At 39.2% G+C, this 288358-nt stretch overlaps 8 protein-coding genes and 1 long non-coding RNA gene across 16 annotated transcripts in view; 4 read left to right on the top strand and 5 right to left on the bottom strand.

Moving 5' to 3' along the window:
* The window catches only part of dacha (dachshund a), a 115296-nt gene extending 2546 nt beyond the window's left edge, over positions 1–112750 (top strand). The window contains exons 2-12 of one of the 5 annotated variants that reach the window (XM_072662105.1): positions 48583–48698; positions 73213–73344; positions 89173–89325; positions 90009–90181; positions 91183–91318; positions 92113–92187; positions 102821–102966; positions 104062–104209; positions 105901–106047; positions 107444–107509; positions 111324–112750. In XM_072662105.1, the coding sequence (XP_072518206.1) occupies positions 48583–48698; positions 73213–73344; positions 89173–89325; positions 90009–90181; positions 91183–91318; positions 92113–92187; positions 102821–102966; positions 104062–104209; positions 105901–106047; positions 107444–107509; positions 111324–111361 (1330 nt within the window). In that variant the 3' untranslated portion in view covers positions 111362–112750. Of the gene's footprint in view, positions 1–48582; positions 48699–73212; positions 73345–89172; positions 89326–90008; positions 90182–91182; positions 91319–92112; positions 92188–102820; positions 102968–104053; positions 104220–105900; positions 106048–107443; positions 107510–111323 lie in introns of those variants that run through there. The other 4 variants (XM_072662104.1, XR_011977827.1, XM_072662107.1 and 1 more) reach the window with 4 other exon arrangements.
* A 33743-nt stretch (positions 112751–146493) lies between these two features.
* alg13 (ALG13 UDP-N-acetylglucosaminyltransferase subunit) lies at positions 146494–157198 on the top strand. Its single transcript, XM_072661974.1, has 24 exons — positions 146494–146682; positions 146809–146892; positions 146992–147042; positions 147389–147435; positions 148422–148491; positions 149378–149459; positions 149691–149853; positions 150037–150106; positions 150696–150804; positions 151316–151380; positions 151532–151632; positions 152324–152439; positions 152613–152856; positions 153373–153486; positions 153667–153814; positions 154291–154432; positions 154519–154554; positions 154674–154729; positions 154843–154914; positions 155025–155208; positions 155914–156030; positions 156107–156147; positions 156462–156657; positions 156825–157198. Exons 1-24 carry the CDS (start codon positions 146494–146496, stop codon positions 157094–157096), a joined length of 2769 nt encoding a protein of 922 aa, XP_072518075.1. The 3' UTR covers positions 157097–157198.
* A 1098-nt stretch (positions 157199–158296) lies between these two features.
* LOC140538913 (short transient receptor potential channel 5-like) lies at positions 158297–189498 on the bottom strand. Its single transcript, XM_072661455.1, has 11 exons — positions 188801–189498; positions 177555–177981; positions 175966–176487; positions 173761–174097; positions 173077–173216; positions 172490–172812; positions 171473–171668; positions 169874–170083; positions 168045–168086; positions 161665–161754; positions 158297–160726 (listed from the first exon to the last, which is right to left on the bottom strand). Exons 2-11 carry the CDS (start codon positions 177939–177941, stop codon positions 159860–159862), a joined length of 3114 nt encoding a protein of 1037 aa, XP_072517556.1. The 5' UTR covers positions 177942–177981; positions 188801–189498; the 3' UTR covers positions 158297–159859.
* LOC140538914 (uncharacterized) lies at positions 188950–195610 on the top strand. Its single transcript, XR_011977803.1, has 3 exons — positions 188950–189149; positions 192371–192527; positions 192640–195610. It is a non-coding gene; the product is annotated as an uncharacterized lncRNA (long non-coding RNA).
* Positions 195611–209179: 13569 nt separating this feature from the next.
* Positions 209180–212146, bottom strand: hmgb3b (high mobility group box 3b). Its single transcript, XM_072661741.1, has 5 exons — positions 212060–212146; positions 210863–211061; positions 210632–210771; positions 210335–210509; positions 209180–210040 (listed from the first exon to the last, which is right to left on the bottom strand). Exons 2-5 carry the CDS (start codon positions 211010–211012, stop codon positions 209906–209908), a joined length of 600 nt encoding a protein of 199 aa, XP_072517842.1. The 5' UTR covers positions 211013–211061; positions 212060–212146; the 3' UTR covers positions 209180–209905.
* Positions 212147–212888: 742 nt separating this feature from the next.
* mtmr1b (myotubularin related protein 1b) lies at positions 212889–227752 on the bottom strand. Its single transcript, XM_072661535.1, has 16 exons — positions 227474–227752; positions 226797–226902; positions 225158–225223; positions 223108–223183; positions 221785–221879; positions 220616–220723; positions 220405–220506; positions 220064–220147; positions 219587–219736; positions 219113–219301; positions 218349–218534; positions 217838–218044; positions 217477–217569; positions 217180–217293; positions 216247–216423; positions 212889–214200 (listed from the first exon to the last, which is right to left on the bottom strand). Exons 1-16 carry the CDS (start codon positions 227596–227598, stop codon positions 214051–214053), a joined length of 2028 nt encoding a protein of 675 aa, XP_072517636.1. The 5' UTR covers positions 227599–227752; the 3' UTR covers positions 212889–214050.
* A 721-nt stretch (positions 227753–228473) lies between these two features.
* LOC140538831 (protein EOLA1) lies at positions 228474–229927 on the bottom strand. The gene is made up of 2 exons (XM_072661335.1): positions 229405–229927; positions 228474–229004 (listed from the first exon to the last, which is right to left on the bottom strand). Exons 1-2 carry the CDS (start codon positions 229661–229663, stop codon positions 228778–228780), a joined length of 486 nt encoding a protein of 161 aa, XP_072517436.1. The 5' UTR covers positions 229664–229927; the 3' UTR covers positions 228474–228777.
* A 406-nt stretch (positions 229928–230333) lies between these two features.
* On the bottom strand, positions 230334–256918 carry map4k6 (mitogen-activated protein kinase kinase kinase kinase 6). 2 transcript variants are annotated; one of them, XM_072661333.1, is made up of 32 exons: positions 253402–253656; positions 249726–249783; positions 248567–248657; positions 248422–248486; positions 246567–246622; positions 245580–245627; positions 245302–245344; positions 245124–245196; positions 241981–242112; positions 241576–241638; positions 241395–241476; positions 240580–240690; positions 240252–240330; positions 239269–239330; positions 239061–239107; positions 238905–238943; positions 238654–238687; positions 238253–238559; positions 238025–238113; positions 237416–237457; positions 237219–237303; positions 237013–237092; positions 235303–235363; positions 235077–235200; positions 234928–234986; positions 234140–234243; positions 233764–233941; positions 232924–232992; positions 232098–232184; positions 231940–232010; positions 231804–231859; positions 230334–231321 (listed from the first exon to the last, which is right to left on the bottom strand). In XM_072661333.1, exons 1-32 carry the CDS (start codon positions 253492–253494, stop codon positions 231234–231236), a joined length of 2676 nt encoding a protein of 891 aa, XP_072517434.1. In that variant the 5' UTR covers positions 253495–253656; the 3' UTR covers positions 230334–231233. The 2 variants fall into 2 exon arrangements, with proteins under 2 accessions (XP_072517434.1, XP_072517435.1); XM_072661334.1 differs by lacking the exons at positions 246567–246622; positions 248422–248486; positions 248567–248657; positions 249726–249783; positions 253402–253656 and adding an exon at positions 256915–256918 and having other exon boundaries at positions 230335–231321; positions 245580–245630.
* Positions 256919–269896: 12978 nt separating this feature from the next.
* rnf145b (ring finger protein 145b) lies at positions 269897–282314 on the top strand. 3 transcript variants are annotated; one of them, XM_072661967.1, is made up of 11 exons: positions 269897–270058; positions 271420–271628; positions 274739–274847; positions 275038–275129; positions 277636–277871; positions 278048–278223; positions 278435–278575; positions 278707–278889; positions 279244–279391; positions 279591–279947; positions 280065–282314. In XM_072661967.1, the coding sequence occupies exons 2-11, from the start codon at positions 271445–271447 to the stop codon at positions 280491–280493; spliced, it is 2055 nt and encodes a 684-aa protein (XP_072518068.1). In that variant the 5' UTR covers positions 269897–270058; positions 271420–271444; the 3' UTR covers positions 280494–282314. The 3 variants fall into 3 exon arrangements, with proteins under 3 accessions (XP_072518068.1, XP_072518070.1, XP_072518069.1); XM_072661969.1 differs by lacking the exons at positions 269897–270058; positions 271420–271628 and adding exons at positions 271661–273277; positions 273688–273845; XM_072661968.1 differs by lacking the exons at positions 269897–270058; positions 271420–271628 and adding an exon at positions 271661–273845.
* Positions 282315–288358: the final 6044 nt, after the last annotated feature.

The following is a 288358-nucleotide window of genomic DNA, read 5'->3' as shown; positions in this document are numbered from 1 at the left end:
TGTAAAGTGCTGCGCATGATGCAGAGCAGAGAAAACACAGGGGCGAGTCCGATTTGAGCCGGCATTTGAGAATTTAAACAAACAGCGTCATATAAAAACAACAAGGGAGAAATAGTATTTTTGGTTATGAAAATTCAGATTAAGATTAGGCATTGGGTTTAGGTGTCAGAAGTCGGAAGGGAACTTCCCACAAAGTCAGGAATACAAACTTGTGTGTGTCAATGAGAGAGCGACAGAGGGAGCCCATCCAGATGGCCATTTCGGGCTGGTTTCTGTAATTAACCTTTTAACGCGCCCCCTCCTCTTCCTCACCACAACCTTCAGCATTCAAGCGCAGCTTTATTGGGTTTCGCGTCGCGCTCGATCAATCCAGCGCGGACATCTAATCAGCAGAGAGCGAGAGAAAGAGGGGAGAGAGAGAGAGAGGGAGAGTTGTGATTTTTTAGTGGAGAGTTTTGAATTAGAACTGTAACATTGTGAACTTGAAATCGTTATGGTTGTGCACGCGCGCGTGTCTGTGTTTAACAGCTCACCTTCGCGCGCCCGCACGTCTCAGGCTCACTTTTATAGTTCCGATTTGAACATCATTCACCGTCCCACCGCCATATGGCTGGGAGTAATCCTCGCAAAACTTTCTCTTTCTCTCCCTTCTGTGCGTGCGTGTGTGTTAAGGTATGGGACAGGATAACCCCATGTAGAGTGCTCCAAAAAGTCTAAATCAGCACAGCTCGCGCCTTTATGATTCCTCAGCTCGCAATTGATCTCCAGGTTTTTATTGCATTCATTATTTATTAACAAAAAATAGAGAGCAAGGGGAAGAATTTGCAAGCTAAACATAACGCTAAACTCGTTTGCACTTTGGGGGGCTGCACTTAGCAAATTGAAGGAGAATCACATTAGAACATCAGCGCGCATCTGCGCCGCTTCTACTGCGTCTTTGTGGCCCCTGAGCTGCTGGACAGGACTGAGAGAACAGGGAGGAATCAGTACACAATTTTCTACCACCTGTACGGCTGAGGTTTTGTTTCGCTGTAAAAAAGAAAACACTAACAAAATTTCACACTTTCAAAATTGCGCAAATTCGTCTCATTTGACTTTTGAAAGCGTTTTCTTTAAAAGTTTCCATTCATTTTATAGTTGGTCTGTTTAGGCGGCGAGTATGGGCCTAATTCACCTCTATGCCCCCGAATGCGATATGCGCACGTTTGCGCATTTTTATACATTTTGAAGTGGCAGATTTAAGTGATGTGTTTCGCCTGCGCTTGGTTTGATCATTTCAAAATGCAAAGATTTGGAAGCTATATTTAAACTATTTCTTTAAGAGCTTGACGAATTTTGTTTTTTCTTACCATTTTCTCTTGTTAACAAAGCCCAGCTGATAAATTAATATATCATACTTTTTGCGCGCGTGTAGCTGTCCCTAACACTAATGTTCACTTAAAACAAGATAATTTGCGTTTTCGTAGTCCATAACCATAAACAAGTACAACACAACGCGAACCTGTGCTTATGAGAGTTTACGTGTGTGTGTGTGTGTGTAACTTGTAGCTCGATCGATACGCAGTGTATTCTTCTGCACATGCCGGTAGGAGCGCTGGCGCAAGAATGCGTGCGCTCCTATCAGCATATGGGACCCCCTTTGCCGCCTCCAGGCTTTGCCTGAGGTAACCAAGACATCCCGCCACGTCCTGTACACCTCATTTTCCTACGCGTGCCTTCAGCTTCTCCATCGTACTTGCTCGCACCTTGAATGTCACCAATCAATTATACGTCCACCTACCTTTTTCAGCTTTATCTTATTACAGCCATCCTGCCCTTTCTGGGCAGTAAATTATGAACGAATCGTACTCCAGCCCAAAAAAGGCCTACGGGCCCAAACGCTTCAGGACAGAGTCCAACAGAGAGCTGTGCTTCTGCTTTAGACAGCGCACGTCGTTTGTGTCAACAGGGTGTTTCGAACATGCGCGTGCACGTCTGTGCTGTCTTTCGTTTCTGAGTGTGTGTCTGTATGCGACCGCTGGACGTCTGCCTGTGTGTGTGTGTGGATATGTAAGTGTATGTTTGTGTGTCACTGTCCTCCTGTGTCTCTCCATGCTTCTATTACAGTCTTAAAAATAAAAAATAAAGGTTTCAAAAAAGATTGAATTGGAATGTTGTCATAGAAGAACCACTAACCATCGTTTAAGAACCATCCATTTTTGTGTATGTGTGAAATAATGAAAAAACGTTTACGTTTAACTCTAACGTTTTCCTTGAATCACACGCCGAAGCCTATTTAGGAATCTTGATTTGTAAGACTGTAAATCTGAGCAGCAGACGGAGGTTAATTTGCGCACAGAAGCTCTTCAGCAGCGCTAAAACGTTTGAACAGGGCTCGTAGGCAATATTTAGAATGTTCCCCGTTACAAGATACCCAACATAATACCAGCCTATGTTGACACCTCTGGCATATCTACATGCATATCTTGTGCTTTCAGAAGCTTTTAACCGAACAGTTTACCATGATATGGTTTTGTATAGTAAGAGTAAAATCCCCCGTGCCCTCTTTTTGAAGTGAACATTCCAATATCCACGACCTTTCTGCGTGTCAGATTTATGGCGCTCCATTGTAAAAGCAAAGGTTGAAATACTTTGATATTTTTTATGGCTGGTGGAAGCTTGCTCTGCGAAGTGTCCCCTTGCGCGCGCTCTCTCTCCTTCTAATAAAGCAACTTGTGGCCATTCTCCTCAATATCGGAGGGCCTTTGCTCCGGGCCGGCGTGCTTTAATAGCCATTGCCATGCGGAACCAATGAATTACACTCAAACCCGAGACACATGTGGTCAATTAGCGACAGAAAGGCGCTACCTGTACTTCACACACACACGAGTTAACGCGCACAGACGTGCTTAATAGGCGCAACATAACGAAACTGAGTAAAGTTTTGTGCATTTTAAATGATCTTGTCTTGCACTCATCAATGTGCAGTTTAGAATAATCATTACAGTTTGTGACACCAGTCACATGGGCAAAAAAAGAGTGTGGCTGGGTATTTACTAGGGTTGATGAGTTTTGGGGTGATACCATATGATATTCATTTTTTGTGCAGGTTAAAGGAGGCTTGTAGTTGATTTGGCAGGGTTAGAGGAGGTTGGTGGGGGTAGGTATGGGGGAGGTTGGTGGGGGTGTTGGAGACACTGATGTCATTTTGACTTTGGGAAAATCTTCTTCCTGAGCTTAATGACACATCTGCAGCCAGGCTATATTTATTACAGTCATGTAGAATAAAATTGATTGTCTCCTAAAATTAATTTTTGGTTTGCCTCTAGCAGTGCTTTAATGGAGGACACTCGGCTCCGTGCAGGAGTATTGTTTAATCACATTAATATCACAGCCCCCAGGACAGCCGAGATAATTGTACAAACGAACACAGAAATATGTATCTCTAACTTTTTATGATTGAATTATGCAAATGACTTATCTCCTGCCCTTCTAAGCACTAATCATCTAATTAGGACTGATGGTTTAAATGGTTGTTTTTGGACGGGGACTCGGGGAGAAGCGGGGAGCAGAAAATTGAAGATGACACCAAAATCAGCAAAGTAGTCTGTGCCGGAAGAGCCGGTGTTTTCTCTTGCTCCTTTGACGCAGCAGGCAGCAAGAAGATGATTAGAGGAGTTTAAGGGACTTGAGATGTAAAGCTCCCTTTAATCCATAATCGCCCCTTACCCTGATTTTTTTTCTTTTCTCAAGAGTTCATGATTCTGTTCATCACTGCGTTTGACATTAAGCTTCCATACAAGATAAGAGGACAGAACTTTTGGGTGATAAAAAGTTAACTGGGAACCTAATTATATGAATTAATATTTAATGTCACACTCTTTACTGTACCTACCTGTGCACATGGCTACCAGCTGTTCCATCCATTAGGCTAGAGAGTATAACTTACAGTAATAATGGTGAGGTTCAAAAGCAAAATGAAATGGTGTTCTTGCGGGAGAAGTTTCCTTTGGCATGGTGATGTCTGTATGCATGTCTGCCTCCAACCAGGTTTACCTGAACAGTGATTAATGTAGCGTGCAGTAATGGTCTCATTGCTGCCACTGTGTGCTCTGGCTAAATGTAATTACAAAAGCTCTAGATAATAGCAATTGTTTGTTCATTCTAGCTTCTTAATGGGGATTTTCCTCAAACTTTAAAAAAGTAAAAAAAATCACAAGCATACACACAGTTATAGAAACCTCCTTAATGGTTCTTTAGAGAGTGTTTTAAATCTTAGGAGAGTCAGCAAAGTCTCCAAAGCATAAAACACTTCTTAGCAATACACAAACAATGAAAGACTGAAATGTTATTTGTATCAATATGTTTACGAAGGAGATGACTGAGGATGACTGTCAGTTTAAAGAGGATGTTTGAATGTGGTTGTTTGTGGTATGTGTGTATGTCTATGGATGCGTGCAGGTAACATCCCTAACAAGGAACACATTTGTTTATTAAAGGAAAAATTGAACTAAGTCATGTTATATTATGCTTTTGTCTGATCAAAGTTTAGGGTGACATTTTTTTATTTAGTTGTGACATAAAAAGTCATAGAATTCAATACTGACCACACAACCTTTAATTCAAAGTACCAAAAGGCTAAACGTGAAAAAAGGGTACAAAGAAAGCGAGGGATAAATAGAGACAAGTGGGGCAGTGTGAGAGATGAGTGTGTGTGTGTATGTATACATGAGGTGAACCATGTCTGGGTTAAATCAAGAGAATCCCTGGGTATGTGATGACATCATGGTCAGTTCTTATGCTCTCAGTGGATCTGCAAAGGATTCATTCTGTCTGCGCTTGCCCTGGGCAACCTGGGTCCAATTACATGCACAGACACTCACACACACATACATACACACACACACACACACACACACACAAACATAGTTTGTATATACTTTTTGAAAGTAAAAAAGTATATCCTACTCTCCACCAACCTGTGTCACACATGATCTGCCTCCAGATTTGGAACTTTGACTTCCTACCTCATCATAACATGTGACACTAATCCAAACAAGGCTCCTCCACTTGCTCAGAATGGTGATATGGAGGAAAAATATTGAAAGGGGGACTAAATGCTTATGCCTGTCTGTCACGTTATATTGTCACAGCCAGAGCTGCTAAAAAATCAATGATCTTTCAAAGACTTTGTCTGTAATATTTGTAGAAGTATATATTCACTGTCATAATGAAGCATTGTGTATCAGCAATTGTAACATTATAGGGGACAATAAACAATAAAACCAGTGTGTTTTTGTAAAAAGATATTATTAGAAGTACATTTAGTCCATTTCAGTTGATCCACTCATTAAAAAATGTTCAGATAATGTTTTTAAAAGGGGTTTAAGAATGTAAGAGTTATATCTTTGTCGTCATATCAACTGTCACAACACAGCTGATATGACAACAAGTATATAATTCTGTTTATGTTTTTTTTTTTGGTTTCTTCTGCATTGTTTTGCCTGTTAAGAAATAATATTCCTAATTCTTTATTTTAATTATAGATATGGCCCCAAAAATGATCACAACCCCTATACACATTTTATATCTTATTATTGTATTGAAAAGAGTGTTTAGGGGAGGATCTATGCAGCTTAAGGGGGAAGACGGCCCAGCCAGCATTTTTACCAGGACCATTCATCTTCTCTCTCTCTCTCTCTCTCTCTCTCTCTCTCTCTCTCTATGACCCTTCCCACCCTTTTTCCTTTCTCATCTTCACTCTCTTTGAGTCCATTACAAGGTAGCTCATGAGTTTCCATTTGCCTACAGTAAATAGACTGTCAGTGGGCGTCGGCAGGAAATAAATTTGCTGGACGATTTTTTCCCCCTAAAAGCACAGCCTTTAAAGCCTAAAACAACTGACTTATTTCCATCAATGTAGTGACCGCAGATGCGCCTGTGTTACGCTGGATGAGTGGTGAATATGATAAGTTGATAAGGAATTAATTACACCACAGGAATGAGTAGTTGCATCTGACTGTGGATTTCAACAGCGGATAATCTCTCTCTTATGCTAAGTTATCCCTAAGTGTGAGTGTGTGAGTGAATGGGTGGTACCTCTGCTGGACTTCCACCCTGTTTAGGGGTTATTTCTAATTTGCACCTAATAATCTGGTTGGCTCTGAACCCACCGTGACCCGGACTGAGAAAAAGCGGATAAGATAAATGAATGAATGACACTGTCTACCTTTACCTACCTCATTTTTTACCCCTTTCAAAGTGAGATTATCTGCATCGCTGTGTCATTCAGTTTCACTAATTCAACTTTTTTGTTTTTAGTTTGACAGATTTGGTTATGAAGATGTTTCTCACAAGATTACGCTGGCAGTGTCATTTTCCATTTTGTTCTTCTACCCCTCATAAATATGTGGATACTGTTGCTCTCTTTAATAGAGGGCCCTGGGCTTGATTGGAAACACACTAGCTGTGTATGGCACTGTAAATTGGAACCACACCACAGGGCAGGTTGTTTATTCTGATTATGATGTGTGTCTCTTAACTACGCTCCAGTCAGAATGAGGTTAGGGATGGACCTCCGACCAATCAGAACCACGTACAGGGGCCACTCCCACGCCTTTGTTCCTTTAACAGCATTTTACAACATTTTACATGTTTATGTAAAGTCTGACCACACATGCACATAATATTCTGATTGTTTCGTAGCTTACGCCATACAGGCCGTTACTTAATTAATGATTTATGCAAAATTGAAACAAATGTCTTTGACCACCTCCCTTAGAAACACAGATCTTGCCCTCTCCACTACCCCACTAAATAGTACAACACACACACACATGTGCACACAAACTGTAACCTTATCCACCCTGCCTTTCATCTCTCTGTGTTACAAGGTCAGTGTGTGTTTCCGTGTGCATGTGTGTCTGTCTGTATGTATCTGCATGAGTGTTTACATAGAGGAAATAGGTGATGGGTATAAAGAAAAATTTAAAAGACTGACAGCATTGGGTCAGCATTTCTTCAATGCATGTTTACAATGCATGTTTTTGTACTCATCATTGTGTGGTGTTTGGGGGGAAGACTGTCCTGTAAGGTTCCGTTACAGGGTAATGTAATGATTGTTACGGATAGTTACAGAAATAAAGTCAATTAGGGAAACAAGGAGGAGAGCATGCTGGACGCTTCAATGCACTGCTTTGAAGAGGCAGCAGCCACTGACAACATCACCTCTGTGCATGTTTCAGATAATATATAAAAAAAAAGCTCAGAGAGAGAAAAGTGTGTGCTTGCAGAGACTGGTGAGGGCGGGTGTGTATTCATCTTAATCATTTCAAATGTGTTAACATACTTTGTTACCTTTATATGTCTGCATTAATCACGCTGAAATAGGAAAGATTTGGATCTGTTTTTTTACCATTTGTGTGAAAATACAGTACTCTATGTTTAAATTATGTTGAATATGCTTTACATGACTTGGTTAATGTATATAACTGCTTTATAGCTTGGTTGAAAATACTACAAAACGAATGTCTTTGTAGAATCTAACCCACAGTGCTCTCATTTTGCTGCAGTCTGGGAGCTTTCCCAAGGTGCCTCGCTGTGAGATTGGAGCGTGAGCGATGGCAGGCCTGCTTGACCTCCTGGTTCTGCTGGGCCTTGTGTGTAATGGATGGGTCAGAGACTTTTTTGATGTTTTATTGAAAGATCACCGTGGCTGTCCTGGCTTTCGCCCGCCTGTAAATCAGGGTCCTCTGTGGTGGACCAGAGTGTACGGAGCATGCTTTATATCAGGCAGCAGGAGGAGGAGCGCCCAAAGGCCATCACTCTACTGCCCTATCTATCTCTATCTCTCTCTGTCTCTCTCTCTCTGTCTGTCTCTCTGGTTACTGGCAGAGACAGTTACAATTCAATTCAGTTTAATTCACATCAGTTCAGTCAGCCTGCAGAACATTTAGAGGGAGCATAGAACATAAAATACATTCATTATCATAAGACGTAATATATATGCAGTATATTCAAATAACATTACTATCATTAAGAAAGCGTGTCTCCATTTTTTACTTCTGTTTTTTACTTTTTTTTATGTCATTTTAATCTGACAGCTCTTTACATTGCTCATGGTGAATTGGAAAATAGAAATTCTCTACTACTCTTCTACAATTCTCTTCTACTGTAATATTGGAATTTTGGAGATACTGTAATATTGTTTTTTTGTGTCACAGACAAGTAAAAAAGAACCACATTGATCTTATCTTGTCTTGACATCTGTACTAGAACATTTCTGGTCCAGAGTCAAAATTGACCCATGAAAACTGTGTTTTCCATGAGGGAATATATTCTCATTAGCATGTTGACTCTCCTCCTTGCGGTGGCATATCCAACAAGCTGATTTGCTCTTACTGCTGCTGAAGGGTGGGACTTTATCCTTTAGACCATGTTGAGCCTTAGGAGAATTCCCATTCATATTTCGGTCAGTGAGAGGTCTCTTCATTTCTAATGGAACGGGTTTGGCCATCGGTACCATCGTTCTGTTAACACATTGCCTTCTCACGTTAATATGAATGATTTTTGTGCTGCTGTCCCAACCTCACATTTTACTTGCCCAGGCAATATATATATATATATATATATATATATATATATATATATATATATATATATATATACACACAAATCTATCAGTTTTATCATGTTCTGACTTTGTCTGTGTGAGCAGGTCTGTGTTTTTGTGTACAGTATTATGTGTTTTTCACTGTGTATGTGCGCAGGTACAAGCTAGTCTGTTGTCCATTTCAGCAGAATAAGGTGCCCTCACTCATTGTTGCACTCAAGCTGCCGAGGCAGCACAAACCACCTTTTTCCCAGCGCTCACGCTCAATGCAGCTGTTAATGAGTGAGTTGATGTAGTTGAACGTTTAGTTAATAAATATGTCAGACTTTTACCGCTCTCTTCCCTCTCGTCTTCTCGCGCTACCTCCCTCCCTCGTCTCAGTCTCGCACTTTCTCCGGGCTTGCGGAGAAATTGCAATTAGTTTTAGATTTACGCTACGATGACAGACAGTGGTATATAAATAGAGGTTAAACACACAATTTACATATTAATTTCATGATTCATTTAATCAATGATTTATGTGGATATAGATTGCTTTTAATCCGCGTCTCCGAGGCACCGTTCTCTCTCTCTCTATCTCTCTCTCTCTCTATCTCTCTCTCTCTCTCTCTCACACACACACACACTCCCTCTTTTGCTCTTCACCAAGCATGACAGAATAGAGTGCCGTGTTGAAGCGCTCGCTCCCTCCCTGCTTCCCCCTCTTTCTCTATCTCTCTTTCTCCCTCTGCTCTCTCTCTCTTTCCTCTCAGCTGTTCAGTGGCTCGGAGAAGAATGCGAGCTGAGGGGCTCCAAACGGCACCCCTAATTGGTTTAATTTTTCAGTGCGTGCACCGATCCTGACACTCGTTTACTGTGCGCCGCCATATCTCCTCTCGCTCCGCGATCTCTCTCTCTCTCTCTTTCTCTCTCTCTCTCTCTCTCTCTCTCTCTCTCTCTCTCTCTCTCTCTCTCTCTTTCTCACACACACAGCTCCATTAATAATGGGGTAATAATCGGGCTGGTTAAAGGCATGGTAATGAGAGCAGTGGTAATAGTGATTGGTGGCTGTGCTCGGGTATTCATAACAGATCTCTCATATAGAAGGCTGTAATTGAGGCGTGATTGAGACGCATTCTCTCTCTTCTATGGCTTTTTGCTGGAGGGCCTGAAGAGACAACCGCACCAGAGACACCACTAGAGAACCTTAGTGGCGGCGTTTGCAAAAGCTTTCCGTAACACCCCCCCCAAGAATTCTTAAAATGAAATGAAGTAAAATGAAAATGTTGGTAGTTTTAGTTGTAATAATGGGTTTTATAATGATATATCCCATTGAAAAGAGGGAAGCTTATATATATATATATATATATATATATATATATATATATATATATATATATATATATATATATAAAGAATATAAATAAAATATAAAGAATATATAGAAAGAATGGTAACTGAGTATTTTATCACAGTTTTTTTAGAAAGAGTCGTAAATGAAGATTAAAGCTTGTGTTGGCAGAGAAGGGACAAATTGGAATGATTTATTAGTACTGACATCAATATGTCACTGCAGGGGGAGAGTGGAAATAAGGGAAGGAGAGAGCAAGCGAGAGGGAGAGAGAGGTAGTGTGTGGAAAGGTGCGAGATAGCTGCTCATCCTGCGGAAGGTAAATAATGGGCTTTAATTATTTGCTGGCGGAGCTGTTGAAAGCCCGGGCCGATACTGTCACCGGGACGCCACAGCTGCTATGACGTGTGGCTGGGAATGTTAAAGGTGATAATCGAGGAGTGTGTGTATGTGTGTGTTGTGTTTGTGTTTGTGTGTGAGGAGCATTGAGGGAGCATATCTCAAGGTGCTTGGGTGTGTGAATGATGGTGTGTGCGTGTGTGTGTATGTGTTATCAGCTTCTGATAAAGACACAGTAGACACAGGAGACAGGTAATTGGTCTGTGTTAACCTCACTGCCCTACCCATCCATTTTAAAGTGGGCCTCTGGGCCATAGACTAGGCTGCAATCCTCAATAATCCATCTATCAGCTAAGCATAATCAATAAACCGATCAATGCTTGAACCCCTACATCAGATGTTGTTGTATATTTTCATCAGTGGAGCTTTATGACATGATATCTATTTATATTGCAGAATATCAGAGGAGAGCATAATTTAAATGACTAGTTACACAAACCCTACTCAAAGCTGCTCTTTGCTACCTGTATCAATGAATTTATCTAATTTGATGAATATGAAACTCTTTAATATGTACCTTCTGACATGTTAGGAAATAAAAAATTACATTGATTATTTCATGACAATGACATGACAACTGGGTCAGAGCATGTCCAAGACAGCAGATCTTGTGGGATGTTCCACTGGTTATGCAGTGGTAAGCACCTAACAAAAGTGCTTCAATAAAGGTTTACCAATGAACTGCTGACAAAATCATGGCTCACTGATGTGCGTAGGGAAGGAAAGGTTAGCGTGTGGTTGAATAACACAGAAGAGTTTATGTGGCGCTGAAATTGCTGAAAGTGCTGGCAATGTCTTATGGAGGATATGCCTCAAAGTTTTGGAGCTGTTTGGGTAGCATGAGAGAGACCTAGCTACACAATATTAGAAGGTGGTTTTAATGTTATGGCTATGTGATATGTATGTGTCAATTCATTGGTATATGTATCTGCGTCAACAACTCCTAGAGGTCACAGCAGGACTTAAACTCACTACAAACTAATCCATGCATACTGGCATAGGTTGGCGCTGGCACAAGTGCAACCTCAGCCTGATGAGAGCCATTCACAGCCCGTCAACCTACTGCAGTGCTCATCTCCAGAGTGTCCCTGATCATGGACACTATCTGACTTTTATAAGCCTTCAGCAGCTCTAACACACCCATGGGGTTGTGTGGGAGGGTACATGCGTTTTTCCAAAGAAAGTGTTGTGCGGGTTGTGCGCTGTAACATCTCCCACAACCATTCCAACTCATTAATTTTCCCCTTAAAGTTTCCTTCGCTTGGCCCTGGTGCAGTCTGTGTGTGCATGCGTGCGCTCGCGCAGAGAGTCTCTTTGATATGCTGGGGCCGTCCTGGATACTCAGACAAGGAGAAAGAGCTGAGCTGAGTTCGGCCTTTAAAAGCCAAAGTAAGAATGTGTGATGGGTAAAAATATACTGTTACATGAAGAGAACATTTTCCTGATAAACAGTATGTTACATAATATTTGTTTTTTTTTAGACAGGCTGGAAAAGACATGTCATACAAAATATATTAAAATAAAAACTATAATAAATACATATGTGCACATTATATACAGTATATAGTCTTATAAATGCATTCAGTTACTTTATGTTGCACCCATTGATTTAAAAAAAACAATGTATCCATATAATGTACACTGGGTGTTGTTTACATGCTTTCTATCATTGCTCTAAATTTTTTTTATAAATGCCCAGAAAAACGTATTTCACCCACCTTTACACTGCAGCGCCAGGACTGGTTGCCATCAGTTACCATCAGTATGTTGACTTTATCTGATCTGATGAAAGGGTAGACAGTTATCTCCAAAGCACAGTTGTCAATGCAGAAAACTGGGTGAGACTTTCTGCATGTCAGTATAAATGCTTACGCTCAGCCATCAATGGTAGACACATCTCTAAACAGGATGCTTTACACAAAGTCTCATAGTCTCATAGCCACTATGATATGGATGTGTGTTGAAAATATATAGAAGTGTGTATGTGTGTCCATATTCATATATACATGTTTTCTTTACACACATCTACAGACATATCTGTTCCCCTCACTCACATCTGTTCATGTCTAACTCTATACCCTCACACCCCCGTCCCCTGTCAAGACTGTGGCTCTGAAGGACTCCAGCATCATAAACATATACGTGTGTGCAGCCGCCCTGAAAGAATCTTATGTGGAATATTGCACAGGAATTAAAGCGGACCTATTTGAATGGGAGTAGGTGGTGAAATGGGCCAGCGAGGAAGCGGGTCAGGGTTAGTGTGTACGCAAGGTCACGTTTAAAACACACAGGGTTGGAAGAGCCCATAAATCAGCCAGCGCATACGGCTGCCCTCCGCACCGCCTGATTTAACACCTGCGCCCAGACCTTCCTTGTCAGGCTTGGCATTCTTTATTACTGAGCCTTTACTCGCTATGGCGCATCCACACCTCCTCTACCCCCACCAACCTAGCCACTGCCATGGATAGAGTTCACCTTTAAAAAAGCTGCAGTAACTCTCTGCCTTCACATTCTGTCTATCTTGTTTTAACACTACCTAATTCTGTATTATTTCTTTGCCATGCTCAACATCTTTTTCTCTCTTAATCATATTTGTCTTCAGAGTGTAGGCCGTTGGTCAGAGTTCAGGCAATGATCATTTGATTTTGGAAGGAGAAGAGCATATTGTTCAAATAGGGAAATGCCGGGGTTGAGACCATGTAATCACTTTGTTTGGGTGCGTGTGAGGGTTTGGGTCGCATGCAGCGAAATGGTGTGGTCTGCAGAAGTGTTTTACAGAATTTAAATGAATGCATCTGCATGCACACTTAAGGCCATTTCCTTTACAGATCAAATAATAATGTGTGAATGAGGTTTGTTCTTTACTCACTAAAGAGATTGGCAGGCACCTTCAACATATGTTGAACTTCAGTCTTTGAGCAATACTTTATAAAAAAAAAAACACATTTGGTTTCATAAAAACTTGTTTAGAACCTGTAAATAGGTAAGGAATCTTTACATTTTGTGATGGATCTTTACACTAACAGGTCTTTTTTACCAAAATGGTTTCATATGGAACCAAAAGTGGTTCCTCAATGGCATTGCTTAAAGAAAACTTTGTAGAGTGTTTTTGTTTCATACCAGAATATTAAAGTCAAACTCAAACTGAAGATTTTTTTTGAGCTCACATTTTTTAGATCATTGCTCTGAGCAGGTGCAAATATGTTCCATCTTGCATGACAAATCAGCACTTCACTGATTAGGCGATGTATGTTAAATAATAGAGCTCACCGGAGGTTGAGCTCCTGCTCTTTTGTCATCTCTAATAGAATCCTTTCCTCTCATTTCTTCACCTGTCGCTGCGGCAGAGGGCCTCAGGGGCCCTTACGGGGAAATGGTGATGTATATTAAGGTTGGGGGACTAAAATGCAAAAAGTACTACTTAATGATGGAGACCGTATGAAAAAGTCCAGAAGCAAAAGTCTACATCATGGGACCAAAACCTCAGTGTGAGGCCTGCTCTGCTTTCTTTAATTCTATGTTGATTTTTTTTCTTTTTCAACATAGATGCAGGCCGTAGGCATCTCCGGTTTAGTTCAGCTAGCGTACGTCCATTTGACGACAAGACTTTTTATTAGCTTTTTTAATTCTGCTCTTTAGGTTGATGTGTTCATTCACGTTTCAAAGTTTTATGTCAGCTTACTGCCAGAACATTTACAAGCTAATCTCAGTGGAGACAGCAGTTGGCGGCTTCTTAGAAATCGCAAACCAAAACTGTTCCATTTAACATAGCTTGGACAACACTTCATCACCATCTGAACAAAACCGTTGTCAAATCCCCTCCTAGTACTTTTGTGCTTTTGTGTGTGTGTGTTCCCCACTTGCCTCGTCAGGTCCGCCTTAATAGCAGCCTTCGCGGTTCAGGAATAAATCGCAAACATTTGACCACCTTGTCATAACGTAAAACGTGGTTGTCAGCAGGTCCTCTGGAATGACTAGCAGGATAGTTTAATTATAATGTGAGGCTACTGCGCGCACTTCCTCTTCCCTGACTGGCAGGTAGCGCACTTGCCACGCCCACCTCTAAGAGAAAAGAATGCACGATAGAAAGTCGGTGTAGTTTGACGGCCGTACCTCGAGGGTCCACACATTGTTCTTGCAAAAGGGCCTTGCAAATATTCCTGTCACAGTTGGAACAAGTCTCACGCCTCCTCTGTCAAACGCCCAGCGCTTCAGCACCGTTTCTCCTCCAAAATGTACTTCTTAGCATTGTTAGGCTTTTCTGCTTTTCTACAATACTTCTCAAAATGATGACTGCTATTATTTGCCTGCTAATGCTGACACATAATTGGATGGTGTCCCCCATAATCCGAGCTGTTAGGCAACAGCGTTGTCAAAACGCAGAACAAGTTATGAGATTAATTTCCTTCAGGACATTGTGAGGTTGTCACTCACAAAGTGCTTATGAATATTTTTTTCCAGCCCAGTGAAAGTTTTCGTGTCACCTCGAGACAGTTTGAAGAGATTTGGCTTTGAATAGTGCAGGACCAGCAGGGCAGTTGCCAAACAGATCGTAGTCTGCACTTAGGGTTTAATGGATGAATATATTACCACCCTCAAAGCTGTATGTAACTAATTATACATTCAGAAGTATCACCATGGCAGAGAAGTGGTAGACCAACCAAGGAGCACTCAGTAGAAGTCTGAAAGTTCCCATGTTGTGTCTTCAAATGTGATTGCCAGTTCAGAACTAAGTACTTAGTAGCTAAGTAGTTAAGTGAGCGAGTGTTGAATCAACAGTCAAACAATTGTTAATAATGGTGACCGAAGTGTGAATATGCATGCATGCTTGTGTGTGAGTGTGTATGGATGTGTGTGTATGTGAGAGCAGAAATCCTCAGTTAGGCTGTCAGGCAGAACACAGATGAGCCCAAACTCAGACTTCACCACACCTTATTTATGTAGCAAGGAAATAAATAGCCAAATTGCCTCACCTAGACATATGACTTAGTCTCCTGCTTTCTTGTCTGTGCAACACTCTGTCTCTGTTTTCTCATTCCCCTCAAACACACACACACACACACACTTTATTCCACTATATTTACTCTCACCTGTCCTATACATCATGTCTTTATCAGATCAAAAAAGCTTTATTGCATGCCAATCTGTTTCATATCTGTTTACCATGAATCAGTCAAAACACACCATACTGGCACCATATCTTCAAAATGCTAACCCCCACTTTTCGTCAAGCTGTGGCATTCTTATGCATACATTCTTGTACACACTCTCCCTTTATATCTCTACACACCTTTCTCTCAGCATCTAGGGGCTGGTATGATCCAATTCTGTTTTTGGCTAAATCTACAGCACTTAAAACAACCTGAATCTTCCACTCTGTTGAAACCGGCAACCATGAAAGAAACCATTAATGTAATTTCTTGAATAAATCCCTGATTTAGCAGGGAAGTGACGGATGCTGCTGCGCTGTTATCAGTGTGCGTACAATATGAAAATGACTTTTGTCTGACGTGGCACAGCATGTTATTAAATTGATTACACACATTATCAAACCACTTTTATGCTCGCTCGCGTGTGGTGTGTCTCTCTCTACTCCCCTTTTTTCTTGTAGCAAAGAGTCCACCCCCCTCTATTCACACACACACACACACACACACACACACACTGTCCACAGCATCAGGATTGGTTTGTTATAAAAACATCTGACATTTCTATAAATTTGTAATTATTGTTGTTGGTGGTGTATAAGTAAATGCCATATGTCCAAAATATAATATTTAAAATGTATTATTTAAAAGAAGTTGAAAACAAGATGTAATTCTATCATTTGTAAAGTCTATAAAGTACTTTTAGAGACTTTCTTATGACAGTGACGACAAAAAAATAACAGTGTTAAATGTATATTTTCTGCAACAGTCTAATGTTTTTTTTCCTCTTTCTTTTTTCTATATGATCTGACCATGTTCCACCTGTCCAATCACTTTCCTCCCATGTTCAGGTAAGTGGATATTTGTTTTTAGCGAAATGTCAGAAATGTAGAAAGAATGACCACAAGGTTGTAATGCTGAGCATGAAACGTGCCACTGGTAAGGGTTAACCCAACTGACTGTTGCTGGTAATAATTGTATAACAAACACACAAGCATGCAACCTAAACAGAAGGGCACATAATATTGTGCTGCCACGTTTAGCACAACACACTGCACTGTGCTGGGTTCCAGATAATGTGCACTATGACATTTGGTCCTCCTTAATATACCTCTTTGTCACAATCGCTGCTGTAATTGTCTTCTGTGGAGCGCCATGCTTTTAATTAAAGTGAGTGGTAGGCTCTGACAGAAATGATTTATTTCACACACTCCGCCACCGGGTCACACACGCACTCTCGCACACACCTCTGACTGCGTGTCTACACACAGGGCAAATTAATTACACCAAATCAAATTAAACAGAGGCACCAAATCATGCTGTCTGTCTGTGTGTGCTGTGGCAGCCCCAACAAGAAGTTTATTAAAAGGTGGAAGAAAATAGGGAGGAAAAAGAATATGAGCGAGAGAGAGAGAGAGAGAGAGAGAGATGAGCTATAGCCAAGTTGAAGTTGAAGAATGGCTGAATAAGGGAATCAAAGTTTTTGAATTAGTTTTATTATGGAGAACTGTGTTGGTTTAAAGGACAACAATATGTTAACAGTCCAAACATCCATTATATTTTATGTATGTAGTGGGTATTTGATGGCATCATCTGCACTGGCAGCACCATAAATCGGTTCTGAAAAGTTTCTCCTGTCCACTCCTTCTAAGCAAACAATGCATTTCTCCAAAACACACTACACTTCCATTGTCAGGTTTTTCATTGAAACTTTTTTCTCCTTTGCTCTTCCTGTAACATTTTTTTTCTCAGTAGTTTCATTATACTCTTGCTCCATTTCTTTTTAAAACAACATTAATAAAATTGATTCAATGCACTACGCAGAAAGTGATCAAGCAGTGTGCTTGCACAAAATAGTTTAATTGTCTTAAGCGACCTAAATTAGCCCAGTTCCTTCCCTTTGCCCTGTCTCGGATCGATTACAGGGAAAAAAAGAGCCCCATTGCCGAGTTTTCCCTTTGGGCTTAAATATACCTATTTCTTGTCATCTCGATTCTATAGCAGAACAATTGTGCTCTCGAACAATAGTCCCCCCCTTTTCACTCCAACAATACAGTGTGTGAAAACATCCTGTTTTTCCCTCCCGATGTTATAAAAGTTAATTAATCGTCCCATCCTGTCTGCTCGGGAGGCAAGGCACTCACACGTGGGACCTGGAAAAAACTATTAAAGTACTGGGGGAAAAACAAACAGCACTCCCTTATTTCATCCACTGTTTTAACCTGCGTGGGTTTAAAGGGTTAAATGAGAAAACGACGCCTTGAATTTACGTGATTTAATGTGGCAAGTAGTTACATTAAAACAGTGCTATTTTAAAAGTCATTACATTTAGTTAATGTAGAAGCTTATATAGTTTTACTTTATGCAGAAAATGCTTTGTAGGTTTTAGTTTAAGTACAAATAGGAACTTTGCCTAAAATCAGAAAAGGAACACCATGCTCTGTTCATGTGTATTCTGTATTACATATGAGCCATTTGATTGAAATGTATTTTTTCATGATGAGAGTTACAATGTTTTGATTTGACAGAGATAACTGTCCAATGAAAGGCATTAAAAATGACTGCTAACATTCATGTATGTTAAGTGTTAATATATTACATTGCTTCAATTACAGTAGAGAAAGAATGGTTTCCAAGAGCCCCCTCCACACTTGGACTGAATTTCTCCCTTGTTTCTTGTTGCTGCACTGTGAGCACAAAATGAAAGATACACTCTTCTGGTCTACTCCTGTGATTTTAATTAAATAGGGGTCATGTGTACAGTCCACCTCCCACGTTTAAAGAAATTTAATCTGGAGTCAAAGCACAAGTGTGTGTGTGTGTCCCATGGTCTCAGCCATGTCACTCACATCCCTGACCCACTGCGGCCCAAAACGGTGTGTTTGTGAGAGTGAATGTGTGTGTGTGGTAAAGATAAAGAGAGAGAGAGCGAGAGAGAGAGAGAGAGAGAGAGAGAGAGAGAGAGAGAAAGAATGAAAGAAAGAATGAAAGAAAGATAGAAAGAGATTGAAAGTGAGACAGGGTTGCACCTGCACTCTTAATAAACGCAGTCAAGCAGGGTGGACATCTCTTTTATTCCCCCTGTGTCTACTCCTTTACACACACACACACAAACCCATAGCAGCTATTACTGTATTAATGAAGAACAAATTTCATGTGTGTAGATTTTTTTTCCTTGCTTTTATTCACAAAAAGTCTCCTGTGACAGTCAATTTTATGGTATTTGTTTTTCACAGAGTTACTGATTTTGTACAACAGGCAAGGTTTTAGCAGCCATCTGATTTTGAAAAACATGTATCGACTAATAAACGTGGCACGTCAAAATGCCTACAGATTTTTTCGCTTGTGGCATTGGACGTGAAGGATTAATTAAAAGCAAGATGGCTAGATGAACGTAACTCAAAGGAGGTAATTATTTCAGCTTTGTGCTGACTCCATCACCGCAGAGACTCGGAGAGTCATGTTCAAACCCCTCTCTGCCTCAAGTATACTTCATTTACTCCTTTGCTAGATCAATGCTTAGCAATTACTGCTTAGGCTAACAGCAGAGCACCTTTAGGAGTAAGGGGACAAGAGAGAGAGAGAGAGAGAGAGAGAGAGAGAGAGAGAATGAGCAAGTAGGAGAGAGAGAGAGAGAGAATTATTGAAAACTCCTGAACAAATACAATGTAATTGGCTTGGGCCAGCAGGGTAATTGGCCTGTTGAAAGTGGGGGGAAAGGGGGGAAAGGAAGAAAAAACAGGAAAGTCAGGGGGAAAATGTTAATATTGCACTATTGGTTAAAAATTATGATGACATCAGCAGGAGCAGAGGCAAGGAGAGAGTGGATCAGAGGGAGCGATAGAAAGAGAGAGCAAGAGAGAAGTTGGCTTTGGACAGCAGAAGGTAAATAAGCATATCATTAACGGAAGATTGTTAGCATGTATTTCTCTCATGGGCTAATGTATTCAAAGAAGCGGGGTGGGGGGGGTTTAAAAAAAGATCTTTGCGCTGAAGTGTCACTATTGGAGCGAGGGAGAGGAGAGGGATAAAGGACTAAATAATATCCAGCTGAATAAGGGCTTCTTCTGGCCGTGGAGGTCAGTGGCTCCCTGGTGGCTCATGAGGTGGGGGAAGGGGGTGTGCAAGGGGCCGTGCCATGAAATAATTACTTAACACTGGGTAAACAAAAAGAGGTGTGAAGCCTCACACACATATACACATACTAGGAATTGAGTGGATTGAGTATAGAAATTAGACATAATGTGGTTTATAAATTGGACAAAATATAGTATAAAGTATAGAAGATAATAAGATGATCAAAATTCCAAAAGATTGGACTCATCCCTAACTCATACTACTCTGTTGCCTGGCACACAGGAACTAATGCAGCATGTAGATGTCTACTTGCTGCTTTTTCGTCACTTTTTTAACATACATATTAACATATTGAACAGTAAATACATTGAGATCTTGTTGTATTGTGTATAATTTTGAACAATTTCTGTTTGTTTCAATTATCATTGAAGTAGTGCATAGGGCATCACACTATGCAAAAAGTTGAAGCACAATATTTTCTTTGTATATATATAATAAAAATATACAATATATGCTCTTTTTCCATTTGGAGACATGTGCACATACAGACTCCACTTATCTCACATGCATATGTCAAGACCTGGTATGAAAGAGGCAAAGAGATGGAAAGTAAGTGAAATAATATAGTGGGAGGTGGGAGGGCAGTGTGCGCAAATGAGAAGAGAGAGAGAGAGAGAGAGAAAGAAGGAGGAGGCAGTATTAGTTTTGACCTCCTCTGGGTGAGCTGAGAAAAAGGCAGATTTGATTAAATGGGTGCCCAGGGGTTGCGACCCTGTCTAAACACACTGCAGCTCCCAGCATTAATCAAATAATACTTCAGAAATGTTCACCAGGCTGCCATTCCCCACCTTGCCTATGCACACATACTTGACCTCTTGGGGATTTAAGACCTGTGTGTGTGTGGATGTGTGTGTGTGTTGGTGTACATTTAAGTGTGAGATTAACTCCATCATGTAACTTCAGTCAAGTAGCAGACTTTTTAATCTGCTACTAATTGCTGCTAATCTTGATTATGAATCTCTGATAAAATTCTTCCTTATGGTTCAGAGTGTCTGATTCTAGATTCTTGTTAGGTTTGAGCACTGGAAAGTCTTGTCAGTGGTGGATTACTAAAGTATTCATGAAATAATATTCCATGATTTTATCTGTTAAAAAATGAATCTGTGGACACATTCTTAAAACATAACCCATTGTTGAGGTTAGTATACGCTTGTCTTTCTAACAAATGGTTTTACAACTTGAAAATAAGTATCTTCAAATCAATACAGAAATGAACAATATACAATCAAAATACAATAATTCTCCACAGCTCTTAACTGATCTTGCATTTGTTTTTAAGTGAGAGGAAAATTTGGGCTAGATATTTTGGAAAGAAGACAGGCTGACAGTGTCTTGCATTCGGCTGGACAAAAGCAGCAGCCAGGCAGGCCACAAATGCGGTCCGGTTGGTTCTTCTCACAATAGCTGCTGTCTGGCTGCCCCAGGGCAAGCAGGAATTAGAGCACCACTAGCACTGTCAAGTGTCAGAGCCTGAGAGCCTTGCCATTTGTGATGTTTCTAGCAAGATCATGCTAAGTGCACTTCACTGAGACCTGGGATTTATCAGTAATTATTAGGCCACTGCTGCTACCACACAAACCTATGCCCTTTTAAGGGTGAGGGTAAGATGCCTATTTTGCATTTTATTTTTATGAGTCATAGGCAATTGAGGCCTTATTCAAACTCTTAGTTGCAAACTGGAGGTGGCCATTCTTGCAAACTCACTGGCTCAACACTGCAATGCACAAAATAGGTGTTTGCAGAGTATTATATTTTCAGTCTTCGTATATATTAAATTATATATAAAAAATCTACATATTAACATTCAAGTGAGTGTAGAGCTTTTTTTTTTTAGACCACAGCATGAAAGCTGTTAGAAACCTCCCATCCTGTAAGCATCTTGTGATTGTTCTTTCATAACATATATATATATATATATATATATATATGGAATAATAATATATTCATTGATGTCAGGCATCTCATAATTGACCCACTCAGATGCCACTCTCCCTTTGTACAACTAAACAGTTTTACAGTTTCAATCACACAGGATATGAAAATTACACAGACATTGTGTATGATAATGTGTATTTAATACCGCTCCTATGTGAGAGACTAAGCACTTGAGCTTTTAGCTTTACCTTTCCTGTGTAAATGTGATATATATAAGAGTGACTTGATTTTGATTAGACAGAGTCTGCTTTGGGTATACATCTTAGTGTAGAAGTGTGTCATTTCAAATGTAATGTCCTCTCAAAGTCCGTCATTGACTTGATGTGGGGTCATTCTCTTTTTATTCAGATGCTGGAGAAACGAAAAGGGGGTTGGGTGCAGTTTGGGCAGCTAATGTGAGTGAATTATGATGGAAAAGAAAGAAACCTTTCTTCGTAGAGCAGAATCGTAGAGTAGAGAGTGAATGGGAGTCAACCAGAAGAATAATGGCTGGCGTGACAGTCACGCCTGGGGAAATTTTGTCTGCCTTTCTAGCCTGCCGCTCACTAAACAGTTAAAGATTCACGGGAGGGAGGTGAGAGAGTGTACTGGGGATGGTGGTAGTGGGGGGGGGGGGGGGGGGGTGTGCAGCTCTCTGTGCTACAGCAGTGCAGAGCTATCGCTAGAACAACAAGGTTATTCTTCAGGACGTTATTATGACATCTGTGTGCTAGTTAAACAGCTTGCGAATATGCTGATAAAAAACAGGCAGCTAATTTACGGTGCCATAAAGCCAACTTCACCTTCAGTTATTATCTGAAAATATTTATTACGGACAGTTAAAAAGTCTGAAATTAAATGGTTTATGGCCATTTATTCGCAAACCTAAAGTAAGCAAAGAGGACCCTGCTGCTTATTACGAATCTGCTGTTTGTTAAAAAACAAACTGGAATAATAGAGATAAGAGCTGTGGCAGGGGAGAAGGGAAATTTCTGTGCTCTTAGGTAAACACGGCTGCTGAATCAATTCACTAATCTGTTCGTTCTCTCTGATTGAGACCCAGTACAGGAAACTCAGTGTGTTCGCCCTGTCGTTCTTTCCCTTCTCCTCTCTATTGTCCCTTCTCAGTTTTTCAAAATGTGTGTAACATGAAGGCTCCAGTACTTTTAGAGTATCCATCCCAGAATCCAGGTGTCAGGAAATTGAACGTAAATTAACAATAATCTAAATTTTCTCAAAAGCATGGAATCACGCAATTGACTATTAGTTGCATTAATCTTAGCCCTAACTTTTAGCTACAAAATCTCCCAACCTGAACTGCTGCAACTTTAGGAACATGTGTTATAAAGTTGTAATGTTATAGCCCCTATACAGGCCTACTTGGTGTCTGCCGATAGGCCTGCATGACTGCTAACCTGCTTATGTCACAGACTAGTGTTTTTTACTGAAAATAGTTTGTTTGTCTATGATGAACAGAGAGAGGGAGAGCGAGAAAGAGAGATTATGCTAATCAGAGCTTTTTTTGATTCCATGTCCCTGGGGGTTACTCCAGCGATGGTTATTTACTTATCGCACCATCCAGATAACTGGGTGAGATAATGGCCCCCACTATATATCACTGGCTTCATTTCACCAGTAATCCTCTTTCCCACTAGAGTCGATTCCTCTTTTGTCCGAGTAATGAGCTGTAAAATTTAATAATTCGCTTTTCCCCCCTCGTGTAGGGAGTCACTCAAAAGTAAAGATTTAAATAGAGAAGTTGGGCTGTCTGTGTCTGTCACCAACAACCATTCATTCAGAATGATGGTTCAAAGTGCAGTCATACTAACAGGCTAACAGGGCAGTCAATAGGAATGTTGTTGGACAGTGATCAAAGCATAGAGGCATGTACATAGTGAAAAAGTACTAACACTGAATGGGCCATCTCATAAACTGTGTGTGTGCGATTGCTGTCATGCATATTCAGGGCACAAATGTAGGAAAAGAAGATAAAACAAGATATAGTACAACAGGGTATTCAACTAATCTTTGTGAAGGCCCAGTCACATAAGCATTCAAGCTTACAAAGGTCTAATTAATCAAACTCATATAAGGAATGGTCACACCAGTTGCTTATTAATTCTTAACTATTAATGATTAGTCCAGTTACCTAGTCCTGTGTGTCACTTTTCTGACCTGCTTTCCAGTCATGTGGCAAATTTTTGTTATCTGCTGTGGTGAGGTGCTGTAAGTTTTTAGTTTGTTTAAATGGCACTGATTTAATAAGATGGAGCTGCTAAAGAAGCCTTATTGGTAGAAACCAAAGGACTAATATTTTTTACATGCATGCAGTAATTTACACTCATACATTGGCACTCTGGTCATAGTTTGTGAAACACATAAACACAACACATAGTTTGGTGTGTTCTGCCTGTCTGTCTACGTTTTCCTCCAGGTGTTCTACCCACCTTCCAAAACACAAATAGTAGGCGAATTGGTTATGTTTAATTGTTCCGTCTGAATAAGTATTTCTGATACCCTGCAGTAGACTGCCCGGAGGATATTCCTGCCTTGCATTCAATGATATTGTGTAGGCTCTTTACCCACTGCAACCCTGACCAGGAAGTTTTGCTCAGCTTGTTCTGCTTAAAAATGTTGCTGGGTCTGCATCCAGGGTGATGACCCCTGACGTATAAACACAAGAACAACAAAATTAAGCTTTTTTTTAAACAAAGACTACACATTTCCTTTTTTGAACAGAAAAGACGTGTGTTGTATTATGTTTTTTTAATAGCCATAGTCTTTTTATTATTATTATATTTTTGATTATAGCCATAGTCTACTGTAATCACTCACAATCACAATGCATTTTATTAAGAACACTAAATTACTAGCCACTGAAGAACACTGGACTCATTGTAATTTTTTGTCATTTAAGGCAACATTTGCTTTGTTCATTATAATGCTGGACATTATTAGAAGATTGGAAAATTGTGACCATGAAGGGGTGCATGTGGTCAACAACACTGTGACTTTCAAGAGATAATTGATTGGTATTAATGTGTCCAAAGTGTGAAAAGAAAACAGACACAGTCGAGGTATCAGGCTGTTGCCAAATCCTGACTCAACCATCTGTGTCCTTCAGCAGAAATTGAGATTCGTCAGACGTCAGTCTTTTTTCAGTTTTTAACTGTCCAGCCTATGTCTACTGCAGCCTCAGCTTTGTGTTCTTGGTTGTTGTAGCACCTCCTGTAGTTTTTACATGCTGGATGTTGTGACATACTTTGCTCACCACATTTGTACAGAGTGGTTAACAGAGTTACTGTAGCCTTTGTGTCATCTTGACCCAGTCTAGCCAATCTGCACTGACTTGCTCCATTAACCAGGCTTTTCCATCTTCAGAACTGTAGCTCACTGGATGTAGTTCCTATTGCACCATTCTGAGTAAACCTTAAAGACTGTTGTTCCTAAAATCAGGAGATCAGCAGTTCTAGAAATACTTATATCAGCCTGTCTGGCACCAACAATCATGTCACGCTCACTAATCACATTTTGTCTTATTCTGATGCTTGACGTGAGCATGCACTAAAGCTGCTAATTAAAGATTAAATAATTGCCTTAAATAATTGCCTAAATAATTGCCTAAATAGGGGGTGTACAGTTGTTCCTAAAAAGTGCTTGGTGCATGTATATTATACTTGTTATTTGCTTACGTACATATACCACCTTGTCCATGTCCAAGTTTGTGTGTGTGTTTACTTGCCACTGTGACTCAGATCTTGTTACACAGCCTATGTGATTCAGCAGAGAAGTTTGATGTGGGGAGGGTTCAATGTGCAGCGTACATGGTGGGCTAATGTTAAATGATTGCCTTGCCACTTTCCACCTCTTCTTCCTTTTCCTTGTCAGCTGTTTGAGCTGAACATATACCTCTAATTCATCTTTGAAGGTTTCACATCACAGTTTAGGTTAATTCACTGAGACTCTGTTTCATATCTTTTTCTGTCCCACTCTTTTCCATTCTCTCCCTTTCCACAGCCTCTGAAGCCAGACAATGAAAACAATGAGATGAGAGTGTCTCTCTCTCTTTTTTTCTCGCTTCTCTTTTTTCCCACAACCCCCATTCCGATTTCATGCTCCGGCTGTTGGAGTCCCTTTTGTGGGCTGCATTCATTTCAGCCCCACTGGCAAATTTTTTTGCAAAATGAAAAAAAGCCCCACAATACTTGCTTGTGTTTGTTTATTTATTCGATTAGTCTGAAGAGCTCAATTACCATATGCTTAATGCTATAAGGTGCATTTATTTGTAAATTGTTTGGGAAAAATGCTATCCAAGCAGTGGCGGTGTTGATTTAAACTCTGTTTAAGCAGCAGTACAGTTGACATAAGATAATTTTTTTTTTAATTGTGTAACGTGAAAACAAGTAACGAAACAAGGAAAATAAAAGAAACAAGTAAAGTAACAAGTAAAGAAAATACCTTTTGGTTTAATCGCTCAGCACCACCACATGGAGGAATGGGATCAGATTGTAAAAAGTATGTTATACTAAGGTTGCAACCAAACCAAATCACAGCAAATCAGTTGTTCACACTGACTTAACATTTAGAAACCCTCTTCTGAGGGTTTATAAATGTTCAGTCAGTGTGAACAACTGATTTGCTGTGTGGAATGACAGTCACATTACAAGTAACCTATAGCCTACAAAACATATATTTGAATAAAAATGCATTTGAGTGTTTTGCAGTTTTCCTGGCAGCTTGAAAGTTGTCGGTTGCCTGTTCAAAACCCCCCCGCCTCCCTCTCCCCCCAATGAAACAAAGCTGATGGCCACTTCAATAATTCACTAACCCTCTCTGTTTGGTCATCGTTTTTATGGGGGCCTGTCTGCTGTGCTGTTTTCCAGTGCTCTATGATGTTAGCATGAATAATGTATGCCATATTATTTTACACAGGCCTCCGGTTACAGAGCGGGCCTCTGTGATGTCCTTGGGCCTAAATAGGGTGGGACACTTACAAAACGCCTCACTACGCCCCAGGGGTAGGCGATAGTGCATATGTCATCAATAGGTGATGTACAGGTGGACACACTTTAAACATGGTCGGACAAGGTGGAAAAAAGAGACCAATGGGAACAGCTTACTACACCCACTGTTCAGTAGTTTTCAAAAAAGAAAAAAGAAATTGGATCTGTTTCCTTTGTAAGCATGGTTGTTTTCAAAATTGAACTGACACTAAGATTGTCACGTCAGGATAGCTCTACCCTAGATTCACAAATTAAAAAGAAAACATCTAGGAATAAAATATACTATTATATACTACTATTACATGTCATTATTTTATTGGCCCAGAATAAAACTGATATATGCCTTTGTCAGGTTAGTCACACATGGCACACAAAAGTATAATGTGTTGACTCATTTGAAAAAGATTTAATGAAACAAATATTGATTATTAGCAAATTATATTCTACAGCTTTAACCAATAAATCCCTCAAAAATGTAAACCAAGTTAGAAATTAGAAATGTAGAAAATTTGGAAATTTCAGATTATGTCAGAGTGAGACAGATATTAACAGAAATATAATTTTGCTTTAATAAGAATCTAAATGTGAGAATCAGTTAGTGTTAGTCAGCAGGTGGACAGTACAGCTCAGCGGTCTATCTTCTTTAACCAAGGTCCACTCCTCCTCACGTCCTGCTGACCCTTCCTTGGCCCCTTTCATTACTGGCATTCCAACAATGTATTTGTTTAAAAAGGAATCAATTAAATTCAAATCTCTCCGAAAGCAGGCTCTGCAAGAAAAACACAGGCCGGTCAATGTTTAGATTGTGCACTCACTGTTTGTCCCTGCCTTTTTTTCATACTTAGTTCTGCCTCTTAATAATTTCTACAATCTACGTTCATTTTATTTTCACTTGTTTATTGCGATTCAGAAAAAAACAAAAACACTTGTTGGCTCATAAATACTTTATGCTAAAGGACAATGTGGTCAGACGGACCCCTGACTGTTCCATGCACTATTTTCTTTTCATTGCACTGATGTTTTCTCTTCTCCTCCACTGCGGCCCCTCCACACAGAGGAGTGACCCCTAACTCATACTCGTCGCATAATCCTTGCATGTTTGGAGACAGAAATCATTTTGTAATAAGAAAAGAATCTCAGTAAACAGGGATGTAAAAGTTTGGCCCCTTTTTTGGAGGCAGGGAATCGTGAAGCTTCTGGTTCCTTGGAAGTTTTTATCTCTTTTAGAGGACCAGAGACAAGAGAAAAGAGAGAGAGAGATTGAGACAGAGAGAGACAGAGAGAGGGAGAGAGAGAGAGAGAGAGAGAGAGAGAGAAATGGGGGTGTCTGTGTATTTTTTGATATGAAGAACTTGTCTCGAGATTTCAAAGTGATGCCCCTTTTGTACACTTACTATAGGGTCAGCAATGGTGCACAGGGGCCACGGCTGCTATAGAAAGGGGAAATGGCTGAAACTCTTTACCCCTTCCTGCACTTCCCCTTCCTGTATGAGCCCGTGGAATGCCTACTACTAATTACATAAGAGGGCCCTGTGTGTCTAAGGTTTCCAGATTATGGTTGAAGAACCAGTGTGAAAAAACAGTGACATTGTCTGATGGTGCAGAATTTGTCAGATAGTCATGGCCAGTGCTGGAAATTACTATCTGTCCTGGGACACAGTTCTGGTGTTGCATAATAATATAGATTTTTACAGTAAGCTGTAAATATGGAATGAAACAGTTATACATACATCAGGTTAGCCATTTAAATACTCACAAAAATTAATAAATAGATTTCCTTCCTGTCATATTGATCTACATTTGCATTACTGTATAAGGCTACATCATATGAAATGTGATGTTTAATAAAGCTGTTGTGTTGTGTAAATCTAACTAACCTCTTTCTCAAAAATACAAGTTACAAAAGCCCCAATTGTTGTTGTGAATAGTGCAAAAAAAACTTTAAGACTGTCTACAGTGTTCAAATCTAAGCATCATTTTAAGTTAAATGAAGAGAAATATTTTGAAAATATATTGTGATGATTTCCATCATTTCAAGCATTCATACCCTGTTCCCATGTGCTTGACAGTGCTTGTGCACTGTCAAATCAATTTAGAACAAAGGTGTATGGATGTTAATTGATTTTCTATTTATGGGAGATGTCAAATACTATTTATAATGACATTTTCTCACTTCAAAAAATCTAGAGGACGAGACAAGAAAACTCAACCTTCCGTGGCTTGAGCAAGATACTGATGGAAACAGCAGATAACAATGGTATACTAAATGTAGTATCAAGTTGATACTAATTAGAATTTTGCAATCTTAACATAAATAATCAACATTTCCCATGTAATGCATCAGGCATCAGGTGAATAATAACTTTCCTGTCTTCCTCTTCTTTTCAATATTTACTTCTTCTCAACACCTCTCTCCTCTTCAGTGTCTATAGGTTAATAATAACAGTGGCCTCATATGCATTTTACCAAAAATATCAGAAATGTACCTTAATCAGATCCCATTTGACTTTTACAAACAGGAGTCACAGTACCCCTGGCACCACTGAAAGCACCAAAAGATAAGAGTTGGTTCTATCTACTTGGTGTCCATACCATCGTAAACATTATTTCATAACCAAAGAATAGTGAATAGTAAAAATATATATATTTTTAGGTGATACTGAATCTGTACTTGTAAATGAATGTATTAGGCTGTGTTCTAACTAGACAGACACAGAACTTTCACTTCTTTAACTGAGTTACATGATGATACTGTGCTTATTTTACTTGTTTAGCCTTGCATTGACTTGCATTTATGGTAATGTTAACAGGCTGAATTTATGGCATGGTGTTAGGTGCTGTAGTTAATCAAAAGACACTAGCCTGGGTGGATTTCACAGTTTCCTTCATTGCTAAGCAACTCATTGGTAACTTAAGTGCCTTTCTACTTTGACCTCGACATTCTGTGATTCTATTAGCTCACCTGGCTTGGCTTGTGCACATCATAAACTAAGTTTTCCAAAAGCAAGTTAGTACAAAGTCTTTAGGTTTTTAATCAATAGTTTGTCTTTTGCCTTATAGGATAAGTCCTAGGAATGTTTTATACAAATGACTCAAAACTGATACAACTTAAATCAGTGTATCTAAGTTATTGAATGTGGAGCTCTACAAAGCTATAATGACATGTTATAATGCTATAATAAAAAGTACTGATGCAATAATGATGAGACAGAGTTAAGCAAACAGCATTTCATGCACTAGCGCAGGGCACTCACTTTATCTAAAGTTTTTTCCCTGTATCTCTCCTCTCTCTGCATCCGTCTCATTCTTATGCAGATAATGGCACATTTGTGTGGCTGTGTCCCTGTAAGCCCCCATAAACTGGAGGCCATCGAAGAGTTCAAAAGATTTGTTAAATTACTGACATTTAATTGTAGACACTTTTGTATTGTAACCTTGGCTCCGAAGCCATTGGTCGGTTCTGAGCATTGCCATGGCAGCTAATGAGAGCAACAGACATTCAGGCCATCAAAGGCTGAGGCAGGAGCTTATGGCCTCCCAAATACTTTCATTGTGGTGCACAAGTGCTGTTGGACATGAATACACCCTGATATCTTCTTTCTCTTTTTTCCAAAAAAGAGGAGGTGAGAAGGAAAAAAACTATGTGATGTTAGAGGTAGAAGGTTTTGGTAGTGCAGTTTAGGTGTGTTTAGGTGGTCACATCATTGCTGGCACAAAAACAGTGCATGTGTGTTTATTTGAAACATGAGTCTGGTTGTCACTGTGTTTTCTTGTTAAGATGAGGCAGCATGAGTAATTGAGACAAGGCCTGTATGTCTTTGTGTGAGTGTGTGTGTGGTGTTCAGCAGCATCAGCCTGCGGTTCAGTGTTTTCCAGGTGAGGACAGAATAAAAGAGAAAAAGAGAAAGTCACTTTTCCACCTGGCTAATAGCCGCACAGCTGTTCTCCAGCGGTCCCTGTGGAGCAGTCCGCAGCAGGCCATTTACCACACACACAAACACACACAAGCACTTAAACACACACTCACCTGGCATTAGCCACTGCATGCAAAACATGCAAAGCACTTGTCCCCCCACCACACTCACCCCACAATACAATATTGTACCCACCCTGACCTTGTGGCTGTCTCTCTGGAGTCGCGCAAGCGATAATGCTGTTTGCTTAGTCTTTAAGTGGGGTGACATTATACCAGGGGTCTCTCAGCTTCACTTCTCTTGGTGACGGAGAAGGGGGCTGATTTCCATGAGCCCTCCCTTTACTGAAAGAAAGTGAGGATAAAAGAAAGATGGGGGTGGGGTAAAGCAGATATTACCTTGATAGTGTTTTTTTTCTAAAGTTGTGTTAATGGGAATCATGTGTGTCCCTGGTTTATTTCAAGGGTAAGAATCTTTGTACTCTAGCTAACTCAAAGGCGAATTGCATGGCACAGTCACACAAACATCTGCTGGTTCAGTCTGATTTATTAAAATAAGTGGATTCTTTAAAATCAGTTTTTTAATTTGCAGTTTGCCCTGGTATACGTAACACTGCCTATAAAATACGTAAGCTGGAAATGAAAAGTTATTGTTTTAGATTGTTGCTGATTCAGTTTACAGCAAGCAACTCCTATTCCAGTTCATCTAAATCTGTTCTGTTCCTTGACTTCACAGTTGAACCACAGCAACTTTTTACAATGTGGACAGCCCTTTTTTCTTTTTTACAGGCCCTGAAGCTCTGATCTAAATGTTTAACAGTGCTGTTTGCTCACTAGGGCTTGTATAACGTTACAGTAAAGTTAAGGAGCAGGTTTATGGCCTTTCACAGCAGCCAGTGGCAGTGACACTGATACAGATCCCAAGAATTGACCATATCTTCATAGCATCGGTTGGTCCTTACAATCTAGTATACAGTTTTAAAAAAGGGAAATATCTGTAAAATAAGTCTAGAGAGACCAGTTGGAGTAAATTAGGAGCGCCCTGAGGTTTGTCAGGCAGTCTAGTCTTGCTTTTCATTGGAACACGTGGAATCACTCTGCTGGATGTTAAAAGTTTTGCTCTGCTTCCAATTTCTTGCCCCTTCTTTAGTGATTGATAGCTCTGAATTGAACCAAATATGTTCTAATGGATTAAAGAATTCTGGGGTTAGAGGAAGTGGCAAAGTGAGACTCCAGTGTCATCACTTATGTCTGGACATGCCCTGTTTCATGAAAGCCTGTTCTGTATTTCTTTAGGGAAGATTTAGAAGAAGTTAAGAATTTCTCTGAGTGTGTCTACTTGGCTGGATTATTCTTATGTTTTCTCTTCTGTGATAATTTGGTTTTTAGATCTTACCCTTTTCATTAAACAGAGATTTTGAGGAATCTGCCTCTCCCTCAGGCGATGTGATACAGTGATCATTGTCACTGATTGATACTACTCTCTAAATGCTGCCTCTTTTTTAAGTGATGCTCTGAGAAGATTGAGCTAATGATAAGTCATTCTACTAATTGCTGTGAAATTAGACTCTGCCATCCGAGCCGCAATTGCTTTATATTCGTGTAGTCTTTTACGGTATTCACTTCTTCCCTTATTCCTCTGGTCCAATTCTTTTTCTTTCTTTTACCTCTCACTCTCACCTCTTTCTGTCATTTCTTGTTCTTTTCTTCTCTTTTCTTTCATTCCTTCTGTTACCTCTTTTACTCACCTGTCACCTTAGTGCTGAAATGGCAGTTCTGAACTGCATGCATCCTTCTGGCCATGGTTGGTCAAAAAGCACAAGAGCTAAGGTTAATGCCCTTGCAGGGACAGCAGCAGCAGAGGCAGAGATTGCAGCGATCAATGCAGTGCTGCATTTGCATTACAGTACTCTGTTAACTACAGATCTGGCCATCGATTGCCTACCTCAGAACGTACCCCACACCGCCCTATGGGAGAAAAAGAGCAAAAGCTATGAAGAGGGAAAAATGGGTGCTCAGTGGGTAAAGAGATGTTAGGACCATAGTGTGAGCATAGTGTGTATGCAAATTAATTCACTCCCCCTACAGGTGGGGAGTGTAATTCACTTTTACTCCACTGCAGTAAAAGAAGCATGGGAACTTCAGCGGTTAGCTGTGTGCTGAGCCAAAAGTGGCGGTAACAGAAATGACACTGCCCCTATTAGAAGCCAGTGAAGCATCACAAAGATTTTGAAGCTGTTAAAAGGCTTTGAGAGAAATAATATAATTTAACATAATAAACATGCAACATTTGCAGTTCATTTTAAGAGTAACTTGTATTTTGGCTTAATAATTGAACTCAATTAACATGTATTACCTTAATGCTTTACCTTGTGCTTTATTACAGAGGTACATTATACAAGAGCTACAAGCACTATAGCATTTCCCTCCATCAAGCAAACAGGAGCAAGCATTTGACTTTAATTGTATCAATACTGCAGGACACAGATATTGTACCATTTAAAAATGTACAGTATGAATGTATACTTGTATTACTAAATTATTTAAAATCTTTCATAATACAATTCAAATTGAAATAGCTGATTATTCACACAGAACTGTGAACCTGTAAAATATTTCCCACATGTGCTCTATATGGGTGATCTAATTTTAGCTGCTCTGTTATCTTGGGTCTGTTGTGTTTATCAACACACACAATGACAATAAAAGTAGCGCAACTTAAAATACATTTGAACAGTAGAGCAAAATGACAGTAAAATCACTTTGACTTCCACAAGAGTAAAATACAGATCCAATGCCTTGTTGCAAAGATGTTTTTAAACTCTAGGCATTAACACATGGCGGCATATTAATGGCCAACCATCCAGCCCCTCAATATCCCATTATTTATGATGTTATTTTGGTTGATGAGGATGTGCAGGCTCAATGATAAGTTGCCGCCTATCTCTGTACCAATTAAAGGGAACCACATACTCAAGACCTTAAAAAATACATTATGTGGTACCAAGTAATGCAACTGGGCTTATTCCACTCAAACAAATACTTTTATTTGTTAAACTAAATAAGTTGAACACACAAACCACTTTGTACAGTGTAAGAATTATTATGTTGGCTTCATGTGGAACTATTTTTATAATTAAATGTTTTTAATAGAATATTTGACAGAAGAGGGGCTCTTTTATATCTGCTTCTGTCTCCAACTGTAGGCCCCCTGCCTTCCATCAGACCACGGCTGACAATGCAGTACTGATTAAAGAGAAGTGAGTGCTCGGCTACCCGCACAAAAATAGACCTGCTCTCACCATGAGGGCCATCCCCTCTGAGCTTGTGTGTGTGTGGTAGTGTGTCTGAGTGTGTTTATCAGTAAGAGATAATGCTATAGAGATGAAAAGTGATATTATTGTTGTATGGTCTGTTAAAAGGAGGGGTCTAGTGTGGGCTATGTTGAACACACACATTTAGACACATATGCACACAGACACACACACGTTGTCTTGTGATCTTGAGACTTAATGGGGCCCGGAGTTTTCATTGTGTGTTACTTTTACCCACAGGCTCACTAAGTGTGTTCTTCCCCCGTACACTGAATTCCTGCTCCATGCAACACAGCTTGTTTCCTGATATTGCACATTGTTTGCCAACTTCAAAAGGATCCATTTTAAACATGTGTCCATTTAAGACTGTACAGGAATCCATAACGTCTGGTCCACATTATGCCGCCCCACTTAACCATTAGCATGTGGCTGTGCTAATCAGAACATACATGTATTTACAGTGCAGGGCCCACAAGTACCCGTGGGGGGCATGAGCACAGACACAAACTGCTTTTAATAAGGTAGAATGAAACTTTACTATGCTGTGGATATGTGACAAAATGGAGTTTGTGTGCCAAATAGACTAACTAACAAAAGTGAAGCTAGATGAAATCACTCACAAAAATGTTTTACAAAAAAAAATACATTTGTTCATATTTTATCATGTCACAAAATTTAAGTAACCTTGGCAACACATGTAATTCAGTGTGGTTTGTATACGAAATTAGAATGTATTATTGGCTTTATCAATAGCAGTAGATTGTTGACAAAGACATTTTGAAAGTGTGCATTGACCACTGCAGTCAGAAATTCATAAACCGTAGACATAGCCATGCTAGCTCGATGAAGAAGAGGGGGCTGTGGTGTGTTTAACCTTAGCGACAGGCTGACAGGCAGGCCAAAGCCAGGGTCAACACTTAGCTTAGTGACCCAGAGCTCTGCTGACAGGGGGCAGACCGAAGAGGACTGGCCACTAAGGAATACACCTTTGTTTGCGTGTGTGTGTGTGCATGCGTGTGTGTGTGTATGCGGCTTATACTCTATTCAAATCTGGCATGAGGTCATTCTCTGGTCCAAACTGGTTAAAGTCAAATCAAAATCAAGCAGAAAGTACACAACGGTACCTTTTTCTGTTTCAGGTATATATAATACACAGTACATCAGTCTCTTAAGAGGTGCTGCTTTCCTATGACCTAATATCACATTATAAACTACAAACACCTCCTTCTTTACCCAGAATCCCTAGTTTCCGTCTTGCATGAGCTAACAGTCATTCGATAAGAGAAAGCATCAATTTAATTGCATACACCTTCCAAAGAAGACACAACTAGCTAAATCTACCACCATGGGTGGCGTGTTTTGATAGAACAAAATCCACTCTCAGCCCACTATTGATTTTCTCAGTCATTTTTCCCTGCATCAAATTAGAGTGGATATGGTAGGTGTTGCTCAGGAGAGCAAAATTACACTGACAGAGCATTCGGGCTGAAAAAGAAGATGTTTTTGTTCCTGAGCTTGGTGAAGGGCTTCAGGAGAATGGGTAAGCTAAGAGATATGTGTGTGAAAGTAGGTTGAACAAGTTCAAACAACCAGAACCAACCAACATCCCATGGCACACGGTCATGTCATGCTCCACACTCCTCCTGCCTCCTAGCTCTAGTGTCCTTAGTAGATTATGAAGGAACATGGATACGGTCATCATTTTTCTTCAGGCTAATGTTGTTTAAAATATTCTTAATAATTATCATTGTACCCGTATGTAAGACTGTACTGACCATTAGCATACTATTCTTAACAGTTTTCCTAAAATATATGGTTGTGACCTAACTTTATACTTTAATATGTAATAATATGTAATTAATATATTATAAGTGTTGCTTGCATATTGCATATTACATTTACAATGTAAGCTATGGGTTTATTGCAGTCACTTTCAGCAGAAAGGTTATTGTTAACCCAGCTTGCTTCTTAGAATTAGTTCTGTTTAGACACATGTTGATAAACAAATGTGTGCATATGTCTGAGTGGTTGTGTGTGCACATCTGAGTGTATGTGTATATATATATATATATATATATATATATATATATATATATATATATATATATATATATATATATGTGTGTGTTTTTGAACTTAGTGGCTGTTTGTTCCCAGCTGTGCATTTAGACATGTTCTCCAAACATGCTTAACCGTCGCCGAGCATCTCTAATGAACGTTTATGGCCTCTCAGGATGCATGGGCAAGCACAGGAAATTGATCAGAGGGACATTACCATGGTGACCTGCTAGAGCATGGAGATTAGTTACTTATCATATCTAAACTAGACGAGGGCTGAATCCTGTATACGAACGGACAGTGCAGTAGCAAACCATCATCCATCTAATTAAGGGCATCTAGTAATAATCACGTCATCTTTGTGTCAAGGCAAATGTTTCATGTTGGACTCATATTTTCCATATAAATTCAGTGGACATGTTTTTCACACTGGGCATTTATGAAAGCATTCTACATATATTCAAAGATGCCCTAGAATGAAAAAGTGCATTTACTTTGGCATACTTGAAAAAGTTCAGGACAAAAAAGTGACATACCATGAACCTCAGACACTATCGTCTTTTCTTTTAAATGCAGATCTTGCTTAAGCAAAAGAGAGTTTTACAAACAGGCTTGACTAAATAATATTTACACTCCCCAAAAATTTACATCAGTGTACATGTTAAGGCCACCACCTGAGAAAATGGTGCTTTAGTTTATTTTGTATTTACTTTTTTGTCCTACCTAAAATATTCATCTGTTTTTAAGCACGGATTTCACCACCACGCTCTGATAAAAAACACACAACCTCTGGTTGCTATGTAAACCATGCCTTGTGATCACAGCTTTGCCTGGTGCTACAATATCCAAAAACATGGTGAAAGCACGGGAAGCTGGCAGGCATCCATGCTAGGCTGTTCCCTAGCTAACCCTAGCCTAGCAGCATTTTAGATTATGCAGTTCTGCTAGCCAGCTAACTACATGGATAGAAGCAGAGAGGAGTTTAACATACTGAATAAATGCATTTAATGGCATCTTTTATGTATACATATAGTTGCTGCTGCTTATTTTAATAATAACTGTCTCTTTAAGTTAAACTAATAGATACATGTAAGTGTTTTATATGTGCATTGGGCCATACTTGGCCAATCATGTGTAGGTCTTGTGTGAACAATGTCGTATGAATGGAGCTGTGAGCTGTTAAAAGAATCAAATGCATTTAATCAACTCAACCTTGTGCAATCTGCCTGAAACAGCAGAAGGGTCAGGGTGACCCTTTAGACCCTGCCAAAAGCATTACAATTCCAAATATGAGCGCAGGGATTACATTTGGTATTTATCAATACAGCTGAGCGACGCTTTGCATTAGCAAGGCACCCTGTGTGATGGCAGACTGCAGTTGGTTTTGGAATCGCTCAGTAAGTAAACTGTGCAGGTCTGGCCTGTGGGTGTTAGGTCTCTGACCTCTAGCTGTTAACCCTAACATCACAAACAGCCCCTAATCCTGGCCTTTGCCCCAGCCTTCACCCTCAAGCCTACAGCAAAGTGAGTATGCTTTCATGTAATCCCATGCTAATAAGCTAAATTCATTAGCAAATCCTTAACCCTTTGGAGAGAGAGGCATCTGAAGCTAATGGACTTTTCTGTTCCACTGAGACACTTTACCTTTTCTGGTGCTTTGTGGTGAAGCCGTTTTTATTAGAAACGGTTTTGGTTTCAGAGCCATTGTTTCTATCGGTTTGGGTCATGGTGCAATGGGAGTAGGGCCCTGATGGGATATTGTTTTCTGCAGGTGAAGTCTGACATGCATAGTTTCACATGACTGATCAAAGCAACAGACGTTCAATCTCCTGAAACTTTGAGCTTTGAAAGGGCTGGTGCTGGCAAATGATATCACAGTGACCAATAGTGTCAACTCATGACCCTTTTAGACGATTCTCCACATGCTCTCAATGACTTACTGCACACTTACAGTGGGTTCAAGTGGGTGCTATTCCATTCTGTATGAACAAATCCCCAAAAGAATAGTTAACTCTCCTTAAAGTACTTTCTTATGGAACTGTGAAGACAATTTAAATGATTCTTACATTGCACTTGACTGATCTTGCAATAGGCATCTTTAACTGTCCACTGGCCAGCACTGCTATAGTCTCATTTCAGTGGTTGAGAAAGAAATGCTTTTTGAAGCATACAAGTACACAGTTCAGCTTCATGAGAAGCAGAATTTTTATTTTCACAGTCAAACAAAGGTGCATAGTAAGGTGTGTGGTACATTTGAATTTGTTAATTGAGTATGTTTTCTCCATCACGCAAAAAAACCCCAAAACATTTTCTCTGAGAAAGTAGCTCCTATGACTTTTGTTCATCGTTCTGGGGATGGACAAAAAAAGGGAGTTGTTAAGTTTGGATGTGAGTCTGTTTGTAGGTACAAGAGCCACTGCGTCTCTGTGTTTACATCTTCCCATGACATTTCTTCCCTCCCCACAATGTTTTGAAACAGATTAAGGCACGGGCTATTAAATAAATAAGAGGGCTGAATCCCTCCTCTTTCTCCATCTCTCTCTTTCTCTCTCTCTCTCTCTCTTAGTGCTGAGTGACAGTAATCCGAGGTGAGATACTGAGCAGCAGTGAGAGAGCGGGTTTGTTCGGCATTTCACAGAGCCCTGTTTCTTCCGCCCCCTCTGCCCAGAATCGGCAGGCAGGTTGATAATGTCAGAGAATTTAATCCGCGTGCCAGCCTCCTGCCATTGTCTGGAGGCGAACTCCCAATCCTCCATGTCAGATGGAATCCCCCCCCCCCAACTCAGTCCTCTCCTGCTGGCTCCCACAAAGGCACGGGGTGGAGGGGACCAGCCTGGAGCACAGGGGGAAAAAGCCGATTGCTGTCAGCTTTGGCGTTGTGAGTGGCACAATTACGGGAAGCAGATCTAATTTAATTGAGTGGGATCTGAACCTTGAGACTCAAGAGAGAGAAAACGAGAGAAAAAAAAGGAAAGTGTGAGGCTAAGTGTTCATGTGCGAGTATGTGTGTGTGTGAGTGTGAGGTTCAAAGAGAGGTTAACGTCCAAACTGTTGGTTTTTCCATTGGTCACTGATATACTACTCCAACATTTAGCTTCTTAGCATTAAGCCCCTAATCAGATGTTAGGGAACACAACCTAGTATTTAAGAAACTTTGTGTTCATGTGTTTATACCCGTGTGAATGTGTATATGTGACTGGATTCAAAAATACAGTTTATTAAAAACAAGGCCATTACTTATTACTTTGCACAGTTGGTCAGATTGTGAAGCAATCTGTTATATTCCTCTCAGATCGTCACTTATGACTGTAGATAGCAGAAAAAAGAGAGCAGATTGTTTTTGGCTTGGTCGGATCCCTAGTGTTAGTCTTTGCCAAATCTGCTGTCTGAATCTCCTCAATCATACAGTACCCTCTAAACTTGGACTGTGAAGTTCAATGACATAGAATTGATCAGTGAGCTGGTTATTTTGGCCAGACTGTTTCATTTAGATAATAGAGCAGGGGTGGCACGGTTTGGAATATTTTTTCAGGACCAGTATCTGTTTGAAATTAGCAAAAAATGCTGGATGAGATATTGGAGAGAAAAAATTAATCCAGTCAAATGTAGTCTAAAATGGCACACACTCAAACTGTGTGATGATATTGTTGTTTTTTTTCTATGGAGAAATGGAGCATTTCAGCAAATTAAGTTTACCTTTCTACTTATAGATGTTTCTTCTAAGTCAAGTGCCACAATGAACTCAATTTAAAGCTAGAATTTAAAGAAGAAATGCTGAATCGGTATTGGCTGATACTCAAGACTATCTGAAAATAAATCTGTCATCTCTAATAAAATCTCATTTGGTTGCAGTTAAATATATAAAATGATTCTAATGTTAACGTAACATTTCTAATAGAAGGAAAGTTACATTCTGGATAAAATACTTTTTTTTTTAAACCATTCACACAAATGTAACTTAAAAGATAGGTAATAATTACTTACATTACATTGCTTAGCATTTTATAATTCCATTTTGCGGTATAAATACATGGTTTATTATTTAAATTTAAATTGTGTAGGCAAAATAGTTGGTATGACATTCCAAACATTTGGATGGCAGTTCATAATCTACTTTTGTTTGTTTCTGTGTGTGTATGTGTGAAAGTGAGGGACAGAGAGAAAGAGATAGAGAGAGTCAGTGTATAGTTCTGAATGTCTGCTTTCTCTCACACACCACAGGCCTCTTTCTATGCCCCCCTGTGTGTGAGCACTCACAGATAACACACTGTCAAGGCCGTTCTCATAGTCCGGCTGCTTCAGATCTATCACTGCTTAACTGAGGCATGCTCCAAAACATTCTTTCGGACATCGCCTGGTCTGCCCTAAGTTTAAGAGAGTGTACATTCTGTGGAGGCACAGCACTGTTTATCAGCGCATTGCTATTTATAAGGCCCCACATTGAGCTGTATTTCAACAGGTGATGACAGTCACTCACTTTCTTTCTTTATGTCTCTCGTTCCTTCTCTTATTCCTTGTCTTCCTTGTGCTTAATTATAGGATCATCATCTGTTCAATGCAAAGTCGATACAGACCTGCAGAGAGAGAAAGAGAAAGTAAATGATAGACAGAATAAAAGGAGAATAAAAGAATGGATGGAAGAAGATGGTGGGCAGACCAAGGGAGCAGGGATGAAAGGGTGAAGCGATCTGGAAAAGAAATGTTGTGGGAGGCTTTAAATATGAGATGAAAGTGTGTTTGTGTGTAAGAGAGAGAGAGAGAGAGAGAGAGTGACAAAAATGGACAGAGAGAAAGAGAAAGAGTGTGTGGCTATGTGCAGGTCCATGGGTCAACCACAGTTTAGGAGGGGTTTCTCTGGGGAGAAACAATCCCCTCGAGCAGTCTCTATTGACCTGCCTAGTCCCCCCTTTCTGTCTGTTTTGTCTGTCTGTCTCTCTCTCTCTCTCTCTCTCTCTCTTTCTCTCTCTCTCTCTCTAAATATATATATATATATATATATATATATATATATATATATATATCTCCCTCTTATATACATAAATGAATGCATACTTGCATAGGCACATCTGGACTACATAGCATTTTTGTGTTGCTTCTTTCAGTATTCCCACCTTACAAACAACAACATAGGCTCAGCTGCTATCTCGGAAATGGGAACCTTACAGATAAAGGGAAACAAGTTTGTAAATACTTTAACATCTTTAACAATCCAGCCAGGATTTGCTTAAAATTATTCAAAAAACAACTTGATGGCAACATGAATTCCAGGACCTTTCTTTTAATATATCTGTAACCATGTCATTAATTAGATGTTTTGAGGGTGTAGTTGTGGCTGAGTGTTTGCCTTGTGTGTGTGTCTTAGAAATTCAGATGGTCTCAGTGGACTTACTGTCCTCAATGTTGATGGATATTCATACTGCCACACAAAAATGCATGGTGTGGAAGTCTCCTATGTGCACTCAGAAGATGCACTTGTGACATTTGCATCACCATCTTGATTGATGATTGAAGATAATGGCTCACAAACAAACAGCCCCGCCCTGCTCCTCCCAGTACACCATAAATACAGCCACACCTCACTTTCCCTGTCTCTGTTTCTGAGTGGACAGTGGGAGAAGACTTTTGACATTTATTCAATACCATCAGTAGCTCTGCAGTGGCACTGTTAAAACGAGGGAGGGGGAATTATGAGTGCTGGCTACTTAAGCTAAAAGCTACATGGTGTCAGTCGAAGGCAGCACTTAAAGAAATTCAGGAGCACCGATTCTTCTTTAGAAGATAGGGAAGTGCTCCCATCCCCCCGCCCTTCTTTTTATCCCTTCTTTCTACCCCTTCTTTCTTGACACTCAAAAGTTACACTGTACACGTAAGCCCACTTGAAACGGTTCTGTGCACGCCGTCAGGACAAGTTTTTTAATAAAATCCAAAACAGAGGAATTCTCTCAGTTAATAATGGTGAACAAAAGGGCTGTTGTGGGGCTATGGGGCCAGGGTTGAGGCAGTGTGTGTGTGTGTGTGTGTGTGTGTGTGTGTGTGTGAGGTGTGGTGATGGCAAATAGATGTCACCATAAACTCTTGACCCTTACTTTAAATGTGTCTCAGGAATCATTTTCTTTGTAAGTCTCCTGCATTAACCAATCAGAGAGCTGGTGTCTTATTCTGTACCCGAGCCAGGGCCTTTAATGCCTCTGAGTTTTGATGCCAACCAATAAAATAAAGCCCTTAAACCACTGTTTAACTGCTGCTAATGCAACATCACTGAACAGCTAAATGAGCTTGGAGGAGGATGGGATAGACGGATGGTTGTGGCATCACCAGAGATTGCTAATCTCTTGATGATGGTATAATCTATAAATGGTGTGCATAAAGTAGAGGTGGGCAATATGGTAAAAATATTGTATCACAATATTACTTCTTGAAAAAACAGTCCTGTGTTCACAGTTCTATGCAACACTGAACCATTACACCTCCATTTAATCTGATCAGGATGTTTTCTATATTACAATTAATATTACTTTATTACCTTGTCTGCATTGTTGATTATGGGGGTGTGGCATACACTACACACATACAATAATACACAACATTATAGGAGACTTACAAATTAGTACATTTGTGGTAAAAGTGATCTTTGCAGTTAAAGACAAAAGATCGCTATTAAGCCCCATTCTCTTCTTTAACTTTAAGCCAAACACATGATTTTTAACCAGACCCAACCAGAGCCAACCAGTAGGTGGTTGGAGACATTTGCTTTGATTTTTTTGGTGTTGCCTTGGTTACACCCGCCGCCCTCGGCCTGACTTTGCCTTAAAGCCAAGCTGGTAGTTACGCCTAACAATGGTCTTCATCAGACAATCGCCAATCAAGATAATGGAACACAGTGTGAGACTAGCCTGTGAAAAAAGAGAGACCCACATACACACTGCCTTGGCCAAAGTGCCTTGTCCAAATTAAAAGTGTTGGGGATATGGCTTTAATCCGCACCATATTGGATTGCTTTATAAAACGTTCAGTGCACTTACAGACAGAGTGACAGCTAAACAAATGTACATACAAGATAACAGCAGGTGTGACCTTGTATGTGTTGTCACGCAAGTACTTGTCTGTGAATGCTTATGTAAGTTGAGTGTGTTTTATCTGTAGTACATTTATCTAAAGCGAGTAGTGGTTAAAGCTGTAGTAAAGTAGTACATATTTGTGTTGTGTTTCTGACAACAGACATAAGGGCAAGTGCATTTTGACTGCTGTGAGATGAGAAGGGTGGGAGAACCCTAAATGCAGTTGTAGCCTGACCTCAGCATTAACCTTAGCCATGACCCAGTAATGGCTGTGTCCCGAATGACTGCCGCTGCCTACAAAGTGTCCTTTTATGACATCTGTGAGTAAAGCACTGCAGTGTTATTTGAACATTCTGTGAGTGAGGAGCATTGGCACATTTTAAGGAAAGCGCTCACTGTGGCCTTCCACAGACAGTATATTACAGGTAAGTTGTGAATGCGTGTTTGTGGATGTGGGTGTCATGTGTAGTGGGGTAGGGGTGATGGTAAGCAAGGCTGACATCTCATCAGGGGTCATGTGAGAGGATGGGGCTGGTCAGCATGAAGCAGGGTGGTTTAAAAGCAGTAGTTATTTTAGAGCCTGGTGCCCTCTTCTTTAATCCATCTTACAGCACATTACTCTCATTTTAGCTTTACCCTGAGTATATTATGAAAGTAGAAGTGTAGTTAAAAAACAGCATAATTTGTGACCAGGCTTCTGTACTTTTGTAATGTTTTTTATTTTATATTTATATTATTATTTATATTTTTGATATTCATAATAAGCATAAGTTAAAGGTGTGTGCATAGAAAAATCTACTTTTTTCAACTTTTTTATGTTTCTCATTTCATGAGAGTGAAGAATATGCATAACTCACCATGTTATTAAAAATGCAATTACATTTTACATTAGTGTAGTAAAACAAAAGTATTTAGTTTATTCTACTATCTTTCTTCCCAACTGATTGCAGCACTTTTCTTATGAGTATGAATATTAGTTTGTTTCCTCCAAACACATAGTGTGTGTATCATGGGGGGTGGCTTTCAGCAGTATTGGTTGAATGCATGGACATATGGAGACTGACTTCTCTTGGGCATCAGTGGGTACCAGGAGCCCCCCCCCCCTTCTTTCTCTCTCTCTCTCTCTCTCTCTCTCTCGGCTGGCACACTGGCAGCTCCTCTCCCTGGGATACTCAAGCCTTTCAAACATGAGTAATTGATGAATTGTATGCAATATGCAAATGTGAATGCATAAATCTCCTGACTGACAGCTTAATTTATGTGAGCCTTTAAGAATGCAGGATTAGATTTTAATTAAATATCTTCAAAGGCACCCTGACTTGTACATTTTTTCCCTCCCGCCTCAGCTGCCGCCTTTGTTGTTGCTTAAACCGCGTCCCATTAAAATTTTTGGTGAAATCTGATGTTCTCCCTCCGCACCCTCTTCAGCCCCCCACTTTTCCTCTACTTTCTCTGTTCTACCTCTGACTTTTAAACTGATTTCTGATCTAGTGTGAGAGCTATTAATATCTACACCTGTGCCAAAATACCAAAAGGTTTCAGCCCTAATATCCGTGTCACATAACCTTAGTCAAAGGGGTGTGTTTTATAGTGCAGTTCCTGAATAAGCCCGCCTCCTGCTTAGTTTTAGGCAGAAGAGCAGGTGTCGTTGGGGCATGAATATTGAATGAGGCCGTTTAAGAGATGACAAGGGCACATTTGCGAGGCTGCTGGGGGAATAGAAAGTGCTTAGTAACCCATTTTTCCACCGATTCCCCAGAACAGAGGCGCTCCGTCGCCGGGGAGCTGCGGCAGGAGAGTCGACTGACAGGGTTTTTCTTCTCTGGCGAGCAGAACCAGCAGCAACGTGTGAATGACTTTTCCCAGCCATCTGTTTCTCCAGCCCGATGGGACCGCAGCTCTGTGGGTGTGTGTGTGAGTGTGTGTGTCAGAGGGAGAGGGGGTGTATGCAAAAGTGCCTGAGTGTGTGTGTATGTATTCCTCGATCTGTCTTGACTGTGGGGAAGACTGCAGTGTAGGTTGCATTGTGGCTGTATGAAAATATCTGGGGGTTTAAGGACTGCCTGTGCTAGTTTAAATACACTTTCCTGCTTGATTCCTGCCTTGCAACTAAATTTTAGGACAGAGGTTAAGAATTATAGGAAGTCTTTTCTCGTAAAGTGTCATGCAAAAGTTTAATACCCTATATGAGAACATTGTAAGATAGTCTGTAATTCATTATATAAATGTACAAATAATAATTACTGTCACCTGAAATATATAGTAGTCTGTAAATGAGAATTTTGTTAGAGGCCTGATTTGGGTCTTGTCATTTTTAATTTGTTGCTCCATAGATGAAAATGTGTTGTATGAGATTATTTTATTAAGTAATTCCACAAATATATTACATGTAATACAATATATTCGTATAATTTAATGTTTCCTCTGAAAAATACTGTTTGGGTATTCGGGAGGGTTATGATTCCTGGTGGGCCAGTAATGCTTTAGGCTGATTACTGTGTGATCCCACACTAAATTAAAAATGTCAGCTTTTTTAAACATGTATTTGTAGTAAGTATATATTAGGAGTGTGAGAGAACGCATTCAAGTGGTACAGTCCTGCTTCGATAAGTGTAATTAGTCTAAGGGGTTTTATAGAGCAGACAGAGATTATTAAGTGTGAATCCTATGCTGGTTGACACAATTGGCAGTTGAATGGGCAGTTGGTAATATTGGTCTTTCAGTAATTTAAACAGTTTCTGGATTAAAATAATTTTCTGGAGTATGTAAGTGTACAGCATACATCTTAATAGAAAAAAAAGTTGAAGGTCTCTGTCTGTGAGGAGTTTGGTATGATCTCCCCGTGTTTGTGTGGCTTTCCTTGCGGTACTTCAGTTTTCTTTCACCCCTAAAAATCCACTTGGTATCTGACTTGGCTATGCTAAATTACCCCTAGATGTGAGTATGTGATTGAATTGTTGTGTGTGGTACCCTGAGATGTGCTGGTGCCTTGTCCATGGGCTGTTCCTGCCCTGTGCCCAATGATTCCCACCGCGACCCTGACCAGGAAGAAGCAGATAAGAAGATGCACATGCCCAGCACAAACACATATTGTACCAAGACAACAGTTTTAAAGTCCATCATATCATCAAAGCATCTGACTGAAGCATGTAGAGCTTGTCATTTTGTTCTTGGAAGTGAGAGGATGGGTCTGAATGTAAGGGAAGCACCTGTCGAGGGCAAGGAAAGGCTTGTTTGGCGTCTAACAATACCCAGCTAAAGAAGAAAATGGTTTTAAGAGTCCCGAGGGGGTTGAGCACAATTGTCTTTACCATAACAGAAACAAGTTTGCAGTGTGCACATTGCACAGGAGCGCGCCAAAGTGTGTTTGAGTCACACACTTTAATAGAAGTAAGGAGAAACTCTGACTCTGTGTATATTTGTATTGTATTTCTTATGCTATCTTTCCAATTTTAATTCCAAAATGATTGGATTTAGTCCATCCATATGTCTAGAATTATTTGAACAGTTCTACTACATATTCACTGCAGATATATTCCTTACAAACTCGACATGTTGTGGGTTTAGGTTGTAGAAATGACTTTAAGAAAAGACCTCAGAGCAAACAAAAAGAAAAGACCTGTAAACAAAAAGAACTCTCTCTGGAGGAAGCTGAACTTTTCCCTGTTTGTTTTCAAGCACAAGAGGAAAAGGCTGCTTAAGCAGGTGTGAAAGCGTTTCATGTATGTCTGATGGGCTAGTTTGCTAGAGATTTTAGCATGTTAGTAGAGTTATTTTTTTCCATCTCACTCTCAGGTGACCCCTGAGAACTCGACCCTGCCCCACCATGTTGTTTTTCAATTTGCTTTCCTCTTCGGAAATGGAGACTCAGTATTGGAACAGTGAGATGACTAATTATTTTCCAAGACCCTTCTACATGGAGTAAAACAACAGATTGTTCATAATAATACCATTTATTGCATACACCAAGCAGGGATCTGCACAGAGATCAGCAGACTAACACACGGACAAGCTAGTTTGGGCTTGAGCTGTTCCTTCCATGTTCATGCTAGAAAAAAATATTAATCCCACTGTAGTAGCATGAATGTAGTGTGCAAAAAGAATTACATAAAAAATCTTCTTAAGGCGCTGGCAGAAATTAACATTATAGTAGCAAAAGTAATTGCTAACAAAGTAGGAGTGCTCGAATCATTAATGATAACTGCCCATTACTGCACATTTCCAGAACATTCTATTAGAAAAACAGCCAATATAAATAACATTACTTACCCTTTGATTGGTCATACTGACAACTGAACGTGTAATGTTTATATAGTGAATTTATTGTATTTTAATGGAAAAGAATGAAATAAAATAGATATGCTGTGCAAAGTGTCTTAATGCCTTTACAGGTGTAAAAAAATCTCAGAACCTTTGACTTATGTTACTCATTAAGAACTGTCCCCCTATATGACAGCAAAGGACCTGCTCCTGCAGGTCCTTTGCTGTCAAATAGGGGGACACAAGAGCGGAGAAGTCATGGACTTGTTCTACCATGCATCATTGCTGAAGCCTGAAGTCTGAAAAAAATGGATATAGTTAGAATGTTGAAAAAGACATTTGATGAAAAGGACCACTGTTAAGCATGTTGATGGACCTGTTATGCTTTGGGGTTGTGTGGCAGCCAGTGGCACAGGAAACATTGCATGGGTATGTGAACGAATAGCAGATTCTAAAAGCAAATGAGACACAGTCAGTCAAGAAACTGAAGATAAAAATGTCTTCTACAACAGGACAGAACAGAAATCCTCAAAAAAAAAACATGCTGTGCCTAAAATCACAAAATATAAATGACTGACATATATATAGTGGGTGTAACTACTGACTTACACTTTGACTTTTTGCAGTTTGCAACAGTGTGTGTGTGTGTGTGTGTGTGTGTGTGTATGTTTGTATTGTAACAAGTAAAAGTCAAATATATGTTCCAGTGCCAGAGTGAGTGTGTGATGCTATGCGTATTTCGCTTTTTAAACTGTGTGTGTGTGTGTGTGTGTGTGTGTGTGTGTGCGCAAGTGTTTCTTGGAACCTGCAGGGAAGTTATCTCTCTGTCTCTTGTCTTATGAACTTGAGGAGAGAAATAGCATCACTCATCCTGCATCAGGCACCCTGCCCTACTAACAATATGCCTGCACAGCTTAGGATCCTTATCAGATCTTTCTTTCTCTCTCTCTCTCTCTCTCTCTCTCTCTCTCTCTCTCTCTCTCTCTCTCTCTCGCTTTCTCGCTCTCTCTGTCTTTCTCACCTTGAGGCATATGTTTTTCAAGGTGATCATTATCGTCTATGCACAGTTGTATAGCAGCTCCCTTCTGTAAAATCTCTCTCAGTGCATCTCTTACCTGCTGCTGTCCAACTGTGATTTTAAGAAGCGTGAGGAGTGGTGTATGTGTATAAGTGTGTGTGTGTTTGTGTGAGCATGTGTGAGTACACTTGAGTGCCACACTCAGCAGGCAGAGGAAGTATGATGAACAGTGTTAGGTTATACCTGATTACTCAAATTGTCCTTGTGGTTTAATGTATTCTGATAAACAAACAAACAAATGCAATTAGGTGACTGACTAATAGATTTGTTTTATTTTAACAAGAAACAAAGTGTTAATAACTGATATATTAAACATCAGCCTCTTGAACAACACAATAATTTCTCTTGCTATCTCTCTTCCCCCTCCCCCTCCCTCTCCAGCTCTCGTCCGGGCCGCCCTCCGAAGCGTTCCCTGGGGGTGACCATGCAGGACAGCTCTAGGCTCCTCCCCCACAGCGTTCACGGCCTCCTGTCGCCGGGTCTGCTCTCTCCTACAGGTAAATCCTGCTCTCGCTCAGAACACCAAGACCTCTTTACTGCTATAAATACACACTGGCCGCTCGCCTCCGTCCACAGTGATTTATATACTCCAATGGAGGCTCAGTCAAAAGTAGCCAAACCCTCAGTATGACAGGTCAGTTTCGTTACATCTGCAGGTTGCATTCCATTTTATGCTTTTTTTTTTTTTTGATCCAAAGAGTATTAAAAAAGTGTTTTTCCTTTTCATCTATGCCATCTTTTTTTTCTCTCTCTCTCCTTCCCCCTCTTCCTCCCACACCTCTAGCTTCTGCAAATCAGCTCGTATTGATTTTTTCCTTCTGTCCTTCACTGGCCACCATTGCCTCTCAAACAGAGGTTAAACTATTGGATTTCTGATGGCCCCCCTTTTCCCTTCTAACGCACACATTTGCTCTTCTCTTTCTCTCTCTCTCTCTCTTACTCTCACTCTTTGCTTCCCCCCTTCATTTTCTCCTTGTCCATCCCTTACTTTGTCTTGCATCTCTCTTTCTCTACTTTCAGAATCTTTTATTCTGTCTCTTCTGTTCTGTTCACTTTTACATGACTAGTAGTGAATAGTCCATAGTTCTGCTCTTCCTCACGTATGTATGTGCATTCACTCACTTGTGCACACACACTTGTCTCGTTGAACCATACAAACCCCTGTCTTTGATAAGTGTACCCACCGTGTGCTACTTTCCTCTTCCTCGTTACGTTCCGTTTGCCTCGTTCCCTCGGCTCCTTCAAATTGCTGACGGTAGCGGCAATTTGGCCGTACAATGGCCGGTGCTGCCATCGATCGGCACGGCACGAGTAGTCAGTTAGCCGGCCGCGCTGATTGATTTCAGATGACTCCTGTTATTATTTCTGCTGGCCATGGGCAGGGGGAAGGAGCTATTTAAAATGTACATCCACATTTCCCTCCATCCCCTTGGGCTCATCTCTAGGGACGTCAGGACGTTCACAATCATCTCCATACAAGAGGAAAAAAGTTTGAGTGTCAGATATGGTGAATATAAGTGCATTCTTCTTAATAGTACTACTTGATATTAAGATAAATTTGAATATAAGAACAGTTTTAAGAATACTACATATTTATTTGCGAATCCTGTATGCATTCAGAAAAAAAGCTATAGTACTTGGAAAGAAAAAAGAAGCGTACCACACAAGGGCCGTCATTTGGTTAAAATCAATTATTTATTATTTAAGTTATTTATGGTAACAAAGTGTTACAAACTGTATTTATGAATGCATCAGTTTTGTTTATGTAATTTTATGTAAAACAAATTGTTTTGGAGTGGATTGGGTGAATATGAAGCAAAAGGTTTCGTTTAAGTAGATCTAGAGTGGTTAAACAACAGGACAACGACAATAATATCTAAAGTTATTCTTTAGACATTATCTTATTGAAGGAGGAATGTGCAGCTTTAATATGCTTCTATGGGAATTTCAGTGTTATGTTCGCAACAACTGTGTTGCACACTCACCCCCACACAGGCTTGTACTGCAGCAGTCTTCAGCTGTTGTTTGTTTATGGGTCTTTTTGCCTTCTGTTTTGTCTTTAGAAAGTAAAAAGCATGCTCTATTGAGTTGTGGTCAGGGTGCCAGTCTACCAGTTTTGTAGCTTTTGACTGAATTTGAGGATAAATGAGGATATAAATGTATACCCCTTTATTAGCAGTCACATCATCAGTAAACATCAGTGACCCAGTTATGTTGGCAGCCATACATACCCATGCCATAACAGTGCCTCCATCATGCTTGACAGATAATGTAGTATGCTTTGGATAATGAACCTCTCTTTACCTTCTTTCATCTGTACAGATAATCTTTTTTGAGAACTAGGCAGGCTAACTAACAGGCTTTTTCTAGATATTATCTGATCTGACTTTTCTATTAAATGTTTCTATTGTTTTCCATCTTGAAGTAAAATCTCTGATTTTGACCACTTGAATGGCCCACCATCGAATAGTTACTGAATAATACATCTAAGTGTGTAATAAGCCTTGGAGTGTTAAGGGGATACATTCAGGAAGGCATCTCTGGATTGTAGACTTTGACAACAATACGCCTACATCCTTTAGAATGTTTTTGACTAGATGCTGTGAAGACCACCAAAGAAAGAAATCAACATCCATCTACTTTGTTTTCTGATGTCTTCCAGAATGTTTAGTGTTGCTAAATTGTTAATTTGGCCAGGTTTCTGCTATATCTCTTAAAGATTTGATTCGTTTTTGAGGCCTAATAATGGCCCCCTTCACTTGCACTGACACCTCTTTGGACCGCATAATAAGATAACAGCTACTAAATGTAAATTTCATGCTACTAAATGTAAAGTTCACTCGGAATTAACTCCAGACCTTTTATGCCATTCATTTGTCATAAAGTAAGGAGGTAACAGGTCACACATGAACTGGCAACGAAACTGTCCAAAACTTGTAGGCCTGTGAAACTGAAGGGGCCATGTAAAAAAATCCAAATGCAATATTTTTTACTAAAGCTAAACTTGCATCACATCTTGATTGCTTTATTTCAGATTGTGAAGGTGTACAGAGGATCTGACCTTACTGTATAATGTATGTGTACATATATACATATATATATATATATAATATATATATATATATATATATATATATATATATATATATATATATATATATATATATAGTTTAATTGTAAATGATTGTAAAACAACATTAGATGGTCTAATTAGTTTTTTTTGTAGAGTGTATGCTACATATAGTAAAAGATTATCCAGGGTCCTGCAAGAGAAATAATCACTTAGAAAAGTAATTTAGTTAAATTCTAAAAATAGATCATATCCATTTTAGTTACTAAAGTTACTTATTTTCCACAAGGTGGTTTAACATCTACACAAAATTATAAAATATATACAAAAATATCCTTTTTTAAATAGATTTTATTTAAAAAAAAAAAAGAAATATGTAAAGAAAGAAAGAAAAAATGCTGCATTTTAGGTTTTTAGGTGCTTTTTGAGTGCTCTGTCTTCCACGGTGTGGCCAACCCAGCAGCAGATTTAGATCAGAGTTGTCATTTAATTATTAGCAGCAATTTGGGCTGTTATTTTCACCTAATGCTGTAATTAGCGAGAACAAAGTGGCAGGCTTGGCTTGCCCAGCACAGTTCAGTAGTGGATATCAATGCTCGGCATCATTCTCAGAGAGAGAACAAGAGAGAGAGAGAGGGGAAGACAGAGAGAGACAGGGAGAGAGAGAGAGAGAGAGAGAGAGAAGTGAGTCTTAGGAGAGTAAGAGCAGTCTTTTTTTTAATTTTCACTCTTTCTCAAAGCTCTTTGAGGAGAGTGGGGAGTTGTTGAAAAGGGGGAGGAGAGGAAGAGCAAAATGAACGTTGTTGTGGGGTTTGTCTTGCACTAGTTTGCTGGATTGCTGTTGACAGAAACATCATAAGCCCATGGCACTCTGGGGAGCGCAGCTAACAGTGGGACACAGGAGAGAGAGAGAGATAGACTGAAATCTATTCAGAGGCATTTTTCTCCACTCCCCTACCTCTATTCTTGTACACATGCTGAACACAGTATACACACATAAGTCTGGCTTGAACACAGATGTCTGTTATCTTTTTAGCCCTCTAAGCTCTTTTCCTTTTTCACAGTATGTAGTTTACATAGTAGACTAGAACACATTTGACAGCACATGAGCTACAGCTGTAGGAGTAACCTTTAGCTGCCTCAGTAGTTCCAGAATAGTGAGTATTTTGCAGTTGTTTGACTTTCACAGACTTCGCTCACTGGCTGGGTCTGTTCATGCTCCAATCCCAGGACAACTGCTGATAACAGATAACTGATGGCCCACAGTGATGTAAAATGTCAGGGAAAGGACACCTGCACTCTCACTTGCTCTACTCTCTCTCTCGCTCTCTCTGTCTCTCTTTCAGATGTAACATTGACAGTGAAACTCACACATACACATTTTTATGAATTCACTTTCACACTTTTCTGTACATATAGACTCTCTCTCTCTCTCTCTCTATGACTCTCTATATGACTCTCTCACACTCTTTCTCTGTAGGTGAAAACAATTGCAGGGCTGGATGGTGACTTTGATGAATGACAGGTCCCAGTGGGGACTGGTCTCTCCATCTGCTTATCCCCCCACACACGTACACCCCCACCCTACACACACTCTCTTTCACGCACACATACACACATGCACACAGACATTTCAGTAGGTCCAGGATTATTTAAAACTACTTCATGTCTCACTTTCTCACTATTACACCTGTAGATGGACACACTCATACACACACAGGCATTCACAATTCTTTTTGGGCCGTTGCATAGGGAGAATGTTTGTGAGTTTGATTTTTAGTTCATACTCCCACATCTTCCCCTTTTACCTGTTCGCTCTGCTTAAAACCTTTTGTAACACATATTTGTCTGAAGAGGTTAAGTGTGTTTGTCTGTGTGTGTGTGTGTGTGTGTGTGTGTGTGTGTGATGAGAGAGCAGGGATAAATAAAACATGGAGATCTGTTTAGTGACATATGGGCAAGCCTAGCATTGCTCCTGCATTCTAATGAAGTTGAGCCTTTCACAAACATACACACACACACACACACACACACACACACACACACACACACACAGATAAGAGAGAGAGAGAGAGAGAGAGAGAGAGAGAGAGAGCTGCCAGGAATATAGATATCAACAAAAAGCAGTCAGCATGGTGTATTTACATTTGTCGAAATCTATGTTTCTGTCTTTCTGTCCATAGCAGAATTTTGTCATTTTGTTATTCTGACACCACATCATTTATGGAGCACGTTCACACAGGTACAAAAGCAACATGTTACAATTCACCATAAAAAAGATTCACTGGTAAAATTACATCGCTGTGTTTAGAGACATTTGTTGAAATTTTTCCCCCACCTAGGTAGACAGATAGACAGATTACAGTTCAAAATAGCACCAAGCCCTCCTGTAAAACATGCAGACGCATACACGCTTATATCTCCCTGGGTGCATAGGTGGGTGGCCCACAATCCCCATTTAATGAAGGCTATGTTTCATAGGCAGGAGGGGGGTTGTTTTATTTTTATTATTTTTTATTTAGATCACAGAGCGGACCGTGCATCTTCAAACACTCTCTCAGGAGTCGTTTGAATAGCTCATCATTATTACAAGAAGAGCCTGTAAAAAAACAAAGACATAATAATTACGAGAGCGCACACTTATTCAGAGATGGTGAGGGGAGAAAGAGGGAAAGCGAAAGGGGTGGGGGGAGAGAATCGCTAAGTGCTCATTTCCATCGCTCTTGTGAAGAAGACAAGCCTGGCTGCTTCCCTTTGAGTTCCCATTACTTCTCCTTCGGTTCCTCCATTGATCTGCTAAGCAGAGTTGAGTGGACAGGAAAGAACAAGACCTCTTTTTCTTTTCCTTTTCTTCAAACGATTTGTCCTCCTCCACAAATAAACATCCTTTCACCTGGCCCCAGAGGTAAACATGGCTAAGAAATGTTCGGCTTGTACAGTTTTATGAATTCTGCTATTTGCTTAAGTCAAAAAGCTAATCCTTTGTCTTAAAGCTACAGTTTGTAGGTTGTTAGGTTGCCATAGTCATGACATCATTGACATTTCACATGCTCAACTATATAATACAGATGGGTGATCGTATCATGATAATATCAGCACAAAATGTATTAAAAAAGTATTAAATGAAAAAATAAATGCAAATTTTAAAGCTTTTTAAAGGTGTCCTTTGATATTAAGTATGCGACTTGGGTTTGGGCTAATGAAAAAAAATACTAAGCTCTGCTTTTATTGACTGGTTTATGGCATATTGACAGCCGCATTTCATAGCCTAGCAAAACAAACAAAAAAAAGCCTAGCCTGGAATTGTTTTTAGACCTGTAACAAGAACATTGTACTATTCTATTATTCCTAAGTTTTGCTAGATGTGTGTTGCTGTCCTCTCTGGGTCTTCTCAGTGTCTTGTCAGTCTCCAGTCTGCATGGTGTATGGTTAGCCAGATAAGGAGATTATATAAGGGTCTGGTAGGATTGTGCATGTAGCTAGATGAGGAGATTATAGTAGGGTCTGGTAGGATTATGTGGTTAGCTAGATGGGGAGATTGTAGTAAGGTCTGGTAGGGTTATGTGGTTAGCAAGATGGGGAGTTGTAGTAAGATCTGGTAGGGTTATGTGGTTAGCTAAATTGTGAGGTTGTAGTAAGGTCTGGTAGGGTTATGTGGTTAGCTAAATGGTGAGATTGTAGTAAGGTCTAGTAGGGTTATTTAGTTAGCTAGATGGGGAGATTGAAGTAAGTTCTGTTAGGGTTATATACTTAGCTAGATGAGGAGACTGTAGGGCTGATAGGGCTCTGCTCGCAGCCATCGCATGCATGTATGTACATTTGGAACCAAGACAGCAATGAGTTTGAATGAGGACATAGTATGCACACAGTATGCCATGATGGTACAATTAAAAAAGGCTAAACAAGTATGGCTTCTTTGTAAGAATTGCCAGGAGAAAGCCTCTTCTTCTTGCAAAACAGACGAGACCATAAGGGAAAAGTTTGGGTATACTGCATAGCGCCAAAAACCAAACACAGCATATCAGCACAAAGACCCCATATCAGCTGTCAAGCATTGTGGTGGAGCGGTGAACATTTGGGCTTGTTTTGCCTGAAAGAGAAAAGAATCAAGGTGTTGCAATGTCCAGCCCTCAACCCTATTGAAATGCGGTTTGAAGTGACGGAAGCTTAAGAGACCTGTGCATAAACAAATTCCCACAAACATTATTAAAACTGAAGCAATGTTGTAAAGATGAGTGGCCTGATGCTCCAGAGCAATGTGACAGACTGATAATTGCTATTGATTCATGGGGTGTACTTATTTTTCTCATGTGGCTTTTGCATTTTGCCCTATTTGTTGTTAAAACAAATAATGACAAGGTGGAATCTTTTGTGTGTTGTTGTTCACCTGATGCTGTGTTAACCTAAATTTAAGACGTGCTATAATTTTAAGGACCAGATGTTTTTTGTTTTGTCCTTATACGTACAACTTTAGAAGAGGGTGTATTTTCCTTTTCCTATGACTGTATATATATAAACATAGCACAAAAAGTAAGCACATATGTGTTTGGTAGATTATTTCTTTGTTGTAACAATGCTTCTTGGCAATAAATCTTATACTTTTGGAAAGACTGTTAATTTCCCTTTGGTGCCACATTTGAACGGAACATGCATTTGTGGGATAAGCAGCAGAGCTGAGTGGTTTGCGCCCATAAAAGAAATGCCAAATCCTCTCTGCCAATGCCAAACAGCTTATTCTGCCATTGACTCATTTGATGTTTGGTAGACTGTATGATGAAGTTTGAAGAAACAAGACATATTGGCAATTTATTCATTTAACAAACAGGAGGCTTTGTAGCATGTGGAAGAACCATACACATACCTCCTCATTCTGATCACCAGCATGGTCACACCCTGCTGTGGGATGGCATCCCATTTTTCAACCAGTATTTGTCGCAATTCAGCCAGTGTAGTTGTGTTGGTCACTATGGCACAAACAGCACGCCCAAGCTGATCCCACAAGTGTTCAATGGAGTTGAGGTCAGGAGTGCTGGCAGTCTTTGCAACCCTGACAGCAAATCTGTAGCCTAAATGCTGAGTGAGGAAACGTTCTTCCTGGGGTGTCGTTTCTTGGGAAGCCCACTTCGCAGCCTATCTCTGACATCCCCTGTTACATGGAACTTGGTCTTCAATTTGGAGATGATACTAGGACTAAATAATACTGCAACTTGGTTTTGCAGAACACCAGCTTAAAGTTAAGATTATATGTACTATATGTACAAAGGTATGCTTATAGTCATACCAATTACCTGTATTACCAAAGTCAACCTTATTGCATGTCATCAGATCAGTCAAACGTGTCATGCCAGTTCTTGGAGTAGACACCAACTGACCACTGTAGCAGGGCCTATGCTTACAGGTACTGCCAATCTGCCTGGGGCTACCAGAAGCCCAAAACAAGTGTCAATAGCAACAGCAAAATAAGGTGTTTGGCAATGGCTGAGAAGATTTGCCAAGTTGTTCATGGGCACAACCCACATACTCCGCTCTACTGCTCATCCCACAAATGCATGTTCCTTACAAATGTGGCACTATTTTAAAGGAAAGTTAACAGGCTTTCAATAAGATCTATTGCTATGAAGCATTGTTACAACAAGGAAATAATCTACTAAACACTGATATAATGCTAATATAAATATATACACTGACATACATAAACTGGTTAGGTTAGCACAAGCAGTTTTACATGTAATTACATGTAACTGTAATGACAGGTTGGCAACAGGCTAATATGCCAGTGCTGGCTGAACAGACATTCTTTGTGCCTTGACAGAAATCAGAGAAATTTTTTTTTTTTTGAAGGCTTGCAGTTCTATATTAAGATTATATGCACTATATGTACAAAGATATGCTAATAGTCATACCAATTACCTGTAATGCATGCACTACGAACTTAATTCAGTTTTTTTCTTCAAAGTCAACCTTATTGCATGTCATCTTTGAGGAATGAATAGTTATTGAGATGTCCACCTACTCTTTCAATGATATGATATTCATCAGTCTGTTTGTCATCCACTGGCCTCCTTATCATAGCAGCGCTTGGCAGTGCTAGCTCTATAATTAGCCGCTTAATTAGCAAAGGGGACTTGATTGACAGTTTGGAGTCAGTGACTTGCGCTCCTGTGTGTGTGTGTTGGACGTGTATGTTACTGCTATGAGCAACGCATTAAGACTCCCCTCACTCCCCACCTGAACTGCATGCTTAAACCTCTTACACTAACACTAGTCAATCCTGGTATGCCAGTGATAGGATTAGTTATGCTGGATTACCTACATGCTAGTCTATCCCAAAGACATACCTCAATCTGCTACCTCAGGCTCAGATCTCCTGTAAGACCTGTAACCTCATTATTTCAATCAGTGAGGGCGGCTGGGGCTAATAATCTTCGCTACTTGTGCTGCAGTGTTTTTGGAATGAAGTTACAAATTAATGCTAAATGTAATAATTAGCCATGTGTGAAGAGATGTGACATGGAGGATAATTGGTGTACATAAAATCCTGCATATGAAAGAGATTTCACAACCCACTCTGGTGATGAGAAGCGATGAAATGTGCACTTTTATGCTGGGAATCTCAGTTCTACTAAATTTCAAAGATGTTCTCCTGGATTTACATCCAGTGACTGCAAAGGCCACTGAAGGCCACTGAACTCATTGTCATGTTCATAAAACCAGTTTTGTCATGAAGGGATGTACATGGTCAGCAACAATACTAAATATGCTGTGACAGTGATCATTTATATCAACAGGCCCAAAGTGTGCCCAGAAAATATTTCCCACTATTACACCATCATCACCAGCCTGGACTGTTGACACAAGGCAGTTTGAGTGGGTCAATGGGTTCATGTGGTTGGTGCCACATTCTGACATCGACACCAACAGTCATATAAATAAATGAATATAAAAGTGTACTTATTACTACAGATTGGGGCTGTATAAAAATATTGATAGACTTAAATATTGCAATAATATGTTTTACAATACTGATTTTTAATGAATAGAAAACACATCACACACCAAGTACAACACTGCTTAACACCTTTAACTTTAAACCTTGGTCGCTGTTAAGCAGTGTTGTACTTGGTGTGTGGTATGTTTTTTTATACTGTGACAGTTTTTCTAAAATCACAATATAAATTTCCATGCTTACAGTGTTGCAATAAATCACAGTATATTGGATCAAAACCCCTTAATCAGGATACCTATCGTATCGCCAGGTTGTTGCTAATACACAGTCCTACTACAGACAAGCATACTAAGTTTTAATGTTATAATAATAAAAAAAAAACATATGTAACAGTTTTTAATTCGTTTGGTTCAGTTCAGAGTTTGATTTTATATTCTACATTTGGGTATGACTAGTGCTCTGCATCAAGAGACTATATGAATGATATGTCTAAGTCAATTATTCATCCCAACACCTGGAGCAAAAAGATGCTTGCGCTCAAAACAGGACCAGAAATAGTCTGCTCTCTGTTTGAAGGACACACACACAGACATGGCACACACACAGAGCGCTTTCTGAACATGCGTGCAGATAGTTTCACTCCACACACACACACACACCTAAAAAAGCCCTCTCTGCATCCTTCAGCTAGCTCTATTAATTTTGACAGTGCAGTATGTAAATGGCTATTTTAGTGCTTACTCTGCTACTTAGCCTCGTATTGGCCACGTTGACATTTCCATCCCTTAAAAAAAAGACCAAGGAAAAAAGGGGAGAATGTCAATAGTGTATCAATAAAGTCGTGCTAATTTTTACATGCTGTCCTCAGGTTTGCCCTCATCTGCAAATTTCTCTTTTTTTCTCCCTCTTTCCCTTGACATCAAAGTTCAGGATCTGACTCTCTTAATCTGGTATTAAAATGAATAAAGGGGTGACCTTGTCCAAATTAATAAGTCAGTGGTGAAACGCGCTTTCAACGTTCAGAAAGGTTACACAAAGGTTAGCCTTCAAGCACAGCAGTGTGCCTTAGAGAGAGAGTGAGTAAGGGAGAGAGAGAAAGAGAGAGAGAGGTGCTCTCTCTGTCTTTGTTCTTTTCCTTAAGATGACTTCTTGCTCTATACTTTTGTTCATGGGACACAGGAGCACCTTTTTCTCCTCTTTCACCTCCCTTCATCCTTCCTTCAAACCACTCTCTATCTCTTATGAAGTTTTTGCCTCAGTATCAGTAAAGGATATTGTGTTGTGTAAATGTGTATTGTGTATGTATGTATGTATATATGGCACATTGGAGGGGCCTTCTGTACTCTCAGTCCTTCAGTGCGCTTTTATTTATTGTACTGACAGCTAGTGTCAATGCTTCATTGCCTTTTGGATACCTGGACCATGGCACACACACACACACACACACACACACACACGTAAAAATAAACTCTTGGAGGGTTGCTTTGCGGAATCACATTTAAACTCTGTGTCATGTGACACCAAGCAGGAAAGTCTTCAGGACTTCACTGTTTCTCTCTTTCTCTGTGTGAGAGAAACCCTTGCCCACAGCCTTTAGCCCTTGCAGAGCTTTCCTATCAGACTGGCCCAAAGAGCAGCAAGCAGTGATGTGTGGGAGGAGTTAAGTGGCCATGCAGTGTGTGTGTGAGTGTGTGCCATAAGTACAACTCTACAAGTGTTTGTTCAGCACATAAATCACCTTCTCGCCTTTTCTCTTGTATTCTTCTGTCTAGTTTTCTCCTACTTTCTCTTTTCAGTGCTTACTTTTCTCTTCTCCTGTTTGCTCTAGTTTTCTTCTCTTTTTATCTCTCAGGTTCTTTTCATCTCTTCTTTTCCCTCCTCTTTTCTAGATTTCTTTTAGCTTCTCTAGTAAGTTTTATCTTTTGACTTTTCTCTTTTTTTCTCATTTTTTTTCCTTTTCTTTCTTTGTATTATCTAATTCTTTTCTCTATTGTCTCTATTCTTCTAGGAATTTTCCTTTTTCCTCTTCTTGACCCTTCTCTTTTCATTCCTTTCGCTTCTCAACTCTTCTGTTCTCCTCTTTAGTTCTCTTCTCTTCTCTTCAGTTGGGGCATTTTCATGTTTTTGCCCCTCTCTTCTTCATTTCCTCTTGCTTTTTCTACTAGCCAGACTGAAAGCTTCCTTGCTTCCTTGCATCTTTTTCTCTTTCTCTCTCTCTCTCCCTTACTCTCTTTGGCCACTGGAGTGGATCAGTCAAATTATCGAGTGGCAAAACTAATTCGACGCCCGGGGGCCAGCGAAGCTGCCACTTCCCATCAGCCCTGCCGCCAGTCAGTGCCCAACTGTTTTCATTTGGGTCCTCTTGTTTCATTTATTATGGCTATTGGAGCTAATCCTACCAGCAACCCCCCTGTCGGCCCGCCTGTCACTATTGTTTCACCTCCCCGATGTGCCCCTGGTTTCAGGGAGAACGCCACGCTGGTCCACTCCACCTCTGCTTCTTCTTCCTTCTTCTCTCTGCCCATGGAGGAGGTTTTAGAAAAAGAAAGAGAGAGAGAGAGATCATCAATCACATTAGACGCGTTTGGACAGCCAGGCATCTTCTTCTCTCTCTCACTCTTTCTTTCTCTCTTTCTCTCACACTGTTACAGTTTTGCTTTATTTGTTGTCTTCCTACTGTAACCTTGTAAGGTGGAGAGTCATGTCTGCAGACTGTTAGGAAACAGATGGAAGAATAAAACACAACTGAAGCAAAAAAAAACTTATTTATTTATATTTGTTAAATGTTAAATACCTTTTCTTATATCTTATAATGTATCTACCAACCATCTTCTGATTGCTGAGGTTGAATCAAAACAGAATGAGAGAAATAGGGGAAATGGATTAAACAGTGGAATTTCTTTTCTTCTTTTTTTTATGACCAGGCATGGAGGTTGCAAAAGAGGTTTTAGGACACAGAGCCAATTAGGGTAAAAGGTGTGTTTGTTAAAGTTCTTTTGACTTGAGGAAAATAAGCAGCTGCAGTTTCAAGAAAGTTGGGTGGGCCATCTTTAACAACCCTCCTTCGCTCTTCCTTTGAAGGTCTAAGGAGGTCGTAGCTCTTTGTCAATGCAATTAACAATATTAAACAAAGTTAGCCCAGTACTGCTAGCTCTATATGCACTGTATGAACAATTGCTTTACTGTATCTAGAAAACTATTTTGAATGTGTTTAGTTAAGAGTGTGTTTAAACACAGGCATTCATATACATGAATACTTAAAGAGGAGGAGCTAGACATGGTTATATCGCAGCTGATTTATGTCATGTAAAATGCCTGAAGGTTCAACTGCAGTGACTCATTTTCACACTAATCTCTACACACAATTCAGTCTACATGCTCAAAGTGTGTCCCAAACCATTCACACACTTTATTATATTCATCCCTTTAAGAATCAGGCCAATTTGAAAGGAGCAAAATGTGTAGGTGGAGTAAAATGTGGATCTTCAAATATGTTGAAGTGTGTATTTGTACATCTTTATCAGATGACCTATTAGTAACATTTAGTGGAATCTATACAATTTTCCTTGTGCTAGGAGTACTTTATAATTGAGCAGCAATACTGTCCCCACACTGGTTTTCCTATGCTGATATTTCAATGTATGCCGTCATGCTCTTTCATTGGCTTTCTGTAACTTCCCACTTCAAATTAAAAATTCTGATGCTGGCCTATAAAGCCAAAAAATGGACCAGTCCCTCCCTACCTGACGGCAATGGTAAGCACGGCTTGGCTTGACCCACTGTCCTCCTAAGACGTATGGAAGACAATCTTTTAGATTTTTCTCTGTCCTGGACTCTTGGACAACAGGACTCTTGCAAGAGTACTTAACACTAATTCTGCAGTTATTCAAGACTTGTAATTGCTCTTGAATGTCTAACTTTGACGTCCTGGCACAGCTGAGTGTGCATACATACGTGCATTGTATGTAGGTGTCCATACCGACTTCATATTGTATGTGGCAGTATCTGAAATTAGAGGTATCTTTGGACTCTAGCTAGAGATATTTACTGAGTGGACAACTAAGCGCTTCTGCTTTCGTTCCTGAATCAATTTTAGCTTGGATGTGTGGTTTTAGCTAAGAACTGAGAAGATTCTTTAAACTTTGTTCATTAAAGAACTATCCATTGAAGGTTCTCATTCATCTATGGCATTACTCCAAATAATCCTTTTTGGCATCTTTACTCTTTGAAGTAACTCTGACTGCAGCACAGTAAGTGTGAAGATATAGAACTTTACAGCCACCCCTGCACTCGTAGATTATAAACTTTTTATTTTTTGGTGAACATATATAACTAGTTAATGATTCCTTTCACTACAGACAGCTCAGTTTGGGCTTTGGTCAGATAGATTGATCAGTGGTAAACAGAGGGTTTTAAGAAACTTTGTACATGGTAATTAATTCTTTGCCTCTTGAGAAAGCTCTCATTAACACGCTTTGCGGCTGTTGCACACCGTTTGTTGTGCAGTGTGCCCTGGAGTGGAAATTTTGTCTACAACCGTGAAACACCCAGTTCCGATAATTAAAGAATATGTCGTCAGACAGCTTGAGAGGTATTAAGGAAGGAACAGGGGGCTGGAAGTGAGAATGATAGAGTGTGGGGGAATTAGCAACACTACATGACAGTGAAGAGAGATAGAATAAAAACTGTAGAGAGAAAGAGAGACAGAGAGAAAGAGAGCGAGAAAGAGAGAGGGAGGAAAAGTGCTCTCCACTCACTTTGTGCCCGGTGAGCAGTGCCTTGTTACTCTTTGAACACTTGGCCCATTTATTTCTGCTAAGTCGTGAGATTCTGAGTCAGCCAGCGAGGACTCTAGTGGCTCTTTCCATGAAACATTAACGAGTTCCTGGGGTTAAAGGGATGCCTAGAAATCACTGCTGATTGCAGTGCGGCTGAATGTGTGTGTACATCCACACACCTACACACATAAAGCTGCATATGACAGAGCTGCAAAAAGTTAAAATCTACACAACACTGCAGATTCTAAATTCTTCATATATTTTTCGAGGAAAATATATTGTACACACACAGTCTTCACACACTGACAGCACATAATGTGTGCAGATACACATATAGTTTGTTAGACACACACACACACACACACACACACACAGAGATTTATCTACAGGCCCAGTGCTGGGTTATTAATTGACTCTGCTTCTGCCACCCACCACCCAGTGCCCCTTTAGGGCAGCTGTTGATGACACATATGGATCAGAACGCCCACAAACCAATCACAGCCACACCTAATCCCCACTGCTTCAGACTCACACTGCCCACTCCTTGCCGACTTTGTAAACCAGTCTTGTTCCATTCTTCTGAATGGTATTCACGCTTGCTCTAGAATAAAGGAATAAAGAAAGTGTATACTGAGGTTCACATAAATGTGATTCACATAGAATTATGTTTTTAAAACTAACTAGGGTTAGGATTAGGTATACCTTTAAGTTGAGATGCATACTTTTTTATAGACATTCGATGAGCCAGGCATTTCAGGGCATTATGTGTTTAGATGCACTGCTGGTTTTTGGTATTTGTTGGTGTTATTACTATTAAAAATATAATTATGATGAATAGGTGCAGTAGCAATACTAGTTAAATTATTATTATTATTATTAGTAGTAGTAGTAGTAGTAGTAGTTGTAGTATTGTTGTTGTTGTTGTTGTTATTGTTGGTATTATTATTTCTATATGTATACATTCTGTTTATGTTTTGAATTTGTTATTGAGCATCCTGATTTTAATTTCCCAAGATATGGAATCTAAATTCATTTGATGCTCACTGCTTTATAACCGTTCCTCCTATCATCCCAGTATGGCTTTAAAAAGGTAACAAGGGAAGGGTGTTTGTTATATATTGGGATACAGCCATTACACAAGTGCCAAAATCATTTACGAACCCTGTACACATTAAGGAGTTTAAAAAAAACTATAAAGAAAAAAAAAAATGCCAGGGAAGTGATTGCTGCAGCAGGGAGTTAATTAAGGGCTTATTCCCATTTGATAGGAGCAAAGCTCAGTGTAATTTTACCTTGATGCAATATAAAACCACAAGCTGCCGCTGCAGCATTGGCTAATTATCACCTTGGTCTTGTGGCCATTTGGACTGCAGTGCTGTATATATTTAAAGGGTTAAAGAGAAGCTTAAAACAGCCTGGTTAAAGGCAGAGCTGTGTGATTATACAACATCAGGACCATTTGCATGATTAATCGTTGCAGCTTTTAGTGAATTTGAGGATTCTTGTTTTAGTCAGTAGTTTCCTTCTGCTTTACTGTTCAAATGTAATCAGGTTATCAGGTTATATCATCAGATTTATTGTAATCAGGTTATATCATCCAGTATAAAAAAAAGTCTGCACTTTTTTTATAGAGAAAATTGTCAGATATTGTTTTATTTATTTATTTATTTATTTATACAAAACAGTAATTCCCATTAAATGAAACATTGATGATTAAATGTTGTAAATTAATAAATACATTTCATTAAATTCATAAAAATATATCTTTTCTTCTTTTCTTTTTTCGTAAATAGAAGTATCACAATCTTGGCAGAATTTCTCTGCTTATTTCAGTAAACTACGGGTGAGAAATAATAAATTATTGCATACTTTCATCATCAGCAGCACTAACTGAAATGAGTGTATTAAGGGTTGTGAAGGTCTTTGCAATAATAGTGTATAAGCCCGTTGTGAGACAATGCAAATATAAGAGCATACACCATCAAGGTATATGTGTGACATTCTTGAATTTCCCAATATGACACACTGTGTGACTATTCCTGCCCTCTCACATGCACATTCCTGTCTCACACATGCAGTGCACACACACATAGGTGGTTTGGAAAGAAATGTGAAGCCTTTTCACACCCTCCCCTCGACACAGCTCTCAGATTTTGGTGTGAGTGATAAAAGTCTTAGATCAATGTCTGCCATGGCCACTTCTGTGTATGTCCTACTAAAACCAACATATACACATGCATTTGCAAATCAGAGCGATTAAAATGTAAAAGTATATTAGCACTGCAAAAAAAGTTTTGCCTTAATGCTCTTCTTTTCAATATCAGCATCTCGCTTTCTCTGTCTGTAAAACGGTGTGGCCAAACTAAACATTCGTTCCTGTCTTTTCACACTACTACATTTTTGTTTGAAAACGCATCCACACTTTTTAGCCACCTCAAGCTGCGAAGTTTTGAAAACCTGCTAGAATGTGACATGGACAACTATTTAGAAAGCATAATAGCAAATTAAGATGTGACTGATCTTGTTGTCATATCCTACAAAGCACACACTCCATAACACATGGGAGCAATTGACAGTGCACACAGCAAAGGTAACTTACAGTAGAACAAACCCTAGCTTACTCCACAGGCTACATTAACAGAAAGAGAAATCAAAAGTGCAACATTGTGTACTGTTTCATGGACATTGATGTAGAATGTGTAAGTTAGTAGCTAGTAACTCACTCAGTCTAAATATTCCCTGCAATGACACACTGCTAGCACTGTTAATAGCTTCCAGTGCTTCATAATTTTTTTTTTAAACAGTCATGTTTATGTCTGACATCTTATATTGTGACATAAGTATTGAAGTAATGGCACGTGATGCCTGTCTACTCTAATTAAACAAATAAAAGTAAACCCTTACCAATCCAAATTCTAAATGAGCTGAACATGCTGATACATTGTACTATGCATTGTAACTACTCTGGCAACAGATTTAGGGGTTACTTGGTCACCCCAACTTAAAATACATTTCCCATACCTTAGCTAAGTAGGTCATCATTAGGCTCAATAAAGTCAGATTAGACTGATAGAAACCAAAGCCTGCCCAATTCTGGACCAATATTCTTTAAGCAGATGAGACCAAGATTAACCTAATTACGAAGAAGGAAAGTATAGGTTTATGGTCCAAATGTTCCACATCATCTGTCAAACATGGTGAAGGCACTGTTATGGCATGGGCATGAATGGAATTGTCCCAGATGATAAAGTTCCTGCAGATAAAGGTAGCAGGATGAAGTGTATAATGCTAACCTGACAGGATGAGTCTTCACTGTACAGATAGATGATGACTCAAAACATACCAAAATCAATCCAAGAATTGCAATGTTCTTAAATGGCAGAGTTAGTCACCTTACTTCAAACCAGCTGAGCATGCTTTTTTACCTACTGAAGACAACACTGAAGACAGAAACAAGGAACTTTTTGAATAAAGATCATTGATCATTAATGAGATCATTGATACTGCAGACTAATAATAGTACATACAACATATCATACCAAGACCAAGTGAATGCAAATGTTAAGAAGATGTTATAAAACAGTAACAGCAGGTAATGTTTTCACCATATTCCCATTCCTTTCCAAGATATATAACACTTGGTAAAATTTGAATTGATCTTTTGTAGTGACACCATAATACCCCAGTAATTATTACCATAATACCCCAGACGACCAGTAATTCAGTCAGTGGTGTTAATTTGTGGATAGGTTGTGGATAGGTTAGTAACTCTTAACCTCGATTCTGTGGGCTGGTTTCTTCCACCTGTGGCAATTTTTCACACAAAAACTGGCTCACAAGCTAAAGAAAAAAAAATGTCTTTTTTATTCAGGCTTTTATTCACCCACTTCTAGCATGGCCCATTTCTCGCCACCCCGCACAGAAAAGCGCACAGCTCTGATTTCGCCCGTCGGCCATCCACCTTTGTTGTATGTTCATCTCATCCCATTTTCCGCCATTCGGAAATTCCAAAGGTGAATTAAATACAGTGTAAGCCACATTCTGTTTCTCTTGCTTTTTTCTTTTCTCCCTTTTTGTCCTTTGCGCTGTCTCAGTTTACTTGGAAAACGCAAAACTGGATGGTAATATTTACTGTTTATAGAATCGAATTCCCTGAGCACAAATCTGATACTTTTTCCCTGGGACATTCTGACAGAGTGTAAAAAAGAATGCTTTCTCCGCTAACCCGCTCATGCCTCCACCCCAAGACCTAACTAAACTACATAAATGTAAAATTCAACATTGTGATCAGTCTATGAGTGAGAAAGAATTCGAGTGACCCTCTTTGTGCAAAACATGATATCTCTGGGCTTGTTCTCACAGTCAATCAGTGTTTTTCCCTCTCTCTCTTTTGTACTCTTTTTTCACTCTCCCCCCCCCCCCCCCCCCCCCCCCTTTGTATGTCTTCTCACATACAATTGCAGAACCACTCTGTTTGTGCGATTGTACCGTGGGGGCTTGTCCAGGATTGGAGTGGGTTTTCTTCCAGCTGACTGGAGAGACACAGTGCATCACTGAAGGGGGAGTGCTGGCTGTAAATATTTGAAAGGGAAGGTGTTGTCCAGTGACTCGCACTGCATTAAGACTGTACAGCCACCCAGCCGAGCAGCACATCTGCAAGCAGGTTATCATGTGACCCCTGCTGGCAATATCTAACTAATCCAACTTACTATGTGCTCCAGAATCACTGAAGCATTCTATACTTGAAAAAACTGTTTGCATTAATGACCAGAGCAAATACATAAGCTAGTCTCTAAAATAAATACAATACTGATACAATTCCGTATAAGCCATCTCCAGAATTGAAACTTTTCAGGAGAAAACAGTATTAGGTTTAAGTTATTTTGGAACATTTCTGTTAAAACAGTGTAAATGGTAACTGGCATTTTAAAATGAAAATACTTCCAACACCAACAATATATAATAATAATATTATATAATTACCAGCCATTTTCTCAAACTCTTACATTCAAAATTCATGTTAGCACATCTTTAAAGAGACAATGAGACAAGTATTTATCCCCTTGAGAAAAGTACTTAAAACCACTGCTAAATTAATAACTTCATGTATGTTTATACCAGCTTTGCTCACTCTTTGGGAGTGATCTTCACCCATTCTTCTTGGCAGATTTGATCCAGGTTGTTCAGTTTGATTTGAATTATCCTTGTGGACTACAGTTGTTTAATAGTGCCACATATTCTCTGTTAAATTGAGATCTGGACTTCACCTTGGCCATTGCAGAACATTTAGGTTTTTCATATTCATTCACTTCTATGTTTCTTCACCTTTTTGCTTGGAATAATTGTCCCATTGAACCATCAATCATCGGTTTTTCTTCAGCTTAAATTTTTAGCAAACTGAAGCAGTTTGTCTCCCTGCGTTTTGCACTATCCACCTATCTTTTTCAGCAAATTCTGACATGCTTTGATATTTTGTTTTTGTAATGGCTACATTATATCCCCATTCCTTTTAGGCTACTTCTATACAGACCTCTTTATATGGTAGACTGGTGCACCTCCCGTATCAACCAATGAACTCTGTAGATCTTTTAAAGTAAGATATATGCAAGTATATGCAAGAAATCATTGCTCATTTCACAGTTTGCTTATGCATGTTTTGCGTAAACTGCATTTTTAAGCTTGTGGAGCAGTTCTAAATAGAACTCACTGGCAGAGTGCACCAGATATGCACGAGATACAGCCACAAGGCTTTTCACAGTACTTACAGTGGGGAAAAAAAGTCAGTCACCAATTTAGTCAGTCACCAATTATGCAAGTTCTCCCACTTATAAAGATGAGAGATGCCTGTAATTGACATCATAGGTAGACCTCAACTTTGAGAGACAAAATTAGAAAAAAAAAATCTAAAAATCATTATTTATTTGCAAATAATGGTGGAAAATAAGTATCAATAACAAAAGTTCATCTCAATACTTTGTTATATAGCCTTTGTTGGCAATGACAGAGGTCAAACGTTTTTTGTAAGGCTTCACAAGGTTGGCACACACCGTTGCTGGTATGTTGGCCCATTCCTCCATGCAGATCTCCTCTAGAGCAGTGATGTTTTGGGGCTGTCGGCGGGCAACACGAACACGCTCTCTAGCAAACTTCAGACGCGCTCGGATATGTACTGGCTTAAGCAGGGGAACACGTCTGGCACTGCAAGATCTGAGTCCCTGGCGGCATAGTGTGTTACTGACGGTAGCCTTTGTAAGGTTGGTCCCAGCTTTCTGCAGGTCATTCACTAGGTCCCCCCATGTGGTTCTGGGATTTTTGCTCACCGTTCTTGTGATCATTTTGACCCCACGGGCTAAGATCTTGCGTGGAGCCCCTGATCGAGGGAAATTAGTGATTAGTTATTCTCATTTTGTCTCTCATAGTTGAGGTCTACCTATGATGTCAATTACAGGCCTCTCTCATTTTTTTAAGTGGGAGAACTTGCACAATTGGTGACTGGCAAAATACTTTGTTTCCCCACTGTAGTTCACTCCCGCAGTAGGGCGTTTCACATACTCTCATACATCTACACATGCACATATTTTAGTAGGAAAATCAACAACGTTACTTTTACTAACTTGATGTGTTCAAATCTATGTCCATGTCTTATTTACATGTGCTTGACTGCTTGTCTGAAATCTTAAAGAGGCCATTCCAGTAGCAGCAGTCTGGAATACACATTTTGTACCTTTTGACCCATAAAGCAACAATTTTATTAATGCTGCAAAGACACACAAAAAATCTGGTGAAACAGTGACCCTTTCAAAGCTGAAATTAATCTACTGATGTAACGCTGGCTGACTCTGAGATCAAAAGAAGCTCCTTTTAAACTTTTTTTTCCTCTTGAATCCACATCTCATGTCACTATTTAATTAAATAGTGCATTGTTGTCTAGGTTCAGGGGAACAAGGAGGCCAATTGCATCGCATCATGCAAAAGGAATCCAAACTGGCCCATACCTGACCCCTCATCCTGTGAATTACAGTAATAAAGTTTTCTGTTAAAAATAGTATGTGAAACAGTATATGAAAAAGAATATACTTTAGTGTATAAACTTTATATACCATGTAATAAAGTATATTCTGTATGACAATAATGCCTTTTCATTTATGGATTTTTTTTTACATTGGACATGAAAAGTTTATAATACTGTACATGGCCCAAAGAATCAAGATTAAACTTTGCTTCCAGGCGTTTTTTTTTTTTTTTTTTTACTGTAGAATGAATTAGGAGTTTCTAGACCATTAGTTAATAAAGGGATATTTAACTCTTGTTCATACCTTGTTTATTTTTATTGTTTATTAAGTTCTGTTACTAATACTATTAACTTAAAAAAAAAAAACATTTTAATTCAATATGACCTAATGTGCACCTAGAAGTTAACCATTAGTAAGTTACCTGAGATAGGTCTGCCCTATACTCAGGACACAGAATCGATGTTCTCCGTCCATTTGATGCTGGCGGAACTGCTGTGTGGGGGTGCCACTTGCTTCGCGTTGAGGCCTGAAGCATTCAAAGCCTCAAGCCGGGAGCTCTTGTAGATCTGAAGGGCCATATGAAAGGCAAACAATAAGCAATCTGTTTGTCCACCCCTGCAAAACGGCTCTCGCCTTTCATCCGCCGGCTCCCATTTCCGCGGGTCGCGACTTCCCTCAAACATCAATTACTGTTACGCGCACTGTTTGATCTCCGGGCCTTCTCCTGCGCATAGCACCAGGAGGGAGGCAGAAAAGTGCTGGGACAATGCACCTATTGTGGTTTTCTCCCTTTTTCCTTGTATTTCTCTAGTGCCATTTTATATATGTTGTGTATCTTGCTGGCTGTTTCTGTATTTTTAATTTTTATTCATTCATTTATTCATTTTAATAACATGCTGAACTACCAGCTTCGAAGTGCTTGGAGAGCACACATAAGTTCAATTGATGAATAAACTGAACAGTTGTAAACATTGTTTTTTGTTCAACCTTTTACTCATCTCGCTTTGGAAAATGCTTAAGATTTCACACATCCAACCAAGACAAGTTGAACACAGCAGAACAAGTTGGGTAACAACTTTGTAGGTTAAAGACAGAGACAGCGAGATTTGTTTGTCTTGGACTAATCTGCCTTTATTGTAGTCTATTGTAGTCTATTGTAGCCACATATTTACTGATATGCTGAAATTTCCAGGCCCTCTGTAATATGTCCAAAAGTCTAAGATTTGTCTCATCAAACCCTGGTAAATACAAAAGCTCTTTTGCTTTTTCCTGTCAGCTGCTTCTTGAAACTCTATTTCTAGTCCCCCCACCATGCACACACATCGACAGTTAATTCAGTGCTCAAGAGCAAGTTTGAGGCACGCTCAGAAACACGGGCAGCTGCGCGCCTGACAAGTCCGTGGGATTAGGAAACAAAACGAACTCATAATAAAATGAATCAATCACACTGACGTTCTGTTTAAACGTGGCCATTTCACTGCCGCGCCGCACGGATGGGTCTGGGTGCATAAAACAGGGAGATGCTTGTTTTCAATATACAGCCTGAGAAGTAGATTCATTTGTCTCACCTCCTCCCCTCACCACCACGCTGCTCCGAAGTCTGTTCAGGCCCGCATGCGTGCAAAGAAAGGCTTTGGTATGCTGAGTGTGACATGCTTTTTTCCTTTTTTTAAACAGGTTGATGCTTTCACCAAACCCACAAATATCAGCCACTCATGAGAACTTAAAGAAAATGTTAAGAGAGAAAGTTAAGAAAGAGGACTTTGGCTCAGTTTAAAGAAAATAAATGATATGAGAAAGAGAAAGCATTGCCCATCCCACCACCATTACGGGCCATGCAAACCCTGAAAACATTGTGCTGACATGCATGCAATATTCTGCATGACTTGAAATTTACTTTTTGATGCAAGACTGATGCCTCATATAAGAAATATGCAAAATGCCATCTTTTACAGTTTGTGTTTTTTATTTCTAAAATCTTTAGTCAAAAATCAATATTTCTTCTGTTTTTCAGAATGATAAAATAGCATATCCTTCAACACAATGCTGCTCACCTTCTTCAGTTAGGAGTATGAAGGTGGAGAGACAGGGCTGCTGATCCTCAAGCTACATCTGTTAGGCCTGGCACCAGGCAGGGGCTGGGACATGCAGGATTTAGTATGAATACCTTACTAAACATTTCTTCACTGTCAGGCAAAAACCTTGTTTCTCCAAAACAAGACCTTAAATGACTGGATTTACTTGATCAGCAAGGTCCATTTTAATGCTCCTTTTAAGAAAATGTGCTCTTTGTTCTTTACCTACAGAGCAATGTCGCAAAAAAGCGGAGTTTCTTTTTCTGTACTGTGTCACGTATTCCGGAGGCCATATCATTAATGAATTAGATCAAGGTGACATCCATATTCTGAACCTGGGGAAAAAGGAAAGACGAAGGACACAAGCTTTCACTTTTTTTCTTTCATTCCTTGTCGCCAGAACAGTTTTTGTGAAGAAATTTTGAGCACAGTGCACACAAAAAGGCTTTGCGTTGTCACTTAATGAATTACTTAATGCGGCCCCTCCGTCGTTTAATTGAATTAATTAGGGGCCTAATTGGGCTGAGTGATGATGGCTTCCGGGGTTGTGGAGCCCTTGATGAGCTGAAGGTAGGGCTTGGGAAGTGTGTGTGAGAGTGAGGAGGGGCCTCATGGGACTCCTGGAACGCACACACATACACTTGGAAGAGTCCACTGACTAGGGTAGCCAGAGGGACCAATGTGTCCCCCTGTCTTCCCTTGGAGAAACAGGATTTGTTGAGTCTCAGTCAGGGTCAGCATAAGCCTCTCTAGAGAAGTAAGTCACTCCTACCACTGAAAATAATAACATCTAGGCAGAAGACTGAAGGCTAAACGTGAACACCAAGAGTGAATAACAAAAGTGATTCCCAGAGTGCTGTCAGTATGAAGTATTATTATAATAATGAGGTCTTCATGAGATGGTTTCAAAGTAGTCATTTTATTAATGAAGAAGAGATTAAAGCCTATTAAACTATTATGTTAAAAGAATGTAATGAACAAATCAGTCCTTCTTATTTAGTGTTACATTTGTGCTACTTCATTCAAGAGAACAAGTGCAGTATTATGTGTGTGTGTGTGTGTGTGTGTGTGTGTGTGTGTGTGTATGTGTATGAATCCAGCATGTTTACCTGTCAGTTGTGTATTGCAGGTCTAACAGCAGCAGCCATGGCGGAGGCAATGAAGCTGCAAAAGATGAAGCTGATGGCCATGAACAACATTCATGGAGCAGGCAGCCAGAATGGCACAGAGTCTGAGAACGAAGAGCTCAATTCCAACGCAGGTTAGAGTCCCGCATGTAGATGCAAACATGCACTCTTCAAACATAATTGCTTTTATTCAGTTATTCAGAGTTTGCAGACCCATATTGTGTTAAAGCTGTGTGGGTTCCCTTCGCCATACGACTAGAAGTGTACAAATATATGATCAAATATAATAATATTACATAATTTTGTTATTTTTTGTCCAAATTATCAGGTACTTTGAAAATTTATTTCAGTTGGTAAAGGGGTTTCTGTATGTTTTTATGATTGCACATTGCAAAGAAACCTTTTTTATTGTCATCTTATTTATATTATTATATTTTTATTTCTACATTGCAGTTTTTAGATATCAACGCCATTACGACTCCAGGTTTTTCTGTCTAATTGGTGTGATTCTGGCTTGTATAGACCTCCTTGAGCAGTTGTAGGATTTCTGTGTAGCACTGGGTTTGTTTCACATGGAAATTAGTGCAGTGGTTTATGCACCCTTTTTAAGCTCTGATGATACAACTACATTAGAAATACTTAACTATTCACATGGGGTACAGTATCAAACACTTGGCAACATGCTAACAACCACTTGACACACCATAGCAACCACCTGGGATGCCATAGCAACTGCCTAACAACACTCTAGCAACTCTATAGCAACCACCTATCAACACCATAGCAATCACCTAGCAACCATTTAACAACACCACAACAACCACCAGGGATACTATCAACCACCTAGTAACTCCAAGGCAATCAACTAGGATACCATAGCAACTTTCTATCAACATTGTAGGAATCATCTAGCAACAACCTGGTAGCAGCCCCATAGCAACCAACTAGTATATCGTTCTAAATTAAACTAATACATTTCAGATTTCATGATGTACTGATTTATTTCTATTGAATAAAAAAGCTATTAAGTTACAAAAATCTATTTGGACGGTTCTGAGAGAGAGTTTAGTCCTCTACACACACACATAAACACACGCACATATATATACACACACACACACACACACACACACACACACAAGATTTGTGCATTTACATCTATTTCAAAGCCTTGTGGATAATAAGCTGAAGTGAATCTGAATCATCTGCAGTGTCTAACCTGTAATGCTTTACAATGTATATATCAGTGGCATTAAGACTCAGAGTCAAAATGAAGTGAACAGATCTCTGATGTGTAAAGACACAGTAAAGGTTAAGAGAGAGTCGAGGGATGTCACATATAAAGAAGACGACACACACACACACACACACACATATATGACCTGAAGTAATGGGTTCTTATCCATGTCTCCCTCCTTGCTGTAGCTGGGCTTTATTGGGGCTAATGACATCCTTAATGTTCACCACCTGACTGCGCATTTAGATTGTGATGTTACCAATGGCACACACACACACACACACACACACACACACACACACAAATGTCATTCTTTATCACAGTGAACAATGGCAGACATAGACAAATGCCATCCTTTCTTATTGCCAAAAGCAATAGTATGCTTTCTCTCCCTCTCTTTCTCCCTATTTGTCTCTCTTTTTTCCATCTCTCTCACTCACGCACACGCATGTATACATACATGCTCACACACAATGTACGTGAGTCTGAATATGAAGAGCAAGATATAAACACAAGAGACTATCATTGGCTGCGTAAGCTGCTAGACAGGCCAGTTAAAAAGCCTGCAAGTAGCAAAACAAAACACCACAAACCAGTCATTAATTTATTACAAGGCGTGAGCATTACCTTTTAATAAAGAACTGCTAAATACTGTTGACTGAATTTTTTTTTTATTAAATAATGTCATATCTATGGTGCTACAAATATGTTCAAAGTAACTGCTCTCACCACCAGCCTCTCCATTACCATGCTTTAAAATTATTTCTCCATTTGTAGTGCTGTTGGAATCTGGCCTAAATTGCATGTTCATACAAAATTGTTAGAGGTGGAGGAATGATAAAGAGATGGTAACATGGGGAAGATGGGAAAAATGCCAGGGTAAAGAATATCTGGGTCAATCACCTTCTGCACATGCTTTTAATGCATCAACGCTGATAATGTTGCTAATGATAGAGAGACAAGTTGACCTTTACTAAGTCCTGTATTCACATGAAAAGTGAATTTAAAGATTGTAAATATTTTGCTAAATGAAGCTATGTCATCTTCCAAATCCTCAGTTTACTCAAAAGCATCTGAAAGAGCATTTGAGCATTTCTCAAAACAAGAACATCCTGTTTTTAAGGTAATTACATCTTGGATCTTCAACTGTATCTAAGGATGTTTCCACAGGGAAGATGCAGAGGGAGCTTGTTGGGGCTACGTCAGTGGAAACTGAGAATGAAACATGAGTCAAATTTCATCCCTGTTTGCGGATGTCAGCGTGGTGTGTGTATGCCGGTGCTGGAGTGTAAAACAAAGTAAGCATGGGAGTGTAAGATAATGCATTGCATGAATTTGCCTGTTTGTGTGTGTGTGTGTGTAAATGTGAATGTGAATGGTGTAACTCTGACTTTTCTGTCATGAAGCAGCTCGTACATTTACTGACTGAGACTGAAATGAGTCTATAACCCGCAGTACCAGCTCTAGCAACTTTTAAAGTTCGGATTTATTTGTCCAGGATTTCATTCCCAGTTCAGGAGTTTGGAGGATGTACTGCTTTCTTTGTGTAGCTTGGGTTACAAAAATACATAATTTTTGGTCCCACTTTGCATTAGCTCTAATAGCTGTCTCTAAAAACTGTGCAGTTACATATTAATAATTCATGCAATGAATCATGTAACTGCTGATGATGTATTAACTGTTATAGATACATTACAGTAGTACAGCTTATGTAATTACACAGATGTATCACCTTGAGTTTTAACTCATACCATTACACAAATGTATCTCTTGAGTTCTCTTCACTGGCTTCCTGTAGCTGCTCTTATCAGATTCAAAACCCTGATGTTGGCATCTTGGCAAAGCCAAGAATAGACCAGCCCCTCCGTACTTAATGGCAATGGTCAAAAGCCGATCTGCACCAAGAGCCCTTCTAGCTTTAAGTACGGCTCGGCTTGACCCGCCATCCCTTAAGATCCACAGAAGACAAGTGTCCAGGCTTTTTTCTGTCCTGGCACCAAAGTGGTGGAATGAACTTCCCCTGGGTGTCTGAACAGCAGAGTCGCTGGCTGTCTTGAAACACAGACTGAAGACCCATCTCTTCCAAGCGTACTTGGGCGAAGTGTATTGTCAGTATGTATTATAATGTATTATTAAATAGTATTGTCTCCATATTGACTTGTGTTTAGTAGTATCTGAGCTTAGAAGCATCTTTATCTTTGAATTTTAGTCTATGCAAACTAGCTAAGGTTATTCTTGAGTAAACAGCGAAGCACTTTTTTATGTCGCTCTGGATAAGAGCTTCTGCTAAATGCCGTAAATGTAAATGTAATCTCAATATTTGTAACAGCAGCAGTCCATATAAATACAATTGCCAACTGTAACCCATAGTTACTTTTTTTTTGCAAGAAAGAGAGTATAGTTAATGGTTGTTAAAAACATTATTCAGTTACCGGAACGTCCTTGTTTTCTCTTATGCCCTAAACTGATGTTTACTGCTTTGATTCTCAAGTGAATTATCATGTTCTCATTCTCATTACATGTTTAAAATGAAGAACTTAACAAAGAAACAAAGAAATTAATAAAATACATAATATAATAATACATAAAATAAATAATGTATAAACTAAAGCAGACATTTTAGTTTAGTTTGTTTCTCTTGAATAGTTTAAATAAATGCAGTTAGGCAATTAATTACTTAATTTGGAAATTAATTCATTCATTATGGTTGTGTTTGAATGCATTTCACATTCGTTTGTTTGTCTTTTGTTAAGAAGGATGAGCAACCTCGGGTAGTTATTTCAAACCTCCATATTGTGTTAGCACACATTATTGTGATAAAAGTGTGCAATTACTTAGGAGCTTAGGAGGCTATATGAGGCTATATAAAGGCTTGCAAACAAGCATCAACCTCCTAAAACCTCATATTCAAGATGTCTAATTTCATATTTGTCTTGTGTAATAAAAGATTATCTACAGAATATTAGTGTTCAGAGGGCCTTTTCATTTGTGGATGAAATCCTCCCAAATGGACACCCTCAAAAAACAAGCCCTACTTCCCTTTCCTATGGTCAGTGGTTTGGGAAATTTAGTTTTATTGTGCGTGTGTGTGTGAGCTGGTTGGAATCTGATCTAGCATCCTTGCAACTCTCAAGTTAAACAAACAGCCTCTAAAGCTTTGCGGCCAACTTTAACCCCGGCCTTGTTCTCTCTCTCCCTCTTTCTCTCCCTTGCCAAGATAGTGCCCCCCCCCCCCCCCCCCCACGACAGCTGCAGAGCCCTTATGTCTCTGTTTTTTCTACACACTCTTTCATACTTCTCCCCTTTTTTGTCCCCCCTTTACGTTCTTGCAAGTCGTGTTTTGGTTCCCTCCCCTTGCGCTCTTGCTCTCTCTCAGTGGCAAGCTGTTTTTTTTCCTTTTTCCTTTTTTTTGGGGAGGACATCAAAGGGATCTGGCTAATCTGTGTCCCCCCCCACCAAACACACGTACACACACTCCATGTGGATCACGCCACAAAAAGCTAAAAAGATATCTGCAGCAGGCAGTGAGTGAAGATAGGCTCGATTTCAATCTCTCTCGCCCATGCTCTCTCTTTCTCTGTCTCTCTCTCTCCCTCTCCCTCAAACGGTGACCCTCACCCCTTCTCGAGAGAGCACGTGTGAGGCAGCAGCAAAAAAGCTTACGCGCATTTTTTTTTTTTGGAGGGGGACCACAGGGATGCAATTGGTGTTTGATTGTTTTTTTCCCTCTTTCTTGTTATTTTTTGTTTGATGCCTCCCCCTTCTTTCACTGACCAATCAAGCTACTGATTTGGCACAGAGTAAGTCAGTCCTTTCCCTTTTTTGTAGTTTCGTCGAGTCGCACAAAGTGCAGTGGAGTTCAGAAGCAGCTGTGGAGCGCGTCAGGGGAGAGAGAGAGAGAGAGAGAGAGAGAGAGAGAGAGAGAGAAGGCAGAGAGTGAGAGAGAGAAGGAGAGAGAGGGAAAGGCAGGGAGGGAGAGAAAATAAGAGAGAAAGAGAGAGACAGAGAGCAGTGTTTACGCTAGAGGGGTCGCTCTGGCCGAGGCGGCTGAAGAGCTGGTGGGGGGCTCCCATGAAATGGTGTCTTTAAATATAAATACATCCTCGAAAAGCCCTGTTAACAAGAAAAAAAGGAGAGAGCGAATGGGAAGAAGGAACATGTGTTTCTCGTCTGAGACGGCAGGAGAAGAATAGCCGAGCAAAAAAAAGGGCTCATTGGTCTAATGGAGAACTGTCAGGGAGAATCACCGTCACAAATGACATCAGAGAAGAACTGATATATTTTTCTCCGGAGCAACTGACAAGTTAAAAGAGAAATGCCATGCATTATTTAAACAGGCTCTAGAATCTGTCAGCCACGTGATTTGCCGAGTTAGCAAAAACCAGGTGTGGGTGGAGAGAGAGAGAGAGAGAGAGAGAGAGAGAGAGAGAGAGAGAGAAGTGACTGAATACTGAAAGAAGAAGGTTGTAAGATTATGTGTGTGTGTGAAAGAGAGAGAGAGAGAGAGAGAGAGAGAGAGAAAGAGTGAGAGTGAAAGACTGAGAAGCAGTGTGTGTGTGTGTGTGTGTGTGTGTCCGTGTGATGGGGAGACATACGTGTGCATGCCCACTGCAAATCCCTAACTAGCAAAGCGGTCAGCACTTTTGTTCCTTTTTCTACCCGTCTCTCACCTCTCCTTTGATTTCTCCTTCACTCTTTTGTTTCAAGTACTTTGCTCATCAGAGTGCTAGTGTCATTCTCGTTTTATCTGATTAGACCATTCTAGAACTGCCACTGAGCAACTTGTTTCATCAGACAATTCAACTAGGAAAATTCTCTCTTTTCTTTCTCTCTCTCTCTCTCTCTCTCTCTCTCTCTCTCTCTCTCATTGCTTTCTTTTGGGGTTTTTCTTTATTTATTTAAATTCACCAGTGTTCTATAGTTCTTGCTTATTTATCTCCTTTTATACGTATTATACACCTACCAGCCATAACAGTAACACCACCTTGTTCCTACTCCTTCCACCCTGTTCTGCCCACAGATGCTGTTGACTGGAAGTTTCTGGTTGGTGGTCTATTCTCTTGTATCTCCATGTGATTCTGGCAGTTGTCTTATATTGTGTCAAAAAAGACTTTCATTTTATATTGACTTTTATATTATATCTTCCTATTAAGTTGCTGTTTGGAGAATGACATTTGGATTTAAAATGAAGCAATCATGATGTAACTGAAGTGTAGTTTCTTTTTTATTCAAGGAATTAATCGTTTAGAATTTACTGCCATTTGTTACATATTAACAAAACTCCTGTCCTGTAGAGTCATGTGCACAGTCCATCCATGGCCAAAGTGGGCTGTATCATTTTTCAGCCATTGGAGCACTTGTGTCTAGCTGATGAAGCTGCTTAATCTTAGGGACCTATGCCAGCACTTTGCTAAGTTTAAAGGGCAAAAACACTTGTGATTGCTGTACTAGGACAGTATTAAGCCATTTTGATATAGGAACTACATTTCCTGTTCTGTATAAATTACTATATAAAGTATAGAGTGTTAGAGTGTTTTATATAATTACTATGTACATTTTTTTACAAACTGTAATAGGTTTGGTGGAGTTCTGCATATGGCGAGATCAGACTGTGAAGTTTTACCACCTGAAACACTTATCATTACAAATCATTGTAAAAATTACGTAATTGTTTGTTGTTGTTGTTACTCAACCTTAAAATGTAAAGGTAACTGCATAAGTGCTGTCATAGTCTGACCAGGCATAGCTTCACTATTGTGGCTACTTTAACTGAGAGAGATTAGAGCAAAATGCTGTCCAAAGAAACCTTTATGTAAATCCTCCACCTTTGTTTCTTTTTTTTCTTTTTTTTTCTGAATGGAACCTGATTAAGAGCCTTTTCTGTTCTATTTTGGGGAGTACATGACTTGGCACCTGCAGGTCATCTGCATTCTCTTTCATTGAGCAGCCACAGTCCACTAACACATACGTAAGAATACATAGAAATTCTTCCTTTACCCAACATCCTTCAGCTGAATTCTCTCACAAACAAGTGATTCATAAATGATGTCACAGGCCCAGATCAAGATCTTACTGACCTCTCTCTATGTCTCTCAAGGTTCAAGAATCAAGGTAGCTTTGTTGGCATGGCTGTAGTGAGTACAATATTGCCAAAGCATTATAACAGATCCAAAGAGCTTTCTGAGTCCTTCAGAAAGAATGTTGTAGATCAGATCTGTCACAGTCTTTTTTCTGGTTTTGTTACAGTGACAGTACATGTAAAATCCCTAAAATGTCACTTTAATACTGTAAAGAGTTAAGTTGGAGTTGAGTAGCATTGATTATGCCACCTAGTGTGAGGAGTATGCCACATAAACAGATGGTCGATGCAGCAAGATGAGCATATGAAAGACTGAGCAGGAAAAAAGCTGCATGACCCTCCACACATTGGCCAATGGTTCATATTTCTCCCACCACTACACTCTAAGCCTGGGCTTGACTTCCTGGATCACCTCCAGGAATACAGACAGTAGATCCTGCAGCGTAGTATTTAATCAACTGAGGCTTACACTATATTGCAGAGAAGCCTGCAGATAGAGCAGAGTGTAGGCAATTGCTTCTGATTGGTTCGAATGCCATCTGCAGTATCATTTGACTGCAGATATGTATTTTATGTGTCAGTGCATACAGAGGTTCAACCTGCATGTGTCTATTAAACACACACACGTCCTGTACGTTGACCTTGAAGAAGACACTTGTCAGCACTGAGACGTCACAGCCATGGGTCAATATGGACATTTGCTTCATTGAATACCTTATTGAGTCACTAGCAAAGGGTGAATACTAAAAGGAGCCTCTACTTCAAAGTCCCATCTTCTTCCTTCTGTCGTATCAATGACTGTGGGAACTAAGTTAAGAAGTGTGGCAGCCAAGGTGTGTAAAAACAAAGTACAAGTGTTTCCAAAGCTTCTGTATTTAGTCTCAAACCTGCGGTCCGGCTAATGGGAATCCATCCTGCGTAATGACCCACAGTTCCTGTCAGTAATGAGATGTGGGAATTACTCGCCCATTTGACCAGATGATACTGTATTAACGGACCGGGCCGAGCAGGACGGATGGGGGGTCCACCCGGAGCCCCCACACCCCGCCTCATTTTTCATCCGCCTGACATCGGAGCCGCCGCAAGGGTCCGAGGGGGGATTGATTTCAAATGAGCCTCAAAATGACGCCTAATGAAAGCCCATAAAGATGCAGTGTGCTCTCAACCCAGCCAAATGAGCCGCGGCCTGCTGAGGTACAGCATACACCTGACTGTGTCCCTGAGTCCAGGCCACTGGTCACCACAATGCAAGACTTTTTTTAGTTTTCAAGTGTAAAGTGAATCTTGTGGATTTATGTGACTTGGCATGGCACACTGATAGAGGGATATAGAAAGACTGAGGAAGAGAGAGAGAAAGAGAGAGGGTGAGCCTCCATCTTAGGTGCCACTCATTGATATGTAAACGCGGGGTGATATCAAAGAGACATCTTCTCAGGCTCTCTGTGAAGCGAGCACTACTTATGATCAAAGGCGAGGCGCCGTAAACCGTTCAAAGAGAACAGAGTCCTCTGATGGCCATTAATGTGTCTCTCTGATAAGGGTAAGTGAAAGACTATGCCATCTTAGGCAGTACAAAAGGCTCAGGAGGAACACAATATAGGACTCACTTAAAGAGGCTGATGAGATGTTGAATATTCAGCTGGAGGTGGATGTCTAAATATGAGGTAATTGAGACGCAATGGCCAAAAAGTATTTACCAGAGCAGTGGGATACAGATAATCACAGAGGCTGCCATGATATTTTCCTTTGCCCTTTTTGGTCATTTAAACCCGCTAAATATACAAAGTGCCCACAGGTAACACTTGTTTTCTTAAATTTTTTCTTGAACCCAGATACACTTGGGTTAATATACCTTTTTCATAAGGTCTGTAGTGTGAAAGTAAAGCCTGTGTTATTCACACTACTTTTACTTTCCCCATGTGGTATAGCACTATAGGCAATGTGGGAAAATAGCATCCTCTGTGCTGAACATCTGGACAGATTAGTAGGGTTTATCCACAAACACCTCAAATAAACACTTTTGCTAAGACTCTGTGATGTAAGCTGAGCTGTGATGTGAAGTGGGAAAAACACATCACAACCAACACATCGCAGAGCACTCCTACTTCCACTGTTTTTCATTTTTAGTGTTTGGGGGGGGGGGGGGGGGGGGGGTGAAAATTATAAAGATACTGATCCTAAACTTCTTGTTCTAGAAAGTATGGAATGGAAATGGCTTGTGGAGTTTTAATGTCCTTGTGGTCCAACCTGGCATGATAATTTCCCATCTAGTTTTTGTTTGTGTGGAACCAGTTCTCACTCCTGTTAGAGCAGCTCCTCTCCTCCAACCTTCATCCGACTCCTCGCAGCAATTAACACTTCATTAAGAGAGCTCTTTAATCATTTTCACTTTCAATTCAAACATTTTTGCACTGGGCCTCTCGTGAATTGTTTTCTCATTGTTCTGGGAGAGAATTAATGACTGATGATTTCAATATTTTTTCTTTGCCCTCCCTGATGTGTCTTCATTATTATTTTGTTATTGCATGTAAATAGGTTTTTCACACACAAAATCCCAGGCTGCTTCTAGCATATATAGAATCTTGGATGTGGTCTTTCCTTATAATAGTGTATATGAAGGTGTCAGGGCATACTTTTTATCCGTTGCAACTTCATATTTGGAGAGCTGTTAATACTTAACACAGTGTATTTAATATAAGTACAGTTCTAAACAATTATAAATATGAACATGACCTGGTTCTGAAGATTTGAAGCGGTGCGTTTATTACAGCAGGAAATGTGCTGGTAGTAGGTTTTAGGGTATTTGGCATATGTAAAAAACTTTAATGCAATATGCTTAGTATATGATGCAATTAATGTCTGCATCATATTTGGCAATATTAGGGTCACATATAGTGGCACTACACAGGGACCCATGCAGATGTTGCATCCCCATGGAGACTAAAACCGATTTATAGCCATGAAGGATGTCCTCCTCATGGGAGGGGGAGAGGGTTGGGGTTATGTGTGTGAGTTGGGTGAGAAGTAGGATGGAAGGTAGCCAGTACAGGTTGCCTGACACATGGCACATTGTAGAGCGATAAAATAGGCATCCCATAGAGTCTCTAGAAATACTCACAAACACACTCACGGTGCTGTGAACCCCTAACCTTTTAACACACAATAAAAGCCAAGAGCATTAAAAAAAGACTTTCGGTTATGTTTTACTGTAAATATTTAAAATGTGTAAATTCAGAAAAGGACAATGACATTTGATTTGCATGCTCATTTGTTCACATTAGCCAAACCAAAGCTGGACTGTTTTCTGCAGTAGTTTTCTCCAGTATGCCTAACATCTATATTTAAGCTGAGGACCACCAAAAAAAGCAGAAACCTGAATAATCCACCACAGAGCTGTGCTCATGCTGGTGTTAGCTGAGCATATTTGTCATTAGCTTGGATTTGCCTGTACCTTGTTGAGAGCGGGCGGGGGTTGGTGAGAGGGCTGCAGAACAGGAGAACAAGGGGGGGTAAGTTTGGCCAAAAGCACAGCTGTACTGCCTGCCGTACTGATTGCCTCTCCATCCCTCGCCCTCATTTATCTTCATTTCTTCCCAATTACACCAAATTAGCAATAGTCTCAGTTGCATTACCAACTTAATCCTCCCCTCTTTTTTTCCTTTTTCGCGGGGCGGTATTATGCGGCGGCAGATGATTCCTTGGCGGGAGTCAGGGTAAACAGCCATGAAAATGCCACCCCGGCAGATGGCGAGGCCCACAAGAAATATGACAAACAGAGTGCCAGCGTGCCGTCCTCCACCCGCACCCGCTACAAGCTGTTAATGTGCTCCCGGACAGTGTGTGTGTGTGTGCGTCTCTGTATATGTGAGGGTTTGTTGGTGTAACGATATTAATGAATGCGTGTTTGTGGGTTGCACAGTATGTTTAGCTTTAAATAGACGTGGTGGAACCAAAGCAAGGCCATGTTCCTTGTTCTTCTGTGCAGGGAATGCACATGGCTCCTTTGAGAATAAGGGTCCACTTGGAATGAGCTCTTTGACTTGTGTTTTACCGTTTTAGATCTACTGCACTTCTTATTGATGAGGTTTTTGATTGTGTTGTATCCTGGAACACAGCAAATGATGAAGACACCGTCTGGACAGCACAGTGGGAGACTGAAGCTCCAGATATGTATTTATGTGGAATCAAGGAACAGGTTCAGATGTAGAATCAGATAATGTCTCATCCACTCTGATGTTCTCTCGTTTTGTTACAGAGATATCCACTCATATTAGCCACTACATTAGCAAACTGTATTTTGTGATGTCTCCACTGACAATGGCATCTAATACTAATAATCTAATAATCATATTTTTCTGGAGTTTTTAATGAATATGTAGTGTAGTGTCTGCTGTATAATTCAACCAGGAGAATTAGTACATGATATAAGTCAGCTTTCTGGAGTGCAGGTCATCAGGACCTTGTAAGTGTCAGAGTGGGACATTTACCTTGCCTTTCGTGTGCTGTGGTGTAAACATGTGGACATACTCCTGTATGTTCACTGGCCTGAGATAAATCTAGAGGCGTAAACATGCATTCTTGCACTGTTTACAATTCTCTTGCTCATAAACGTGATGACCGGCTCAACATCAACACAGTCAGCCATTTCAAAGAAAGCCCAAAGATCCCGAACCCATTATGAGTTCAAACAACACATTAAAAGTCCAGCTCTTTGGGACACGAAAGCAACAAGGCACCCAAATGAAGCTTCAGTATATTTGTTTATTCCTCTGATCAAAGCTTACAAGATTTAGCTTGAATACTTCCTTTTCTCCTTTGATTATTTCCATTTGGTATTTGAATATCTTTCATGGAACACTGCAGTGGTGACCTCCAAGCTAATGGCTGAGCCAGTGTTGGATTATTCACATAGTCTTCCATCACACATGCTCTTGTATCTCCAGGAAACAGGAGGAAGAGACTGTAGGCTGTAGGTGAGGGCCAGTGTAAGTGGCAGATGGTGGGGCTGACAAGCCAAAGATACACTTTAGAGAATTTTTTGTACTATGACACACACAACGCACAAAAAAGTGAAGGGAAAAGACTATATATATATATGACATTATAGCATTATAGCTGTTTATGGAAGTGCGTCATCTGTTTTTTAATGCTCATGTGAGCAGGTAACTATTCAATCGTATTTTATAAAAAGATAATATTTTATCGCTTGGTTTCTCTCGGATTGAAGTAGAATATTAGACACATAGGAGGTTCCTTGGTGATGTTTCTAGGCAGTAAAGTTCCAAGTTCTGTGGACCTTATGGCTTTAAACTGTTACCTTTCCATCTTAAAGCTGCAAACAGAGAGTGAGAAAGGAGGTGGTTAAGACAGTTGTTGAGCTGTTTAGAGATACATTATATGTACAAATACCCAGCATCTTTTCTAATTAGTGAATCCAACTACTTTCAGGTGCACCCACTGTTGCAAATGGTCCCCAGAGCCAAGTTGTGGCTGAATGAGTATAAATCCTTTACCTTTAAACTGTGGATGAATGGAACTGTTTTCTTGAGTGATGGAGACTACTGAATACTTTGCAATGCATCAGCAACAGTTAAATTCTCACAGCAATATTCCAATATATTGTGTAAAGCCTTATCAGAAAAATAATGGCTTTTACTGCAGCAAAACTGCAGTGTATTTAAAATCAGCAGACAGCTGACAAGCGCTGTACAACTGAAAGAGGTTTGCAGGTAAAACTAGAGAAGAGAAAAAAATAGAGAAACAGTACAGCACACAGAACGTGTTATAACAATCACCAACACTCAGAGAGAACAGCATAAAATAAGAAATAGTATGAAATAAAATTATTTCTGATGAAAATGCGGACACAAATCTAAATACAGGAAGAGGCAAAGTCACTGGCCAAGGAACTTTAAAGTTGGATTGAAAGTTGCAGATCTCACTTTAAATGGCGTGGAGCATGGGACAATCAGCAGCCTGTTAGAGGATCAGAGGATCCTGGTAGAAGTAATCATATTACTGATATACTAAAACCATGTTCTGCATTTAAAACAATCAGTGTATCAATTAAAATCAATTCTGTAATTTTCAGGAAGATGGTAATTTTCAGAAGTGGTAATTTTTTATGTGCACCCTTGATTATGGAAGAAACAATGTGAGTAAGTGTCTGTAAACATTTCAACAATAATTTAAAGGCATGGAGCAAGATGAAGGTGTGTATTACAACCTGTCAGCACTGATTTTTATCAATAATTGAGTAATGTAGTTCTTTTTACAATTCATTAATTAAACCATTTTTTAAGCCACTTGAAACCATTGAAGTAGACTTGAAACTAACATAGGCACTAGGCCCATCCCCCCCCCCAAAAAAATTGCAAAATATATTATTGGAAAAAGTTAAATTACTGATTTAAAAAAAATACATTTACATGAGTAGAAAATGTTAATTGATCTGGTCTACATATTTTGGACCAGGGGATTGTGTGATAAAGGATGTGTATCAATGATAGTGTGTCCATGCATGCATGGAGTAATTATATGGGGCTTTTTAAAAAGAATGCTGTTAACCAGCTCTGTCAGTGTGTGGCTAAGGAGCAGTACAGTGATGGACACATTCTAAAAGCATGACTGACAGCTGGGCAGGGTGCAGACTCACACACACACACACACACACACACACACACACACACACACACACACAAACACACACACATGCACACACACATACACACTCTTCCCTTGCTGGCACCACTTTTAGGCTAATTACTCTAGCAGCCAAGACTAGAGGAGCTCTTGGACAGAGCCCAAATGGGCCATCAGCACCAGAGCCGTAGATAGTTGAACTCCTCACTCACTGTGATATACTGCATCTCACACATGCTCACACTCGCACGTCCAACTTCCACAGCCGTTAGCCTGTCGCAGAGGTCAAACTGGAGAGTTACTGGTTCGGCAGTAAAATGAAAGAAACCTGATTTAGTAGTGTGCATGTTTTGTTGGTCTTTTGGCAAGTCAGGATATTTAAAAGAGACTTTCTTTTTTAAAATTGAATGAAGAATCACACACATACACACACAAACCATTAGCTCTGGTGCTGCGTCCTAGATTAAACTGCTGAAGTTCAGAGCTTATCATTACTTTGCATTTATGTTAATTACCATTATACTTGACAAGAGCATGGAAAGGTCAAGTGGAAGTTGCAGTGCAAACACTTTCCTTTCACTCGCGCAAACACATACACACACACACACTTTTTAGTTGCCTACAATTTGGTCTTACTCTTCCAGTGTCCCTTCTTCAGCTCAATGATATCTTTAGCTTGAAATGTGTCAGCTTTTTAGGGCTTTTGTATGGATGTGTTTCTCTCTCAAGAACACTGCCAGTTTAAAATGCACAGTGGAAAATATGGACTGATAAAAAAGAGCCAATTTCTACATTGAAGTCTACCAAGTGGCACACAATAAAAGCAGGGATTGAACTGTATAGTCTAAAATTAGGAGCTGTTGTGCAGAAAAGTAGTGGTGTGCTGTACTAAATACTGTAGGGTTTTATCTGAATTTCATACATAATTTTGTGAAACTTAATTATGTCATTGTATAAATTGTGTTCCTAGTAAGCTCTAAAATTATGTAATTCATCAGGCTCTTTTATTTCATGTCTTTTTAGAGGCCATTTAGAAACATTTCCATGAAGCATCTCGTTCCCTATACGTTCTCCTTCTCCCACATTCTCCCAAGCATACTCCTTGTGTGTCACACAAACTGTAAACACACACACACATACACACATGGCCTCAGGTGTCTGAGCTCAGACATTACCTTATCTGCCTGTTTTCTCTCACTCGTTCCAAGGGCTCCCCAATGAACAGCTCCCAGCGTTCTACAGAGGAAGAATTTAATTCGCATTATTATTAAAAGAATCACTCACTGCAATCTGTTGCAAAAACACCATCTGCTGGATCACTCGTAGGACCTCCATTGCTTATTAAGCAGAATTAGACAATGATTTCCTCTTCTCAGCTTTGCCTACTCTCTCTCTCTCTCTCTCTCTCTCTCGCTCTTTCTCTCTCTCTCTCTCTTTCCCTTTCCTCTCTCCCATCCTTTCCTCTGCCTTTCCCTTGTCTGTTGACTTATTCAGCTTAAGTCTTTTTATAGTGCCCAACAACTAGCTTCTCAGCTGTATTTCAATTTCATCCCAATTATTTATTTATAGATATTAGAGCCTTAGGTTGGAGGCTGAATTGGTTGTCTGATGGGTTATCCCTATATCAGCTCCCATTATAGAAGTGAGTCTTTAGTGCCTAAATTATTGACCTTTATCAGTGTAAGTAAATCTACGCCGAAGATTAACACCCTGTAATCAACAGTTTGGATAGAAAAAGCTGAGTGGATTCTTATCTCACCACCTTGGTTATGTTGCAAAGCCAAACCCTTTGAATGAACATTTGAATGATAGTCATTTGAATATTAACCCCTCCACAACCTATCCATTCTTCCCCCACAAACGCATTATTTTGTAGTGACTGTTGTTTTTACAGAATGCAAAATTCACGTTTAGCCTAATAAGTTTCACATATATAAAAGCTGTGGTCTAAAAGACCCTCTTTTTCTTTCTCAATCATTCCCCCCGTCTCTTCGCTAATCTCAGGTGGCAGTGAATCGTCCTGGGATAAGGAAAAGCTGCAGTCCCCTCCCTCCTCCGGGGCCCAGCATGGCCTGGCTCATGCAGGCCTCTCCACACAGCATGGCCTGTCTGGCTCCCACCTCAGCTCACTACAGCAGAGCCATCTCCTGGCCAACCGTGAGTCGCTCTGCCATGCACTCACTCAGTTACTAATTCATTCATTCACACATTCACCTGATCTTCCTAATGGCCATTTGCCTACCCATTCAGGTATATGTCTTTTAATACACTTGTTCAATCTGACGCTCATTTATTCAATTAAATTTTTTTTTTGTTTAATGCACCTTTTTTGCTTTTAAACATCTGGCATCATATGAACAGTTCTTTTTTTTCCAATGATCCATTATGTAGCTTTGGTGAAGTGAGCAAGACAATGCTTGCAAGAACTGCATACCACTGCGTAACCAGAGTCATATTTGTTAAAAATTGCAGATTTGTCTCATTGTGTTTTTGGTCATTGCTCACCCAGACTCAATGCACATTTTACACTCATGGTCGCAAATGCTTTACAGGACATTACTAACACCAATGCTTTGGAAGTGTGGCAAACTGGTTTCTGTAAAAATTTGATACAGCATTGGTTCACACATAACTACATGTATCACTGCGTTGGTACAGTGACGGTTTGGTACAAATATGCGTACCGTTACACCCCAGCAAATCAAATTACATAATTTAGACTGAGCCTAATTCTTTAACAGTAGATACTGATCTCACTCTTCCAATCTCACTGGCCTTTTCACATCCAGATAGAGAATAATTAATAAATAAGAGAATAATTCTTAATCTTTCTTTCTCAGGTCTGGACCTACCATTCATGATGATGCCTCACCCCCTGCTGCCCGTCAGTCTGCCACCTGCCTCTGTCGCTATGGCAATGAACCAGATGAACCACCTGAACACTATCGCCAACATGGCTGCTGCTGCACAAATGCACAGCCCTCTTTCTAGAGCAGGGGCGTCAGTTATCAAGGTAGTACGTACACACTCAAATACACACTCTTACACAGATATGCAAACAGACACTCTTTGTACATTCAGAATTTACAGAACTCTGCTTTCTCTTGCACACAAGAATGTGGACATATGCTTTTATCACTTCAATTATTGTTAGTCTCTTTTGTTCAAAAGTGTGTAAATCCACATTCTGAGAATTGCAGATCCCTCAGGTTTTGTTATCTCAGTCTAATTACATGTTAACATAAGAGAGAGAAATGACTGTGAGTTTGTAAAGCATGCAGCACTGGGGACTTGGAGCCAAAAGAATTTAAAGCTGAAAGCTTCTCAGTATCAACACAAGCTTTAATTCTGATACACAGAAGAAAAATGAACTGAAATACAATATTTTTTTGTTCCACATGAAGCATGTGATAGGGAATTATAGACAGGCTCTTGTAAGAAAATTGCAAATCTCTAGACCTTTAGTCTGCTCTAGACTCTAAACTCTCGCCTCTAGGCTCCTTCCCTCATCTAGTGAGTGTCACGTAGCCAAGACAAATCACCTAGATCAAGCATTTGCATATTTTCGTATGCACACTCACCCAAAACTAACCTAACTGAAATAGACACAAACAACCATCTTGTTGCATTAATGTTCTTAGTAATCAGAATGATTGGTCTTGTGATTTTAAGAGAAATGGGCCTGTCACAATCACAAATGAAAAAAAAAACAATGTGGAAATGGCAAATGTAGTTTAGTGTTGTTAGTATGGATGAACTATAAACAGATGTGGTTAGCAACCAGTCAAATCAACTCTGTGGCATTTTCCTAATAGTGAGATATTGTCACATTCCATTATTCCCATGACAAAATCAAAGAATTAAAAAATTGTATGTAAAATGCATTAAAGGATGATGTTGTATATTTATATGTGTTTAAATGAAAATGGTCCAACAATGGTCCACAAAATTAATTCAAAGTTAATTTAGTAGCATGTTTTATGTGACCAGTGTGCATTTGTGTGTGTCTATTAGGAGTGCGTGCAGGACAGTCCATCTCCAGCTCCATCTCTGGAGGAGGCCCCTCGTCCTGGCTCACAGCCGTCTTCGCACATCAGCAGCAGTGTGTCTAGCTCCCCAAACCCACACCCACAGAGCCCTGAGCACCTGGGTGAGCACTCACATGGGCACAGATGTTCCACTAAAAGACCAAAACTGTCCAGACATCTTTTCAAATTATTTATAGCTAGTTTAAGGTGCACCCATTGCTACCACAGGCAATAAGGTGCATGCACAGCTTGTATAATTTCAATAGAAAAGCATTGCAAATAGAATGCAGCACTTTGGAACAGCTGCACATGACACTAAGTCAAGCATTGGCTAGAGGGGTATAAAGTCCCCTAGCACTGGACTTGGGATGAGTTGATTCAGAATTAATCATCAAACAGCAATACCTTACCTCAGTAATCCTGTTATGACTGAATTTAACCATATGTTTACAGCAATATTTCAACATATGGTATAAAACATTACTATAAATGAGAGGCTGTTACTTCTCAAGGACCAGTGTCAAAGACATTAATATGTACAAACCCTCTAATAACATCCTTGCTTTTAGAAAAAATGTTGGACAAGCAGGTCTCTACAAACCTTGAAACATATGCACAGAAACACATACACACAGACAAGTAATACGTACAGACTGTTTTTTTATTGTACTAATATATACATTACCCTTGTTTTTTATAGTGAATCAAATTCACATTATCTTTAGAGCACCATTGCTTCTCAATCCTGTGATACTATTTTATTCACAACCAAGCTACCATATTAAAACACATAGCAATTGAATGTCTGAAAAATGTAATAGATTCTACATATATAGCCTTTATATTTTGGGAACCTGTAAGCTTGAACTATACACAGTCACATGTACACTCATGTTGCATATGCTTATGCTTGCAGTGCTTAATTCAACTGATGGAGAGATTGCAGACCGAGAGACTGGCATTAATATGAAGAAGATCCTGAAAGAGAAAGGTGTGTGCACATGTGGATGTGTGTGTTTGCTTCTGTGCATTTTAGGAAACAAATGTTTTTTGACAATGTCAGGACCAACAAATTAGTGACTGTTATGTTGGTACACTAGAACATTCTCATTAGATATACAGTGCTGTGCATAAGTTTTAGAATAGTGAGAAAATGTAAAACGGCATTTAATTAAACAGTGAGTGTTTGTTTTTTAATATTATTATTTTAAATATTAGAATACATACAGATAACATTAATACAATAAGTTGTAAATGTAGGTTATTTCACGAAATTGAGTTTTAAACCATTTCTAAAGTCTTATTTATAAGATCACCAACTGGTTTGGTTAATACATGCTTCATTAAGTTAAATCAACTGCTTTAATTTATTTAGTTAGATGCTTAGTTGCACTCTGCTACATGAACTTAAACGCACCTTACATTTAAACACTATTTATCCGCATTATGTATATATGTATGTGGTATGTGTATGGATGTAAGTGTGTGTTGTGTGTTGTGTTTATATATCAGTTGGGAGAAAGTGCTGTCGTCTGGCAACAGAGTAGCGTTATTATTACGAGTCCAAATCTTGTTAAATTTACATTAACTAACTGTATATCAGCGTCACGGCCGATCTCTTTTAATTAATGATTTAATTAGAGGCTTAATTGAACATATATTGAGTTTTTTATTTATGATGCTTGGTGTATTTGGGGAGTGTGCATGTGTGTGTAGATAGTGAAAGAGAGAAAAACAGAGGGTCAGAGAGAGAGGTGCCAAGTGAAATGTACAGTAACCTAACTGGCTGATTCATCTTAGACTATGTGTATGTGTGTTTGTAAAGGGTTGAAGGGGAGAAGCAGGTGTTTCGCTGATCATAGTGAAGGGTTTTTTTATGTTAAAGTGCATGTGATCACATTTGCTTGTAAGCGAGTTGCTTATTCTGTGCAGGTGTGTGTGTAAGTGTGTGTGTGTGTGTGTGTGTGTGTGTGTGTGTGTGTGTGTGTGTGTGTATGCATGTGTGTATGCATATGTGTGTGTGTGTGTGTGTGTGTGTGTGTGTGTGTGTGTGTGTGTAGCAGATGGCAGCCTCCAACTCACAGTGTGCAGAATAGGGAGGAGATGGAGCAAAGATGCCCCCAGGCACTCTTAAAGAGATTCAATGTGCACCTGGCCTGTGACCATATTTTATTAATGTGTCTGGAAAAGAATCCACCCCAAACACACATACACACACACACACACACACACACACACACACTATGTTATTGTTTGGTAGATAGCGCTATACCACACTACAATTTACAGCAAGGATGAAAAGAAGAAACCTGGACTTCATTGAATGGCTTATGATGTAGGTCAATGACTGTGTGCCACACACACACACACGCACACATACACACAGATCTTCTTTTTACAGATCAAACCCTTTTGGTGTGCATGCAGTAATGGTTCACACATTTTCCATCTTTCCGTAATTCCATAGCCTCTCTACACGTGCAAACACACACACACACTTTGTCTTTGTAGTCTACTTTAGATGTTTCGCATTACTTAAGCAGCCATGTATTTTAGTAACCTATTTACTCACACATATACTGCAAACACACACAAACACACAAAGTGGTAGATAGTGACATTGTGCAAGAGGGTTGCTGTGCTACAGTGTAGTCTCTGGTCTAATTCTAATGTGAATTTGTTGTCTTAATGAATCTCTGATATTTTTAACACACCTTGCCACATTTCTCATTAGTGTGATTGGACTGTTGTACTTTTAAAAAGTGTCCTCATTAGGCTGCATCTTTTGAGGGCCAACAAATTCTAAACACTATTTGCCAAGGGTGTGCCTGTGTGTGTATGGTTATGTGTGCGTGTGTGTGTATGTTTGTGTGTGTTAGCGATGATAAACAAAGTGACGTGGTGGTACATAGTGATAAATGGCCAAGCCTGAGGCCAGGAGCACCTTGTTTCAGCGGGACTCCGGCAAGTGAACCCCCTCTCTACCTCTCCATAAATCACTCCCTCTCTCCCTCTCTCTCTCTCTCTCTCTCTCTCTCTCTCTCTCTCTCTCTCTCTCTCACACTCTCTCTGCCTCTCTCTCTCTCTCTGTCTCTATCTCTCTCTCCCTACTCACTACAGGTCAAGCACTAACAGTAGCTGCACTCGCTGCAGGCAAGGTCTCTCCCCTTTCCTTCCTCTCTCTTCCGTTACAGAGAGAGAGAGAGAGAGAGAGAGAGACCACTGATCTAATTCAGAATGGGCTTAGTTTAGTTCAGATGTGAGTCTTTTGAAATCATGCTATCATCATCATTTCTAAACTCTACATTTTAATTTGTAAACTTTTTTTTTGTTCAATGAAAAACTAATTTTCTTCTGAACGTTCTTGAACATACAAGAGTCAGAAACCTTAAAGGCTTACTGTTTTTCAACTTTACCCTTTAATCATTAAAAGCCAGCATGCTGGTTAGGCTTTGGGCCAAGGAGGCCAGGAACTGTAATGTTGCTGGAAAAAAAATGTGCTATCAATGTTCATTATGCTGTATCCTCATGATGGGGCCAGTGAATTTTAAACACTGCTTTCCCAATGTATGTGTGCTGTGAGAACATCTGTGCTGTGTGAATTGTTCAGGAAATGCCACTAATGGATCTAGATGGTAGGCTCATGTAAACAGTAGCTCTACCAGCAGGACCACTTAAAAAAAACTGTTAAAACATGGTTGGAATGGAGACGAGTATATAAGTCTTCAGCCATTTGACTCAGGTGATGAATCCTGGTGTATGCTTATGGTGCAATCTAAAATGAATGGCTGCATCACATTTTCCAAGGGGTTTTGAGGGTGTGGGGTCAAGTGCTTCTGGTTTGGTTTGCTGGCTAATGTGTGTGGCTTAAGTTGATGTGGTGTGCTAGTAGTCACTGAAGTACTTAGAGAGAGAGAGAGAGAGAGAGAGAGAGAGGGAGACTGTGAAGTGTTATTTGCCATATTTGCTCTGTCCAGTTTTCCACAAAGCTGATATGTGGCGTCTGGTTACAATCAATGTTTCCCCCCACTATTATGAAGTTAGCTGCACGGAAATGATTTGAAATGGCCTGTAATGATTTCTGATAGAAATGTGCGCCATTGTTTCACTCTTTGAGATAAGCGAACCGGTAAATCAGTCAAAACAAACGAGAAAAAAAAAGAACCCCCACCCCCCCCCCCCCCCCCCCCCCTTAAGCCAACAGAAAGAAACAAAACCCTTAGTTTCACGGCAAGAGCCTGTATTGAGTGCTTGGCTACATTTCATAGGCTAACTGTTACCCTCTTAACTTTTTTCTGACGCAAACACAGTTGAACGTGTTGAGCAGAAAAAGTAAATAAACAACAAAGGTTTTTTGCCCATTGCCATTTTGGGTTTTCGTCCCCCTTGCGATATGTTGTGTTTATTCGAGGACGCTTTCCTTAGATATGTGCAGAGGGGACTGTGGGCTCAGCTTTGAAGCCTCCCTTTTTGATCATTAGGTTGATTGCTGTTCTAAGCGGGATTGTGATGGTTTAATTAAACCACGGCCTGTGGCTGAGCCCTCGTGGCCCCTGGAGGAGGAGGGCTTTGGCTGGAGACTTCCAAGGTTTTGTTTCATAAAGGCGGGAAGAGATATTTGGCCAATCAGAAGTGACACTATTTTGGAAAGTCGAAAAGTGAACTGTTACAGTTGGCAAATTTGGGGCAAGGTTAGCACGACTGAAAGTCACCCCACATAGTGACTTTTTTGGACGAGAATGCATGATAAATGAGTGCTTTCTCTCCCTATCACCCTCTCGTATTCTATTTGTGTGTGTGTATGTGTGTGTGTGTGTGTGTGTGTGTGTGTGTGTGTGTGTGTGTGTTTGTATGTGACAGGTGCTTGTGTTCTGCTCTGGTTCTGGGGATACAGTCTGTTAGAGAAGGTTTATGTCTAAGACCCATTTTTATCAGGATCATGTATGGGATGTTAGTTACCCATTGGTAGACACTGACTGTAAAGCGCCTGTTCCTGACAGCAAAACAAACTATAGTCCTTTAGATAATATAGATAAAGCAGAACATTGCACACTGCTGAGCCACTTAGCTACCAGGAAACAATATCAGCAATGTGAGGAGCAAGAGAGTACCACATTGGCTCGGTAATTGCACATAAGAAGAGCTTGCTCTCCATAAAGAAGCTAGAATATATGTTCTTGATCAAACACTATGCTTGCATAGCTTGACCTTTTACCACAAAGTTCTGCCAACTTCTAATCTTAATAATATGTTACCTGCCAGAGCCATGTTTTTATTTGCACCAGTGAATATGTCCCTTGAGACACCTGCAGCTCCCCAGTCCAATCCTTCTGTACGCAGGTTAAGGGGCTGAAGAGTGTTGACCTACTATTCCTCCCGCTTAATATTCTGCATACCACTGCTTATAGGCTAATTGGCGGCGAAGAACACTCATTAGGCCTGATCTCCGCATATTCATTAGGCACTAAAGCTGGAGTGGCAAGCAAGGGAGAGTCTTTTTCATAGTTTGTTGATTGGCTCATTTATTTACCTGCAAGTCTGCTTATTTAATTTACAGTTTCTTGCATGACTGGCTTTATTTAGAGAACTAAATGCTCACTGTAAGATGTAGGAGATGTGTAAGTTTGTTCAATTGTAGTTTATGATGTGCATGGCCAGCTTAAGTACTGTATTTAGTCAGTGTAGTACTATAAGGTCTAACACTTTTTTTACAGAAGTATAGTGCCATTATTTGCTAGTGTCTTCCATTTTTGAATATTTGTCACATTTAAATGTCAAATTCTTCAATTAATTTTAATATAAAGATAAAGATAACACAAGTAAACACAACATAGCTTTTAAATGTTCATTCCATTTGTTTAAGATAAAGTTTTATTCAAAATCATATAAAACTTCTAAATCAACCAAGGAAAAAATGGGTTCAATTTTAATAGCCACACCCAATCGTAATTACTGCCAGTTGAATCTAAAAATCACTTAAATAGAACTTGCAATGTGAAGCAGGCTAGAAGGTCTCAAAAAGCAGTACATGATGCCATGTTCTCTCTGAGAGCTATGTCCACAAAAGGAGAAAACTTGAAACAGTGGTGAGCCTTTGCAATGTTTCCAGGCCTACCAAAAGAAGACAACACAACTCATGCAGGAGGTCACAAAATAACCCAACCAAACATCTTAAGAACTGCAGGCTACATTTGCCCCAGTTGAAGTCAATGTACACGATTCCACAATAATAAAGACACTGGGCAAAAATGGCATCCATGGGGGGTTACAAGGCTCAAACCATGAAGGACTGATCTCACCGATAAGTGAAACGTGGGCCTTTTTCAAAACCTTGAGTCCCATTACAACTGGCGTGAAGCTAACACTGCATTCCATAACAAGAGCATTGTATTAACAGTCAAATGTTGAGGTAGTACTGTGATGAACTAGGGCTGCTTTGCTTCTGTAGAACCAGGATGATCTTGTCATATTTGCTGGAATCAGGAATTCTGCTCTCTTTCAGAAAATCCTGAAGGAGAATGTCTGCCTCATCAGTTCATGGCCTAAAGCTCAGGTGCATCTGGGTTATACAGCAGGACAATGATCAAAAACATACAAGCAAGTCCAGTGAATTACTTGAATCCCTTTGGGAGGACGTGCCAAGACCTTAAACGAGCAGTTAATGCTTAAAACTCTCCAATGTAGGCTACAACTCCATCACAGCAATCAGTTATCACAATCGTTTGATTGTTACTGCCAAAGTGGCACAACCAGCTATTAGGTTTAGGGGGGCAAAGACTTTTTTTCACATGGATAATAAAGGTTTTGAATAAATATTTTTCTTCAATAAATGGAATAATAATTAAGCTGTATTTTGTTTACTTGTTTTGTCTTTAACTTATATTAAAATTAGTTGGATGACCTGAAACCTATTAGATTTAAATGTGACAAATTAGAAAAAATATCTTTCAGACAGAACCTATGTTAACTTGTATGTTTGCATCCAATAAAATGTAATAAATTTAAATTAATTTATCCCCCCATCTGCTATTTGCCCACCAATCATCATTATTGTGGCTACACATCTCTCTTTGCTCTTCCTTGCATGTTGTTCTGAATGTGGTCAGGTCTTCTTCACAGCAGTTCGTTTGCCTTCCTCTCATTGCCTCTTTCTAGCTTTTTATTGTTGCGCTTTCATTTTTGGAGTGTGAGATGGGTGTGATTGTGTGGGGGGGTGCATGGTTGGAGGGCAGTGGGTTAAATAATGAACTCTGTGCCATTCCTGTGTGATTTGGTCGAGCTCATTAAGTGCTTTCCGGCTTTTGTGTGTTTCCTTTTTCAAGAAGAGAGGCTGGTTTTAATGTAACTAGTACTTCCACCCCACAGTGAACGTGGGCCCCACAGCCCTCAGTTTTTTGGAAGTGGAGCCTTGGGGCTTATGTAAAGTTGAAGAGGGAGATTAAGAGGTGAACACCGTCAAGAACAGCTCCCTTGCTGGTGACGGAGATTAGCTGTAGTTCCAAAAGATTTGTAGGGGATTAATTACACATGAGCTTGTTTGCTTGTCTTTGCCTCGCTGCATTTGGGCAAGACCCAAGCACAACTTTCCATCCTAAAGGGTTAATCTGAGCTTAGCTTTCCTGTAGTGCCTTTTTAGGCTTCTTTCCGAAAAAGAGCAGTTGCTTTATGTGTGTGTGTCCCTTTAGGAGTTTCTTCCTGTCTTACAGTCCTTGGTAGAGTAGGGGGGAGTAGACTTTGATTGGAGCATTTCTCCCAACTATAAATACCACCCAGACATTTGGATCCCCCTGCTTTAGGAGTCCCCTGGCACACACTGTCAAACGATGCCATCTTGTTGGGAATAAATATGGAGTTGGCAGATCATTCTTTCTTCCTATCTTTCTCTCTCTTCCTCTCTCATTCCTCTCTGGTGAATTAGAGCTCCAGCAGAGATGGTTAGCCAGCTACCATGCTGTGTCCCTTACAGCAATTTATGCTCTTATTCTCTTTTATTTCTCCTCCCCCTTTATTCATGTTTATAGAGAATTAAGGTTTTATATTAAGGTTTATTGTCAAACAAAAAAAAATATTTAAAAAACATTTTTTTTTAACCAATGTTAGTAGTGAAATAGTGAAAATAGAAAATACGGGTAAAAAGCTCAATCACTGAACCTGAACTTAAATAGTAGTATTCTTCTCTCACAGATAGCTTTCTTAGTCTTAGTTTGACATCACTAATACATGCCAATTAATGGGTCTTACATCTAGAGCTCAAATAATTAGTTGTTGCTCATCTTTTAACATTTACCTTGGCAATTATGATGATTACTGGAGTGCCTTGATCTTGATATGTAAATCCTCATGTAAACAAACCTATGCGTGTGTGCGTGTGTGTTCATGCACCTGACAAAAACAGCACACGGAAGGCTTGGGCTAAATTATTCCCTAATTGGAGCCCTTTGAATATTCAGGAGATGTCCTCTTAAACACGTGTACAAAATAAAAACCAACAAACAAGCTACGCGAGGGCAAGGAAACTGCACTGTGGTTTGTGGGGTCTCTATCTCTCTCATCCTCCTGCGCTGTCTCCAGCATCTGTTCATCCATATGGATCCAATGGATGATCCACCTTCTTGGAGAAGGCTGACATCATGTCAATAGCTCTCCTAGAGGAAAGAGTCTTCAGAGAAAAAGAGAGAGAGGGAGAGAGAAGTAAAGATACACCCTTTCTGAAATATTAGACTAGAGCTCCATCTTTTGAGGCTTTCAGCATTACCCAACATCTGCTTGGCAATTTAAAAAGAAACCAAATAAACCAATACCTTAAAAAAGCTGAGAACCATCAAATAACTTCTATGTCTGTCTGTTGTATTTGTATCAGCACTGAGATGTAATACATCACAATTACATCACAATGTAATGTGATGCAATAAATGTAATAAACATCTGAAATTTGTTGATGATTTTGAATAATGCTTGCTAAAAATAGCCACCAAAGCATTGGAAACAGTAAACTAAAGCAGCTGAAGAGAATTTCATTTTTACACATTTCTTGGTAACTTACAATTGTTATAATATGTTTTTGTATATATCTCTACATATGACTCTGCTGCTGGTTCATCTTATGTATTTCCTTGGAGCTTATTTGGTAGGTGCTAACCACTACATAGCGGGAACACCCCACAAGACATGCTTTTTTGGAGATGCTTTGACCCAGTCATCTAGCCATCATAATTTGGTCTTTGTCAAAATGGCTTAGATCCTTACACTCGCTTATTTTTCCTGCTTCGAACTCATCTTATCTCATCTCTGCTTCGAACTCAACTTTAGGAACCGACCCACACCAGCAAGTATGTTTCCACCAAAATAGGCTCCACCCTAAGAACCTGACATTTGACATTCTCTTCCAGTTCTCACTATCATCAGTGTTATTCTGCTCTGTGCTCATTTTACTTTGCTATTTATTCTTTCCTTTTTTCAGCAGAGAGTTTTGCAGTGTTCACAATAGTGGTGGCAGCACATTCCTTTTGTTGAGACCAGAAGGAAAAGCTTTTTCCATATTGTCTTTATTTTTAGGGGGTAGGGCAAATAAAAGGGTTCAATCGCTGAATAATTGATACAGTGCATACGGTGGACTAAAAGAAAAAAGCACTTCCCCTCATTTTGTTAGTTTATTTATTTATCTGTTTGCAAGCTTTGTACTCTTGGCTTGGGGTGTTTAAAGCATGTGTGTGTATGAGCATGTGTTTCTTATGGTCTGAGGAAAATGTACTTTAAAAGATGACATTTCACAGTCTGCATTTTTAAGGGAAAAAAGAACAACCTCAATTTTCAATTGAGCCTTTTTAGGTGACATATCTAAGAGGTTTTATGTGGAAGGCCAGGTGCTGCATGTACACACAGCCTTAAAACAGATGCTGTATCGTCTGGTTGTACTCTGACTCACCAACACACATACAAGTACTCATATTACTATTTTTCTGGGGACCAAATGGCTGCATTTTTAGTCTTTTTTTGTCTCAGTAGCTTTCGTAATGGAAAGCAGAATGTCTCTATTACATTGAATTTTTGTACCCTTAACTTGGGAACCTCGCATGGAGGGTAAAACAAGACTACACGCACACACATACACACACTATCATTACTCGTGCACATTATGGTGAGGGCAGACAGAACGGGGGCACTTTGTAAATGTCACAGGCCGAGGGCTCTTCCCGCTCTCGGCCGGACAGAATAAAATGAATTGAAGTGTGCGCTATCAGCAGTTGCAGCAAGATAAATCTGTCGTTTAAATGGGACTCACAATTAGGTGTGCAGGGGCCAGCGGGAGGCCAGGGCTTTTAAGTGTACCCTGCCATTAACCTCCTTTCTGTCAGCTAACTGGACCTGGGATTTGTAGTTTCTCACTTTGCGAGGGATGGTGTGAGTCAAGCAGGTGGTATATAGAATAGAACTACAACCTGCAATAGTGGTGATATTTGAACCAGTCATTAACAAAGGCTTTTGCTGGACTCTTGTAGTTAAGGGCAAAAAAATGTGCTTGCAGACAGACACAGTCACATAACGCACACAGATCAGCCTTGAGCTCTTAAACATTTTGGTGGTCGTCACCTCGAAAATCTTAACAGTTCACCTCACACCTCTGTCCCTCCAGTGTTCCTCTTTAGTTTCACCCCTTTTCTCACCCTATTCCTATTCCTAATTCTGTCTATCTCTCTCTTTTCCAACCCTATTCTTTTTCACACTCTTTCTACATGACCTTGATCTACTCTCCACTTTCAAGCAGCACTGAAAACTTAATCACACACTGTCAGGCCATTCCTAGAGGTGGAGGGAGAAGAATTCTCTCTCTCTCTCTCTCTCTCTCTCTCTCTCTCTCTCTTGCCCCCTCTTCTTCTGACCCCCCCCTACCCCCCTTTCTACTTTAATGCCCTTTGCAGTGGTGAGAGACGGAGAAAATTTATGGCTACGGGGACAGGTGGGGGTATGAACAATGGACCGGGCGGAGAGCGGGGTTATGTGGCGGGGAAATCGATGTGACCCGTGATACACTGTCATCACAACTCCCCCCAAAGCCCCCTCCCAGCCCAACCTGCCCCGTCCTATTTGTCTTATCCAGGGAGGCCCGGATGGCCCGTGTCAGCACAGCGGCACGCACAGGCCCCAGCCAGATTAGCAGGGGTGAATCATGGCTCCTCCATCTCCCTTGTTCGCTTTCTTTTTTTTTCCCCAATTCTTTAAATCCACTATTGAGTCTGTCTGGCATTCATGCTGGGGGGTGGGAGGTGCTAGTATGTGTGTGTGTCTTTTTGTTTTGTGTGCTAAACACTGGGAAAAAATAGCACTTGATCTCACTTGATTTATCTTCTTTCTCTGCTGTAAAACATTGTTGAAAATGTGTGTTAGAAAATATATATAGATTTCTCTCACAGACTAAACACACTGTGAGGTGTATGACCATAAACATAACCATACAATCTAAATAGGATTATGAATGTCATTTTTAAATTGACTTGGTTCTTGCCTAAATGTTATTTTTGATACTAAAAAAGGAAATATCTCATAACTTCTTTTCATTCGAGTCATGCTAATCATGTAATAACATCTGTATTACATAACTCTGCTTTGTGTGTGACTTTTCTCAGATGAGGCTCAGCTGGCATTGCCCATGCTAAAACCAGGTTTTGAAAAGCTTCCTCTGGGCACTCAGACTCTTCCTCCAGGCTTCCCTGCTCCATTCCTCTTTGCAGACGGCCTCTCCTCGGTGGAGACATTGCTCACCAATATCCAGGTACAGCTATGCTGTGTATATGTGTCATTGCATCCTGTAGTTAATGATTGTGACTGTGTTTTTTCTAGTCCATAGTATGAACTAAAGATCAATATGTATTTTGTACCTTGTGTACAGTGTGTCTACATGGAATACCTTATTTTATTGTTTTGGTTGTTATTGGTTTTAAATAAAAAAAATCAGATGAGGTTAAGGTGCACACTTTTGGTCACATTTGGTGTTCTGGCATGTTTGTATTTGGCAGTATCTAATCTTTTAGGTCTCTGGATAATAGCATCTGTCTAAAGTCCATAAGTGTTACCTTAGTAGTCACAATACCCATGATTGGTTCCACAGTCGTCATTTTCAGTGTTCACCCTTCAAATATATTGCACATATTATTTGCAGATAAATTGAATAACATTCATATTATTGTTAGTGGAGTTGTAGTAAAATGGTAATTACAGCTGATAATATTATTTCTATTTTTAGCTTGTGCTGGAGCATGTTCTGAAGTTTGTAATCGCCATTGTCGTGAAATTTCCTACTTCGAGACCCCACAGAGGCTGTCCACTCAGCATTGATGACTATAATGTACCGATGTGAATTCTGACCGAAAAACAATTTTTTGATATGATATATTTCAGTTGGTCACACAGTGTTTAATTTAATATTAGGTCACATGCAAAGTTGTAGCTAGGGGGTTTTACTTAGCAGTCTTTAGCTTTTACTGTGATTGCTGTGCAACCATTGGGTAATAATTTAGACTGCCAATTAATCCCCCTCAAATAATCCCCCCAACACCAGTGAGGATGGACTAGCACAAGCCGCCTCCAAAGCGTCCGCAGTCAAGTTGCTCATTTTAAAAATTCTTCTCCCTCTTCCTCCCTCCCTATTATGCCATCATGCCATAAAAATCAAAATCTATTTAAAAGTTAGTAATAGCAATCTATGTCTACTAAATCATATTTCTTTATATATATATATATATATATATATATATATACTAATTATTTGTTTTGTTTTATATATATTAATTATTTGAACAATCTGTTAGTATGTCTCTGTATATTAAAGTGGTCTGTTGGTCTGTACTGGGTTATGTTGGCGGTGCAGGGCCTGCTGAAAGTGGCAGTGGATAATGCCCGTGTGCAGGAAAAGCAAGTCCAGCAAGAGAGGAAAGAACTGAAGATGGAGCTGTACAGAGAGAGAGAGATGAGGGAGAGCCTGGAGAGACAGCTCACCTCTGAGCTACACAGCCGAGGTACAAGCAAGTAAATCCGGGTGTTTTATCTAAAATCATTTGTTAAATTGGGCTAATTTCAATGTTAAATGTTTTTATGTATTTTATTTTATTTATATCATCAAAACTTTTTTGAAAACAAAAGCATATAATAATAATAATGTCCAGGGGAAAGTGTCAAGAGTGAATGGTTACCTGTATTTTTTCTTATTGGCATACATGTAAATGCTGAAAGCTACAGTGCACGTAATGCAGTTTATTATAATTACAGACAAACAAATCCTGCATCTCAGTCCTAATTTAAACCACAATATTTTCTTCCACTCCATACTTGCAGCTATAAATTAGACAAAATGCCACATTAATATCTCCATTAATAAATGACAAAAAAGCATTTTAATGATATCCACTGAATTAAATTATTATTCTTAAACTATTATTATTATAACAATTGTTAAACGATGAGTGTACACTGACAATAGAACATCTCCATACCATACATTCAGGCAGTTGGATTTACCACCGAGTCAACTGCTGCCACCCACGCCAAGAAAATAATGCAATTAGCCGGCAGCATAACAACTCCAACAATATGTACAAACACTTCAATAATTTATTAGCCATGGCTGTTAATGCCATGTGTGTTATTCAAATGCAGCTCCTAATGGTGCAGGAAATGAAAGATTTGTCGAATCAAACGCAAGTAATTAGAGGTGTGAGGAAGAATGGATGGTGGCAAAAGACAGATACAAAGCTATGAGAGTGTGTGTGCTTCTACTTGTGGGGGGCCCAGACTAAGTGTATTTCAAAGAGCTGTTAATTGCTGTGAATGCGTATACACACAAACACTTTTACACATGTTTGAAAATAAAAAAAAAAAACAAAAGTGTCAGCATTGCTGTCAGGTGGGTGCACCTGTTCTTGAATCAGCATGCATTTAATATCAGAAAGAGTTGAGCAAATGCTTATTATGTGTGATCCTTATTATTGAGAAACAGCTAAACTGTAGTTCAGAACAGCAGTACAACCTTTCACAAGCCTTGAAAATGAAAAGAAATCAGTCTGGGGAGTTGGAATAGTATAAATATGTTCTCAGGTTACTGCAATAATATAAAACCTCATGTAAAAGTAAAAGTAACTAACCAAAATGTAACTTTTGCAAGACTTTAGTAGAATACAGCTTTAGTACAAAAACTTTTTAAAGTAACTTCCACTTTACTTAATTGCAACTTATTACAAATTTGATTGTCAGACCTTTGTTCTAGGTTTACATTTCAAAATTCTTAAGTTTAATGGATTTAAACTTTGTTATTCACATAGTTTCTCCAAACTAGCACAGAAAAGTCAAAAACCTTACTAACAATCCATGGAAGTCAGTGAAAAAAATTTGGTTTTGATATTTGTTTATCTGTTTATGGCCCAGCATGCAAAAAAGTTTTTATTTTGCTACACTAAAAAGGGCACTTGTAAGAAATTAAGATGTAAAAGAACCATGACGATGAAGACATCTTTATCCCACATGATTCACAAGGTTGTTTGTGTGGATGCAAGATGTTGTGTTGGTGTTAATGAGCACTTTCAAGCTTCCAGGTGTGAATTTCCAAAATGTGTGGGCGTCTGCTTCAGTTAAATCATTAAACGTCATAGCGAGGCACATCTGTGTGTTCGTGGTAATTCACACTTTATGTCCTCTCTGTTTCTCCCTCCCTCAGCCACCATCCAGAAGCGTCTGAAGAAGGAGAAGAAGGCAAAGAGGAAACTCCAGGAGGCTCTAGAGTTTGAGTCGAAGAGAAGAGAGCAGGTTGAGCAGGCCCTGAAACAGGCCACCTCCCCTGAGAGCCTCCGCATGGGTCTCAATGGTGTGTTATCTTTCACACCTCTCTCTCTCTCTCTCTCTCTCTCTCTCTCTCTCTCTCTTTCTCTCTCTCTCTCTCTCTCTCTTTCTCTTCCTCTCTCTCTCACATTCATTTCCCAGAGTTTTCTACTTCCAGTACTGTATCCTCTTCTCTACATAAATGACCTCTCCTCTCCCCTAATCTCCAGTCTAATCCATTGTTCCAGCCTCTCAGGACATGTTTCCAGCTTTATTTCCATTTCTCTTTCTTTTTCTCTTTCTCATATTTCCTTATCAATGCTGATATTGGTATTTCCGTATTAGCCACAACTATTAGCAATGCATTAGCATGTATCATTAGAAGAGGAAATGGGTTCTGATGCTTATCATAAATGCTTTAAATGCAAGGGCTAAACTGTTGTAATCGCTCGTTGTTTTGATTTCACTTATTTAATTGTAATATCTTAGCAGAAGCGGAATGCAAAGGGGGGGAAAGACGTAGGGCCCGTGAATGCATGTGAACATCTGCAAGCATTTTTCAGAATGCAGGGGCAATTATTGGCCAAGGCTGATTAAACGAGAATTCATTAAGAGAAATATGCCTTTTGTCTGTGCCTTTCATCTGAGTGTGGGGAGGGGGTTAGAGGAGCAGAGTGCTGTGTGTTACAGAGAGCATCTGTTGTTTTGTCACATCTGTACTTAGACAAAATGGTTTCTCTTCACCTGCCTGCAAGACACAAACTGTGTAAGCAGATATTTTTTTTCATAGTCTAGACTGATGTTTTCACAGTCTGGAATAACCTGATGTTGAGTGTAGTAATACTCATCACATTTTTACATTTATAGTCTTTGTCAGACACTCATTTAAAGTGATTTACAGTTGAATCATGTTTTATACATAGAGAAATGTTGAGTTAGTGTCTTGCATAGGAACTGTTTTTGTTTTACTGTGGTGTGCTTGCCCACCTGGGGAATCAAACTCCAGTCTATGGCATTACCCACTGGGCTATACCAGCTCTGTCTGTGTTAGTGTCCCTGATGGAAAAGGGCACATTCTTATGCAGTGCATGAAACGTTCCTTAACTTTATAGTTAAGGTTTGTTATGTGTGTAAGAGATGACTTTTAGCATAAAGGAAAACTAGAACAGAGTATGAGATTGTCAGTTAGTAATAAGGCCAAGCTTTATTAGGTTTTCATGTCTATTTTTAAGAAAACAGACTCATGGTTACTGGCACAATTTTATTGTTTAGCCCTAAATTGTGGACTGTTTGTGTCTATAATTTAGGAGCACTGTATGTTTTTTTAATCACAAAATTCTCTCAGATTTTTAATAGTTCCCTGTGATTTGTTGGATGATGATGTGATTAGTTGGCTGAGGATTAGAAACATCTAACGTTGTGCTTATGTTGGTTGATTATAGAAAAAGTGATACCAGAAGTGGAGCCTGAGCACAATGGCAGTCAGCAGGAGAACTCGGCCGTACAAGGTGAGACTGAAATTTATGCCTGTGTGTAATTTGTGAACGTGTTTGAACTATGAACATTAGCACCCTGCCTGTATCCCAAATGTCAAAAAGCCATCACTTCTATCAGATTTTCTTCCACATCCTAATGCCAAGAGAGTACGGTAAGAGTAAAAATAGGTCTAAGGAGGGAGGATGTACAGATCCATGTGCAGCACACATGGTCAGCTTCACTGGCTTGGTAGGGGCCACGGATAGGGTTGAGTTGCCTCCATCTTCTGTGCTACAATCACAAACACAGCGTAGGCACTCCCCTTCTTCAAATCTCGCCTCATGTCTTCTCAGGCCTCTTTCAGAAAAAAGATTACAAACTCATGTTGTGTGTTTCGTGCTTCCATTTTCTGTGAGTGCTGTTTGTGTTTAAGAAGTACCCCACCCCCAACTCACATTTTCATACTTACCTTGACTGCATCTAAGTGCCATTCCAATCTAAGAACCTCTAAAATCTGGCTCAAGTTGTCTTTGATAAATGGAACCTATTATCAACATGTCTAAAGACCCTCAGTCGTAGATCTAATGTGGGGCTGGAAGAAGGTAAATAAATACATATGCCTACAGAACACATTGTGGAAACAGGCTGTGAAGTGTTGGGCTGAAACGTGTGTCTGGGGTTGTCATGGACTGTGATTTTTTCTTCCCCCACCTCATAACCAGTTTCACAGTCTGCAAAAAGAGAAAATAGAGACATCCATTTATCTTCCGGTTCTGACAGCAGAATTACAAAAGCAGAATGCTGAAGTCATGGAGTACCCTTCACATTGTGTTTCCTTTATCTTCTGTGTGGCTCCAGGATTCATTTTTATAGTCAAACAGGATGTCATGCATCCTCGTTGTGAGTTTTGCAGTTGAATTTCAGACTAAGAACACTCTAAATCTGCAACCCCTCTCATGTTTCCCAAAACTCTCACCAGAACAAACGTACAAAATCAGAAGATCAAACACATACATCTTCAGGCCAAGAAACATCTTTATTGCATAATTCTATGGGAAAAATATACATTTGCTCTTACTCTGATCCTAGTTGCTCACAGTTTTTCTGAGAGAAAGGAAAACTTTAGTGCAGTCTTGAGAATACAAACCTGGAGATTTTCGGGCGCTTCAGCCTTATTAGTTTTCCTCCCTCATTTAATAACGTATTCTTGTCCAGAGCTTTTGAGAGGAAAAGCGGAACTCTTGCTTGACTCTTGCTCATTCTTGACCTTTAGTGCGAGGAACAGTACAGAGCTGATCATGCCCCATAATGCTAAAGGCCAACATGAGGCCCAAGTCAAATACCTCGCTACGGGTTTGTAATCACTTGGTCACACTGCTAAGCTGTTGCGTTTCTTTCACTCCTCACATAACACCACATTGTGTATGAGTACAAGGCATCACGTCACATTCGGTAACCTCTTTTTTTCAACCATGACACCCCTGCAAAGAAAGTCTGAACAGGAGTGTACCACAGCTGTTTGACTGCTTCTGTTATTTTTTACTTTCTTGGCAATTTTCTTGTTTAAGGTTATCCTAAATTAGCAGTTAGTTATGTGTTTTGTTTGTCAAATTCAGGTAAGAGAACTTGCAGGTAAGATGCCTGTTGGGGGGACAGGGACGTCAAGACTACTGAACCCATTTTATCAAGTGCACAATCTGTCTCTTTAAACCAGATGTTTTACAAATATACCATAAAGTCCAAAAGATCTAGATCACTAGATGAGTGAGAGGAACCACTTCTAGAGTTTGTGTATGAAGTCCGCTGTTTGACCTCCCCCCCTCCCAACTCTCCTGCCCCCCTGCCCACGCCTCGCCACATTTATCCATTACGCCCAGCAAAAATCTAATTAGCTCGCGCTTCACTCCCAAGTCGGACTTCACAGTTTTGCAAGCTTAGCACTGACAACTGATTTCATTAGGTTTGATTGTCCTTGCAGAGAGCCCGTTCAGCGAGCTAAAAGCTTTTTACGCTTTCTCAGGTTCCAGGCCGGTGTTGGCCCATTACGCCGGCCCATGCCTTTTCTGATTAATCAAGACAAGCAGCGCGAACAGCAAAGTGCTGAACACAAAAGAAGGTGACATCACTTTACAAGCCGATTAAAAGAAGTGCGGAGCAGAAGGAGCGAGATGGGTGGTGGAGGGGAGAGGTGAGAAGGAAAAGTAATTAAGGAGGCAGACCAGGAGTGTAGAGAGAGTATCTTGAGACAGTTGCTGTATCTTCAGATCTTGCCATCAGAAATCCCACCTGTTTGTCCAAATACTGTTGCTTGTCTCCAACTTTGGCAATTATGCACTTGCAAATGGTCCTGAAAACTACAAATGACCTACTGTGGTTCCAAACACACTGGATGTACATGCACCAAATGAGACCCTTGGGTACCCTTCATATCCAAATTGTTGCAGCCCACTAATTGGCAGCAAAGGAATAAATATGGGGATGAAAAATCAAGCTCCAACATAACAGGTTAGTTTGCATTAGAACCAGAAAAAAATGGCTGCAGGAATAAAGTAATATGAAACATGGGGTCAGTAGGTGTGGGTAGTGTCCCTAAGGAGGACCACCCTCTTTCCCCCACAAGCCTATTTACAACATCTGACGTGGGGGAGGGTTGCAGGAAATAGGAAGTAGATCGCGCCTGTAGTTGCAGGTGGAATATCTATCCACAATGCATATGAGGTTATATGCTGAACAAACTTTCTCAATTTAAATTAGCATTATAGAAACATATACATTATGCATTGTTTTGTATGCATGTGTTTGTATATTGTTTGTACTGACTAACATTTCAATCAGAGTAACTTGGTCCATCTGTCATATAACAGTATAGCTGCATTTTTATCCTGCTCTGTTAGATCAAGTCTAAGGCGGATGATCTGTTGGATTCTATGTCCCCTGGGTGCTGCATTTCTATGGCAGATTTAGCCTGCTGTCATCCATAGGGCTCAATTAATTACACTTCAGGATATTACAACTCATATTTCACAGCACAATAAAACACATCCTGGGTGCCCATGTCTGAGCAAATCTATTAGTCTACTGGCTAGTGCTGGCAGGCCTTTGTGTGGCATTCATACCTTGCGAATGACATAATAGGAAATTCAAATATGACATTTACACAGTACACATTGCTCCATTTTCCAGCAATACAAAACACATAAAGGTGTATATGGTGTATCAAAACGAAACTATTTGTTGTATACACCATTTTTTTATTGATGGAAGTGACTGGTTTCTGAGGGATTACATACGTACCCACTCTACATCTTATTGTCCCTATCTCTCCATTTCTTAAGTGCAGCTTTGTTTACATTGTGAATATATATTAGCATATCTGTTGCTGCTTGCTGTGTTGAACAGGTAAAAACACTTCAGTCCTAATGAACGGTTTCTTTTGCAGCAGTGGAGGAGCACATTATGATTAACATGCCAGTGCAGTGCTCACACCTCTTACCAGCCAGCTGTCTTTTTTCTGATCTGGTGCTTCATGTCAGCAGCTAATACAAAATGATTCATTCTCTTAACTGGCTTCCTTGAGAATGCTGGTGTTGTACAATTTGTCAAGCAGCTTGTGCCCTGTCCATCAAAGAAAAGAGACCTTCATAGGGCCACTGCTGACCAGATATTATTTGTGTGATGCATCAGCTCAGCACTATGTTTTTAAAATACTGGGAGAGATTTAAAGACTGTGTTTGTGTTCATATGGGATTTTGACTATTTTAATGCAACTTTCAAAACTTGCTTTCTGTGCAGTTATTTGTACAGATGAACTAATACATGTGATTGTGTTCTCTCTTTGTTGTCCAGAGAACAGACCATATTCCAAGCCTCCCATCATGTACTGAGATGGATGTCCAGCTTCTCCTGACCTCCATCCCCACCTATCGATGGATGCTTCACCCCACTGACAAACTCTTTGCTTGGGGTATTGTGGAGAGGGGTTGTGGGGATTTTATGGAGGCACAGCGGTAATGGTGATGACCACAGATCACCTGAAACTAGTGTACAGGACTCAACTGTGTGTGCGTGCGCTGCGGTGCAGTGTGATTGCGGTATTCGCAGTGTACCACTTGTTGTCAACCGCCCACCACACTACAGCACCTTGTAAAAAAAGTTCTCTTTCCCTATGTTTTTCAACTACATCTACATTTTACCCCCTTTTTGAGACTGAAACAACAAAGTGTTTTGTTTTTCTGGATGAACATACACCTTCCGGTCAATCTTCCACCTCCTTCGAAGCACCCTGCTGCACCCTCATCTGTGCTTTTTTTCCTTCTGTTAGCCAAGTATTATTATTATTATTATTATTGCTTTCAGTTGACTCCATGTGCAGCAGTGATTCTGTACAGCACAAAAGTCTTGATGAGGCTCTAGAGGATGTGTCCACAAAATGCTTGAAAATAATAAATGATATGATCTAACTGAACATGCATAAGGTAACAACTCCAAGACCAGCAAGCTTCTCCTTTTGAATAGTGTCTATATTTGCTGTTTTTATTGTGAAACACTTTTTTTTATTTTTTGTATTTTTAGCAAATGTAGAAATGTCATCCTTTCCTTCTCAACGTGTTTATTATTCTATTGTTTATTTTGCTGTTTGTTTTTTTTATCATATTTTAATCAGCCTTGATGAGCGGATGTTTGTGATGTCAAAACATATTTTGTGTTTGCCCCCCTAACAATGGTCTATGAATCACTCCTTGATGAGTTAAAAAGTAAAAAAAAAGTGTTAAGTTGTTGTTCATATAAATACAGTATTACTGTAAACTCCCACACCTTCTGTTTTTACCTTTGTTTATGAAGACTTGTAAAAATGCTTTAGCGTTTGCTACTATAATGTCGTTATAAAGTGGATAAATTTTTAGTGATGAAAGAAAACATACAACATAAAGTATCCCTTATGCACATCTGATGCAAGCATGCTTGTAGATACAACAATGATGACAAATGACACTAACTGTTTAAAAATGAAAAGGTTGCCTCTTCTAATCTATTTTTGAAAGGTTTTGGGAAGTCCATTCACAACCACAATGTGGTACCAATGTGGTATCACAACCACAAATCTGGCAGCTATCAATAACTTGTTTTGAAATGATGACAACCACATATCACAGCCCTGCACATACAGTGACAAATAAAACATCCCTATGGACATCATCTTGGTAGATTTTGGATTTGTTTTTTGTTTTTGTTTGTTTGTTTGTTTTTTAATAATAAATTTGATCTTGGAAGCATTCTTTTTGCTATTTTTTCAGTACACATTATCTACATTTATGTGAACCAATAAATTTTTGGCTATGCAAAATGTAAAAATATATAACAATATTACACTCTGTGGTCAGAGTCTGAATTGTAATGGCTGTTGAAATGTAATAAGGCTGAGATGAATCATTTCCACACCATTACACCACCTCCACCAGTCTGGATTGTTAATACAAAGCTGGTTGCATCTATGGATTCATGATGTTGGCATCAAATTCTTACCCTACCATCTGTGTGCCTCAGCAGAAATTTAGATTCAGACCAGACAACATTTTTCCAAACTTCAGCTGTTGAGTTTTGTGAGCTCGTACCCATTGCAGCCTCAGCTTTCTGTTCTTGACTGACAGAGGTAGAACATGACATGGTCTTCTGCTGTTGTAACTCATCCACCTTAAGGTGTAATATACTGGTGTTCTGAGCTTCCTTTCTGATTCACTACAGTGGTAAAGAGGGGTGTTTCTTCATGCATTTAATGTCATGTTTTGCCCATGCCTCATTTTCTACATTACTATACAATGTCATTTCCAACATTTTAAATTGAGTAAATTATCAGTAATTATGTTTTTGAAAGAGTGTTTCATGTAGAATATGTGAACGTATTTAGACTTTAGTTAAGTGCTCGTTAATTAATGAACATTTTTAGTTAACAGAGTTACAAAGCTTCACATTTCTACATATATAGGTAAAGAAATAATCATTCACAAAAAAAAAAAAAAAAAACAATTTCCAGTAAACCAGCAGGGTTGTACAGAGTTGCAACATAGTATAAACCAAGTTAATGAAAATGTACAAACAGAATGATGATTTAGAATTAGACCATAATTTTGGCCATGTTAATATTACGTTTTTTTATATATTTGTATATAAATTTGCTTAACTTAGTTTCAGTACAGTGGCTTTGCTAACTTTAACTAATGTCAAATTCATTATATTCAAACCATTGTAAATAACATCTGTAAAATGATATTCCCAGTTTCTTAGTTTAACATTTATTTTGTTATAATAGCTACAGGAGCACAAAAAGCTGGCATTTTCTTCTATTTTAATTGGGTCAGAAAACCAGTGATGGGTCATGAGACGCAATATAGCATCTACTGTACACATTAACCAGAGCTCAATTTTAGGGGTTCTGATGTTAGCCAGCGATGTAACCGCAGCTTAAATTAATTTATGCTAACCACATCACCCATTCACTGTGAACTTACCTGAAACAACATTTTCCGCTGTTCACCGGTTGATGCTGATGCTGCCTGATGCTGACTACCCTTGAAAAACATCCATGGTTTCCTATCTACTTACTAGCAAGATTGCTCACTGAGAAAGATTTGAATTGTTAAATTAACATTTCAAAAACATATTCAATAAATTGAATAGTTTGTAACTTTTGTAACATTGCTGACAACACACAACACAACTCTCATGACAGGACAGATCCGATATTTCCCCAGAACTTTTGGGGCAAGGATTTTGCCTGTCCAGTCAGAGATAGTGAGAGGAAGTTATTTTTTAAAACTTTATGTGAAAAAGATCTGGGGCTTTTGAGAAAACATCTGGGGTTTGAGACCTATAATCCACCTGGTGTTGGCCCACACCTGCATAGTTTAATGCACTGCACATCTGCTGACATTGCAGAAATGACTAGGTGTACAGGTCTTCCTACTAAAGTGCTTGGTGAAGGTATTTGACTGGTGCAAATGTAAATGTCCCACAAATGACAGACCTCAATCTAATAGAATAAAAATAAATATTAGTAAGTTATTGTAAGTTAAAATTGTGAACAACAGGTCTAGTGGGCCTACATCAGGGCAAGAACATCAAAAATTCTCCATAGGCCTAGATAAAGCCATGACGGTTAAGATCAATCACAAGTATAAACAGGACATTACAATTAAAGTAGTTTAAAATTTTTTGGTAGAGATGAGAGATAATACACAGACTGGAAGATTGTATAAAAATGCACATTTTGTGGAAAAAAATTAAATACAATACTCACATACGCAAACTCCATCAGACATACTTCATTCATTTAATCTCAAATAAAAAGTGGGACATCAAACATTATACAGATTGACTGTCTAACCAATAACAAAAAGTATCGAAAGAAAACATTTACAGGCGTAGTCATTAAGACCAACAGTAGCCACAGTATTATTCCACAAATCCAAAGCTCTGTAAAGACTAATCAATGCATAGATCCATCTCCCACTGAGAGAATTGTTGTGTCCTTTCTAACTGGACACATAGGCAAGTCCAACTAATAGCAGAGATGCAGAAAACCCATGATTTAGGCAGCTACTACATAGGCAGTGTTGCAGTTGATAAACTGTCCGATATACCTTTTCCATGTATGGAAATGCGTAAACTCATTATCTAAAATTACAAACTTTGACTAAACTGTCAAGCTAAACAATATCCTCATTAAACAACATTCAATCTCAGTATCTTTTTTTCCATAGGCTTCCACAGAGTTAATAAGCCTCTTTTTTTACAGTCATATATGTAATTCTGCCAAATTCAGCCTGGAGCTTCATAGTTTCACTAGTTTTGCAAAAACTTGAGCTATTCCCCCTCACCTGCAGCCGAGGAACTGACCTAATTAGACACATCCTATCTGGCTCCCTGTAGCCATTCATAAACAGCCCCCGAGACTACCCATATTTCCCAGAGTGACTGCTGAACCTCGTCTGATGTCCATGCCTGTACAGACTTCTGGGGTGCTGAGGAAAAATACTGGGCCCTCTCTTCTAAATCCTGAAGTAGTTCCATGTTAAAACAAGAGGATCCGCTTTTGCACTTCAATTAGAGATGAATCGTTTGATCTAGTCTTGATTAGCCCTCTTCTCACTTAGCAGCTTTATGTAGTCAAACTAATTTTTGGAGGGTTAGGGGTTGGATGAGACAATTGCTGCAACGGACTATTTGATCAGTGAAATGTAAAAAAACAAAACAATTTGCATGTGTTTCATTAAAAAACATTGAATTTGATTACAGCTAACAAGAGGAGAGGAATCAAAGGGGTCGGTGAGGGAAGGATGGAAGCCAGGAGGGAAGGATGCAAGCTGTGGAGTTGTGACCTTGACATTAAAGCCAGGTGTGGCTTTCGTCTGCCTTTCTTCCCTTTTGCTCTTTTTCTCAAGGCATAATCTATAACAGCAGATCCACATCAATTAAGAATATTTACTTGGAGATGAAATATGTGCTGTGCCCAGAATCAATGGCTCCTAACCTCTTTGGAGTGGAGTTGTTTGGACAGATTATGCCACCGTTGCCCTAAAAAAAAATAATAATAAAAAATAAAGGACTCAATACACAACGCTGGAGGACAGCATTCTCTCAGGATTTAAGGCAGGGACATCTGTCAGCCAGGGTTTTGCATGGCAATTGCTCTGGATGTAGTGCAACATTTTTTTTTGTCATCCTTTTTCACAAAAACATGTCTAGCACCTTATTACTATCCTGCCTGTATCATGTAGCTGCTATTGAACAAACACACGTAAAATGAAAGGCAAAAAAAAAACACAACCACAACCGCTAATTGTTCTGTAAGCCTGAATATTTCACTGGAAAAAAAAAAAAAAAAAAAAAAAAAAAAAAAAAGCAGGTAAATAAATGCTGTGTTGAGGGAGTTAAAAAGCTTACTTAAGCGTCTGTCCACTAAGGTGCCATTATCTGAAGGCTTAAAAAAAAATTTAAAAAAAAAATAATAAATAAATAAATAAATTTCACTCTTAAAGATAATGATGGCAAGTTATAGTTCTGGGTGTGGGTGATTGAGACAGAGTGTCTAAGAATTTTACATTTGTATGTACAGACATTTTAGCATTTACATTTTCAAAGTAGTAATGATTAGTCAGGTCAGTGCAAGTCCTATTATCCCCAAGTTGACATTTGTCAAGGTTAAATTTCTTCATCAAATAATTTGACTAGATTTTTTGTTTAAATATTTACTTTTTACTATATAATATTTACACACATGGACAAAATTGTTGGTACCCCTCGGCTAATGAAAGAAAAACCCACAATGGTCACAGAAATAACTTGAATCTGACAAAAGTGTTATGACTGGCTAGGTCTGACAGTGACTGGGGAACACTCGCAGGGACAGTGCAACGCAAGATTTTAATAAACAAAACGGGATAAACAAACCAGAAGCGGCAGCAAAGTACTGGGTAAAACTGGTAACAGAAAACAAACACGTGACGAAGCAAACGGGGCAAAACAATAACACTAGAAACTAAGAACGCTGGCAGTTCCAGTAAAAAGAAAGTGAATAACGAAAACTGCGCTCGTCAGGCGCAACTAAACTTACACGATGTAGACCCGAAGCTTAGGGATCAGTCGCCTTACCCTCAAGGCGACTCAGAAGCAAACAGAGCAGTAGTACACTCATGAACCGTGCTAACGTGATGGACTCTCAGACGTCCTCGTGAAGACGTAATTACACTAGATTACTTAGACAGACGCCAACACTCCAGATCGGCTCAGAAAACCGCAAAATCTCGGCAACGGGAAGTTCGCGTTCGCTCCCTAAATACCCCAGCCTCAGGTGAACCAAATCAATACACACAATGGACGTAAATCAAACACGTGAACACAACAGAAAACATGGCGTGATACATGAAATGGCTGTCAACATAAAGGTCCATGGTGAGGTGACGTGAACGTGAACACAGAACTGAAAATCCGTGAACCAGGAAATCAACTAAACATCAACATAAAAGTCCCGAGGAGCCTGCAGACCGCGGACTGAAACCGCCTCCGGGGCCGGTATGGCGACGCGGACCTGACAGTACCGAGGCAGCCGGTTGGGTCCCCCGACGGGGACGCCCCAGTCACCGGCCAGGAAGCGGGCAGCGAAGCCCGCGGACGTGAGAGCCTCCCAGGCAGGGGCGCGTGACTTCCTGGGGTACCCTGGGAGCCGGCTTATCTGGGTAGCGCTCGTGAAACTCCCGGTCCAGGGCCGAGTCCAGGACGTTGCTAGCCGGTTCCCAGGAGCGCTCCTCCGGGCCAAACCCTTCCCAGTCCAGGAGATACTGCAGTTGGCCCCCGCGCTGTCGGGAGTCCAGCACTCGCCGAACCGTATAAGCTGGGAAACATGGAACACAGGATGGATACGTGAATGTGGGGGTAAACATAACTTGACGGAGATGTCATTAACGTGCTTGATTACAACAAAAGGACCCATGTACCCATGTATGCCTGGGATTAGTAGGGCTACCGAGGAGCTGGTCCAGTCAGATAGCGAGTGCGATGAAGTTGTCCAGCGCCAAAGACTCGCCTTGACATGCCAGCTCCCGCTGCAGACGGGGGTTCAACCCATTGCAGAACAGAGCTAGTAAGGCTGGCTGGTTCCACCCACTACCTGCGGCTAGAGTGCGGAACTCCAGTGCATATTGGGCAGCCGACCTCGTACCCTGCTCCATCCGCAGCAGGAGGTCACCCTTGGTTAGCCCCTCTCGGGGGTGTTGGAACACCGCCTTAAACTGCTTAAGGTAGTCCAAGAGGGGCTTTTCGCTTAGCTCCATCCAGGTGGCAGTAGCCCAATCCAGAGCTTTCCCCGCAAGCCAAAGTATAAAGTAATAATAAATAAAAATGCTATGAACATTAACCAATGAAAGTCAAACATCGCTTTTCAACCATGCTTCAATGGAATTATTTTTAAAAAATAAACTCATGAAACAGGCCTGGACAGAAATGATAGTACCCTTAACTTAATATTTTATTGCACAACCTTTTGAGGCAATCACTGCAATCAAACGATTCCTGTAACTTTCAATGAGACTTCTGCTCCTCTCAGCAGGTATTTTGGCCCACTCCTTATGAGCAAACTGCTCCAGTTGTCTCAGGTTTGAAGGGTGCCTTTTCCAGACGGCATGTTTTAGCTCCTTCCAAAGATGCTCAATAGGATTTAGGTCAGGGCTCATAAAAGGCCACTTCAGAATAGTCCAATGTTTTCCTCTTAGCCATTCTTGGGTGTTTTTAGCTGGGCAGCACATTTCTCTCTAGAATCCCATAATAGTCTTGAGATTTCATTGTACCCTGCACAGATTCAAGACACCCTGTGCCAGATACAGCAAAGCAGCCCCAGAACATAACAGAGCCTCCTCCATGTTTCACAGTAGGAACAGTGTTCTTTTCTTGATATGCCTTGCAAAGCTGATGTGCCTTGGCAAAAAGTTCCATTTTTGTCTCATCTGTCCATAGGATTTTCTTCCAGAAGCTTTGGGGCTTGTAGTTTGGCAAATTTCAGTCTGGCTTTTTTATGATTTGTTTTCAACCAAGGTGTCCTCCTTGGTTGTCTCTCAGGAAGTCCACTTTGGGTCAAACAATGACGGATGATCTGACACTGATGTTTCAGACAACTCTTTCCTTCACTTCCTCTGGTCATTGTTGAATGTGATACACACCATGTCACCAAACAGCACAGTGACTACCTGTAGCCCTATATATAGGCCCACTGACTGATTACAAGATTGTAGACACCTGTGATGCTAATTAGTGGACACAGCTTGATTTAACGTGTCCCTCACATTATTTTCAGGGGTACCATCATTTTTGTCCAGACCTGTTTAATGATTCTGTTGAAGCATGGTTCAAAATCAATGTCGGATTTTTACTTGTTCATTTTCATATAATTTTTATTTATTATTACTTTTGTCAGATTCAAGTTATTTCTGTGACCATTGTGAAGTTTTCTTTCATTAACTGATGGGTACCAACAATTTTGTCCATATGTGTACTTTTGAAGTTGTACATGTAAAATTTTTAATGTTTACATGTAGATATTCATGACTTTTGCTCAACTATATTTTCAGATCCAGAGACTAAAAATTTTAAATATGTTTTGCCTATATTCACAAAATTTCAGTTTCTATTGACTTGTTCCATAGAAAGTACATCAGCACTATGTTGATTGCAAATGACTTGCAGATACTTTAGGTGGAACAACATAAGAAAATACAAACAAAAAACAAAACAAAACTCAGGACTGGTCAGGATTTATAAATTACTGATAAAAGTCCCCACCACATAAGACTGTTTTTCTGCTCAGATGTGATGATATAATCATAATAGGATATGTCTAAAATAATAGTAAAAATAATGAAAGTAATGATTAATAATGGCTATTATAATGATAGTAGTTAACAGTTAGAATCCATATTAACTTATACACAGTCGTTATAAATAGCAGTGGCAGGAGGGTGGTCAGCTGGTCTGATGTGGATGGCTGGTAAGTCCAACTTGGAGAAGGTAAAGAGATATAATTTGTTCTGATTGGATTGGAAGTCCAGAGAATGTTAAAGAGTATCAGACATGGGCAGATCTGACTATAACAGCCTAACTAAAAGGAACATTTCCTTTTTAGATAATGGCTGCAGATCCAGGTAAGGTAAACTAAATTCTATACTTATATAGAATATATTATTTGGAAGGTTGTTAGAGTTGGGGGGCTTTACATGGAAATATCTTCCTTCTGCTGAACCTTTCTGAATTTTGGAACTAGTAAAAAGCTTGCACCCTGTGATCTAAGTAATCTTGATGCTTCATAATAAGTCAAGTCAAATCAAGTCAAATTTATTTGTATAGCGCTTTTTACAACTGTTGTCGTCACAAAGCAGCTTTACATAATTAGTACTTAATAAAGGACAGAGACAGAGAAGAAAGAAGAAATAACATGAAGGGTCAAAGACCCCCGTGAGCAAGCCAACGGCGACAGTGGCAAGGAAAAACTCCCTCAGAGCGAAGAAACCTTGGGAGGAACCAAGACTCACAAGGGGGACCCATCCTCCTCTGGCCAGACTATTTAAACATTAATGGTAAAAATTACCAAAGCAGATACAACAGAAAGTTAATAGTGGTGATAATAATAGTGTCAGACAGACACGAGTCCATCTAGGTTTCAGCACGGCCACCAAACAGGCAGCAGCGGCAGGCGGGTGAGCCATGGGTGGTGGCGGGTTGGGGGGGACCCGCTGGCCGGACTGGTAGGTGGCAGCTGGTTAGACGCAGGTAGAGAGACCTCAGCGGGCAATCTTCCAGCAGGTCGGGCTGGGTGGCCATTTACTCGAAGAAGGTAAAAAGAGAAAAGTTAGTTCTAAGAGGAATTTTATGGAGGGCAGAGAATGTTGAGAATCAGCATCTGGGTATGTCTGACGACTCCGGCAGGTCTGATTATCACAGCATAATTAAAAGGAGAGAGCCAGAAGGTAACACGGACACGGGCGCACCCTGAGAACACCAGCATCTATCTGCTCCACCGTCAACAAACCTGAGTGATCGCGTGTAAGCAGCGAGACGACAGCTCCAGCATCTCAGTGTACTACAATTCCATGGGTCTGCGAACCCCTGGACCTGCAGCCCTTATCTAAGAAACATTAATTACCAAAAGCTAAACTAAACATATACGTTTTCAGCTTAGATTTAAAGATTGAGACTGTGTCTGAGTCCCGAACATTATCTGGAAGGTTATTCCAGAGCTGGGGGGCTTTATAAAAAAAGGCTCTTCCCCCTGCTGAGGTTTTCTGAATTTTGGGAACGAGTAAGAGGCCAGCACCCTGAGATCTAAGTAGTCTTGATGGTTCGTAATATACAATAAGATCCTGCAGGTACTCAGGAGCGAGGCCATGTAGGGCCTTATATGTTAATAGAAGAATTTTGTATTCGATACAGAATTTAACTGTGAGCCAATGAAGTGCTGATAGAACTGGACTGATATGGTCAAATTTTCTAGTTTTAGTAAGGATAAGAAAGGATAATAAGAAATGCGATCTTGCAGTTACTCAGGAGCGAGGCCGTGTAGGGCTTTGTATGCCAATTGTAGAATTTCATAATCAATACGAAATTACATGCAAAGTAAATGCAATACTTACAGAACTTGGCAGATATTATCAAATTATGTAGTATTACTGATAACTGGCTGAAGCATTTTGAAACACTTACTGCTGAAACATCCTGACAATAATACATTGCAATAGTGTAGCCTTGAGGTGTCCTAGTAATATAAGCTATACAGTGGCAAGAAAAAGTATGTGAACCCTTTTACATATTTTCTGCATTAAATGTGATCTGATTCTCATCCAAGTCAAGCGTATTAACAAATACTGTGTCTAAAAATAATGTAATAATGATATATTATTATTAAAAATATATTATTTTATATTGTATTATTAATATAAAATAATAACAAATAAAATGTGCCTAAAATAATAACAAAATTATATTGCAGGTCTTTATTGAAAAAAACCATTCAACATTCAAAGTGGTAGTGGAAAAAGTAAAAAAAAAAAAAAAAGAGTCTACAGTTCGTAAAACCTTGAATGAGCAGGGTGTCTATGGCAGGACACCGCGAAGGAAGTTGCTTCTTATTAAAAAAGAACATTGCTGTATGCCTGAAGTTTGGAACTAAGATTAAACTATTTGGAAAGAACACACAGCACTTCATCCGGTGCAAAAAAGGCATTGCACATCACCATGAAAATATCATCCCAACCATAAAGTATTGGGACTGCTTTGCTGCATCAGGGCCTGGCCAACCTACAATTATTGAGGGGAAGATGGATTCCCAAGTGTATCAAAAATTCTACAGGATAATGTGAGAGTTTCTGTACGTCAGCCGATGGGTGATGCAACAGGACAATGGCCCAAAATACTGGAGTAAGTCCACAAACAGAATGGCTTATGAAAAAAAAAATCTGCCTTTGGGGGTGGTCAAGTCTGAGTCCAGATCTTAACCCTATAGAAATGCTATGGATTGACTTGAAGAAAGTTGTACACACGAGGCATCCAAGGAACATGACAGAGCTAAAGCAGTTCTGCCAGGAAGAATTTGTTGATTTGTTGAATGAGAGTGTTCAATAAAAACCTGCAAGATCAAATGTATTTAGGCACATTGTATTTTTCAATATGCTTGACTTAGATGAGGATCAGATCACATATTATTACATATTGATGGAGAAAACCAGAAAAAAAGGGTTCACATACTTTTTCTTGCCACTGTATGTTTGTCAAATGATAGATCAGAATCAATTGTTACTTGAAAATGTTTGGCTGCTAAACTAGGAATGTCAGTTACATTTAACATTCTCATAGTCTGGAACATTCTTTAAGTCTGGAACTAAACAAAAGAGTATGACCAAAAAGGTTTTATCAGTCATGCAGATATGGCACCATGCATGCCATTGAGTCAGGTCCTTCAGAGAACTGAGCTCCAGAAACACCTGAGGTCCTTCAGAAACACATTGAATTCCACCTTGAGATGATGTAGCGGTGGTCATTATTCAGCGAATGTCCACTACAGACACAAAGATGAGTCGAGGACAGAAGAACCAAATTGGATTTACTAACAAGTGGTTAGTCATGCAGTTGGAGTCAGGCTCACATGACTCTGGAAGCTCTGTAAACTGAGCAGAGGGTCACAGCTAAACAACCATAAATAAGATATGATGGATGCGAGCACAAAATGTCAACCATTTGTGCTCACAGATGTCAATTTATTTATTTATTGATTCTACATTTCAACACCCTTTGTTTTCTTATAGGTGGAGCTGGTGTGTGTGTATTAGGAGGTTCAGTGGAGTTATGACACATAACCATATGGAAATTCAGGGGGAAAGCAAAGGGTCTATGACTCCCTCCCATTAACACAGACACGTACACACACACACACAGGATGGCACACATACACATTCTCTTTGTTCACATTTGAGCGAGAACAGGTTATTTTTACTGGGTCGGGAATCGCGTTGGGAGCCCCACGTAATGAAGCATGGAGCCAGAACTGGGCTACACCACAGCAGGAAAATGTCAAGTCGCATCTCAGTGCTCTCAAAAGCATAAATCACCACCTGTACTATTTGCTTGAACACACACACACACACAAACACTAAGCTGAAGGGCAAGGGAATATGAACTTTTCTATAGTTTATCTCATCTAGGAAAACACTAGTTCATGGTTCATAATATTTTTAATTTCTGATATTTTAATCACTCATTCAATGCGGACTATGCATGCCAGGCTTTTGGAACAAAGCCATAAAGATGTATGGGGGAAACTGATTAGGAATTCCTGAATTATTCTATGTTGAGGTTGTATTAACTATGAAGCCAACCTGTGTATAACATTAATTGACTTTAAAGTACACATATGACTGCAATTTAGGTGAAGATAATTCATGACCTATTGCACTACATATAGAGCAGGTAGGCATTCAGCTTCTGGTTTCATATTGCTATGAGAGGTAACAATGTAAAACCAGTTTTTCAGTGTGGTTAAATGAGAAAATACTTTTTGTATATAGCAGATGTAGCCACATACTCACATTTTACACACTCATGCAGGAGGTGTATGGTTTGAACTGTAAAATGTAGTTGTAAAGCACTTTGCTACCTTCTGTAAAAGTTCCTCACTACTGCAGGCTGTTTATGGCACCTCTGTCATTATTGAAAAAAAAGATGCCTGTATGTTAATGTTCTGAGAAGGTTGTATGCTGTCCCCAGATTGAGAACTGTCAATGAAATCAACAGAAAACACACACAGGGACTGCAAGCGTGTAAATGAAAAGTGTTTTACTTCCAGACAAGAAGTGCTTATAGAAGTCAATGCAGGTCCTTCACAACCAATACTTTGGGACCCATTTTCCACACATCAAACAAGACATTTTCTGCACTGTACCACCTCGTCTCAATCTATGAATCCCGTCATACACCCCACAGCTTTTCAGAACCACATCATCATTGTTCAACGGCAACTGAAAGAGCATGAAGTTACTACCAGTTCTTTTGTCCAAGGAGCTAACTATATGTGATTGTAGACTTTCTGCATTAATTTAAGAAATGAAACAAAATGAATTGGACAATACACATATAAGCAGCTTCAAGGTCAACTGTGGTGAGGAGGGTGAAGCTCCTCTTAAGCCCAAGTGCTGTTTTCTTCTTTTTTTTTTTTTTTTTTGCATTGCTAGCTCTTCGTGGGAATTCTCCTTATATGGTCCAAAGGGGTGTCGATTCTGTGCAAACTTTGTAAATTATTATGTAAAAATTTGTAAATTGTAAACTTGTACATTCATCCTCAGACCAACACAACGACCTCACAGTCTTGATCATGGTCCTCCAGCGGTAGTTCAGACAAGAGTCTGCAGCAATAGTAGTCAGGCAGCTACCAGAGACACTGTGACACTTATTGAACATGTTGATATCCAAAAAGTTAAGAAACATGTGCAGTCATTCACACCATCTCAGCGGAGAGGGCTGAACTCAATCTTGGCAGAAAGTCAACATGACAAACTACACTGTTCTACCGAGTAAGCCACTCCTTAAGGAAGCAGACAAGAAGCTGAGACTTTACGGTGGCTGAGCAACTGGTATACTGTAGGTGCAGAGAGATTGGGCACCATGTCAGGCAGTGCCACAAACCTGACACAGGTTTATCTGTGTCATTGTTATGCCCCCAAAGTGCTATACCATAGCAGCATCCATGAAAGCACTAAAGTGATGAGTGAAGCATGGAGGGTGGGGGTTGGTGCTCCACATGAGACAGCACATGTTGCGTAGTGGGACATACTTTGGAGAGGAGCAAAGGTTAAAAGAGAGATTGTAGAGCAGAAAGTGAAATAATTGTATTGTATAAAGCCAGACTCAAAAAGCACAGAGTTAAGCTCTCAAAATGTTTTCAACATAAAACAATTAAATAAAGAAATACAGCATTTCACTACAAAAACAGTGCAAATGTTACTTTTGGCATCTGATTAGAGTAGAACTGTCCCAGTTTCCACATATCAATGCTGCAACTAGCATTGATATGTGGCCTGGTTCAGCTTGTTGAATACACTCTGGCAATTGGCAATTACTCCTGAGGCCAAAGAAATTACAATGTTCACACTGGGCACAGCGCTATGGCAGTAATTGTATTCGTACCTTGTACTGCGCTGGCCACATTCAAATGGTTGATGGAGCCTGTGCACCCACTTTCAATGACACGCGCAAGCTTAGAGTAAATTTTCAAATAGAAAGTCACTTCCACCTCCAGGTAACCTCAAGTTGTATCCAAAATGTGCACCCACCTTTAGCAGGTCGCCAAGTTTATGGGGCATGTTGTGAGCAAAGATGGGGTGAAAATGACTGGGTTGGAAATGGACCCCAAAGAAGTGGACAATGTAAAGAAGTGCCCACAACACTGGTTTGGTCATGGGTTTGGGGGCTTTTTTCAGTATAGTAAGGAAGCTGGGCATGCGTTTATCAGCGTCTATTGGCATTCCCTAGATTGGGCAGTGGGTTTTGTCATTGAAATGGATGCAGGATGCAACTGATAGAGGAAGTACAGAACTACAGCAGGTGGCTAAGCGGTCATCACAAGTCAAAGCGGAATTATTAGCATATATTTTTAGCTGTTATGGCAGGGCTTTCTATGGCGTCCCATTCATTCTGCATCCTGACCATGCTTCACTGACCTGACTCATGCAAGACTCAACCTGGCTTCTCTGGTACCGGCCCCATGAGAAAAAAAACAAAGGAGAGCAGAACTGAACGCTGTGGGTCACCCTGTCTGACCTTTGAGTTGGTCTTGTTTGGTGTCCGGCCAGAAAACTATTTATTCAGATTTTGAATGTGAAAGACTTTTGGGGGTTTTATTAATGTTTATTAGCTGCAAATGTGATAAATATGCATTGCCTGTAATTAGTTCAGCCAGACTGGCTGTTCCCAGGTCTTCTTTGACCATAATGCCATAATACTTTGAATTATGTGTGTTGTTTGGTGACTTTAATTCCAGCAATTTGTATCTGGTCACTACCTCTAAAGTACCCACAAGGACTTAAGCTTAAAGGAAACGTTGGATAAGTCATCAAATAACAGGTGACATAAAGCAATGACTGAACACAAAAGCATTCTGTTTACTAGAGTAAAGCTGCTTAGTTCGCAGACTGGCGACAGGAGTCTTCTGCCAAAGCGAAACTCCATGAATGAAACTCAAGGAGCGGCAACTCTCACCAAGTGGCCCCTTCCTTAATGTAGCAGCTTATGGATACTCCTTAATTAGTGTCAAGCAACCTTGGGTGTGAGTGTCCCACTTGCCCTGCAGTTTCCCTGTACTACACTGGAACTCACAGCTCTCTTGTTTTATGCTCCTGAAGAGCTGAGGTGGCGGGACAGCATTTTCTCATGCAGAAGCAGCCCTGTCAGTGTGTGATAAATGGCATCATCACAGCGAAACCAAACAGCGCCAGCACAGCTCTCCGGCCGGCCTTCTCCACATATTAACACATTTATTTATTTCTGCTCCGCCGCACCGTAAATAGGAATGTTTCAGAGGCACACAGCCTCAGATGTCTGCAGGCGATAACACGCTGGTCAGCAGCTCCAGCGAGTTGTGGCTGTTACTGGTGTTCCCCGCCCCATTCCCGTGCTTTTTCATTATTTAGTGCAGGGAGGGGTCTATCTTGTTTCCCAGCAAAAGCTAAAGAGATTGTGGTTGTTGTGCATTGAAATAGTGTCCAGGACCTCCTGTAGGCTCTCTTAAGTTCATTACTGAAATTCGGTCACTAAAGCTATTCTCCTGAATCAATGAATTGCATTGGATTTAAAAGCAGAAGTTCAGGTTATGAAAATGCAGTATGTAGGGATGTTATTTTCAATGTCTCAGTCAAGTTAAAATAATGAATAATTGCATTTTAACTTTAACCTGAATGTTTAGGCACCATGTTAGTCAGGCAGCTGTAAAACAAACCTACCCATTCTTTTTGGTTATAAACTACAGTAACAGGTAGCAGCTAAGTTCTTATGGATGTAGTCCTTAAGAAAGAAAGCACCACAGGTGTATAATAAAGCAATAATTTTGAAAATGAATTTAAAGGTACTGGATTCATTTATTAAGCTATCTTAGCAAACACAGTCATTGTTGAAATCATGTATGTGATTTTAACATCAATTGAATAAAATTTTGACCAACATGTGAAACGTTTATATTGATTTAAACTGGGCATTCTCACTGTGATCTACTGATGTGTTTTACCAGTTTTCTCAAAACCTTTTACACAGTCCACATAAAGTTACAATAATAAAGATTCCTAGAACAATACTTCCATAATACCATATGTCTTTGAGCTATGCTTTAAAGCACAGCTAACTATAGAGGAAGATGGAGACATTAGGGTGAGTATTGTCACCTGAAACACACAAGTTTTCCAAAGCAAGCATCCATTTAGTTCCTCCACAATTGGTCCAGTGATCCTGACAATTGATGGATTGTTTTAGTTTTCCTTCTAAGTGGAGCAGAACTGGTTCAGAGTGTTTGGTTTTCAGTTAGAAAACACACACCAGTAGCTCGACTGAGAGAAAGCAAAGTTGACAGTTCTGCAAACAAGTCTATAAGTAACAGTTTACTGGTGTGCGAATGTCTGTATATGTGTGTGTGTGTTTGTGTGTGTGAGAGAGAGAGAGAGCGAGAGAGAGAGAGAGAGAAAGAGAGAGACAGTGAGCGGTAGAGATAAATAGATACAATCAAAAATTACTTTCATTTGTGCGTACATTTTTCATTTTGGTAAAATGTTTTGTCGGTTCTTTGTAGGTGCTGTTTAGATGATTTGCATTTGCATTATTCTAACAATTTTGAACTGTTCGGAAATTTACAGTACATAACAGTATGCTGGCAACCTAAAGTTCAAAAGGTCTTTACACGATTAATACAGAATATGTGTGTGTGTGTGTTTTGAACATGCCTTTGTGTCAGCACAGGCCTGGTTCTCAGGCCCATCTGCTGATGTTGTGTGTCTGGTAGACAGGTCCTGACAGGACTCATCTATTATTGATCACCTACTCAGAAGTGTGTATGGACACACTCACACATACATATGTATTGCTCTGATTTCGCTTTGCTGAGAAGGACATTGTAGGTACATTCACCCCACTACTGAAATGAAAGTTTCATAAAAAACACTTTATTTGGGCTCAGGCAAAACTCATCGTCAGGAAAGACAGAGGTCAAAAAACAGGTGGGCAAACATATCACAAGTAAATTCATAATCCAAGTCACAAAACAAAGCAGTGTCAAAACTAAGAGAACCAACAAAGAACCACAAGCACATCAAGTATAGCATCATAGTGACCCCACCAACCTTTTATATGCAGCCATATACGGCAGCATATAAGGAGTGAATAATAACAAAACAAAACATAATATATGTAATTGAATTCAGATGCATTTCTGTCCTAGATCCCACCTTGGTTAGGTGCAACTCTGCATGCCTGTGTTGATGAGGATCAGATGGGTGTATTGGTGAGGGATGTCATGCTCAGAGATGGGAGGCATTGATCCTGCTGCAGATGGGTGTGTGAAAATGTGCAGTGACTCATCAGGCTAATACAAATAATGCAGTGAAAGATGCGTAAACAGCGGGGTGGCGGCGGGGGGGGGGTGGGGGGGGTGGGGGTGGGGGTTGGTTTGGGGACTGGCACTGTAATTAGCGGATGGCATATGCCAGGCCTGTCAGGAAGAGTTTGAGCGTCATACTAATGGGCACACCCCTGCCTTCTGTCCCTGTGGAGGAGAGGACACAGAGACACCACCACACCCATGCCAAAGAACCACCACACTTTATAGTCAAGAGTTGTATACCTAAACCATCAGACAATTGGGTAATTAAACTCTACAGCTGTATGCCACAGCAAAGGCATAATGTGTTACTTATAATCCATACAATCCATACAGAGGAGTCTGAATGGTTTAGGATCTAATCAGAGTCATAAGGGTTAATGGAGTATCACAGACAATGGAGGCACTGACATGCAATGCACTAGTTCACAGCAAACTTGACTGTGACACACAAAGATGCACATAAACACTACATAGTTCCAATTCTGTAATCTCAATTCAACTACATTTCTACTGAGAAACATGGGTGCTGTGTTTGATGTGTTTTTATGACAAATTGCAGAATTTTACATGACAAATTTAAAGAGGACCCACATTAACTACTACCATGCTACAGCCACACTGTGATAGTAAGAGAGTATGTTTACTGTATGATGTATGTGCCACCATATGTACTGTAACAACATGGCTTATGGTTTATGTCAGAGTCCTGAGTAAAATGGAATGCATAATTTTTATAGCGTATAGAACACATAGAATTATACACATATGCACATACCGAGTACAGGAGAGCAACAGTAGCAATAATGCCTCTTTGAGGCTTACCATTGGTATTCCAGCTGTAAAACGTTTTTAAAAGGACCAAACTCTCACCTCATTTTAGTGATTGCAGTTCGATCCGCTCCCTGATTACAAATTGACGGGAAATTACCCATTCAAAAGCCACATCTTGATTGAAAGCAGTATGACGACAACACCAGAAATCTAACACATAACACACTGATAAAAAAGCAAAAGATAGCAGAGAACGCAAACATTTCCGTTATAGATGCCAATTTCAGAGCATTTAAAACTAGCTTTCTGAAATGTATGAGTATAAAACAGTTTTCCAAGGCAAATCTCCATCTTTTGACCATTCGCCATGTGCTTTCCCCAAGCCTACTCTAATTAGATGCCACTATTCATATGCTGGGTGATTTCGGACGAGTTTCCTGCCATCAGACTAATTATGGAAAAGGCATTACAGTGCAGTAGGTTTCTCACGAGTTGGATAAACATAAACTCTGGGGCTATACGAGAGGAGGAAGTGCCTGTTTTCGCTCCAAAAACACATCCTCTCCCAAAGCAAAAGAGATGATTTCATAAGCAGACATTCCAGGACAATATGTATAAATAAGTCTAACACAAATATTCTGGGGTATCAGAGCACTATTAAAAGAAAAAAAAATCCAAGCACAAACACTTCCCAAAAACATTATGCCCACCAGCATGTTCTATTTTGAAGTGAGAGTGAAAGCTCATAGGAGGCATTAATATCAATGCATATACTGCATTTATGAGCACTTTATTAAGACAACTGTGCACCTATTTATTTATGTAATTATCTTATTACCATGCATATACAGACCAGCAGCTTCAGGTAATGTTCAAATCAACCATCAGAATTGAGGAAAATGTGCTATAACTGTTAATCTTCTGGGACTTTCAACACAACAGTCTTTAGAGTAACTCAGAATGGTGCAATAAAAATAAACATCCAGTGAGCAGTAGTTCTCGCAGATGGAGTTCTGCACTTTGTTAATGGCAGAAATCAACAAAAAATGGCCATCCTTTAAAAAATACCACTACACAGAAAAATAAAGTAAAAATACATTTGCCTACAACAACAATAGTTTAATTGTAACTGGGAGACTATGGACATCTGGACATCTCTTACATCACATAGTGTACTACTCACTAAAAGTTACTTTTATGATGCAAAATGTGAAGCTTGAGCATTAAAACTAGCAATAACAAGAGGATGTAATATAGTCAAAATCACAACCACATGCTAACCTACCTAAAATAGCCATGTTATATTTCACCCTGCATGAGGTTGTTCCTCATTCTTCTGTATTTTAATGTTCATGCCCTTGGCTCATGTACCAAATCAGTAGGACCTGTTCACCAGTCTGGTGCATAGAAGAGCAAGTAATTAGTGTATTAAAAAGCTTAACCATCACTTGGCGAAAATCTAAACTAGTTTATAGGTATTATTACATTATCTGAGCAACAAAAGTAATGCATTTCCATCAACAGCTAAAGACATAGTTAGTTAACTATCTGAAATCTTTAGTCACAACCAGGTATTTAGCCACAGTAATGTAAAGGTAATTTAGCCAATGCTTTAAAATAGTCAATATTTTGTTAGAACCGAGATGTATTACCAACAGTCACTCGGAAACTGAACATTTCTGTAAAAGTTTTCACCTTATCTCAGAGGCAGCAGTTACGTCCATTTGGGTCTATTAAAATTGCTAAAATTGGGTCTAGTTAACTTGCGCGTCCTGCCACATGATCTCCTGGTCAACTATAACTCAATGTATATTCAAAGTCAATGCTGCCAGCATTAGGAAGCACAAACTGCATACTTCATATAAAAATCTATGAGGTATCAACATTATCTTGTTATGGGTAATTAATCATTGTTTGAGTGACATAGCATATGTGAGTATTATTGCTGATCATGTGCATCCGATTAAGTAATCTCAGACCGGTTTCTTTTTACTATCCATATTTTCAGCTGAAAATGGATAATTAGTAGTACATATGTAACACATGCAGAACACAGGAGAGGAAATTAATTAATTCAATTACAACAAAAAAATATTTAATAAGTAGTATGCCTGAGAATGTATACAGGTTTAAAGACACATTCCAGTTCCCACTTTTTTTAGAAAGTAACTAGGGATCAATTGGAGAATCAGGCACATTGTAATCTTATAAGGTAAAAATGTAAAAAAATATTTTAACAATCTTTTTTTTGATGAGGTTACCCTTATGATCCTGCTTTGTTTCATACATTCCCTCCCCCCACCAACCATCAGACTAATTAAGATTTAGTGAGGTACGGTGAGGATTAACAACCTAAAACAGGCCAGTAAAAACCCGGGAACAATCTTTGGGCTTTAGAGACAGTCAGCAGTGCTGGTCCTTTGAAGTGTTTTTGTACTGTACACACACTTTTTAACAAGGCTCGGTAGGAAGCTGTGTGAAGTCATGTGGGGGTGGGTCTGTCTTTCTTTGAAGTGGGAATGAGAGTGAGAGCTGTCTGGCCGGTACAGAAAAGACAAGCTGGTAAAAAGGTGGTGAGAGGCGCCGTTTGTTTACACTTAAGAAGCGCCTGGGGTGTGTTTTAAAAGTAGAATTTTTTAGTTAGGCAACAATTCTTGACTTGTTGGCCAAAGATAAAACTTTTATTTAAGGGACACTCCTTTTGGACAGTCCTTACTTTGAAAGTCCAGTGTATATACAACAAACTGTTAATGCAACATTATGTACCAAATTTACCTTAAAATAACACCCAACAACTTACCTTAAAATTATTTTGATGGTACACTGACTAGTAATAGGGAGAACGACGGGTCTGTCGGAACGTCTGCAACTGCACTATGTAACTTTGGTGGAGTGTGCACCAGACCTCCCGTGAAAACAGTGTTATGTGTCATACTGTAAAAAATATGTAAAATTGTAAATATATGTAATATTATATCCTATAATATTACTATGCTTAGTCAACATGATTCATATACTTTCACTTTTCAACAAATGCATGTGTACAGTTGTCCATGAGGAGGAGCTCAAGACGTGATCTGTATTTACCGCAGGGCATTTCACTCCTCAATAGTTCAGTAGCCCAGTAGTAAAAAATACAAATTCTTGCATAATGTCACTTCAATTGTTAATTATAGGCAAAAAAATCCTAAAAAAAAGCCTAAAGTTTGTCTGTATTTTTGTCCAATAATGAAGGGACTGTAGAAAGTATTGTTGTAGCTGTTTACATACTGTAAGGTACAAATACAGCTATCCAAAAAATCTGGTTCAAACTCTCCTCTCTCATGCTCTGTCCCAAGAGTTCAGGGAGGGGACTGACAGCAACAAATGAGCAGAGACGTTAATTTCGCTCAGCAACCCTTTAACATCCTCAAAGGTCATCCATTAATAATGGGCCAGCACTGGAGCTATGGGGCACATGCCCATCCCAGCCCCAACAACACATTAGGCCACGGCTCAGCGCCCTGCTCCTTTGTCATTGCCGCTAATTACCTGTGCACAGTGGACAGAAACCTCTGCGTACTTTGTTTCCGGTTTCAGTAGAGTATGTGTATTTCATTTGCTCTTTTGATCAGAATAATGTACAGTGAATTTCTTTGACCTATTTCACAGTCATAGTAACAATAAACTGATTCACAAGCAGTACAATTCTACAGCCTCACTATGTGCTTTCTTATCAATGCAAACACAACTAACAACTTAAATTATTTTCAAAAATGTTTTGGTTTAGAAGAAATATGTTGAGGTTGTGACAAAAGACCTGAAATATTAAAATACAGGTTCTGCTCAGAGCAACTGTTTTTTTCAATTTTGTCTCTTAGCCCTGAACAATATGATCTCTCACAAGAATACAAAATAAATATCATTTGAAATTAATGGCACACTCTAAAAATCCACAAAAACTGCTGTGCTCTCAAAGGGTTAAATGAGATTTCTGCCATTCTTCTGTAAAGTGGATTCAATTCAATTTGTGAATTGAGCATACATATAGGGGAATTCCCTTGAGAAACACAACACTGAGTAAAACCTTTGACACAAAATTAATCTAATGAAATGTATATTGTACCAATCTCCATATAAGGAGCCTCATGTCTGCTCCTTCAGCTTGCCAGATCGAATGTAATGTCCTCTGCCCATTTTTGCAACCTTCTGTGCTTGGCAATCGTAAAGGGGAACTCGGCCACAGGATCTTTTAAAAAATTCACTAGCCGACACGACAAAACTGTCTGTTCAGCAAAGAGTGGGGGCAGGATAAAAGCAGTGTGAACCTATGTCAGCGAAGTCCACCGCAGAAGGGAGCAGCAGGATTCAGACGGTGATGATTTTACCATTAAATAAGTTATTTGTTTAGCAACAGAAAAGGCTGCATGACGCATAACCAGAAAAGTTTTCGTTCTTTCAAAAGGGGCCCTAACCTACACTTTTTTTTTGTATTTTATTGTTTCCCACTGAAGTCTACTTATACCCTCTGTGTAGGTGTATAATAAAAGCAGTTATGATTTATTTTTGCATGATCATTTTCCATTGTTATGTTTACATCTGTTCTAATTGGCTGCTTTGTTTTGTTTTGTTTTGCATATGTAACTAGTCTTTGTCCATGTGCTTGAAAATATGGAGAACAATGTTTTTCTATAAGTAGGTAAAGTGCCCATATTATGATGGTTTGTAAGTAAGAGATTATAAACTAACTTTAAATCAATTAGCTGTAATTTCTTCTATTAGTAGAAATTTTAAATTTTTACACACACTACACAATTTCTTAAACAGTAGATCCAAGGATGAGTCTACATCCAGCTATATCCATTTGTGTTACAGTAATAAAACAGAATGTCTCTCTTGTCAGTCTTTATTCATAATTTTATGGGCAATGCTAAGACGTCCTAAGAGGCAGTAAATGGCCAAATGAGACTGCATGCCTACTCACAACTACTGCTCAAAATAACCATTTCCCTCTGTGTCTTAAAAAAAACAGTATGACTTTCAATTTCATAAAGTCCCTTGCCTGCCTTTTCTCATACACAGTGAAATCAGGCAGTGTTTATAAGGTAAATATTTGTTTCTCAGTTCACTTTTACACATTTAGAATATTAGGGGAGCAGTGGGGCTTAGTCAGAAGCAGTGTCAAAGGGGAAATGGACTGCAATGTATGAACATAATCATGATGCCATGCACCCGAACCAGGTTTCTGGGGCCTTTGGAAGAGAAACAGGCCCACAACATCACAGATCCTCCCCCATACTGCACTTTTCTTTTTACTTTACAATCTTTTGTATTACACCAGAGCCACTTTTGTGTTTGTTGCCAAAAAGCTCTATCTTGGTCGCATTCGACCAAAGCACAGGGTCCCAGTACCGCTTAGCAAACTCTAGACGTTTACGTTTATGCTTGTAAGTGAGAAAAGGCCTTTTCCGTACATGCCTCCCAAACAGCTTGTTGGCATATAGATAGCACCTGATGGTTGTTATGGAGACTTTGTGACCCCAAGATGTTACTGTTTGATGCAGTTCTCTAACAGTGAGCCTTAGATAACTTTTTACTTCTCTTGCTATCCTTCCACTGTGCGTGGTGCCTGGTGGCAAGATAAACTTATGTCCTCGTCCAGGCTTGTTTTCCACTGTTCCAGTTGTTCATCAACTTCTTGATGATTCTTCTGGCTGTAGACATGGGCAGGTGCAGGTGAGTGTCTGTTTTCATGTAGCCATTGCATTACTTGAATTGCATGAAGGTTGACACATATCTGCCTTACCTGAATGGTCTGTTCTTTTGTTTTTCCCATGTTGGAGAGCGGATAAGAGAATTAGGCCTCTGTGTCACATTATATTTATACCCCAGAGAAAAAGGAAGTGCCTGATTGGTACCAGATTGGCAGCACCTGTTAGCATGGGCCCTGCTACAGTGGTCAGTAGGTGTCTGCTCCAAGAACCAGCATGCCATGTTTGACTGATCTAGGTAGGGCCCGTGCGATAGGGCAACTTTAAGCTGCAGCCAAGTTGCAGCATTATTTGGAGTGAGCCCTAGTACCATCTCCAAATTGGAGACCAAGTTCCATATAATGGGGGATGTCAGAGACAGGCGGTAAAGTGTGTATCTTAAGAAGATGACACCCCAACAAGATCGTTTCCAGCACTTAGGTACCATAGACTGTCTTCTACAGATTTGCAGTCAAGGTTTGCTGGATGATATGGCTGACAGCATTCTGCCCAGACAATCTGAAACAGACAGCATGTAGCCAATCTCCAGTCTCATCGGGCTGCTAGGAGGCCTGCCATGGCTGCCCTTCACCATCAGGCCAGTTTGCGCTTGTGTCGGCAGCACACGCATTTGAACCTGAACATGTGGAGGAACGTTATGTTCAGCAATGAGTCCAGGTTCTGTCTACTGCAGTTGAATCATACGGTCTAGGTGTGGAGAAGACGCGGATTGCTAAACTGATAGAATAACATCTTTTGGTGGAGGCAGTGTGATAGTGTGGGATGGCATCTCCATCACTGGAAAAACAAGGATTGTCATTGTCATTGTCATTGGAGGGAATCTCAATGCAGAGAGATATCGAGATGAAATTCTGCAATCAGTGGCAATCCCAGATCTCCACTGTCTGGACCGAACTCTATTCTCCAAGATGACAACTCTCGCCCCCACAAAGTGGGGTTAATCAAAGACTACCTCTGGAATTTGGGAGTGGAGAGAATGGAATGGCCTGCCAGAAGTCTTGACCTTAACCCCATTGAACACTTGTGGGATCAGGTTGGGCGTGTTCTTTGTGCCAGAGTGACCAACACAACCACATTGGCTGACTTGCGACAAATACTGGTTGAAGAAATGAAATGCCATCCCACAGCAGTGTGTGGCCAGGGAAATTACCAGGCTTTCCAATGATATAAAATGTATTATACTGGGTACAAGAATATAGAATATATTCTGACTGGGTACGTTTCTCTAGAACTAGTTTTCACACCAAACCCACTGTAAATTACTTGTTTCTAATCTGTGCCAGCAATGCAATGCATAAAATCATCCAACAAAAGTTTACTCAGAATGGTGAGCTAATTTGTTTTATACACTATGGACATGTGAAGGTGAATGAGGGGCCCAATAGTGCCATGGCCACTATTCACTCATCTGCTAATGGCTACTTCAGTGGTAATAAATCATGTCACAAAGCTAAAGTAATCTAAAACTGGTTTCATGAACATGGCAATGAGTTCAGTGTTCCTTCCAGCAGCCTTCCTCCCTACCAAATAAAAATCCAATTAAACACTTTTATGTTTACTGTGGCATCAAACACAAAGGTGATTTGGCAGAACAGGAGCATGTAAAATTGCAGTAGGACAGTAAACCCAAAAAACCTTTTCATGTCAACACAGGCCAGCACCTCAAAGGAACATATTGTGGAGTCCATGTCACAAATAATTGAGACTGTTTTGAGAGTAAAAGGAGCTCTAGTGTAGTGTTCCTAATAAAGTGCTGGTTAGGTGTGTGCAATTAAAATGGGAATAATGGGAATTGTGAGCCAATATTATTTTATTTTATTTTAAATTAGGCAGATGTGAAAACAGACCCATTGTCCTTGTGCAGTGAGAGTGTGTGTTCTTTCTGGCACTAGCCCACTCTCACAAGCAATATGTTAGTGCTAAATGCTCAAACTGCCTGTACCGTTTCAATTATGTAGCACTAAATATCTTTCTTGGCTTGTAAATTGTAGCATTACTGTATGTATGAAACACAGACTGTAGTAAAAAATTTAAACATCCACACAAAAATGGAAAAAAGGCAGGAATATGGCTTTTTAAAATTCTGTATAGCATGCCGTGAATTCACTAGGGAGGTCTGGGGACCTGATTTCACAGAATAAAAGTTAAAAATTCCCAAAAGGCCTTTTTGTAATTTGGCTATTTGGTAAAGTTGGCATACAGTAACTCTGTCTCTCCATGGTTAGCATTAGACACAAATCTGTCCTAAATTCTCTCACACAGTTTTAATTAAACGAATATTGCAAGCTGACACTGTTTTACCTTGTGTTTGCAGGTCAACTTGAAATGGTTTAAAATGTTGGATGTTCTTTGAGACAGTGGATAGTGGACACAGGAACATTCAACATTTCAAGCGATGAACTTGTAGCCTTGATACTGATCATAATGCTTACACAATCTTGGTTCTTACATGCTCGGACAGTTCTTCACTCTTCTTGCTTTACTCCATGCTCAATGTGGTACCCAGACACAAATAATCAGCCAACATTTCTCCACTTTAATTGGCTGAACATGTGATTTTTATTTGGCCAGCACCTGTTATACAAAGCATCACCCAATTGAAATTTATTTAAGATTTTGTAATAATTTTGAGTTCTGTGTGAAAGGATACCAAATTTGACATTTTATCTGCTTTTTGTTTCGTTCCAATGCAAACTAAAATAAACATGTGAATATCAAAGCCATTTTTGGCCATGACCAGTGTTTGCAGCGGAACTTCTCACAAGTTGCCAGTACAGAAATAAATTGTGTCAAATGTCAAGAACATTTGAACGCTGTGTGGTTCATTCAAAATTTCATAACCCATCAGTTGTCACAGGCTCAAAAGTAAGTGGACAAACTAACATACTTATTGTATACTTATAAATAGTAGTTTCAGTACCTGGATGGAAATACACTGCAGTCAGGAACTACATAAAGTCTGGAACCAGTGAACACAACCAAATGTTGAGTTTCCTCTCTCGAGATGCTTTGCCAGACTTTTATTGTAGTTGCCTTCTGTTGTTTTAGGGTTCTATTCTTATTTGTGGGTTTTCTCTCTTTGGGTTTGTCAATAAGTGAAAAGCATGCTCAGTTGGGTGGAGGTCAGGTAACTGACACTGCCATTTAAGAACATTGCATTTCTTTGCATTAAGAAGCTGGAGTTGCTTTCGCTGTATATTTTAGTTCATTATCCATCTCTATTGTGAAGCTCTGTAATATCAGTTTTACAGCATATGACTGCACCTTAGCAGAAATCATTCTCCTATTTATTGCAGCAGTCACATAATTTTTAAACACCAGTGACCCAGTTCCATTGGCAGTATCTGCAGAAGGTGAGCTCAAACTTGGGAGGTGATGAAGCGAAAGCCAGGGAAGCAAATAGGGATCTGTACTAGGCTAAATACCAACACTAGCCAAACAGCTACCACCTAGACTACCTTAGATGACTATCAAACCAAATCTCTTCAGCTTACTAACAGAACACTGGGCTAAGAGGACACAGAGAGTACATTAATGGGACAGCAACACTAACCGGTATGACAGGGTTTCTGTTACAGTGTTAAAAACTTTGCTATAGTATGCAACATCTGTGAGCCCCACAGTGCTGTTACCAGCAAATAAAAGCAGAGCTTATTATTTTTTTTCATGAGCCCACCATAAAAAAAGACAGTGTGATTCATTCTGAAACAAAATGTTAGCGTTTAGCCAGTAAAAATGGATAGACTTTGTAAAACAATTACTGTAATTGTAATAAATGTACATTTAATTTACATCTGCATTGTTTCTGTTCCATGCATTATCATAAAAAAAACATACAACAAAATAACAGATACAGTACTTCTATAGAATATACAGTAGTAATGTAAAGTTTAGGCACCTCTGGACAGAACACTAATGCTGCTGTGCATTTTTACACAGCAGCGTTAACTCAGTGTTTTGTTCTGTTCTGTTTGACCAGGGGTACCTAAACTTTTGCATAAGACTGAATGTGCACTTTGTAGATTCACAATTACTGAGTAGTTGCATAGTTTACCAGCCATCATTTGTCCCATCTATAATTAGAAAGTGACTAGATATTATTTGGGTAGTGGCTAATTCTCAGCACAGCAGTGACACTGTCAGGGTAGGGGTAGGTGCTGGTGTAAATATATAAGGTATCGCAGTGATACTATTCTGTGAAAATATTCTGGGTTGATAATATTTACTAACCAAATATATCCAGTCAACAGTGATTCTGTGGCTTGGAAGAAAAGTTATAGCACGATACACCACTAAAAGGATACACTATAGGGATAAAAATATTCTGACACCTGCTCATTCACTATTTTTGACAAAACCAAGGGTATTAAAAAAAGGTATCCTGCATTTGTTGGACTAACTTTCGATACTGTCCAGGGACATTTTCTACTAGATTGTTGAACATTGCTGTGAGGATTTTATTGCATTCCATGTCAAGACCGTTAATGAGGTCAGGGTGTTGGATGATTACTTATCCCTAACTAGTTAACACATCCCAAAAGTATGGGATAGAGCACCATCATTTCAGAGAACACAATTCCACTGCTCCACAGTCCACTAGGGGGCTTGATACCCCGGTAGCCCACGTCTGGCATTAGGCATGGTGCAAATAAGTTAACATTTGTGTGCTCCAGAGAATCCTATTCTATTGCCAGTACTTCTTTACAAGGACTAGACACATTGTGTGTGTGTGTGTGTGTGTGTGTGTGTGTGTGTGTGTGTGTACATTTGCACATCTGTGTCAGCAGTGGTTGCAACTTAAAGTAGCTGAATGCATTCATTAGAAGGGCTGTCCACAAACATTCAGACATATAGTGTTTCTGGTCAGTGTTCCTGTGCCGGTCCCATTCCAGTCATGGATGAGGTAGAATGGAGCTGATAAACTGTGTAGCAACAGATGGGTTACAGCCAGTAATTGTAAACCTATAAAGTGCACCTGGCAAGTGTACCTGATAAAATGACCAGTGAGTTCAGGTACAAGGCTGCCAATAAACAGGCATCCCATCAGTGTAAACAGATAAGGATAGTTTCACTTTTTAGTCTTGGTTCATTTCAGTGTTTTTATTATTTCCAGTGTTACAATCAGCTTGCTAATTTGAAGGCTCCATCCAGATTGATGTACAATGTTGCAAAAAAAATTCACAAAATATCATATCGTCCTTTGTAAAAAAAAAAAAAAAAAAGAAAGTCAGCTGTTGTAGGTGAGACAGGCCTGCACTGGCTCGTCAACAGCAAGCAGAATACAACCTGTCATAAAGATGACATGAACAGTGAAAGGGATGATGCTGTTTTGAGACATGGACCACATTCAGACATGGAGACTACACATGGACACTTTGTTTCTTCCTGTGGTGCAATTTACATACCTTGTGCCATGCCTTAAAAAAACCCTGAATAGGTTATGCAAATAAAGCGGGCCTTTTAATGCCCATGCCTGACAAACGGCATTCAGTAAAAGGAGTCGTCGCCTGCGCAGGGAAAGATGGGCTGCTGCCAAATATTTTTGAAATGGCTTGTGCCGAGGCAATCTGAAGATTAAAAAACATCTCTTGAATTACAATGACACATCACAAAATAAAATTAATGCAGTATTTTCATTAGAAGGATTGAGTCCCGGAGTGTTTCGCTATCCATTAGGTAAAGGGGGTGGGGTGGGGGGGACACAAGAGAGTACAATGATTCTAGTGTTGAAGACCTTTTAGGCAAATACACAGCATCACACCATTGCCCTCTCTAGTGCAGTCTCTCTATGTGTCCTCAACCAAGTTAAGAAGCAGAATACTAATGACGAAGGAGAAAAGTGATGATCTTGCTAGAAAGTTTCATAATAAAGTAGTCCGTTTAACACATTAGAGCTCAATACCTATATTTTTACTAGGCCTATAATGTAAGGCCCATAATGCATTTTAGAAGCAAATCTATTTCTATAAATTATTCTGCAGTTTATTCTGCACTTTATTTATTTACTGTTATTTATTAGTCAGTATGGTGATGTTTAACCTCTTTACGCAGCAAGGCTTATTATACACTACGGCATATTATTTAGGAACTACAGGGACTTCTGTAAAAACTGGCATTGCTTTTCTTTTGGTGACACAAATCTTTAATAACACTTTTGGCCCGTCGGTGGATGATAGACTGTTTGTGTGGTTAAAAGCGATACATTCTCATATATTACAAATATACAATAGAAATATTTTACTGCAAAATACTGTAAAAATGTCACTGTCAGAAAAATGTGATAAAATATAATTGCTTTAAGCCCACATATTGTGAATACAGAATAATAGTACAATAAATAAAATGTATTTACATTGTACATTTTGTGTTTACATTTACATTTTAAAATTCAAATGAACACATTTTATATACAACACTGTTTATCTGGATTCATTTGAATGGACTTTCATTAAAAATGTAATTTTAGACCTTTAATAAACTATCTACAAAATATGAATCTTAATTGTCCTGTGCTTAAGGAAAAATTATGATTTGTTAAAGCTGAGGGCTCAATCAAGACTAGTCTTAATTGTAATTTTCGCATTGTCATGTTTTTTTACTTCATTTAGAAAGCATTTAGGTCAATTACCAATTTTATATTTGTCCACTGTCAGGTACTCCATTAGCTAGATATGGTGTGTCCTGCTGAGTGAAGTCAGTTTTAAGCAGTTCTCGCATAGATTAATGAACATCTGGCAACAAGATGTTTGGAGCCTAAAAAGGGAAAAAATCAATTAGTCTTCTGAAAATGTTTCACTTCTCTCTGCAATGTTTGAACTAATTGGAGAATGTAACCTCATTAATAGTGAAGGCTTTCTAATGAAAGCAGTTAGTGGTGTGTCCTTGCTTAATCTAACAGTTCATTTGTGAAAAGATTGCTTTCTTCTGCATACCACTGTTTAGCAATTGTTAACTTGTTTATTATGCTGCTTATAATGTACTGCCTATAATTTTTTATGACATGGCATATAGGATATTCAGTTGCATGAAGATTTTGGAACATACTGCTATTTAGCAACAACAATAATAATAATAATAATAGATAATGATGATGATGATTATTATTATTACCCTGTTGCTTTTCAGAATGATCTACCTCTCAGCTATAAGAGATCTGGGAAATATGTTGTACAAGTTTATCAGACATAAAAGACCTTTCTTTCAAAATCACAAAAACAGCAGAAGATTTGGAACAGCAGAAATGGGTTCCCAGCCCTGTTAGATAAAACATATTCTAGAAACATGTTTAGATATGTCTGCACATAGTCCAGGGCAATGACAGACTTTACCAAATTTTAGAGACTTATCTAGAGCTGTGTCTCCACCTTGTGGATCATAATGCAACAGGGTCCCTGTTTTTTAAGCAACCTGCATTTTACTGCTGGTATATTAGCCAAGGGTGGACAGAGAAGTTCAAGCATTTGAAAGAAAAAAGGTCTTAATCTACTTGAAACATGTTGATAGTAAGTAACTTTATTTGCAGAGCAAATCACTCCACATTCTAATTACATTAGTGCACTATTATTTGTTGCAAAGATCAGCCATAACATTAATACCAGCTGCCTAATACTAAGTAGGTCCCTCAAAATAACAAAAAAAGTGTCTAATTCTACACAGAAGTACTGAAGATCACAGAAGATCATAGATTTGCCATGTTAATATGAATGTGTAAAGAAGTAAGATTATGTTAGTTGTAATGGCTTTAGTAAAGGTCTATGGAGGGATGAGTCTTAGGTGGGTGAGTGGAGAATGCTGGTTGGGGTTTTGGGGCTCAGACGGCGGGTGAATGGCACAAGCAGCCGACTTCTGGAGTTTGGAAGGAAACAGAAGCTAGAGGATATCCTGAGACATTAGCTTCCCTTTTTTCCACAGTCAAAACACCTGAGTAAATTGTAAGAGCGGTAACATGACAGCATCAACATCTCAGTCAAACAGAAATGTCTATGTCTGTAAAATGCCAGATTTGCACCTCATACCTAAAGGAGGCAAGGCCATTTAGAACTTTATTTGTCAACAACAATTGAATTTTGTAAGTAATACAGAATTTGACCTGAGCCTGCTGTTAAAAAACACCTGACTGACATGGTCAAAAAAGAATTGTAGCTGCTGTGTTCTGGAGCTTGGTTTAGGCTTTTAGCAGAGGAACCTGACAGCGAGGAGTTACAGTAGTATAACTTCAATGTAAGAATGACGCAAACCAGTTTCTCAGCATTATTTAAGGAAAAGATAAAGAAAGACTATTCCAGTGATAGTGTTTATATGTGCATCAAAGAATGTATTATATATATGGAATATATTATAATGGTAAGGTTTTTACAGTTGTAGTTGGTGCAACTGAGAAGCTATCAAGATTACGCACCATTTCCTAGCATCTTTTGGGCCAAGCTAAAGTTTAGCTTTTAGCATGAGAATGTTTTTTAAATACATGCGTGTCATGTTTGTGGATAACATTACCCAGTGGTAGCATGCAGAATGTGAATAATAAATGTCCTGGAATGGAACTTTTTGAGACCCTGTATTTGACTTTTGTATGTACAGATTTACCATTTACATTTGCAAAATGATAGGAACCAGGACAGGGCTAAGCATGTGATCCTAACCAAGCTTTCTAGCTTGTCAAGTATTTAACTATAGTGTCAAATGCTGCAAATGCTGAGACCGAGCAAAAGAAGCAAAAATTCACAGCCTTGTTCAAAGAATAATAAAAGATAATTTATTATCTTTACTAGTGCTGTCTCTGTACTATGATAAGGGTGAAAACATTTGTGTCAAGGTCCAGTTCTGATGCTTGGCACTGATATGCGTAGACACTTTTGATTGTGAACAGAAATTAGCATGGTACTCTCGAGACAGACAGTATAGCCTTCATTGCCCTCACACATCAATGAGCCTTGGGCGCCCAACACTCTGTCACTAGTTCATTGTTTGTCCCTCCTCATACCACTGTCAGTAGATACACACCATTGCTGACAAGCACAACTCAAGTTTGCTGTTTGTGAAATGCTCTGACCTAGTTGTCTGGACAATGATTTTGCCCATATAATAGTTGTCGCATCTCCATTCTTGTCCATTTCTCCTTTATGTAAAACACTGACAAGAGCCAACTGTTTAGTTACCGTCGAACATCCATCCTAGACTATTACAGTCATTATCATTTTTCCTTCACCTGTAAGTGGTCATAATGGTTTGGTTAATCAATGTAGTTTTAAACAGTTTTATGGCTGCCTAAGGCTTTGTACAGCACTGTATAACTGACAGATTTACTACATTCTCTAGTCCTCTTTTTTGGAATCTAGAAAATGTGCTTGGCAAGGTTTGTAAAATGTCTGGGATTTTGCAATGATTTCCTGTCAGGGTTTGTTTCTACAGTTATCACACATTCTGTGTACAGAGTTTTGCAATTATTGGTGAAACTGCTTTCCAAAGGACTTGATTGCATTACTGAGGTCAGGATGTTGGATGATCTTCATCCCACATCATCCCCAAAGTACTGGATGGAGCACCAACCAAGAAAAGGCATGACAAGACAAGCATATTCACCATTTGTGACATTTTTGTGACACAGATGGAATTTGGCATCTGCCTTTAACCCACACAAAAAAACACTACTCACATGCCCAGAGTAGTGAGCAGCCATTGCTGCAGCGCCCAGGGAGCAGAGAGGGCCCAACAGTGCTCAAGGGCCCAACTGTGGCAGCTTGCTAAGCCCAGGTATCAAACCCACAACCCCGTCATCAATAGCCCGGAGCTCTAATTGCTGAGCCACCACTGCTCCTAATCATTCCATCATTTCATTCCAGAGCTTTATATCCCTCCATCCCTTGCCTGTCAGCAATAGGTGCAACTCAAAGTAGCTAGATGTATTCTTTAGAAGGGGTATCCACTGACATTTGCACACATAGTGTATATTAATGCTCATTAACATAGTTGCTTGGTTTTAGTACTATTTCCTTTCCATTTACCCTCACACACATTGCCCCCCCCCCAACATATCCTGCTTTATAGCACCATCTACTGTGCAGTGTTGAGATTGTGTCACTTGGTGGGCTACAAGTGATGTTATTTTCTAACGTGGATAGTAAGTTAGAACAGTAAAATAGATGGGCTAATGTGTTTGCACTTATTTAGAGTTCTTTGAGTTCCATCATACCCAATTTAACTACTGAGCTAGCTAATTAACATACATTTTCTTGTTTTTTTATATTAGTGAAAATGACACTATTATGCTACTATTTAACTCTGTAACAGTTGAAAATGTAAACAATGTTAGAAGTGTATGATGAACAAAGCTGTAGACTTTCAATGTATTTATATAGCTAGCACTTTTCACAACGAATGTTTAGAAGATCAATAAAAGCACAATAATATTAAGTGGTCTTCAAATTTACAGCAAAAGTTAGATTATCTTTTAAAAACAAATATTAAAAAGAAAGTAATATATTGTTTGTGTTTGAATACATGCATACACAGGGCTACACATATTTATAATCAATTTACATTTTACAGTCTATAGAATACTTAACTATAAAAATGTTACTTGTTTATATCATCATTTTAGCACTGAAACCGTGTAAGTACCCATACCCTATCAGCAGCAGCCCCAGCGGTTTGTTAGTGGACAAATTCAAATTTCAAATCTCCGAAATGCGCAAAAAAACGATAACGGTTGAGCTTTGGTCGGTCAGTAGCGCGAGCGTTGGTTGAACTGCAGCGCTGCAGGCTTAAATTAATCAGGGCTCATGTGCTGCACCTGTTTCTTTCCAAACCAGAAAGGGAACTTTGGAGCTTCATGCTCTTTTTCGTGGACGTAGAGAGTTATGAAGCGTTGTGCCTTTTTTTAATTTATGATTTGTCTACCATGCAGAAAGCGCCGAAGAAGTATTTCGTGAACATGGACGAGTACCTAGCCAGCATCGGTTTGTACAGGAAGATGATGGCCCGAGACGCGTCCTGCCTCTTTCGAGCCGTTTCTGAACAGGTATTAAAACACAGCCGATTAGTGACTCATGTATTTGTTTTTCGAAAACGTTTGGTTTGGCCTCAGCGTCTTGAGAATTTCAGTTAAACTTCAACACCATGTGTATTCTGTTTTGGTGTGTGCTAGCTCTATTCCTCTCAGAATTACCATTACAAAATAAGGAAAGACTGCGTCGACTTTATGAGGGCAAACAAATGCAACTTCGAGCCTGTAAGTAAGTTTTAGGCTTTCTTGTCAGTCTGTGGCTCGGCTCTCAGTAATGTATGAGTCTTGTTTCATAAGGTTTGTTGTATTGCCCTTTTTTTGCAGTTTGTTGAAGGATTTTTTGAGAAGTATTTGGAGCGTTTGGAGGATCCCAAGGTCGGTGCTTTTGCTCACCCGGGGGGTTGGGTGGGAGCACAGCGCTAGTACACCCTAGCATCCGTGAAATGATCTAGTCAGCCAATGATGTGGCAGCAGTGCAAGACAGCACAATCACGCAGATAGGGGCCAGGCAGTATTCACATCAAAAGTCAGAAGGGGAGGGGTAATTTGTAGCTTGGCGTGCTTGTTAGTTTAAGATGGGCTGGTTTGAGCAACGTTAGTTTTAAAACTACTCATCTAGTGGGATTTCCATTGACCGTAGACTGTTCAGTTTATTTAGAAAAGTGTTTTAAAAAAAAAAAACAGCACATAATGTAACAGTCATGTTTAACTCTGCCCTTAGGAAACTGCAGGGCAAGTGGAGATTAAGGCTTTGTCTCTTCTATACAGGTAGTCTGTTTTTTTACTTTGTCATAGTTTCATTCACCTCTGTTGCCTTTGATTTTTTTTTTTCCTCCTTTATTTATATATATTTAAGTGATAGAATGACATTGTCCCTACCCATCATTTTCTTAACACAGGAAACTGGGCGTATGTTAAATTACAAACAAATAGTTTGATTTGGTTAGTCATATACTGGTCCTCACTGGAATTTATAAGTGAGGCAGAACTGCCCAGATTTGAACCCCGAGGACATTTGATGTGGCCGGTCAGAAAGTTACTCTCACTGGTGAGAGACCAAACATCATCTCCCATCTCCAAAATGGCAGGTTTTACAGAAGAAGGGGGAAAAAACCTTTAACAGTCAATGGAAGTGTAAAAAAGATTATATTCCAAGTCATTTTGGAGCAGATCTGTTGGTCCATTTATCTTAAAATTAGGGCACAATGTAAAAAACTGCCAAATTCAGATTGTTGAACATGGCAGAGATGGAGAGATGTTTTGCGTTACAGTATCAAATAAAAAGTAAATATAGATGAACACTTTAATCCTAATGTTTAATGAAATATTAGTGTAATGCTAAAACTAATTAAAAAAGGAAAAAATTAAACCTTTCTACCTTCATGTATTTTGTGTTTGCAAATTATTTTAATTAAGTAAATGTAACTAAATTTACTTCAAAAATGCATAAGATGCTAGAGTGGTTAGTGAGGCTTTGCATGGCATGTGCTATAATTTCCAGTGCTCATTCTGGTACTGTAGCATGTTGGTCATAGGAATTCCGATTTGGCCCCTTCTGGTCTGCTCCAAAAGTGAGGCTTCTGTATTATAAGTTTCCAGTTATGCTTCTAGAAACAGCAGTAGGAACGGATGTCATTTTTTAAAAAAAACGGTGAACATAAGAGATGATGCTCATATGAAGTGTGTGTGTGTGTGTGTGTGTGTGTGTGTGTGTGTGTGTGTGTGTGTGTGTGTGTGTGTGTGTGTGTGTGTAGGCGGTGCTTTATCATTTACAGGTACCCAGGGAAGCCGCCAACTGAGATCGGAGACGATGTCTTGCCCAAGGTGAGCGTAGGATGACTGAAGTTTCCCATGTTTTTAGTTTATTGAACTGGATGGCATGATGGCTCGGTAGCCAAGTCCTTGGTGTGTAAGGCCAATGATTTCTTGGTTGGCAACAAGTTCAAAGGCACTTTGGCTTTTTGCTTCCACCACCAGATGGTGCTTCTAAGTTAAAGACTGCAGAAAGACTACAAAGATTTTCACAGCACTGACTTGCTTAAAAAATTTTTTTTCTTTAATTAAGGGAAGGGAGGGTGAGGGAGAGAAACTTTTATTTGAATTATTTTTCACAACATCGAATCCTCAGAATATATCTTGTAGTATTTGCTAGTATGACCTGATAAATACTCAATTGAACATTGGTTTGTGATTGATTTGCTCATTTTATATTAAATATAGGGAAAAGTAATATTTCTGCTATTATTTATGTTTTTGTGATGCACAAACTACTACCCTGTGTGTATTATGGAGATCAGTGCATTTAAAGAACATTTATTGTTAACATTAGCATTAGGTAATTCTAACTCTTACAAACTGATCATTCTGAAAACACCAGCATTTTTTTAAAGGTTATTCTAGTGCTTTTCCTGATTTAAATATCAGTACTTGGTGATGGATCTTTCACTACAAGAGTCAATTACTTAAATTGTCTGCAAACAGGGTAATTTCTGTTTGGTTTAAATGCATGCAAGCATTACCAAAGAAGGAGCATAACTCAACTTCCAATAAATGCATCATTGGTATCATAAAATGTTGGTGTTCCATTTCTGGTCCTATTGGTTCCTTTATTTCTGTGCAACCTTCTAAACCAGGGACTGGAGACATCCGGATACATCAAAGATTGTTTATATATTTGTGTGTGGACTTAAGCACTTACTGTGTGTTCCAGATTTTGCTCTGTTGTTCCAGCAATGGTCACTATGACATTGTCTACTCAAGAGCCTATCCAGTGGATGCAGCAGTATGTCAGTGTGAGTTTTGCTAACATTTGTGAATCGCAAATTTTTCTGCCTCCAACATGTTTGTTCTGAAAGGAGCCGTTTGAAAATGAACTTAAAATGCTTTGCCAGCCACAGTAGTATTTATTGCATATGCTGTTCTGCCCCTGCAGTGTGTAAGAGGCATGTGTTCAATCTAGAAGGGAGAGATGGAAGAATATTGGGTGAATCCTGATGACATTTGTGCTTTAACTTTGTTTACAGCCCTATTGTATGAGTTGTTGTACACACGTGTTCTTGGCATTGAAGAGGAGGATCTACACATGGCTCTTGATGGATTCCGAGCAGGGGGACGACGCTATAGGAACAGCTTGTCTGTGTGCAGTGAGGATGGTGGTTATGATACCCCTGAAGATAGGGGTCCGAGGTCTGCACATACACAAACAGGAATTCAAGGCTATGTATTTCTGCCTGACAGAAGGTGCATTGTTTTATTACTGTACTTAAAATTTTCCAGCTGTAGGAATGCTCTAAAGTTGATGCTATCCGTACAACCATGAAACAAGGCACTACTAAGGATGTGTTTTTATGCTTTGCTTTGATGATCTAGGGAGGAGTGGGAGTTTAGTGGTCATAACCGTTCTGAGGATAAAGCCAAATTTGGACCTGAAGACCAAAAGGTGATGTAATCCAAAAGCAGGGACGCGCATGTATAGTTGTTTGTGACATTTTAGCACCCAAGCTAAATTGCATGTTTTGTGCACAAATTTTTACAAGTACATAGAAAATTTCTATGCATTTTAAAAAGGTAAAAAAGGTAAAGGTGCACGTATTTGTCACTGTACAGTGTGCACTGTACAGCGAAATGTGTCCTCCGCATTTAACCCATCTGGTAGTGAACACACACTCACACACACACACATGTGTTAGGGGCAGTGAGTACACACACACACCCAGAGCGGTGGGCAGCCAACTCCAGCGCCCGGGGAGCAGAGAGGGTAAAGGGCCTTGCTCAAGGACCCAACAGTGGCAGCTTGCCGAGCCCGGGAATCGAACCCACAACCCTGTTATCGATATCCCGGCGCTCTAACCGCTGAGCCACCACTGCCCTGCATAATTTAATGCATAATTACTGTTTTATTTGTTATGACCAGGTGGCCTGTACAAATGTTATCACTTTTTTTCCAAGAAACTCAACAAAGGAACTTCAACAGGGGTTTGCAGACATTTACATACAACTGTATGTGATAAATGTGGTTTTTCCTTTAGGCTCCAGAAGGACCAACAAAACTTGCTCTTCCCTACAAAGTCCTCAAATCATTGGAACCGGAGATGTACCGTAATGTAGAGTTTGATGTTTGGCAGGACAGCCGCAAAGGTGTGTAATTTGTAGTATGTTTTGCTTTATTCATGTCATGGCCTTATTTATTAAAAAGGTGTCCATGTTAATTCTTAAAATGGATCAACATTGATGCTTTTCCTTGTGACCAAGTGGGAAAATGCCTAGTTCTACTTTTTTGGAATAGGGTTTAGTTTTGTTTTCGGAATAGTCATTAGATTCTTAAGGTTTTATGTAAAATTGATGGGACCGCTGCATTGTATGATTTTGCAGACAGCGATGGTATTAAAAATGAGTAGAGAGTGACTGTCTCCAGGTCTGGTGTCGGGGAGCACTACATTCAACCATGTTTGTTAATGGACCTTTTTGAGAAGTTATGAAGTTCTCTGTAAGAGTTTCTGTAAATGTCAATCTGTCTCTGTTCAGGGGCAAAATGTAATTTGGTTCCCCACATTGTATTGAATGAATGATGTTCTCTTTTATTTATTTTCTCTTTTATTCTTATTTATTTATTTATTTGTATTTTATTAATTTATTTTTGGTGTTTTAGAACTGCAGAAGACTGATTACATGGTGTTTGCTGGCAGGCAGTATTTTTTAGGAGACAAGTGTCAGGTATAGTACACTAGGTTTGGCTTGTATAATACATTAAGTTCAGTCAAATTACACAGTAATGAATTTGTACATCTTTATGTTAATGGTCTTTAGTTTGTTTTGGTTTAGTGCCCTTCATAGGTTTGTTTGCTCATTAATTTTTGTTGCTCAGGTGCGTTTGGATCCTAAAGGGAAGTATTACAATGCTTTCATCCAGGAAGTAGGAACTCACCAAAGTGCTGTGACTGTGTTTATTGAAGAGCTGGGAGAAAAGTGAGTGGCATACACGTCACTGCCAGTTTAATAACAAGTATTGTCGTTAAATGGTATTATAAAGATGATGCCATTTCAGTGCTGTTGTGTCAAACTATGGAGGGTTATAGTTAGTGGCATAACCGACCTCTTCAGCCATGGATTCATTGACCAAGTCTAACCATAATGGTGTGGAATAGTGTTTTACTTTACAGAGGTTACTTTTTAAAGTAATAATTCCCTATATCTTGATGAGGTGCAATGAAAAGATCACGTGAACAAAACATGTGGAAAGAACCATTACGGTATGTAAACATTGTGCCTCAGGAGTCACATGTTTAAGAGGAATTGATTAGTAATGTATCAGTATGAGCCTGTTTTCAGCCGAAATATTGGCAAATATTTTTCCAGCTAGGCCAATTCTGAGAGCTGATCAGTCACATGAAACATATCATCCATGTTTGGTGAGCTAAGGATTGCAGCAGCTCTGTGCAGTCTATTCGGCTCTGGTACTTCCTAGAAATGGACTAATTTTATGATTGTTTAGATGACTTACTTGTCTTTTATTTAAATAACTAAGACCTGGCCTGTAAAAAGTTAATTTCTTTACAAATACAATGAACCTATCAGACCACTGTGATTTATTGGTTTAACTATCCTTTAATCAGTGTCTGCAAAAAATATTAACCAAGTTAACTTTCTTGTGTTATAGGCACTTGGTATCTTTGACCAATTTGAAACCAGTAAATCCTGTCCCAGCATGGAACGTAACACCAAGCAGAAAGGGCAACTCCTACAGCCATGCTGAACATTACCCTGGAGAACTAGGTGGCTTCTACCAACAATAATAGTGTTACACAAAATAACATTTTGATAGGGGGGCTATTTTGTTTGCATAATGTTAAGTTAAAATTTATTAACATTGACCGTTATCTTTCTGTTTGAGATTGGTAGCATTGAGTGTTTCCAGTCAGCTTAGTGGTGTTTGCTGTCTACTCCAGATCCTGAGCTGCGTGGGCGGCGCAGGTTTCTGAAGAAAACTCGGGGTAAAGAAGTTCTCATGGCCTTGTCTTATGGTCGGTCTCAGCCTGGCCTGCCCCCCCGTCTGCAGCCTTGCCCAGGGAACTTGTCCCCTGTCCGTGCTCCTGGGGTGCACAACACTGCTGCGCCCACAGGAGGCCTTGGCTATGAGCACTACCGCCCACACTCTGCCCCCAGACCACCTCGTGGATATGGACCACCCAGGTCAGACATCCAGGGCTGTCCATACTGACACGTTGTAGTACTGACTAGTTGGCCTATTTTAGCCACATCCTGCCTGTTTTATCTTTATCCTACCTGTTTGCACCGTGCTAGTATTAGTAGTCTAATACTACTGCTTGTAAAATCTATTGCAAATTCATGCTTTGGCATGTGACGATATGCTTTCTGAGTTTGATTGCACACCTGCTGCCTAATTGCTTCCCGCTCACTCCTGCAAGGAGCCAGTAATCTTAACTGGCCTATTCTAACCCGCAATTTTGTGTACCATGAGCTGGAAAGCAACTGGCATCCACAGAAACTCGCCTTGTGCAGATCTCTAATAGAGAAGAAAATGTTATGATGCATCTTAACAGACAATGTTACAAAAGGCTTCCTTTTCAGGTTTAAAGCCTTGGTTACAGCTTGATGTGCGTGCGTATGTCCAGTCTTGCTCTCTTTGTATACTGGGGCCTTTTTGTTTGTTTCCTGCTGTCTCCATGCCTTCACTATTCTGGTCAGAAGCTCAGCACGTTTCCTGAATAGACACCATCTCATTGGACCAGAGGTGGCATACTATCCCAGCCCTGGCAAACGCTGCTACCAAAGCTTTGACAATTACTCTTTCAAATCACGGTAAGAGATTCTCTCTAGACACTTCTTATAAGCCCTAGTTGAACATAGCCTTACCTAGAATCTAATCCCTTAATGTGTAATTATATTTGTCTTGAGACCGCAGTTGAAATGGTGGAAAAAAAAATTTTTTGTTCTGTTTAAGTGTCCTATAGCCAACTGTAAGTGTATTTTCTTGTACAGCAGGAGCAGGCGTCAGATGCACTCTGTAAATAAGGAATGTCAGTTCAGCTTTGTGCCTGACCCGGGAGAGGACACCCAGGACATAGAAGGAGCCATGACCTTCTATGAAATGGAGCAAGCAGATGAAAATGCTTTCTCACCCATACCAGTTTGTTACAGTTTTGTCTAACTTGGACAGGAACTTTACTTTCATTCTGTTGATTTACCAGCAGGGATGTAGTGGATAAAGCATTGGGTAAACCTGAGACGTCATTGGGGAGTTTTTCTTATTCAGCCTATTTTGTCTGATGTGTAATAAGGTTGTATATACTTAAACTAACTTAAATTGTTAACTGAATAGGTCGTTTTCATACAAATATAAAAAATAATAAAATTATTGTTCTAAATTCTCTTGTAAATTTAGAAAAGAATTTAATTTTAAAGTTTAAAAAGTCCATTTGTGTTTTTACCCTCCACTGAATCCCTGATTGCCACGAACAGTAGTTTAGCAAAAGAACTGAGAATGCTGAATGAACACTTTTGTATGGGCAAACACATTGTATTTTGTAATTAAATACCCTACAAACGCTGATACCATTTCCCTTAAAATTATGTATTTTGTCTTGTTTATCTCTGTCTCTGCAGGGTCAAACTGTTTCTAGCACCATGGTACCTGGTCCTGCTACTTACTGGGTGCCAAGAGGCTCCAGCCCTATACCATCTAGTAAACAACCCATAACATCGTCTGAGGAGGACCCTGATGAAAGGAGCACTGCTGGAGACCATGGTAGCTTCTTTTTCTACTCTACCCATGCATTTAAACATATACACATTTACCCTGCAAGATGGTAACTTTTCAGTGTCCTTTCACAGGTGAATACACAGAAGAGTACATATTTTCCGCCTCTGGTTAGTGTTTATTTTAGGTTCTCTTTATGCAGCATGCATCACTATTGCATGTGTGCTTTAATGTTTGTTACTTTTATTTGTAATCTGTCTAATGTACCTTACTGTTTTTCGAATTTCAGATGCAGGGTTTCAGACCCCGTCTGTTTATGCTGCTGCAGAGTCTACTACCAACCTGGTACTGTGCACATCTTGTGCTTGCTTCTATATTCATTCAAGATATTTCTTACTCATTGTGCCTTAAATGACCACCTATACACTAAATCCTGGTAATGAACTGTTTGGTTTTAGACTATTCAAGAGGGAGGCTCTCGTGCTGGGTCACCACAAGAGGGTGTTGCTACCTACAGTTACTCTCAACAGGCATGTTTTCTATATGCTAAATTTGCTGCATGATTTATTTGCTAGATTATCCTAGAGAAATTATTGGAAATTCTCAGTCACTTGCTTAGGATTTTTGACATGTTTTTCAGGTGGTAGTGAAGTCAGCAGTACTTTCTTCCTCTCAGCCAGTCAACTCTGCCTCAGCTGCCATCTTTACCTCCAATTCCTCTCCTTCTTCCTCAGCTGGGAGCTCCCATAGCTCCCCAAATCCTCTACAGCCTTCTATCACCACCCCTGGGCAGCCCCCACCTCTACACTCAATGGGAAGGCCAGGTTTGTCCATCCTTTTATCTCTCTGCGCCATTATAACTATAAATTCACTACTTGGCCAAAAGTAGGAGGCCATCTTCTCTAATTAGTGAGCTATTTTAGCCACACCCATTGTTAGAAAGCACGTAATCTCCTAATCAAAGATTTATGCCGTGCTAGAACTGCTTCAGGCAGTGAAATTCTGTCCCAGTCAACACTCTTCTCAGGTTCTAAACAACTTCTGGAAGAAACATCAGCATGAGAACACATTTCCTTGCATGAGAAGCTGTACTTGCACCATTCCACCACTGCAGTAGCAACAGTTTGGGGGGGGGGGGATCTTGTAGGTGCATAGGTTAGCTCTATAAAGACATGACATGAGACATGACATTGGTTCTTTTGGAAGCAGCCATGATCTAAAGGTTGATGCCCAACATAGATATTCACAACCTAACCCCTAGTTTTTAGTGAATACTTCTTTTGCTTGCTTCGTTGCACTGTTTGTAAAGAAGGAACAACATGAACCTTGCCTGGTGCTTATTTGGCATTTATCAGTCACTTCAGTGGTGTGAACTACTAAAGAACCCAGTAGGATTCAGTCTTGAGTCATGGTTTAATTGAGCTTTGTGATTTGAATGGTGCCTTGATTACAAGGTCAAGGTCATTTTTGTCAGGTCTGAATTCAAAATTTGACACATGCCCTGTTTTGCACTTTCTCTTGCGCTCTAGGTTCGGTGCAGTTTCCACCACCATCCCCATGGTTTGTAAATGAAGTCGGGGAACCAGTCACTGTGGCCCCACCACCCCCTTACTCTTATGACCCTAATGGCAGTGACTTACCTAGAGGTTAGAAAAACCAACAGCTTTTTCATAGATTGTGTTTTGTAACACTTGTTTTTAACAAAGTGCTTTGTTCCCACAGATTGCAAGGTCTTGCAGTATTTTTTCAACTTGGGGGTACAGGTTGGTGATGTAGCCTGCTCTTTAAAAAGTGTCTGTCTGTCTGTGTCTGTTCAAATTAAACGTTGTTTGAATGGACTATCAGTAGTTTTGGCCTCTTGTTCCTTATTTATAAGTCAAAAGGAGCATTTTTACATTGAGGCTTTTCTCTGCTCATTTTGACTTAATGTCTGTTATACAGTAACAATTTTTGAAGCTTAAATATTTTAGATAATTTTGACACCAGCTTGGTTAAATAGAATGTGAGAGGAAACATGTCTAACCATGATTTGGTAGGCATGCATTTTTAGCCAGGTTCTTTGTTCTTCTGTCTGCAGACTTATCAGCAGAGTTACTGGCATTCCATGGTGCATATGCAGCAGCTGTACCAGCAGCCTGGGGCTGGTGGGGAGCCTCAGTTCCAGCCTTATCCAAACCCTGCTGCAGCTCCAAGTCCTGACCATACTGTCCCCCAGCCCTACCCTGAGCCTGCCCGTTCATGCCTCCAGCCTCAGGTTGAGCCGGCCAGCAACGGTCAGCTCCTCTCAATCACCACCTCTGCAAACCTTCATACTCTAAACTTGCACATCAGCCTTGAGCTTTTTACATAGTCTGCTGTCCTCTTGCTTTTCTTCTTCACTACATCTCTTCACAACTTTTCCCACCCTCACCATCCGTCTCCATTGCTTCCTCCTTTCCAGGCACCCCTGTGGCCATGGAGCCCCCAAATCCAGCAGTCCCGGGCACGGTGTTCTTCCCCCTGGTGCAGGAGCAGTGCAGCCAGCCCCCCCTACACCCCACCTACGAGCCTTACGTGCCTGTGCTCTCCACTACCTACCACTACCTCACGCCCTGGAACCCTGTCCCACATCCACGTTTCCACCACACCTCATACTGCCCCTCCTCCCACCCTCATGTTAATTACATCACCACCCCATCTCACCCCACACACTTTGTGCCACCCAGTATGTAACTAATCACAAGGGGCCTTATCCTCTGTAGCACTACCTCACAAGCACGGTTCCTTTGTTATTACAGTTCCTTTTAGTACCTTTTTTTTTTTTATGGTGTTCACCCTTTTGGGTTTATTTATGGTTTGTTTCTCACTTGGTTTTTGTTTTGTATTGTTGAATAGTTTGTTTTTCTTAATAAAGGGTTTCCCAATATGTTTGAGTGCTATTTTTTTTTTTTGTGTGTTGTACGCTTTTATTCTGCACCTTGTACTGTAACACTGTACCGTTACAGCAAGTCCACAAATGTGCTGCAGTTCAAATTCAGTTCTAGTCCTTAATCATTACTCAATAAGTATTACAATGCTTTGAGTAAGAACAGCGAGTTAGAATCATCCCATTAGAAATATCTTTGCAATTAAAAAATCTAAACTTGAATGGTGATCTAAATTTCATCTGAATTTTACGGTTGAAATTCAGTCTCTTTACATCTTATTTTCAGTTTAAAGAGAGTCTGGGGGTTTAGCAGGGTTTAGCATGTGCTTCAGAGCACATAATTCTACACTGAGCAATCGCACCATGGTTGACGAGTAACACTTAGCACAAACCGATTCTTTTCTGCAGATCTATGCTGGATTGTGCTAAAGGTACATTTCTGAAGCTGTTTTGATGTGAATGTGTTTAATTTTTTATCTTTGAATCAGAGAAAATGTTACTTTCACAATTGTTTTCAAATTCACATCTATAATGATTCTAAGCTCCATACAATAGTGCTGTAATCAGCCGGAGTGAAAGATTCCTAGAATGCAAGTCTGTATTTTTGACACCATGTTGAGGAAACCTCACATCCTCCAGGCTTACACAGCACTTTAGCCAGGATTTTATACAACAAATAATCATAACTGAATAACCCAGGCTGTCACAGGAACTAATGTAATCATGACAGGTGTTTGGAGGCCGTCCAATTGGAAGGAAGTGCAGGAAGGCACTGAGTGACCATGCAACCCAGATAGAAGACTTCCTGTTTGCCTCATAAAATATGTAGTGCACTGGGGTCTCAGTGGGTCTCACTATTTATCACCTAAAACCTGAGGGTCCTACCATACATTATGGCATTTATCAGCAATATGATCCTCCACAATTGCATGTTAAATTGTTTGATTTTGTGATGTTCATTTAGCAGCAGTAATAAAACAATGTAAATAACAAACACCAACACTGTGTTTCTGTGTTTACATGATATATTTGGATGTTTTGAAGCAAAGGAATGTGGACAGCTTTTACGATTGCAAATCTCTTAAAATTTAGACCAACAAATCTAGGGATATTTCTATAAATGCTATCCATGCAAATCAAACTGGATATGAAAAATAACCTGTTTATTTCATTCCATTACATTGTCGTGTGACTTAATGACCATTTCATATGAATTCCATCATTCTTATAAGCATAGTTAAGCAATATAGAAAATCATACCAAAGCAACTTTTCTGTAAATCAAGATAAAAAAATCCTTGTCTTGAGACATAAGTTAAGCATAACAAAAATCTCTCTTATCCCAGGAAAAAATATAGAAAAATAACTTTATACAAAAACAGAAAATTATTATTCTTAAAGTTTCCAAAAAAAGAACTTGAGAAAAAGTTGAGATGTATCAGTTTAACTTATTTGCACAAATTAGAGTAAAATATATTACGAAACAGATGTTACTAAAACTTTTTAAAGCAACATCCAACAAAGTGAAGAATGAGGATAATGAACGACATATTCGGTTAATATGTTTCACAAACCTAATTATTATACGAGTCAGGTTTCTGAACACAAAATAAGTTTTAGTCTATGACTTATCTGTGTTTGCACTGACACACTTGCCCAGGTTGTTTCATAATCTGAATTTACACCACCAGCTCAAGTTTCAAAATAGGACAAACACTATATAGCCATTCACTAGAGACAAACTATCCCTCAGCAGAAAAATCCAAATTCCTCTGTAAACAAAATCATGAAGTGCATGCACATGGGATTATTGTTCAAATGCATATGTCATAATGTGGCAGTGTTGTTAGTTTGATCTTTCTCTTTTTTGTTCCAACACCAGGACACTACCCATAAAGATCTGCCCTCATTCTAATGATTTTCACTGTAAAATCAGTTGATAATGAACCAATAACTATTCTAATAATTTAAAGAATGCCTTTCACCTGTGAAGAAGGGAACTATTCTGCATAGCTGGCACTTTGGCACATTTAGCCATGCTGCTACCACCTCTGATATGTAGCAAGATCAGCAAAACACATCCAAGGGATTCACTTTAACCTTTGGCTATATGTCTCTTCCTGAACTCCTGAATGCTATGCTTGTGAAAACTGAACATTTTCTTAAGATGAACCAGGAAAGCATCATTAAATCAATAGCACACAGTATGTATTGATAATGAGCAATGTAGCTATTACTCTGTGCTGCAAAGAAAATTGATATTTGGTGTGTGCAATGTGTCAAATAGAAAACAGCATTGCATTAGAGGTGTGTCACCAATGCAAATACACTCCCATATTGCAGAAAACATAAATGTTAACATTTCCAATATTGTATACAGTATTTAAAGACTACTTATTTGCTAATTATATTTTGCAGTAATAAAGCAATTTGAATACACTGCATGTATGAGTATCGTCCATTGCCAGTATTGTTGATACACAGTCATTTTAGGCCAGAAACAGTCATAGTGGGAGCCCCTCAGTTGTCATGGCCTACTCTTAAGCAGTAATTAAGATTAAGAGTCTGTGCCTAGAGCTGTGTTGTGACTGACTCTTCCTGCTCCCAGTAAGAAGAACCCAGGTTTTCACAGGGCCCAACATAACCCTGACAGAGGTCCTCACTAGAGGACAGCAGACGGGAGCTGGAGGCAGTCAGGCTGGAAGCACAGTGCAGGGGAGGCAGCGAGGAGTGGCCTGGGGGTCTTAGTAAGAGGCTGTCCCTGCCATTTGCCTGCTGTGATGTGGACTGTGTTGGGTTTTGATCTCTCTCACTGGATCCTACTCCCAGTGTGTGCAGGTGCAGCTCACTCCTTGTCACACGGCCCTCCGGCGGGGTCCGCGGGTCCTGCCAGGAGGTCTGCGGCTGTAAAACTCTGACCGAAATGCTGTAGGCAGACTGTTGCTGTTGCTGAGGAGGCTGATTGCTTAGGCTTTGCGTACCTGCCTCTGGCATATGTCCATTCATGCGATGGAACAGCAAGCCTAAACGTCGCAAAGAGTCCTTCTTTGAGCGTGAGAAGCGCTGTAGGCGGCTGCTTGTCCTGACAAATGAGGAGGGCGACCACTTGCTCTTTCTCAAGCCGTTGCTCTTTGGTCTATCGTCGGGTAACTCCTCCATGCCCGCCATGGAGCAGAAAAGGGCTGACACACTGTACTGGCCCTCTTGGTTCCTCCTGTCTACCTGGGTGAAGGAGACAGAGCTCTTGACCTTGGTCGACTCTGTCTTCTCTTCACAGCTCGCATCCCTATCCTGTCTCTCCTCCTCTTGTTCAGCCTCGGCTGGGTCATCCTGCTGTGTGGCCTCACTGCTGGAGGAATAGGTGCGGCGTGGTGGTTTGCGGTTGCCCAGCAGGTCCAGAACCTCATAGCGGAAACTGGAGATGTCCTGCTTGAGCTCCTTAATCAAGCACAAGGAGACAGGAATTTAATTAAGGCAGAGCAAACCAAACAATCCCACAGCACTCAATTAAAGGAAATATTTGTCACTGAAATTGAATGGAAGGAATGAGCTTTGGAGGCTAACAAGACTGTGCAGCACTTGCAGATCAAGGCTCCTTTACTTTAGACACAAGTAAGCATAAATATTATTAATTTCAAATAATATTTGAAATTAATTCCCCTCACAAAACTTAAACTCAAACACTTTGTACAAGAACCAGTTTAGTAAAAGAAACTTTAAATACTAATACACAATTCAATGTAAATCCTGATTATGTTAAACACCTTGAATTCAGGAATAACTTAACATGCATTGCTTTCCATGTAATTAGGTTGAAATTAGGTTTCCTAAAAATGTTTTTTTATATTATTACAAATAAAAAATAATTTCCAGACTACTTGAATGAATAGTGAATAGAATGAATTAGTGAATTTGTGAACTAAAATGCAGAATTAACCCTTTAAAGGCTTCCACATGGCAGAGCTGCTCAGATTAAATCTGAACTAGCATAAGCACAAGCAAAATAGTTCACATACTACATACTATTAGTTTGACAGCTAGTGTTTATTCATAATAATGTCATGCTATGATAGAGAGGAGGCTGAAGTCTGTGGATTCAACAACATTTCAACAGGAGTATACATCCAAAATAGTTTCAATTTAGTTACAAGATTATGCTCTGTTCTGCTCTATATTAGATTGTATTGTAGGTGTGGAAGAAGCCTAAGTGAGGGTAACAATTTTATTGTCAGTATAATGCAGCTTCTAAAAGCAGTTTTGTTTGGCTGAAAAAAAAACATGTTATAATAATAACATAATAATAATAATAATAATAATAATAATAATAATAATAATATAATTGGACACTTGCTTTATAAAAAGAGAATAAAATAAACCTTGAAGTTTTCTTCTGTCAGCCCCTCATCTGTTTTGGTTCGGCGGATCATGGCTGCCACGTATCGCTTAACCAGATTTCTGATCACCTCCTAAAACAACCAACCACAGAAGCATTACTGCTACATTTCATCAATACAGAATATTATACCCTTAAAAGAATCACCTTTTCCTCTTTCTGAACCCCAAAGGACATATTATAATCTACCTTTCAGCTGGAGAGATGAAAAGTTGGGGAAAATACTTCCCTTAATAAACACCAGTTTATTAAGGAAGGAAAACAGTTTTGGGCATATTCATGACATATGTGTTAGCTGGAGGTGAAAATCTGGACTTGCATGCATTAGCATTCATTTGCATATTCAATAAAGGACGAGCCAATGGTGGCTCTATAAAACAGCCCCATTCACAAGCCTTGAACCTGTTTAGGGATAAATAAAACCAATCACACTGACTTGAGTGACGGGAATAATATTTGCCTGCAGTTGAGAAGGCATACCATTCCAAATGATAATGGATAGTGACTAGAGAAGTAGAGGTTGCAGGCATAGTCCTGGCCATTTACCAGTGCACAATCCATCAGATTCAGCTATTACATGTCATCAGGTCATGTGGGAAACTCATAGTATTAGCCTAATTTTATTTAGATAGTAACTTTTAATGGCAAATTGAATAAAAGAAGGGCCTAAACTGTTCAGAGTTCAAATCCTGCATGTACCATTTTAGCTGAACCCATACAAGTCCATTGGCTGATTTTATTGCTTTCATTGTAAAGCATGCATTAATATCTCACTTTCAAGGTCTTTTTGGGAACATTTTGGAACGTGACTGAAACATAATGAAATTGTTTGCTGAACAAAACTAATTAAAAAGTATTTTTGTAACATCTTTCCTAATTTTTTTGTCAACTTGCTGTGTCAACACTGTGCCAGTCACAGGGTTATATTAGTCAGATTTTTTAAATTCCTTTTTGGGACCTTGTCAAATTTCATAGTTTTAGAATAGAGTATAGAAACATAATGACTCACAGAAATTAGATTAGATTCATGAATTAGATTATTAGATTAGAAAAAGAAAAAAACAAAGATGATACAAAATATAAGTCATTAAAAGATAACAAATAAAATAAGGCATTGAAAATTGCAAAAGAAAATTGCTGATTTAGAGTTAGCTATATATATATACAGTCATGCCCGAAAGTATTCATACCCCTGTCAAAGTTTGACTTAAATTTACTTTTATTTAACCAGAAATTATATTTTTGCCTGGAAATGACACAGGCATCTCCCAGGAGATAACACGATGATGTACAAGAGGCATCATTGTGGGAAAAAATATTTCTCAGCTTTTATACACATTTGAACAAAAAGTGGCATGCCCAAAATTATTCATACCCTTCTCAATAATTAATAGAAAAGCCTTTATTGGCTATTACAGCAATCAAACGCTTCCTGTAATTGCTGACCAGCTTTTTGCATGTCTCCACTGGTATTTTTGCCCATTCATCTTTAGTGATGAGCTCCAACTCTTTGAGGTTCGAGGGTCTCCTTGCCATCACCCTGATCTTTAGCTCCCTCCACAGATCCTCAATTGGATTCAAGTCAGGACTCTGGCTGGGCCACTGCAAAACATTAATGTTTTTGTCTGCTAACCATTTCTTCACCACTTTGGCTGTGTGTTTTGGGTCGTTGTTGTGCTGAAATGTCCACCGGTTCCCAAGGCCAAGTTTCTCTGCAGACTGCCTGATGTTGTTGTTGAGAATCTTGATGTATTGCTCTTTTTTCATGGTGCCATTTACTGCGATCAAGTTCCCTGGTCCATTGGCTGAAAAACACCCCCAAAACATTAGGTTCCCACCACCATGTTTGACAGTGGGGATGGTGTTCTTAGGGTTGAAGGCTTCTCCTTTTTCACGCCAAATGGTGCACACATCATTGTGGCCAAACAATTCAATTTTTGTTTCATCTGACCATAAAACAGAACACTAGAAGTCTTCTTCTTTGTCCAGATGAGCATTTGCAAAGGTCAAGCGGGCTTTTGTGTGCCCAGCAGTGTGCAGTGTCCGTTGAACTGTCTGCCTTGAGATGTCGCCACCAGCAGAGTCCAGATTCACCAGGATGGCCTTGGTGGTGATCCTTGGATTTTTCTTCACCTCTCTCACTATTCTCCTGGCCAGCACAGGTGTCACTTTTGGCTTCCGACCACATCTTCTGAGATTTTCCACAGTGCGGAACTTCTTGTATTTTTTAATAATACTTTGCACTGTAGCCACTGGAACTTGAAAACATTTTGATATGGCTTTATAGCCCTTTCCTGACTTGTGAGTGGCCACAATGCACAGCCGCAGGTCCTTAGTGAGCTCCTTTGTCTTAGCCATGACTGTCCACAAACCAACTGCAGAGAGCTGCTGTTTTTCTCCTGTTGAGTTGATTAAAACAGCTGTTCCCAATGAATCAGGGTAATTAGGATGCTTTAAAACAGCTTGGACTATTTGGAATGGTATAGAACTTTGGATTTTCCCATATACTGTGACAGTTTTCAAAGGGTATGAATAATTTTGGACATGCCACTTTTTGTTCAAATGTGTATAAAAGCTGAGAAATACTTTTTCCCACAATGATGCCTCTTGTACATCATCGTGTTATCTCCTGGGAGATGCCTGTGTCGTTTCAAGGCAAAAATATAACTTCTGGTTAAATAAAAGTAAATTTAAGTCAAACTTTGCCAGGGGTATGAATACTTTCGGGCATGACTGTATATATATATATATATATATATATATATATATATAGTTTTTCCACAGCCATAATGAATACAAATTGCAGTTGTCTCAGCTTTAATATTACATCTCTCCTAATTCCCAAATAAAAGAGTCCATCTTTTATACAATGGGTATAAGCCTCAGGCAAAACCTCGTCTAGCGCAATATGTACTGTACCTTTCAAATTTATTTAAATATGCAGGATGATGTCATAACCATATTACAACAGGATATTGCATGTTTTCCTAATCTACTTGGCTGACACTAATTTCTCTTTACAGTGGAGCCTTAACATGGCTGATGATGACTTGCTTGTGAAGAAAAATACTGTCAAGCTAAACAACGATCATGTTAAAAAGATGAAAGTAGATGAAGGTAGAGAAACCTATAGATTATAGATTGAATGTGCAGAATATTAATAATAATAGAACATGCCATCTTTCTAGGTATAATATCCACAAGAAAAATAAGGACCACAGAGGCTCATGGGTAGATTTGTAACATTCATGTAATATGTGCTTTTTCTGCTTAAATAATATCACTTAAGTAACCACGCTTAACCTAGATAGATCGCCCAAAAGCATCTTAAAGTTAAAATTCTTAACTGGTAGAAAGAGAGTATTCAGTGAGAGGCTCACTCTGCAATTTAAGAATGATCTTTATGTATTTGGAAAAATCCAGCTCAGGTGGCAGCCATTTGACAGAGATAGCAAGTTATATGGGTATATATATGTGAGATTCTATATACACATAATAAGCTCTAAATGATAAAGCCATTGTGTTCATGGCTTTAATTTACGCAAAAAACATTTTTGAAATTGTTATTTACTGTGCTTCCTTTTGCTCATTTAGAAACAACATGCTAAATAGAATAGAATATTGAATAGTATAACTAGTAGAATAATATAATATAATATAATATAATATAATATAATATAATATAATAATACAACTAGTGTTACTAGTGTATAATGCTTTGTCAATACAACATTGTGTTAAACAATTTAATGCTGTTCTTTAGGCTAACACTACATCAATGTTGTATTCCCTTTATATGAATCAAAATATGCATTCAAATTCAGTCAGCTGGTTTGAATAGAATCACTTAGCATATCTGAAACAAATAGTTTTCAGATTAATTTTGTTTAGTAATATGTAAACCTATACATCAGAAAAAAAACATAGCATTAAATGTACACTCCATGACCAAAAGTCTGTGGACAAATATCTGATCCCTTCATTGCTGCCCCCACGTCTCTGGGAAAGTCTGAAACATGGGGATTCGCTCTCATTCAGCCACAAGTGCAATAAGACCTGGTATTATTCCCCATTCATTCCAGTTGTTTAATATGATCAAGGTAATTTCTTTATTGATGTAGCTTTGTGCAGGAGGTCACTGTCATGCAAAAACAGGAAAATGCCTTCCTTAACCTGATGCCACAAAGCTGGTAAGCTTCCCAGACAATGAATAAACAGAAAAAAACATTAATGATCTATACTATACTGTTACATTCTATTAATACTGTTACATTGCTTCCTCTCCATTTAAGCCCACACCTTCTAACACACTGGGTAAACATTTCACAACCAAGAATTGGGATTGAGATTGAGGTCTGGTGATTTTGCTTGCCAGTCAAAATGTATCAGTGTTCTGTCTTGTCTGTAGAACCAGTATCACATAGTTAGATCTAAACACAATACAGTTGGGATGTAAGAGCATCATTGTTGTGCTCTGAACATAAAGCACAAAGTGGGTAGGACAATGGGACAATCTCAAGAAATAATTTTTACCTGACACATCTTAAGCTGGCAAGAGGACATGCAATTAAGCAAATTATGAAGAAATTATGCATGTGACTACACTTTTGTTTGGGGAGCTCACAGTTCTCTAGAATCCATGTATACTGTGATGCTAAACTTCCGTTCACTGGACCTAACAGCTCAAGCTTAAATCAGCCACAGGTTACTCCTTCCTAATTAAACTTCACAGTTGGCATTTGGGTAAGTAGCATTCTACTAGCACCAGCTACATTCAGACCCATTATTACATCCATCAGACAGCCAGATGGTGAAGCCTGATTCTTCACTCCAGAGAACATGTTGCCACTGCTCCTCTGAGTCCAATGGCGGTATGTTTTAACCAACACGATGTTTGGCATTGCGCATCATATTCTTGGGCTTGGTTGCTTGGCAATGGAAACGCAATTCACGAAGCTCCTGACAAATGCTTCATGTGCTGACATTTCTTCTAAAGGCAATTTGGAACCAAATATTAAGTGCTGCAACTAAGGGTTGATTTTTTTACCCGTTTTAGCACTAAGCTCTCCAATGGTTTGTCGCTTCATGGCTGAGCTGCTTTTGATCATCGATGTTTCCACCATACAATAACAACACATATGCAGGGCAGAAATTTAACGAACTGACTTGTTTAAGAGGTGGCGTCCTATGAGTGTGCCATCTTAAACGTCAAAGAGCTCAACACGAGCCATTCTTCTGCCATGGTGTTTGCATGGCTATATGTCAGATTTTATTCAAACTCACTGCTTAGAAACACTGATTCCTTACTACTTTGAGCTATACAGGGCTACCTAAGTCTTGTGCTCTTAGTGTAAGGAAAGTCTACACATACAAAGGCAGATCATCATATTGCAGCTAGTGTCTGGGTTTCCAACCTGACACCATAAGGACCTTGGTTGTTTGGAGACAATTAAAGTAATTAACCCACCAAGGTCAATCGCTGTCAGCCCGGTTGCATATAAATATCGCTTAAATAAAACCTGGCTAGCAATGTGATGTGCTTGTTTTTAGCCTACAAAATGCCACATGTTTATAAAAATACATTTCAAAAATCTAACAGAAAGAAAGTTATTAAAATATATCAGTCTGGAAAGGACTACCAAGTAATTTAAAGCTTTGACTCCTGAGAGCCATCATCTCCAATAACTTATCTTGAAATACAAGTGGACAGTCTACGAAAATATCTCCAAGAGCACAACAACTCAATCAGGGAGTCACAGAAGAATCCACACAAACATCTAAAAGACACTGCAGGCCTTGCTTGCTTCAGATAAGGTCAGTTTTCATGAATCCATAGGTAGTGGGTAAAAATGGTTGCAAAAGATCTCCACCTCTGTAAGACCTTTCTTTTTCTTCAATATATGAAATGACTGTTGAAAACAAATTTGTTTCCTCATGTTATTTTATTATTTTTGCTTCATATAGCATTTAGCATATGGCATTGAGTATCTGGAACCATTTAGTGTGACAAATAAATAAAAATAATGCTACTAAGGGACTGTGTCATTCTTTCATTGCACAGATAATGCAGTAACAATAGGTAATTCAATACAAACATTGACATAAAAGGTGCTAAAACTAAACATGTACAAAGTCTTACAACACTTTGAAAACTCATTCTTAAATTTGATGAGTTTATTTAAAACCTTCCTAATATAGGGGTCAAATGGTGGGCCCATTCATTGTTTTCTCATGTTAGTATCAGCTGATGGCATATGTTAACACTAACAGCAAGCTGCAAAGAGAAGCTGTAATAAAGCATGGTGAAATGTAGACAGTATGTTCGAGTAAACTGTCAGTTTATAATGGAAACAGCTATATTACCTGATAGTGCTGGTTCTGAAGGAGGTTGTCAGCATGCCGCTCCTGCAAAAAAACAGAATGATGCAGTATTATCACAACCGCCATTTGACAGTTCATTTCCATTCAACAATCAGCATGAGCACATGTTTTTTGTGTTGTGCTTTGCTACAGGTTGAACACTGACATGATAATAAACTTGTAAACTTGTAATATAATAATATGTATTATTATTTACAGAGAAGAAATACATCAATTCAACACTGAGCAAAATGTAGATTAAATAATCATGAATTTGACATATATAAAGTTTGTAATGATAGTTAAGCATAGCGCACAAACCAGTTGTGCAATACTGGTATAGCTGTACATGGACTATTAGTATTGTGCTGCACATTCATTAATCTGCCAACAGGAACATGACCAGTGAAGACTTGCTCCTTATCAAGCAGCAACATGGAGCTCCTCCGCTCATTTAAAACGCACCACTCACACTCTACTCAATGCAATGCCAGTTCAAAATTCAAAAATAAACTTCAGCAGCCTTACGTAATGATTTTTGAACCCAAAACTGTGTGTTTCAATGCACTGTGTGTGGGTGAACGTGGGTGAGCGAGTTTGCAGGAGAGGGGCGTAAAAAAAAGGAAAAAAGGAAAAAAACTAGTAGAGCCTGGTTTGCAGAGCAGAGAAGTTCAACTGATGGGAAGACGTCAGGGGAATTGGCATGGTTGAAGCATGGTTGCCTAGCAACCGCCACTGGCCTACGGCAACTTGAGGCTGGACGAGCAACGCACACTGTCTCCTAGTAAAAAAAGTCTAACTCTGCTTGCACTGAGAATGTTTTCTTTGTCTTTGGCATTTTTCTTCATTGTATTCAAATAATTCAAAGGCACTGTTTATTGTTTTAAAGATATTATATGCCACTAAACAAAAAAGAAAAGCCACAAATACTGTATACACATAACAGAGCGAATACATTTTATGCTTTTAACTAGGTTGCGGTCAATGGTTTAAACTGGTTGTATGACCTTATTTGCATTAGTGAAAAGTGTAGACATAGCCCCATATAATGGCCAAAACAAGTGTATGCTGTGGAAAGGCTTCCTTCTGAAATATAAAGGTACATTTTAATTAACATTAATACGTATGTTTTCGGAAAGTAGACGTTTTTTTCTGAGACTCGCTTTTTGAACTTATATGATCTTAGCATGCTAAAGCAAAGGTTTGGCCAAAAGTTTTCTCCCTGCCACAAATGGAGCGAATCAGCTATGACGCATTTTAAACTTAAAATAACAGCTTCACAATCAGGCTGATGCTCCAGTCGCCTGTAATAGGAAGAGTAGTGCTGTAATAGGTGGTTGATGTGGCGCAACAGATAAAACCACTAGCTGCCAGTGGGCTATTACACCATGTTGGATTCCCAGTCTGGGTACACTACACCAAGAGTCCTTGGGCAAAACTCTTAACACTTACACTTCTGTAATGTGGGTAACCATGTAAGTCGCTCTGGATAACAGTGTCAGCTAAATGCTGTCAATGTAAATGTAGTGCCTCTATTGCTGCCACACTAGTGCTCGGTACACTACTAACTGCACTATGTAACTCTATAACGTTTGTGTAAATTCTTGTAATGTTACTCTACCGCGCATGCTTTTTTCACTTCAGATGCCGGTTTTGTATCTCTCAGAAACGTGTATGAACAGTATCAGCACTAGCTGGCATGTCTGCCACTGTATGACACTTATATGTAAGTACAGACAAAACCAGCCTGCTAATGTTTTGGCTCTTGAGTTTGACCTAGAACACACCATCTGCATCCATCAAGTGAAAGGTACTTTAAAACCAATCTGTACCGTGAATTCCTTGAGGTTCTCGTGTTTGTGCTGCTCTTCGGGCCTGGGCTTGCCTTGGCCACAGAGGCGGCTATGCAGCCACACACAAAGGTACCAGACCGACTTTGGGCTGGGTATGATGTTAAACGGTGGGGGGAGGGTCCCTCCTTCATCAAAGTAGCTCATCCACAGCTTGGTGCGGGCAAACTTCCACTCAATGTCAGCATGGTCCTACACATGAATAAGAAAGGATTGTGTTCAGAGCTAGACAAGGGATAGCATCCACTGCAGCAAATCACACAAGTTAAAAGGCCAGCTTTTGTCTGGCAGCTCTTGTGCTGGAGCTAAACCTTTTTTAGCTACTGATAGGATCATTTATGTATGATGACGTGCAAGTTTGTTTGTTTACCCAGCTACTGTAACAGCTCCCATTTGAGACACATTGAGGGTGAGAGAGACTAACTCAAGCTTACATAAGCGGCCCCAAAACACAATTCAGCAGAGGATAGATCTCAGCCTGCTTAACTGAGCTGCCTGTGATTTTCCCACAATAAACATGTTGTTAAGAGCTGCGAAAACAGAATGGATCAAATTACATCACTCATACACAGCATAAAAACATATGTTAACATATTGTTCCATGCACTGGGTTTGAACTCTCCCATGGTAGAGCAGAATAACTTTAAACCATTTAATTAAATAGTCAATTATAAAACACACTGTACAGCCCAAATTATTATTTATCTTTATCAACTAGCCTTTAAGATGCTTTACACATGGTAAAATATTCTGTTTCAGGGTTGTGTGGAAAGCAGTCATGACTACTGTCACAACAAACTTAACATAAACATAAAGAGCTTAGTTCATTAAATGTTGATTGTAAATAAGTGAACAAAGTTTTTTCTTATGAAAAGTTGCTATTTTGGAGATTTTTTGGAAACAAGTATTGTGCACAGATGTCACTGTTCATCCATAACATAAGCACTCCTTGCCCACAATTTGTGCCGCCACAACAGAGACCATTTCAGGCATGGACTCCTCTAGCAGATTCAGACCAGAAGTCCTGTAAGTTGTGAGGTCTCAATGGATTGCATCAGTGAGCCTTGGGTGCCCATGAACCTGTTGTTTCCTGAAGCATTTTTGGTACTGACCACTGTATGCCGGAAACACCCCACACGACCTGCCTGCTATTTTGCAGATGTTCTGACCTAGTCGTCTACCCATCACAATTACATCAAAGTGTCTCAGATCAGATCCTTATGTTTGCCCATTTTGACTGTTTACTTGCTACCTAATATATCCCACCAGTTAACAGATACCATTGTAGATGAAGATGGTCAATGTTTTTCATTTCACCTGTCAGTGGTACTGATGTTAATGGCTGATTAGTGTACAGTATCATGCAAAAGTGAAATAATATCTAATATACTTTTTCCTGGGTAGCAAGCAGTTATTGGGTCAACTGACTTTATTTGTATTTATTCAAATGTTAAACAGAGATGCTAAAACATTGCATTTTGTGTTAATGCCTGGCAGCCCTAGCCAAAAGTCTTTTGTGGGCACAATAAATAATTGGACACACTACACATAAAGCCTTTGTAACTGTCAGAAATAACTTACAGCGATAAGCTGATATGAGTTGTTCATCATAGCAATAAGCATGTTGAGTAGGACCACCAGCGAGATGACATTGTATGTGCCAAACATGGTGGCTCCAACAAATTCTGTGAACTCGTGCCGAGCCTTCACGTTGGTGACATACAGGTTGAGCAGACCAAACACAGACCAGAAGAGAGATTGGAGGGTTTCAAACAACCTGATGCAGAAAAGGTGAGAGATGGGGAGTTTTCAAATAGAACATTAGGACATCATTTTACTGTACTATTTACACACAGAATGCATGGCACAATTCTGAGTGCACAGGACAAGCCACAGTTCTATAGATCAAACTCTTAATTTAATTTTCATAATTAAATGATTAAATACTGAGGGTACAATTCATGTTCTCTCTGTTCTGAACATACACACATACTTGCATTCACACAGATACACACACACACACTGATGACTTTGTTCTTGAAGAACACCCGAATAATGCTAGTAATAGAAATTCTACAGTTTATATAGAATCTATACTGTACATTCTTTTCTTCTCAGCTAGAGATGTCCTTTCAGGTCAACAAAATTTCAATACATTCTTGCTGACAAGACACATGCACTAGCAGTTTAAAGGATGTGACATTTACAACTGTTGTTGTCACAAAGTAGCTTTACATAATTAGCAATTAGTAAAAGACAGAAAAAAAGAAATAACTAAGAAGACATGAAGGTTGATGGTTTGGTATTGTGTTTCTGACATTTACAAATAGTAGCAAGATGACTCAGCATACTAATATATTTTTTTCTGTGACCTACATGGCTTTCCTTGAGAAAAGCCTTTTGACTTCTTGAAACCTAAAGGCCCATATGTCGACCCACATTTCCTCAATTTCATAACTACATAACACTGGTATTCATTTCATGGTGAATCCATAGTGATTCATGGACTTACGATTGATACTGAATAATAAGCCAGCAGTTTAAAGGTTTCAAAACGTCTGTATGCTTCATACATGCGTTCAACATATTCACACTCACGTAGAGAAGGCGTTATTCTGCCTCTCGCAACGGATGCCTTTGCAGTGGTTGGGTTCGTCCGCCGCTTCAGTCTCATAGTAGAAGTAGAGTTGATTGAGGCCATTGGCAAAGGCCAGCAGCACCAGGCAGTAGATGAAGAGGAACTTGAGGATGTCCAGCAACATGCGCCCCAGCGAGATCTGCAGAGGGCCCAGGTGTGAGTTGGCTGTGAAGAGTGAGATGAGCCGCAGGGAACTGAAAATGTTGGCGATGGCAAACAACGCTTCAGCAATCAGTGTTGGGTGCCACATCTCCCACTCCTCACGAGGACGGGAGCTGTTGTACTGTCAGTGTGCCAAGAAGAAAGAGAAAAATTTGATAAAACTGCAGATTTTTGAGAGTTGTGGGGTCCACAGGACATTCAGCACAAGCATGGTGAGGGTTGTTTCATGAACATTACTGTGAAAAGGTAAGAATTATAGAATTATATTACATTATTATATTATTATATTACTAGAATATATGCTCAAAAAGTATGTTTCATTCAATTAAACACATAATGTGGCTAAAACTTCAAGTGATTAAATCAGATTTTCACATGAACATACTTTAAAATAAGCCACCATTTTGAGAGATATGGTAGCTAAGTAGAGTGAGTTCATGGCAAAGTCCATCAGGTTCCACCAGTCATGGACATACTCAGTAAAGCCCCCATCCCACATCTCTTTGATCTCAGCCCATATGAAGCCTGCAAAAATCAGAACAGAAATGTGTCAACATAAGAGAAATGAATAAAACACATTGATAATATGCAAGCCAAATCTGCTTGAAAATTGGTTGCTGGAAAGCTGTGTTTTCGGACTGAGAAACACATTCAATTTCTACTAATTTCACCTTAAATCCTGAAATAATAGGAGTTCTGCCATGCCTCAAGCCTACATTTGGATCTACATTTGCATCACCAAGAAAGCTCAGTGAATCTCAAAACATTGTGACTGAGCTTTGATTAAATCAATTCATTCTGATACGAAGCTTGAGATGTAATTTTCTCCACATTCGTCTTCAAACTAATAAATTATGACATCAATAATTCATGAGTGAGTACTTGCTTCATCTATGATAAAGCCCTAGCTCTCTATTTCCTGAGCTTCCTTTATTGCTTCAGAATTCTGATGCTCCGTCATTTTTGTAATGACTGTAAATGAACATTAAACAGTTTTTCATATATCTGCTTTTCTGTCCAGACACATATACACACAGACACACCTTAGCAAGTTAATGAACATGCTTACCAAGAACCCAAGGTAGGATCATCCACTCCACGATGGTGGGTGGTGGTCCTTGCACATGCAGGTCAGTTCGTACTATGTGCTGCGAGGCCAAGAGCAATAGGAAGAGGAAGGTCAGATATGAGGCAGTGTGACAGATGAACTTGATAAAGGGTTTTTTGATGAAGAGGCCCAATGTGCTCTTTGGAGCCAGCAGGTAGATGATAGAGAAGACAGGAAATAGAAGGCCAATGGTGAAGCAGGTCACCAGCTTCACCACCCAGTGACGTCTCCTCCAGCCTGGGAAACCATCATACCACAACGTGGCTAAGAGCTGCTGGCAGTTGGGCTGAGCCACAAACTGTATTGGAAAAAGACAGAAGGTTAGGAAATACTGTTCATACTTCATACAAATGTTTGTCCTTAATAAAGGACAGTCAAGAGCTAGGATCTGAAAAATATGTCTGCGGATGTAACAAGAGAACATTTACTCATTAGAAATAGGTATACTCAAAACATAACAGGTCATTTCACATCAACTTTAAAGTCTGCATGAATTACTATAAAACATGAAAAACATGAAAAACTATAACACATTTTCCTTCCATGAAGATAACTACCCTAAACTTAGCCCACATTTTGCACATTTCTTGACAAATATAGGTCACTTACAGTTCTTACACTTTACAATTTTATTTCCACATCTTAGCGTTCTTAGATTTTCTGACTAGTCCAGGACACTAACCCAGAATAACCCAGCTCCAGTTTTGTGTTTTACAAGTCAATAACTCCACTTTGTGAAAATGCTCACGCAGCAAATGTAAAGTGTAAAGGGGCAGTGGTGGCTCAGTGGTTAGAGCGCCGGGATATTGATAACAGGGTTGTGGGTTCGATTCCCGGGCTCGGCAAGCTGCCACTGTTGGGCCCTTGAGCAAGGCCCTTTACCCTCTCTGCTCCCCGGGCGCTGGAGTTGGCTGCCCACCGCTCTGTGTGTGTGTGTACTCACTGCCCCTAACACATGTGTGTGTGAGTGTGTGTTCACTACCAGATGGGTTAAATGCGGAGGACACATTTCGCTGTACAGTGACAAATACGTGCACCTTTACCTTTAATTTCCATAGAACTGCACTGTAAAAAGCTGACCTTAGTTGGATAGCAGGGTGCAGTATAATTGAGTGCAAATTAATGCTGCAAGTGACCCATTTGTTATTGCCAGGTTTTACCTTTATACCAAGCTTTATATCACTTTTGTTATTATTTACGTTAATTCTTACACATATCCAGATAACCATTCAGAACCAGTATAATCAGGTATAATGATGTGATCTGGACGTATGTCCTTGGACCGTAAGGCATGAAGATACCTTTTAAGCAGTAGAAGCCACTGAATTAATTGCTTTTCAGGTAAGAGCAAGTAAGATTGTTTGTGTGTTAATTCAGAATAGTGGAAGCTAGCTAGTGCCTGTGGCACTGAACAAATAAAACAACTGAAATGTATGATAGATCTATTTTACCTAAAACGTAATAAAACATATTCCCTTTCATTAATTCCTTGTGACTTTTTCTGCTTGAATAACACTTTCCTTATACCTGCTCTAGATGTTAGACAGAGGAGCAAATGTAGCATTAGGATGTAGCGTCTTGCCCAAATACTCTTATTGCTATAGCATGGTGTGCTTTTCAGGTCAAGGAATTGAACCCTAGTCTGCCTCAGGGAGGGTGGTGTAGTTCGGAAATGTAGTAGTTTAATTGTGACGTTGCAGTTGTAATGGAATGCTTAAAAAGTTATGAACTGACCAGAACACCTAAGTAAAACTGCATTTTGGATTTGATGGTGGATGTATGAAAGGCAAAAAGTTTTTAAAATGTAAAATGACTTTGTAGGGCTTTCACAGTTTTTGCTCTGTTGTAACAGGTATTTTGAATACTGATAACAAAAATATAGGTCTTAATGTTGGTTTATTCAAGAGGTAAACGCCATTTTCCCTTAGGATTGAGAGAACTGTAACTGAAGGCATACTCTGTATTTCAGCATGCTCATAATGGGGATAACGCCTGCAAAAGAGTTGTTATGTTGCTCAGCTTTCACTGTATTTCATCAGCCACTAACAATCACATAAACCTCTCTACTTTACAGTGAGGCATGTTTTTCTTTTTTCTTTTTTGCAAGAGTCACCTTTTAAAAGAGAGTTCCTAGAACAGCCATCCCACATTCAATACTTAGCCTACCTCCTTTTGGTGGTACTTAATAGCTAACTTGAGCTTGGCCAGGTCTCTGCACTCACGGGGATCCAGCTCTTCACTGTGGTCATCACGGTGGTTGAGAATAGTCTCCAGCTCACGGGAGCTACGCGCCTGGTCCAGCAAGTCCTTCGCAAAGAGCTTGCACTGCTGCGAAAGCTCCTCATACTCTTGCCGAAACTCATTCTCCACTTTACTGAGTTCCTTTAGCTCCCATCCCAGCCTGAACGCCGTCAGTATGGGGTCCTCGCTGGACAACGCAATGAGAGATGGGCTAGCCAGGGTTTTGTAGATGTTAAGGCGAGAGCGTGAGTGCCTTAAACTGTCCACCTCCGAGCTGGAAACGCACTCAACACAGTCACAGCGAATCTGGTGTGGCCGGGGGATAGTCACCTTACGCTGAACTAGGAGCTTGATGATTTCGTAGTTGTTGGTGTGGGCAGCCAGCATGATGGGCGTGATGTCCGGAGTAAACTCAGAAAACTGTGTGTCCATCATTAGGGCAGGCACCTAATAATGAGAATAGAAAAGGATTTTAAAAGTATTACTTTAAATACAAATATGACAGAAATGGTAAGGCAACCGGAAATAGTTATTTGAAGGCCCTGCTTTTTAATGATCTTAATGACTTGTAATGTAATGGTTCAGTATAATAATTCTAGTCATTAACTAATCTGCATCAAAGAATATTACCCATGCTACTTATATTTAGTTAGGAATTCCAGGAGAAAGGTTCATAAAAACATGCCTCATGAAACTAGATTTGTAGCAGCTAAACCGTTAAAAGGTTGCTTCAGCCTAGTAACACTACTGCCCTCCATGCACGAGCACACCACACTACCAATAACAGTCTTTGGGGAAGACTCTCTAATGTTACATTCACTGACCTCTGTCACATAAATGTAATGTAAGATGTAAGATGTGCTGGATAAGATTTTATTTTTAAAATATAATATATAAACATTTTATTTATGTTTAGGAATTATTATTCTAACTATTCCAACATGTCAGTCCTGTTTACCACATGTTTTTATAGTTGTAAAGAAATTAAGTGTATAGTTTATCTTTTGAATAACAATTGTTATATACAGTATACCTGAAATAAGACATTTCAATTTAAGACATTCAAATAAGTGAATTCAGCTATTGTAAGCATTTTACATTGACTTCAAATGCTACTTTATGACATTCACTTTGATTTCTGAGCCCTCATTTGACTTTGCAAGAACCTTGCAAATAAATTTCAGGGCATCTGCCAGAAGCACTGTGCTTTACTATAATTGTAAAAAAAAAGGCCTGAGAAGGACAGACAAGTAAACTGATTTGGGTCTCAAAAAGCACTGTCCAGTGTTTCACTTTCACAGAGGTGTTATACTAAACCACCAAAGTCTTATGATATTGGACTATTGTACAGTTTTTTCTCTTGGTGCACTCTCAGACTGAGCATTATGGATCAGTTTGGTCAGTGAGTCCCTATCATCTCTAAGACCTCACCCTTTCTACTGCAAAGCTGCAACAGACTGAATCACTATTCATTGCTATTCATCATTTGCACATTGATACATGCTGATACTTGCTTGCTTTTCACCACTGGGTTTCCTGTAGGACAGCAATAACTCCACCGCTCCCACCACCTCCTTACGGATGGCGTACAGCAGTGCGTCACCCACATGGACACCATGACTCAGCAGCAGTTCCATCACCTCCAGGTTCTCATTCTCAATGGCAATAAGGAGTGCGCTGCGCCCTAAGGGGTCCAGGCAGTTGATGTTGATGTTGTAGTAGATCTCGGCCTCTTGAAGTGCCATCTTGACCCCAGCATAGTCGCCTTTCTCCACCGCGGTCAGGTAGGCCCGCTCCTCGGATGACAACTCGGCCTCTGCCCGCACGATCTGTAGCGGGATGCGGTCACGGTAAGGCGAGTAGCTCGCCTTCTTGTAGTACAGCTGCGCCATAGGATTCATGAGGACTTACTGACAGCGGCTTATACAAGGTCACAGGAAACTAGGCAGAGTTGGAACAAAGACTGAGTTAGATTTCAAAAGTAAATGTAAAATGCAAAGAACCCAGGAGTTCTACAACAAATGTTTATCAATGCATTGCCTGTTGAATAAGTAGATGTTTCTCAAGCTGAAGACAGCTTTTATTGTAACCCTAATACCACTTACAGCCTAAACTAAATCAAGCCCTGCAGAGTACAAGTCGTGGAAGAAATCATAATGCTGAAGAAGTTTTCACTTTACCAATACATATACAACGAAAAAAGAAATTATCTAGTTTATTGATAATACAAGAAAATCTTATTATTTTATTTTATTATTTTTTATTTTAAAATAGGGTTTAGTCATTATCTCAGTCATAATTATAGACAAACACAATCCTATTTACTTATAACATACAAACAGTTGGACTGTTCTTTTTATTGAGCACATTGTGTAAACACAGTGTGCAGATCAGAATAGGTAAGTTAAAAATTCATGTCAGACAGTGAGAAAAAAAGGCATATCGAGTGTATGTAAAAAGTATGTGAATCTCTGTGTTAAAGACTTCTCAAGGCACTAACTGGCTAAGGAAAGATTGGTTAGTGTAAACCAATAAACTCCTCAGACATCAGAAGACATATAGTTATAGGGACTCATAAAGCTTGAAAAGGCAACCTGTCTACAAATGGAAAAAATTCAGGACTGTTGTAAATCTTCCTAGGATGAGGATAAGGATTTTAAGATCAGTTCAACAGCACAAAAGACAGAACCCAAAGGTAACAGCAAAAGAAATACAGCAAGCTACAAAAACCTAAATGCTGTTCATGGAAGGGCACCACAAAGGAAGCTGCTGCTGCCAAATAAAACATTGCTGCCTGTCTTAGGTTTGCCCATGACCACCTTGGTGTTCTGCGATGTCCTGGGAAAAAGTTATGTGGAAAGATGAGACAAAAGTGGACCTTCTTTTTTTTGGACCGTTTTATGTGAACACTTTTCTAGTCTACACTGTGTTTTTTTGCTTAATAAAAGACATTAACAGTACAACCGTTTGTGTGCAATTAGTTTATAATTGACTAATTGACTATACCTGACTAATTGACTTAGACAACACTCAGATCAAATTTAGTTATTTATCAATGCAGTAATCCAGGGTAATCAAAGGGTTTCAAACCATTTGCTTATGGATGGATTCAGGAATTAAATTGTGTCTGTCTATACAAATGCTAAATAATGATCAGATCATTTTATTATAAATCATGTGACATTATACAGTTTACTTGTTCTTGCAACTATATATCTACTTACAGTTGGAACCAGAATTTTACATATACTACATAAAAAGACACACATGCTTTTTTTTCTTACCGTCTAACATGAATGTATGACTTTTCCCATTTTAGGTCAATTAGGATTATCAAAATTTGAATTCTATTTGCTAAATGCCATAATAATTAGAGCAATTTTTATTACTTTTATTACTTTCTTCAGTCAAAAGTTTAAATACATCTTATTAGTATTTGGTACAATTGCCCTTAAACTGTAGGACTTGGGTCGAATGTTTTGGATATCCTTCCACAAGCTTCTCACAATAGTTGGAATTTTGGCCTATTCCTTCTGATAGAACTGGTGTAACTGAGCCATGTTTGTAGGCTCCCTTGCTCGTACATGCCTTTTCAGCTTTGCCTATACATTTTCAATAGGATTGAGATCAGGGCTTTGTGATGGAACTTTAACTTCCAGGCTGAAGTCTTGAGATGTTGCTTCAGTATTTCCACATAATGTTCTTTCCACATGATGCCATGCATTTTGTGAAGTGCACAAGTCCCTCCTGCAGCAACACAACCCCACAACATGATGCTGTCACCCCGTGTTTCACAGTTGGGATGGTGTTCTCTGGCTTACCAGCTTCAGCCAGCATCTTCACAAGGTCTTTTGTTCTTGAGTTGATATGCACAGAACCTGTCTCCTTCCTGAGCGGCATAATGGCTGGAAATCCCCAATTTGTTTGTACTTGTGTATAATTGTTTGTACAGATGAACAAGGCACCTTCAAGCATCTGGAAATTGCATCCAAGGATGAGCCAGACTTATGCAAGTCTACAATTCTCCTCCTGATATCTTGGCAAAATTCTTTCGACTTTCCCATGATGTTACACAAAGAAGCAATGTGTTTCAGGTGTGCCTTAAAATACATCCACAGGTATGTCTCTAATTAATTTGGTAATCCTAATTGACCTAAAACGGGAAAGGTTTATTCTACATTCATGTCAGACAGTGTAAAAATAATGCATATGTGTCTTTTTATATAGTGTATTTAAACTTCTGGTTTCAACTGTATAAGGAAGCGTGTGTCTGGATTGTACTGATATGAGTCTACAGAGACAAGCTCAATTTTTTTAGTCTTAGCAGTTTGATGCCTCCCCCAGAAGACTAAATTAATCTGATGAATAAACTTTTGATGGGGCTCTGTGTTTGATGAAAGTAAGCGTTCTGACCCTCTCTCTTTCTTCTCCTCTACAAAACTGAGAGAAGAATGAAAGGATATACTGAGCATCTTGCCCTCCTTAATCTCTCACATGGAGGAACTATGTATACTTCCAAAGGGTTCTTCCTGTAGGGTTCAGCTCGCAGTGACCTCAGGAAGCCCATCCATATTCATGACGCAAGCCTGGCTTCAAATGGATGCCTGGAGAGGGGTGCTCCACCAAACCCTGACCATGCGCTCTGCTTTTGCCTGGGGACATGGAACTGAGTGCAGAGAGATGGGAAATATGACTGGCTGGGGCTAGGCTGTCACACTGACTTGCAGAATTAGTTTTTCCCAGAGCCTGCTCATGCATGAGGCAGTGGCATTTCTGTTGGAGGACTGTCTTCCAGAAGTGAAGCTCTGTTTACTTTTGGTAGTCTAGTGTGGCTATTTCAAGTCAGATACCCCAGACTAGAAAAGAAGACTTGTTTGAAATATTTCTAAACTGAATTTGATTTTTTTTTAGTTAGGGTCTTGCTGGGGATACTCTGTCTTTTTTTGTGATTACTAATTTTAAGTTAAGTTGCTTCTTTATATGTTTATATGAACATATAAAGCATAATTTAAAAAAAATGTATACCATTATTTACGGATTTCTGTTATTAGTTTGTCCAGAAAAATTGTTTTTTAATCAATGCAGAAATTTATTCAATTTATCCAATTTATTGAAAAGGATTCTCTTACTGTAGACCTCCCCTTATCACAAGTGTTGAGAGCGAAGACACATTCTTCCTCTTTTTATTACTACCTATGTGTACAAGTTTTATTTTTCTAGAACATAGAATTTCACACTAAATCACTCTGACTTTGTTTATACCTTAATCATTATATATGATACAATCTTAAGTGGCATAATTCTCTGAAAGCTGTCTTGCAATACAGTAGCTCCATTACATCTACATTACAAAATCCAGTTTATATAAAGTATAAGTACTAAAATATGTATATTTGTATTAATATACTGCCATGCTCTGTAAAGAACATTAAGATCTTATGTATACTCCAGCAGCATCTAAAAAGACATTGCAACAGCACATTGCTATTTATGATCACATTAAAGTGTAATTTCAATGGTTCCACCTAAATTATTATTTTTCCAATAACATATAATTAGAAAAAGTAAGATTTATCTTTAAAAGTACTCCAGATAACTAGATCTTGTTATATCATAGGACTGCAGACTGTGTATACTTCTATTTTTCATGTTCTGTCTGCTTTCTTCAGACACATTACAAGACTGATATTGCATTGTGTTTCTTGGTTATTGATCTAAATCTAATCATGAATCATGGAATATATCAACAGACCAGTAGCAGGGTATTAGCATTATGACTGAGACAAACGATGCTAAATGGGAGTAAGGACATGATGTCTGTGACTTTCACAGCAGTTGTGCTAACAAACTAAAGTCCAGTAGCACAAAGAGATACCATTTATATTATGATTTAAATTGGATTTACAATGCTTTTAGAAGTGGCATGCCTGAGAAATATATATATGCCAGTTAGCAGCAAATAGAACTGTGGCAACATTAATGGAACAAAGGACTCCTTTAGTTATTGGAAGTTGACATGGCAGGTGTTTTAAGTGATGGAGACTGGTCTGTAGGAGAAGCAAAAGCTAACCCTAGAACTAATGCTATGTGGTGCAACATTATGCACAAGAGTATGTATCAAATCAAATCAAATCAAAGAGTATCAGCTGCAGCCTAGGCTTATTACGCCTGATTTCAAACTCTCATGTCTCACTAGGGGTGTAAAAAAAAATCAATACACTTGATTATCAGGATATGTCTTGCAATTCATGCAAAGATTGTTGGCAGTGGTTCATTTGGTGTTGTGTTTAAACCCAGACCGCTAGATAGCCATGTTGTACTGCTGTCTTCAGGTCCCACTATTAGCCAGTTTTCACACTCATGCTCTCTTCACTCCCTTGGAAGGCTGCTATTGCAGGTTCATGTTTTTAATCAGTCATTTTGTGGTAAACTTCTTACTTAGATTATATGCATATGGTGGTGCATGACAGTATAAAAACCACTACATATTACAATATATTGTGATGTTATTGTCTTGGTTCTAGCCTTAGTTTTTTATTTTTGCTATTCACTGAAGACAAGACTTGCTTGGTTTAGAAAGGTAAAAGTAAAACATTGACTGGTTTAATCTATGAGATGCTTAACCTTCAAAGTGTTTAATATTGTAAAACGTAAACATAGTAGGTAAAGTTTTAAAATGGCACACAGGATAGCATCATGGTCTGATGAAACTCAATAATGTCCTGGCATTTAACAACTTTCAATAGGGATATGCACGTTGCAGTGTTTAACTGCTTTGGCATGGTCCTATAGTGGAGGGTGCCAACAGCCAAAAGCCCAGTTTTACTGTGACCTTCTGTAAGTGGTATCACTGTAAACTTTATTTAACACTGTGTTGTTTGACAAATGCCATAATTCCATAATTTAATCATGTACGAATGCACAGTGAAACTACTGATTACACAGTTGGATTGTTTCCTCTGTTTGCTGTGCTTTATATCCCCCCACTGTCTCATAAAAGCTGAGCAAGACCTCTGCTGGGAATTATGGGCCCATGTTTTATTCAGCATGTTTGTATGACTGGACTGACACCTGGGTTCGTTAGTGAGGTCACGGAACAGCAGCAAATTCTGCTGTTTACAATTCTTGCTGTTATAAATAGCGTTCAGCACTGCATGCAACCTTCTGATGTTTCTTGAATACAGATTACAGTGGGTTTCTGTGGGTCTGGCCCATATGCCTGATATCATGGTTGGTAATGTGTTTCACCGCCAGCATTAAAGTTTAATTAGTATACTGCTTTCCTTTACTCTATGCACTGAACAGTCAAATGCAGATGAGATGCAGATGTTGGTGCTACTGGTGAACTGAACTTTAACACTGAATGTTTATCCTAATAAGTCTTGATTATAGTGTTTACGTATGGCTGCTCATTTGTTCAAACAGTTAAGAAGTGCCATACAAAAGAAAGCTGATGTAAAGTTTTTGAGGTGTATATTATTCCAAATTAAATACCTGTAAATGGTGTTAATCAGGAGGTGAATTAATAGTGTAAGCAGTTGTTAACAGTGCTCACAACTCTTGCTCACCACATATGAATAGTTTCTTGTGTTTATTTTGTTAAGCTACAAATCAAGAAGCACCACAAGCACCATGCAAGGCACAGTTTCCTAAGCTGTGGTCTTAGGATAGCGTGGGCAGTGCGGATATGGTGCAGGGAAGGGGTTAATGCCATTGATTCAGTACACTTGTGAAGATATCTTGGGCACAGCACAAGGACCAGTGCACTAAGAGCAGTGTGTGTGTGGGGGGGGGGAAGAGCAATGCTGCTGCATGTGTTTCAACTAAAGGAATTACTCATTTGAAGCAAAGGAACAGCAAAACCCCCAGTGAGCCATACGGGCCTCTGCCTGCAGCCATAAGCAGTGGTTGAGGAACATTACTTTCCTGAGAAGAGAGCAAAAGAATAATGTTTTCCCTCTGTCACAGAGAGGGGGAGAACGAAACAGAGAGTGTGAAATGGGACCTATCACACTGGCACCACCATTCTCACGACAGTTCCGGCAAAACATCCTGGAGCATACGCACTCATTGATTAACTTGTGTAATCTCATGGTATTTGGGGTAACATACATTTAAGATAACATTGGTTCTGCAGGGTGCTATTTGTTTTACCATATAACTTGCCTCCTGGCAGTTTTGCGCTATGGCTTCCTGACAAGACGAAGAGATTAATTATGTAGCACCTCCATGTTCAGTTCACTTTTGGGCGTAGATACCCTCTGCTTTCCTCTTATACAAGTTGAATGTTGCTTGAACATCCTTTTCAGTTATATATAACAGTAGATGTAAAGAGCTAATCACATAACAGTTTCTTGTATGCTGTGTTTAACAGAATAAATATTTAACAGAATAACCTGTATTTATATTGATATTGATCACATACTGAGCCTGCTGATTATGACAATGTTTTAGTAATTTCATTAGGCAAATTTAGTTATTTGTTGTTTTTTTTTAATGGACAAAATCCCTCCCTAGCCTTGGTTCCCAATTAATGTGTGGGCCATCAAAGCTTTGCTCTCTTGCTTGTCTAATGTAACTCAAATATATTCAGGCTTTCCAGCTTTATACATATTTTATTGATTCTCTTATTTTCTAGTGTCCAGTCCAACCATATGACATCATCACAGCACCATTTCTCCTCTGCATGATGTAGCTGTGTATTTAACTATTAACTATAAATGAGTCTGTTGACTCCTATTTTAGAGTTTTACATAATGCTTGACAGTTATGTTCTCTGCAGTTCCCTCTCACTTTGCCCTGTCACAGCACTGGTATTAAAAGCAGCCTCCTTCTCTAAAGTCCTCAAAATATAGGCGACTGCCAATCAGAATAGGGGGGGGGGAGTGTTTATAGACATCTTACCCACATGAAGATATTGAAGTTTATTCATTTATCATGTCACTGAGATGCTTTATAGCTGTATTCTGAATGGTATGACTGTAAGTAATTAGTTTGTAAAAAAACGTTATGACTATTGTTACATATGTACAGCTTTCATGTTGCATGAGTTTGTCCGAAACGCACAGTTTTTAAAGCAGGGGGACAAAGTCTAAGTCTCTGGCCCTTTCTTTTCTGGTGGCATCACTGCCGTGTGGTCTTGGAGGAGGGCAACAGGGAAACATTTCTCGCCCCCTATTCAGCCTATGGTTTATTGCATTTTGTTGCACATGACCACATTGTATTGAATAATACTATAGTGCACTACAGAGTGTAAAGTAAACAACACATCAATCTTTCTTCTATAGTTGACTCTCTCAATGATGTATCAACTTTGCCAACTAATCATTTCATCTCTAGTATTGGGTACATTAATATTAACATCTGTCATTTCAACAACACTGCCATTTTCTACATTACATTAAAGATTAAGTGCTAGGGCAGATACACGATTTTAAAAGATTCCAGTAGTGTCAAATTGTCATGGCTTTTCACCACAGAGTAATGACAAAAGAGTGTGGCCCATAAACCACTTGCCAAATAAGCTGGCTCAAATGTGACTCAAAAGACTGCTAAAAAAACTACTGCTACTATTTAGGGGTTTATGCGTGAAGTGAAATATTCATAAATTGTACCTGAATTCCAAAAACTGAAATTTAGTGCAAATTAGAGCTGTAGGGAAGAATGTAAGCATAATCAGTTCTGCATATTGCACTTGTCATGCATGGCACAAATGCCTTCAAATGAGTCACTGACAAATATTTGGCATTCATGCAGTTTCTCAAGTCCTACCTCTGCTTTGGCTTGTTTCCATCACTAGCACTTTTTGATTAGCTTCTAGTCTAGTGTTTGTGTGTTTGTTGTTTCCTGTTGTTGGGGAAAACAAGGTTTATGTAGTAAAAGACCACATTAGGACACATTAAGTTACAGGGCTGCTGTGTCCCACCACCAAAGAACTAATTCTCTGCTGATAGCTTTCATCAAATCTACACCAAATGTGGGGTTATGGAGCAATAAGACACGCCAGACAATGAATCTTTGGGTATAATATCAAGTAAAAGCTACATGGCAGCTGCACCACAGCCAGTACTTTTAAAACACATGGTACAAGCTCTCGGTTCGAGACACTAATTAGGTAGTGGCAGCTGTTTACTAGAGCACAGGGGAGCCAGCCAGCAAATGTGATTGTTTTCTTCTTTCTTTTTTTTTCATGTTAACTCTGTAGTGTCAATTTATGACGCAATTCCAATGCTGTGAGCTCCTCACATAGCTTCAGCAATGGGGGGGCAGGCTGGATAGGCAAGCGGCTGTTTACATAAAACCTGCCCGCTGCTCTTTCGGAGTGACTCATGGTGAGTGATTACAAGTACACAGCTAATACTCCTCACCACAGAGCAGCGTCATTACCCAGACCGGCCTCATTACTCCTGCTGACAGACAAACTGTGGATGCGGCGTTTAAGGCCGTATTACCATTTAGCTTTAGACCATTGCCTGCAAGGTGACGTCAGAAGATAAAGATCTGCTCTGCTGACATGTTTCACTTAAAAAGATCATAATACAATTTGCAATTTTGTTTTCTGCACAGAGGTGGCACTCAGGTTTTGCACTAAAAATGATTCAGCGGTTTAAAAATATATACTTCATGTGGTATTAAGTATTTTAACTAGGTTTATACCATTCAAATAAACATTCTAAATTTCAGAGAATTTGTAGGGTTTTAACTTTTCACAGCGTGAATGCCTCTTTACATTTTTCAACCTGTGCCCTAGGGTTCAGTACTGTAGCTGCCTGACACAGACACAAAGTGCCTGGGCAGTGTCTCTTTGGTGATTTACCCAAAGCACTGATGCTAGCCTGCAATCAAAGAGTGGATCCTGTCATCCTTCATGCTCTCCCAACTAAAGACACTAGGCAGTTAGACTATGCTGTGCCTGCAATGTGCTCTGTGTATATCTAAAGTATACAACTACTGCACTCTTGTACCCTCTAGGCATTTGTCATCCCACACCACCTGACACAGAGTGGATGTTTCTGGCCTCTGTAGATAGCACAATGAGTGGGAGTGTCAGATTTGCTGTGAGAGAGCACCAGTTTAATGTGCACTATCGGCCAACACAGCGTACATTGTCATTGCTAATGATCCAATTATCAAAAGCATTTAGAGTGATAACTGAGTGTTTCATTTTCACCCCGTTGTTGTGTTCTAATTTCACTCCCCTGAGATGTTTCAACAATCTGCAGATACTGTACATAAAAGGTGTTAATGGTTGAGCAACTTGCAAACAATCTAGACTAGGTTTTTATAATTTCCTTTTGCTTTTGTTTAAGCAACTGATGAAAATCAAGATGAAAATAGATTATGTAATAATGGCATTATATTGATAGCCTCAGTCATGATGGCTGACCTTGCTTTGATGATTCTGTCACTGCACCTTGGAGGTAAATGACTAACTCTACCATGACTTGTAACTTTATGTGCAAATTAGTTTATGCCTCTGGGACAGAAGAGTATATGATGTCTATATTAGGTGCATTACCACAGGTGGTAAATAACAGCACAGTTGAGTTTATCCATGAGGAAATACTATAGCCCGCAGACAGTATTCATCCAGCTGCACAACTGTTCACATGCCTATAGTTACTGTTGGAAAAGCATTTAACAGCTGTGCTCCCTTAACTTATTTATGAGAATTATGCCTCGAAACACTCCACACTTCTTTTCACAACCATGTGTGCATAGCTGTGTTGTTTCTTTTTTATATTTGTGTGGAATTTCATTTCTTAAACTTTCAGAATGATTTTGTTTGATTTTTGTTGATTCAAATTACATTTTAATTATTATGAGTCACTTTTTACACAGGCAAAGTGTGCAGTGCACTAGAATATCAAAGTATGCAGATTGGTTCACAATATCTTTGTGTAGGCCCTAATCTCATTAAATGCGCTTATCTTTCAGTAAGCTCCTTCCAAATTGTCGGAGTAAACTGTTATTTTTTCTTCAACATGGAATGATTTTTAATTCATTTATTTTTTGAGATGCAACTTACTTGAGGTGCAACTGAGTACTGTACAGCCCTGATGTCCTGCAAGGATGTCTTCAAGCAGCCTTAATTGATTAAATGAATTACAAATGAATGGAGTCCCATACACCTCCATAAATTAAGGCCCCAGGCTTTCTGGTGCCTGAGTGGTCTTTAGTGAGCGCTGCCGTTAGAGATTCATTACACTGTTAATAACCTGTTGACAGTTACTGATGAGTACAGCACTTAATTGTGTTTGTGTCCTTTTGAAAAGGTTGAGGTACTGGTGTGAGAGAGGTTGGTCGTGCCCAAGCTTCAAAAAGAATGGTCAGCGTTGGGAGTAGCAGAATATTGCAAAAAGCAGTTGCTGTTTCTCAGCTTCTCACCTTGCCTCCTGGGTTTTGTTTGGATATGAGGCTTTTGCAGAGTGGAGAAAGCTAATATCTGACTGCCATTCAGTCCACGTATTGCTGATGTACTTCTGGATGGCATAAAACACTTTTTGCTGAGCATTTTACATGTTTATATGTTTTAGAATTGTATGTTAGTTTTTATATATTCAATTTACCATTGCCCACTGCATCATTAGAACCCGTGTATTGATGCAACTCACAAAACACTGTCAGTTGATCTTATAAATGAAATATGCACCATGTGATAAGAGCCATATTTGCATACTGCAGCAGCGCATATTTAATTTTAGTTCCAGGAATGACACGTGTCATGTTTTGCAAAGGCACGGTAGCAAAGTGTACTCACCTGATGTCATTGGCTTTACATGGTTCATCTCTTGGGCTCCTCAGCCAATTTGAGGAGGATGATTTGGTTTTCCAGTCTTGGGGCACTAGCTCTGCTTGTTCGTTCCAGAACATGAGGGGGAGGTGTTTTCAAGCCCACCTCACGGACTCCATTGATAGGTCAAGGTTGGAGGGTTCCTGGGTACAGCTTCTCTGCATCTCTCCCCAGCAATGAGCTGAACACATCCCGACAACCTGCAGTGGAGACTCCATCCATTTACGTCCCCACACCTCTTCACCACTACAAAGCGTGCAAAAACGCAAAGAAAATCCAGTTGGGAAAAGAAATCATGAAGCAGTATCCTTATTTGGTAAATGAGTCTGTTCTTGGGTTCTCTTGATGTTCTCTTTTGCTGTGTCTTCGTTCTACTTCCCAGTGAACGTCGAGATTCATAGCCCCCTCACTGGCGCCGGAGAGAGAAGACTGGGGGCTCGATGTGCGCTTGCCTCGGTTGTCATGGTTGCCGGATGGAGTGTGGTCTCCGTGTCGGCGGCGTCTCAGGCTCTACACTGGCGTCTGTCTTAACACTGCTCCTGCCTTGCTTTTTCTTGTCTTGTCTCCTCTGTCCTTCTGTCTTTCTCTACAGCTCTTTTACCCTGCTATGTCTGCGTTTCTTGCTTTTTCTCCCCCCTGCTTCACCCTGTCCTTCTACTCTCATTCCCTCCCCTATTCTCCCCCATCTCTCTCTCTCTCTCTCTCTCTCTCTCTCTCTCTCTCTCTCTGCCTCCCTCTATGCAGCATCCCCCCAGTACCCTCCCTCCTCCTACCCTCTGCTTCTGCTTCTCCACATCAGGTTGTTTTTTGCTCTTGTTGTCAGCTCGCTTTCTCCCACTCTCTTAAAACCTTGTTGAATGTGACAGCGGACGCTCCTCGCCTCCGAGGTGCTCCGCCGGTGCGCTACCTGCCTTGAGCGCACCCTTGAGATGCTGTCTCATCGAATTGCTCCCTAATTCTCCTGTGACACCCCTCTCGTTGTGCAGCGAATATGGTTCACACTGGAGCCGTCATTAGCGTGTGCGTTTGTTCCATCAAGAGCGCCCCCCTCTCCATTCCCTCTTTCTCTAGTCCCCCTCTCTCATGCACTCGCCTCATAACAATGCAGTGAGAGGCTCAGTGGGTATGACTGTTAGAGTGCAGGTGCGTGCCTGCTATCAACTCAGCCCTATCCGAAAAACAAGACAGGCGTGTGGCGCTGTTCATTTGGCCATGGGATAAGAGCCTTGTGTGTGCGCGCGCGTGTGTGTGTATGCGGTGTGCACATGCTTCTCCTGCCGCCGCTACCACACATACACCCAGAACAGCAGTCCAGGGAGACGCCCACCTTTAAAAACACACACAGACGCCGAGATGACTATGTGACAGGTCGTAGCATTTTTCTACAGACACAGCAACAGCCTACACATCAACCATTTCTCCATTCCATGTGTGTCTCTGCTTTACACTTATTTAAATGAGATGCACTTTCTTCCATATACATCTGTAGTCCAACCAAACAAGAATGATGGATGATGTATTCCTCATATCATTACTGAAACCAAATTTGTTTAGTTATTAATGATCAATGGTTATAATATTGAAATATGCAATTTAAGACCCTGTGAGATATCTTGCAGTTAATCTGTTCATTGACCATTTAGTAGAACACTGAGGATAGTTCTCCCTTAGCATCTGTGGTATTTGGGCCAAGGATTGTATTCTTTTACTGTTCTTCACATTATTGGTTCTAAATATGAATGTTTTTCATAATTCAATTTTACTCTCCTTACCTAGGGATTGATACCCTATTTCTTCATAAAATGCATTGTGGTATCTCTGGGCTCTCTAAAGCATCATTGTTGTCACTTCATCACCAGTAGTTCTTCATCATTCCTCATGTGGCCATGAGCTATGGCATTTATAATGTATGGATTTGTTCTGTTGTTACTCCTGCACTAATGGCCCCCATACACTGTGGACCCTCAGGGTCACTGTGTAGATTGGTGCTGGACTCTTGGGAGGCACTTCTGACTTCTAGCCTGATGAGTGTTTTACTAATACTTTCTGTGCTGGTACATCCATCATCCCTGTTCTTTCTTTATGCTAGCAGATGGTAATATAACACATAATGTTTAGAGCAAATCAATTCCAGTAATTTCAAGGAGAGGAACAGAAAACACAGAAAAGCAGCAAACAGCAAGTTCCATGGTTACAAAGCAAAGGTCAGGTTGCCATAAAGGAGCAACACAGACTATTGAAATACAGTGTTAAGTTTAAGTGGCCAGAGAGAAGGGAAAAAGAAAGACATAAGAAGCTGCGCCCAGCAGTGACGGGGTGGGAATTGTAAAGGATTTGACACAGGCAGCACACTGCGACAATCGGCTTAGACTGTCACAGGCATGTCGGGAAATCTCTCGCTTTCGTTGTGCAGGCTCTGAGGGCTTGTTGAGCCAAGGAATATCAAGCAGCAACTGGCACAAAAACCACAGACAGAGCAGCACAGTCAAAAGAGTATGAGAAAAAAATAAGGGCAGAAAGAAAATCTCATTGCTGAGCTCAGGGCGGGTGCAGTGACTCCAGCATTGTCTCGCCGAAGGGTTTGTGGGCTTGTGCTTGTCAAATCATATATAGAATATATATGATATAGTTCAATAAATAGGCCCAGGATTCCATGTTGGTAGCCTGAACAACAATTTCAAAGCATTGAATTTCTATTTATTTACCTCTGCACCTGGTGAGCAATCTGCAGTACATGTCTTAACTCACATCAAGGTCATGATACAAATGCTTCATACTTGAAGCTTGGCAATAATATAAATATGTGTAAATTGTGTAAATGTGCAATCACATACTCAGGTTTGGCTTGCCTCATTTTCTAGTCATGCAGCTGGCTCTCCAGCTACCCCTGTATGTTCACAGAGTGCAGCTCTGGATCTAGGTTATAGTTACTCCTGTTGTCCAAACTTCAGGCAGCTGGCTCCCCAGCTACCCCTGTTTGTTTACAGAGCGTGAATCTGCACCTAGTTTGTTGTTGCTCCTGTTGCCCAAGCTAGGCGTGTAACTTTAAGTTCAGGCCCCTCTTTAGTTTACCTTCTTGTTATTATTCCCTCTCAGCTCCCTGCTCCTCCCAGTCCCAGGTTTGTTATTTTTGCCATCTTGTTTGCCATGTTTTGTTGTGTTCTCTGTATTGACCCTTAGTTGCTGCACATTATTTTTTATTAGCACCTGTTTTGGTTACGTTTAATAAACGTTCTTGCTTTGTTCCATCTTTGCGAGTGTTCATCCCTTCTTGTCTGACCATACACACCTTGACAGAATCAAATTCACATAAAACCGTCCTGTCTCAGACAGCTTAGACATCAGCAACTACAGACCAATATCTCTTCTTTCTTTCCACTCAAAGATCCTTCCATCTATAATCAACCTTCTCTTTCTCAGTCAGAACAATCTACAGGACTCTAACCTGTCTGGCTTCAGAGCAGCGCACTCTACTGAAACTGATCTCATTGCAGTTACAGAGATTGATTGTCCTGATTTTCTTTGACCTCTCTGCAGCTTTTGATACAGTGGCCTACAGAATCCTCCTGTCTGTCCTCACTAGCCTTGGAATTACCGGCTCTGCATGACGATGGGACATGGGACATACCAAGTAACATGGCAGGGGGAAACATCTGCTCCTTGTAGCCTCTCCACTGGCGTTCCACAAGACTTGGTGCTTGTCCCTCTTTTTTCTCATTCTACACTGGCTCTCCAATGGATTCTCTTACCACTGCTATGCTGATGACACTCAACCCATCCTTTCTTTCCCACCTTCTGACACACAGGTTTCTACCCACCTCTCAGCATGTCTCGCTGGATGGCAGCTCACCACCTCAAACTCAACCCCAGCAAGACCATCTCCTTTGAAAACTGACTTGTCACTCAGTTCTACAGCCTTGGTGGGGTCATTGATGATCCGTTTTCAAGTCATGTTGCAAATCTGATCCGGTCATGCTGATTTCTCTTTTTCAACATCTGGAAAATTCAATCCTTCCTCTCTAGAAAATACACATTGGAGAGTGATCATGTTCCTTTTCACTTTTAAATTAGAGCAGACCAGTAAAGGCAAGCTGAAAGATTCTCCCACAGGGGCATTGTTACATGCAACTAGCTCTGTGTGTGTCATTAATAAAGAAAGAAAAAAGTTACAACAAACACACAGAAACACACCCATGATCATTTGATTAGCAACAAACATGGTAAGATAAGGGATCCCCCAAATGTTCTACAGTTACTGTTACAATTACGTAACAGCATTACATGCATTTTGTTACTACACAATCCTGTAGGTTACCTAAATTAAAGATTAATTCATTAATTAATTCATTCATTGACTACATAAATACTGGATAATGTTTGATAAGGCAAATTTATCAGAATGATTAGAAATGTACAAATAATATGAATAAACCAACCAAAAAATACAAGCTGGTTGAAGTCATGTGAAAATAACATTTATAACATATTTTAACATTTGGACATTTGATCTTCACATAAACAATACTAAAAGATGACTGTAAGCTATTTTTTATAACTAAACACACAAAACTGAAATGTCTTTTTAAATCATTTGGAAAATAGAATTAATAAAACACCACGCAAATTAAACTTGCTGTGCTGTCTCTTTTGGGTTGTAGATGCATATACTTTAACATTAACTGTGGCAAAATCTACCTGTGGGTCCCACAGTGACTTTTTATGATTGCTACAGACGTCTTTACATATCTTGAGGTCTGCTTTTGGACTGAATTGCTTGAGATCTTTTTAAAAACCTACCCAGACTCATATGCATCTACAACACTCTTTCTGAAGTGGTGATACCACTGATATCAAGAGCAAATCAAAATAAATGTCTGGGGTTTCATCTGAGGACTGAGGACTCAAAATCAGCTTATGCATTGAACCTGATTCTCATTTTAGACAAATAGTACTAAATGTGGGGGTGTCCTAACTTTTCTTCACATGAAAACCGCATATCTATTTATTACATTACAAATCTATTTATTTTACAAATGATTTTTAAAAGACATTTCTTCAATTCATATAATTTATTGTGAAATATAATTTACAATAACAGTAATAAATTACAGTATAAACCAATCAAAGAAGAACAATTTAAATAGCTCAACACAACTAATATAACAAGTGATTTCTCTATATCAAAACAAAATACCACTGTTAATGACTACTGCCATCTCAAGCATCTCAGAACAAGCATATTTAGTACTTAGTAGAGCACCCTTTTGCTGTTATGACCTGCTGCAAATGTGTCTATCTATTTAGCCAGACACCTTCTGGCAGCATTCTTGAATCTTAGATCATTCCTTATGGGCAATGATTCACTAATATTGTTGGGTTTGTGTGCTGCAGTCTCTTTCTTCAAATTCCACCAAATATTTTCTGTGGGGTTCAGTCAGTAAAAACTAAATTAAATTGAATAAATCTTCTACAGGTAAAAATACATTGCCTCTGTAAATTGTAAAGCACTTTTTTGTGGATTTAAAGCGAAACTATGTAGCGCTTTCACCTTAAAATAACAGCTTCAGTATTATGTTGATACTCCACTGATATGAGTCCATATTCTGTATTGAGAATAGTTCATGTTCAGCACGCTACCACTGCACTATGTTACTCTGTGAGTGCTTGTGAGAACTGTATGACACTGCATAAAATGAGTCACGAGCATTTGTAAACCACAATGGATTTTAAAGGAAGTAACAAAGATGAAGTAATGTGACTGAGATGCAGACTTCCAGCTTTAATTCGTTGGGTTTTCAAAACTTTACACCTATTTTTTATACAAATGCCTTTAATTTTCATAGTCAGTAACTGGACTATTGATTGAAGCAGTTTTAAAAAATCATTCATAATTAATTAAGGAGATACAAGGTCTGGAGTTGATTTCAAGTGATGCATTTGCATTTCATAGTTGTTCAGGGAAATTGTCAATATGTGATCCAAAGAGGTGTCAGTGCAAGTAAAGAAGGTTGTGATTAGGTTGGAAAAATAAAATAACTTTTGGAGTGGCCAAACTGAGTACATTTTAACTGGAATATATGCATCAAAAATTTTGGAAGACCACATATGACTATTAATGTAGATAAAAACAGAACACCGTTACAACATTTAGTGAAGTCTAGAACACTCGCAAACAGGCTGGCATATTATTATTACCAAAATTATTGGTAACTTTCAACGGAAATGTCAGATTAGACTGCTAGAAAGCATTCTTAAATGCCTGTCCAGTTCTGGAACATTTTTTTGGGGCAGATGAAACCAGTATTATGAGTATGGTGAAGGAAAGAAAGGCTTGTTAATCCAAAGCATACCACATCATCTGTCAAACATGATGGAGGCACTGTTATGGCTTGGACACACAAAACTAGCAGAACAATTGGAACTATTAACTATTTCTAACTGAATAGACATAGACATGTCTCATTGGTCCATAATGTTAAAGTTGTGGCAAATAGGCAAGAGGATATTGATACCGTGTGAAAAGAAAAGCTCATGGTACAAGCAATCTCAAAGCAGGCAGTGGCTTTCAGATTCTCTCATGCCATCGGAATGTGAAGAGGGAGCTTCAGCAAAAATCAATACGAATGGCTCCCTGCAAGCTGACAGATGGCAGGCCAGGGAATTATTTGTTGTCACTGGCATCTCATTTTCCGAACAAGCCCATGTCCCTAATTTAATTGTTGAAGTACACATAGTCAATCTCTCGTAAAACTCTGGGAACATCTTTACAAGTGTGCTTAAATTGCTAAAGGCTAAGTATTTTCTTTATATAAATTTCATTTCAGTGTCATTTTGCTAAAATTTAAAAGAAGTGTAATGAAGTGTATATGCAACATGATTTATGCTAAATGCAGAAAGAATGACAAACACTTATTAATGCTTGCACAGTATTAATGCTTGCTGGCTCCCAATACAGAAGCATCACTATGGTTATAAACTTGTAATTGTAAAAGTAATTACACAGTTTATCATTTAATTAAATGTAACAACATATACAACTGTATGCAAAAGGTCACTTCTGAGCAAATCAAAACCTCTGCACAGGTACACCACACAGGCTAAAATTCTGTGGGGGTGGAAATAGGGTTGGAGGGCATGAGTGCTATATATATGGAATTATTTAAATTGCAGAAATCATTCAGAATAAAACAAACTGCACATGGTACACCTGGTTTAGTCTTGACTCTTGGCTGAGACTGATGGGGAATAGTGGTCTGTAGTGATGCTAAAATGTTAAATCAACAATAAAAATTGATGAGAACCCATCAGTGCCCATCAGGTGCCCAGTTTAGGAAAAAGAGGAAGGAAGAAGATGAGGAGAATGACGGTTCGCTCAGAGGGCCATAAACGCTTGAACCGCTGGTTCACTAACCACTTCAGCGATACACCTTTTATCAACTGAACAGCGTTTGCCAACAATTACTTTTTAATTAATCAAATATTAAAAAAAAAATTGCAAAATGTTTTATATTTTATATATTCAGTTTGTATTTTATTTGTAATGTTTATTTTGTACATCCCTAAGGATGTGTTGATACATGTCAGCTTTGGTTCGATTAAAACAAACCCTGGTGCGTTTGCTCTATTAGTGTGATTTAAAACAAAGTTGTGCATGGGCATCGGTTTACTCTTGCCCACAACATCTAGTATTAACCCTGCAAGTTCGCTTAACCTATATCATGCCATTTAGATCTGCACGCTTCATCACAGGTGGCAGAGGGGAGGAAGGAGGGAAGAAACATAACCCCAGCATCTGAGAGCAGCCAAATATGTCTAAGTAAGTTTTTTAAATACAAGTGGAAGCTGGTGATTGACTATAGAATAGGTGATGCAGCATTTGAGTTGGCTAGAGCTTTCATTTACAGACGTGAGGTCTGAAGCACAGTTCAGTTGACAAATGTGCATAATAAAGAATGGCACACCTAAGACAATAATTTATCAGTCAAAAATGCAATGTCTTTACTCAGTAGCAAAATATTGTACTGTAACATCCCATACACCAAAATCACAGTATTATCACACCAGGATGAAGAGAAATTACATTAATCTGTCATGTGCAAGAACTGTATGTGCATTTGGGGTGGTTATAGTTGCAGTGCCTCATTAACTTCAATTGATCTGCAGCACTGACAGAGAGTCATTAACTGTCACTTCAGGAGAAATGGTGATGCTCTGCAGAGGCACATGCTACTCATAGCCCAGGCATAATAGGACCTTATATTTGTCTCACATGCTGCATCTGAGAAGGAGAGGAGATAAAAGGAAACTAATATGTACACTAATATGTAAACTAATAAATATACTAATATGTAGGCGTGTACATTCAAGAGAACCTGAAATCAAATTTTAATAATAATCTATTGTTGTATCTATTGATGTCACAAGACTATGTGTGTGTGTCCATTGCAAAAAATTACTAATACTAATACGAAAACTATTTTTGAGTACAAAGTTTGTAGTCTACTTAAAAGTTGAGAATACTCAGATATCCAAGATATATACCCAGAACCCGTCGTATTTTGAGTGTGGTTACGGTGCAATGCAAAATGGAAAGGAAGAAGAACTCACAGCTTGAACAGGTAAAAATGACAGATGTTAAAACACAGAATCCACTGAAAACTGAATTTTTGTCTATTTTTGGCTTTTAAATGGGGCCTACTTCTGACTTCATTCTGACCCTTGATGTCAGCATAGACAACATAGCTGTTCATTCCCAGAACATCTGTATGCTATTGTCCCAAATGTACTATAACATGCTCCACAGCTAGTCATTTTATTATTAGCCTGCCAGATTTACCACGTTTTATCAGCTTGCCACCAAATCTATTGTATTTGCATATTATAACCTTAGAGAGTATGTTATCTAAGAAGTATATGAATTAGGCAGAAAAGGCTTGGCCTATGGTATAATGATCATATTATGCTTTAAAACAGTGCGAAAGCTGGAACACAAATGGTGGCTGACTAAACTAGAGTTATTCCAGTCTTTTTGGAAAGACGACCCTATTGAATAAATGTCTGCTGTGATCTCTAAAGCTGTTAAAATCTAAATTGCTTTGCTATCTGGTGTTGGATTTTGAGTCTTGGTTCCTCTTAAGGCTTTTCCTTTCACATTGAGTGAGTTAATGTTGCCACTGCCTTGCTCACCCGGATCTCTAAAACACATCATCAAATATCAACAGTATCCCAGTTGCTTTGTAAGCAATACAGATGATGTGCATCTCCATACTCCCATCGTCCCATCATTCTGGTACAAGTCAATCTTTGTATAAAATTTTGTTTCAGACAGGCTTTTCAAACTGTTTTCTAACATAGTCTAATCTGGCCTTTCTGTTCTTGAGTGTTACCAGTGGTTTGCATCTTAAAAAAAAAAATGTGTGTATATGTGTGTGGGTGGGTGTGTTGGGGGGAGGGTGTTTTAGAGGGGTGTAAGGCCCCTTAGGAGAGGTGGATGGGACCAAATGCAATCACGCTGGGTGATGACAGAGACTCAGTTGTGCTCAGGGTCTTGTGATCAATAAAGCCATTACACACATCCAGCCCGAGATGCAGCGTTGCATTCTGCACACCTTCCGTATAAACACACACACCTTAGCACAGCAAGTAGAGGAAAGAGACAACCTTCTTTGTTGGAGGATGTGTGTGTGTGTGTGTGTGTGTGTGTGTGAGAGAGAGAGAGAGAAAGAGAGAGAGAGAGAGAGATGCAGGTTGGATGCAGGAAACATTGTCAGGTGTGAAGACCTGAGCATCTTTGACAAGGGCCAAATTGTTATAGGCAGGTGACTGGGTTAGAGCATCTCTAGGTTCCATCAGGCTTGTGGGAAGGTCTGATCAAAAACTGTTCACAGGGTATTGGGCACCTAAGGCTTATCAATTTCTAAGGCAATCTCAATTGGTCAGAATTCACAGAAGAATTACTATGGGACAAGTTTCAGTAATTTGTAATGATGGTTACAAGAGGAATACCTCACGATTCATCACACTCAGCTCACAAGAGCTGCAGACCAATCAGAGTGCTATTACTAACTCTCATTTGAACTGTGACACTGGGGCATCCAAACTACAACCCAAGCCCAAAGCGTGATCGATAAAACCCTGTGCTTGTCAGTTGGAGAGGTGTCCTTTTCCTACAAATACACGCATTGTGGCCAACGCGTTCTATTTTAACTTAATCAGTCCCCAAATGCACTGGGCTTCTTTAGAGGTCAAAAAAAGTTTATGTAGAAATGTGTAGTGAGATTTTTTAAAATGGCAATTTTTGTCTCCTTTATAGTAGAACAGTGCACTACAAGTATTTTGCAGCCAAACAGGTATTGCCTTTCTACCATTTTTATGAGCAATCCTCTGAATGTTTTTTTGGTCTTCCAGACCTCAACTTGACATCCACTGTTCACGTTAACTGCCATTTCTTAATTACATGTGTGTGTGTATGATATATGATATATTGTTTTCAGTGGATTGGAGTCCCAGTAAGAGATTGACACATTATAATCAACTGCAAATAATCCAGTGACAGATAATCAGTCATGAGCTTTGGCTGTTTGGAGTGTGATGTTGATAGCTTACACAACAGCCTCGGCATATTGAATTGAGGGGTGCGTGATTAGCATACAGCAATGGGGGGGTCACATGGGAGGCCAAAGCAGTCAGAAGTGATGTATAGGATTTGGAAAAAAAAGCTTGAAGAACCCAAAAACCATGGCAACGACATGCAAACTAGTCCTCCATGACTGACAATGGTTGTAAAAAAATCCACAGTATCTGGGTGTGTTTGCTTTAGACCTGTTGGTGAGAACAACTGTCTTTCCAAATAAATAAATTGAAAATGGATTATCCTTTGTAGTCCAGGTAATATGAAAGATGCACTTACTGGCACTATCTATATTTTATAGTTCATATTAAAAGAGTTCTCCAGCTATACAGAGGTGCCCAATAGATAATAAGTGAAATATTGCTTTAATGCACATTTTGTGGAAATCTGATACATGCCCATATATTAACATATGTTATATTAACAATATGTCATTAGGGATTGGCCATATGTTTAAAGAAAAAGTGCATATATAGTCAAGTCAAGTCGAGTCAGATTTATTTGTATAGCGCTTTTTACAACTGTTGTTGTCACAAAGCAGCTTTACATAATTAGTAATTAATAAAAGACAGAGACAAAAAGAAGAAATAATGTAAGGATCAAGGCATGAAGGATCAAAGACCAAACAGTAAGCAAGCCAACGGCGACAGTGGCAAGAAAAAACTCCCTCAGAGCTGGAGGAAGAAACCTTGGGAGGAACCAAGAATCACAAGGGGGACCCATTCTCCTCTGGTCAGAACTATTTAAACATTATTGATAAAAATTTCCGAACCAGATACAACGGACAGGTAATAGTGGTGGATAGTTATGAGTCCATTTAGGTTTTAACATGGTCATTAAACAGGTAGCAGTGGTAGGAGGGTGTGTCGCTGGTCTGTTATTGGTGGTGGTGGGTGGGGGGTCTCATGTTTGGATTGGTAGGTGGCAGCTGGTCTGACACAGGTAGAGTGGACCTCAGCGGGCAATCTTCCAGTAGGTCGGGCTGGGTCACCATTTTACTCAGAGAAGATAAAAAGAGAGAGTTAGTACTAAGAGGATTTTATGGAGCGCAGAGAATATTGAGCAGTATCTGATGACTCTGGCAGGTCTGACTATAACAGCCTAATTAAAAGGAGAGAGCCAGAAGGTAACACAGGCACCGTAGCACCCTGAAACTCTAGCGTCCATCTGCTCCACCGTCCACAAACCTGAGTGATCATGTGTAAGCAGCGAGATGACAGCTCCATCTTCTCAGTGTACTACAATTCCCTGTGTCCACGAACCCCTGGACCTGCAACCTTTATCTAAGGGGAAACATTCATTTACCAAAAGCTAAACTAAACAGATGAGTTTTCAGCTTAGATTTAAAGATATTCTAGAGTTGGGGGCCTTTATAAGAAAAGGCTCTTCCCCCTGCTGAGGTTTTCTGAATTTTGGGAACGAGTAAGAGGCCAGCATCCCGTGATCTAAGTAGTCTTGATGGTTCGTAATATGTAATAAGATCCCGCAGGTACTCAGGAGCGAAGCCATGTAGGGCTTTATATGTTAATAGAAAAATTTTGTATTCAATACAGAATTTACCTGGGAGCCAATGAAGTGCAGATAGAACTGGACTGATATGGTCAAATTTTCTAGTTTAAGTAAGGACCCTGGCTGCAGCATTTTGAACCAGCTGAAGTTTATTGAGGTTCCTGCTGGAACATCCTGACAAAAGTGCATTACAGTAATCTAGCCTTGAGGTAATAAAAGCGTGTACTAGCTTTTCTGCGTCCTGTAGAGATAAGGAGTTTCTTAGATTGGAGATGTTCCAATGCTGTCCTACTATATCCTACTGTCCTACTTATACTATATTGGCTATATGTTGCACAAATTATAAATCTGAGTCGAATGTGACGCCAAGATTTTTAGCTGCTAAACCAGGAATAATGAAAGCATCAGCCAAGTCTAACATTAAGTCTGATAGTTTTTTTTCTGGTGTCTTTTGGACCTAAAAGAAGAACCTTGGTTTTGTCACTGTTAAGGAGAAGAAAGTTATGTGACATCCAGAGTTTTATATCCTTTACACAGTCCCCCATTTTCTGTAATCTAAATTTATCATCAGGTTTGGCTGATATATAGAGCTTTCTAGTAATGTAGTATGATCTATTGTATCAAAGGCTGCACTAAGGTCTAGTAGGGCTAATAAAGATACATAGCCTTGATCAGAGGCAAGAAGGTGATCATTCGTAATCTTATGCTATATACTGTATAATGTATAACTTTTTGTAAGTATCATATATTGGACACATATGCATTCAATTTGGATCATACATACATTTTCACTGGTAAGTAAATACATATATATTTATTATATGTATAATACACATTATTACATTAAAATACAATCTGGCAGTGGACCTTTGCATTGTTTTAAATGACTTGAAGGGAATACAATTTTACCAATACCATTTTGGGGCTACAAGATTTTTGTATGACAGCAATGATTTTCTATCATCTATTCCATCATGTTTATATGTGTTGATTTGTGGCTGAAAAATATGTCCCATGTTGGATATGTCCCATGTTCACACACACACACACACACACACACACACACACACACACACACATATATATAGTATTGGCATTCATCAGATTTCCATGTGGATCAAACTGTTGTTTACATTGGGTCCATTTGATGTGAGGAGTTCAGATTCAAGTCAAGGCCATGCTGGTAATCAAGCAGAACCGACAATTCAAATCAAAATTGCAAGCAGGTCAGCCAATGTCACCCTGCCAAGTAGTTAATCAGCTGCGTATGTGGCCCAAAAATTCATAGGACGATATTGGTGAATAAGGCCCAGTGAGATATTTCTTTATTGCAGTGTGTGTGGGAGACACAAATTTCAGTGTATCTAGCAAAAAGAGAAAAAAAATGAAAGGAATGGCTTTAAAAGAAGACATGAGTGTTCTGACAGGAAAAAATCTGTCATTCTCAGGCTAAGGCCTATTTGAAGGAAATATGCACAGCATCATCTGTCAGCATTAGCCACTCTTACAGCCAAGCAGTGCTGCTAAGAGTTTCTGTGAAAGCAGTATGATATTGTTAAGAAGGGCTTAGCTGAAAGCTCCAGCTCAGTAAGCTTTCCAGCTCTCAGCAAAGCTCATTTTAACCATGGAACTTCCTTATTTTCACAGGATTGTGCCTCACTTTCTTATCTAAGTTGTCCTCCTCCTGTCACATGCAATATTCATTTGCAGATCACTATCTGAACAGATAGGTGAAATGTTTTATTTTTTCAGGCCTAAGGCTGAATCTGTTCCTGACTATGAAAAGTGGAATGATAGGATATTGCTTGTGACACAGTGGTGCCGTCAGTAGCTATGAATGATAGGTTGGATACTTGGTAGTGAATTAAATTGAATTAAATTCTGCAGTGAGACCAATATCAGGCGGTGCCATTTATCATGTCCAATGGATAATCTACACTTTTGCACAAAAACATTTTTTGTTTATTATACCCATATCGTGTTTGGCTAATGGTAATATGATAAGTCTGCAATCTCAGGTGATATCGTTGTGTGTTTGCATTTTGTCCTTCATCACAGTTATATTGCTTATAAGTTCCTGTAATTGATTTGTGATAGTGTCCTGCAAGTCTAGTTTATTCTGGAAGAAAAGTACATTTCCAGCAATGACATCATCTAATGCAACACTTAAGATTTTGCACCTTGGATGTAGACATCCCACAAATTATTTATTTCTTTTAGACATCATTGTAACCATTAGGTTGGTCACAAGAAAAACTTTCCTTTTCATCCTGTTGGCATTATGTTTCATCCTGTTCTAAAAGAGAAATAATGGGAATAAATAATGTTTGAAAGAGGACCTCAAAATATTATCATTAAATAAGAATTAGCACTAACATGGTGCTTAGCTGAGGCATATTCTCCTACATTCTTAAGACTCTTTAGTAAAAACAATTGTTCTACACAGAACCCTTACAATGTGCAAATGGTTCTTTGCCTGATTTAATGGGTTTACTTTATGGTGGAAACCACGTATATGGTTCATTTTCCATGTAAACCTGTTCAGTGTAGTTTGATTAATTGTTAGCATTTTTAAGGGGAAGTATTCCTTTACAGAGATATAATTAAACCATTTGAGTGTACACTTGAACCACCGACAGTCTGCTCCATTCAACAGCCAACCACAAATCCCTTTGTAAAAAGGCAGTCATGGCCATTTATGTACCTTTTCATTCACACAAAAGGTAACTTCTGTCGTGTGACCATTCAGCCCATGAGAGCCCAATAAGCATCAAAGAAATTATCTGATGGGTTCCACAAAATTTATTATATGAGCTATATCAGATACAATTGGTTAAAATTCAATCTTATATTTCTATTCAGATAAGTGCTTTTCTGTGTTGTTTGAGGCTGTGCTGTTTCATTTCATTCATTAGATTTACATTACATTTACATTGAATTACTGATGCAATGGTTTACATCTGAAGATCATTGCATTATAACCCTTTAGTAGAGTGGCAATGCTAATAGAAATGTGTACTTTAATGAGGGAATCTCATTTGAAGCAGCGTGTCTGGATGTAAGGTTTGGATGCAAGTCTTACTTTCTTTGCACACAAAAAGCTTCCACTAAAGTAGAGTCTGTTACATTTAATTGCACTGTCCACGCATCATGAACATTAGTGAAAAATATGAAATTTGCATTGTGGTAACACATCTGTTATATATTAAATATGCACTGTGGTGAAACATCTGTTATCTCATTCTAATGAGCCATCCCAGAGGAGGGGCCAATTTTTTAAAGATGTTTTGACTGGGTCATGAATCTCCAGAACTCACCTTGAGTATATGTATATCATTCATCATATACATTATAAACAATATTGGTGGTTCTTCCAGAGGTTTTAATGCTAAAGTGCACACTGCCAAAGTCTCTAAATATATATATATATATATATATATATATATATATATATATATATATATATATATATATATATATCTGGGAAGACAATAATTCACCCTTGCGTTTAATGCATGCACTGAGATAATACATAATGTAATGCATTATGGCCTTGTGGTTTTATCATTGTCCTTACCTCTCTTCTTCTCACTGTCATCATCTTCTCCTTTTGCCCTCCAGCTCTTCGTCTCACACAGGTCAAGCTTGTGGTTTGATGCAGAGAAAGAACATCTTTTCGACAACCACTTTTTTTGTCATGATGTAAACTCACCTCCCCTCCACCACCCATTCTCCAACATCAGGAATCTTAGCTGACAAGCTGGTTATATAAGGCTTCTCCATTATTTATGTGCGTTTTGTGGGGAGGGGGTGTCTTTACAGTCAGCCTTTTTTGTAGTGAGGTGTGTCTGTTTGACCTTAGAGCTAGTGGGGTGTGCCAGGGGACTGGCGTGTTTGGCCGAGTGTCAGTATGTCAAAGTGACAGGCATAGGGACAGGCCCAGAGGTACAAGGCGTACATGAGGATGGCCAGCATGATGTTGTCAACATCTGTTACTGAGTTCAGTGCTCTGTGACCAGTGTCAACCAATTGTAGCCCTCTACATTTTCCTTTCTCTTTGATTCTACTCTTTCTCTTTCCTTCTTTCTCTTCCCAGCTTCTGTCCAAGTGAGTCAGATCACTTCACTTTGTTTGTTATAAAATATACATGCAGAAACAACTTGCAAAATGTACTTAAAATGAACCTAAATGCACCAATGACTTGCATCATGATGTCTCCATGCCCTATTCCACTTGAAATATATGGAAAAGACTGCTAACATAAATACATTTGGATATGTTTATATGTGGGCAGTTGTTTCTATATATTTCATGTGGAAAAGGGAAGTGTCAACAAAAGAAAACATTACTTGCATCCATCACAAAAAGTCTACACAACAACCTTCCTATTCCCACTCCCCTCCTGCTCTCCATTTGGGTTTCTTCAAATGCACCAATGGAATTAAAATTCTGTATAGGTGCTGCTGCAGAGCTATAGTGTGGTCTCAATTAGTCACCGTTCAGTTGCTTTTTCAATCCCAGTCCCATTTGCCTTAACAGACGCTAATTCCATTGAATGCATGGCACAGAAATTAGACAGGCTTGAGGCTAATTGCTGCTGGGCCTTGATAGATATGTTTTCCCTGGCTCTGAAGCTAATTCAAATTTGCACAGTATTTGCGCTCCTGTGCTCAGAACACTCGCTCTGGATGCAAGATACAGCAGCTTGTTTATTTAAATGAAACGTGCCCCAGATTATGCTGAGTCAGTTGTAAATTACGCATGTAGTTCCAAGGCATGCAAAGTTTGATACTGGAAGACAGAAGCCAACCAGCAGATTGTTAAGCCCTTCAAATGCCTGCTGAAACCTGACTGGCTGTTTGTCACAACTGTAACTGAGAGCTGTTTTTTTTAATGTACTAAATTGTTGATTTGGACACTCGTACAGTTTTTGCTATGTCTCTGATAGATTTGTTTAGTTTGAAAACCTAAGACCCCCAGTGAGCAAGCCAAATGCGACAGTAGCGGTCAGTCTTTTAACAGGTCAGTTCGGATGAGAGGATGGCCATTTACTTGGGGAAGGTAAAGAGATCGAATTCCTTCTGAATTGATTTATGGAGAACAGAGAATGTTAAGCTGTATGGCTGTGTGGCTGATGTTTCCCACAGGTTTGACTATAACAGCCTTATTAAAAGGAGAGAACCAGAAGGTAATACAGACATGGGAGCACCCTGAAACACTGGCGTCCATCTGCTCCACCGTCCACAAACCTGGGTCATCGCATGCAAGCAGTGCGACGACAGCTCCAGCATCTTAGTATACTAAAATTCCCTGTGTCAATGAACCCCTGGATCTGCAACCTTTATCTTAGAGGAAGCATTAATTACCAAAAGCTACACTACACAGATAAGCTTTCAGCCTAGACTTGAAAAATAAGACTGTCTGAGTCCCGAACATTATCTAGAAGGTTATTTCAGAGTTGGGCTTAATAAGAAAAGGCTCTTTCCCCTGCTGAGGTTTTCTGAATTTTGTGAACTAGCTAATAAAGAAGCCAGCATCCTGAGATCTAAGTAATCTTGATGGTTCATAATATGTAATAAGATCTTGCAGGTACTCAAGAGAAAGGCTATGTAGGGCTTTGTATGTTAACAGAAGGATTTTATAGTCAAATAGTAATAGTAATTGTATTGATTTAAATATAAACATACTTTTAGGATTCCTGGTTGGATTCCTTGCTTTGGCTCGAATAAAAGATTCTAGAAAACAAAATGTTTTTTTGTTTTTTTTTGTAGAATTTAGTAAGTGGAGTAAAAATATGTAGAGTAAAAAGATTCATCAACCTCACATCTCATTTACAAAAATAAGAACCAACCACTGAAAGGTTCTTTACATAACTGTAAGTGATTCTTTTATGGCATCCCCATTTGTGGCACCTGTATTTGCAAGAGTGCAGCTACCTTTTTTGTGTCCTCAACCAACACACAGCCCTGGAATTACAGTGAAGTAGGGGTATCTTTAACAGCTCTAAATCGAGGTTACAGTTACAGGTTTACAGGTTTAATTCAGTCCCAGTGTCACATGTGCATAAAACCAAGTATCAAGCCTTGCAGTTTGCCTTTACAAATATTTTTACAAAATAACAAGTTGTTTAAAGAGCTCTCTTGAATTCCAGCATGGTACTGTAATACGATGCCACTGTTGCAGTTTGTGAAATTGTTTTCTTCCTAGAAATTCCATGATCATCTGTGAGTGCTGTCATATAGCTTCATATTAATGAATCCTGAAAGGATTTTCCATATTTTCACAATTTGTAATATTTCATATGATGCAAATGCATATATAAAAAAATTCAAGACACCCCAAAAAACCTTGTCTTTTTATACATATTATTTAAACAATATTGAGAAATGGAGGTAATATAACAATTAAAAATATATAAAACACAAAATAAATGTTATTTCTTTTATATTATTTTATTTATAAAAATATTTTGTGTATTTTATTACTAAAGGTTTCCTCCTTCCACACCTTCAGTGAGAATCAATGTCTCTTTTATATGGTAGATTCGTGCACTTTGACATCACCTGTGGCAGGAGGTCTGTATGTCCCTGTTGGAGATTTTTCACACATCTTGTAGTCTGCTCTTGGGCTTCCAGATATTACCTACATTATTCCAGATAATACCTAAATGCCATATTGATTTAATCTGATATCTGATGAACAAGGTAGAGGCATATATGATGAATGATAAGTGGACAAGATCAGCTCAAAGGGAGAGAGTTGCAGGTTAACTGTTTATAGTTAGCTACCAGACTGAGAATGAGATACATGGATACATTTCTTTGGTGAAACATCATTTGTAAAATCCCCCCCCCCCCAAATATAGCTGGTTAATTATATTATATATGTTATATTAGGCTAATAAAGTTGAATGTTTTGTGTGACAAATGCTTACTTCACTTGTTAGCTATATTCGCATTGAACCAAAGAGCAAAAATAAAGAAGCAAACACCAAATCTGCCTTAGCCAGCCGTCAACATTTGAAGTAAAAAAAAAAGACGCAGGAGCTGCCGTCCCGCACTTGCACTCAATCACTCAGGTTTGTGGACAATGAAGCAGATGGATGCCAGTGTTTCAGGGTGCTCCCATGGCTCGGTTACCCTCTGGCTTTCTCCTTTAATTTAGGCTTTTATAATCAGACCTGCCGGAGTCATTACCAACCCTCTGGTACTGCTCACCATTCTCTGTTCTCTATAAATCTATTCACTCAGAGTTAATGGCTGCCCACTCATCAGGCCAGGCCTGCTGGAAGACTGACCACTTAGGCTCTTTGTACCTGCATCAGAACAGCTGCCACCCACTAGACTGACCACCAGGTTCCCCTCGTGTCAGATTAACTATCCACCCTCCTGAAATTTACATGAAATCTGGCACTATTTTTATTTCCACCATTAACAATCATTACGCACAGTATTCTTTTCACTACTATTATGTTAGTTATACAATATTATATGATTATTTTACACTCATGAGCAGTAGAACAGGCTTATGTGGTGGTACGGTGACTTTTATCAGTAATTAAAGAGTTCTGACCAAAGGAGGATTGGTTCCCCTTGTGAGATTTCTTCTTCCAGTTCCAAAGGGAGCGTTTTCTTGCCACTGTCACCTCTGGTTTACTTACTGGGGGTCTGAGGTTTTCATGTCTTGTTGAGCAGTTGTCCTCTTACTGTTCATGGATTCGCCAAACCTGCTTTGTGATAATGCCAGTTGTAAAAAAAATGATACACAAATAGAATAATAAAAAAAAATTATTTTTAAGTCCCCATGCATGTATATTTGTGCTAATGCTGGACTCCCCCATCCACCCTCACAAGAGACATCCAGTCATGGTCAAGCTCCTTTCCTAAAAGCTCTTGTGACATCTTGTGGTTCATTACTGTAATTGCGTTCTTGCATGAACACACACACCAAAAAAGGGAATTCCACTCGCCGGCCAAGGGTACACACTTCTAACCTATTTAGCATAAGTTTGCAAATTAGCACAAGACAACTGTTGACAGCATGGTGTATCTAATTGAGACACAGTCCTGTTAAAAAAATAAAATAAATAACACACACTGGTGGAAAAATTGGCTAAAGGACAGCAAACCATGCATGCACAACAGACTAGTTGCAGTGTACATATGCATTGTTTAAATACTGCTGTACTTTGAAAGCCATACCACAGCTTGAACGATTAACATAGCTTTATTACCATAAATATCCATACACCAGCTTCAATAAGAAAACATCACCCACACATTTAACATTTGTACTTTAAAATCAAGATCACAGCAGATCTAAAACGTTGCAACTGTAAAATCAGTGTTAACTAGGCCAAAAAAACAAACAAAAAAACAAACAAAAAAAAACACACCACAACCCTTAAGGACAAATAAGGACACGTGATGTTAATCGTTAAAGCCGAGACCCATCAAATGGTGATTAATTACTGAACTAAACTGGACTAAAACCAGAAAATTGTCATTCTGCCTCTGAAACTTTCCAACAAAGACCTGAAGTTTTTACTTTTGCCTACTTCATCTTACCAACCCTGTACTGTTCAGAACTTTAAAGCTGGGGGAACAAGAAAATAACAAGGTCAACATCCAAGTTAAGAACCATACAGAAATAACCTTAGACAGCTTTAACATGTATATTCTTACACAACCAGATACTTATTGCTGAACAGCAACAACAAATTTGCCCCCCTTTCGCAATACAATTAACAGAGGTTGGGGGAAAGCAAGAGCAAAACTAGTACTTTAAGAGAATTTTAAGTCTTAGCTTGCAGAGGTTAGGCCTCTCCTTGGGTGCTATGTGAATTGCCTTGTTGCTAGCACCAGACAGACCCTATCTGAAAATCACAGGCAGTGATTGCATCTCCCAGTGATCAGATTAAGGATACAAGTCTTTTAGTCATCTTCCTCCTCATCCTCCTCGTCGTCATCTTCCTCCTCATCGTCGTCATCTTCATCATCCTTGGATTTTGATTTACTAGCTGACGCCCCACTGCCCGTTTTTCCCTTTCTCTTGTAGTTTGCCACTTCCTAAAAGGAAAAAAAAAAAAAAAAAAAAAAAAAAACACAAGAAGCCTCAAATCACCCTCAAACTCTACAGAGAAACAGCTTAGACAGTCACAAACCATTGGCTAAACCAAGCTAATGCTTTTGGGCCAAATTTCAACACAAAACCATTAATTGTACAGAAGAGGACCACACAGGAAAGCTAAAAGAGCGAAAGTTAACCTGACCATCACGCAAAAACTCATTTTCAAAATGACAATTTCACAGGTAAAAGCAAGTCCATCCATTTAATTCACAAAAAAAACTGTAAAATGTTACCTTCTGATACTTATCCTTGAGTTTGTTGGCCTCTGAAAGGAAAGGCTGTTTCTCAGAGTCTGACATGTTGTTCCACATCTCACCAAGCTTCTTTGCTATATCACCAATCCCCATACCAGGATTCTGAGCCTTGATACTGGGCCTGCGTTCAGCACAGAACAAGAGAAATCCCGACCTACAACGGCAAGAAACGTTCAGTAGTATTTGTATACCACACCTTTGGAAGGTTTGCGTATTCAAATGGTTATTTAATTGCATGTCCTCCTTTATACTGTAAACTAGTAAGGGGACACATACGGTGGTCTCCTAGGAGCATTGGGGTCCTTCTTCTTCCTGCCCCTCTTTCCTGGATTGTAGCTCATCATTTCTTGGTCATAGCGAGCCTTATCTTGCTTGGCCATGTCTTCAAATTTAGTCTTCTCTTTTGGAGACATAACCTGAAAGGAATGGCATACAAATATACATTTCTAGGCTTGAAAAAGTGATAGTTCTTTTTAGCATTTTTGGACACTGCACTAACTTTCCTACTTTCCATCTCTCAGAACACTTCTTGGAAAATTCTGCAAAATTCACAGAAACACCAGGGTTCTTCTTGTTGTGCTCCTCACGGCAGGTCTTGACAAAGTAAGCGTAAGCAGACATTTTGCCTTTTGGCTTTCCCACATCACTTTTGGCCATCCTGGAGACTGGTCGACTTCCACTTACAAAACTTCCAATATGCCTAGCCCTATAAAAGAAGTCAGGTAAAAATAATTTTATGCATGAATAGATATAATGGCATTCAAATTTCCAGTACATTTATGTCCACCAATAATAAAACATTAAATTAATCAAGGCCATAATATAATAAATAGATAAGAAAGAACAAGGAATGCAACAACTAGGAATTAATTATCTTCCTTTTATCTCCCATTTTCCTGTCATGACAGGCCATCATTAACAGTAGTTGCCCAATGTCTGTCTTCTGTTGCCCACTGTGAACAGACGTGAGATTTGCAAGCAGCTTTGCTTCAACGTTCCTCTAAATAGGCCTCAATTCATTAAAATGGCCTCTCCAGCGCGCTTAGGGAATTGCTAACAAAGCCTCTCACACACCCCCTTCACACACTGGGTTGTGGATGAAGGTCTCTTTTACTCGTTCTTGTCACTTACTAAACATCGAAAACGGTAGGACTCGACACGTTAAGCGCTACATACAAGTGTCGCTGGAGAAACAGTTTCTCCAAAAGTTTTTCACCAGCCCGCTGGCAACAAAAGACAAGACTGAACCAGCTCTGACCGCCGTCTGCTGTCATTCGCGTGTTAACACCTCACCGCTCTTTACACGGGAAGGCAGGAAAACACACAGCGCAGTGGAACTGTTCTGCTGTTTTCACTTTTCCAAACAGAGGACTCGTGAATATTTGAAGCACCGTCGTGACCCATAGTTTTGGTGAAGGCAGGTTTTCCATCGCCAGCCATTTTAAAAGCAACATCCGTCACACGGCACCGTTTTAATCGACAGAGAAACAGCCCACAGTTTGAAACAACGCAAAAGCCAAATGTAGTGCTATAAAAGCGACCCGCTTTTAAATTATTTGTAATTTATGTTGAAATATATAAATACGAACACATGACTATTGGGCTTTAAATACAAAACGAGCAATTCGACACCGAATATAAACTATAACATCAGCACTGCGATTCAGGTGAGTGTTTAAAGCACTCTTCTGTGTTTATACGCACCAGTCTGATTTGTTCAACCGTGCGTCTGCAGTGGGCTACCTCTCGCTGGGGTTTCACACTTCCTCCCAACACAGCCTCGCGCTATCTCACCACGAGACCCGCCTGATTGGTCGGCAACACCTCGTGTTCAAAACAACCTCCAATAGGGCGGATTGGCTGCAGCTTTGCGCACGGTCACGCTTCTCTCTCTGTGATTGGACATAAAACAGAAAAACCCCACCCTGTTTTTAAATACAGCGCGGCAAGGGGCGTGACAGGGAATGACAGTATTGAAGTACTACATCCACGAGTTAGGGCACTTTTACCAGTCAAAAAATGGAAACCGGGGATAAGAGTCAGCACCCCAGTAATGTTGATGCAGGGGTTTACCTGCATGACGCATACAGTTATACTATGTATATGAATGCAACTTTAATAGGCTGTCTTGCTCACGTATAAATAGTCATTCTTTCTAATTTATACTGTGAACTCTAGCGAATGCAGTGAACGCTTAAAATCATCAGACTGAAATAAAATCACTTACAGGAGCCAGTGATGTGCCAGAAGTCTGCATTACTGTATAATTTCATTATCATGTCATTTTGAATTGTTTTTATGCATCCTTTGCAATCACTGTTAAGGCTGTTTAACAGTTACACACCTGAATTAAATAGGCTAAATTAAAAGATAAAAGGCACAATGTTTCCAGGTCATAGGGAACATGCTGCTAAGTTTTTTCTTTTATCCAGCACTGATCTTAAACATTATAGATGCCTGGTGAGATAGCTCATCTGAACTTTTTATTAAAAACAATGATAAAAATTACTTTATGGACCAGTGATCCCACTTTATTATTACTACATACAGACACAACATATTTGATATACAAAAAAGTTACTCATGAATTTTACAAAACAATATATTAAGCAATATTTATAAGTAGCTTCTTGTGGAGCATCACACATCCTTCTTCATAATGGAATATCCAAAGCAATACTAGCAGAGCTGAAATGTGTCACATTACCCACCGTTTATCCTGATATTTGGATACTAGGGTATGCATGTAACATGGGTGTAGCCAGATTTAAAATTAGAGGACAGTCCAACTTCTAAAGTTCTCATGTTTACTAGCAGTTAAGACTTCAGCATTCGGAATATAGAATGTTACAGAATATCCTTTAAGTCCTGCAAGCTGTGGAGCTGCGGATTGCATGTTGTTCCAGTGCATCCTACTGGTCCAGGGGTCCAGTTTCAGAGCTTGTGTGTTGAACTGTAGGCTTTTTTTACGCAACATACTATTTAAAATGTTTGTAGAGCATTTCCGTTGTGGGTGTGTTCCAGCACCCAGAACAGGACACATTCACTGCTATTATTCTATGATGATATGTGGGTTAGAATTGGGCTATATAAGAACAAGTTTATTGTTCTTGTCAGAAAAAAACACCCACAACACACACATCTGTCTATGGACTATTTGTATAAAAATTACAAAAACTGTGACTTTGTTCCAACAGCTACAGCATACCAATAGCTGAAAATAGATTTATTTTGGTTATGGCAAAATTGGAGTTACATGCTGTCATCAATTCCAGATTTGTAACAAGAACTTCAAATGATTATTAACAGAAAGTAATGTGTGAGCTGTAATGCAAATCACCATCTAATCATGTTATAATTCCTATACTTCCACAAGATGGCACCCTAATCACAATTATCCATATTACACCAAAAAGGTGTCATCTGTCAGATATGCATATGTACAGGTGTGTGTAGTCTGGATCAAATACGTAAAAGTTTATTTTTGTGCATCCTGACTCATAACAATATTAATTAGTCCTTTTTAAGGGTTAAAAAAATAAGGGTTGGTGAAATTTAGAAGCATGAAATTTATATTAGAAATGTTAACTATTTCCATGTTCAGTATTCTAACACTTTGAAGAAACACTTTTTACTGCACTTGTACCGCTTCGGTTTAACTGGCTAGTTTTGTTAGCATTTCTTATATGACTGTATCATACAGTGGTGTGCATTGCTGTTCCTCCGATGTCTGAGGACGAAGAGAGGGAGTGAGACGAAGAGGCCTCTCTCTGCAGCTCCTCCACTCTTCTCTGTAACTCTGCCCTCACAACTAACAATTCCTTCATATGGTGATGAACAGGCACCTAATACAAAGAGACAGAGAGAGGGGTCAGTGGAGATGTACATTCTTTACACTGTCAATATGTATACACTGTGTGCAGAATTATTAGGCAAATGAGTATTTTGATCACATCATCCTTTTTATACATGTTGTCCTACTCCAAGCTCTATAGGCTTAAAAGCCTGTAATGAGAAGGGGTGTGGTCTAATGACATCAATACCCTATATAAGATGTGCTTAATTATTAGGCAACTTCCTTTCCTTTGGCAAAATGGGTCAGAAGAGAGATTTGACGGACTCTGAAAAGTCAAAAATTGTGAGATGTCTTGTAGAGGGATGCAGCAGTCTTGAAATTGGCAAACTTTTGAAGCGTGATCACCGAATAATCAAGCATTTCATGCCAAATAGTCAACAGGGTCGCAAGAAACGTGTTGAAAAAAAAGGTGCAAAATAACTGCCCATGAATTGAGCAAAATCAAGCGTGAAGCTGCCAAGATGCCATTTGCCACCAGTTTTGCCATATTTTAGAGCTGCGACGTTACTGGAGTATCAAAAAGCACAAGGTGTGCGATACTCAGGGACATGGCCAAGGTAAGGAAGGCTGAAAAACGACCACCTTTGAACAAGAAACATAAGATAAAATGTCAAGACTGGGCCAAGAAATATCTTAAGACTGATTTTTTTAAGGTTTTATGGACTGATGAAATGCAAGTGACTCTTGATGGGCCAGATGGATGGGCCCGAGGCTGGATCAGTAAAGGGCAGAGAGCTCCACTCCGACTCAGACGCCAGCAAGGTGGAGGTGGGGTACTGGTATAGGCTGGTATCATCAAAGATGAACTTGTGGGACCTTTTCGGGTTGAGGATGGAGTGAAGCTCAACTCCCAGACCTACTGCCAGTTTCTGGAAGACACCTTCTTCAAGCAGTGGTACAGAAAGAAGTCGGTATTGTTCAAGAAAAACATGATTTTCATGCAGGACAATGCTCCATCACATGCATCCAAATACTTCACAGCGTGGCTGGCCAGTAAGGGTTTAAAAGAAGAAAAAATGATGACATGGCCCCCTTGTTCACCTGATCTGAACCCCATAGAGAACCTGTGGTCCCTCATAAAATGTGAGATCTACAGGGAGGGAAAACGGTACACCTCTCTGAACAGTGTCTGGGAGGCTGTGGTGTCTGCTGCACGCAATGTTGATCGTAAACAGATCAAGCAACTGACAGAATCTATGGATGGAAGGCTTTTGAGTGTCATTGTAAAGAAAGGTGGCTATATTGGTCACTGATTTGTTTTTGGTTTTGTTTTTGAATGTCAGAAATGTTTATTTCTAAATGTTGTGTTATATTGGTTTACCTGGTGAAAATAAACAAGTGAGATGGGTATATATTTGTTTTTTATTAAGTTGCCTAATAATTCTGCACAGTAATAGTTACCTGCACAAACAGATATCCTCCTAAGATAGCCAAATCTAAAAAAAACAAAAAAAACAAACAAAAACAAACACTCCAACTTCCAAAAATATTAAGCTTTGATATTTATGAGTCTTTTGGGTTGATTGAGAACATAGTTGTTGTTCAATAATACAAAGAATCCTCTCAAATACAACTTGCCTAATAATTCTGCACACACTGTAGAGACTTAGGTAGCGCAGTCGGTGAAGCATCAGACATTTATTCTGAGGGTTCAGGGTCCAGGGCCCTGTTCAGGCGAGCCATGCAGATTGTTTCTTAGTAAGACTATAGAATGTGTGGTGTGTCACAACAGATAACACCACTACCTGCAAGTGAGCTACCGCATCATGAGTCTCTATGGGCAAAACACCTGTTGTAATCATTTGTAAACATTTACTCTTTAATTAAGTTCTGGAACACACACTTTTAATCACAAATGCTTAGTTAAATTTGAAATTTAAAACTATAAAGCAGAGGTGCATATGAGAGAAAAATGCATCTTTGTCTCAGATATTAAGAAGGGCACTGCTATATCATTTGGCACCACTACTACTACTACTACTAAAAGGCTAATCTTTAACAAATTCTATGAAAACATACATTATACAGTACTCACCTGAGGCCTTGTGCGGGGATTCCAGCGCACATAGTAGCTTACCCAGAGCTCCAGGTGCCTTGTGCTGGCCACTGGGTACAGAACATGATGTTCATAGTTCATATAGAGGGGGTTGGTGAAGTCCTCAGCCTGACTGTTTATATAAGACCATAGCGACACAGTCTTACTAAACACTTCCTGGAGAAGCAAATAATAAAGACAAAGGCATATTAAAGGACAGTCTATATGCATCTGGTTACTGGAGTTTTTTTTTAGGACTTTTCTTGAAAAACTCAGCTAACCTAAAGCTGCATTTTAAAACATTCTTTTTAAAATTTGCATTAACTAATCAAATAACTTTTATAAATCTATCAACTTCCTGAAGTACTATTTTCACTATTCAGTTGTTTAAAGTCCTGATTTGAATTCCATTGACATGCTGTGGCAAGACCTAAAACAGGCAGTTTACACTAAAAAACCTCTATTGTAGCAAAATGTTAAATATTCTGCAAAGAGAAGTGAGCCAAAACACATTCCTTTAAATTCCACAGTGATTTAAAGCAAGTTACTGCAAATGTATGACCACAATTGTTATTGGCAAAGGTGGCACAACCAGTTATTGGGTTTAGGCAGGCAATGTTTTTCTCTTTTTACATGGATGATACACATTTTGAATAAATCTTTATCTTCAATTAATTCAGTGCACAGCATTGCCTTTATCTTGTACTAAAAGTAGTTGGATGACCTGCAGCATCTGAAATGTGTAATGAATAAAACTGTGTAAAGTAATGGCCCTATTTCAGATTTCTTCTAGTTTTGCATATTTGTCACAAAACTAGAAGAAATCTGAAATAGGGCCATTACTTTACACAGTTTTATTCATTGTTGCATTGGGTGTCTTAGTAACTGCCCATGTGCCCAAGTAAAAACATATGTGTTTACAGTAATTCTTACCTTTAAAACACGTTCCTGCTCACTGTTGTAGAGGAATGTCCCAAACAGGCAGCTGTAGAGATGATCCAACACGGTAATGAGAAATAGCTCATTGAACTCAAATGCTGAGGGAAACTGATGAGTGAGAGAAAAACACAAATGGCTGACAAATCAAAGTTGAGCTGACTTGATATGTGAAGGTTCACACATCATTCCAGTATATTAAACATGAAATGGGATTAACTGTGAAATGGTAAGTGGTCTTCTTAATTCTTAACCAAGTCAATTATTCATGTTTTAGCAGGAAATATTACCTACCTGCCTTGTCATTTGCCAAACACAGTCTATGAACTGCACAAAGAGAGGAGAGCGCTCTGAGTTTGCATGGTTATGATCGCCATGTCCAACACGCTGAAGGGCGAGAGACAATCAAAACATTTTTACACCGTGACACCCTAATATGTTATCAATAATAATGACAAGTGACAAGTAATGCCATTATAACATCATAGGGTTAATGTGTGATTTTAAAATATTTTGCAATGACTTTTATAGTTTATTTGCAAAATCTATTTTACCCACCAGAGAGATTAAATCTCTGTAAATAAAAATATAATGCATGGCTTGTAATATAATACAGTTTCATCAGACTTTCAAATCAGACTCCAAGTATGCTTACTGAGGCAAAGCGGTGTCCAAAGCTAAGCCATTCTTTCTCCAGCAGCACCTGGAAGCCTCTTAGTGAGCGGTAGTATGAGTCCAGCATCAGCATGGCCAGAGAGGTGAGCTGTGCAGTGCGATCCCATCCATCGCTGCAATGCACCACCACTGAGGTTTTGCCAGACTCAATTCTGTCAGCAATTCGCACAGCACCAGCCAGTAACAGCTGCAGACAGGAGGTATTTAACTATTGAAACCTTGCATGAACTTTGGGAATTCCAAAAAACTTTAACTGACCATATCCTAGACTAGCATATAAAAAGCGCATAACAGACAGAAATATTATTTACCATTTTTTTTGCAAAAAATGCTTAAATACAGAAATGCATTTACTTAATTTAATGAGTTTTAAATAAAGACTTCAGCTAAAGCATTTGCTAAAGCATTTGCAAAAAACTTAGTAAAGTAATTCATTTGGTTAATTAGCTATAGGCAAGCCCTGTTATGAAACATACAAGCCCACTTCTCACCCTGATGTACTCCAGCCAGTGAGTAGCATCTACAGAAGAGAACCACCGCTGCTCGTCAATAGCAGGATACACCACTTCCTTCAACTTGCGCAAAGATTCCCTCATGACATGAATATTGGGAATCTCCAGAAAGTTCAGCTCCACATTGGGATAGAAACTCTCATTCTCATAGCCACCATCTTTGGCCTGTTTTAGAAAAAGATAACAATTATTGTGCTTCTGCCTTCAAGCCATTTATACTGTTATATTTTAAGGTTGTGTGATGGTTGAATTTCTATTGAATATCTGAGATAATTGCTTTAGAATTATCAATATCTGTTGTAGTTCTAAGGGGCAGAATGTTTAGGTAAAGTTGTGTTATTGTGGTAGAATATCTGCATTTTACTCATTTTACTGTATTTGTAACCCTACAGAGATAAATAGTATATTTCTCTGCAATACTAATCCAAGTACATTTAGTCAGCATTGACTCATATTTTACTTATCAGTGTACCCACATCCTCCTTTATACCTATATTTGTAATTTTAGTTTGTGGAAAGGAAAGTCCTGAAACTTCATGATGTGCTGTCAGGAACAGTATTTCTTTTAGTATGGTGTACAGTCAGTGTACACAGCTGCACAGCACATGCCCTACTGTTCAATTAACACATGCAGTGTTCATTTTTAAACCTCCTGTCCCGTTTAGAACTGAAACTGAAACTAAATGAATATATTCCACTCTAAAATATATATATATATATTTTATATAATATATATAACATACTTTGTTGGTGTCTGCCACACTGCTTTGCCTGGCGTCAAAGATGCAGAGTTTGTGTGACTGGGCATTGCCGTCCAGGATGGTCTGGAGGTATCGCTCATCCTCTCTGCAACGGCGGTCTGAGGGGCCAACCTGAGGTTGACCACAACGCACTATTGCCGCCTGACTCTCAGGATGGATCCATGATAATACCTGACCAAAAAAGATCCAACATCTACAATTTCCAAAGCAATAAACTATGATCTGTTACTATTCCACCATGAACAATGCTTTAACTGCTATGGCCATTGTTTTTTGTTATTAGAAAATGTGGTTATCACATTTTCAAAAGTACAAAAGAGAAGAACTAAAACAGGCAATTAAAATTAATGGGGACATATTTTGCTGGAAAAAAACAAAACAAAACAAAACAAAAAAAACAAAACAAAACACAGCTGTAGTGCAGTAAAACTATTTTCCCCAGGTACAAATACTCACAGGAAAGCGACGCTTTGCCCTGAAGGCGGCCACTCTTTTCAGCTCATCCTCGCTGATACTGGCAGGAAGAACGAGCAGCGCCGGGTAAGTCTCACATACCTCATAACTACTGTTAATCTTACTGATGAGCCAGCTCTCGTTGGGAAGACCCTGTGCAACATATATAAATATATATAACATAAGATTAGTGTTAAAAGTAACAGTCACTACATAACGGTTAATTGGGTTGAGTTAAAATTATCTGTCATGGATAAAGCTAATCTGCTTGGCAGTAAATCCTTGACCTGAAGCAGAAACATTTTACAGCATTAATTCATACATTAAAATGAACACATGAACTCACCACAATGCATCATTCTAAGCATGTCTATATATGTAATCTGTCGCGCTGTGGTCAGCTGTATGCACTAAATGTTGTTTCCTGACAGGAAGCATTGTAAGTAAACATTTTGTGATCTTATGTCATCTGTTTGTTACCTGTCGTTTGTATTCAGCTACTGAATCATAGACCTTCCAGCCATCTTCTGGGAACTTCTCTTGGTATCTGAAGGCAAATAGAGTCTGCAGGGCAAGACGGCATATGTCAGGACCAAGAATCCAATATATTTATCTCATGAGCAGTGTATCATTCTAAAATGGCAACATATCATACTTCAATGTTGCTTAAAATATTAAATATTTGGGAAAACATATGTACTTAACTGCAGTTTACCCAGGATAAAATAAAATTTAAATTAAGTTAAATTAATAAAAATTAACTTCTTAAATTAAGTTTTTAAAAAATACCATAGGTAAGTGGTGCTTGTTTTAGGGCTTACCATGTCGTGTGAGAGAGGGAAGGCATACTTGGACAACATCTCAAAAATTTCCAGCTTGCTTTGTTCTTGCTTCTTATAGGCAAACCTTGGGTTTCTCAAGTCCTTCGAAGTTAGACGTTTTTTTTTGTGATTACACATCAGTTTGCGTGTGAGTGCATGTTAAGAGTAAAAATGAGAAATCACAAGAGAGTGACAGAGATTCTCTCCTTACTTTGCAGACTATCTCAAGACCCAGAGTGTTCTCTCCGTGACTTTGCACCCCAATCGTCTCCAATCTGCTAACAGCTCCCAGATTCACATCCAAAACAAATGGAGGATCCTTCCACAATAAAGAGAAAGACAAGTTAATGAACTGCATCATTAGGGCTGTCATTTTCAATTATACACCAAAAAGTAAATAAAAATACACCATGCGAAGCCTTTTAAAGATTTTAAAATGCTAAAAAGGGCTCCTGTTTTTTTTTTACTGTAGAAGAGACCAGTAGAACTTAATTGATTATTTTGTTGCACACAAAACTAATACATAGTTTCTCCATTCAACACACAATAGCACAATCGTAGCCCATTCCTTAGTAGCAATGGCAACCAGTTCACCAATATTCTTGGGTTTGCATGATTTAACAACCTGCAATAAATTCCACCATTATTCTATATATATTCTATAGGGTTTATTTCAGGTTACTGTGAAGGCCAATCCCAAAACTTCCAGGACTTCTTCTAAAACCAAGCCTAGGTGGATAATTGTCCTTTTGGAAGGTCTATTGATGCTTCAGCTTTCACAGAATGCATGAGGTTTTCTCCTAGGATTTCCTGACACGTGATTGAATCCATCTTTCCTAGCTACACGCTGCAGGTTTCCAGTGCCAAACAATGCACATCAGAACATAACCTAGCCACGGCCATTCTTCACTGTAGGCAGGGTGTTCTTTTCAACATGCTTTATTTTTACTGCTGATTCATAGGCCCAAAAAGGTTCAGTTTTGTTTCCACATCGCTCCACAGAACAGAATCCCAATTTTTTTTTTAGCCTATTTTATATGGTGGCAGCTTCCCCTTTTTGTCACATCCAGGTAGTGTTGCCAGTATTCCTTTAACCTCCTCCAACTATCTTTATAAACATTTAGTGCTTTTACTGTATCCTTTCATTGTTTGTGCAAAACAATTATCTATTCTTTGAACTTCTTGGACAACAGTCAGAAAACCCCTAGCCAGGTATTTGATCCAGGTAATTGATGGGTTGTGGCATTCTGTGTTGAATTTGGAGAAACCAGTGGTTATATTAGTTGTGTTAAGTAATTAGTTGTTAAATCATTTCAAGACATCTAAAATCGATTCTGACACTAAAAATGCTCTGTAAGAACAGGATGACAGAAGACTTACCCGTGCAAGACTTTTGAAGTAAAGCTTGTAGTCTGTAATGGTCAGGGTTCCACTTACAGCTCCAGAGAAAGGACAGATGTACATGACGTCTTTGGCTGTAAATAGAAGGGATGTCTGCATTATGTACAAGAATACGGAAAATGTGAAAACATCTGTTTTCAAGACAGAGAACATTATGCTAAGCAGTATAAACATATAATGCTGTACTCAACATAATACTGTAGTTTATATTTCACCATGGTTTAGTTTATACACTTACTTGTTTGTTAGATGTTAGATTTTGTTTTTGGGTGTTAAACACGCCCATCAGATAACATACTGGATAAATCTGATCAGATAAGTTTTATCTGTGTGCTATAATATTGGTAGTACATTAATTAGGTTTTACAATATCAGTTTTGCTTAGATGAGTACTTTATGTTACATTTATAAACTGATACTGCTCAACATTCTCTGCTCTCTTAAAATCCATTCAGAACTAACTCTGTCCTTTTACCTTCCCCAAATAAATGGTTGCCCGGCCTGCTGGAAGACTGACCGCTGAGGTCCCCTCTACCTGCGTCAGACCAGTTGCCACCACTCTGACCCCCAGGCTCCCCCACCACCCATGCCAGCCGCACACCCTTCTACCACTGCTACCTGCTTAATAACCATGTTAAAACCAAAATGGACTGTTAACTATTTGGCATCTTTTTTGAAGTTATACTACACCATGATTGATATATTATGCCTAAGATTATGTTGCACACCTGAGCAGTACAACAGTTTAGGTGGTTTGATGACTGTTATCAATAATTTATAAATAGTTCTGATCAGACGAAGATGGGTCCCCTTATGAGTCTTGGTTCCTCCGAAGGTTTCTTCCTCCAGCTCTGAGGGAGTTTTTCCTTGCCACCATCACTTTTGGCTTGCTCACTGGGGGGTCTTAGGTTTTCATGTCTTCTTATGTTGCTGATTTCTTGTCCTTTTACAAATTACTGATTGTATAAAGCTGCTTTGTGACAACACAGTTGTAACAGTTGTAAAAAGCGCTATATGAATGTGATATTTGATTTGATATGCTAGATCGTAGCCTATCAGGACTAATAATAACTATATTATTCATATTATTATTATTATTATTAATAATAATAATCATAATAAGTAAGTTAATTAAAATTGTGGGAAACTTAGTAGGGAAAGTAGTAGGGGGCTCACAGACTGAAGTAATTCATAATCACAATTATTCGTAGAGCAATAAATAATAAATATTAATAAAATAATAATTAATGAATGAAATCATTAATTAATGATTAGCATAGACATGTAACAATCTTACCTTACCTATAGCTTTGATGGTCTCCCCAGGCACACGAGGAGCCTCCTCCAACTGTGCTTGCTTATTACCTTCCCTTAGCGCCTAACACAGAAACACAGAAAACACAAGATTTGTTAAAAATCACAATGTGTGTTGTCTTTTTTCTGTGGTAAACAATCACATGTTGTACTGTTACTTAAAATGCAACACCAACAACAAAAGACAAAAAAATTACGGTGGCAAGTCAGTGCATGCAAAAGGACAATAGCAATTAGTAAAATATGTGAGTTGCCATGAGAAATGAGGAAGCATTCACAAAGACACCAGCCAGTGTGCTTCTAGGCACAGCTCCTTGTAAAGTCTCTAGCTAGCAAAAATATGAATGGCTCACCAAATTACTGGTTATATACAAGAATATACTGCATGAGGTTTCTCTTTGCAGCCACTCCCATTCCTTACTGCATTCCCTTGTTGCCTGAAGCAATACACTGCTCACTGACTAGATGTCTGTCTGGCAATCATTTGACTGTCTATTCTGTCTTTGTTATTAATCTGGCATTTTCTTATAGCCTGTAATTTTCTTTAAAGGTAAGGTAAAGGTGCACATATTTGTCACTGTACGGTGTACAGTGTAGAACATTCATCAGAGCAGTTTAGGCCCAATAGGATAGGGGTAACACAGTCTAAATTATCTTGGAAAAAAATAACTTTGAAACCAAGGATTCGTTCAATCACCAACAATTTATTTAATGCAACACTCTTCTGGCAGGCAAATACTTTGCGGTAAGTCTTATAGGGACCAAAAAAAAACGTTTTAAGAAGTGCTCCGGATTTAGTTTCAAAGCGGAACTCTGAGGCTAACATAATAATCTGTTCTATAATAAACTATCGTACACTCCTAATGCCAAATGAAACATGTATTTAAAAGGTTTACATTTGTAAGGCCAATCTTTGAACAAGCGTTCCTTTAAAAATTAGGATCCAAAATGGCTTTTATTCGGAGTGCAGTTACATTAAAATCACTTTTAAAAAGACAGTGTCTATAAATATTATTATTGTTGTGTGGAGGTTCTTTAAACCTTAAATATAATATGAAATATAAGTATAGGCAAATCAATATAACAGAACCTAATTGTGAAACCTGCGGACAACTGATAAATATTAAAGGTGCTATTGCTATCTAGTTGAAAGTAGATGTGTTCAGGGTTCAGAATTCAGTCCCAAAACAGCACACTAATAACAAAAGACTTGATCACTGTTGAGCCCCAGTGGACAGTCAACAGATGAGCAAGAGACTCAGAGAACCGCCCAGCCAACAATGGTAAAGCTGTCTGGCCAGCTTCAGAGAATGGAGAAATGCTAAAGAGAATTCAGCCTTTCTGTTGGCTGCCCAGATGTGGGTCAAAGGGCAGACCGGGAGAAAGATGTACAGGACGACATCGCTACCCGGCACAGAATAAGGCCTAGCAGCTCTGTTTTATCATTACCATGGAAACAGAGAGGCTGAGTGTCAGAGCTTGGCAAGGCAGGACAGATGTTATATGAGGGTTTTATGCATTTCTAATAAATGTTGGGCTTAGTTTTTGGCATTGTGTAAACTTTAGTATGAACTAGGATTTAGCGTAATCAACTCAAGGTTCTCACCAGACTATATTCACAGTTAGACATTCATATTTTAGAATGTAGAACTCTCTTGAATGGGTACTGTGAGCAATGCCACAGAAGAATCACTTTTAGTTCCCTAAATTACCATGTGTGTAAAATGTCTGGAGATTTCTAGACATTGCTCTAGAGTACCTCTTGCTGAGTACCTGTATATTTGTCCAGCTGCTTGATTGTATGTGGCTGTCTATTCAATCTTATATTCGTTTCTTCAATCTATCTGGCATGCAAATCACATTGCGTCATAATAGATAGATAATTCATCTTCAATTATAGCAATTTTCAGTTAAGCCTTCAGGACACCATGACCAGGCCTGAATGTAGGGAAATACACATGGACACACACACACACACACACACACACACACACACACACACACACACACACACACACACACACACACACACACTTGCCAAGGAAGAGGGTGTGTGCGGAGGATCGCTGTCCAAGAGATATCCTTTAATGCCAACATCATAGTCCTACAGTGGAAAATGGCAAAGCAACAGGAAAAACACAGAGACAAACGGAAGAAGAGAGAGAACAAAAGAAGGGACAGTTACAGAAATCACTCAGCCTACTGTACCACACTGTGGGTGCATCAACAGTAGCTTGAAGACAGTGAGGCCTATTCAGGCGCCTTTGAATGATCTGACGCATTACAGTAAAAGTACCAATGAGGAACAGAACATAAATGTCAGAGGTTGTAGAGTTTCCAAATCAGTATCCAGACTGGGAAGCAGAGAGTTTTGGTTTATGACACAATAAGCCTACAAATCTAATGTGTCTCTTCTTTTTTTAAATTAATATAGCATGGAACATAGCAATGGCATGTGTATGAGTGCACCAGGCACAATAGCGCTGTTGGCATTTTTAAACACTTTAGTGTTATTGCTATGATATTGCTCACTTCACTGTTAAGAACTGTCCACCAATCAAAATATCCAGCCAACAGCAACCTATTGGTCAGAGACTCACAGTGGACGAAGAGCTAGAGGACATCCAACACATTTTTCACAGAAAGAAATCCACAGAAAGAGCTAGTCTCCAACTATATATCTACCAACAAAGGAGAAATGATTCACAAGCAACAGATCCACTGCCACAATTCTATTAGATGAGCTAAAGTCAGTAAACCTACAAAGTATGCTTTAATGGAATGTGTACTTGATCAAAATTGCTAATGAGTGTTGATTCAAGGTAGTTATATCAAATCAACTGAAACTGTCAACTCAGTGCTGAACAGTGACCAGCTTTGGACTTTCACATCCCAGTCAATGCAAAAACATGTTTACAACTTCAGAATCTTTTCTTTCTCTTTATACATTTCATTGCCAACACACTGCCCAGTCTGCCTTGTGTTATACCAAGTCATCATAGGCCTTCTGTAGCCACACAGTTAAAACTTCAGTACAGAAGGCAAACAGGGAGGGGTTTGGATGTAAAAACATGTTTAGCTTTCCAAATACATTTGAAGGATTATGCTGGTAAAAGCATATCCATTTCCTTAAAACCTGCCATTAAACATGAATTAGCATGGCCTTCAGTGCATATTTGAACTCATTTTTAGCTGTACCATATTCTGCAGAACCTTTCGGATGAGTGCATTTTCAGCTGCTGGGGAAAACTAGCGAAAAGGCTGGGGTCATAAATCTGCATTTTTGTACTTCAACGAGTGAATGAGTTCACATGAGAGACATTCGTTTACACAGGTCTTAAGAGCCAAAACAACTCTCGCTCTGTCTGCAGTAAGCTGCCTCTTGCATAAGAGGATAGCATTTCTATTCAAAAATAGGGTGAGGCATGAGGAGCCAAAAACAGTGTTTTGCAAAAGCACTGCTCCTTACACCTCAGTACACTAATGCTCTGACACTTTTGTGATGAATCACACAGTTATTCAGTTAATGCACACTGTGGATAACTGATGATTATTCATCCTTCATGTGGCCTGAAGTTTTTGAAGCATCTGTAATGAATTTCCTTAGCAGATACACTGCTAGTGGGGAATGCTTCTGTCCCCTTGTCTCTCTCTCTCTAGTTCTAACACATGCATACCTTGTAGTCACGAGAGATGGCTTCAGATGCGATGGGTCCTGAGATTTGACTTGAGATTGTGGCTGCAATTAACTGCTTGCACCATTCCACATGAGCACCAGTGGGACTAAAACAAAAAAGAAAGTTACATCTCAGATTGTCAACTTGAAGGTTACATTTACCTTAGCAAAGCCACATGCTGCTCACACATGTTTGTGGACAAATGGCATAACAGTACTGATAAGCAGAAAATCGGAGAGAGAAAAAAGAATGAATGCAATTAGGGCTCAATTTCCCAAAGCATCTTTGTAATACAACCATTTGAAGTGGTAAACATCTTATTTTAAAGTTTGGTACTTTTGAAGGAAAAATATTCAGTGAGTGAGGATCAGTCAGTACATAGACTCAGTCGGGTATCTGTATTGGGAATGAAAAAGTAGCCTAGTATTGTGCATCTCTATTTTTTTAGCATATTAGTTTCAATCTCTAAGGTCTCATTTACAAAACGCCATGAAAATCTTCATGAAAATCGATTTTTTACAAGCCTGTATGTACCTGTAGTATGTGTAAGACTATGTAGCCCCAAGGTCAGTAGCCATTAAGCAAATTCCATTACTTACTATTTTACGTTAAAAAAACAAACAATTAAAAAACAAAACAGCGCTTCGTCCTATAGGTGAAGTAAAATACCCACTCACCTGTCCAGGGTCTCCATACTGGACGGACGAGACCCAGAACTCGCAAGACTCCGAGAAAGTTTTCTGTTTGAACTGGTGTGAGGGACAGCGCTCTCTGAACTGCTGGAACTCGAGTGTTTGTCCATTTTGTCCCCTCCAGTTTGCGTCTTCGTTTGTAAACAGGGTCTTACCGGGTGTTACACCCTCACACCGCTCTTCTGCAACGCTCCACATTCGCCTGGGTTTCCTAATGTTTGCAAATCTGACACAGCCTTTTGCTGACGTCAACGCCTCCATTCCTAGAGACTACATTACCCAAAATGCACCCATTACGCCGTCTAGCTGTATAGCCTGTAATATAAGCTAAACATAATAGTTAAATATCTACTTCATGTTTCGTGCTGCATAGTAGAAGATTACGAGAAGGAAAGTAGATGCCATGGAAACCAACACCAGTCTAGTCTTATAGCTATTAACAAAATAGGTGAGCAGGTCTGGGCTTATATGGTCTAGACTGAATGGGACCAGTATGGAATGTTCATTTAATTCTTAGAAGGCAAGAAAAGTGATCTTCTTGATGATTTTCGAGATAATCATGCACCAGCTAAACTTTTATGGATGCAGGGGAACATTTAGCTTAGAATAGCGATCATCCCTTTAGTTCCTGGAGTCCTGCTGGATTGCAACCCTTCAGAAAGGCCTTAGTTTAAAACTGTGGCTAAATGGCTGTTAAGCATGCATGTTGCCTGAAGGTCAGTGCTAATCTGGTCTTAAGCCAAGGAACAATTTGGTTAAGACCTACTGAAGTCAGTCTCCCTCAACCAGGTCTAAGTGAAGAAAAAACTTTTTATGGTACAGACTACCAAACAAGCTCGGTCTCAATCACGAGTCATCCCAAACTGATGAGTCGACCTCCAACGAGTCCAGCCTGCTCAGAGTGCTTGCTTTCATGGCCAAACTGACCAAAATCCAGCCCACCATAGCTGCCTGGATCTCACTCAGCATCCGCTGGGTGTCTCCATCTGTGCTGGCCAGCATACGCAGCACTGTTCCAACCTTGTCTCAAACGTCCCTCTGGCCTGTGAGAGCTCTCAGAAATCCATAAGTCTAAATCTCTTATTTAAAATACTTTACTGTAAAGTATTACAAATAGGCTCGCAATAAAGATTTACTGCACCCATGCTTTTTTTATTTATTTGTTTTTTGGCAGTGGGAATGAATCAGAGAACCAAACATGCAAATGAACCATAAACAGATTGTGTGAACAACTTTGAACATGTCATCAATTAATATGAACCATCCTTAATTGATAAAGAAAAAAAAATCTATATTTGGTGTTCATCAGAGGGCAGTAGACGTTCTGGGATGCTTACTGTCCACACATTTTTATGTCCCCTCAAATACAGCGGCTCTGTCAGCCAGCGTGGGTTGGACAATCTTGTGAGGTACTTCTGTGTCAGTCCCGTCAAGCAAGCTGCTTTCTCCAGCTCTTTCATCTCCCCAAGCGGCACATCTTCAGGACAGTGCCACGTCTCCCCAACGTCCACAAGACCTGAACAACAGTTCCAATTGCTTTTGAACATCTGTACTGAAGCTCTCAAAACTGTGCTTATGTACTGTTATGGTCATATGGCCTGTAAATGTCACAAAGGTAGCTATTTCAGCAGTAACTGCCGAAATAGCCCCATTCAACCCCATTCGAATAAAGACAAATACATATCACAATAAATTGTAATTTTATATCTATCAGTGTTAGCTCTGCCCTTTCCTAACTGGTCCTCGAGATGTATTAATGTATTTATTCTAGTTTGTCACATGATTGTATTTATAACATTTAAATGATTTATTAATAAATTATTATTTATCTTTAATAGATAAAGAGCTTACATTTTCTACAGTGGCCCTAGACTTAGAGTTAGACTTTTCGACTTCAGAACCAGATTCATTCTCACCTGCAACAACTCCTCTTCCAAATCTTTCCCCAGACTCCAGAAGCTCTTCAACTTGCCAGAGTTTCATTCCAAACGTCTGCAGAAGAATGTATCTCCATTCATCGCCTTCCCATTCGTTCTGCGCGACATGTATCGCCAGCGTGCAATTCCTTAAATCGGCCAGCAAGGGCCGCCAACGCGTTTCTATAGATTTCACCCCGTTCAACACGAGACCAGCGTAAGGCTGCCTGAACGACAAGCAAGCGACTTCCAAAGCCATTTAAAAAAAACCGTCAGTCGGTCTTTTACATTTTGACTTTACATTTAGAGTCTTATCTAAAATAAAAATCCAAATTTACATTACATACAGTTCAGTCAGGTTTACATTTACATTACATACAGTTCAGTGCGCTTTGATAAATAAATGCATTACCAGATACGCCTTATTTGCCATTTAACAATTCAACAATAAAAGCAGCTAAAATGAGACGGGAACAAACTGCTAAAACGCCTCTGTTTCTCCTTCTCCGATCACTTCCTTTTGTAAATCTCTCTAGAATAACACTCTGCTGCCACCCAACGTTCAGTAAATACAAAACAACCCCATCTAGAGACACTGAACGGCTCCATCTCTTACAAGTGATCTGAAAATAAATATAAAATAAAATGTAAAAATCTGAAATAAATAACGTATTCCTTAAACGTAAAACTTAAACCTTGTATGTACCTCTACACCATGAACAGATTTTTGTATTTTAGGCAAAAACTACTGCAAAAGAATACAAAAGGTCATGTCATAACATTCAGTGATGTAGTTTTCAGCACCATTCAATTCTTTAGATTCACTCTGAAGTTGAAGAGTTTCTCTAACAGTTTCTCTAACACTTCACACAAAACCAGTCTGAAATAAGACTTAAGAAGACACAACTTTATTATGCAGAATTCTTAAAATTGTTGTAATTCCTCTTTAAAATGATGTATAGATGTTCCTTCCAGTGTTTTATCATAATTGGTCAGTATGTATAATCATATTATTTAATTACATTTATTGTATATTCTTATTTATATATCCCTAGTAAAATAAATAAATAAATGGATATTATAACTAAATCACAATGGTCAAGGCACCCCCATTCTACAGTGATATCAGTCAAGACAAGCCTGGTTTCTGCGATGTCTGTGTGGATATAATTGTACTTAGTCTTCAACAGTGATTCTAATCATTCACATTTCTATATTCTTAGGGTTAATAGTGTAATGGCCAGCATTATTATTATTATTAATTAATTAATGAACAACACTGCTTCCCTGAAAAGATTACCTTACAGACCGATAAAATACCCATGAGATGACAGCACCAAATACAGCAGAACAACGTCCACATTCACTGTAGCACAGCTAAACAGGAAACACAACAAGCACTGCTGTTTGCTACATGGCACTGTTCATTCTTCAAGTCACAGTCCTTAAACAGTCTTGTTGGCTATAAAGTATCTCCACTCTGAAATGCTGCTATAGCCCAACCCAAATTAATCAGTTCTTCTCTGATAAATGAACTGGTTTGCATTCTTTATCTGTACTTCATATGCTTCTGTTTGTGCTTCAGCTCATGCTTCTGCCTTTGTTGTACAGACTGTCTCATCAGAGTTTCCAGCAGCTCGTCTTCATGCCTCTCCATGTTAGCTCCTTGTCTGTTTCTGTGATGCTGCTGGGCAGCTTACAGGGCAGAAAGGCCACCAGCTACTCTCCTTCCACTCCAAGCTATAGGGCCTGAGGACTCTCCCATAACCCCTGTAGAGGAGGAGAGATGCTTCCTGACTGTGAGGCATTTTCCACAGTCCAGAGTCATTTCAGTAGCTACTCTCATGGCCTGTAAGGATGTACAGGTTGCTCAGGGCAGACGGGTCATCCGTTGGAGTGCTCTGCAAGATAATATCCCTGTAGGACGAAGTGTTGAACATTATAATTATTCACTGTAATCTATTGGCTTCTACACAATTTATCAGACCCTTCTACCCTGTCTCCATTGAAAAGAAACACCACAGAGCCACCACTGACCAGGCACTGGCATGTTACTGTTTGTCGACATAGAACCACAGATAGGGTTTTATATATTGTGACTGACCATGCTTCTTTTGACCATTTTTATTAGAACACCATGAAACAGCACAAAGGATTGAAAATGACTATAAATGACTAAGAAATTCTGCAGAATAGGAGGAGAAGGAAGCACTTTAATTCTTTACAAATGCTCAGTACCAAAAAATGGTCACCGAATAGCTTTTTTTAAATCTTAGGACAACATGGTATTATTTGCAGTGCAACCCAACCCCTGGTTTGGCTGACCAGTATTTCATTCAATCAAATCATTAGTGAATTTGAAAGTCCACATGTTGTAGAAATCTGAATGTAAAATATACCTGTTTGTCCCCAGGACCTGGAAGACACGGCTCTCATCCGTTATCTCCTGTGTAACCTGCAGGAAGCAAAACAGCATTTATTGTGCTGCCCGCATACCGGCATGTAGGACATCATTTACACTGACATTTGATGTACCTCATTGGTTTGTATGCTCCTCCCCTTAAGCCCATGTTTCCAAAAGGCAAGAACACTATCCTGCAAACATACTTCAGAGAAACAGCAAATATAGGCTTTAAGTATACTGACAATGAGATAAAAAAATACATTCAAATGAGCTTGCAAAATTGACTCACCCAGAGTCTCAATAGAGAAGTCAAAAGTCAATTCTGACAACATGCCTTTGCTGGGACAGCCCTGCAGATTTACTGCTCTCACAGTATCTGCAAAGAACAGATCAACGTGCAGTTATTTAATGGACACACTCTGTACATAAATTATCAGAAATATAAGCTTTACATACACAGGAGGGCTGCACAAAATATTGGTGGATAATCCTTGCTGTAAAACCGATGATAACATGCAGTAGACTTTACTGTGAGCATCCATACCAACCAAATATCTGTATTAATTTGCATGAATCAAAGTATTAAGAATATTGAAATGCAAATAATTTGTATTTAAAAACAATTAAGTACAATGTATAACCACAGCTCATCAATGACTCACTAATGTGGGTTTAATATATTGTAAATCATACATTGTAATCACAATATAACCACAATATGGATGTTCATGCAGCCATATTGTGCAGCTTTGATATTCAGATAGCCAGCTTTTAAAACAACAGGTTTTTGTAATGGTTACATCTAGGTGTATATAATTCGTTATATTATTTACACCAGGGTCTAAAGAAATGCATGCTATTTGCTCCTTTTGTAAGTATCATAAGTGTATAGGTAGCTTTTACAGACAGGACTGCATACCACATGCTAAATTATTATAATAATTTTTATAATTGTGCCTTCTATGCAGCTCTCGCAACAGGGCAGCTGTTGGTACACATGCACATTTCTTTTTTTAAACAAGAAAATATCTGTGCTGTGTGGTCAGTACTACTTGCTCCAGGTGTAAGCAGATTAAAAGAGGTATGAGAGCTAAAAGAGGACTAAATAGTCATACTTTCCAAAGCTATAAGGACTGTGTCTCTATCAAGCTGGGTGACTTGTTTCACTTCCAGAGACTCGCCATCTGCAAAAGCAAATGACTCCAGTAAATAGGTAAATAAAGTTTTTTGTGCACATTCAGACAACTAAGATACTTGAACAGTCCACAACTTTGTTATGTAGTAACAATATTTTCAATGTTTATATATATATATATATATATAAACATTGTTTATTAAAAAATATTTAGTCAGTCACCAATTGTGCAAGTTCTCCCACTTAAAAAGATGAGAGAGGCCTGTAATTGACATCATAGGTAGACCTCAACTATGAGAGACAAAATGAGAAAAACAAATCTGAAACTCACATCGTCTGATTTTTAAATAAATTATTTGCAAATAATGGTGGAAAATAAGTATTGGGTCAATAACAAAAGTTCATCTCAATACTTTGTTATATATCCTTTGTTGGCAATGACAGAGGTCAAACGTTTTCTGTAAGTCTTCACAAGGTTGGCACACACCGTTGCTGGTATGTTGGCCCATTCCTCCATGCAGATCTCCTCTAGAGCAGTGATGTGTTGGGGCTGTCGGCGGGCAACACAGACTTTCAACTCCCTCCAAAGGTTTTCTATGGGGTTGAGATCTGGAGACTGGCTAGGCCAATCCATTTTTTTTTCTCATTTTGTCTCTCATAGTTGAGGTCTACCTACGATGTCAATTACAGGCCTCTCTCATTTTTTTAAGTGGGAGAACTTGCACAATTGGTGACTACTAAATCCGTTTTTCCCCACTGTGTGTATATGTATATATAAAATAATTATATAGTAGGGTAGTAAACAAGTGTACGTGTGTACCTGGATGTTCTCGGGGTGCGTCATCAAGATGGATCATATTGAAGTGCAGCTGTTCCACTGCCTCTTCTGAGCTATAATGACTGCTGTGTACCCCCACACACACTTGCGGAAGCTCCTCAGACTCCTGCACCAACAGCTCAAAGATGGGCAGAGACTCAGGAAGGCTTAAAGCTATGTGCTGAGAGAGAAAGATACAGAGACAGAAAGAGTGGATAATTTAAGGAAGGAAGAAAGGATTAAAATAACTGAAAAATTAAAAGGCAAAAACGGAAATTAGAAAATGCAAGATTAGACAGTTATGCAAGAACGCAGTCTATTTGGTACAGTTTTTTTGTTGCCTAATGGACAAATGTATCATCTCATATTTCATTCCTACCTTGAGCTGCATGAACTTCTGAAGTGGCTCATACCACATGAGAAGAACCAGGCCACTTGGCACTGCAGCACATAGGAAGACGCTGTCTGTGTAGGGGTTCCGTACTAAGACAGATAGAGGGATATTAACACTTGATATGTGAGAAACTTTGGGAAAATATACGCTTAGTTGCAACATGCATCTTGACGTTATTTAAAAAAAAGCAAAATGCACCTGCAACTAGTGTTTCAACAGTATAAGACTTTCATATGGTATCATATGGTATAATAATGTATGAAAAATATATGAAATCACAGTAAACGGTATTCACCCAGTACGAACCTTAAAGGACTAAAAACTGTTTTTTTTTTTTTTGGTTAAGTTGAAAAACGTAAGAACGCTTGCAAACTATAATAATAAACTTATTATTATTTTCATTATGAATGAATATGCTAATGATTTTCTCCATTCATTGACTGATTGTTTGGTTTTTAAAACAATCTAAAAATAGTAAGAAACAATGAATCAAAGTGTGCATTTCATTAGTCATTAATCACACATGAAATCTTTACAACTACCAAATGGAGCTATGTTGTAAAAGAAAATCAATGACCAACTGAAAAACAACAATATGAAACAGCTCTTGCTGTTTTTACAACCAGAAGCACTCCAAAAACTGGACAGAACAGCAGGAGACTCAAGAATTTCTTAAATTTGCATGTACCTCAAAGTGTAAGCATATGTGGCCAGGTTGTAAATGGAATTTGGATCTCGTAATTGTTTTAACAGAGTACAAGGGTATTCCTTACCTACACTACACCTTCTACAACCCTTGGTGTCTGGAATCTTTACAGACATGGCATATTTCCTGCAGACAGAAACAAATTCAACATACACACCTCCGAAATAATACACTCTTCACTCCCATGCTGGATCAATGTGCTAAAATGCTAAAGACCTTGAGTTGATTCTTGTGCTCAGACGGTGTGCATTGATTGACAGGTGGCCTTGGCGCCGCTGCATGTTTCTGCGGTGCTCAAACAGTGCTGGCAAACTGTGTGAGGTCAGCTGGGATGACTTTCCTGTGGTCCAATTAAATTAGCAGCCAGGTGGCACAGATCATAAATTGATGCTCCAAATGTACACAGGGTTATGTCAAGTAGTCTTAAAAGGCTTAAACATACCTGAGATGGACATGAGTACGTTATTCATGACATACAGCCAGCTGCATCTCTGAGGAAGCAACTAAATAAACACAAATAAATGCCATCAAACTTGATCAATTCTACACTCCGAGCATAATATACAGTGGGGAAAAAAGTATTTAGTCAGTCACCAGTTATGCAAGTTATCCCACTTAAAAAATGAGAGGCCTGTAATTGACATCATAGGTAGACCTCAACTATGAGAGACAAAATGAGAAAAGAAATTCTGAAAATCACATTGTCTGATTTTTTTAAAGAATTTATTTGCAAATAATGGTGGAAAATAAGTATTTGGTCACCTACAAACAAGCAAGATTTCTGTCTGTCACAGACCTATAACTTCTTCTTTAAGAGGCTTCTCTGTCCTCCACTCATTACCTGTATTAATGGCACCTGTTTGAACTCGTTAACAGTATAAAAGACACCTGCCCACAACCTCAAACAGTCACACTCCAAACTCCACTATGGTGAAGACCAAAGAGCTGTCAAAAAACACCAAAAACAAAATTGTAGACCTGCACCAGGCTGGGAAGATGGGGAATGTCTTATGGTCAGATGAAACCAAAGTAAAACTGTTTGGTACAAACACAACTTGTTGTGAATGCTGAGTTGCATCCAAAGAACACCATACCAACTGTGAAGCATGGGGGTGGCAACATCATGCTTTGGGGCTGTTTCTCTGCAAAGGGACTAGGACGACTGGTCCGTGTACATGAAAGAATGAATGGGGCCATGTATTGTGAGATTTTGAAGGCAAACCTCCTTCCATCAGCAAGGGCATTGAAGATGAAACGTGGCTGGGTCTTTCAGCATGACAATGATCCCAAGCACACTGCCAGGGCAACAAAGAAGTGGCTTCGTAAGAAGCATTTCAAGGTCCTGGAGATCAAGGTCTCCAGATCTCAACCCCATAGAAAACCTTTGGAGGGAGTTGAAAGTCTGTGTTGCCCGCCGACAGCCCCAAAACATCACTGCTCTAGAGGAGATCTGCATGGAGGAATGGGCCAACATATCAGCAACGGTGTGTGCCAACCTTGTGAAGACTTACAGAAAATGTTTGACCTCTGTCATTGCCAACAAAGGATATATAACATGTATAATATGAACTTTTGTTATTGACCAAATATTTATTTTCCACCATTATTTGCAAATAAATTCTTTACAAATCAGACAATGTGATATTCAGATTTTTTTTCTCATTTTGTCTCTCATAGTTGAGGTCTACCTATAATGTCAATTACAGGCCTCTCTCATCTTTTTAAGTGGGAGAACTTGCACAATTGGTGAAATCTCCTGAAAATATGATAAAACCTTATACATTTATTAGGGAACGCTTTTCAGAATAATATGCAATAAGTTATGCGTCATGCCCTTTTTTAGGAACTCTGGGTCCCAGCTGTGAATGCCCTGTGGTAACAAAAACACACTGAATATGTTCTGTTCCACACACATTTGGAGCATTTTTGTTTGATAGCAGTGAAGATGCCATTTTCTGTTTTAATTTTGTGTTGAAACAGAAAACCTGCGTAGATCCCTGGTCCCAAATATGGACATGATGCTGACAACAGAATGATGACTTAAAATGACATACATGGCTTAACATTTTATACTTAATTTAAATTATGCTTACAATTTTTACGATGTACAGACCTTATTGTATATATGAGTAATGTAGATTAATTAAAGTACCTTCTCTATAGTGTCCTCATGGAGCTCATTGAGGTTGAGTGTATAAATGCCCTCCTCTGCTCCCAGAATCAGATGCTGGTCTGTGGGGTAGGAATCCAGGCATGGTCTGTTTTAATCATCCCCTAAATGAAACTCGTTTGCAGACATTAGCGTCTTTATTACAGAAACTAGCCAAGTCTGGTTACCTACAGGGGAAACTAGCCTACCTCTGGTCTTTGGTAAAACCCATGTAACAGCACAGTGAATCTTCAAGGGACAGCCGTTAAATATCTTGGAGAAACAGGCACCCATCTGAAATACAGAATACATTCTATAATAACATGGAGCACACTATAGAACCTCACCTAAAATATAAAGTCAAATATAGTAGTATTAAAATGGTTTAGTAGCATATAAGACTTACATGTACATGAGGTGTAGGTGGCAATCCATGAACATCACCTCTCTAAACACCAAAGAAATACATTGAATTACTAATAATAAAGTAAATCTGCTTGTCTTAAAGTACAGCAGTACTTTTGGCTGGATTCTATTGTTTATTATTATTATTTATATATTATTTAAATTCTGTTAAGACATGTACATCATAAACAATTGATATAATAGGATTAACAAGTAATGCCAGATGCTGCAGGAAGCAGAGGTCTCACATAAAGCAGACTTAACACAGTAGTATATTGTATGTACTTCACTGCTGTCAACCACACTCCTCAAAGTTGATAAAAGATTGGTTTTGTGACAAAAACAATGAATATGAAACAGGTTAGCTAGGTTATGTTCTAAAGTCATGTTTTGACTGGAAAAGGCATTTTTAACATGGAAAACTACTTTAGAAAAGCAAGGAATGCTGGTTTCTGTTTTGTAATTCTTACTTAGTTCTGGGTATTTTGTCATGATTATAAGGTGTAGATATCAAGGTTTTTCTCATACTTTAATTTCACTCCAGGTTCAGGAGAATAATGTCAACAGGAAATTCACCCTAAAAAAGGTCTAATAAAAGGTAAGTGCTCACTGAGTCTTCTGTCTTCCTCCTGAGTGTGCTCCATTCAGGTGAGAGTGGCTGCCGGGGAGGAGAATGATTTCTGTTTCCTCCTGGCTCAACTGCAACAGAGCAAAAGTAGAATGCTCTCCTGCCACCTCAAACATTCTCTGACAAACACTTGGATGCACACATAGCATTTGAGAGCTGACGTATGAATGAATGAAAATTTATACAACCACTTCAGGTGCTGCCCCTTACCATCAGTTGGAGTTGTGCAGAGGGAGCCAAGACTAGCAGAGTTATCAAATAGAGAGGACTCAGTGAAGAGGCTGGAGTTTGTGAGGAGGGAGAGATCAGAGAGTGTTGAGCCAATCAACAAAGTTGATTCACAAAGAAGGCTGGGTTCAATGTCTGTGTGGGGTGTTGAGCCAAAGTGAGGAGAGGAATCTGAAGAAGGGGTGGAAGCCTTTTTATCTTGATTGGTGGGGCAGTAAAGATTAGCTGGCTGTGGCAGTGAGACCACCCTTTTCACTGTGCCACATTTGTCGTCTTCAGTTAGAGAGTCCTACATATTAAAATCAAAGAAAGTGTTGAATTATTGTCCATTTAAAAGATACCTGCAAATATCACAAAACATATTGTCTTACAAGATTTACTACCTCAGCCGAGGGTGCTCTCTTCATAGTTAAGCTCCTATAAAAGAGAATTTTTAATTTTTTCAATATTTCAATACTACTTATAGCTGATGCCAGGCAGAAGAACCACATTTGGAAGAAAGTTTGGCTCCATTTTGCTAATTGTGCACATTTTGTATTTAAATGTAAGTAAATGGTCAGTGCCTAAGGCTCAGGAGGTGTTAGCCTCCTTTTCTGCTAAACACAGTGAACATTATTTACATTAATATACTTACCTCTCAAGCAATGCTTCCTCAACACATTCTAAGAGACTCCTGCAAAAACACAAGTGCATTATAGATAAAAAACACCTTTCTAAGAACACAAAGTTATTATAAAGCTCTATACATAATCAGTTATTACAGAACTAGGCAAGAGCAAGCTTAACTTACGGAGAGTCTTTCTCGTCACTCATAGAGCTCCACTCATCATAAGATCCCTAGCAAGGAACACAAACATGATCACTAAAAGGTAATAACCAAAGACAACTCTGCACGATTTTTAGCAAGTAACTAATGCTAAAAAGAATAACTAAGCCATTATGAAGATGCTGTTATTTCAACAGTTTACACTGGATAAGGATGTTTGGAAAATTCTCACCAGAGAATCAGGGCAAGGGTCTGTTTCTTTTCGCCTGGGTGGTCCAAACTTCACCTGATCAACTAGAGAAAGGCTATTCTTACCAAAAGCCACACTACACAATTTGCTTTTGATTTACTGTACCTCAGTAAGAGTGTCAGAAAAAAACAATTACAGCATTATGGAATAACTACAATCCATTCACGCTAACAAACTGTGTTATTTACATATAGTAAACATGCTGTACCCCCCCCCCCTCCCCATGAGCTCCAGTTATGATGTTATAAACATGAAAGTTCTGATTGGCTGCCTCATTTTGTGCTTTATTTAAAAAAAAAAACAGTTTTAAGCACCAGTTGTGTTTACATATTACACCTTTCTTTAGAAAAGTCAGGAATTTTCAGTGATATGGGCTGTTTAATACTGACAGTGTATGTTTAGATTCTCTCATGCACACACACCCAAACCAAACAATGTCTCCCTTCATGGTGCTCGAGTGGGCATTCGGATACAATAGAGATCAGTGTCGCACTAGCCTTGGCAAGCTGCTGTGGCATGCTGTAATCCTCCCAAACCACAACAGTCACCTCACAGTAGCTAATGCCACATTCCTGCTTTTCAGCTGCCAAATAAAGCTGGGCACACACAGTAGCATCACTGACGTATTTTCTGCCTCTGTAATATCATCGATTGGCAGCACTTTAACTGCGAATTGAGAATCCTGACTGAAAGATGTTTCGAAGCACTGGTCAACGCCTGAATATGGACTGATTAGTTGACATAAGGCACACTACCATAATGAAACAGAAAGACTAGATTTAAACACTGTCAGAACAATACCTTGAAGCTTTAACAGAAAATAGATATTACATTTTTTAATGGTGTAAAAATGGAGCTACATTACAATGATCTACAGTATGTCATCATGCCACTGCAGTCTATTTCATATTTTGAGACCAAACCCCCAATTATGTCATATAAATAATCAAACTTAAAATACTTACATTGCTCTTCAGAAAGAGTTTTCTGGACAGGCAGGTGCTTCCCTAAAGATGTAATCTTATCAGGAAAAGCACTGCAAGTCTGTGAACACATACCCAGCCACACACAATATTCAGCTTGTTCATTCAAAGACCAACCCCCACACACCCACAGAGAGTGTAATCTGCTCTAACTAATCTAATCCAAATACATGTGGCAGTCCACTGGTTTTGGTTTGATTCATGCTATAATAAATTCTTAAGTTAAATTAACATTATGATAAAAAATAAAACAAGTCAGTTCGCCTATATACAACAAAAAGTAAATTGCTGTTGTGTAAGACATTCTCACCTCAAGATCACTGTCGTCCATAGTCTGAGGGTGCTGTAGGTCAGGATTGTTGGCTGAGTCTAACAACTCAATGACCAAGTTACGAGTTAACAGTTGAGTAACAAAAGCATGCTAGAAAGAGAGGGAGAAAAAGATCATGTACATGGATTGACTTCTTTCTCATAAAATAATTGGAACAACAACTGGAACATCCATAAATGATGTGTCCAGTGCAAATACTTGAACATTAAACAGGTTAAATAGTGCAATTATGGAGTCGAACTACTGGAAGTGCACATAGTGCTACTGTCACTGTTATCTAGAGGAGAAAAAACATGTCTCTGGTGGGAAAGAACTCTCTGCCAGAGGCCAAAGGGTTGCTGCTTTGAAGCTGGAAGTTGGAAATCAAAAGATCAACAAAAGATCTTGCATGATAACTACTGGAGCACTGCAACTTTACTGCAACAACATATCTGCTGTAACTTTGGTATGCTCTTGAGCAACTTTATCCCATGTTGCTCAAGTTGTGTTGCATTCTCCTCTTTTAAATCACAGAAGCACTGATAAAAAAAACAATGTGTGGAACAACTAAAAAAGGAAAGGTTAAAAATACAGCTAAAGTGAATTTCAATATACATACACACGGTTTGCCATAAAACACTTAATGTGCTTTGTGAGGTAAATAATTTTATCCTATAAATCAACTCTAGTCTAAACTGTAATACCAATTGTGATTCATTGACCAATGGAAATCCTTTTAAATCTAGGGTTAGGCTTAATCTAGCTTTGGAAAACTGCTACCTAAAACATGGTTCTTTATGTAACTGATACTACACCTGCAGCAGTTTTTCAGCTGTAGGCCTCTTCCGCGGACTCCTGGTGAGCGCCATCTTGAGAAAGTTGTGAAATTCTGTGGACCTTTATAAAACCGGAATAATCCTTGTTCAGTCAGAGCACACATCCAAATTATATGGAAATAACTTGTATATGTATGTGCAAATGGGTATTTGTAGTTACCATTTGGTCTTGTCCTTTAGCTTTGGTGGCTGGAAGCTGCTTTTGGACATCAACATTAAAGCTCTGGAGGAGAGAATTTACATGAGTTTACAACTGTCCACATGAGTAATGTTTTATTTACATAATGCTACAGGGATGTGCTGACTTCCTCTTACACCTAGCATGGACTTTAGCATGGACCACCACAAACTTGAACTAACGGGTTGTGAAACATGTTCAAAATGAGTCCAGTCACCATGTATGACAGGTGCAACCATGCCTAAAACCAATGTTACATTGTTCTGCAGTGCTACAGGTAACATTGCATATTTTAGCTGTGTTATACTGTATGTGTACCAGCATAAAATATTTTTAATAGGTCAGTAAATGCTGAATGTTATCCTGTGGTGCCAAAGAAATCACCACCTCATAGGGTGCAGATCAAACATTGGTGGCTGCAGTTCTGCTAGCTCTATGGCTGTGATCCCCACAGCCCAGATGTCACACAGCTGGTTATAGCCACCCTTTCTCTCCACAGCTGCCACTTCCGGAGCCATCCTAAGACACCAGACACATAACAGAAAACTTTCAATAAATATACAAAAAAATAATCATTTCAACCTCACAGAACAGCAATAGGGATTGCATAGGAACAACAAAAAAGTGTTTCCTAGTCAGATCAGAGTTTCACTTCCAGAATGTATTACATGAGCTCAAATATGTTTGTGTGTAGATATTTGAGTTGGATGTTGTCTGCTGAGTGTGTTAGTGGTATTTAGGAAAATTTTCAGTTTTTCCAGTAGTTCCAAATTTGGCAACAGGACAAACTGGCCAAGACTTTTGTACATGCTGTTTTCCATACAGAAGATTCTCCCACTATACTCCCCAAGCTATACAGATGTATGCAAAAAACAATTGTAGCTTAATAAACAATAGTATTTAATAAAATAGCACTTTTTTGCAAATGTTCATTAAAAATTAAATTAAAAACAACAAAAGTTACATTGTGGCATGGCCAAAGTTTTGGAGACCCAGTTGATACTGAGTAACACCCAGATAACATAGCTTGCAAACACTTTTTGCAGCCAACTTCAAGTCTTAATATTCTTAACATTCAATTCAAGTCAAGTCAGGAGTTTTTGAGGGCTGTTCCAAAAGGTTTAGTTTGTTTTCATTGAATATTTAATGGTAGTGTATTGTGGACAATGTTTGTTTTGGTTATTACCCTGATATAGAAGCCAGCCTATTTTCAGCTCAGTAGCTGATGTTAGTATTTTAATTAGTAAATCATTAGTCCACAGCACTTTTTATCGAAATGCCTTTGGCTGAGTTGTTTTGGCAGACACTGATTTTTGTGATGCAGATCATGTTTGTGTAAGCAATACTGCACAGTAACAGTATTACAGTAGTAACAGTGCACCACCATTGCCGTGTCAGCTAAAGCTTACGACAGCTACTCTGTGGTTATACAGAGGAATTTGCTTTGCCTTTCTGGCCAGCATATGTGTAGTTCAGTTTTCTTGTTCTTCCAGATCCAGTCATAATCAGTCTATAATGAAAATAATGAAAAGTAATAATGAAAAGATATCAATAGTTAACATTTCAATACAAGTAATGACCAAATATGCATGTGAAAGGTATTTAAATAGCCACTAACTAGAGGAGGAGTAAAACATCTTGTCAGCATGCGTTGATGACACACTCACAGATGCCTTCAACAACTTCTATGCTCATTTTGAAGCTTTAAAAACATATCACATCTACTCTTTGGCGCTGTCTGTGACTGCAGCTGATGTGAGAGGAATTCTGCAAGGGGCGAACCCACGTGTGCTTAAAGAGTGCACACACAAAACAGCTGAGGTGTTTTCAGACATTCTTAACATTTCCCTGGCACTTTCTGCTGTTCTGACCTGCTTCAAATCAACCAGCATAATACCAGTCCCAAATTCAGTCACATTCCTTAATGACTACTGTCCTATTTCACTTACCCTAATTGTCAAAGTACTTTAAGCAGTTGGTTATGCTCTCCCTTCCACCTGCACTGGACCTCCACTAATATACCTACAAGCAGAAATGCTCCACTGAGAACACCATATCCTTCACCATAAGCTGGTCTTATCATACCTGGACAACATGTTTAACGACTTTAACTAAAGTCTTCAGTACTATTATACCCTAGAAATGAATCAAAAACTTTGTAGACATCAATCTGCATAATTTTCAGGACTTCAGTCAGCTTCAGAAGCCCAAAGCAGTTTCAGTGCTTAGGACAAGGACTAAAAAGTATTTATTATGCTTTGGAATTGTCAACAGCTGACGGTTTTAATCTACCTCACCAATCCTAATGAGTAATGATGCATTTATAAGTTAATTATGTTCTGAGACAACTTGAAGGGTGTCCAAACTTTGACATGCCATAGTTAACATGGTGGGTTTTTAAAATGTAAATTAAACTGTGTATTAACATGTTAAGAAATTAATTTGTATAAACATGGTGACAAACATTTATTAAACATTTATTTAGTATATGGTTGTTGTAATGTAAAAATCTTTTTTCTTTTAAGAAAGTCTAACTGTGGTGTTACTCTATGCAGTATGGTTGGGTGGTACAATGGTAATTCTGTAAATTGCGGTATTTAATAATGTTGAAGGTTTCTCAAAAACCTGAGTCTGCTAAATGTGCCCAAAAACACTAATAAGACCATTCACTCGACTTTGTGCACTAAGATATGAAGCTTAATTCTTTAAACTTGTGTGATTTGAGCTTCACTTAGCTGCAACACGGTCTGTGCTGTGGTGTTTAGCCTGGTAACTAACAAAAGCATGTGAACAAAAACAATTTGGGCATCTCGCTTTTCTGTCAGTCGTTATTGTCTAAACCTGGGCTGGACAACTGGGTTGTTTGCTGATTTCCCTGCTCCAACAGACCTACTAAACTGGTCAATTAAAAGGAAGTTGAATCAGGTGTGCTTGAGCAGAAAATACACAAAACTCTGCAGAAATCCAGCCCTGCGGGGCTTGAATTGCTCACCACTGGACTAAAAGCTAATAAGTAAAGGCTATAACTGGGCTTTCAGTCAGCCAGACTTGAATTTGTTCTGTGGTGAACAAACTGTTATCCTGCTAACTAAGCTTATGCTAAGCCATTTTCTCTCCTGATTCAGGGCAGTTAAACATTTGCAGTTGTTGTCAGAGTGACAGTTTAAAAATTGCACAGGATGATGATAATGCAGGTTGTATGATTCCACATAAACCATCTGCGCTACCTGTGAAACTTACTGTGAAACCTATTCCCCACCCCCTGTAATATTGTATATTACTGTGATATTTTGAGATGAAACACAAAAAGTGGATACCGCCGAAGCTTACTATGCAATGCAATTAAGTGGTGGTGATAAACTCAAAAGAGAGGGAACATCTTTATCTTTTCTCCAAAATGTGAAGAATATATAAAAAATGCAAGTAAATGTGAACACCTACCAAACTACAAAGAACACTGTTTGTAAATTATACCACTATACAAATCAGTAATCCTAAGCCTGGTGGCTACATTTTTCCCTACCACTCACCAATATGGTGTCCCAATAAAAGACTTTCTCTTAGCGACTGATGCATTTATCTCCGCTGCCACTCCAAAATCCGCTGAGAGACAGAAGGCAAAGAAAAGGAGGAATAAGATTTAGGAGCATATGAGTTGGTGTGTGCAATGGGGGGAGTTGTCTGAGACAGAGGTAAGCCCTGACTGACCTAGTTTGACATCTCCCCGCTCTGTCAGAAGAATGTTGGCTCCCTGTGAAACACCAAAGTGACACAATGAGCGCAGACACGCCATCAGAACAGGGAAATCCTTACTCATTCACTTACACTCTCACACACTCACAGTTGTTGTCTAAATGGGTTCACTCACTTGTAAAATTGCCCCTGCTATGTCCCACCACAACACTAACCTAAAGTAGAACACTTTGCTGCTCTGACATACAAAACATGGACTAGCACACAGTAAACAAACTGGTCTTTAGTCTTACTTTAATGTCTCTGTGCATTTTTCCTTTTTCATGTAGATGATGTAGTCCCTGTAAAAAAAGAAACAGGATCAAGTACATTTCAATATTTTGCATCATAAGATTTTAAAGCACACGTTGTACTTTAAAGTGTTAATATGTTGTAATCTAACTGATAAGACATTCAATCCAAAGCAAATCCAAAGCAAAATAATAGCTTTTACCAAATTATTAAGCTTCAAAGCAATCTTTTAACAACTAAATGAATTCCTTTTTAAACATAGACAGCAGTCACACTTAATTCATCTCAATGACGGAGTTTTTTGGATTTTTATTATATTGAAGCATTTACATTTACAGCATTTAGCTGACACTCTTAGTGACTTACAAGGTTACTCATATTACAGAGGTGGGCCAATGTAGTGTTAGGAGTCTTACCCAAGGACTTATTTGTGTAGCAAAGCATAGTCACCCAGACCAGGAATCAAACCCTGGTCTCCCACATGGTGTTGTGGCTTACTGGCAGGTAGTGGTGTTACCTGTTGCGCCACACCAACCACCAAGCTTCAATGTTAGTCCTTGCCAATTCCCACCTGCAGAGTTTAATTTCCCCTAGCATAAATGCAAGCATGCACTTCATCTAAGAGGAGTGATCATATCACATCTCACAGCTGGTCACACAACATCTTGGGGCAGTTAATGTCTGGAGCACTGATTTTGTGTTCATGAATTGTGCTTTCTTGCCCAGGTTGGCTCTGGCATTATCATCAGTTAAATTCAAGTCCCTGTACAAGGACAAAACTCAAAGCCAGTTGTGTCCATCAGAAGCCCACTGTAATACCCTTTAGAACCGTGCACAAATAAATGTACAAATAAAACACAGCATGTCAGTCAACATGATTAGGCCCTGTTTTTCCAGTTAATCCCTGCATCACAGCTTTGAAGGAAACATGTTTAAAATCATAATGTGTGCTAAAGTTCTAGCAGTTCTAGAAGAAATGCTGTCCTCACCTGAAGTGTCTCCCTGCATACATATGCTATCTGTCTCTCTTTGAGGGGGCCAGTCGCTGTAAAAACAACAACCTCATTTAGAGAGAGAAATCAGCATACAAATTTAATCCTCTTTAGTGCAAGATTAGTCATGTCCAGCTGGTGTCCAAATCATTGCATTTTAAACAATGTACAATGGTGGTTATAGAGTCTAATAATATAGAGTATATGTACTAATTTAATCCCTTCATGCTGGTCGCTACATGGCCTAATGGTTAGGAAGCAAAGGTTAAAATAACGCTGGTTAAAATAACGCATCAAATGTGTCAAAAATAAAGCAGCGATATTACTGTCTACTGCAGATCCACATGGTTTCTAAACAAGCAAAGCATAAACTCAAATTCAAATCAATTTATTATAGTTGTCCAAAACATTTACATATGTATGTATATGAAGTATGTATATGCATTAACTGCTTGCTCAAAATTGCACTTCTTGGCAAAAATCTATTCATGTAAAAAAACGATGCAACAACAGGAAAATAATGTAGGCCTAGTTAATTACACTGAAGCAGAGAAGTGAACAGAAACTTAACAGAAAATTAGGTGCAAAACTGGTATAGTAAAAAAGAAAATGAAAAAGGAAATGGAGTTTTACTCATTTTCTTTTTTTTGTTTGTTTTCCCTATTCCTCACAATCTGAATTTTAGGAAACATTGAAATGAATTTTCCCTATTTTTGCATCTTGTAATGAAAGTGGGAGGATTATAGCAAGAGATTGTTGGAGAACACCAGGTCAGTTTGTCAGTGACTGACTGTTGTTGTTGTTGTTGTTTTTGTTGTTTCCCCCTGCACAGCGAAACTGTCTACAACATTTCTGGAAGATTTACAGCAAATATTAACTGCGGAATAAAAAAAAGCTTAGCTTTTAAGCAGCACAGGGTATGTTTGAGCATGTTTGACGGTTTGTTTGAGTTTGATGGCTTAGCTGGTCTACCAGTATGAACAACTTGACCAGACCAAGCTAGTCAACCAGCAGTATGACCATTGGTCATGTGGACCATGCTAGTCAACCAGCATGACAACTCTAATCCACCAGTATAACCATCTTAATAGGCATATACTAGACCTACAGTACATCTGTAAACCCCTGACTTTCCACTAAACAGCAATTACCTTCTTTATACTCGTCAAGGGCCAACATTAAACCAGAGACGTTATAAATGAGGACCTTGACATGCCATTTGTTTACGGATAAAGTAACAAAAAAGAGCCAATGGGCAATATTGCTGTGCTGGTGAGATCAAATGTAACATCCTCACAGACCACTTTGAGCAGACTTGGACAAAAGTATAACTACTACAAAAAACAATACCACTTATGGTCACAAGGTCCCTCACAAGGCCATCACTCGATACTCTATATAGAAATTTATACAACTCTGCAAGGTCATCACAGCCGGATAGGTGGTATCCACTAAAACAGACCCTCCCATCCTGTTGCCTAGATAGTAAACTACAGCTTCATGTGCACCTGAACTACCTTTCGCACATCCAAAAAACAAAATCACTGGTAAAAATTGAGTTAGATGAAAGAAAAACATTGTTTTTATAGGTGGGCAATATAACGATAATGTTGTCATGAACATACTCACCATAACATGCTCTTCATACATAACTACTTAACAAGCAGTTGTATAGTTGTAAAAAACATTTCTACCAATTGTTTTTTTTTTTCCCAGTTACTCGAATCAATGAATACAAAGCCTTTTTAAAACACGTTACTACTGTGGTGCATTCTGTCCATTCTGACGTGTTGCAATCTTTACAATGTTGTAGTTTGTCTCTTACTTTGGTGAACAGTAAATTCGACCCTACCATGGTAGATATCCTGCAATGACCCTCCTCCACAGAACTCCATGCAGATCCATAACTTGTTGTTTCTGTTAAAATTAAAGGTCACCGTTATCAGATTTGAAAAAAAAAATACAAATTTTTCTCTGAGGGTGGCAGAAGAACAAACCTGAGGTAGCTGCCAAAATAGGCCACAATGTTTTTATGTGTGCAGTCCTTCATCATGGTAATCTCCTGCTGAATGCTTGAAATGTCATCCCCTGTAGTGGAAACAGGCAGAGAGTAATCTTAGTCTGTAATCTGACCTCAGGAGGACTGCTTAACTTCTGGTATAATGTTTTGTTTGAGGCACAGGCCTGCAAACACTGATTTAGACAGATTAACAGATTGAGCTGAAGACCAGTTTCTGGCAAGAGGAGTATGCAGTCAAAAACTGGTAGTATCATAAAAATAGAAAACAATGGTAGGTTGTATTGCTACAATTTCTCTACCTCTTTGATAAGTCATGAACCAAAATAAGGACATCAAAACACACATTTTTGCTTTCAAACAGCTACAGGCACTTTATAGCAAGGATGGGCAATACATTTCCTAATGCTCAGTTTCTAATGAAACTTTATTTCAACAATTTTAATGTCAAAAAATGTACATAACCAAGGATATTATGCAGACCATCTTTATCATATTTATTATCACTTTTTGAGACAATGACAACACAAAAACTGATGAGCATTACAATAATAGGTATATATTTTAATACAATATATATATTTTGCAATATGCTACACCATTCAGGTGATATTGCTACACTTCCTTTTCATCATCATTAATAATAAAACTAAAAGCATATTTTTTCCAAAGTGTTACTTTGCTTTTCAGTTACATATTACAAATAAACAGGTGTGTAACATTTATAAAACGGCCGTGATGTTTACATTATCCTGTCAGACATAATCATATGTGATAAGCAGTTATTGACCATATTGTGTGGAGTAACAAAACCCCAGGCTCTTTGGTGATAGGAAAGTAGCTCAACAATCAATCAGTCAATTCAGTTCTTACTCAAAAATGTAATAATACGAACTGTAAATAAGAACCATGCGAACAATGCCTGTCTTCTATGTTTGAGCAAAAACACATTAAGTTGGTCTTACTCATTTGCATAAATGTTCAGCACTGCCTGGTGCAATCATTGACTGTGCTCAACTCTTTCAATGCACCACATCCTTCATATCTGCTGCTGGGTTACACCCATAATAGTGTGATGTAGTGATATTATGCAGTTATTTATCAGTAAACATTTTGAATTAGACATGATTATGACTTACCAGGGTCCAGTTTGACCACTTTGATGGCTGAGATGACTGATGTTTTAATGTTACGGGCCTATAAACAAATCAAAAATTAGGCAGCAAGTCAGAAAAAACATGCACAATTCTTATTGTTCCCCCAGAGATACCTTTAATGAGAGCTATGTCTTTCGGCTGCTACTACTATTTATTGTTTCCATTCAGCTTTGTTGCAAGCTTCCTTCCCCATCTTTGGCACGACGAGTCTAGACACCGACATATGTCTTTAAATATTAAAGTGCAGCTAGTATGAATGGAAATACACTGGTTTGACTAATGTGACAGCTTGCAAACTTTGGACACCTGTGTTCAAAATATCTGTTACCGTAAAAAGAGCAAGTAATAGCAAGTAAGGGATGCCCTGATTTCCAAAATGGCCACATGTCTTTGATAGTTTTAAAATAACAAAACGTATCACAGCTTGTAAACGCTTTTTGAAGCCAACCTTAAGTGGAGGTCTTTGCCCATTCTTCCTTGATAAAGTCTTCTAGTCTTGTTTTTGAGGTCTACCCAGATTTGTGATGATGTTAAGGCAGAATTATCTTATTAACATTAATATATGCACACAACGCACAAAATTCAGGCATTCAGGCATTTTTGGTGCATCAAGAACCAAAGGTTCTTGTATAACGAGGGCTGGTTTGCCTAATGTTACCAAGCCTGCAGCAAACAGTTTTTTTCTTCAAGTTAGGCCCCTTTTGCTTAATGCTTGCGGTTGGTGCCAGGAGAACTGAAAGGTTCATTGACGCAAATATTGAAAGCGGAAAGAAAGAGAATACCTACATTAAGAGGAACTTCAATTTTGCCACCTTAGTTTCACCTTACTGTATGAATAACGAGTCAGATAGATTACATTAACTGTATTATCCCACTGTGAAAAAGTAAATCAACTGAATGTGCACAAAAACAGCTCAAGCTAAGCCAATTATGAATGAAGCATAAACATTTGCATCACAGTGCATACCACATGCAAGTAGGAACACATACTGCATTCAAATGTGTTAACTGAGATGTCAATTCAGTAGGTAGACTGTGCTTACATTTATTATTATTAATAATAATATTAATAATAATGAGCCTTCATTGGCATATGGACTTGCACAGTACAACTACATTTGTCTCTCTGTATATCTCATCTTAGAAAATGAGGTCAGAGCACAGGGCCAGCCATGCTACAGTGCCCCTTCAGGGTTAAGGGTTCTACTCAGGGGCAGCTTGGGTATCCACCCTGTGATCAGTAAACCAGCACTTTAACCACCGAGCCACCACTGCCTCCACATGCACCCTCATCCCTTCGGGAAATCGGCCGCCAGTCTAACGAGGGACAGGCAGAAATGCTGTCCACCATAATAACGAAAAATGCCATTTGCCATTTTCTCAGAAGCACTACAATGTGTGTGCAATTACTAACTGTAGACCATCTGTTGCTTTACAATGTAAATTCCTATTATGGAAAAGGATCACCACAGAAATACTGAAGACCCTGCATTTTGATGGTGGCCCATTCTCAGCACAGCAAGGACACTAGCTTGGTTGCAGCATGTTTGTGTGTTGCACTGGTATGTATGTATCATGTCACAGCAGTGTTACTGACCACATCTACCTTTTTGATATGCCTTGAAGGTGCAGAGTAAGAGCATAAGGCTCTTGTGTTTTAGTACACAGTGTGTGCTAGTCATCCTCTAAGCCTTCATCAACAGTCAGGTTCACAGGACCACTGTTGGCTGGAATTGTGTGACTATCATCTGTATATGCATATGGTCTTAGGCAAAGGTTTGGGTGCCCACATTTATAATAACACATTTGCTGTTTTTTGTTTTTTAAGTAATAAACAGCCTCTATAACTAATCAAACATAAAACCTGACTCCTAATAAACAGTTACTGTCTTTCAGAACATAAAACACCTAAATTACCAATGTGGTCTGTCCAAAGGTTTGGGCACTGTACACCTTCGAAATCATATTTTACAAATCCTCTTTGTAGCAGTTGCGCAGGACTGCATTATATGGAATGAAATGTTGTGTTTTTTTAAACAGCAACCGCAGCTCTGTGTCAGGATATTTTACTAAGACACTGTTAAACCGCTACATACAAGGTAAATGTTTTCAAATGTTTGTGTACACTGCTTTTAGCTTAGTGCTAACACATTATTGGAATTTGTAGCAGACTAGTAGAAATTTGCAACATCATACAGATATTGCAACTTGTTCTTTCAACAGGTTTTGAAGCCTAAGCCTAAAAAGCACCACTTCTCAGACACCACTTCTCAGACAGAATCACTTTATATTGATTTCTAGGGTCCATTCCAGGGGGGCAAGCGGTTGCAAAATAAGCCAGTTTAACACTTCCACAGCATAACAGAGTTATAAAATCACTTTTTTTTATTTTGCCATCTTGATCCATAATCAAGCTACATTGGGCCTGCTCAGTATTTTTATACCACAAAGTCAGACAAACAGTATGAAACTTCACTTGTCTGGATGTATTAGCTCTTTACATTTCTTGGGTTGTTCTTTAATGTGTCATCAGTCTGTCCAAATGTGTGTGTGTGTGTGTGTGTGTGTTTATGCTCTACCAAAAACATTATGATTTTAAAAAACTGAACTCTAGCTACGACCAAAGAGAATATAATAAAGGTTGCTTGAGGGCATGTTTGGCTCCAGCCTCATACACTGGTCAAGAAGAAGTGGGAAGCTGTCTGCTTGTAACCATGGTGACAGTGCCAGCCAATCACACTGGAAAGGTGAAATTGAGAGAAAGAAAATTGCTGCTCTACTCATTTCCTGTTTTCTTTCCTGTTCGACAAAATCGCATCCTGTTACATCTTTCTCTGTGTGAAATCAAAACACATGGCAAGATACAGTCTTTGGAGGCATCACAGTGACTAACTGTAAGCTAGAACAGAGCGTACCTGCATGTATTCAATTCTCAGAGGTTATACAGCTTTGAGCCAAGGAGACATTTTTAAGATTAAAGCATCCATTTCATGTTTACCAATAAGCTGTTTTATTTATTATATTTAGCTGCGGGTCTCACGTTTCCCATGCTGCTAACTCTCCCTAACACCTTCCTGTTCCTGCACATGACTTGAGGCGTGCAGTTTGTCATACATTGTGTAATGTTAAAGTAGTCAGTCATACAGCCTGTCTGTCTCTCTCGCTATTACTGTTTTTTGAACACTGTGATTGGACAGTTACAGTATTAACTTAATTGGACCAGCCATTTATCACCACTTAATAAAAAGAGATAGATACATGGCCTCAGTGATATATACAAAATGTAGCATTAGAGATATGTCTTTTACACACGATAGCAGCGTAGTACACTGTTCTCGCTCCTGCACACAACGACATTAAACTTGAACTCAGGTGAACGACCCCATGGACATGAGATGAAATCGGGGCTTCCTCTGGTCTAACAGACGTACATCGGGTACGTACATACAAGTACACGTACATCGGAGTCTGAAACACCTCAGTGGGTTTCTGCTACTCCTTCGGTATTTCTGAAGAGATGTTTCGACAACGATCCAACGACAACGGTCTCCTCATTTCCTCGTTGTCTTCGACTACATAACAGAGCACGGAGTACTTTTAAAAAAGTGTTTACACACTGAAACGCCCTCTGCATTCATGTCGTCGAACCGTAACCCACCTTGAACACGTCCCCGTATGTCCCACTCCCAATGCGGCGGAGCAGCTCATAGTCGTCCAGCGGATTCGTGTGTAAAACCCCGATGGCATCCATAGCAGCTACTCCACACACACCCTCACACGGAGCCTCTCGGCTCTGAAGCTGTAGTCGTTTTTTGCGGTTGCTAGCTGTCACCACTTCACCACTTCCTTAATTGCAACGTAACAAGTGCAGCAGTGAAAAAAATGGCAGCGACGAGAGACCTCTGTGGTATTTTCTGCGATATTTTCTCCCCTTCACCCTACAAGGCTGAAGCTCGAATGGCTCGTAGACCTTAAGGGGACATTCCACTGATTTGAACCGACTTAAATATCTAGAAATCATGCAGTGGTTGACTCAGAAACAAATGATTGAGACTGGGAGTAGAAAAAAAAAACTCGGTTGTAAAGAAACTTCTTTAAAGCTGTGGTGATCTACAACGGCGATACAGCCCTCTACTTCATATCATTTACTGTCACACCAGCAATTGTTCCACAAAGAAAACATTACACGATTCTCCCCTTACTCCAATTGTAGCCAATTTGTTTTTTTTAAACAAACATTTTCCTTTAAGTTGTGCACTTTATATGGAATTTTGAGCCATTTGAGATTCAAAAAGTGGCTTTAACTTCAAGGAATTGTGTATCTTTAAAGAGCTGTAGCTGGAAACAAGTTATGTTCTATACAATAAATAAGAGCTCTTACAACACACACACCAATGCAGTATCGCTGCATGAGCATATGCCACAAGCCTATAGCAACACTGGCCTTAAGGAATGTGAGCCAAAAGAGTGATGATCAAGGCTGGTGGTCTATTAATTGCCAAACTGATCTCAAGTCTCAGTATTTTCAGGCAAAAGAGTAACGCCGAGTGCATACTGTACCTAGTATCAGCTTCCTTTTAATGTAACAAATGTGATTCTCTGTTTATTGTTTCTCTAGATGGGAGAAGTGGTGTACTAGCGACATCTACTGGCTTTCCCATGTAAATGTGATAGAGAAGAAAAGCGCCGTATACCGTTATAGGGAATCGCTCATGACATCTTTATAACTAAAATATTATACCAAAAGAAGAAATATTAAAACAAAGGGGAACTCAATATTAATTTTAATACTAACTGTTAAGTTGACCATAACATTGTTCTGTTCTTTTTCTAACCTTGTTCTATTTGTGCTTGAAACTTTTGTGCAAGAATGGGGATAGTTCCTGAAGCGGTTGCAATAAGTACATTTACTGTACATGTAGGCATGTTCAGGACTTCTGCATTGTGGGTTTTGTGTGAAACACATCATTCTACATTCTACAGAAAAAAGTCTGAATTGTTCACATTGATAGTGAATGGAACCAGACTCATCTGATGAGTTTAATGTCTCTAAAAGCCTTAGTTAGCCTCCCTTCCCTCCCCTCGGTTTTGTACCAAATGGTTATGAATGCTTTTTCTGTTTAAGACATAGGAACCATTCATAGTGGATGGGATACACACAGGGCATAATGAGACAAAATGATCCCGATTGTTTTGTCTTTTAGATTTTCCTTTAGATCTATTTTACCATCATCAGCATATTACTCAGAAATCACTTGTAGGTTCACTGGTGGGTTTGGATAGTAAATGGATAGTACATAAAATAGCTATGTATTTGTGCTATCGTCATGGTGATTCTTGCCATGATCCCTGGTTCCACCACTGTAAGAATACTGCAGTAAAGTTATTAGGCTGAATCTTGTGAATGTGATTTGCAATCATTCAAGTGTGTTGGCATGTAATGGAAAAATATTCTTTTTGGTTGTAACTGATATAAAAGTTCTGTGTCTGAAACCCATAGAAAATGTAAACTGAAAAAGATGTAAATGTAAACTAAATAGAAAAAGAAACTGAACATTAAAATTTAAAGTTTACATATTTACAGGTGTCAGTTCATCACTTTCTACATTCACATTTTGTCTGGCAACACAAACTGGTTTGAGGTAACTGTGAGTATATTTTAGTCTTACTATTTTCCTCATCCACAGACTGCAATAGGCAATGAGACATGTTTGTCATACCAGCAGCTATTTGTTTCCCTCCAAAATTCTTAATATGCTTATTTTTGTGGTATAGTTGAACTATTAAGAACTTAACATGAGAAGTTAATGTTGTTCTGCAGACTCTTGAAATATTTAAAATCACAGAGAGCCATCAAGCCAAATTCAAGGCAAGTTATTATTGGAAACGGTGGTGTTAGCTTACATATAAAATAGGGATGCATAGTATTGGGAAAAACTGACACTGCAATATATTTTTCTGCAATATACAATATAAAAAAAATACATAAAGTTTCACCAAATTTCACCAGAGGTCAGTGAGCCAACATGTTATTAATAATGCACTCTGATAAACATGTAATGGGAAATTAGAACAGTGCAGAATTTTGGTTGTATAAGCAGCAAAAAAAGCAGCTGGTTTGGTTTGGTATTACCTGGAACTGTCTACAAGGGATGAACCATGAGAAACAAAATGGCAGTAGAATAACCAAATAAACATTTCTGACAAATATTTGAAACGATTTTGTGGTATAAAATTGGGGGACATCACGATTATTCAGCACTTGATTCACATACCTTAATCTTGGGGAATCTCTGCCTCCTGGTTCTGGTAGTGGGCTGTGCCTCCACAGCTTCTGCTTCCACCGCTGGCCTGTGGTGGAGCAGAATGCCTGGGGTCACAACCTCACCTTTAGAACTCAAACTTGCAGGAGGAGCTTCTATAGAGGGTGTGGAAGGACCTTCCTGGGGAGAAAAGTTGGATGAGTCATGCACCTCAGCACACGTTCTGAAAAGCTTTCCTTTCAAATGCAGAATAAAGTGGACATCATCTGAAGCAGCCATGTACCTCCCTGCCACACTTAACACTTCTGCATGTTAGCTCTTCAGCAGCTTTTCACACCTCAAAGAGCATGAAGATTGAGACTCTTGATTGTCGGGTTTTCCTCACAGCTCAGCTGGTGTGGATTGATGATGAAAAGCCCATGATAAGCCCTACCTACTGGAATCAAATTTCTCAGCAAGCCCTGAAGTCTGGAGTTACAGAAGCAGTGTGGAAAAATAAGTCATTCTTGATTACTTACTTATTGTACACCAAGTGTGTACAATCACAGAAGTTTTATTATTTCTTTACTGTTAAATGAAGGATAATCACTCTGCGACATCACATTCTACACATCAGACTGAAAAGGACTACAGAACATCAGAGTGAAATAAGTACTGAACACATCACCAATTTTCTAAGTAAATATATTTCTAAAGGTGCTATTGACATGAAATTCTCACCAGATGTAACAACATATTCAATCCACACATGCAACATAAATTATGTGTAAAAATGAGAAATGACACAGGGGAAAAAATGGAACACATGAAGACATTAATGACACCAGCTGAAATCTATCAGTAATTAAAAAGCAATCCTGCCACTTAGTGCAAATTGATATCAGCTGATTCAACTGATGGCCTATAAAAAGTGTCTCATTACCAAGGTGCCACACAAGAAACATCAGTTTTCTAAAACCAGTGAGCACTCTCAAGACCTTTGCAACCATACTGTAGGAAAACTGATGGCATTGTTTACAGAAGAATTTCTAAACTACTGAGGTTACTAGGTTCCAGTAAGCATGGTTGGGGCCATAATCCAGAAGTGGAAAGAACATAAACCATAAACCAGCCACGACCAGATGCTCCCTTAAGATTTCAGACAGAAGAGTAAAAAGAATGATTAGAAGAGTTGTCCAAGAGCCATGGACCACCTGTGGAGAGCTAAAGAAAGACCTGGAATCAGCAGGTACAATTGTTTCAAAGAAAACAACAAGTAATGCACTCAACCATCATGGCCTGTATGCACGGCTCACCACACAAGACTCCATTGCTCAAGAAAAAGCATGTTAAAGCATGTCATTTGCTCAACAACATTTAGACAAGCCTGTGAAATACTGGAAAAATATAGTTTGGTCAGATGAGACCAAATTGTAACTTTTTGGATACCATAATACACACCATGTTTGGTGTCAAAGGGTACTGCCTATCAACGTAGGTGGCATACAGTACTGGTTACCTTCATTTAATTGAAGGAAGGATGAATGGACAAATGTATGTAGATATTTTTATTATGCACATATATTTTTATTGATAAAAATCTGGTGCCATCTACCAGGATGATGAAGATTAAACAAGCATGGGCATTTCTGCAAGACAATGATCCCAAACACAGCCAAGAAAACACTCAATTAATTTCAGAGAAAGAGAATAAAGCTGCTAATATAGTCTAGCCAAGCACCTGACCTGAATCCAATTGAAAATCTATAGTAGGAACTAAATAGAATGTAAACAAATCAATACATAAACATACTAGAGGATTTTTTGCACAACTGATAGGGTTGGTTTGGGAGAAGCGAAGACCGCTGGATGTGGACAGACCGTTCCACATCTGCTACAGCAGGTGGGGCTGCTGTTCAACAAAGCTTCAAAGGTTTCATTTTGGCCATGTAATGTTCTCTAGGAGAAGATTATAATTCTACAGCCTGATCTGTGGAGCCCTCAAGGAACAGCTGGCCTTTTTACAAGAGAACATTTGGAGAACTACAGGTTTCTGTGGTCTCAGTGTTCATGAGTCCACTATATATACACTACAGTCAATGAAACACAATAAAATGTGAAAAAATGTGTTTAGACTTTCCGGTTTGACTGTAGTATATATACTCATAAACACTTGCAATTGCACCAGGAGCTTCATGGCATAGGCTTCCAATGGCAGAGCACCTACATGCAAGCCTTACGTCACCAAGCATAATGCCAAGTGTCGGATAGAGTGGTGTAAAGCACCCTGCCACTGGCCTCTGGAGCAGTGGAAATGTGTTCTCTGAAAAGACAAATTATGCTTCTCTATCAGACAATTTGAACAATGCATCCAGGTTTGGCGAATGTCAATAAGGATGGGTGAGTTTGGTGTAGAGGAACTTGACAGGCCAGCAAAGAGCCCTGACATCAACCTAATTATAACACCTTTTAGATGAACTAGAGCAGACACTGCGAGTTATAAAAAATAAAATAAATTCCTACAGACACACTGACTAGAGTGTATTTTTTGCCTCAATGTTGCAGTTGAATGAATTAATAAAATGTTATTAGTTTCAGATCCAAGGTCCAGATGCAAAGGGATCTGAAAGAGTTTTATCAAACATTCTATCAAAACTTTATTAATTCAGTCTACATCATCGAATCGAGGCAGAAATACACTCTTGTCCATTTGGTAGCCCAGTTATGACACTGATACGTAAAAAAAAAAAAAAAAAATACTGACATCATACCACATTTGAATTCTCACAATAACAAGATGTTTATTTATTATAATTACAACATAAGGTCTCTTAATAACGACATGCCAGCATTATTAAACCACATGCCAGCATTATTAAAAGTGGAAGGTGTTGTGGCTGCAAAAAGACCTGTGAATTTAGAATGGGATGTCATAAAACCACCTGTAGGTCTAATGTGTAAGTGCCCCAAGACTTGTGTCCACGTGTGCATGTGTGTGAAAAATGATCTGCTAGACTTCAGTACCTTTGGTTGATCTGCGTTCTTCGGATGTCCCATTAATAAGTAAAACATTAAACATTAATAAAATACTACATTAAATACTGTTTTCATTTGTTTTGAAACTGGTAAGTGCTTCAGGGCTGCCAACTTTGAGAAATTTGCTGCAGTATGCTGGTATCTGTATTTCTATTTAAAGGTGAAGGTGCACGTATTTGTCACTGTACAGTGTGGACTGTACAGTGAAATGTGTCCTCCGCATTTAACCTATCTGGTAGTGAACACACACTCACACACACACACACACATATGTGTTAGGGGCAGTGAGTACACACACACACCCAGAGCGGTGGGCAGCCAACTCCAGCGCCCAGGGAGCAGAGAGGGTAAAGGGCCTTGCTCAAGGGCCCAACAGTGGCAGCTTGCCGAGCCCGGGAATCAAACCCACAACCTTGTTATCAATATCCCAGTGCTCTAACCGCTGAGCCACAGCATTACATATTATGTTACCTGTTGACCACTGGGGGTTGTTTCACAAAGCAAACTAACCCTAGTCCTTGGGCAAGACTCCTAACACTACATTGGCCCTTCTCTGTGATATGAATAACCTTGTATGTCGCTCTGGATAAGAGCATCTGCTAAATGCCGTAAATGTAATGTAAATGTTGAACTTAAGCCAGACTGTGCACCTTTTTTTCTTAAATTAAAAAAGTCCTGTTTTAGCCCATTTAATCTCTGTTCTGTTTTGATATTTTTTTTATTTAAGTATCATACAGTATAAATACAGTATGAGCTTGTCTACAACAAATCAAACATATGTAACTGACAATATTTTGAGGCCATTTTCAGTGATTTTCTAGCTGTCATTATCGTTGTATTTGTACTTGACTGTGTGGGCTTCTGAAATATGAGCCTTGTGTGTACTACTTTTTTTTTTTTTTGTAGCATTTCAAATTCATACCGTATACAGACATAATTGTCTTGTCTGCAGCGTTAAAAAGCAAGGCAGTTCCAGCAGAGCTATGCTGAAGACACGTCTAACAGCAAAGTGAAGTCTTGTCACTCACACATGCAGTGCTTGAAAGGGCAGAAGCTCTCTCTGTTGAAAACTAATCAGCTCTGCAACAATGTATTTTCATTAGCTGATCAACTAGTATCACCAAGCTGATTGACCAGCATGAACAGCCTGACCATGCCTGTAACCAGTATGAACTGTTTTACCAGAATATGGTATGTTTGTTTCCATCTGAATGACCAGCTGTTCAATCACAATCGGAAACCAGCAGAAGCTGGTCTTGAGCTAGATTTCTCAGCAGGGAAACACAATGGAATTATATACAGTACAAATGATCAACACATGCCAAAATAATGGAAAGAATGGAGTACATCTAAAGGACAATGGACAATGGATTCAATAAACAGACAATTAATATTATAAAAGCTGCTGGGATGTATGTGTGTTGGTGACAGAATGCTGCTTTATGTCAGCTACTAGTTCACAGTGAATCAAAACTGTTTGGAAATATATTGGTAGTCATGTGACAAAAACAGGACACACCATGAAATCCTTTCAACATATGGTCATACGTCAATTTTATTATTGAGAGAAGTAATATAACAAATAAAACTGAAGAAATGTACAATTTTATTAATTGAAATTTCTATTGACTTTGGGGACAAAGTAAGGACAAAGTAAAATGGCTAAAGTTAGAATTAAGTGCACCGCATCTAAAACACAGTAAAAGAGGATTGGGGAAGAACCTCAGACATTTAGTTTGGTGATGTCAAATAACAGCATATACCATCAATAAGAGACTGTCCATGTTTGCAAATATATATATTAATGTTTACCAGATAAAACCTAGACAGAAAATAAGACCAGGAGTGGAACAATGTCAAGTCAAGTCAAGTCAAATTTATTTGTATAGCGCTTTTTACAACTGTTGTTGTCACAAAGCAGCTTTACATAATTAGTACTTAATAAAGGACAGAGACAGAGAAGAAAGAAGGAATAACATAAAGGGTCAAAGACCCCCGTGAGCAAGCCAACGGTGACAGTGGCAAGGAAAAACTCCCTCAGAGCTGGAGGAAGAAACCTTGGGAGGAACCAAGACTCACAAGGGGGACCCATCCTCCTCTGGCCAGACTATTTAAACATTAATGATAAAAATTACCAAAGCAGATACAACAGAAAGTTGATAGTGGTGCACTTTAGAGATTTTTTTTTATTATTATTTGGGCACAGTAAACAGAAGACATGTTTGGCGCAAATCAAACTCAATCATTTAAGCATATTTACTACTCAATGAAGATTTAAAATTCTCTGGGTTGCAAAGCTGCTGAGGCAATGTCTATTGAGAGTTTTCTCTGATGGCTGGAATTTGCAGAGCTTTACAAAGATCCGGGTCCAAGCTGTAATAAGCTTGGGGTAAACAAAAAAAAAAAAAATAGGAAAAAACGTCGAACATATGTTTCAACTACGTGCACAGTAGTCTATCAGATTATCCTATCTGTAGAGTAATTTACGTTAAACTTGAACATATTTTCTATTTGTCGAGGTTTAAACTTCTCAGGGTTGTAAAGCTGCTGATTTTAATTTATTTGTTAATTAAATTTATTTTAATTAACGGCGGATTTTGTCAGCAGCTTCACAGAGATCCGGGTCCAAGCCTCTTTTGAGCAAGCCAATGGCAACAGTGGCAAGGAAAAACTCCCTCAGATCAGGAGGAAGAAACCTTGAGAGGAACCAAGACTCAAAAGAGGAAACCATCCTCCTCTGGTCGACACCGGTGAGCACAACAGATAACAAGAAGGCAGTGGAATAAATTGTCAGACTGAAATCATCCTGCTGTAAACAAATCAACAAGAACCTGAAACACCCTGGGACTGAAAGAATGAGATTCTCCTGTTTAGATGCTGGGGAACTTTGCAGATAAAAATGTAAAAATGGGCATCGGACATCTCTCCTGTTGTGAAAGGCATTAATATCAAGTTAAGCTCTTAAACTACCAGACTTATCATGTCCTACGGATCATTATTCAGCAGTTGAACATGGAACACGATGCAAGCTGGCCCAATCATTCCCAAGTTCCTGGAGTAGGGAACGTGATTCTGAGGAGGTTAAAAGGCTTAACGATGTTCACCACTGGTTCATAAAAACACTTGTGAATCAGACATTATCTGGATCTGTGCTAAATATCTTCTCTGGCTGGCAAGGGGTAAACTCTTCCTTTTTCTGAAGATCTGTTGAAGGGCTAAATCAATGATTATTTAGAACAGTTCAAGTTATTTTGAAAGTTCCACATACCTTGAATCTCAGTTTGGATTAATCTGAAGGGGAGCTAAAGTGTCCTGCATCACTGTGGGCTGGGGGAGAACAGGTTCTGTCTCCACTGCCTGCCCATGGAGCGAGACTTTCCCTTCAGTATCCGTCCGTTCAGAATTGAATCCAGTCAGTACAACAAGCAGTGACTTTCAGCACCACTGTTTTGGACAGGCTGAGACACCATGTGTTAAACAGTGGAGCGGCCCCACTTCACCTAGGCTGCTCTCTCCTTTTCCTTTTTTATGCCCTGGAAGAACAAAAAAGACCTACAAAAAACCTCCCCCACCCCCTTCTTACCACACCTAACCAGAAAGCTTCCCTGTTTTGCAGTGGAGCTTGCTTCTACATCTTCCCCCATCTACATCTTATGGTTGTTTTGGTTTTTAAGCACCCCCTGGTGGACCCACATATTACCTGGAACAGTCTACAGGGGGCAAACCCTGTTGCTCTTTTTCAGAAACTATTGGGAGGAACAAAATAACCAGAGATTAAAAAACTAAACATAACGAACTAAACATGACAAATATTTAAATATATAAAAGGTTCTGTGGTATAAAACTGTGGTGATAGCCTTCACTATTACCCAGCTCTCAACACACATACCTTAAACTTGGGGAATCTTAGCCTCCTGGTTCTAGTAGTGGGCTGTGCCTCCACAGCTTCAGCCTCCACCACTGGCCCATGGTGGTGCAGGATGTTTGGGGTCACAAGCTCACGTTCAGAACTCAAATTCGCAGAAGGATCTTCAACAGAGGGGGCAGAAGGACTCTCCTGGGAAGAAATGCTGGAGGAGTCATGCACCTCAGCACCCATTCTGAAAAGCTTCCTCATCCTTCTTCGAAGTGACTTAGAGGCTTTCAGAATGGGTGCCACCACATAAGCATGAGCTGCCCTTTCAAATGCAGCACAAAGTGGACTGCAGCTAAGGCAGCCATGTGCCTCCCCCACACACTCAATGCTTCTGCTAGACAGCCTTTCAGCAGCACTACTGCTGTCATCTCCTGGAGCATCAGGTGTAGGTGTAGGTGTAGGAGATGCCACTATGTCTTCCTCACTCCTCAAAGAGGATAAAGATTGACGTTCTTCAGGAGGAAGAAGTGACACTGTTTGTACCTCACTGCTATAAACAGAAGATGGTGAAGAGTCTTCCTCACTGCTTGGCTGTTGCAGGTTGATGATGAAACGTCCAGGATAAGCCCCGCCCACTGGAATCAAATTTCTCAGCAAGCCCTGAATTCTGGAGATGGAAAGGTACAAGGTGGAAAATAATTCTTCTCTGATTACCTACTTAATGTAATTGAATTAATATTGTATTACATGTTTACCTCTGTATCAGTTCATAGTATCTACAATACACCAAGTGTGTATCCTCAGTGTTTTAATAGAGGGATTCAAGATACAACACATAGAGCACAAATTAAGCACTTAAATAACCTACTACACATTCTACATGTCAGACTGAAAAGTACTACAGAACATCAGGGTGAATTGTGATCCTAAATCTTACCGTGTTCCTTCTTCAGCATCCCCACTGCCGTGTATGAAGACTGCTGCAGTGGGTTGACTGCCCTGTGCCTGATGGGTAGAGAAGGTTGTTATAGAATACATTACATTACATAAATTCACTGAATAAACCTGAACATTCTTGTGATATTGTGCATTGGAAAACATTACTGTGGTCAATAGGACCAGGCGTTGTCATGAATACTATGCATGATTCTTACACAAATATAATTTCACTCTACCACAAAAGTGAACCAACACGTGCGTGTTTAATGTGAAACATTCATGATCGTAAACTAGATACTATTTAGAACAAATACTTTGTTTCCTTTGGGGACTGGGGTCTTGCATTAATATGCCATTTCAAAAACATGTTTTAAACACCAAACAGCATCAACAGGCAATGTATTATTCACCATTTGATGTAATAACTTTTTGTGAGTCAGCTTTTAGAGTCCCAGACATTTAGTTCCATTCACCGCCACTGTAAACAATTCTGACTGGCTACGTTTCTCTAGAGTGTTTCTCACCAAACCCACCCCAAATGATTTTCTATACATCCAACAAGGGTTCAGTTATGTAGAAATGGAAAGTAATTGTTGAAACGTTTAAAGAAATGGCTGTGTTGTGAAGTGTGGGCTGGGACTCACAGGTCTCCTCCGCCTCTGGATTTTTTGCCTGAAAAAATGAACAAAAACAACATGTTAACTTGCTTTTGTAATGTTTTAGTAAATAAACAGAAATAGTATGTAAACAATGCAATAAACATACTGGAGGATTTCTTTGCACAGCTGGTTGATGTACTCCTCATTAGGGTCGGTATGGGAGGAGCAAAAAGCATTGGATGTGGACGGGCCATTCCACGCAGCATCCTCCTTCTCCTCTTCCTCTTCTTCATTGATCACAGCAGGGTCGAGCTGCTGCTGCCTGTCCTCACTGCTCTCCTCACACTGTTTCTCTAGAGATCCAAACAGAATCAACACACATTTGTTTATCACTATACCAAGAACTTGTACTAGTTTCATCTCCAGGACTGAAGTACACATTAGAAAGGACATCCTTCTAATTAGTGGATCTTTATTAACAGTTCGTCGTATTGAAGAGCTCAGGAGTCATAGAACACAACCCTTCCACACACATTTATGCTAGAGCCACCCCATGAATCTAAGCTGGCTGTGAATTGCTGTGACCACTTTTGCATAAAAGTCGGATTCACCATTTGGTGATTAAGTATTTTGAGATGGAAACGAGCTGGAACCAGAAGCTGACATACTTAAACCTGTCTGTTCAACAAAGCTTGATTATAAAATGTTGTTTAGGAGAACACTGTCTCTCTACAGCATGATCGATGAAGATCACACTTACCTTCTGGTGAGGCGCATTCAACGGACTGCTGGTCTTTTTCTGCAGGCTGCACATTTTTTGTGTCCTCCTGAAAGCTTTCAGGCTCGGACGTAGATGAGTCTTCACTCTCACTCATTTCACTGTTAATGAAAATAGAAGACAAATGTAAAAATGGGAGATACATAAATAAACGAGTAATACACTCAAACTCATTAACTTTTAGTGTTCATAATGTTATGGAGGTCACTCTTCTATATGTACTATGTAGTATCTAATACTGTTCTAATAGAGAATGGGTTCTCTCTCGGTTGTTTCAGAGTGAAGTAAAGTCTCCAGATCACACAGACAGTGTTCCAGTAAATTCTAATCAGAATCGCCATTAAGCTGTATTTGAGCCTCTGATGTAGGAGCTCTGTGCTCACGTAATGAATTTGGGGAGTGAAATCGAACGCTTCGAGTCTTGAACCCAGTTATATTATTAATGTTATTTGGTTCAATGTTGTGATTAATAATCAATAAATGGTTCTTACCTTGTGTTGTGTGTGAGAGAGAACGTTGAACCGGTCTTCCAGTTCTAATGTTATATAGATAAGACGCTCAATGTGATTTTGTACGTAACAGCCCGTCTCCCTGAGCTGCTGAAACCTGAGCTAAGGGCAGAGAACCCGTTGTTTTATAGGTTCCTTGACGTCATCGAAATGGCGTCACAATGGCGAGGTGAGTTCTACAGCTTTCCCTTCCACGCCCGAGTTATAAGTTCATTGACTGTATATTACTGTCAGTACACAGTGCTGTAAAAAAAGTATTATTTGCCCCTTCTAGAGGTTCTCTGTCCTTGCATATTCGTAGTGAATTCTTTTAGATCTTCCATCCAAATGTTATATTAGTTTTATTACTGCATTTATTTAAACAGTAAGATTATCCTGAAAAAGACTACTTCTTATACTTGAGTGGCACAGCTGCACCCTGCTGCTTGCCTAATAATATTACTAGTTAATATCATTAATATTGTTATTAATAATATGTTAATAATAATGTAAGTAATTATGTGATTATGTGAACTAATGATATTATTTAAGGAATATTACTGTCACAAAATATATTTGATTTTTTTGTTTTTTTGCTGTGTTTTTGTCTTTGTATCATCAGTTCATGTTAGCTAGCTGACGCATTTTAAAATGAGTGATATTGGCTATATCACAACGCTCATTTTTCTAGCTGGTGATAGAAATGCCCCTTTTACCAGCTAGCATAAATAAAGCCTATGCTAACGTAACTGGTGCCTTAGCTAGTTTAATTAATGACTTTGCTTCTGTATTTTGTTAGCTTATGCAGTTATAAGTGGCTGTAGCCAAAACACATCGCTATGAGTTATTATATTTGTGACACAGATTGGGAATTGCGAAATTATGAAATTGATCATATATCCATTACTCTAAGCTAAAAAAAAAAAACTTAAAGAAACTTAAAATAATAGATTAAAGGCTTTAACTGCTCGCTTTCGGTAAGATACTGGGACATTGGGAAAATGTAGTGCCAGTGTCCTGTAGTTCTCCTGAGCAATCCAGACTTTTTACCACTGTGATTGTAGTGGGGCACAGCAACATTTTACTGAGGCGTGAGTCTAATGACGCCCTTGAGCGGAGCTTCTGAAGGAGCCCTGAAGGGAGGAGTGTAGTTGTACCCAGCGCCTTTAAGCAACACATGAGGCAAATTGCAGTGATAGTAGGACAGAAGTTCACTGTCAGATTTACATGATCTGAAATGCGTACATCATTTTTCGTTTCCATTTAGAGGGTTCTCGCATTCCCGTGACGGCTCCTTTAGAAACTGCGACATATTTAAACTGCAAAGGAACAAACTTTGGAATACTGGCATCATCCACCAGTATATAGCACAAGCATGCACCCACTCATTTGAATGAAATACTAAACTAAATACTGTTTACAGCTGTTTTTTAATGTTTGCACCAGTATTTAGCTTGAGCTGGAAGCTACAAGACACTGCTAAATACAAACAGCATGAGGGAAGCAAAAGCTTTAGCGTTAGGACGAATCTCAGGGCCTGTGTTTTTCAGATGACCTAAAACTGTTAAACTATTAAACACTCATTGTTTGTAGAATATTTTATTTAAAACATTAAAATATGGTTTTATTTTTCTTTTGTCAAAAAGTAGACATTCAAAGCCTCTGCGTTGTCTGATTTGTTTCCTTCCTTCTATTTTACATGAAGTGGTTCAGCCTGCTCACAAAACAGGTGAGAAATGTTCTGACAAGCTGTGCGCTGCGAGTTGGGAGAACAGCATGGTGTTGCATTTAAAAGAAAAAACTGATTACCAAAAACAAAGAAAACCAAGACAGGAGAGTAAAAGAATAGGTATGTGACCCAGTATTTCATAAAGAAATGTGGGTGTAGTCTGAGTTGTGGAAATGAACCTGTTAGCTTAGTTTATTGTGAAATTACTACTAACACTACTTATTTAATATCACAAAAAAAAAAAAATGATTTCACAGTTTGCAATTTACTCATGCAGGCAAAAGACATCCATATTAAAGCAGTTGTCCCTGCTTCTGCCCTGTGCCAGGACAGGCAGAAGCAGCTTCAGGCTAAGCTGTCCTGTCTACTCATCCCCATATCAGTTACCCTCGCAGGTCTTTATGATCCAGTTGTAGGCATGAGGTAAACTCAGGTTATGAAGCTAAATCTTTTGAATCTTTCTACTGATGAAGGCTGTGAAGGGGGATTTTAATATTCGCTTTAAGAAGACTCAGGACCCACTTAGAACTGGGCTCTATTACAATTTATTTTAGATGCCCTAGACTTTCCTCAAGATGTTATAGGACTCACTCACAAATGCTACCATATAATACGCTGATTGTGTTCCAACCTTGACAGTGTTGTACCAATTAAGATCAAACCAATTATGAAGAAAGTACACCATAGTATAATGGCCATATACTTAGTCTAAACCAGATTACTCGTAGCTACAAACATCAGTGGCAACAGTTAGAATCTGTATGGCTTGAATGGCATCAAAGTCATGCGGAAAACAAAAAAGCCTTAATTAAAGCCAAATAATCTCACCAATAGACAATAAAAACAATGCTATATTCCTCTATAATACTGTCATACCATACTGGTAGAAGCAGACACACTGGTAGACTGTAGGGACTTTATTAGGGCTGCGGCAAAACTTACGGTCAGGCCATGCAGGGATCAAAACACAGGCAGGTACATCATAGGCAAAGCCATTATCCAAATCACAAAACAAGCGGCATATCAAAAACCAAGAACCATCACAAGCAGAAGTTAGGATATTGTCACAGTGAATACCAAACGGAGCTCTCCAAACAGAGGTGCTTTTAAGGAGTAGTAATCAGTGCCCTAATGAACAGCACCTGTGTGCTTGGAGTTGAGTTACAGGTTAGGGGCAGAGCTTAGCCCTTGCTCATTGAGCACCATTGCCCCATTGAGGCCAGAGGGAGACATTACAACGGTGCCAAACACCACCAGTCACAAAACAACTAACTCAGCTAAAATTAGTAGTAATGATTAAACAATCGTTTTTATTGGTAAAATAGAAAATATTCAACTAGAAATTCATAGTCAGTCCCTAACCACAACAGTTGATGAATAGTGCCCCAGCTTTAATGCACTTGGTTAGCATAATTAGCTTGTCAAATTCTAGTAAACTTGTCTCTTAGCATTGGCTACATACCTAAATCTCTTAAATCAGCAATTATCAAACCCATAACTATAATTACAATAATTACAAAATATGTCATATGACTAGGATTTCTAAATTGTGTCAAATTCCAGGAATTTTGTATTGATTTCATGTCAACGCTTGTTTCTACAGTCACTACACGTTCTGTGTCTGGATTCTTACAATATTAAACAAGTCTCTTTGTCTATATGTCTAACATAAAAAAACGGTGATTTTTAAATATAATTTTTTATTGGCATGAATAACATGTTGTGTAATATGGTAATGTACATTGTCATGTCATAGAAGTTGCTTTTTCATTTATTTTACTTTTTATTTTATTACACGATGTGAAATGAAATGCACTTATTTGGTCATATAGTCTATTTTTTCATCTTGGTAAATGAGTGAATGTTTATGATTTAATGTTGATAAACACACTTGTATGCTTTAAGAGGTATTTAACCCCTTCACAGCCTCACACATACAAATTGTTGTGCGTAGCATGACGGATGCGTAAAACATTGTCACAATACTAGTAATCACATTAAGATGAACCATCATGTTTCTGTGATTCTGAAACAGTATTCCCTTGACATCCATTCATGCTTGGTTACCACCCATATTTATTCCTTTGAATGACTACCATGGAACTGACTGGTTAACAGTGGTAACACTGCTGCTTAGTAACAACAATATTAAATAGTTTTAGACCATTTTATATGTGAAAAACGTGTGACCGTATGTGAAAATACATACCAACACGTGAACATGTTTTCAGATAACAACAGAAATGTTGTTATGATCACGTGGTTAAAAAAATCACACGTGTTTTTTTTTTGTACGGGTAGAGTACTGTTTAAGTGATAAGTACGTTCCTTATTATAAAATAGTTTTCTTCTATCTAAACCCATCCACGGCAGTAAAGTTTTCTCTATTAGAGGCCCTCTAGTGTTTCCTCCTTTTCATGTCACGCAGTGTCTCTGTCCGCTTCTCTAACTGCGCATGCCCAGCACAGGAATAATCTTGTAATGGCTGCCAGATGGTGTGAGGGAGAACCGATATTCCGTTGTCTTCTACCGAAACTTTGGTCATATTAGGCCGATTGCGTCTCACAACGGATTTAAAAAATGATCGATATTCGAGCAGAGGAGTTTAACAAGACCAGAGTGAACACCGTGAAGTGAAGTATAACTATGTAAGTGTGTATATGGACAGTTAGAGGGGGCGTTTTCGTGATGTGTCTGCCTTTAACAGCGCCAACGCTAGCTAACTGCTAACGGTAACCGGGCTCGGAATAATAACTTCGCGCTAGCTAGCACTAGCTATGCCGAGTATGGCGACTGATTCTGCTCCCCCAGCTGCATGGCCCCAAATAGTGTACAACTGTTGACTTATTATTATTGTGTTTGCTAAACTTAACGTTAGTATGTGCTTAGCTGTTGTTTAGTTAGCGATTTGCGTCGTTTGCTTTCAAGGCTAATAGCTACATGTTAAAAAAAAAAAGTGGCCAGTTGGTCGCCCACGCCGTTTCTTCCGTGCTGTTTTATTTTTCCATTCAATTTGCGATGGCTAGGAAATGGAGGAGCGCTGACTCGACGGGGTTACTGCAGTTCATGATTTTCGGTCGCATTAACACTTGGCTGGATTAACTGTGTGGCAATAATTTCGAAATGTTAAGACGGGGAAGTGTGAACAACCTTAAGGCTTTTTGGTACACACTTGTTAGATCCGTGTCTTGCACCTTTTTGGAGGATGGTTCCCCTCTTTCTCGTTCTCTCTCTCTTTCTCTCTCTATTTATCTGTCTATTTTAAAAGCCAGGATATTATGTTAACTAGCTACCATATAACCTGTTATTCAGTTTGCGGTTCAGGCTTTGTCGTAGGAGAAAGTGAAAGTCAAACAAGTGCGATGGTTTTAGTTTGGATAATTATGGTTTGGTTGTCTGATAGTGACTCTACTTTGAATATTTTAACGATAGTAGTAATATTTTGGAATGTAGAATTATTAATTTTAGTTTTATTCTTTACGTCGTAGATATTCAGATCCGTTACTTGCTCGGATAGTTAATGTAGCTAATACTTTTTTTTTTTTTTTTTTACCTTGGTTAGATTTATTTTTTTATAGTGAAATACACAGGGGAATGAAGTTGACTGGGTTTGACAACTTCAGGACAACTTGTTTTTCTTTTCCTTGTGTACATCTGACTAAATTGTTTGCTTTGATCTCTCTCATATGTGTGTGAACTTGTCTCCATATCTGAATGATCTATCTGGTTATTTTCGAGTGTTATGCACAGTTACAAACCATGCTAGTAGGGTTTTTTTTCCCTCTTCTCTCTCTCAAAATTAATGAGGGTTTTTCTATATTTATGCTTTGTTTTTCATTTGATACACTGTGTGTGTGTTTATTAATTTATTAATTAAATGTCTCATCTAGAGCTTTGTCTTTCATTTGCAGTCTTACATTAGCCTTCATCTTAAAGTTTTTAGCCTTAATTAAAGCTAATGCTGCAGGTCTTCTAGTCCTGTTCAATCCTCTCTTTCTGTTCCCACAAGCTGGTGTTGAGGGCAGCCTGTGGCCATGGCTATGAGGGCACGGCTGGAGGCAGTGCTGAACGTGGGCCTGCGTGTGCCCAGCATCATGCTTCTGGAGGTGCTGTACCGCTGGGATGTCAGCTCTTTCTTCCAGAAAATCCAGAGAAGCAGCCTCAACAACAACCCTCTCTTCCAGTACAAGTACCTGGCCCTTTACCTGCACTATGTGGGTAAGTAGTGAGAAAATTGCTTTAAAAGGAGCTTGGTCTGACTCATTATTTTTAAAGCTTGTTGGGTGCAATCAAAAGAAAGATGCATTAAAAGTTGAATGTGGTGAAGAAACTAGAAACTGAATTTGTTTATTCACTTAGTTATTTAACATACAGTTCTGTAGGCATCTATAGCATACAATATAAAAATACTCACATGGAATAAAATTCTCTTGATCAAAGTTGTGATGAAACTAAAATGATTTGCCTAATGTTCTCCTGACCATTAGTGTTTTAACCGCTGATGAAATACCTTATTACATTGTTGTGAAATTACAGTTGTAATGTGTGCCCTGATGGTTGAATGGCAATTTGGTTTTGGTATTGTTGGTTAGACCACTGACTGTGGTATTTTCTCTGTGTGTTTACTTTCCTGTTTGGTAGTAGTGAGCATGTGCAGATGTTTGGTAGTTCGCCTCCCTTACCAGGCCAGTGAAAATGGAATGCAATGTGATGTGTTTTTAAATGATAGAAATAAAGAAATCTATTGTGCATTACACTAGCAGCATATTGTAATTAAGCCTATAGCTGTGTTTTCAGGGAGATTTGGATTTCTGTTTTTCAGAGATTTTTATTTTTCTATGACTGATGGACTGTGTTTTTGCTTTCCTTTTACTTCTCAAGGTTGTGCAAGTTAGCAAAGTATTCATAATGGCTTCTATTGCATTGCTCTGTGTGTGCATTAATGTGCTGACTATGTCTGCAAGTGATTGCTGTCATTATTAGGGAAGTAGAACATTGGTTTGCCATGTTTTTACATTATTTAAGTTGAGTGATTCATTCTCAAAAATGTTTTTAATTCCTCAAAGCTCCCATACCGACCACAATAGAGGAGATGGCAATATTAACACTCACATTGGTGTGAAAGGGTGTTCCTATACCTGCACTCAAAAACCATTGTAGGGCTTAACAATACAATGTATAATGTAACAGTACAGTATCATATATGCAGTTATGTCATGGTTTGCAATCTAATAAATAACTACAGTGTTTTACAGTCTTAAGAAACAAAAGCAAAGAATACTGAGAACAGAACAGTCCATTTGAAACAAGCTATGTCAGTTTGTAAGACATTTTACCCTACAGTATTAGTGTTTAGGAGACACAGGCTCTTTGTTGAAGCGGAATCATAAAACACTCATCATTGTGTTGATGGTGTGGAAAAAGTATGGTCCTAATTGAGTGCTAAAATGTGATTTTTAAAAAGATCACATTCATTTTTTACACTCGTTTTTCAATATACTGCATGACCCATTCTAATAACCATATGTGACCCCACCCAAAAAATTAAATTGAGCAGTGCCAGCTTAGTGTTTTAGTCAGGGGACACCAATGACAATACAATGATTGGGGGGGGAGTCACTGAATAAAGGCCATTCTGCGGGTAGTAAACGTGTACATAAACATTAAGTAACTTTGCATGTCTATAGTTTTCCTCTGCTTTTCATAGCTGTGTCCCTACCTGTCCTGTCCTTAGAAGTCTGACTTTGTAGTCCTAAAGCTTGTTGCCTTTTGAATGTCAGCAGAGACAGGCCACATGAAGGAGTGAAGCATCTATTACATAAGTATCTGCTGAGTCTGGGAAGGTGAATCTCCAGCTGCTGTTGCAGGTTTTGGCACACTGGCATAGTATCTTGATACTGTCTTGATTTTTATCAATCCTAAATCACATGTTTCAGGTCCCACTAGGAATCTGCTAGTTAAATGCATGTCTTGCCTGTTCAGTACTGAAACCAGTTCTCATTTGTACAAACCAATACATTAGTTTTATGCTAATAAACCTGTGTTGCTTTAAGCAAAAGCATGTCGGTGCTCCACATTGAGTTTGTCTATTTCCTGTTCTGAGTGTGTACTTCCTCATGAGAACAGGATGTCACTAAAATTAGTTTTAAAAAAAAGTTTAACTGAAATGATATGCTAGTCTGCAATTATGTATGAGAAAAAACAAAACACATCATCATGTAAATCTAACAACTTACAACTTGGCAATTGATGACAGGGTTGTGGCTTCAATACCCAGGTTTGGCATGCTCCCGCTGTTGGGTCCTTGAGCAATGCCCTTAACCCTTGCTGCTCCCTGGGTGCCACAGCGATGGCTACCCACTGTTCTCTGCGTAAACAAACTGCATGGAGGGGTTAAAGGCAGTGGCAAAATTCTGTCTCTGTCGAACACAAATGGTGAATATGGTTGTCTTGGTCTTGATTTTGTAAATTACTGTTTTTCCTCTAATAGTGCATACTGTATGCTTTCTGTTCACTGTGATGCTTTGGTACGAACACACATGTCGATACACCTCTAGCTATTACTGTATTTCTCCCTGAAAAGAACCAGCATTTCTGGCTTTTGGCACTTAAACTGCTAAATACAGACCATGTGGACATCTTGGTCCCTGCTTTGTCTCTTTCAGTTTCTGACAGAATTTTGCTGTTGATTAGTCTTTTTAAGGATTTGGCTTATAACAGCAAGATCATTGTTACTTCGGTTTAAAGTTGGTCAACAATGTGTTATGTGGGCTTTATGTAGTAATTTGTCAGACGTTTTAACTTACCTGCATGGATCTGGCAGCGTTTTTCATGTCTATAGTAGTCAAGTTTCACCTTCAGTAGCATTTCACTTTGCCTCCGGTTTCCCTGAGAAGCTTGTTCTCATTTGCAAACATTGGCTCAAGGGTGGATTTCACCGGACATGATTACTGTATTAGCTGTTTCACTTGAGTAAACATGATCATGTCTTGCTCTCTTTAAGTGAATAGTAACTCCTTTCCTTTAAACCATTCAAACTGCTTCACAGCCAGATTAGTTGTGCTTGGACTTTTTAAAACATTTGTGGAGCCTTGGATGTTGAACCTGGAATTTTAATGGAAATTCCTCAGTGTTATTAAAGTTATTCTTTAATAACTTAATTCTTATAGATCCAAAAATTTGAGAAGACCATAATTAACTTTTTATTCTAGGTAACATTTTATTTTCTGCAAACACTCTTGTTAGGATGCCTTTAATATATACCATGTCTAACACTTCTAGGTTTTAATGACCATCACTATGTTGCTGTTGCTTTCCTTTCTCCCTAGGCTATATCCTCAGCCTGGTGCTGCTGACTCTGCCACGGCAGCACCTGGTGCGCCTTTACCTATATGTACTCACTGCTCTTCTGCTCTTTGCTGGACACCAGCTCTCCAGGTATGTATACAGCCCTGAAGGCCCTTAATACACTTACTCCAAGGTCCACTTTTTGATTTCCTGCTCATATATCTGTGGTAGATATACTAATCATCCCTCCTTCAAACTGCTTTGATAAGGTTTGGGTAAATCTTTGATAAGATTTAAAGTTTGTGCACATTATGCCAAATGTTTCTGTCAACACTTTTAGGGATTATGTTCGTAGCGAGCTGGACTCTGGCTATGAAGGACCTCTGTACTTGGATCCGCTCTCCATGAATCGCTTCTCCACAGCCCTTATTGGTAAGCACGGCTCATTCTAGGTCTCCAAACCTCCTTTTGGTTTCATATCCAGCTCAAATTTAACACAACCTATTTAGCAAATCAAGGACGTCTAAAGGTGGTAATTAGTTAGAGGGTGATTAGGGTTGGACCTAAAGTCTGTGAATTTGGCTCTCCAGGAGCAGCGTTGGATACTGCTGATCTAGTTTATGTTGCCCCTCATGCTCCAAATAAACCCAACAGCACAGCCTCCCTTTATTTATATGTCGCTGTTTTGTTGCCTGTATAGTGGCATTTCTTGTGCTCTTTTTTTTTTTTTTTTTTTTTTGGGTTTGCCATGGATGGGTTTCAAATGACAGAAGTTCAGTTCCCACCCCTAGCTAAAAAGAGGGTTGAATGCTGATCCAAAAACCCCGAAAAGAAAGGAACTAGATATCAATGGCCTTATATTCACGCTGAAAAGGGGGGCTAAACGTAATGAGCTGTCTGGGAACAAGGTGGAGATCTCTCCTCCACTTTCATGGGAAACTGAATGTCAGTAATGTCTACTATATGGTTGTTTTGTTAAGTCTGTAGGCCAAGGAAAGTCATGCTAACCTTTTGTATTTAAGTTGGTAAAACAAATGTTTGTAAGCTGAGCAGTTTTTAACATTAAAACAGATGAGAAATTTGTCGAAGTGCAGATTTTAAGAGTCTTACTGCTGTGCTTTTTTTTGCCCCTGCATTCATTTAATTCATAACTGTTGTAGGTTTAAGGTTATTTTTTACCAGGGGCACATATCCATTTTTCTTCAGAATGATTAAGAGCAGTAATTAAGTGATGAACTGTGATTGCAGAGAGACTGCCTTCACAAATCTTTTTAAAATGTAATTCAAATTCAAAGTCATTTGTGGCCTTAAAGCCCCATGTTATTTTAGATTGTTGGACTTGGTGGGTGTTGCAATGGATTGTGTTGCTGCTGTTTTTATTCTAAACGTCCAGAAGCACATCTTGCTCTACTTGTGTCTTCAGGCGCTTGGCTAGGTGCGCTTCTGCTTTGTTAGCACGAAAACCTTCTGCAATCCTCATCTAAAGAGTTGAGTTGGTCTTCAGCATAGACTTGAATATGAAAAGGATCTTCATATGAAAAGGCTCTTTCCCCTGCTGAAGCTTTATTTGGAGAGCTTTACTTAGCTTGGCAGTGTTCTGAAAATGTAGAAAAGCTGTCCTAGTAATATTAGCTATATGTTGGTCAAATGATCGATCTGAATCAATTTTGACCCCAAGATTTTAGCAAATTGCAGAGAGATCAGACAGATTTAACATCTAGTCTATTTTTTTTCTTGCGGCTTTGGACCCAAAAGGAGAATCTGTGTTGTAACTTCCTCCTTCTAAACAGTGATGTGACCTCCAGCATTTCACATCTTTTACACGGTCCTCTATTTTCTTTAATCTAGATTTGCCATCAGGTTTGGCTGATAAATACAGCTGTGTATCATCTGCACAACAATGAAAGTTAAAAGTTTGTTATAACTATGCCCTGTGGCAACATGTATAATGTAAATAACAGCTGTCCTAAAATATGTTCCTTGCACAGGATACGCAAACTGTGTTGTACAGTGTGTGCCAAAAAAAAACAACACTCACATGAGTCTCAATATACACATTTACCCTGCTCATAGATGGCTTTCTCAGTTCATAGAGTCTACTATAAACAATTGGATTAACCTCACCAGTGTTTTAACAACTGAGGTTGACTAGAGCACAAGTTAAAAGGGTTGTAGTGACCAATAATCTATATCATTGAATGGGGTGAAATTATGTCTGTCTGCTCGCAGCTTAATATGCACAGGTGATGATTCCAGTTCCTCGTAACTTCAGAGAAACAGTCCAACTCTAATGTGTCCATGAAAAGTACACCGTTCCTTGAGGTTATAATAAAGCAGGGGAAAACAACTACTCTGCTTTCAGTGACCAATTAGCCTGTAGAAGTAAAGAAATTAAGCATGGTGCCAATGGATTCATGTTTACGCTCCAGGGTGTTCTATTCTATTTGTAATACTTGTTTGCAGGGACTAGACAGGCTGTGTACTTTTGCACATGTCAGCAATGGGTTTAAGAGTGATGGGGTGTGGCAAGTTGCCTGTATGATTATCATTATTACTCTTGTCTGTAGAAAAAGGCATATCAAAAGTGAATGTCAAATGTACATCAACTTAATTTACATTTCTGACTATATCAAGTGGTATGTTCTAGGCTGGAAGATGATTGAAGTAAAATGACTTGTATACTCCTAGTGTGTATATGTAACGTGAATACACACACTCATGCATTACTGACCACGTAAAGCCTATTATGGGTGTCATTTTTAAAGGTATGTTACAGAATGTTCTACAAAGGTGTGTGTGTGTGTGTGTGTGTGTGTGTGTGTGTGTGTGTGTGTGTGTGTGTGTGTGTGAGAGAGAGATTTCAACAACCATTTTACAACCTTAAGATTTACCCTCAGATTGAGCACCAGTGAGTTAAGGGAGTATGTTCTTTCTCCAGGTCAGCTGGTGGTATGTACGCTGTGCTCATGTGTGATGCAGACCAAGCAGATTTGGCTGTTCTCTGCTCATCTACTCCCCCTCGTGGCCAGGCTCTGCCTGGTCCCCCTGGAGACCATTGTCTTCATCAACCGCTTTGCCATGATCTTTACTGGCCTTGAAGTACTCTACTTCTTGGCCTGTAACCTGCTGGTGCCCTACAACCTGGCCAAAACTGCTTACAGAGAACTAGCACAGGTACTGCTTAAAACAGTTACTTGAGGCTACATAGGCTTTACTATAAAGTTGTCTTGTTTGTACAGTTTATAGTTCTTCAATTCAAGACCATTACAAGCATGCCTTTTTTATACAAACCATTATTATACCCCCCCCCCCCCCCCTCTCTCTATCTCTCTCTTTCTGTCTATCACCAGGTTGTGGAGGTATATGGGCTGCTGGCTCTGGGGATGTCACTGTGGAATCAGTTGGTTCTGCCTGTGCTCTTTATGTGCTTCTGGCTGGTGCTGTTTGCCTTGCAGATCTACACCTACTTCAGCACTCGAGACCAGCCACCTTCACGCGAGAGACTACTCTTCCTCTTTCTCACCAGGTCTGAAACCATCCAAATTCACTTGCCTTTTAAATTTCAAAGAAGCGAACATGAACACCTTGGTTTCGAGTCCTACCAAATGACTGATTTGCTGTTTAGCATGGGTAATTTGAGATACTTTGTAGTTTTACAGTGAATGCTATAAAAAACTGTATTGAAATATTATTGGATTATGTTAGCCTATAGCTATGCATATGTTTTGTGTTTTCAGCATTGCAGAATGCTGTTGTACTCCATACTCTCTGCTGGGGCTGGTCTTCACTGTATCATTTGTGGCGCTGGGCGTCCTCACTCTCTGCAAGTTCTACCTACAAGGCTATCGAGCCTTTATGAATGACAATTCCATGCACAGGTAAGCTTGTCCTAATGTGATGCTAAAGTCATTTTATTACTTTATTAAATTACAACAAAAGTAATGCGTATGATCTTGCTACAAAGACAATTTTCTTCAGGTTTATTTTTTTCTTCCACTCACTCTCTCAGGGGGATGACAGAAGGGATTACTCTGCTGATTCTGTCTGTCCAGACTGGACTGATTGAACTCCAGGTCATCCACCGGGCCTTCCTCCTCAGCATCATCCTCTTCATTGTGGTGGCCTCTATTCTGCAGTCCATGCTGGAGATTGCTGACCCTATAGTGCTGGCACTGGGGGCCTCTAGAGACAAGTATTTATCGTTTCCTGCACAGTTGCCTTTGCTCTCACAGAAGCACTTACTTTGCAGCGTTTCTCCTTTATTCAGCATATATCACATCATTTTTTTCCTATATTCTTTTTTTATACTGCTTCATAGTATATATTAATTATTTCTCTTTCATTGATTTTATTCACAAAAAAGACCTTATGTAATCATGGTACATTAGGTTTGAAAAAACTGAATGGTGCAAAAAATGAAAAACATAAAAACTTATAAACTTAAATAAAGTTGAAGGTTTAATGTTTGTGGTGAGACAAGAAAATGTCATGTCTGTCTTGGACATTATAACCTGTTTTCAAATATTTTTACACATTATTTTTTTAGGAGCCTATGGAAGCACTTCAGAGCAGTCAGCCTTTGTCTGTTCCTCTTGGTCTTCCCTGCTTACATGTCCTATATGATCTGCCAATTCTTCCACATGGACTTCTGGTTGCTCATCATTATCTCCTCCAGCATTCTTACTTCGCTGCAGGTGCTTTTAGATCTTAAGATGTTTTATTTAAATTTGTATACTATTTTAATTGTAATATTCCACTAGGTGCCTGTAGTACTTAAATGTAAATGGGAGAAACTATATTTAAAAAACACTCAACTGTAATAGAAACTAATGCTGGAATGGAAATTCTCACACACTCCCATCCTCTGCTGAATCTCTGCGCTTTCCTCGACAGGTCCTGGGCACACTGTTGATTTATGTGCTCTTTATGGTGGAAGAGTTCCGCAAGGCTCCTGTGGAGAACATGGATGAAGTGATTTATTATGTAAATGGAACCTACCGGCTGCTTGAGTTCTTGGTGGCACTGTGTGTGGTGGCTTATGGCGTGTCTGAGACGCTCTTCGGGGAGTGGACTGTGATGGGCTCCACCATCATTCTGGTGCACGCCTACTATAATGTGTGGCTACGGGCGCAGCTTGGCTGGCAGAGCTTCTTGCTCCGCCGAGACGCTGTGCACAAAATCCAGAGCATGCCCACGGCCTCTGCCCTGCAGCTCCACCAGCACAATGACATCTGTTCCATTTGCTATCAGGTGTGTATGTGTCAGTGTTAAACTGGACATGCATGATGTTGCAGTTAATCAGGCGTTTGTCCATGTCTTCAATACTTTAATCTTATTTTTCTTGCTTTGCACCTTGTGTGTGTCTAGGACATGAAGTCAGCGGTCATCACACCCTGCGGTCACTTCTTCCACGCTGGCTGTTTGAAGAAGTGGCTCTATGTGCAGGAGACCTGCCCGCTTTGCCACAGTCAGCTAAAGAGCCAATCGCAGAGTGCAAACACTCCTGCTCCATCTGCCCTTGATACCCCACCCGCTAATCAAAATCCTCCAGAGACTGAACAGGGAGAGTCACCAGGTGCGTCAGTCACAGAGGAGGGCGCTCAAGCTGAGAAGATGTCCCCAGAATTTGAAACCCAGGCAAGTCAAAATTCAGCAGAGCCTATGCTTAAAGATCGGTCACTGGAGAAGTTCCCAGAAGAATCAGAAGAATGTGACTTATCAGTGGTTAACAGAAATGATGAAGGCCAGACTGAAGACATGAATGGTGAAGCCCTGCACTCCAGTGTCCCTACTTGAGTAGATATGTGCTCAACAGTCTCCTTAGTGGTGACTGTTTGGACTTGACAGTTACACTGTAATGCTGCCAGTGTTGAGAAATCTTTATATTTGATGCTAATGGTTGAACTGAACACACAGAACTTATAGCACCCATTTCATATGATCTATCGAAATCGCAGCTGTTTCAGAGAAATCCACAGATTTAGCTTTGAGTGCTATAGATTTCTGAGCTTTAATGCCATCCAGTTGTGATTTTGTAGATAATCTCTGGTGGGTGTTTAATTTCTATAAACAAAAAAATTATGTCCCTAAATTTCCACTGCACTACAAATGAGCCATTCATTTCAAGACTTGCATGTTGAATGTTTTGAAACAAAAAGCACATTACTTTTTGCTGAAGTCTTTCCTTAAATGGGTAATCTTTCCTGAAGCAAGTCATATCAGCTCAGTAATTCAACCCTTTTTGGTACAGATTTCAACAGTTACACAAAATGGCTAGAAATAAAGCAAAGCATTGTAGACTTGGAGAGTACTGCAGAATCTTGGGAAATAATAATGCCTCTTTTTTAGCTTTTGAGCCAACATACCTTCTTTCATGTTTACTGTAAGGAGCTCTTTCACAGCCTTTGTGCTTCATGTTTATCATCCATGTGACGAGTTCTTATTGGGAAGTGAAGTACTTTTACAGGTACTTGTGTAGTTTTGTGCATTTATTTAAAAACCATCAAGATGATGCATCTGGATTTGCTTCAAGCGCTAAAATCCTGAATGAGAATCTACTGTCATTGAATGTGGGTTGTTGTACAGTTTTGTGTGTGGGTGATTGTTTTTTTAATTAAATAAACAATATATGCATTAACATTTAGACAATCAGTAGAAGTAGAAAGGGGTGGAGAAATGCAACCAGTGAAATTGCCTCCTGAAGATGTCTTGCTTAAGACCAGTTACACTGGCTCTTTCATTTGAGTGTCCAAATTTCAGTGACCAAAAAGGACAAGTTATGACCACTTCAACCATGCTTCTGTGTGGGTTGTTATTTTTTTTTCCCCCTTTTTGTTTTTTGTTTCCCCCCTACCAATATCTAACTATTTATCAAATTTGTCATCATACAAATGTGTGTAGCCTGATGACATGCCTTTCTGCTTTTGCATGGTCATTTAAATTAACACGAAGTCAAAAGTGTAAGATTCCTTATCCAGCACAATCTCTCTCTCTCTGTCTCTCTCTCTCTGTCTGTCTGTCTGTCTGTCTGTCTGTCTGTGTGTGTGTGTACATTGCTACTTGTATAGTTATCTATGTTCTTTACAATAAGTTTTTGATATGCCAAACAGTGTTTAAAGCAGTATCGACCATAATGATGTGGCCTTTGGCTTGTGGGAACACTTTGGTGACCTTTTATTGGTAGAAGTGGGATTGAGCCTAAAGACATTGAATTGAGTTATACTGCTCCAGTAGAAACTTGACAGTATTAAAGTATTTTGAACTTTGGCATGTTTGTGTAAATGAATACATATAACAATGTATGACTAAACATAAATGCCAATTACATCTGATTGTTTTGCACATTTTTTTTTCAAAGGTAAATAAAATGGAAAAGTATAGCATTTCTTTGCTTTTTCTTTCTTTTTTCCTTTTATAGTATACTCTCAGTAACCTAAATCAGTCGACTTTTTATTTTACTTATTTTTATTTGTTACTTTTTTTTTCTTTACCTACATTGAGTGTGAAGTAGGTCAGCAAATTGTTTTGCCTTTTTTCTTTTCTTTTTTTTTTTTCCATAAAGAAAAATGTAATGCATTTCCAATGCTAAATGTCAGAAATAAATTGTTCATTGCTTAATCTGAGATGGGGACTGAGACGTATAGATCTATACGGATATACTGTTAATGGGCCATGGTGTATGGAAATGTTGAAGAGAATATTAATTTGACAAATTCTTAGTTGTGCAAACAACTGTAAGAATCTTCTGTTCAAAAACATCAGATAAATATGAATGGATAATCAATAAATGTGTTGGTTGAGCTTTTTCTTAAGCTCTCCTGGAAACCCAGTATTTACAGGTACAGTTCCCATTCATGACCTAGTATATCTAGTCCTGTGAAGTAAATCTGGTGAGCTGCTGATGAAACTAAACAAATCACAGGGAGAACATAAACCAAAACAGTGGTTGGAATTCACAGAGCAACAAAATCTGTGGTGTTCCAACTATATTCCTCTGACCCATTTATAGTAGCTTTGCTCGTTCTTACTCGGGAATAGTGGTGTCTCTATACTTCAAGCGGCCAGTACCGCTTAAAGCACAACAATGGCTCCAGAACCCAGACAAACATGTTTAGTTCAATTAAGGTCAACATTAAAAATACATTTAAAATGGTGTCAATGGGACAGTTACAGTGCTAGGCAAGATCATAAAGTCTTGTCACATTTGTCCAAAAACACCTACATGGCCCTTAAGACATGCAATAATGTTCTGTGGAACATTATGCTATTAGAGCAGGCATAGAATTCTTGGCATCACATATGATTCATATCTATTTGACCAACATAAAGCTAATATTACTAGTTATACCAATCTTCAGAACATTGCCAAACATAAAATTGAAATATTAATACATGCTTTTATTACCTCAAGTGGTGGTAAAATGCTGCAGCCAGGGTCCTTACTAAAACTAGAAAAGTTGACCATATAAATCCTGTTCTATCAGCACTTTATTGTCTTTCAGTTAAATTCTGTATTAACTAAAATTCTTGTATTAACATACAAAGCCCTACATGGCCTCGCTCCTGAGTACCTGCGAGATCTTATTACATATTATGAACCATCAAGAATACTTAGATCTCAGGGTGCTGGCTTCTTAGTAGTTCACAAAATATACTAATACTTTTGATTTGATAACACTAACACAGCATTCCACAGTAAGAACATGGCACCAATAGTCAAAGATGATGGTGGTAGAGTGATGATGTGGAAATGCTGTGCTGTTTCAAGGCCTGCAGTAGTTTACAAAAGAGATTTTTAGCAGACTGAAGCAAGGCTTTTAAAAACACCCTTTATTTTGTACAATCTATCTGACCCTATACTAATTTTTAACAAGATGCCCAGTCCCTGCTGATGAAAAGCCAATGCTGTTGCCAACCCATACAACACTGCTGAGATGCTGTTTGTTGGAGAATGCATCAAGCTTGGCCAAAAAACTATAAGAGTATAGAGTATAAAACCTTCTGGCAAATTCCAAATGTTCTATTGATAACTTTTACTTAATTTGCAGATCAGAAAGTGTTGGCTTGAAAGTGTTGTTGGCTTGTTGGTTTAATTGGTCTTTATTTCTCCTCAGATTCACAGCAGGCAAGTAGGCACAGGTAAGCCTGAGTGCTGTCATTATATAATGGGCAATCAAAATCAGTAGGCTCTCTACATCATTCCTGAATATGTCCAATGACCATATACCAAGCTGTCTAATTGTCTTAACCCTTTTACGCTATGCAATACATTTGTGTAAAATATTTATTGGTAAAATTGTGTTACTGGAGCTTTGTTTAGCAATCTTTAGTTGTTTTAGCAATCATCCAGAAATTGGATGCACAAGTCAACCAGCTAGTTGACATGCCAAGTTAGAGTTATTCTAGGCATGAATTTATTTATTATTAATTATTTATTACGGATCAGTCACTGTGATAAAATAGAATTAGAATATAATCAAAAATGTTCAAATGCATCTAGCAAAAACATCTGTATAAAACTACTGTCTAAAGTCATTTTCATCAATTTAATAGAAATGGAATATAATCTACATTCAAACATCTAGAAAACAAGAGCGCAAATATGCCCCCTGTTTAATTACAATCTCATGCATTTTAGAGTAAATCTATTTAATCGCTGAATATTTCCTTCAACAAAAAATAAGTTAAAGGGTGTAGAACATCATATTTTATCTTTTACTGCATCATGCAGTATACTTTACACACTCTATTCGATGAGGGGAAGAAGGCCAAACAGCCAAAGATGAGCCAGTGGTGTCTCAGTGGTTAAAGCTCTTTGTTACTGTCCACAGGGTTGTGGGTTGAATATCTAGGTCTACTAAACTTCCACTTTTGGGCGATTAAGCAAGACAGCTAGCCTTCTCTGTTGCAGGGGCGCTGCAGCATGGCTGACCCTGGCTTTTTACAAAGTGTGTAAGGCTTTGCACACACGGCAGGTACAAAGTGTCTGTGTGGCAGTGTAATGTGTAATAATGTTCATCATTTAAAATTGTGATGATAGCTCTGTTCAAACAAAATGAACCACTAAAGTCAGGCATCATTCTGTAGTCCTAGTTATGCCAGTATTTGGCACTCCGGGTCTAACCTCGAGAAAGGATGGAATAGACTCCATCACATTTTGTGGTAAATAAATATGTTTATGACCCTATACGTTTTGTTTTCTGAACATTTTCCTATACATCACTGAATCCTGAGTGAATCTAAAAATGAATGTTGGTACATGTAGGCTAATGCTAATGCACACTGAATTGACGTCCTTAGACTGGCATCTGCACAAACCAACACGCTTTGCCAGTGTGGTGGTCGAGTGGTATTACCAAGTTTGAGAAGCAGTTGTTTACCACACTAGTCCATCAACATGACCAGCTTGATCCAACTGGTCAACCACCTTGGTCACACTAATAGACCACCTTTGTCGTGCTGGTCAAGAAAGAAGCTCAACCAGCTTGCTTACCAGTGTTTTTGCCTGGATGAGCAGCTTTGCACCCACTTTAAACCATCAATGACCAGCTTAAATCATCTTGAACCAGTTACCAGCAGAAGCTGGATTTTTACCAGGGGAGTAATGTGGGTTACGATGCAGTTATTACAATGCTTTATTTAATACTCACTGAAACACTTTCCCTTCTTTTCTTGCTTTGAACAGCCCTGCAAGTTGACTTGCACGCAGGCTGTACTGCTCAACATGACCGGACAAAATGTCCTCCTTTAATGCTTTTGTGGTCATCTTTCAATGAGGATGACAAACCACAAAGTGATATGACCGCTGTAGCCTGCCTCTGATTCTTAAACAACCTCTTAATGCAGAGGATCTAGTGTTAGACAGGAGAAAACTGTACACAGACCAAAATGTATAGGGCATGAACATATTTACTTCCCAAAGAATGTGATAGAGGCGATTTTTGAAACCCCCCCATTAATTTCTGCCATTTAAAATCCAGCTTAAACGCAGTCTTCCAAATATGGGCAACAAAATGGTGCTAAATACAAAATGATGACACAACTTCAGTGGTTTATTGGAAGACATATATTACAACTGCTCTGTGTTTAAATACATTTCTAAAGCAATGGCAAAACACAGCCACAGGCTGCAGTGTCAAAGGAAAATAAAGTGAAATGAAGTTTAAAGGAGCACTATGTGATCATTTCTGCCACTAGATGTACTATGCTTTGTATTTAGCCATTCTTCCCTCCTCCTGTTTGTGTCCTCAGCACAGTGTTACAGCTCAAAGAACGCGACCGGTAAACACAGATGAGCACAACAGAGCAGTTAGATAAGGAGGCACTGATTTCTAGCATTTTCTGCCCATATTCACAAATGACAAATGACACATACTATGTCATTCTTATCTAAATAATATTTATTTATTTATTTAGTTATTTATTATTGTTATCTGTTTTAAAGTTTTAAACCATTAAAAAACATATCCACAATAGTGACATTTTAGTTGAAAGTAAAAACATTCTGAACTTCAATAATAAATCAATAATAAATTGCCATGTGTTCACTTACCATAAAATACTTTCACAATGAAGAGAGCACTTACATCCAAAACAAGCTGGTTAGCATGCGCCCAGTAGCTATATAGAGGACCCTCTCAGTCAGGTATCTATTTAGGTGGACATATAGGTTGTTCATAAAACGACAGTGAGGATGGCACTTGATCACTTTTTTGTCTGAAAATAGTGACTAGCTATGTTTATTCACACAACAGAGGTATTAGAAATAAACAAAACAGTATTAGCAAGCTAACCGGGTAATTTGCTATACAGGTTGTGGCAATACAACTATACTTTACTGCGCTGTAACGCAGGTACATTACATTACAAACCCACAGCAAGAAAGGCTGCCTGCTCAACATGAAAAAAGCCAACTCAGCATCACTTTTAATCCTTTCAAGTCAAAGAGCTCTTGCCTCCTTTCAAAAGTCTAGCCAGTGTTTATCCGGGTTTTAGGAGGACTTTGTCGCAGAGGTGGTGCATGTGATGAAAAGACTCCCTAAAAAATCAACCAGACCACTCTGTTATTAGACTGAATATATTAGACATTGCAGGGATGGCTGTACCAGCAAACTGAAACCATATATTAACATATTTTTATCTCTTCAGTCCGAAAAACTACTGCTTTCAATTTAAACAAAAAAAAATCTTAATTACTTCTCTCAACTCAAATAACTTCTCAGCCTCTCCACATTCCAATACATTTGTTACATATTTTGCTTTCTGCCATTGCCCAAGCTTTCAGCTCTTAATCAGCTCCAGCAAAAAAAAAGATGTATCTGTGGATGTATCAGCAAAATCCAATAAAGTAACCCTACAGGTGTTTTCTAATTCAGTTGGTTAGCTTCTTATTTGTTTTTCATTGGAATTTCATATTCCAGCTTACATAGTGCACCAGTTGTGGTGGAATGAAAAACAAAGCTTACATTTGCTACTTTATGTTATATTTACTTCTATTGCAAAACGCTAATAAAACAGATCACAGTGCTCTTTTATTACATGAGCTAAAAACTAGCCTGCACATCAATGTGACAACAACAATTGTACTGCAGTGCTTTGAGGGAACAAGAGTAAACACCATCCTGCATTCACACAAACCAGACAAATCCTGTTCATATTCACAGTTGGTTACATTTACATGCATGATATGCAGCAGATGCTCTTATCCAGAGCAACTTTCGGAAGTGCTTAATTGTCCACTCAGCACATATCCATAGCTAGTCAAAATGCAAAGGTGGATTGTGTTATCTTTACTGCAGTGAAGATGAATTGCGCTTTAAGCACTTCATCATGGCACACGTGCATTTGACAAGAGTTACAGAAGCTGCATAGAATGTGAAAGGAGCATGTGAAATCACACGGTTCAGTAATATTACTGGACTTTACTGGAGGTGTTGGATTAGTTAAGATGATTGCACAGCTATAGCTTGATGTTGTGACATTGTGTGTTTGGACTCTTTTTCTCAAGCTTTCTGCCTAGGCCACCTGACTCAGTCTGGCCAATAGTAGCTACTTAAATTCAGTTCATATTTTATTAGATATTATATTTGAAAATCTTAAATTGTAATCCAGAATAATCTGGTGACTTTTAAATGTTAAAAATACAAAGCACAGTTAATCAGACAAAAAAATAGACTATCCATAAAACTGATCATTCTGGCCCACATATGGCACAGTTTGTGGGTCAGTGGAAGGAGCCACATTTAAGGTTTATCATGGCATAATGTTCACATACAACCTACCCCTTTAAAATGTGCTGCATTTCTATTTTGTGCCAAAACTGGTCCAACTGCAGCCTGTTGTCATTTATAAGTGACAAAGATGTCAAAAGTATGTACTTTCAGTAAGGTAAGGTAGTAAGGTAAGGTTTAAAAAACTTTGATAGAAGTTAAGTATCAACTTAAGCTTTTTACTCAAGTAAAAGTGTAAAAGCCAAAAGCTTAGGCCACGACATAGTACACTACCCCAGCTCCCCAAAAAACATTTTTCTAAAAGCCTATAATGACTGTAATGTTATATTAAAATGTTAATGTTGAAAAATGCTGGGATGCACTAGGCTTCCTGTTTCAGCTGCATATATGCCCATTGAAAATGAATGCATTTTAGAAATATGAAATATATCA

Source organism: Salminus brasiliensis, chromosome 18, assembly GCF_030463535.1.
Source record: "Salminus brasiliensis chromosome 18, fSalBra1.hap2, whole genome shotgun sequence".
Lineage (NCBI taxonomy): Eukaryota > Metazoa > Chordata > Actinopteri > Characiformes > Bryconidae > Salminus > Salminus brasiliensis.
Note: the sequence above shows the minus strand (reverse complement) of the source record. Positions and strands in the feature narration are given on the sequence as shown.

Excerpts from the sequence above, each read along its gene's own strand:
- LOC140538831 (XM_072661335.1), bottom strand. The coding sequence starts at position 229,663 with ATGGCTTTGGAAGTCGCTTGCTTGTCGTTCAGGCAGCCTTACGCTGGT. Across the intron at positions 229,005-229,404 it reads TGGAAGAGGAGTTGTTGCAG|GTCTTGTGGACGTTGGGGAG; the intron begins GTGAGAATGAAT and ends ACTGTTGTTCAG.
- hmgb3b (XM_072661741.1), bottom strand. The coding sequence starts at position 211,012 with ATGGCCAAAAGTGATGTGGGAAAGCCAAAAGGCAAAATGTCTGCTTAC. Across the intron at positions 210,772-210,862 it reads AGTGTTCTGAGAGATGGAAA|GTTATGTCTCCAAAAGAGAA; the intron begins GTAGGAAAGTTA and ends CATTCCTTTCAG. Across the intron at positions 210,041-210,334 it reads TCAAGGATAAGTATCAGAAG|GAAGTGGCAAACTACAAGAG; the intron begins GTAACATTTTAC and ends TTTTCCTTTTAG.
- map4k6 (XM_072661333.1), bottom strand. The coding sequence starts at position 253,494 with ATGGATGCCATCGGGGTTTTACACACGAATCCGCTGGACGACTATGAG. Across the intron at positions 241,639-241,980 it reads TTTGATCTGCACCCTATGAG|AGCTTTAATGTTGATGTCCA; the intron begins GTGGTGATTTCT and ends TCTCTCCTCCAG. Across the intron at positions 237,304-237,415 it reads CACCTACACCTCATGTACAT|ATGGGTGCCTGTTTCTCCAA; the intron begins GTAAGTCTTATA and ends TCTGTATTTCAG.
- LOC140538913 (XM_072661455.1), bottom strand. The coding sequence starts at position 177,941 with ATGAATCCTATGGCGCAGCTGTACTACAAGAAGGCGAGCTACTCGCCT. Across the intron at positions 173,217-173,760 it reads GATCCTACCTTGGGTTCTTG|GCTTCATATGGGCTGAGATC; the intron begins GTAAGCATGTTC and ends TGATTTTTGCAG. Across the intron at positions 160,727-161,664 it reads TGACAGAAGAAAACTTCAAG|GAGCTCAAGCAGGACATCTC; the intron begins GTTTATTTTATT and ends TGCTTGATTAAG.
- rnf145b (XM_072661967.1), top strand. The coding sequence starts at position 271,445 with ATGGCTATGAGGGCACGGCTGGAGGCAGTGCTGAACGTGGGCCTGCGT. Across the intron at positions 278,224-278,434 it reads CTCTTCCTCTTTCTCACCAG|CATTGCAGAATGCTGTTGTA; the intron begins GTCTGAAACCAT and ends TTGTGTTTTCAG. Across the intron at positions 279,392-279,590 it reads GCATTCTTACTTCGCTGCAG|GTCCTGGGCACACTGTTGAT; the intron begins GTGCTTTTAGAT and ends TTTCCTCGACAG.
- alg13 (XM_072661974.1), top strand. The coding sequence starts at position 146,494 with ATGCTCTTTTTCGTGGACGTAGAGAGTTATGAAGCGTTGTGCCTTTTT. Across the intron at positions 152,857-153,372 it reads CGTGGATATGGACCACCCAG|AAGCTCAGCACGTTTCCTGA; the intron begins GTCAGACATCCA and ends TATTCTGGTCAG. Across the intron at positions 154,555-154,673 it reads GTACATATTTTCCGCCTCTG|ATGCAGGGTTTCAGACCCCG; the intron begins GTTAGTGTTTAT and ends TTCGAATTTCAG.
- mtmr1b (XM_072661535.1), bottom strand. The coding sequence starts at position 227,598 with ATGGACAAACACTCGAGTTCCAGCAGTTCAGAGAGCGCTGTCCCTCAC. Across the intron at positions 221,880-223,107 it reads GGAGACCATCAAAGCTATAG|CCAAAGACGTCATGTACATC; the intron begins GTAAGGTAAGAT and ends TTCTATTTACAG. Across the intron at positions 216,424-217,179 it reads AGCAGGAACGTGTTTTAAAG|GAAGTGTTTAGTAAGACTGT; the intron begins GTAAGAATTACT and ends TTGCTTCTCCAG.